We start from the raw sequence: 288,358 nt of genomic DNA on the forward strand, positions 1-288,358 counted from the left end.
ACTACAATCCTTTCTAACTGAATGCATGTAAATGCAGTGACTTTAAGCTTCACCGCATGGAATTTGACCTTGGCACAAAGGATGGCATTTCTCCACCTGCTTTCTGACCCGTACCTTTTCATACAATTCGTAGATTTAATTTACAATGTATTTCCATATACAGAGGAAAAGTGCTACAACTTTATCTGTCCATAGAGTCCCAGCAGTGTCAGCTTACCAGATGTTCCTTACTCATTTAAGCAGTACATTGAGCTTTGCTCAGTACAATAATTTTAAAATGCAAAGAGTATGGGGACACATAATGAAGAGTTAAAGGTAGTGGCTGTAAGGGTAAAATGTTGCAGAAGAAGATCTATTGCAGTGTGTCCAGCTGCATTACCATAACTGTGGGTATTAATCGCAGTGCAAAAACCTTATAGGTCACTCTGAGCTGTAAATTATATTTTGATTTCTTTTCTCAAGGCCAGCTACCTGATCAATAACCTTCATTTAAAAATAGGACCTCACTGCAGACAAAGTCTTTATTTTGACTCACAGCCCAGTGATCACCAGGTCGGTTTTGCTGCAACAGTGATTGTAACTGGCTCTGCAGTAAGAAGGCAGCTTGCAACCCATTTCACCAACCTGTACAAGACCTGGTGAGAGCCATTTCCCCTATCCCCAGCATTGCCTCTGAGCACAAAGCTGCCATACTCATGGCTGGGAGACAAAGTGTTTCTTGCTGCATGTGAGGGAAGGTGTGAAGGTCAGTTTTTGTAGACATATACCCTCGTACCTCTAACAACAGACCTGAGTATTCAGGGAAAGACTCCTTTGTGTAGTTTTCTGATTTTCGGTCCATTTCTGTCCAGCCCTTGCTCCCTGAAGTAGTCTGGCCTGGGCCAGGCATCACCCTTGGAGTGGATATGTGCAGTGCAATCTGTAGGAGCTCTGAAAAGGGCTTTGGTGAGTGCCATGTGTTGGAGCAGGGATTTAGGGAGTAGTACTACTTACAGGCTGAGGGGCAATCCCTGACGAGCGTTCATTTAGCCCCCTTCCTCAGCAGAAAGGCTGGAGGTATCCCTACCCTTTGTAGCAGCAGAGCAGACCAGCACAATGGACTTGAAGGGGTTGAGGGATATCAATGACAGCTCCTGAAGGGTGACCTGAGCATGCTGAATGATGCTAGTGACACTCCAAGGTGTGCACCATATGCTGAGTAGCCATGGCCAGGTTCTACTTCACTTCAAAACAGACTGCATGGCAAAGAATGGAAGGAGAGTTTTCAAAGGCAAGAGCATCGATAATCCCTGGAAAACCTTCTTGAAATAGAACAAGCTTAGTGGAAAAAAATAAAATAAAATCTTGTTTTCACCCAGTTCACACACACACAAAATCATGTTTTTTACCAGTTGAAAGACAACTCCCAAGCCCATGTTTCCTATAGAAACTGAAATCTAAGAACTCCACATAGTTACCTGAGTATTTACCGCTTAAGAAATGTTGGAGCTCTCTATTGGGTTGTGAGCTTATTACACTTTAAAATATGTTCTTCTGCCCTCCAATAAGTTACTGAAAAAGTGAAAAATTCTCAATCATCTTATTCAAGTTTGCAGTAAATTATTTTTGCTATATATTTACAGCAAGGTCAAATTTTTCTCCCCGAATTTTCTTGCATATAATTCATTTGAATGGAGTGGATTCTGTGTCAGCTTTAATCTTTTAAATGCATCTTATGTCCAAATTATAAATCCTGGAAAGGAGTGACCTATAACAAATTCTTAACCACAACTATATTGCTGAACAAATATACTTCTCTAATATGCAAACTGTTAAATGTTTTCTTATCATACTAAAAGTGTGAATTAAATTATAATATGATGAAAAAGTAGCAGTTTGCAGTAATTCCAAATGTGGCAAATCTTCAGTAGTGCATAAAATTATTCAGTGAACTGTGGAAAACATCAGAGCAATTCTAGCCTTAAAGCTTTTCTTCCAACAACCAAAAAGTGCCAAAAACAAGCAAGCATAGCTAAGCATTTCATCTTGGAAGCAGCTTATTGAATTAATAAGACAAGTCAATTAATGTAATGCTCTGTTGCTTCAGGATAAAACATGAAAAGGAAAAATATGGAGCTGTTTACTGTAGTGAGATCAAGCAACCATGAAGTCTATAAAGCTAAAGTTGCTCATTTCTCTAAATCCTAAGGAAATCATCAGCATAGCCATTGTACACACTCTCTTTGTTTGTAAGTCATCTGTGAGATGTAGATCTTCATCTGTCCATACACTGGTTTTAATATCAATTTATTCCTCTTACGAGTATTTTATTTTCTTCTATACTGCATAAACTTTAAAATGAATTGTCAATATAATTCACACTGCTGGATGTTTGGCTACGCTTGACGAGTTTACACGTGTATCAGTCAGTGCATCTTGATGCTAAAATGTGAGGAAAGTTACTGCTGAGGCGAGCAAGGTATTTTGGGTGGGTTTTACACTTCCAAACTCAGTTTAGTCTCTGCATTTTACAGCAGAGAAGAAAATTGAGAGCTGCAGGTAGAAACCTTCTGTATTTCAGCAGAGCAGTCTGCGTTTCAATCATGGCAAGGTTCCGATAAATTGAAAGTTAAGGTTGGTAATCTTTGCTTTCAGGTCAGTTCAATTTTCATTTAACTTAATGTTAGGCTTGTATGTGCTCGGAAATCCAGATTCTAGGTGTCTGTGAAAAAGTGTCTGAGAAGGATGGAGTCAATCACTGATGAGCAAATGGTTTTCCTATGTAATAGGCAGTATCTTCCCAAAAATCCTTAGTATGCAAACTTTGGTTTTGAGTTGCTAAGTGATAATAATCCTGATCAATAACTTGTTGTGAACTCACGTTTTTCAGTTCTTATGCCCCAAACCACTGCCTTTGATTGCAAGGCACCAATTAGATCAGTTTAAATAGGGCTGCTGCAGGTTAATGAGGAATATAGCAAGCAACAGTCTCTTGGTAGAGTTGAGTGCTTCAATTATTCAGGCATAAGATGACTTTCATGCCTTACAGCAATATATGGAGAACAAGTCTTCCGTAGCTACTCTGTTCAAATTCTTTCGGGAGCACAAATGCAGCAGCAGAAAGGTGTAAACGAAAAGCAGAAGCTCACTGACCAGGTCTACACCTACTTTGTGTAGTTTGGGTGGCTTTTGAGACTCCTTTGCAGGTCTCAAGACTGTAAACGGTATATCTACAGGAGGTGCTTCAAGGTGGAGTTTCTGTAGTGTCCAGGTAGATGTGTGGAGAATAAGGGGAGGACCACAGGGGCTAGAAATGTATGACAACTATGTACTAAGCTGTTTTTAAAGTTTTGGTCTGCTCTTCCTTATTTTACCCCTATGTCTTGAACAGCACTGACAGTAAGAAATCCTGTCATCCTTATTTTTCTTTGTAGCTTTATTGCAAGACAGAGAAAGGGATGTATCCCTTCATAATTATAATCCCATCATAAGCGTTTTTGTAGGTTGTTGTTAGAGACACTGTTGAGATGTTATTATTGAGAAAAGATAATGTTGCAGATTTGAGAACTTTTGAGGACTGTCTCTAACTAAAAGGCCTCGCAGATCATATATAATGAGCAGTCACAACTGCCACAATACAAATAATTATTGAGGAAAAAAAGACATTTTTAATTCAAGAGGGGCCTATAAAGCAACATTGCGAATTGTGGGTCTGTCTAATCCACTTTTGAAGGAAACAGGTGTACTTTGGCCGAAAACAGTCTTCAGCCCTTACCACAGAGTCCTCTGGAGTGAATACAGTAACTTTCAGTCTGGAGAATCTTTCTAGGGATTAGGTAATCTTTGTATGTATCTAACTTTGACTTTGCTCGTCTCCATCTTTTACCTAACCTTTCTACTCAGTGGTGAAATTTTGCTGTACCCTCAGTTGAGGTGAGTGACTAAAGGATAAAGAGAAGCATTAAATATTAAACCACCTAATGCGTATTTTAATTTGTAAAATATATGAATGCCTGGAATACAAATTCAGAATTTTCTGTTTCATTTGGTGTTGCCCAGGGATAGCACTGACTGGAAGATGCTACTTGGGGGAGCATTGCAAAGTAGAAACTGTGGGGTAAATGGACACAACAAATACAAGAAGAAAATGGCAGGTTTGTGCCTACTATTTTGAAATCTCCATTGAATTGTTCTCAAATCAGAGAATTAGAAAAAGATTGCAGAGCTGTAAACACATTCAAAGTTGTCCGACTGGAAAAGATGGGATCTAAAAAAGGTGTTTCGGTTATGAGGGTATGCTGGAATACTCTTTTATAATCCCACGGTGAAGCAAGTCATGAGATTAGCTTTGCTGAATAAGACCAATGGGATTTTATCATCTGTCTTGCTTTCTATGTCAAGTAAAAGAATAGGCTTTTGTGCAAGCAGAATATAATTTTTACTGCCTAGGACAGGATGGAAGCAGGCTGAAAAGGAGATAGGCTATAAAAATATTTAGAAATCAGTGGCTGAGGGAGTAGGAAAGCTTATAGAAAATGTGAAATTTTTGTAATAATCACATCTCAGCACAGCTGGGCAGAAAAGAACAGTGTTGGCGTGTAACACTTTTAGGACTTGTACTGGAGATTTCTCCCCTCACTCCCACCTCCTTTTCTAAATCTTCTCTTAAGCCAACTCAAAAAAAAAAAAAAAAAAAAAAAAAAAAAAAAAAAAAAGACGTAAGGGCATACCAATTAGGGTAACTGTTTATCCACCTTTTTGCTATTAAGTCACTGTTTGGTGCTGTATTGATCCCATCAGTTCTTGGAAGTCAAGGTCAGAGGAAAATGAAGGAAAATGAATGAAGTATTCACTGAAACTGCTTCTTGAAGGCACACATCAGACTGTGATGCTATTTTTGTTGTATTAGCAGGTGCTACTTAGTTTTATGTACCTTTGAGAGTCTGGTGGCCAAGCTGAATGGAAGAAAATAGCCAAGCTGCTTGAGGAAAAACATTGCAGCCTGATCATTCCTCTTGAGCAGATTTGAAGACATATCCTACCAAAATCTGCTGAAAAATCAGGAAATTGTAAAAAATAGACTCTGGTGCTGTGTTGGAAAGTCATAAGTGCAATTATCACACATATGTATCAGTCAAATTCAGGCTAGGCTTCAAGGGAGACACAAACCTGCTTACACTGGATACAGTGCAGCCCGTTTTGTACTATGCACTCGGTGCTAAATGTTAGATTTGCCACTGCCAGAATTAAAGGAAAGCTGGAGGGTGCCTGGAGGTAGCACTGAGAGGTAGCAACGTCTCTATGATAGGTCTCCTTCCCTGCTTACATTCATTACAAAGTCTTTAATGGGTCTCAAGGTGACCGATCAGTTACTGCTCCAGAAGCAAAGCTAATGGAAGATTTGACTAAGGGCTTGAATTCACTGGGAGCCAAGTGCATTTTGTCTTTAAGGATTTTTAGCTGATCTTCAGCATTAATTCAGAATTGAGGTTCTTTAGGTTGCAGAGTGCTTTGAAGGTTCAAGCTTTGTCTCAAAGATGCTTTCAGGAAAGATTTTTTTTTTGATGCAGAGGAAGGGCACAGAGTCTGTAGGCTTCAACCTGTAACATTTCCTAAGTGTGGATCTGCTTTACATCAGTGTGTGTGAGATACTAATAGGGCTTTGGGGACTTGGTACCAGATTTATAAAAACTCTGGAGTCTTTACTTGAGATACCATGTTATCTCTACAAATCTGGCTAGCAGAGTCTTTCAGAAAGAAAATGTAATTGAAAGAGTAACAGGGAAAAAAAGCCCAGACAAAAACTAGCACCACTGTGCTTGGATCCCAAATGCTGCATTTAATAGCAACTTGGGCTGTTCTTCATTCTCTATCTCAAGTCCAAGACAAGTGTGATCAAATCAACAGCGACACATTTTTCTGTTGCAGAGGCATAAATTGATGGCAATGCCACAATGATCAGTGTGCCAAGTTCTCTATACATGACTGTAGAAGATGCAACAAAGAGGATGGGCTCAGTGAAGGTGAGGAGCTGATGATTAGGTCCTCTGCTGCAAATAAAGTACCAGCAGCTGCTGCTTCATGCACAGGAGGGCACAACTGAGATGGACCCTGTGGTCTTGAGCTGGGGCTTGCTGCTGTGTGGAGCACAAGTACAGGGAGCTTCTGGCATAGCAGCAGCAGCCAGGTTGGGCTTCTGCATTCCAAAGTACTCAGGAAAAAGGAAAATAAAGGTCACATAAATCACTGCTGTTTGGGGGAACAGCTCCCTGAATTGGGTCTTGACAGCACAGCTGCTTTTCTTTCGTTTGTGGGGTAGTACCAGTGGAAAAGGACTAATAGAGATGGATGAAAATAATTAAGTGGTGTGAAAGAGAGGGGATGAGATGAAATGAAAATGAAATGAAATAGGAAATGAAGAGGAATGGCAGGTGGGAGGAAGAAATTGCACATTCCCCTCAGCAATATTTTAGGTCATAGGTAGTTTGCTTCAAATTTAGGCGGGCCTCTAGATCTCATTTCTAACTGAATCAAGGACAGCCATCTGACAAAGAAAGCAGATGAGAAATGATCAGCAGCAGGTCAATAACCTGATGCTCAAACATGTCTATTTTTAATGGTCATACAAATTCAACCACATTGCTCATTAGTGGGAAAACAAAAATAAACTGACACTGAGTGTTGGAGGAAAAGACACCATTCCCAGGCCTGTGATGTGGGAAGGACCTCTGTACCTTTCTGAGTTTCATTCTAGATTTAGGGGTACTTGTCAAGCAACAACAATAATAATATATATATATATATATTTAAGATGTGCCAAGTGTTCCCACAGATGAATATATCAAAAATAAAGATGTTACTTCCATGACTTAGTTTCTGTGTGTAGCATCTTCTTCCCCAGTGGTGATGCTCACATTTTTCTGTTGAGTATGTTATTTGTGCTTTTTGTTGGCTGGTTCTGGCACTCTCAGCAGCTTCTGTTCAGGAACCATAAAATCAAACCAGGGTAGGACTATGTCACTGTCCCTATGGGAGCAGGAGATGTTGGAGCAGGTCTAGTGGTGGTCTTTCATGCATGAGTAGTTCGCAAATCTCAGCTGAAGGAAGTCACCTTCAAGCTGTGTGGCTTGAAGTGCTGGCATTTGCACACGATTGTCTACACTTGACTGCAGGCACCCTAATTCTGCCCCCTGTGACCCAAGCTGAAAGCCAGGGCCTGCTGCCCGTGAAGTTTCACTGACGCGAACTTTGGATGAACCGTCTGTGATGCTGGCCCAGAATCTGGGAGTCCTCAATTCTACTGCTGGTTCTGTTGCAATTAAAAAAGTATAAACTCGGGCAGGTCTCAAGTCTTGTGAGTCTCAGTTCCCTACTGCAAAGCAGAGGATTCGGTTTCTTTTCCTCAGAGCGGCACAGTTGTATAAAGTATAAATATTTGCAGAGTTAAGTGTTTTGACTGTGTGAGTATTTTGGAGAAGACACCATAAATATGTGTCAGGCCTATGATCCGAATTCAAACCGGTGAACTAGAAAAAGTGTTGACAGCCTTAAACCAACTGCCCTTTACACACATCCCCTTCTGTCTACCTGAAAGATTATTTGGGGAATGTATTTCTATTTCTCTCTGACAAAAAAAAAAAGAAAAAAAGTAGAATACCAAGCAAAGAAGCATGACCCATTTCTTTGTCAGGCAAGCTCTAAAACCTGCTTGCTGGGATGTAACTGAGGTAGTGAAATAAGAGAAGCTCACATTAGGACACAATATTCATCCTGTTACTAAAAGAGTAACAAAGACTGCCACCTTCAGATGAAATGGATATGCTTTGAAGCCAAGGTAGGTTTATCTCTTCCACAGCTCCTCTATCATTTATAATTATATTTGACCATACAGTGAATGGGAAAAGTACTGCTTTCCTCTGACAAAGTGAACATGAGTAATGCAATACTGGTGGCAAGTGAGGAGAGTTTGGAACAGAGCTAATCAGTTTAGAATAGGGAAATATACAAGCAATACACTGCTGAAAATATCTGCACACTATGTTAATGGTTGATCAGTAGGTCTAATAGGAGTATCACTCATCATAAACCACATCAGTCACCTTCAGTATTTTTTTCACAGGCCTCTCTTTGTAATACCAGGTTTTGGTGCACATCATCCTGTTCAAAACCACTGGCCATAGCACTCAACTGTCTCCATGGAGCATTTCTCTTTACATACAGCATGAAACATATTAAAAGCAATATCAAATCATACCACACTGAGCTTTTTATTACTAGAGATTTTTGGACAGAAACATGTAATCTAGATTTTTTTTTTTTTTTGAATCAATAGGCAGATGGTAGCTACTTTTTTTTTTTTTTTTCCCAGTATTTTTTCCAACTTTCACATTTTTGATTTACATAACTTGGTTTCACACATCTGAGGAAGAAACACTGATATAACTAAGTTTGTCTTTGAGGCATTTACAAATGTTTCATTTTTTTCCCCCCTTTACATCCTTTTGTCTTGACTTCTGCCAGAAACAGTAACTTTCTCTTCTGTTGATGTAAATATTTAAACATTGTGCAGAGGACAGCATGACTAACACATTTCCATGAGGATAGGGGACGCATTCTTTCCACTACTGGAACACATTGGGTTTCCACTGGCCAAGGTGAAAAAGCAGCTATGACATCTTCCCTCTACACACTGTATTACTGTGCATATCACTGAAATACATGATCATTGTGACTCCAGGCTGGTTGAATATTTTTATTATTGTTTTCAATTTGGTTCACTGAAACAATGAAGGTTAGCTGCATCCAGCTCTTAATTTGACTTCACGTTTTATTAGTCATTATTTCTGCAAAGGCCTTAATTCCCCTCTAAAACATTTTAATTAAAACAGCAATTTCTCAGTGCCGCACTTCATGAGCAGATTTTGCAGCAACTTCAAAGAGACACAGATGTTTACTGAATTTGGTGTGGTGGTATTTGAGGCTGCCTACTGGCAAAGAAAGGATTCATAAACATCTTTAGGAAACTTTACTGTGGAAATGACAACATTTCCTTCTCATATTTTAGCAAGTCTAATATTTCCCAGTCTTAACAGGCGTATTTCATAGACACAGGCATAAGCATTGTTATCTGCTCACGGTCTGAGCCATGTCGGATACACTGCTATGGGATAAACACTTCTCAATGGTGATATCTTGGAATTTGCCAAAGGGTACAAGATGCCATGGGCTAGTTTGTTGTGTGGGTGTCATCATTTAGAGCATCACTGGACTGGAAATAAAGAAACTCAAGTTTAGTTTTTGCCCAGTTTTCCAAAGACTGCTAATAAGATTTTGAATGGACATTTAGCTATTCAGAGACCATTGGTAAAGGGATGGTAACACTTTCTAGGTTTTAATTCCCCCTTATCTGGTAGCAGGGGATATCTCTTAGTGCAACGAGGGATTCCTAGCTCTAGAGGGTCCTTTCAAAGTGCTGTTCTAGCAAAAATAAGAAATGCTAAGGATTTTTTTTTGAAAGAGTTTCTCCTTATTTGTGCCAGGTGGGTTTGGAGTTGGTTTGACAATCTCATTTTGGGAGCACACCTGTTACTGGGTAATGAGGCAGGCAGTGGTCCCCACCAAATCGAGAGGATGGGACTAGGGGCATGCATCCATGGTAGACCATCTCTAAAACAGAGTGCAGGTATTTTCTGTGGCTCAGGCAGATGTCTGTGGCCAGAAAATACATGGCCTGACCAGCAGCGCTGCCAGTGGGGGCTGGGCTCCATATGGTAGGATCTGCAGCTGGTGGTGAGGTTTGTTTTATCTAGTTTTTCTGTGTGCAGAAAAGAGAAAAAGATTTTTCCCTGTACTTTTTCACTCTGTTATCTTTTTAAATAATAGAACTACTTGGAAGAAACATCTCCATTTCTGCCGTGAGCATCAGGCAGGGACCAGCACGGAAAGCCTGCATGGAGGATGGCGTGACATGTCATGTAGCTACTTTAACACACAATGTAATTACAGTGACAAATTTCTGCCTCTTGAAACATCAGGGACTGAAGTGGTTGCCCCTAAGGAGAAAGTAAGTTAGTGAGAGATTTTTGACCAATTCTGGGTTGGGAAGTGCAGCACTTCCTCTGCATTGGATTAAAAGTGATTAGCATGGCTGAAGGGCTCCTGTGAGAGACAGGTAAGCGGGCTGAAAGAAAATTGGACATATTAAAGAAATGAAGCTCGACTGGATAAAATGAGTGCTAGGCTTCTACATTCCTTTTTGATTTGGTAGCATTAGGTGTACTGAAGGGTGGGCTGTGCAGACTTATGCATGAAAGAAAGACACTCTTCCACATGAATAACCCCCCTGAAACTAATTGAACTGCTCAGAAAAGTGCTTGGGAATTTGAACTAGGCTTGCACATTTGAGCCCTCAGATTTGATCTTTCTTCAGCAACACAAGGGCCAGGCTGCATGGTGAAGAGCAATAGCTGAGCTAGGAATGTGAACACTAGGAGTATTCACGGTTAGTAGCTAAATGCCTCTGTGGATGCATCCTTGCTGAAGATCATCTCATCTCAGCCGAATTCACCTTAGTGAGAAACATTAAAATTAAACTGAAAGAAACCATTATTGTGGGATCAAAGCACACAGCCAGGCAAAGTGGGTGTGCCTGTGCACTTGAGCTGTCCACAGGGGCATTCTCTTAAGCTAAAAATGCTTGTTCGCCAATTGCAAATTGACTCATAAAAAAAAAATAAAAAAATGTAGAAGCCCTCTTGCATCTCAGTCTAGAAAGAGCTTTGTTGTTGTTTCAATGAATTAGTGAGCCAACAATGCAAAGCTTTGGAGTTGGTTACTGGGATTTTACTGCAGTCTCTATGAGCTATACAAAGTCTGAAGACATTGTACGTACAGTACATCTTTAATAAGAAGGGAGCTCACAGTCTACCAAACTGCCAAATAAACTTTTAATACATACTGTACTTCACTCAGTAGTTGTCCATTTCTTCTCCACAGAATATCTAACAGCTCTAAAAATATTTTCTTGGAAGAGGATAGAATTATCATTGTTATATATCAATCGAGTATCAAGTATGGTTATGAAGCAAAGCCAGCATGCTAGTATTGCACAAGGGGAAAAGCCTCCAGAACACAAAGTTGAACAACAAAATGCCCTTGAAATTCTACTGAAGGGAATGGAAAGCTCTGGATGCTGCATCGATAGGATTCGTGTAGCTCTTAGGCGTCCTTGTACCGCAGCAGGTTTGCTTTGCCTCTTCACTGCCACATTTCTCTCTGAAACAGGTAGGGATCTTCCAGACCATTACAATAAAGAAAAAAAAATTACAGCAGCTGCAGCAAAGTGTGGTACTATTCAATTTCTTGAAGAGTGAGGCTTTTATTTCAAAATATCATATATTAATATATATATATTTCTATATATATATATATACTTTAAGTGGTATAAAGTAAATTGTAGATCCAAACTTATACTGTTGTTTGTACTTCGTAATCTCAGAAACTTTACCAAAGGAACCATTTTCTTCATTTTTCTTTTCAGCTGTCAAAAATCAGGGGCATTATTTCCACAGAATACTCTCTTTCACACAGTAAAGCCACTGTTGTTGTCTGGTAAACAGTCAGAGTGCAAATAAGAAATCCATTTGGCTTGTAAATGCTGAGATGGTTTTCAACTTTTGATATTTTGTCCTCATAAATCAGCTGGGCTTTCACTGCCTGTGTGCAGACGTCGCTCTGTTAGGTCCTCGGGTGAATCTGCAGTAAGAAAATGTGAGAGTCAGTCATTTTAAATGTGCCAGCGGAGGAAAGAAAAAAAAAAAAAGACCTAAGCTTTGCAACACGTTGCCCTGCTCATTGTATAGCTGAGATCAAATTTCAATTTTATATTTTGTGTCTCTCTGCTCCTGAGGCCACAGTGATTTAAGGGTGTACAGAAGCAGGCCCCAAAGGAGCCCCTGCCCATGCCTCTGATCCTGGATTTGTGTGTGGTGCAGGAGATGCTGGCACAGCTGTGGGCATAAGGCCAAAAGCCTTCCATCTTCCCCTTCTTGGGGTGATGCTGATAGCTCCTGCTAGGCTGGGACATGTGGCTGGGCACCGCTTTCAGGTTCATTTACTCTCCCCCCCCTCCCTACTCATTGCAAGAGGGACAAGGTATGCCAGATGACCAAGGTAAGAGACTGGGAAGTCTGACCGACTCCATCCTCTCACCTCGGGTGAGATAAGATGGCCTGTGTAGCCCAACAGAGAGCGGAACCATCTCCCTTCATGACAAACACCACAATTGATCTAAGTGAGTGCACTAATGGCTTGAAGAGGAAACACCACCGCCCAGGGGTTTTTAAGAACAACCTACTAGAAGCAAAAAATGGCTCTCCTGAGGAGAGGCTTCCATTGCTTTCCCAAACCGATACACGCAAATGAATGGCAGAAGGAGTCCAACACTTTGTTAGATGATTAGGTCAGCAATGAAACTCATATTGACTTGAATATGAGCAGGCTTAGGCATAATAGGGGCTACATATTATTAGCTAAGCGCTAGGTGATATGAAGAAATGCTACAGTAAGTCTCATGGCAAGAGATATTTACTATTTTGTGCTCTACTACTTTGAACTGACCTCTTAATTATAGAGACTGTTATTGCAAAAATAGAAGGGTTTCTTCTTCCTTTCTTTAAAGAAAGGAAGGTGGGCTGCAAGGGAGGGTGCAGGCCATGAGGCTGCTCCCAGCTGAGCTGCTGTGCCAGTCCTCAAATGCTGAAGGCTTTAATTTCCATCCTCCATGGTATCAGCAGAAAAACAGCTTGTTGAAGCATTCGGAGGACTCATATATGAATGCCAGGTGTTATTAGTGTGGATTACTGAAAAAGCACATTTTGCCGTGCGCACAGGCTGGGCACAAAGCCCTGGGAGGAGCACTGCGCTCCTCAAGGGCCCTGCAAAGTGGTTCACAGAAGGCTGTGCATCGGCACCAGCTGCATGTCAAGAGCTTGTGGGGCAGTCCCTTGCTCAGACAGCAAGCCCCAAAACATGGGATAAGTGAAGATTCATGCTTTTGTGTTTTTCAGCAAGTCTGGTCCTCAAGGTGTTTAGGTGTGCTTGTGGGCACCACCTCCCAACATCCAGACTGAGACCATGTGTTCTCTTTCTCCCTGGTGCCAGCTGCTCTCCTGAAATGTCATGGCATGATCTCCAACCAAGTGCTCATACTGCTCTGAAAAAAAACCTCCAGACTTTCATAGAAATCTTTGAAATTTACATACTTAAAAAAAAAAAAAGAGTAAATAGGGATTCAAAAAAGGTTGAAACGGTTCCAAAAATAGAATTAAAAAATGTTTTTTTTCCAGTGTTTGTCACCTTCTCTGACTATCAATAGAAAACAGATCAATTTACAGGGGCTGTGAGCTTTATATCTTTGGCTTTAACAACTTAATTAGTGAGCTATATTGAAGGACTAAGCCCAGGAATAAATGCATGAAAAGGAAGGGATGGAGGCTATGCTGGCAAAGCCTTCACTGGATCTGCTGTCTGCATGCTGACACTACTCACTCCAAAGTAATATTAATTCTGACACTAATTACTCCTCAGAACCAATCACATAGAAATACACTGTAAAATTGCACACACTGTGTACATGTATTCATACATACATATACACATACATGTACACACATGCTTATATGTGATATGCATGATATGCTGTGGACCTTGAAGATAATAGGTATTTTAATCCTGTGAGTCATGAATGTGAATGTTTTCCTTGCCAGGACAGCAGCTGCCCAACAAAAATATATTTTGTGTAAGGAAAAGCCTTCATTAAAATAGTTTACAGCCTGTGGTGACTTGCTCTAGCTTTTTTTGGCTAATCACCACAGATATATCTAGGATGATGACTGATTTGTGTTGCTTCTTCTGCTTTCTTAACTTCCTTAACTACATAAATTAGACATACATTGCCCAATCTTGCAGCCTGGATTGGGATCAGTACAGATTATAGTGTAATCTCTTTCTCTGATGCCATCTGAAATGACAAAACAAAGAAAAAACATGCCTGTTTCAGGATCTGATTGCTTCTATTATTTTATATTTATGTTGCCCGACTTGACGCAGCAGTACGGACTCAAGCAAAATTTCAGGGATTATGAAGTAGGATTTTTTGCTTTGAAAATGCAAGAGACAGTTGCGCAGCTCATCATGTCATGTTGCCTTTGTCAGTTGGGCTCTGTAATGATATTTTAAAGCAACAAAGCAAAATTCTACTGGAAGCAGCACCATAAGGTATTCCCCTCACAAGCTAATTAAAATAACTCCTGTGGGTAAATGACAGAAATATTTTTTCAGTTATGAGCACTCTCTCTGTAAGTATTTAATTTAAATGAAATACAATAATGCATACTGAATAGATTGGACCATACATCTGCATATTAATGAAGCTGCTAAATTTCTAGCAATCACCTCTATCTCCTAGAACTACTTTATATGATGATGATCGGGAGAGTTAAGGGTAGGATAAGTTCACAGAAAAACAGCAAATGCAATTCCTAAATTATATAACTTGCAGACAGGCTGCAAAGCTACCACAGCATTGTAATTTAAATAGAAAGTATAACATACTTTATGTTTTTTATTGCTTCTTTAATATCCTTTTCTTCCATTTTAAATCCCTAATTTAGCGAGAAAACTGTTGCCTCACTGAAAAGGTCATATAGTAATTTGTTAGTTTTCCTGTATTTTTTGATTGCATTGCAAGGCACATACAGGAAGGGCACAATTTTAAGTGGTGGTGAGATTAGCTGTGCCAGGAGAAGGTGAAGTTGCAATACAAATCATTCACCATGGGATAAACCACATGGAGGGAAAGAAAAGAATTCAGAAGCCATGGGGATCAGCTTGGGTAAGATCTCCTTCAACAAAAGGCCTGGAAAATGTTAAAAATAATTACAGTTGAGACTGCAGAAAAACAGAGCAGAAAGGAAATCATGACACTAAATTTCCCATGAATTACTAGCCAGATATGAGTATGTAGAACTTTTTAATAAACAGGAAATAAAATCTTGAATATTCTGCTTTTTAAATTCTGTAGGTTTCAAAAAGTATTTTTCACTTTACTGAAAACCAAGATGCATTCATTCATGCAAAATATGTTTGAGTAGACAACGGTATAAAAAATTCAATCGTGGTGTGAAAACAATCTAATTAAAATTATTGAATACAGGTATAGGTGGCCATTTTATGTAAATGATTGTGAAATATTTGACAAAAGCAAAAAATAAAAAAAATATATTTTTGAAAAGATCTCCCCCCCGCCTCCTCCCCAAAGATAATTTCATAGTGGAAGAAGCTTAGCCACCTAACATTCTACCTTTGCTATTTGCACCCATATTGCAGCATTTTCTTGGCAATGCATGGTGAAAGTCACCGTCACCTGCTGGCCTGTTTTAGCTGAATCTTTAACATCTTGAAGATATGTTAATAATGCATATTTTGAGCAAGTCCACCCTCCATGGCAAAAAGTTGAATTTATACTGCAGGAGTCAGTGAGCCTTACGTGTGCCAATTGCTGATGGGCACACAGGGCTAGACCTAGTTTGCAGTAAGACCTGAAACACAGACAGTGAGCTGAGTCCTCAGCACCATTTTTTGCTACAAAGTGCCTGCACAGCTGCTACTACAAATGTGCCGTGGGACAGCCAAGGAATGCATACAGGATCCAATAGATCCCTTAGATCTTATGTTCTTCCTTTTAGCTACCAGAAAGGGACTCAGTCTTATAGACAATGTCTATAAGAATGTGACCTGGTGATTCAGTAGCTCTAAGCTGCTGGTTGCCAACCCTAGATTCAGCTGAGCAGCCTGAGTCCAAGAGTTTTCAATAGATCAGAGGCATTTTCTGGCTGGGAAGGTGTGCAGTGATCTTTGAGACATTTACAGCAGACATGATGCTGGAAAGATGTAGGTGTAGGTGATCACTATCAACTCCTCTTCCTGTTAAAACCTCATGGGTGTGGACAGAAAGACGACTTACTCTGGTGGTCTTGATTTTATTGCCAGTCGCACACATCCATCCAGAATTGTCAGGCAACGTCTTACATTCCTCTCCTTCTAGGCAGGGCTCCATCTCACACCACCATTTCCCAATCACTATTGAAGCTAAAAGATAAAAGACAACGATCACAGCAATGTTATAATGAAAATAATAATCAAATTATATCTCAAGGGGACAATGTTCTATTTAGGAGCATTATCTAAGCCCTTCATTTGAAATTTAGTTGCAAGGAATTCACATTTAATCAATTGTTTTGCATCAAATATTGTCCAGGACAGTGCACTGCTTGACACAGCTTCCTTACACAAAAGGCCTAATCTGTGAGTGACCAGTCTGATTTTTTTGTATGTAACAGAACAAGATAAGTTGAAATAGATTTCCCCCCAAATATTCTACAGGTCTTCAGGACTTGTAGCTCAAGGAACACTGGAATCAATGGCTGCTTTGCTACAGGTGGCTTTTTCTTCTACAAACCTGTGCATAATTGTTTGAACACAGACTTTCAGCTTCTGCAATATCCCATAGCAGGGAGTGCTACAACTAGAAAGAGAAGGTAAGGTATTACTCAACTGCAGGAGAAACTCGGTTTGTTGAAATGTGATTATGAATTTTATAGAAACCATATTGTCTTTAGCAGTTGATTTCAATTTCCAAATGCTTAACATTCTAAATAATAACAGTGTTTGGATCTTGTCTGAATTTAATCAGCATGTATGTTTACAACCTTGAGTGTATCTTAAATTAAATTTTATTTTTTTCCTTGGGAATTGGTATCTGTCCATAAACTTAACTGTATCTTAATGGCACTATTTTCTGGGGATTTTGATAAACTTTAGCTGACCTTGCAAATCGCAAATATTTGGGGACTGAGTGTCTCTGTCTGTCACTTGTTTTCCCTGGCAAGAATTAATTTCATGGTTGCACTTGTGACGCCTAACTGTCAAAGCTTCTCCCACACTCATTCAGATAAAAAGGCTTAACCCTTCTGTACCTCTCCTCATAGCTGCGTCAAGCCTGTAAAGTACCTTTGAAGCAGCAGACTACCTTGCATCACACCATTCAGCCCTGGAAAATGCCCCCTTGTGCATGGATTGATTTAAAGACATTTCAGAGTTTATAATTAAATTCTTGATTTATTTTTTATCTAGCAGCAATCCGATTATGCTTACGAAGTCCTAAGGAAACACAGAGACTTATATACACATGCTTGTACCCAAAGAAAGCCAAATACCATTTCCTTTAGGTAAGAATGTAACAGAATGAAATTATTTATATTGATTAAATAAACACTAAATCATGTCACATACTCAGAAAGGATTTTTTTTTTTTTTTTACATAAAGTTGGTAGTAAACTGAGGGAAATAAAAATGAGTAATATAGAGTGGGAAGTCCTGTGAAGAAGGTCAAGTATACTGTCACTAAACTTTAGTTTTATTTCTTTTACAGTGTGATAAAATTTTCCTTTGAAAACATGAAATCGCTGCTCCCCATATAAGCTGGAAAAACCACTTGCTGAGCAAGTTGACCTGAGCAGCGTGTGGTCAACACATTTAGTGGGCCGTACTGGAGGGCATCCAGCCCCATTAGGACAAACACACCAGAAAGAGAAGCAACATTGGCGGGCCAGCTATCTCTTTAGAGCTAATTAGCTCTAATAAAAGGTCACTCCAATTTTGGAGTCCAAATTAATATATCTAAAATAGGCCTTCACTTGGTATGTGATTATACCAACAGACCCACTGGATAGCTGTCCCAACAGGAATATACTTTTCACCTGTTGGGTTTACTTGAAACACAGGCAGTAAATATTTTGGTTTTACAAGCTCATTTGTTCTGAATGAAGATGTCAATAAGTTGGAGCAAACGAGTTAAACTCTCTGTTTTTTTCTCTCCTATTTCTTCTCACAGCTTGTGCCTCATTTTTATCATGTAATATATCATTTCTCCATATGTAGAACACAAAAAACCTTTACACCTGCGCTTGCAAGGCAGTGTAATGATGCTATTCACACATCATTTTCAGAAGGTTATCATTAATGCTGCTAACAGTGAAGAAAAGAGATCTCTCTCTTTGCTATGCTTGAAAAGGCACATGAGGCTGAATCTGCACTCTAATAATAGATTGTGCAGTGGGCAAACTGAAAACTCTACCCTGCTAAATACAGGCCCTCACAGCAAGCATCAGAGCAGAGCATCCTCAGAGTGCTTTAGGAGAATTTGATGATATGGAATCAAAAGCAATGATCATATTTATTTATTAGTAGCAGTGCTGTAGCATTACTAACTGTGGAGAAATATCCTAGGATGCTAGTTGCTAAAGTCCACAAAACTAAATTCCCTGGCACAGAGAGGTTGCAATGTATTCAGAGATAGGAGAACACACTGACAGGCAGCGTGGGGAAACAGTGCTGCTCATTGTGATTACAATGATCTAACTCCTCATTGATGTTGTTCCTAAATTCAGCCCAAGCATCTGGTATTGACCCCAAAGAAAAATCAAACACAAAATGAGCGCTGAACCCTGATGTCAACTCTTTCATCTACCAGCATGCAGCTTTTAGTGTACCGATCCATTTGTGATCACAGTGCAGGTACAATCACAAGGAAGCCCTCCCAAGGGTCCAGCACCCTCACAGCTCCCTAAGCAGTACAGCTGGGCTGAGGAAAAGGCTCCTTTTTAAAAGGGAAAACTGAGGTCTTTTGCAGATGAAAAGCACCAATTTGTTTCTAATACGTAAGTGGGCAAAGTTCTTTATAAGTCTGAAGCACTACAAAGCTTACTGTGGTCTTGTCCTCAGCACCACGCTGTGGCAGGGGCATCTAGAGCCAGATGAAAATTATTTCCTTTGAGTCCTGTGTTTATAGGTTTTCACTTCTATTAAGAGCCTTTTAATCTTTAGGACCAGCTATCTTCCTGGGCACTGCTGCTCCTTTGAGGTCTGCTCGATTTCAAAGTTTTACACCTCCAGCTCTGTTCAAAGAGGCAGGCAAAAGCTTTAAAATGAATCACAGGTGGCTGTGTTTGAGCTTAGGTACACCTGTATGGGGAGGGAGAGAAAAAAAACATCCTCTCTGGGGAGTACAGTGCAGTTTCACTCTGTTTAGGTGATGTCGCCCTGAGATGTGCTGAGGTGGTCGTGTGGGGAGAGATTTGTTAAAATTAAGGTGCTTTCCCTTGGCATGGTTTGTATTTGAAACCTCCAGGATCATGAAAAACCTGAGCTTCTTGGTGACCCAGGTTGCTAATTGTGGACAAGAATTACAGACTCCTGTTAGTCACCAGGCATTGCAGGCTGTGAGCGCTCACATCATTCTGAATTAGATGCTTGTAACATTTTGGAGCGGTTTTCATTGTGTTCTTTCTCACTGTCTGGGGAATACGCGAAGTGTAGAGTTTTTTCATGCAAGGCTGATTTGACTGAGACAGATACCCTCAGCCATGGGGAGAGAAAGAGGATATGATATAAAAGAGGCTTGACTGCTCCTGCTTCGTTTGTGTTATTTTTCCCCAGCTCCTGCTAGTGTAAATAAGGGATTGCTTATATCTAAGCTCTTTTCAAGAAAATGCATCTTTTATGAGAATATTAAACTTTAAGCACATAACTAATGGAGCTGGGGAGAAAGGAAACTTTCTTCTTCCTTCTTCTTCCTTCCTTTTTTTTTTTTTTTTTTTCAGTTCAATTCACACTGGATTTTTATCACCTTTGTTAGAGAAGCTATAGAAAAATTTTGATTAAAATATTTAACTTTTGATGCGTTTAGCTTGCATGAATTGCAGACAAAACAAACAAACAAAAAACCACTTAGTTGAAATGGCATTTTCTCTTCATGTATACCATCAGAGAAATAAAACAACAGATAAGAGATCTGGTAGTCAGATTCCATATAGGGAAAGAGCAACAGAAAGTTACGTTTGCTAGTGTTTACACAATTCTATCACATTTTAAAATGAATTTGTTCCCAAACAATGCCCAAAGACCCAGATGGCTGCAGGGAACTTTCTGCTTAGATTGAATTCAGTGGGCTTCAGCCTGCAAAGTTCATGAGATTCTTTGTGGGTTGCATAAGGGCAGTGACCGCTTTTTGACTTGTTCTTGTGCATCCTCTGTAGCACAAAGCTTGGGTGCGTGAAGAGGGCTGACTGGGGATATTTTCCCCTCAAATTTCATAGATAAATTATTCTATTACAGCATCACAATAAAAATGCACTTGAATGCCCTCAAACACCTACATCCAATCGGAGATCAAATTAATAAGGAAATATTAACCATTCGATCACCTTCCCCTTGAATCAAAAGATATTTGAAAAAAAACAAAACAAAACAAAACCAAAACTAAACAACAAAATAACAACAACAAAAAACACAGTTCATTTGATTAAAACGCCCTTGCTCTTTTAATCTCCCAAACTTGCTGAGTTTTACATTTCTCAGTCTTCATCTTCAAGTTCTTGCATTAAACTGCAGTTATTCTGTCCTTCAGAGCAGCAACTGACTGCTCTCTTACAGGTGATTAACAGGGCAGAGGGAGGTCTGGAAGAAAATGTGCACACAGCTCAGAAACTTGCAGGCACTTGCCTCAGATGTTTGCTGTGCAAGTGAGTATAAAGAATGCGAAGATTTTTTTGACAGATGCAATTCTCCTTTAACTTATCTACTTTTGTATTTAGGAAATTGCTTTAACAATATGACAAACATATATGACAATAAGTATAAAGACATCATATTTAACAATACAACAGTATGACAATACAGAATAATATATAAATTTAATTCATGTTTATGAAACACCCTGAAATATGAAACAGAGCAAAGTTTCATCATGCATTTTTCAACAGTTCAGAGGAAACATGCTATGTATGAAAATGCTCCAAGATTACTTCTGCATTTGCCATCACAAAGCCACAGCAGCTATCTCTTTTTGCCTGTGATAAAGTATACACATTTTGTTTATTTAGAAATAGAATACAAAGGAATAGAGAGATTAGACTGTGCTTCCTCCTGATCATAGGTATTGCGTTACTCCAAGGAATAAGAAACAGAGATCGTTTGCAGAACCAGTATGACACTCATTCAGGATGGGAAGGTTTTTACTGTAAGTGTAAAGCATTCCATTTTAATCTAGTTTCCACCAGAGAAGATTGATAATAATAAAATTTAAATAGAGAACATATTTCACAGATGCCAGCAGTGAAAAAGACTTTGTCAGTCTAATGAAAAGATATCAATTTTCTCCAATTTATTCAATAAATTGTAAGTCATTTTCTAAATGGATTAGATTAAAGGAAAGTTCAAACTCCCCGTGAGAGACTCTTGCACTGACGGAGACTTTTGGCAATAGAAATAGCACAGAGGTAGGTAAAACACTTCAGGCTTTTTTTTTTTTTTTTTTTTTTTTTTTTAAACCTGGTATAAGCTAGAATAGGAGTATCTGTATCTGTAGCCCTGTACTCACCTATTCCTTAGAAAACAAAATCTCAGAGAATTAAATGAGACATGTAGTTTCTCATATTTTATTGGGATGTCATGGGGTGCAGAATGAACTACAGGGGAGGGAACACACTTTCTAGGAGGATGAGAAAACCGGAGTGAAACAACATGTCCTCTGTGTATTTCATAAACAACTAAGATCCCATTTACTCTGGGAGTAGCAAAGCAGTAGTCTGATAGGTTAAAGAATAAAAATCCAAAACAAGATTTTGGGTTGAATAACACTGTCTAGGAGAAATACAGGATGTTTCCCACTGGGAGTCCATCAAACTACCTGCTTTAATTCAATCTTACTCAATTTTAGAAGCATCAATCTAATGCTCACCCAGTGTAATACTTTGCAGACTTTGATAACAGACCTCTAATAATGCTGGGAAAGCTGACATTTCTCCAGTTTAACATACAAGCAGAGTGCAATCAGTCTGGCAAGTGATGTCTCATATTTCCTAATTACCTCAGATCCAGTCTTGCGGAGTTAATTTAATATGTTTTAATTATAGTAAACATTAAAAAAAAAGAAGAAAGATCATATTAATTTTTTCTTTTAGAAACTTCTTTGCAACATTCTCCAGGTTCTTGAACAATGTATTACAGAGAATTTAAGCTTTTTGTTTTTTATGTTTTTTTTTTTTTTTTTTTTTTTTTTTTTCCCCCATCTAGACTTCTTGATTTTTCATTGCAGTATATTCAGCAGCCAGAATAAGATATTTTTAAGGGCATAATAAGTATCTGAAGAACTCTGTGGGCTGCACTAAATATACCCATAAAATATGAAAGGTTAAATAAGAGTTAAAGAGTCCCTGAACAATTTCCATTGAAGATCTGCATAAGCCACCAAAATTCAACAGCATGAGAAGGCTCACTAGAGAAAAAAAAACACATTGCCATTTTCTAACAGTTGGCATATTGGTAGGTAAATTGAAAAAAAAAAAAAAGACATGAATGTTGTAAATTTCTCTCATAACATTGAGATAGTGCTGGCTAATGGCCTGGGAATCAGAAACTCCTGAGGCTTCTATAATCGTGGTTCTGCTTCTGACTGTCTCTGTTACTATGGGTAAATCATCTTGTTGCTGTTCCAACTTTCCATCTGTAATATTATTTACTTGAGAGGAAGAGGTATTTTTGCATTGTTTCCTTGTATGTTCCTCTCTATCCTTACTGACCTGTTGAGTTTCATCACTTTGGGACTGACCTTTTTTCTGCATTTCACAACTAGAAGAAAGGTGTCTTGGATGGTAGCAGAGCTTCCTAGGTACTATGATAATAAAAAAAATAACATTAGATTTATGTGATGTCTGTCTGCTGCCAGGAGGTTTTTAAGCACATGTATGACTTTCAGAGATGGTCTGCTAAAGAGCAGATTTCATCCAAAATAGCTCAGAGCTTGCAAGGGAATTTTTAGTCCTCATGCTGCTCAGTCTGTGAGGCTTATATGCTGCAGCTTGTCATTTTTTCTGTGTCCCTCTCATTGCACCTTTGGAAATAAATGTTGCTCAAACATATGGCTGAGGGGCATCTGTAACAGAGGCAGGGCCATGGTTTCTCATGGGTGGCACCTTCATGGCAAGCGAATGTGCATCTTTACTTCCAGGAATGTATTAATAATGACAGTACTTAACTCCTCTGAGTACCTAAAAAGTGTGTACAGCTGTTCAGATGGAAAAGCTCTTTTTGTCAGCTTAGGTGCACAGGTAAACACATCCAAGTTTTAAGGAGAACTGTAGGGATTACTTAATATCTTCTGAGTTAGGTACATCTCAGAGATCTCACGTGGAACCTTTAACTTCTAGATTTTGGGAAGTCAGATTTGTTTCAGATACTCACAACTGAAATCCCAAATACAGCATGATCCACTAATTGGGAAAATACACAGCCTGACAACTGGCTCCCACCCCAGGACAGGTCTCACTTGCTAATAATGTACTCAAAACATATGTATATATATATATTTATTTATTATTCCACATGCCACTTAGCTCAGATATGTGCTTGATATTTTTCTCTGGCAGTTACAGATCACAGCTGATGTTTTAACTGAGCCTTTTGTGCATTACTTATCTGGAAACATATCTGGAAACTTGATTTCTAGAATGAATGACAGAGAAAGTCTTGACAAAACAGGTTTCTGTAGATATATGTGCCAGAGAAGAAGGAAATGAAATGATGAAATAAATCATCATTGATAAATTTGTCTCCACAGAAGCACATAATGTTTTCTATGATTTTCTGGAGTGCTAGGACACAATCGTACTTTTTTTCTTGGTAATTCTTGAAGTTGTGCACAGCAACATACATCTAAAGCAAGCGTGGAGTCACCCACCCTTATTTATAGTTTTATGCATGTGAGTTTATTGCTGATTGACATAACCTCATTGCAAAGAGAGTGGGTCACTTCAGAGCAACCTGATGACACTAATGAGTGCTAATGAGACTAATGAAAACATGAAATGCTCACCTGCAGGGAGCTGGAATGAATGTATGTGACTGAGGATCCTGTCCGAACCCATATGGGGAAAACTGATCTTTTGTAGGTTAGGGAGACCCATTGCTGTTATTTACTGCAAAGTTTGGAACTGACTCTGTCCCTTGCTGCAGGATAAAGCCGATAAAATATTTGTGCAGTTTAGCAGCATTATTTACATCCTATTTGAACTGCTTCTAGATAGCCTAGCAAATGCTTAATCTTATTGTTATATATTTAATGAAATGCCAATGAACTGCAGCATAATTATACATTTCTGGAAAGACAATAGGAAGCAGCTTATAAATATTCACACATATGTCTCAGGCCAGGGTTGAGGACTGGCATGCTGTCAAAGAAGAAAAATGCCTCCATGCAATGTTAATTTTTCATTAATAATAATTCATTAATGGAGCAAACGGAAGATGCAGAACGAGAAGAGCCTGGCTGCGGGTTGAAGATGGAGGGGGGGGGGTACCCGGACATCTGTGGGTGGCTTTCCATTGCTATTCCTCTGGTGGCAGCAGGGGCCCTAAATTAAATCTGGCTGATGAGTTGTTGTGGTCCTGATGCTGCAGTGGAGATGTCTGCTCACGCAATCATAAATGCCAGGAAATGACGGTGTTGAACCAAATATATAATTACTATGACTTTGTCTCTCATGATGGTGGAAGTGAGCACCCGAGAGGAACAAATATTGCCTGTCTTTGCATTAGAAATCAATAAGCTGTGTTTAAGGTCTGATCCAGCAGTTACTGGAAAAAAAAAAAAAGAAAAAAAAAAAGAGAGAGAAAAAAAAATCTTCCTTAGTTTTTGTGGGCTTTGAACCAAATCTGGTGTCTGTAAAACTTGATGTTTGCTCAAATGTGAATTCCCTGTGCCCTGGGAGGCCAGGTTTAGTGAGGTGGAAGGGAAAAGCTGCAAGATGGGCTCCAAAGAGTGAAAGTGTATCATGAAATTTGTGTGAATGAAGTGCCAGAAACTCAGCTTAGCAGCAAAGCCATGAAAGAACACTGAAAACGAATAAATTATATAAACATAATGCATTTATGAGACATAACAAAGCATACATAATATATTGGATAGTTATCAGTTATGAAATTAAGATCTGGTATGCTGCTTGTGTGGTATTTATCTCTTGTTTCCAGTCCATGTGGAAGATCCCTGTAAACAAATACATAAGGAAATAGTTTCCATTTAATTTCTAGACATTAATAACACACACTACAAATATGTGCTTCTGGTTGATGAAAAAAAAAAAAGCTTTGTATATGATTTCCTGTGTGAAAAGTGATTATTTTATTTTTAAAATGCAAGCTATCATATTGTCACTGGATTTCCTGTTAAGAACAAATGAACAAACCAATAAAAACCCTATGTTTTCTGTGCTTTAAAGTCCTAAGGCTGAAAATGCTGGAGATCCAGGCCTCTCTTTGTAATAAAACAAGAGTTGTCACACATATACATGTTGTTGAAAGTATGCAAGGACAGGAGAAATTGCAAAAGAAACAAAGGCACAATGGCCAGAGATCAGTGTGAATAGTAAAAGGATGATGTTTCTCCTATAATCTGGATTCCAAGATTTTTCTGAAAAAAAGAGACTTCTAAAAAGCATGAAGTACATTAAGCTATCTTCTAATCTTCCCCTGAAAAGGATGGGAAGAGGTTAATAATCAGAGCTGGAAAATTCCTGAATGCACCTCATAATTTTGAGGTCATTACAAGAACCTGATGTCCTGAAAGCATCTGAGTATCACTGTTGGTCTAACCCTCTTGCTGGGATGAGCAGCACTGGCAGATTCAACAATACATTGATGTGTGTGATTAAACATGGATTTCAGCCATCACTTTAGTGACTCAGGTTTGTGGTTTTATAGGAGAACCCTTGCCTGAGACCTCATCCTTTTGAACAGGCTGATGCAGCCATCCGAAGATAGGGTTGGGACATGAGCAGCCGTGTGCTGGCATGAGCACAGCAGCAGGACATGGCTCCAGAAGGACCTTCTTGTCCTTCCCAGTCCCACCAGTACAAGCACTGGCCAGTGCAGTCATGCTTGCGTCCCAAACACCCACCAAGAACATGATTTCTCCTCTCTAATCACAGTAAAGCTGCCTAACTGGTCCATGGTTGGTGATTAAAACACCTCTCAGGTATTGAAGTTCATCTGCACTTGACCTAATGCCTCATAATATATTCTTGATATGTTCTCTTTCCCCCAAATATTCTGCCTGTTGTGTCTTACAGCCTAATAAAAAATGCACAGAACTATTATCCAAGATACTTATGCAGTCTTCATTAGTTTTCTGTTGGTGTGTGGCTGTCTGATTTTCAAAGTAAAGTGGTGGGGGGCAAAGCCCTGATGAGCATAACCCATGGATGACCCAGAGTTCCCCAGAAAAGGATGGAAGCATCCCTTTGGCTTTGCCTGTACACACCATTTATTCTCAGCCAAAACAGTCACAGAAATATATTTATGATGGGCTGGTTTACAGCTGGAGGAGAGTTATTAAACCTCCACCAACCTAGAAATGCACACTGCAAAGGTCGGGTGCCCCATGTTCTCATTGTATGAATGATTCAATTTGAAATGCTAAACAAAGTCAGGTTTTATTGTCCTAGTGATGGTCTGGCACATGGTGTGCAGCTTTATCCATGGCAGTACCAAAAAGCAGAGCCTGCAAATTTCTAGGAGAGGTAGATCAGTTAACTTGCAATTACCTCTGCTGTGAAGAGAAGTCACGGTCCAAATTCTCTTGCATGAACTGGGGGCTGCTGTGGTATAAATAATAAACCTATAGAGCACTTAAACCTCCACAATCCAGCTCTCAAAATGTGTCTCAGAAGGGCATTGTTTAAAATCTGTATGGAGGAAGCTGTTTTCAAAGGTTACGTTAAATGAGCCAACTGCCACTCCACAAGGTAATTACTCATTTATTAAAAGTGTTGTATTCATGCAAATCTCTTTGTTCTGAGATGTAAGACAAGTCTAATTTTGTTTTAAAGATTAAAGGAACATTTGTTTTTTGTAAACAAATCCCTAGCTACTATTACAAATTACATCATGCATAATCTTGACATGATAGATTTGGAGATATTTCAGCGCAACAATGCCAGTGCAATCGGAACAAGAACTGTTAGGTTGAACTAAAATTGATGAATTGAGCACACAATACTTTGTATCTCATATCATAGCTTAATTACTGCTTCAGTATGCTTGGAATAAGAAAAGTAACTAAATTATAAAAGCTTATCAGCATGAATTAAAAACAGTGCAATTCATGAGTGGATATTAAACTGACCTTAACTGAGAAGCTTTTCTTTGAAATTATGTTTTTCTTCAGTGCTCATAATACCTATTTACTTCAAAACATTTTATAGAGCTGAGAAGTCTGGTAATGGGCACTTGAAATTTCATGGCCGTGTTGGTATTGGCACAGCTCGTGTCTTTTTACCTTCATTCAATTTAACTCTAAGGTGTATTATTTTAAAAGACAAAAATTCACTATCATTTACAGTGTTTTTTTTTTCTTTCCTTTTTCCTTTTCTTTTTTTTTTTTTTTTTCCCTCCAACCTTGGGCGAGTCCCTGGATTGCACTTATAACTCTTTGCTACAAATAATACATAAAACGACCTCACTCTGCTTTCCTTGGGGTGAATAATCCTGAAGTTATACAAGGATCATTATCTCTTATGTGCGCAATACACAAGATGTGTGCTTGAAAAATAACCATATGGAAGGAGCTGTGAGTCTTGGACTCCAGATACTCCAGGAATCCGACGCATGCTCTGGTCAGATGATGCTTAGCTATGAAGCCGCAAGCTCTGTTCTCATCACTACAAATAGGAGTCTAGCGTTTTATTTTTCACAAACATCTGTCCTTGTTCTACTTGATCTCATTAATGCTCATACAAAATGAATGTAAATGGAGCCTGAGCATGCCCAGCACAAGTTCTTTTACAAATCTGAGCATGAATTAGCGTAAAATGTTTTGCAGAATATGTTCAGCTCTGCCAGTTGCAAAATGTCTGCAAGCAGAAGCCCTCCAAAGATGAATAGCCAAACAATGATACTGAGAATTGCTAAAATGACAAACAAACAGAAGAGGAAGTTGTTTTAGGTCAAGTTTTAAAATGTTCATATTTTAAAGCGCTTGAAAACAACATGAGGTTGAAATGGCTTTTTTTTTTTTTTTTTCCTAAACAGTCACCACCTGTAAGTAGACAATATAGGAAATATAATTGGCTAGTAAATCCCTTACATTGCAGCCCTCATGCTAGTAAGATCTCTGATTTTCTGTTTTAGCAGTGGAAAAGATGGATGGAGAACAGAAGCAGGTGACTGGACAAATGTTGGGAAAAATCTGAAGTCTGGGTACGTGGAACAAATCTGAACTATCACGCCTCATAGAGGTGATTCCGTCTTTACACGTGCTTTGGTTTTATCAGCCAGCATGAATTCTCAGTCTGAGGCTTCACAGCAATAGCATCTCCTGGTCTATTCTGCATGACTGTGAAGTGACCTTACCAAGTTCTCAAGAAATCCAGGCACGTGACTCAAGGAACTCCCTGAACACAGGACATGGTGACAGAAAAAGAAGTACATAGTGAAAGGGATCATCTTGGGACATCTCTTTCTATTTAATTGATTTAATTATCCATTATCCAAATTCTGCAGAGCTACTTCTGTCCTGATTGGCACCTGCCATTTGTAATGTGTAATGACTTTGACAGCTGGACATGACCATGTGCACTGAGTCTGGGACTCAGAAGATGGGAATATCTCTGAAATGAGTCTTCACATCAGCAATCAGTACTGCAAAACTAACAACTCCAGACCTGAAGTTTTCTCCCATCTGGAAAAGAATTTCAACTGTTTATCCAGGGAGGTTTATGCTATCCTGCTGCTGCCATTTGTTGCTCAATTTTATTTTGTGTCTGTCCTCTCAGATAAGAAATCCCCTTGCACTGTTCAGGCTTATCTGCCATACAGTTGTGGGATTGATGTTCTTCCCAGGACTGCTTACAGTGTCTGACTTCTCACTCACTACATCCATCTGTGCGAGCAATTTCTTGTTTCACTTGCTCCAGGCTTCTCCTCTACACCTATATCTCCTCTTCTGCTCATTAATTCAGTCTCTGCACCTGTGATCTCAAAGTCAAGGATGGAAACTGATGGCTCCTCCCAGAAGACATTGAGCACTGGTAATTATACTCTCACATGCTTGATTGTGTGCCACATTTAGTATAACCACTCTAAGACTGAAGTGTTGATATTTCCCTTTAAACTTTAGGTGCTGCTTTTCTTTTTTTTGATGCTACCTAGAGATAATGCTCCTACCCCTTGTAATGACAGGCAGCAGCGATGTCTTTGTCACAGAAGCTATATTCAGAGTTCTGTAATTAACTTTCAATAAAGGTAGAATATGATAATTTATTATGAGTGCCTTTTGCATGGGCTTCCTCAAATATTTATAGCCTCATTTAAATAATTAATACATGAGTTTTAATAAACTGTTTATATTCACAAAAAGAATGTAATTTGTAGGAAGGACTGTTCAGGTGATAGGAACTATGGATAGACCACATGAATTAAAAATAATGTCTTGCATCTAAAGTTGATATGACCTTCTTTGAAGTTCTCTAAGGTTGCTTTCTGGGGGTGAAAAAGTGCTTCTGTTAAGCCGTTTAAGCAGTTAGGCTATGCACTGCACAGACTGTTGTAGGAAGTAAAAGGGAACAATCTTCAACTTGCCTGGAGACTGTTGAGATCAAGGTTTTGCCAAAGAAACAAAACACATTCTATTAAATAAGCATGTTAACATAAGTATTGTTCTCCCCTGTTCGCCCCCCCGTTCCTCCTTTTATTTTTTGACTAACTGTGGTTGCAAACTATTTCCAGAAAAGAGAAAACAAGATTTTTGTTCATTGGGAGAAATTTGCAATTATTACTACAGCGGGTCGTTATTTATTCAAACATGAGCTATCTAAACCAGCTTGCAACCATCTTAATTTGGTTAATAACAATAAAATCCTATTAACAAAAGCAATTAGTTCACAGGAATCCAGCCAGCTAGGGCTTTCCCACACTGCCTGGGCAGCAGTAATTTCCTTCTTCTGCATCTGAAGCCAAGTTAAGCACTTGGCTCTTGAAGGACACCTGCAATGATTTTGGATTCAGGCTACCATGGGCCCAAGGAGAGTAGCTCTCTCTGTCTGTTATCTCCTATATGTTCCTTTATATTAGATTTGGGGGATTTACCCTGTCCTGAGGCAGGGGCCCACCTCACTGAGCTGAGCTCATACCCCAGCATAGCGGCGCTGTAGAGCCTGCAGGGTAAAACTTCTCTGCTAGTGCTGGGCTTGATCTGGTGCTCGGAAGCCAGGCTGGACCTGACACTTGACATCTGCCCTGCATCCACACAGCACTGAAAAGCAATTGCTTCCTGCCATCTTCTAGTTAATAAGTAATTGCTATTGCTTGCTCAAGGCATATCTCTCAAGATGTGTGTGGAAAAGGTTGCTTTTCACCCTGCTATCATTTATCCTCTTCAAGGTTAACTTTAGTCTTTCCGTGAACCACCTTGATGCACGCAGGTGAGTGCAGCTTTCCCTCAAACAGAGCTATTGCAGGTCTGCAAGCTTCTGCACGAGCCTGGATCTTCCTTATTCTAAGCACTGTCCCTTTGAGATGCCAGCAACCCTCACTGCTCCAGGCAGTGTGATCTCAAAGTCATATCACATATAATTTCTTTTCACAAAAGAAATGACAGGTAGAAAGGAGATAGAATTTATTTCCTTTTTTTTTTTTTTTTTTTTTCCCCCCCTCACCTCATCTATATAGGCACAAACAAAAGCTTCACCACATTTGGAAAGGTGATCTCAGATAATTCAAATATTAAACAAATCCATACTTATCTTGTAACTTCTTCTGCTCCCTTAAAACCAAAGGTACTTTGTTCTACAAACACCTCCTCTTTGCTGTGCTAGTGTAAAGCACCAGCAACCTCCAGCTGCAACACTGGAGAGAGCTTTAGCGAGTAAACCAAGGTTGATACCAGGGAAGGAGAGGAAAGTATACAAATTTCATTGGGCACACAATAACTACTAATTCATAGCAGAACAGATCACAGCAATTCATGCTTATCCCATATAATTCAGTCACAGCAGTATTCATTTTACTATTAATTTTAATAGAATAATTACCTCTATAAAGAAGAAAGAAACTACTGTTAGCGGGTCAGATCCTCCCGTGGTGAAGATATGGTGATTTATGCTAGTTTGATGAGGTTTGTAATCTTCTTTTTTTTTTTCCTTCCTTTGAAAAGGAATTCAGTAATTGACTAGTTGCAAGACTTACATAGGAAATCTATGCTAAATTAAGCAAACTAAGAAGAAATGGTGGAGCAAAGAAATGTAAGCACTTAATAGCAAAATTTACATATGTGTATTTGAGTGTTTTGGTATGTGTGTGCCTGGTAGATGCATGCACACACATAAATACCCACAAGCGTCTGAACAGTTTCCAGTACCTTCCCAAGGCTGTCTGGTAGGAGAAACAGTTCCCACAGTGACACACTTTGCTGAATTAATAATGTTATGTGTCCAGATTCAGTTTTGCAAAATGGCAAGCAGTTTGGGATTCCAACCAAATCCTTTCTGAGATCTTGAGAAGAGAGAAGGGTTTAGAATATGTGCTGTATAAATGACCTACAAAGTAAGGAAGAGACAGCTATATAATCATCTCAAGAGCCTGAAGGGTTATGCAAATGACTTATAATTTTGCTCTTGGTTACCAGAAACTTTTGATAGAAATAGGTAGTAACCTGCAGCTGTTGTAGTTCTCATATTTATGAGAATAAGCTTATATGTTAAACCCCCACCTTGAGTTGCTACTCTCACTTCCATTTTTGTCTCCTGTTTTCCCTGACATTTTCCTTTCTTTTTCCTTCATTTTCCTATCTAGCCTCCCAAGAGCAGCTCTAGGTCTGCCTTCTCCCTGGTGTGGGAGGAGAGGAGAGTCAGCCACCAGGAGCTGCTGGGCAGCCTCTGCCTTTGCTTCTTGTCTACCTGGCTTCAGCCACTGCAGTTTGGGTACTTCAGGGTGCTGCGTTATACCAAGATGAATTGCACAGAGAATTACTATTGAGATTAATTGAGTTTATGGCCCCATCCAAGAGTACATGCCCTCTTGTTGTGATTAAAATAATCTGTTGCTTGAAACAGAAGTTAAAATACACGTCAATTTTGTCAGTCAGCCGTGTTGTCATTGAATACTTTTACCTCTTAAAAAAAAAGTATTTCAAGATAATTGTTTCTTTTCTCTCTGCCAAGGTTTCATATTCAACTATTTTATTTCAGGTTTCTGTTTAAATTGAAACTACTACAGCATTATATGCAAAGAGAAACCAATCTCAGAGGGGGAAAAAAGAAGAACCAAATATAGATTAAAAAGCTGCCTCTCCAAAGATTTTGAAATATGAGAAGCCTGGCTCTGCATGTAAGATTAATGGCAGCTACGTGTGTGATGAATAGTTCAGCTCAAATCAGGGGAAAGTTTTACCCTAAGTATCTGCTGTTCTGAATGTTGAAACCCTAATTTCATCCGGTCATACAGCAGGTGCACACGGCTCCCCTATTCTCCCAGACTGCACAATGAAGTGAACAAAGAGAAATAATACCTGTGCTTATAATCAACCTACATCACTTCATGACAAAAAGGTAATTTTTCTCTCTGTATATCTTTTTCCTTATTTTTATATGTATTAATATATTGGCTTTGTTCACATCTTATTAAGAAACGTAGATACGACATTGGTGACAGATACTTGTCTCACATTGTGGCTTATGAATGGAGCTATTCTCGTACTTTAAATTATCTTTTTTTTTTTTTTTTTTTTTTTAAGAATGGACAAAATGAATATTCAGTCACTGTACATTCACAGGCTCAGTTCATGGCCAGGGAGCATTTGAGGCTTCATTTCTGCACTGGGAGCTCATGGGGAGACCTTCAAGCTCTGCCTTGCAGGGTCAGGGAAATACAGAATCCCTTCTGCAAAGAAGTGTCTTCTTCAGTGCTGCTGCAGGATTTTATGTTTTAATATTAACGCATTAGTCAAACAATGTCATCATTTGTTCATTTAAAAACCTTGGAGAAATAGTCAAATTAGGACAGCTTTGGACCTCCCAATGCTTTGGTAGTAATGAGGAGGCTGATGGCACAGCAACATCAGCACATCACTACACCAGAGCAGTTTCCAGTATCTTTTTATCACCACCTCTGCAAGGATTTCAAAGCACTTCCCAAGCTCTGCCTTGACATGGTAAAGCTCCGCCAAGGTGAAAGCAAAAGTATATTCCCATCCCTGGATTGTTAGGGATTGTACAAGCTGCTCCAAAGGACATGGGCAGGAAGGGTACCAACTATCCTCTGCCTAGGAGAAATATTGTGTTATATTTGTGTCCTATTTGCTGGAGAGAGAGATTAGTGGCGAGCTCCCTTCCTCTTTCTGTGGGCAGTGGAATAAAAAGGCACTCATGAATTGTTTAGCAATGGTCATAACCTTTTATATAGCTATAAAAAAAGGATTTTTCCAAGGCTAAAAAATGGGACCCAAGAGAGAGCTCTAAATGTTCACATGTACATTTATTATCACTGTTTGGAAGGAAATTGTCCAAAAGATAAAGAGTTACATAAACTTACTTTTAAAGTCATTGTGTTTGCTATTGCTTTCAAATGGAGAAAATTTGAGAAAACAAATTGTACATTTGTTAGTGCTCTTTGTTTTAAATTCTTAATTTAGAAAATCACTGAGGGCAAGTGATTTAGGTGGCCAATTATGGAATTTAGGTAACTCACTAAGTCCTCAGTCTGTGACAGTGAGGTCTTAAATACCTAGTTTAGGGTAAACTGAGAATGGAACAGGCTTTTTCTGCATCTTCATTAATACTTCCTAGTGTATTACATACTCTGGGGCTTTCTTCAGCAGTCTGTCACACCCACAAATCCCCACCCATTTTTAGTGTGATTGCAAAGAGCCTCTTTCTACATACACCTGAGGTAACAATATAGGACGGAGAGAAGCATAGCCTTGTCAATCAGATAGCTGTGAAATGCATTAGATATATACAATATACTTTTTTTTTTCCTGCATCATTTTTCCCCTCTTTTTCAGGGCATTGAAAGAGTTGGGCAGTAGGGACACACCTTTTCAGCTTCATTTCCCTGGTAGGATCACAAAACTCCCCTCAGAAGCTGAAGCTTCCCTTCAGCTGATGCACATAATATCTGCCAGTAGCAATATTTTGAGAAACTCCACCAGTGTGGCATTGAAGAACTCCAACAAGATGGAGTTGAAAAAAGATTGATGTATACATTCAACATGTTCAGTTTGAAGAATTATGCAAATAATGCATTCTTTACCTGAAACACTAACTGTGCTCTGACCTCTAAGAGCTGTACCCCCCAATTTTGGTCATAAGTAGAGTTACTGTCTTGTCTAATTTCTTATATACTTATCTGCATACAGGAAGCCTGTGTTCCATATGTCTTGTCTGACTGTTTCTGAGGAAAGCTAGTTGCAAGCAGTGGATAACTTTCTAGGGACAAAAGTTACGCAAATACAATTTTGGATTTGGGGATCATGAGAAAGATTCACAGCTTCAATCCTGATCTTCCTGCAGACACCATGGAGTATGGAGAGAACAGCAACAACTGCAGTCCCCAGCCTGAGAGTGATGTGAATCTTCTATATTAGCAGACGGACTTCAGCCAAGGCTCTAAGCTATAAAACAAAGTACTCTAAAAATACCAAACCCTCACTGCCTTGATTCAACTAGCATGCGATGATTGCTAACACGCTTTACAATGTGCATGACAAACAAGGGTGGAATTAACATTAAATCCACCAGCATTTCATAATGCAGGACTTCTTCCTAACCAGAAACGCAATCTGTTATCCTCCTAATTTTGATTCTGTCTCTTTCTATCATCATCTTTTTAGTGGTGACTAGGTATGACTGAGAATTAGTTTGCTCCATTTGATCCTAATTCACGGGCATATCTGAGACTTTCTACCTTACCCATCACTGCTGGTGAGTATACCTATTACAACCTATAGTTCACAAGGATTCTGGGATGACAGCAAGCCAGAGGGGGGACTTCAACTGAACCAAACCATACTTATCAACCTTATCATGAATGTCTTTTTATCCACATCTCATTCCAGAGCAGCTGGGAATCATTGCAAATATCTAAAAAATCACGCAAAATTTTGGTCTGAGATAGGCTGCTGTATGGTGCAGGCAGATCCTTCCCTTTAAAGAGGCTCAGAAGAAACCAGGGAGGCTTCAAAAGATTGATGATCAGACAGAGCATCAAAACATCATCTCAGCTGCCTCTCTTTGCTGCTTTTCCAGGGAGCGGTGTCAGCTGCTTCAGGTGTCTCCTCCAGAGGCTTCTTATGAAGCAAGTTGGGGTGAAATTTTGCCCCAAAGCATAGCAAATCTCTGCTCTGTGGGGAGCACATGTGTACTGAATCATTCCTGTAGGGTTTTTCAGTGTAGCAGGTAGTGGTGAAAGACTATCATGTGAGTTAGGTACCCCTTATACCAGTTGATCATGAAGGAAGAAATTCAGCTATGTGCTAGTCTAGAAAAAAAATGTCAAAGGGATATCAGAGAGATTAATCTGGTGCCTTGGAAGCAGCATAATTTGGACAAGACTTGGTAATTCTCTTCAGTGACAAATGAGAGATTTTATCCTTTTCTTGGCAGAAGGGTGAACACAAAAAGAACTCCTCTCCACAGGAAATGGCGAATGCTATTATAATTGCTGACACCATCCTGGCCAGAGATGCTCAATTAGCACTATGTACAATTCCCTTCTAGGTCACAGACTTCTGTGTGAACGTGTACTTTGTGGCTCAGTTCCTTAAGTATGCTGTAGGCACAACACCAACTCTTCTGTCTGCCTGCTCATAAGGTGAGGATGAATGATGTGAACACAGCTTCTGAATGCCCCGAAATGGGACAATTTCAGCCTCTCCTGGGAGCTGGGACTAGGAGTCTTGCACAATTCATGCTGGTCTGTAAACACAGAGCAGCAAGTCATCTCTCTGCAGAGGGAGACCCGTTCACTGCACCAGGCCAATGGTGGTATGGCTTCAGCACCAAACTCTGCCTTCCCTTAGAAAATATATTCTTGTAAGCACAATAAAAGCCTCCTGATTTTTACAAGGAATTAATTTTCTGCTCCCCTGTGATGAATTCCCTGCTAACCAACATAATGTGACAAGGAATAATTGTCAAAAAGTTAAACTCATATTCAGCTGTTTTGATGATTTGGGAGTTTTTCTACTTGCACAGACAGCAAGTAGTATTTTTTTTTTCCAAATATACTGGACTTGAATACAATCGAAGATGCTCATGGTAAAATATCCACTACCTATATTTTATAATGGAGAGAACTGTGGAGAGATGCAAGATAGGATATCAGAGCAAAGCTTGCTGGATGCATTGACTCTATTTTTGGCAACTCGCCACTCCCTGAAGATATTTGGTTTCCAGGGGGTGTATAGATCAGCTCTCTTAGGAAAGGACAGACCTTCATAGAAATTTCAATTTGGTGATCCATCATTATGCACCACTTCATAAAAATCTCAAGTAGACTCTTCTCTACTCTAACTGCTATTTCTGCTGTAAAGCTGAGCAAAAAGGGCTGTGCTCATTTCTCGTCAAGAACCTGAATTGACACTCCTGGAAAACTCCTATTAGCTTGAATGTGAATTGTCTAATGCGAAGATAAAGTTATAAATATGGAGTAGCACAACTGGCACAGAACCGACACTATTGTAAAAAATGAGGTATGCTTACCTTGGTCTACTTTATTCTACATATTCATTAATACAGCTTCCACGGCTCATCAAAGTTTGCAACAAACCCCTAATTTTCATCAGATGTCTATCCCACATTCAATGGCTTTTTCATGTCCCTGTGATTCCAGAGGGCATAAAGCTTTGTCAGAAGGTTACCTGAAATACAGTGTTTTCTTTGCAGCATTTTATTAGCAAAAGAAAAAGTAATAGAAAGAGTGTTCAAAGAGGTGTAATATAGTAATAGCATTGAGGTATTGATTTATAAGGAACTGGTTTTAGATTACAGCAGGATAAGCAATACTTAGAAGTCAACAGCAAGTAAAAAGAAAAAAAATATAACAACCAAGTATCTGAATTATTACTGGAGAGAGAAATGTGAGATGCAAGGAGCAACAAACTGAGCAGTAGGCTGGAGATCAGAACTACGCTTATCATCAGCACAGGGTGTCCAGGAAAGGAGTGCAACACGTCAGTTTGACACCAGACCTTGGTGAAGGCAATTACATTAGTGTTTTTGCAGGCAGAAAAAAAATGGAAGAAGTGAGCAACTTGCCCAAATGAGCTAGTAGAAGATCTAAGAAGAAAAGTTGAGAACAAGGCTATGGTCTTCATTTCTACTGGCTGTGACATTGCATTTCCTTGGAAAAGGAAGTGATATTAAAAGTTACTGTTCTGAGAACAGCAGCCTGAAGACACTCTGTTTGGGCATGACTAGAACAGGAGAACAGGCTGGAGAGGTCGTGGAGGGAGACAGCATTGCTGCAACACCAGCATAAGTGTAAAGACCAAAGAGACAGCTAAACTAAAACAGATTGCATCACTAAATCACTTTTCTTTCTGGCAGGGATGAAGATTAATCAAGACAGAACTAAAAGTGAGTCTTTGATAAAATGCTTAAGTGGCCACACTTGAACTGCAAATTATTTGCATCAACTAGAGGATGAAACAGTAGTTTTCCATTATGCTGCAGGAAATAGCGGCTTGCTAAGTAACTCTTAACTTTCCTCTGGCACCTATTGATTATATCCAATAGAAATTAAGAGTAGAAGGCAATTAAGTTCAAAATTTAATGGTGTTCTGCTCCTGTTAATTTACTGCCTGACCTGATCAATACATTACATTGGATAACAATCTATTGCAGTGAGGCTTGGTTCCTCCACTGTCGCTTCCACTAAAATTATTATAATGACTAACTTGTCATAAATAACTAACCTGTAAACAAAACATAAATAAATAATAATAATAAAATAAAATGGGATTATTCACAATAGTGATGAAAAAACAGCTTAAAACTAAATTGACTTTTACAACTCAGAGCTTGGACTTTGACAAAATATTAGATAAGCAACAACCTTAGCCTTGCATAACCCTCTCAAAATTGAAATCTCAAGCATGTTTTAAACAGCTCAAATACAGAGCAATATGACAAAACAAAACAACAAACTACACAAAGCCAAGCAAAAGAAAAACAACAAAACACCTTAATCTAGAAAGCAAAATTGAAGTGTGAAACTAAAGATCAATAGTAGTGAAAGAAACAGCATTGTGCTGTAGTTGTTCTTTCTGTACATAACGATTAAGGTCTCCAGGTGAATAACCATAGCGCAGACTTAATGCATAACAAGCTCTATCAAAAACCTAAAAGAAGTTTTGAGTTGACTGACGTCGGGATGGTGGTTCTGTGGACCTCTCTCCAAAACCCTGCAAGCAGTTTTTAATTCACCCAGAGAATTTTCTAAAGAAAACAGGGATGGGCTGGCATTTGGCACCTCCTTTTGTTCCCAAAGGTGGCACTTGAGGGGGTACTCAGAGGAGCAGACAAGCCTCCATACATCATTACCTTCCCTGCAGGGGCTGCTGGTTCACACAGTGCCACACAACACTGGGTGGCCTTGGTGACCACAGGGATGCTCCTGCAGAGCTAATCCCTGAATCACACCATCCTGGAGCAAATGATGATCAACCATCCAGCAAGTGTCAAGCAATGGAGCTTTTCTCTGGAGAGAGATTTCCTTCCAGGAGCAGAATCATCAGTCATCTCTCTCTCTCTCTCTCTCCACGCGTGTGTCTATGTGCACACATGCATGCCTATGTAGCTGGCTGAATTTCATCACTTTTTTGCCAAAATTCAACATGTCAGCATAAAGTCAAAACAAAATATGATGAGGCTTTCTGAAAATATCGTCTTCTGTGATCGGCTGTATCCCTAGCAGCATTCACTGTGTAACCAGCACACCATTAATCACTATGAAACATTTTCATTTATTTTGACACCCAAGAAAAATTGGAAGGAAGAGTATTTTTGGATAGGAATGGAAAGCAGGCTGTAGGAATATTTTCTTTTGCCTTAGCATTTCCCAGAACCGAGTGTAGAACAGGACCCTGTAGCTCTGCCTTTCCCTTACATCCCCCCATGCTAGATGTTATCTCATCCTTCAAAGAAACAGCAATAGTTATCTGAACAGTGCATGGTTTTAATATATTTAGATACGACACAGTGACATTTGTTAGAAAGAAAAATAAATCCAAACGTTTGGGGTTATTTACCATTTCCAGTATTACCTAACACAGCAGGTGTGCTCCCACTCTGCACTGTAACCTCTCATCACTCCTGTGCTGCCCACAGCCCAATTTTTCCACTTCACAAAACCTGTGCTCCTGCCCTTGCAGGATGCCTGCCTTGTTCAGCAGCATAAACTAGTAGATTAGGGTCCCTTGTTGGATTTAGGAATACAAGTATAACCCCTTGGTCTCTGCAAAACCTGGCGAGAACCTCTCAGCATCTATGGTGCTGTTTTCTTAGTGACAAAACAAAGAAAACATGCTGTAATAATTCCAGGCACCTGTCATTTTACCTGAAAAATGTGGTAGGAAGCAGCAGCAGCATCTACATTCTTTGATATACTGTACTATGCCACGAAGTGAGTGAATATAAGGGCAGACAATCAAAATATGTTGTACAAGCAGGACACTACTCTTACATAGCTGATTTATATTCCGTGGAAAGCTACATTTAGTGATACCTAATATTTCACGAAAAGCTAGCAGAACAAGCTCACGATCCACATCCTGAGCACAGGGATACTGCAATAAGCCTTGCCCATAACTCTGCTCAAAACCTGTGGGCTCAGCAGAGCCAGGAAAGGCTCCGGCTGGCCCTTTTGCTTCTTCTGAGATCTGCCAGCACCGCAGATGTTCCTGGCTACACGTTTCCTCCAGGTCCATGGCTACTAGACTGTTACATTTAGGAAAGTAAAATAAATAAATAAATAAATAAATAAGAACACCAGGATAAAAATCCAGCACAACGCAATTGGTACTTTCTCAAAATAGCGTAAATGTCTACCAAAAACCATGTATTCATAACGGTGGTAAAGATGCAGTGTAACAGGTCATTAAGATCCAGTTGGTTCTTACAGGATTTCTAAGAAATCAAGAAAGCCTATGTATTACCTTGCATTTTTAGCACAAACCAGTAAGAGAGATCAGCATGTTATATTTGCTTCTTATCTCACAGCATGTAAAACAGAGCCTAGCAAATGCTTCACAGTTAGCAATTTATTTGATTTAGTAATGTATTTTCTGTCCACGAACAGTCTGCTCCCTGAGCGTGTTGATTATTCTTTGGTTATTTTAGCATTATTGGGTGACAATTTTCAAAAGGGGGACAGTCTGCTCTTCAGCTACTGCGGTAGCATTTCAGGTGTGCACTACTGAGAGTTAGCTGGCCTGAAATCCTCCCATCTAAACCACAGCCAATTTATTCCTGTAACACTGCTTCCTCACAGGTCATCTGCATGGATTAGACGTGAGACCTTGGGGATGTTTAAAAGCAAGAATTTCTACTGCTATTTCTATTGGTTTAATAGTAATCCAATAATAAGTAATTCTAATCCCCTTTTTCTTTTTAAATGCCAGACTGTTTTTTGTTATAAATATAGAGAGGAAAGGGAAAAAAACCCTAATTAAAGAAGTTTAAATCAGCAGGGTAAAAGCTCCTTACAGGGTTTAATATATAAAGGCATTCACATGCAGGTATTTTCTACACCAAGTATGTTTATTGTAACAATTAGGTTGTAATATTATTAGTGTTTCTGCCCCAGATTTCTATATTGCATTATATACAAAGCCAGGATAGGTTTTTCACACCACTTCTACTTGCCTTTATGGGACCAGATTCCTCACCACTGAAGACCAAGAAGAGAAATTAATGCTCAGCTCAAGCTGCTGGTGGTATGAGCAACTTACCAACCTCACACTTTGCCTTCTGCCTCCCCAGGCTCTACTGAGCCAAAACAGCCCCCAGGTGTGAGGTGCCCACAGCTGCTCCCAGACCTGGTCCTAATGAACCTGGGCAGGAGGCTCCCAGGCAGGGCTCACACCTCATCAGAGCAACTGATTTAGGAAATGAGCACAGGGCAGTGGGAGGCTGCCAACACTAACTTCCTAAAGGTTAATACTCACCACCACGGTTTGGCTGATATTTTCAAAGATGCCTAAAGGGAATGAATGCCTAGTCCCCATTAATTTTAATAGGAACTGGGCAGACACAGTCCTTATAAGGCTCTGATTATTTCAGCCCATTAATGCTGGTGACATAAGGTTTGGTGTTGCAGGAAGCTGATTACCTGCTGGGAGCACTGAAGCCAATGCAGCTCCCCTATTTTGGCTTGAAAACTGGATATGCAAAATGCATGAAGAGTGTGGCTATGCTTACCATAAAGAATGAGTTTAAAATTTAAGTGGGTCACACAGACCTGTACATAAGGGTCTCTACATTCAGAGTGTAAGCTTCTGATCTGTGTTGTCCATTTATTCTTTTTATTATGAAACTGTATGAGTTTTCAAAATGCTTTCAGTAGCAGGCAACACTAAATCACAGATCTGGGTGGCATATAATTACATTTAAATGTTAGGGATTTTGAAATTTCCCCTACTCATTTTATTTACCAATCCCGACTGTACACAATACATTTAGACCATATCCACTGTAATCACAGATCACTTCTGGTCATAGTTTCCATCCCGCTGTGTGTTAATGAGCAAGCTCAGCTGGGAAATCTGCAAATTCAAACCAATACTTTTTGTTAGGATCCTCATTTATGGGCACCAGGGATCATTTGAAGAATGCAAACCAGAGAGTAAGGCTGTTATTTACTTAATTTTTGTGTGCAAGTGCTGTTTTTCACAATGACCACATAGAACTTGCAAGCAGTGTTTCAGGGGATTAGTAGAAATGGATTCCACGATACTGCCTCATTATTGCTCATCCAGGGAAGTGCAGTTCTGCCATTGCTGACAAATAGAATAGATTAAAAAAAATCTAAGTCAATACTTAACAATGGAAAATTAATCTGTTCCACCGTTAAAAGTGGTTTATCAGCATGCTATTGCAAATAAATGGATAAAAGAAAAGATATCAATGTTGGCCAACCAAACAATAACAAATTACTGTATCAAATAAAGCCAAACTGTAACTAAAGCCTTCAAAATGGGATGCAACTCTTCCATATATCTGCTTGGCAATTTTGTCCCCTTTTCTTTTACTGTGAAAGTCACAACACTGACAAAACATTTTTGTTTTCAAAGATTGCATTTCAAAAACCATCACACAACCCACCCCCCCAGACTTCACCCTTTATTTGACATGAACTACAGCTGCCTGAAAACTACTGTGATATTTTTTTTTTTTGTCAAAGTGAGTCAATTCTTGCTATATTAAAAAGAAAAGATATATGCAATTAGGTATCTCTCTAACAGGTGAATGAATTCTTATGAGTCTGCTCTATGGCTCTTTTTCTTGAGTTATATCTATCTGTGGTACATCCATCCTTTGCCAGTATGCTGTGGTGGGTTTTATCAAACAGTAATCTCTTTGCCTTTGTGGGTATGGCAAAGCACTCTGTAAGCCTCCCAAAATATCTGACATTCCTACGGGGAAGCTGCTACCAACCTTCCCCAATAGTTAAAGTTAGAGTTAGTAATAGTTAGTTAGAGTTAGTTCTTTTAATTGCCAACCTACATTTTACTATAGAGGGTTTATATCTATTAAATCCTCCATTGTTTTCTTTGCCTTTCCTGTTCTTGCTCCTTCATCCTTTGCTTTGATGCGCCCTGGAGGTCTTTCCTTTCAGCAGAGGCTGCCTGTTCTCCTGAGCAGCCCAAGCCTCTGCACCTGGGCCCCCAAGACAATCTATTTCCTTTCTTGAAGCTGAGTTCCCAGAACCACGCATCCATCCGAGGAAAGGGCCATGTGACGGAGAAGCATTACGCTTCTCCAGCTTCGCCACAAATTCCTCACCTGCTTCCCTGCCTGACATTCGGATGAACCAAATTCATCACAATATACAGACAAACAAGAGAAATGAATAGCGCCTGTGCAATAATGAGGCCAGGCCTTTGGTACTAAGCTGAATCCCAGAGGAAACATAACCTGTCAGAAAGTGTTCAGATTTTCTCCTTTACTGCTTCATTCCTGTGCTCTTCAGTTCAAAGCACTGGTAACCCTCCTTTCCCCTGTCCTGCTCTGAGCAACAGGTATCTGTGTTCCCAGATAATGATCTTGCCAATGCAATGCAAGTGTTCATTACACTAATGGTCTTTTATTTATGTACTTAACTATTTATTTATCAGGGACTACAGGTGCTCTGATTTTAAAATGTGTTCATTCACTTGGCAATTTTCAAGAGGAGGGAAAGGAATTTTCAAAGGAAATAGGGTAAATTTGATATTTGCATAACTGCATTAAATACAATCATATTTGATGGTACTTTGCAGAGGGTTTTGAAGAAAAATAAGAGGACATTTTGTAATAATAAAGCCAATACACAGATATGTTTTCTACTCTCATTTGAGTTAATGCAAGATTTGCCATTGTGCTCAGTTAGGACAGTGTCATTTGCTTCTCAGTTTCATTGCAGAGTGATGGCTTGTGCTGATGTTTCACCTTGCTGTTTGTGAGTCCTGGGAACATTAGGAAGATAGATAAAAAAATATGTACTGACCATGCCCATGCATCTTGAAAACTCTGCTGTATGCTTGCTGCCTAGGAATTGTAATCAAAAGGAAATGATTACACAAGACCATGTATTATAAACAATCCATCTGCTTGCAGAATAGCTTTTATGTACTAATGACAGGGCAGAATGCTTAATTCTGTGGAGTACAGCTCCTGTCCACACCGCTATCTTTTGCACGATAGTTTCAAAAGGGAAAGGCAGCACTTTAAAAATATTATTGAATTTTGTCATTCTGCATCAGCACTTGTGCTTGCTTAACCTTGAGCAGTTATTGCAGTAAACAGAGTGGTCTACAGAAACCAAAGAGGAATAATGCCACCTTTGAGCCACAGGATTAGCAAACTGCTTTCTGACATGTAGGTATAGAGACCAGTTTCAAAATCTGCAGGGTATGTACATGCTGAATAATGGACTTCCTTGGCATAAAGTCTGAGGTTTGAAATAAACCCCTTGCTTGCAGTGTACTTACTTGATCCTACATGTAAGGCAATTCTGCAATGTTAATGCATGAAAATCACGTTCAGAACCAGCTATGGGCAGACAGACTCTGAGGGGTTTGGGCCCTACAGCTACCTGGCTGTGCTCTGAGAGGAGCAACAGGAAACACTTGTGTGATCAATTTTATGGATAATCAATTCTCTGAAATCAATTAAACACTTGTTAACTTGTCCACCTTTAGTTGCAGTGGCCAGATTAACTCATGTAGTTTAACATAATGGACAGTCCTGGGGCTAAATTAGTGACTCTCATTTGATCTCACTGAATGAATAAAAAGAATTAATGATTCGTATTCTTCTTACAAGGATTTGGTCATTGTCTCTTTAAAATTGCAGTGTGCAATAGCTTCAGGTTCTTGTTCCTTAATTTAAAGAGAGCACACCGCGTAGCAGGGTTTTCCATTTTTACTTAATCATCCATTTCTTTTGTGTTCATATCCTAATCCTACAAAACACATTCAAGCCTCATGAACTAACTCCTTGTTTATAGACACAAGGTAGCTGTGAAAGAAAAGAAAAGACTTAATGCTCTGCAATACTCTGATCACGTATTTCTATACCACATTAGAGATGCCTGTAGACAAGCTGCATTTCACAGCCCTGGTGCACTGAAAATACAGTATCTGATGCAAAAAGATGTGAGCCTGTGCAGAATTAGCCATTGAGTAACATGGCCCTTCCTGGCAAAGACACATTATCAAGATTTGGTGCAAAGGGATATAGTGCAGATGCTTACTTGACCACAACGTTTCTCTAAGCTCCTCTTGGCCACTGTTTGGATACCTGCTTGCTGCAAGTGGAACACCCCTCAGCATCACTGAAGATTTTTTGGCCATATCTGCCATCCATAGACTTGCATGAAGGTGAGAGTGGACTGCTGCCCTGTCCTGGGCTCATCCAGGCTGGCCCAGATAGAAGCCTATATGAAAAAGTTACAAAAAGCCCTTCCCTCAGTTGTTCTCTGTGTTTGGCCAGGCAGCACACCCAATTTTTCACTACCTGATCTCATGGGGCTCACCTGCATGGCCCTGCCTGTGGTTTAGCCCCTGTGAAATAATTTTCTCTCATTTAGGCTCTCTTTTCCCACCCAGCTTGTGCTTCTTTTTCCCTGTGGTGCCCATGGCCCTCTGTGCCTGTGCTCTCTGCCTCCAAAACCCCTTGCTGGGCTCTTTCCAGTGCTGTGATTAACACTTAATGCTACCTGGAAGACGAGAAAACTCCCACTGCTTTTCCATTTAGCCTCTAGCTGGCTTATGAGAAGTATTTTAGAGAAATGTTACTTTCCTCTGTATGGAGGTGAAGTAATTATATGTTCCTGTGTGTCTTCACACTGCTACGTGGCTGTGCCGGTCTCTAATTTCACCGTAAAGCTGCTGGTTGTACACCTTGGTTGGCTCTCCTCCCTCTGTGCCGGCACTGAGACCTGTCAGCTGGAGCGTGGAAAAACGACCGCCCCTCACGCAGATGCTGCCATGGCTGATGGCTTTTTTTTCCCTCTTAGAAAAAATAAAATAAAAAGAAAATGTTTTTCCTGTCGAAAAATTCATTGGGATTGAAATGAGTGCTCTGCACTTCAGGAGTGGATTAGTCAGCTCTTCTCCAGGCTGGATATTAAAAAGGGTGGTTGCTTTGCTACGTGGGAAACCAAGATGTCAATTGGAAAAGAAAGAAATATAAGACACAGGTAGAGAGATAAATTATAGCGGAGATGAAGATGTACTCACATAAGCCCCTAGTCAGATGATCTCATTAGCTGCACTGTCTTCACACCAGAAAGATGCGATCATCTGTCTGCTTCTCCCTGGTGCCCCGTGGAGGCTTGTAGGCAGCACAAACAATGCAGAAATGGGGAAGGCATAGCTCAGCATCCTCACTACAGATTTTGGTTCTTATTGGCTCCAATTTGACCCTTGAATATCCTCCCATAGTGTACCTCAACCACTGGGAACATATAGTTACACTTCTGTGCAGCACCGGGTGCTTTGGTGGGTCATCCATGGCAGGATGACCCTACACAGTGTGCACAGGTATACAAAGCCATACAGACATGGATACATAAGCACATGGTTTGCACATATGCTTGTTCAGGGAGAAGCGTGGCCACTCTGCTCTCCCTGGCTGCTCGCTGGTGGGCTGGGCTTAGGAAACCATGCGGCTTCAACTCAAGGCTCCCACTGAAGTCATCTCAGCACCTCTCAGGGGCTGGCTGTAATTTCAGAGTGGCTGCAAGGGCGTTTCAAGAAGATGTGTTTTGGGACAAAAACAAAGTCTGAAAATATTCCAGTAGAAAGTTAGGCTTCTCTCTCTCTCTTTAATAGTGCATGTGATATGATTTTTTTTTTTTTTTTTTTTGAGCTTAGTAAATGGGTGTCAGTAGGGAACAGATACATTTTTTTCCTCTTTACAAATGAAGTCATCTGAATTCACCAAATCAGAAAATACGAGTCTCCTGCTCAGTTCCAGTGGTGCTGCAGAAGGACAGGGCTATAGATTTTCCCAGGAGTGTGAAATAATTCACCAAGCCTGCTCGTTATTCATACAGACAGTGCATTAATAATATGGGACCCTGAGATCTTCTCTTATCTAGGCTGAAGCACAGCTAGAGGGATGAGAAGCTGACTTCTTCAGTTGCAAAAAACATCTTTTTCCCCTTCTTTCTTCAAAAAATAAGAATTGATTGAAAGTATTTTCACAGAGTGGGAAAAAAAATAGCTTTTTGGTGATACCACCTAACGTACACATAAGATAAATAGAAAGCTATTGGCTTTGTGACGGTGAACCATTTTCACTTGATGTAAGTGCTGATAGATACAGGATTATATCTAACAAAGTCTTTGCTAAGGAGCTGACCTAAAGTCAATGGGAGTCTTTCATTTGACTCTGCAGGGCTTGAATCTGGCTTCCACTTCAAGAAGAGCTGAAGTTTCCGAATGTCCCATGTCCTTCTTGTCCGGCGTGAGCTGGGGCAGCAGGAGTGCTGCAGGAGGATGCGCTGGCTGAGAGCCTGCTCAGGTCCCCCCTAGGGGATGAGCTGCACCTCTGCTTCTGCAGGAGCACGGTGCTTTTTAATTATGAATGCTCACTCTACAGTCAGCATCTTATCCATAATTTAAAAATAAAATAAATTAGCTCTTGTCAACAGCGTGGCTGCAATTACCACCTGCCCAAGGAGCAACCTACCAGCCACGACCTTTTCATTTGCAGGCGCTGGGTGATAGAAAGGAGGGCAAATGCCAGCAAAAGGAGCAAGTGCTGATGAAAGCTGTTCTCTCTCTGCTCCCATTATTGCACAGGGGAAAAATAATGTGCAGTATTGACTATCAGTAGCATGTCTGGAGAGTTGTGTGGTGCTGGCCCAGAGACGTACTAAAAGTCACAGTGCTCCCAAGAGTCATTAGGACTTGTGTTCAGTTTGTTAGCACTGTCCAGACAAAGTCTGATGTAAAATCACAGGGCTCTGTGTTGGCTACTAACGGATAATCCTCAAACTAATAGAAATCTGAAGTATGTACATGCATGTGAATATTTCATATATTACGGAATGATTTGAAACTTGATGTGATCCAAAGCCAGTCTGGCAGAATGGGAAATATTGGATTCATTTCATTTTATTGTTCTGTATCAGTGAGTGATTTCCCTTTTCCCTGATGCATGGCTGATATAAAACAGGCCAGCAGCAGGCATGGAGAGTTAGCACACTAGTCCTGCTGCCTGAGAGCTAACAGTTCAAATCCTGTATCTGCTCACAACAGAGACTGGGATCATCTCAGACCTTAGCAGAGACGTTTCTTATGGGAATAATTTATAGGGAGAAATAATGCACAGCAACTAGGAAACACTTTGGTAACACCTTCCTTCTTACTCATTGGTTTTGACCAGTGTTAAAAACTCCACATTTCCTAAAAGCCTTGGCAACATACACAACCTGTATGATGGTTCCTTCCTGAACAATTTCAAAAGCCAGTGCCTGTGCTTTTTTGTTATTCCATACCCCACGGTCCAATCAATTTCACAGATAATTGTATAAGAAATACTGAGATTGCCTCTGAGAGAGCTTGAAAGAGACTGGAAGAAGTTTGAAGAGAAGAAATTCAAGCACTACGAAAATGTGTGTCTGAGAACATCATTAACCATAATACAGTAAACTTCAGCATAGATGAACAAATATGTATTATTCAAAGTTCTTGAAGAACACATGGGAATAGCCACTTATTGACTCCACAGAATGGCCCAATACATGTAAATGACATGGTACCATGCACATTATTCACTGTGTAAAAGTGACAGTATTAAGATTAAAAATAGCTTGTATTATTATTACATTTTTAGATCAATTATATAAAGTATTAGAGATGAGAAATTATTACTAGAGCTTTTCCATTAACAGTGACTAGTAACCTCAGGAGTTTACTTCGCCTCCACTCCCGTTTTCGTCACACTTGCTCTTTGTGACCAGGCCTGTTTACTGATCTCCTGAAAGGAATGTGTGCAGCCACTGCAAAGTGCAGTAGAAAGCAGAGGTGTATCTAGAAAGAGGATGGGAGACTTCCAAATAGGAGAATTTTGAATGAAAGTGTAGAAAATGTGGTGACTCCTGTGTATGCTCAAACATTCATGTTGGGTATACTGAGTACCAAAATGAACTGTTTCCAAAAAAAACAAGCAACCACCCACCGACAACAAAAAAGAAAAAGCGGCCATGAGACTGTTTTCGTAATGGAACCAACTGTAGAAAACTGCAAGTCGTGTGTAGACAGTCCATAAAGAATCAAAAAAAAACCACCACCACCACTGCCAAAAAACTACAACAAGAACAACAACAAAAAACACCAAAAAGAAAAAAGTGTACTAATCAATTCACAGCTGCCACTTGCTCATCGTTGTTCTCTAGTCCAAACAGCCAGCTTCATTCACACCAATGAAGAAAATCTTAACTTCAATTTTTAATGAAGATCAGATCAATGAAGAATGAAGGGTGGATATTACAGTCCTGACCCAAATATGACAGTGTTGGTCTAACCTTTACATTTGATACTGTCATAACAAAGTTATTTTAAAGTCTGCCTGAAGTTATCAAACCCCATACAATGCCAAGTTCTAGTAGAACCACCAAACCTCAAGCAGCCTGCAGCCACATATTTTAGGAAAGTGTTGTAACAAAGCAAAAGCAAAATAAAAACAACTTTTTGTTGAGCTTTTCTGAATGCGAATCCTTCACTGAATAAACATTTATGTATTTTAAGAATATGCTGAGTGCATCTGGAAAAGCTTCAAACAGTGATTTTAAAGGCATTTAAAAGCCACATTTTTTTCATTGGGGTTTGCCTGTGTTCAGTGCTCTGCATACCAAGAAGGAAGATGGTGCAGAAACAAAAACTCTGCAGGAATGATGAACAAGATAAAGAATCCCTCCATGTTACTCATGAACAATGGAGAAAAATCTTGGCCTGCTTAATGTAAAAGATGTACTGGTAATGGTGGAAAAAAAAATATTGAAAAAGACATACCTATTAAAAAAGGATAAATATCTGAGTTTTTTTTTTTCTTTTTTCTTTTTCATTTTAGCAGATTCTTTTAGTGTTATGTGGAAAGATAGAAGATTCACTTATTAAGGAAAAAACAACTAGAGCCATTGCCTAATATTTATGCATGGAGATGAACAGAATTTCTAAGGGATATGGGTTTGACACCTAACAGGGTCATCAGTATGTGCCCACTGCCACCCGAGTGCCCTCGTAAACCCACAGAGACCATTGCAGGAGGAAGAAAATTCATGGGCTTCTGAAATTAGCAAGACAAGCTGTTTGCAAGTAAAGTGAAGAAGGGTATGAATTCAGAAGTATAGGTTAGAAAACCATGCAGAAATAGAGTGTCACACTAAGGATCTGCAGTAACAGCAAAGTGAGAGAGAGCAGGTCTGTCAGATTGCAGACTTAAAGGGGTCTGCATGCTGGTCTGAGCTGCAAACTCAAGCCCTGAGCTGGCCATGGCCATCACGGGGACGATGGGCAAGACATTAGAGCATGAACTTGCTCTGGTACCTTCAGCCAGCCAGCACACAGGCTATGTCCACCAGCACTGTTAATACTCAGCTGCACAGGTCCCACGTGCTCCATAGGCGGAGGGCTGGGGAGCTTCTGGAAAGGCTTGGCACTGCTTCCTCCCCCCAAAAAATGGGACAATTCCATGCTGCTGCAACGGAAAGTGAGTGAATCCACTTGGGACTTGCTCTAGAGAGGTATTTGGGCAAATGGAGAAAATAATAACAGACATGACAGAGAGCTGAGCAGACTAATGCCCATAGTACATGCTGCTGCCAAGTGACACACAAGATAAATTGGAAGAGAGAAGGGAACATTCAAAACAACCCTAAAAAAAACGACTTTGGAGCAGTGAAGGGAATCATGAAAGTAAATGTGCAACAGAAGAGGCGATGAGAAATAATAGGCTGGCTTCTCTGTTTCATGGCAAGATTTGGCTTCTGTTTTGCTCTCACTGTTACTACACAATTCAGACAGATTTTAGGACAGTATCTACTGAATGAGCAGCAAAGAAGAATTTAGAAATTCAGAGGCTGCCTTGGCCTAGTCCCATTCTATCTGTTTTAATATGAGGCCCCTGAGAAAGGGTTTGCAGGACTTGGCAGGAAGCATTTCATGGGGACAGACAGGAGCTTCCTGTCCTCTCCCTTCCATACACACAGCCTGGCTTTCAGGGGGAGAGCTGCATTTATGAGTCTTATGTACTACGATGGTGTGCTATCCACAAAGAGATTTCACAATGAGAGACAAAAGGGCCATTTGTCACCCCCAATACTTACTGAAAAGGTTACGCTGACCAACTCATATAATTGTGTTCTCCCTCCTACACAGCCCAGCTGTGTCCTAGGGCGTTGGCTATTGGAGTGCAGGGAATGCTGTCCCTCCTCTGTGACATGAACTCAAACTGTCAAAGCATTGGCCTTGATGAGGTGTTTTCTGATGCAATTGGACTGAGAAGCATCAACAACTTGATTCTGATCCCATTAAGTCACAATTTGGCCAATGGTACAAATAGGGCTAGGCCGAGGTTTATTATATATATAATTTTTAATTTTTATTTTCTTTAAATACAACTAAACAGCTATCAGGTGGAGATGGCTCAAGACAGTCATCAACCACAGATGAGAGGGGACTGCTGACGTGGTATCTCCCAGTCTCTGTCACCTCAGAGGTGGTTGGCCTGTTTGGCTGTGAATATACTGCTGTAACCTGAACATTCATGTCGTATTTTTAAAGTAATGGACCCAAACAAGCTTTCTTAACCACAGATTGTGGCTTGAAATCATAGGCAGTGTACAATGCACCATGGTTAAAAGGTCTTAATCCTTCCACTAATGTAGGTAAAGAAGGTAAAAAGTTACAGATGACATTTTGAAATGTCCTGTGCAAAAGAGACAGCAAATCCCAAACCTTTATTTGAGTTAAAGTATTGACTTCCATGAGTCTCCAATGGGAAGTTTCAAGAGTTTTGCATTAGCAAGGACAGAAGAGCCAAATAGGTCAAAGTTCTGACTTAAAACAGGTCAGTATGTCAAAAGTCACAAGGCAAAGTCTGGGATAAAACAAAGGCCAAAGAAATGTCCCTTCTATTAATTTTTACAAGCAGCATATTGGGCTTTTGAACTGTTCACCAGCCATCCACAAAAGAAGCTATAGTCTGACTACAACAACTAAACTTGAAAGGGGAAGACATTCCTTTGTAGTTCACGTTTTCAGGCTTTGAAGTCACTGTGAGTCTTACCAGTGACTTCAATGGGACTAGCTTTGCACTTTTATATTAGTCATTGTTTTATCCTTACTCCTTTCAAAATTCCAGACAAAAATGTTTCTTTTTTATTGTAATCCTGACAGAGCAATTAGGCACCGGTCCACACCTGCACCCAACTTTTTCTCTTAACACAGCAGGAGCTCCTGTCCTCTGAACAGAATTATGAGATCTGAATTAATGGTGTCTGCTCTATGCAGTGCCTCTGTTTCTCATGACCTGCCAAAGAACATGAAACTCTTCAAGGCTTGTATGGTTGATCTTTGGTTAAGATCCACTGTAGGTTTCACTTATGGTTTTATGAGTGTGCTCAACAGAAAATAAATAAATATATATATATATGTGTATATATATAATTAATTGGGTTAACTAAGCAATAAAAGAATGACAGAATATAGATTAAAGTGCAGTCATTCACAGGTCCATTCATAGCACATTTTTAGCACATTTCATGAATTCAGAAGCAGAATAGCATTCCCAGTATAACAAGCTTTAAATGACTGCCTCATAACTTAAAATTCTGAAAGTATTTTTGAAATTATGCAACATTTTCTTTCAGTCTTTAAAAGATAAGCCAAATACATACTCACCATGGATACTTGCTGAGAAAAAATTAGGTTCTCATCTCTTAAAAGTGCTCCCTGTTTTTCATCTTCTTTAGTACTGAATATGCAAGCCTCCAAGCTTCGTCTATAAGGTCTTCCTGTCCTCAATACCCAACAATTCTCCTGTCTCACTTTGGGCACCAAACATTTACCATAAAGAGCAGCAAGGAACTTTTACAAAAAAAAAAAAAAAAGTTTCACAAAGCTGCTACACAAAGGGATTCCTGAACACCCAGTGGCTTGTTTGGGAAGAGGAACTGATGGCACCACTTACTCCCTGTCAATTCATAATCAATTCATACTGTGCTAAGCACATCCAAGCCACAGCTAGCTCCCCCTTGCTGCCTGGTTTCACCTTGCAGGGGTGCCAGGGGAGCCCCAGAGAGGAAGACACCCTGTTGAGCTAGACCTGGGGTGCAGCATTGAATCCCAAATACAAGTAACCTGGTGTTCTTGCTACAGCAAAAAATCCCCGTGACTGACAAGATTCAACACACCAGTGAGTTCAAAATACAGAGTTTTTTTCCTAGCTTTCTGTAATGTTCATTACAGAATAAGACCACAGCATTTATTTATTTATTTATTTGCCACTGACTTTTCAAATGGCTAATTAAATCAAAATGAATGGCTGTTGCCCTTTGAAATATTTATGGATCAAAACTAATGTGGCACCAGGAGGCCTCTTGAAGTGATGCAAGGGATAATTTAATCCAATTATTTATTAAGGGCTCAATCCTGACACAGAATCTGTTACACTGATCTGAGTGGCTGCACAGAGTGCTATACTCATATTTTCGAGAGTAAATCTTGACGTGATCCATGTGCATAGTACCACGTGTGAAAGTAACAGGCAAGCTGGTTCAAATATATGCTTGTGCTGATAGCTTTCCTGTTTCATTAACAGATAACACAACAAAATTCCTATGCATACTCTATAGACTTAAAGCTGCTTACTGGATGGTACAGATACAGACACATATATACAGGAGGAGCTACTTGCCATCAACACAGGAAGGTCTGTTTCTTGTAGTCCCAGCCACTTTCCCAGGTAGACAGGAGCATTTTACTGTTTGTGATCTTTCCTCAATTCGATTCTTATTACAGCATCTGTGTGCTGCTATAACTTCACACGTTCCTCCTTCTGGCAGAAAAAAAAAAAAAAAAAAAAAAAAAAAAAAAAAAAAAAAGGAAAGAGAATATTGACACTCTGATTAGGAAGAATAGTGGTGGCTAATCAAAGCACCTGGGCATGCTACTGTCTGTGTCTCTGCACAGTTTCTGTGCAGCTGGGATTACGACATTATTTCTCCCATTATGTGTGAACAGGCACATGCTGCTATGCTTCAATTTTAATAGAAAATGCAGATAAATATCCCTCTAGAACAGATATTGTTTGCTTGTCATATATTAGAAACTTTTCTGACATCAATAAATTTCTGGCATAAAAAAAATGGAGTATGCCACAAATATAGGTAACTTAATGCTTATGTTGAATGCATAAATGCAATAACTTTTGGCTGATTTTATACTTGTATTGTTGGTTGCCCTTTTCCCCAAATATTCTCTCATACAAGGACAGGGGTTAAGGGAATACATCTAAAAATAACCTTTTTTCCCTCTAAATATTTGATTCTATGCCAGTACTCATCCTTTAGTGGATGGCAATCAGCCTCTCCAAATCACTGCATGGTGCAACAGCCTTTTCATTTCCTACCCCACGCACAAAACTGGAAGTTTTAAGGCAGAAAACATTCCCTTTGTTTGCAAGGTCACCAGGCTTATTTAGTCTTCTCCCTCATTGTCCTTTATAAACATTTGCAATGGTTTTACTGGGTGGAGAACACAAAGGAGTGATAGACAGAGAGGTAGAGCCTTAGGGTTTATGTATACCAGGTATTTGTGGCATATGCTATGACAGAAATGAAGTGTCACGTGTACTATTCCCGTTCACCTCAGCAGTGTAGTGAGAGAAGATGAGACACCACAGTGGGCTAATACGCTGCCCAGTAATTTGCTGATTCCTTAGTTCAAATTCTGTTTAGCTCATGATCGCCAAGCATTTAATAGCACCAGTCTGTTCCCCACAGATATTTGGCTACTTTATGAAATTGCAGCATAAATTTGGCAGGACTTCTTTAAACTTAGTAGAAAACATCACATAGAGCATACTAAAGAGCAGGATAAGTACAAAGGTTTCCTAGAAAAAAAATTATTATTTTATGTCAATATAAAATACTAAATCTACATTGCCTTTACGGTAGCATAAAAAGCATTATTCCTATCTTTGGCATTCACTCTTCTTTTTGAAACAGCTTTGACAGCTTCTGAGCACTTCTGCAATCCTGCAGGCAGGAAGGAGAATAAGCAGTGTGGAGACACTGGTCCACATGTTGCTGTGAACAAGGATTTCAGAAGAGGTTGAGGAATCCAGTGGCCTCTCTTCACTCAGGAGTGAGTCCCGTTACTACGTGACTCCGTGAATGTGGTATTTCTGTAGTGAACTGCTGGGGTAGATAGACAGGGAATCTCCTTTGACTGCACGTTGTCAAAACAAGGCAAGAGTAACTTCTGCCAGGCCAAGGCAGAGGAGAGGAGAAGCTGGGACAGGAAGGCTGACCAGATGGCCTCTAGGTACAGTCCAAAGGTTATGTTGGAGACATGATAGATCTCTTTTTAGAGACCCTTGTGTCCTGTGATTCACTCTGTCAGTCACTCTGGATCAGACATCCTCTCCCTCCTGACCAACTTCATGACAGGAGGCAGACAGTGACAAGGCAGGCTTTTTGTTGTCTGAGAGGGCCTCACAGCCAGGGCACCACCGAGGGTGCTGTGAGCTGAGAAAATGTTCCCTCCTACCTTCCCACCTGCCTACAGGAGCTGTGTCTTCGCTCTCATCTGTACCATAAAACCCAGTGCTGCATACAGTAAATCTGTAATGGTCGTGTTGAGGCTGCTTTTTCTTTCTTGACTTTTAAGGCCTTGAAAGGCCTTGAAAAGGCCGTCCAGGCCATCCAGGTGGGTATTGCCTGGCAAAAGGCCATCCAGGCAGGTCTTGCCATGAAATAGGAATGACATTTTGCTTGAAAGTGTACTCCCAATATTAAGTTGCATGACAACTACCATTGAAGAAATACTCCACAATGTGTGGAAATGTTTTATATTATTAAGTTTTCAAATCACTGACCTTCCAGGGTGAGTCAGTGAATCAAAGCTGGTGAATATCCATTAAGGTAAATGAGCTTAGGTTGCATGGTCATGAGGTTAAGGACCGATGCATCCACAAGCCTGAGACAAGATTGACTGCAGTAAATATTCAACTCATCTGGAGAGAGATGCTGCTTCATGTATTACTTATTAGGTGTATTTGGCCTGCTGACACAGTTTTTTTGAAAGCCAATAGGTACCACAGAAGAGAGATCCCAACAATTCAGAAAGCTTTTGTCTGACAAAAGGTCGTTTAATTGTCTCTCAGGAATAAGAGGAATTGTGACAATCAACTCAGCCCCAAATGCCTTTGTCTTTCTATGAAGTAATTCATCACTTAAACTCCCTGTTCCCCCATCCAAATCATATTGAAAGCAATAAAAAGATTCTCATTGGTTTGATTCATCTTATGGTCATGTCCTAAGAGAAGAGAGATTTGTGATTTTATTGATAGAAAACTCGACAATAAAGATAATGTACACAGTAATAAGTATTTCTAATTCTAGACTACATATACTGTGTGGTAAATATCTGTGAATAAGCTAAATGCTTCATTTTCTCTATTAATTTCCTGTATGAGTAGTAATAACCACATGAGCTAGTTTTGCTCATTTGGTTATCTATTCAAAATAATGGGTTGTAGTTGATGAGCTTTATAAAACCTTTAATTCTTATGTGGAAACTCAAGTTGTGGCAGCAATAAAGAATTTAACTCAAACTGTATAGATGCTTAGGAGCATCAAAACATAACAAAACTGAAAAAGCAAAAAACAAACAAACAAACAAACAAAAAACCTCCTTTTGTTACCACTAGATAGTTAAGTACATTAACTGAAGCTTTAAACTGTGCTGACTGTAGCTGTAATGAAAATAATAATCACAATAATAAAAAGACCCTTTATGGTGCTGACACAGAAGAAAAAATCCATCTCACATGGAGAAAGTTATGTGTGTTACACACCCATTTTCCTAAAAAATTTGTTACACAGGATCAGATTTTTCCGTTAAAACACACTTTACCTATTAACCATCACTGGACAGCATTACATGCACTGAGTTTTGTTGGAATATATTTTAACAACATTGCACATACATGTTACACTTTTTAAAAGCCACACACAAAATAGGAATAGAATATAATGCTCAGATAAATACAAATGGACACAGTGAGACTGCTAAAAAAAATCATTGAAAAAGCACATTCCTGATTACTGTATTTATTGAACCACATATACAACAATTATAGTGAGGATACTTATCCCCCATAAATTTGAAGAGAGCTCAAGGCCTTGTTGGCTTTGATTTTGGATGTGACTTCTTTCTGATGGTAAAATAATCCCCACCAGTAGGAAGGTTGATTTTGCAGAGCAGGAAAATATGGTATGGAGCTTCAGAAATTTGTGCCATGGCCTGACATTGGAAAGCATCGGTGTACATGGTTAAACATTATTTGATTTTGTATTTCCCACACATTGTCTAGAAAACAGATCACTATATCCACAATATTGCTAATACTAAAGATTATGAAATGTGTTTTCCCACACCTTCTGTTTCTCAGATGGAGATATAAGCAGAAGCATAGCTGGAAATATTTTCCTTGAGCAAAAGAAAACAAATATTTTTTTTCCCTTACTTCCATTTGTCTAGTTGCTCTAGCTTCTCAGGTTTAATATCAGAGATTAATTCTACTGAAACCAGTCCATGGGAGATGTAACACAGAAGTAGCAACCTCGCACATTGCCAAGAGGTGAATTGTTAATAAAACTACTACTCCGACTTTCTTAGCCTTTAACAGTGCACAGACAACATTTTGGACTTCCATGCTGCAGAGTACAAAGATTGGGTAGTACAGGTGCATTATGACATTTGTTCTTTCTTGATGCTGTTTGCTGTTTTGGTGTTAATATTACATGTGTCAACTTTTAGTTAGCAGGAAAAGAAAAAAAAATGCCCAAAAGGTATTGTTCACAGGAAGCATTGCATTTGGACAAAGTGTACATTTTGTTTACCTGCCTAGAGCTTGATATTGCTTACTAAAGATATCCTCACCCAAGGAGTAAATTTTATTGAAACAACACTGGTGTCTGGTCAAAAATGACATCTCCAATCCTGCTGGGTAAATGTGGATTTCAGGCCTTAGGACATCTTTTGAAATTTGGAAACCAGCATATCTCCCCTTTTAGTTGCCATTATCCTTATGGGAAGGAGAAAAGATCCCAAGTAATATAATCGGTTGTCATCATCAGATCTTTTACAAATCACTGAAGCTGGCAATATGTACAATTAGTACAGGTGTAACAGCCTGTTTTAAAGAAGAGAGGAAGAAATACTCAGACATTTTGTAGGGTATATCAGGGTTGACCTGGATGGTAGACCAAACATATATATACATATATATATAGGCAAATCATATACATATAATATATACTATATATATAATATATAAATACATATCTATCTATCTATATATATGTATTTATAAGTTTATGGACTTTTAAAAAACATGGATTATTGACTCAAAACTGTAGCAGCTCCCTTGGAGCCATTCCCATCTGTTATAAATGAATATTTAGGGTCTTAAATAAAAATGTGGATTATTAACCTGACAGGCTGAGTGCAGAAAAAGTTTGAATCTTTGTCACAAACAATAGGAAAGGGTTATTTTTTTAACGGTTTATGGTCTACCGAGCTAATATGGCTTCTGGCTTTGTTTCTACAATAACAGTCTCATCCAACTCATAGAATTCAATAGAGGATTTGCTACCGACTTTAGTAGGAGAGGAAAGCACCCTAAAATCCTCTAAGTAAGAGTGTTCTGGATGTCTTGCTGACGGTTATATCCCACAAAGTGGCTGCATTACCCACCAGGGAAGAAAGAAGGCTTTGCTTGCTTGTTTTTTTTGGTATTCACCCTCCCCCAAGAAAATCAGGAAAAGATTAGAAATACATACGACCTCACAGATCGGGAATAGTTTTGCTCTTTCTTCAAGAACCTTTGGAGGTGAATGTGACTTGCATCCTTTTCACACTGAACATTACCAGCACTTGATAGTAAGAGCAGCTGACCCTTTGTGAGTGCTCAGTTCACGGATTGCCCTGAACTTTGCATAAAGGAAATTTGCTGTCTACCTAAGCAAGAGGGACAGAATTAGCTTCTGGAAAGGAATTAGCTTCTTCTGTCAAAGACTGCAGCTATCTACAGCATTAAGACTGTCTTTGTATTTCCTACTGGAAGTCTTTGTTCTGCATAGGTTTAAAATATTGAAGTACAGAAAATACCTATCATTCTTCGTATAAGACAGGGACAACTGTTTGTTACTGCCTGCAAATGTTTTAATTCCAAATGGAGGACACCTAACTCCTGAAAACATGTTCATTTTTATCTCTGTTATAAAGCCACCTTGAGTTTACACACTGCAGAGTGAAATATTTTATCATAAGTATGAACCAACTGTGGGTGGCTGTGATTTAAACTATCTAATCAGCAATAGGGGCTGAGTGCATGCCTGGCAGAAGCCAAAAAGCCATCTTCTAGTCATCTCTGTTTTTTATATCTCTAGCTGAGAGGTAATAATAAAAGCATATTTTGCACTTCAAAATTATAACTCACCTCTGTGTTCTAGCAGAGCCTGAACTTATCAGTAAACAAACATTAAAAAGGCAAACACCAGTACTTATTTGTGTTATACATTGTGGAAGTCATTAACTATGACTCAGGTAGAAAAACTTATACGTTCTCTCTTTGACAGTGATGACAATTTAATAGTATTTGACTCTGCTGAGTTACATGGAGCATCCTGCAGCAATGAGATAGGTTGTTTATCAAAATGATAAACATGTTTTCATTTGCTCCTTGGCTGCATGGATGTGATCAGAAGTCTAAGACCATCAAGAATTCACTTATTCTGGCCACCAGGCAGACATTAAGCTATTCAGGACCATCTGTGCTTGAAATGAGCTCCACTTAATGGACCTTTGTAGGGCAGGTCAGCCATAATGAATGCATGCGTGCATGAATGCATGAGCAAAGCTGTGCTTAGGTGAGGCTTCTTGGGTTGTTTGGCAGAGGCACAGACAGCTGATAGATAAGATCTGCCTTTCTCTTTGGGATCATATGCCCAGTGATTTTAGAATTCAGACTCTCTGCTGCATTTTCTTCTATCTCCTCTTCAGTGCACTGTGCAACTTAATCTGGTTGAAGGTTGTTGTAAGAACTTGTTTGTGTTACTTGCAAAAAAATAGTGATACCCAAACAACTATATATGCTCTGCTGGTCAAATTCTGCCCTCTGTTACACGATAAGCAACCCACTTTAGGAATATGAACAAAGGAAGTCATACGAACCAAGTCCTTTCAAAACAGCATTAGAAATATTACCAGTTTTGATAGCTCTATTTATTTATACAGCCTCATCTAGGTAGTGTATGTTCCAGTGTTGTCATCCTGTTTGAGGTCATATGCCCAGTGACATTGTTCTGATAAATGCTTGAGTACATGCAGATGTTCCTAGACCCAGGATGTCACAGAAATCTTTAAAGAGAACTAAAGTTCTTCAGACCTTCAGACTGCAAACAAATGTTTAATAACACGGAAGTTATAAATCTTCAGACACTTAAAGACTTACTGAAACTAGTGGGAAAAAAAAATTTGCACACTTGCTACCTCATTTCTTTATACAAACATTCTAGAAAAAGAAAAGACAATCCTGTGACAAACACTTCTACAGTTGCTGAAAGGAATTCAGATTTGGGAGCAGTGGTTTGAAGAGTTTGTAGTTTGAATAAGCTTTGGAAACTTCCCAGGTGTAATTAATACATTCATAAGCTTTAATCAAAATGTTTATGCCAGCTAATGTGCCAGAACTACAGACTACATTGCGCTCAGGGGAAAATACTATACTTTACTTTACTCTAAGAAATAATAAGCTACTACTATATTACTTACAAAAGAACATTTTTGCTCCTGACAGGAATATGTAACAGATGGAAAAACAAAATCCCATGCTACTCCATGAGCCACTTCATAAGTGAACAAATAGAAGACTCATCATAGCCACAGTGCAATTATACTTCAATTTTTATCTTACATATAATGTACTGACATCACAGAATCACAGAATTATAGGGGTTGGAAGGGACCTCAGGAGATCATTGGGTCCAACCCCCAGTATACATACTGTATCTGCTCCAGAAAGAAAAGGATCAAGTTTACAGGACACATTTCTGCACTCAGAGGAGCGTGCCGTTCTGCACTTGGAGAGTGGCAATGGCTGCAAAGCAATCAGGCTCAGGGTTTTTATTCATTTTTATGGGGTTGAGGCTAACTGCAGCTCAGTTGCTGGAGTGCCATCAGTTCCCATCAAGTTACAGAACAGTTGAATTTGGCTTATGAGGTTTAAGTAACGCAAAGGTACGATCAAAAAAATGGACCAAAATTTAGCATTAAGCCAGAATTCTGATTTCTAACTCATACTTAATTCTTGCCGATTATGAAAACTATTGTAAATAGATTCATGGGCTACTCATTATACGTGGAATTACAGTAACCGTGGCAATTTGTAACCCACTACATATGCTCTGTGAGCCTCCTGGTTATACACTGCATTATTTTTTTGCCCAGGGGATCAGAATAAGACTGTACTGGTTTATTTCCTAAATTTATATTTATATTTTCATTAATATTCAGTATTTTCAATGTTCATTATGTGGCACATATATTATTTTCAGTGTGGGAACACTATGCAACAGCAGCAACATAAGTGATTCCCGCTGTGGGTCATTAAGTTTTAGGCTGGGATATTATTTCCTTAAAAGTTGTTGCTATGAGAGGGTCCTGGAGACATGGGGTGTCTCCTCCAAAGAAAATGATATTTGTTTACAAAAGACCAGAACAAGTAGTTCCATGAGGAGTGTGGCTAACAAAATTTGGTTTCCTATGGATTTGCATCTTCTGGTTTATTTCAAGCTACTATTGAAGCTTCTTCTAACACCTAGGTCACTTAAAAGATTACCCGTGGAGCTCAGAGCTTGGCTGTGAGGCAAAGGACTTTTCTTTCCTGGTGAGTGGTGGTGCAACATTCACGTTTGGCTCAGGCCCTAATTTCTAGACCACTGATACAATGACCCTATTTCTAGTAAGACCAGAAATATTATCATCTTTGTTCATGTAGACCTGTGGCACATGTGGTCCGAGTCTGGAGAAGAACTGCTGGACAAAGCAGTTCTTCATAGGAAGCAGAAGTTTTGACAGTTTCTGGAGTCAGAATTCAAAACCTAAGGGGGTCAATGTGCTCTCAGTACAGGCATCCCTGGCTATTTACACTGTTACAAGCTAGTTTTCTAAGACTCATTTTTTTGACAGAAAAGGCCGTTTCCATGAAATCAAACTTTTCTACAAAAAATCCATAACAACAAGAATTTCTAGAAGAAAATAATACCTTTAAAGTGTGTTGTTCAGAGGACTGTTAATGTTTCATTTGAATACTAAATCTTTTTTTTTTTTTTTTCCATTTGTATTTTATTTCCCATTCAGTATAACAAGGAAAGCAGGGATATGCAAAGCTCTAATTAACACATGGATTTGTAGTCTTTTACAATTTTCTACTAATGCTCTCCCATCAGCCACAGGAGGTTTTTTATCTGAGAGATTTACCAATTCTTATACTTACACCCAGAGTAGACTCTGATCCTCAAGAACTGGTTTATTCGCAGAAATTAAAAATAAGTATTTTTTGAAAAGAAGAAATTGTATGGTTTCTGCTCTTGAATTCACAAAGAAAACCCAGAGCACACCAGTGTATAAGATGGGGGTGGATCTAGGGCAGGCTTATGGATTTCCATATCAAACCAATATACACACTAGAGAATAGGTCTTTCTACTAAAGAGCCTTGCAAATTGATCTCCTGAGAAATTTGCACAGGACCTTATTCTTATGCATATTAAAAAAAAAAAAAAAAAAAAAAATCTCTTAAAAATGAATCAAAGGAAAAAATGGTATCCAGAAAAACAAGGCAGGCTTCGAGCAGCTACTGCCTCTGGCACATTGCATTTCAAATGGCAGTGCACTAACCAACACTGGCTGAAGTATTCAAGAGGACAACGGAGCAAGAGTGGCTGGAGAGGAATGCTGATGAGGAATTTGCTTCTAGCTGTTACTGAAGTAGAGTTATCGGTAGCCTTAATTACAATTTTGTATGCATGCGTACTGTATCCCCTTAGACAAAAATGACAGTTTATGAGAAAATCCCACCTACTGCCTGTGCCCGCTGTCCCTGATAGACAGCAGAGGGAGAGCTGTCAGGCAGCACTGCCTGCAGAGGACCATACACATACCCTGTACATTTGATTGCTTTTTTTTGTCACAGGGAGTGTTGAAAGTGCATTGTAATAGGCGCTATTAGCATTCTTGTATAGACAAACTACAAAAAGCAGAGATGTAACCCATGAGGCAGTCGAGAATCCAACAACCTCTTAGTCAGGATCTTCAGTCTTTTAATGAGATTTTTCTACTTCAAAGGGAGATCAGCTTACAGCAACTTGGAGACATAGAGGCTAGAAATTAGAAGTTTTGGTGGGATTTACAGCTTTAGGATGACATTAAGAAATGTATAAAGAGGCAGGACTTCAACAACTCGGAAAGAGAACATTATTTTGGAGAAATAACTTAAGTTCCATTTCAAAAAGTAATAGGCAGTATGACTCTAATTTTCATTGACTTTCAGTGAGATATTACATTCCTAAAGGTCTAGATCATTTGTAAATGGGATTTCTTTTTTCTAAATGATGTAGACCTGGAAAGGCTGAGCAGAAAATCTTGAAATATCTTTTAAAAAATCATGCCCTTAGTCACTTGGGTGGTTTGGAAAATTTAATATTTGATTTGTCAGAGAGGATAAGAAAAAATAGTGTGGGAAAATAGATATACTATGCCTGCATTCAGGTAGGGCTCCTCCTGTAACTTAAACTGCAGGCAGCAGTATAAACTAGAGATAAAAAAGACCTATGATGCTAACAAAACTGTGGAGAAATGAACATTTCTGCTATTGACATCTCCAGTTCCTTGCCAGCATGCAGTGAATATCTGTACTGAAATTAGGCCTGAAAATCTCCTAACAAAAAATTGTGGGTGAACCACACAATATTATTCTTAGGGCCTCAAAGTATTTTTTTCCTAAACAATGCCAGAAAAAGGCATCCAAAGAACAATGTTAAGTTAAATGAGTCTTAGAAAAGAGACAGAGTAAAGATGGAATAAATAGACTGGTAAGAAACGTGATTTAGGTACATATGCTGATGAGAAATGAACATAAGAAGTTCATGAAAAGCAGTTGCTATGAAAATTTTGAGAAATTATTCTATGTCAGCCAGGCAAGCACTGTTTGATCCTGTCAGTCTGTCTTGCCCGGGCTCTACCAGGATCCAACATTTTTTTCCTGGGCACCTTGTTGTTTCCAGAACTCTAAAACTGACCAATCCTTTTATTCATGGATCTTCACTTTCCAGATCAGTAAACTGTATTCCTTTCCCTATCCACTTCAGAAGAGACTACAAATTGCTCTGATTATATTCGTAACATATCCTTTATATGTTTAATATGGTACCCCAAAATCTTGCACTTCTGCTTTATTTTTTTTTTTAAATATTCATACACAAATCTACCAATTAAAAAGAACAGCAATAATAAATTTTAAAATCTAGATTTTCAGTGAAAACAAAATGATGTAGGGACCTTAAACACTTGTGGAAAAGCAGAACAATGCTATTCTATACAGTCTGTCATTTGATATGATTGCCGCAGATAAATTCATCCCCAGATAATTTTCTCCACTAAGGTAATTAGCCTATGGAGAGTCTATGATATGTTTACTGAACAGAGTAACATAGTTTATGGTAATGCTCTTGTCATGCTTTATAAATGTGTGAGGTGTTTTTTATGAAGTAGTTAGATAAGGGGTGGTGAAAGTAATGTTCTCCATAAAGAACGTACAGCGATGAAGAGCCAGGATTGCATAGATACTGAAGACAGACTGATACAGAGAATTATTACCAGTGCCGAAGCTGCATTAATCTTCCAAAGAATGGCAGTAAATAAAATAACAAGGAGGAACAAGACTGAAAGAACTTGGCCGATGTATAAAACTGACATGGTAGGGCGGGATCAAAGTGTAGATATTTCAAATGGGATCTCTTGCAGATGGGTTGTCTTGCTATAGTGGCAGTAACATTTTTGTCAATGGGGTTTAGCACGTGTTACAAAATCCACAAATAGGAAAACAAAGGACCATAAGTTATGGCATATGTAATGAAAATGTCACCGTACAGGTGCTGTGTGCCATGAGCAGCTGCAGTAAATTCCAAACTCTGTTGCAGCTAAGCAATGTCAGGCCATCATTTCTCAGTCATTTTTCAGTGGACAAGCGTGCACATTATCCCACGCCATATATATTCCTGGAGTCATTCACACCGTGACGACCAGCAGCTGGTCCTATACTTGTGTAGAAAATCATATCTTCTCTGGAAAGTGACTGTACAATGCTACAGAAAGACAGAAAGTGGAACTGAAGGGACAGAAGCCATCAGCTGGTTTTGCATGGTAGGCATTTTACACTCTATGCATTACCTATAGCAGAAGAACGTAGTAGACTCCAGCCTGCAGAGTTTATAGTATGTTCATTACTGGACTGTATTTAGTCAAATACTTAAGTAAATGTTACAGACTGAGTAAGTGAATAGCCATATTTTAATTCTCAGACTACAATATCATGATTATAAGTAGAAAAGTTTTAAAAAATTATTTCCCAGCATAATCTATTTCAACCAGATTTAAACATAATTTACCTGGTTTACATCTGGTCAGGACCAAACCAGGTCTAAGTATGGGAGAGATGCAGAAGGTGATCTGGGATCCAGCCCTCACTGTTCCAAGTTTCATCTCATCATTGTGGCTACTTCTGTGGGAAGCCTTATGGAAGAGTGATTGCCTTCTCAACAGCATTTTAAGGAGAGGACAATGGACAATATTTTATTTCATTATAACCTTTGCCTCCTTATATTTGCTTCTTTTTGTCTTGTTTTGGTGACATTAATATTACACACAAGTCTGACAGATTTTCTCTTTTCCCAAACTGCTTTAATGATTCCCAAGAACTCCTTTCCCTTACATTTTTGAATAGTCACTATCCTGAGTTGCCTTCTTGTGCAAGTCTCCATATTTTGATGTCTCTCTCCTTCTACTGTTATTGATGAGCAATATTTTATTTCCTGTCACCTTGATTTGCTCTGTCTTTCCACTCCAGCTCTCAGCATACAATTCAAACGACATTCAAACCACAATTTACTCTGATTCCTCTCTCTCTCTTTTTTACCTTTTTTACTTTTTTTTTTTTTTTTTGGTAACGGCATTGAATGTTTTCTCTTTGACAATTTCTTGTCTCTGTTGAAGCTCCTGGTGAACAACACAATACCATACTACCTCCTGATAATTGATCATCTGGCTCCTGCTCAGATTTGTACTGCTTCTTTGAATACATGTGCAATTCATTCACTCTGTTCCCTTATAATACGAATAAAAAGGGCTGCATACTTGAATGGAAATGCATGAAGTCTAGTGAGCAAATAATTTCCTACTTTGAAAGCAATGTGTGATATATTACAGCATTGGCTTGAAATTTATATTAATTTATTTTTTATTAGTTAAACAGCAGCAGTGTGCTGGGAGCTCTGCAGTTAGCAGAACCAGAGAGGCCAGACAGAAAACATGCATGTTTTTCTTTCTCCTGTTTACCCTTGTTAGTGATCAGTATTCATCCAAATACTATCTCTGAGAATATGAGGTAGGATTTTTCTTAATTAATGTTTTCTTTTTCAACAGATTTTTTTTTTAGTTAAAACACTTCTGGTGAAAAATACTGATGCTTCATTGGCAAACATCAATACATTTCAATTTAAGGTAAAATCCCTCTGTCGCAAGGGGGCTATAAGTCATATTATTTATCTACTTTTAGCTAATGGTTTCCACTTTTATTCCCATACAATATTACAGCCAAGGAACCTTACTATGTACTCATATGTTCATCAAAAAGGGGAGAGCATCCTGAAAGCTGAAGTTGAGACAGAGAAGGAAATCCAAGCATCACTTACTTTAACTATGACTCTTGGAGTCATAAAACGGAGGAGCCATTTTACATGGGGAAAAAGAAAATAATTCAATTCCAGCACCAAATAATCCAAACGATATATTTCACAACAAAAATATATATACATGTCTTTATGCATACACTGCAACTTCCTAACGAAAAGCAATCTGATGTGCTGCAGATGTTTAGCTTTAGATATCTCAGGTTTAATTGACATTCCATGGGGTTCATGGGCATCCAGGGTCTGCTCCTCCAGGTTAACCCTTCCAAAGAAACTACCCTAATGTCCTGACGGCTCCCACTCCAGTTTCATCACAGTCACCCAACCCACCTCTGCCATACTAAGAGACACGGAACCAAAACCAAGAAACATCTGGACATTTTGACTCCCTCATGAAGTTCTAAGCCTGTGACAGGCTCCTAGCTTAAATATGTCTGTCTGAGTTCAGTTATCAGGGTAGCAGGGACTGTTCTGTGTTGGTTTGGCCTCAGAATTTGAAAGCTTCACAGTTTTGGACAGCTTCATTATTTCCATTCTCAGTTCAGCCCTCCCTTTCCCTTTTCACTTGAGTTTCTAATCTTGAAAGTTTTGGATAATACTGAATTTAAACTGGGCCCACATTACAAATAAAATAACCAAAAATGCCCACAAACTAGAAATAGAGGATCTCTGCCAACTCTTTTTAACAAAGTGCTGGAAATCAGAAGCAGAAGAGGTCATCTTTCCCAGTCCTTTCCCAGTATCAAAATGTTTCACTCTGCACACTCATGACCATCTTGCTCAATTTATTTTCACATTATTTAAGCAATTGGGCTTCTGCTGGTGCAACCAGGGATCCTCTGAAGATACCATTCTAGCATCTAATGTGATCTACTGTTGGGCTCAACAGCAAAAAAAATGTTCTGTGTTTTCTTTTGCTCAGTTTTCCTCATTAACCCTAATTGTAATGCTATGACCAACTGAACACTACTACTCCCTGTTCTATGTTTACAGATGTCAGATACATTTAGATGGTCATCACATCCCCCATCATCATTATCACCACTTAGCCAAGCTGTGCATTTTCTACTTTCTCTTCATCTTTCTTCATAAGCCTGCCTCCAACACCTTAATTATGTCTATAGCTCTTCTCTGCATCATTGACATCACTGGTACTGATGTTTTTAGGATTCTACTATCTAATAACAACATTATTATTAACAGTAATAAAAAATTCTGTGCTTTTAAGTTGAGGAGCATTATTGTCTCCATTTAAGACAGGAAATCTGCCCTCTTTTCCCAACCCAGCATTTATCTCTAGTCTGTTCTTCAGTACAGTATACTTAGTTGAAACATAGACAACAAACATGAGTTAATCAAGTTTCAAAAATATTTGAGCATCAGCATGTAAACTACAAGACACACAGGCATTTATCTATTATTGCTTAGGCACATAGGCACTACAGAGATAGACAAGGAACGAAAAACAAGCAATAGATAGAAACAGAGACAGCTGCTATGTAATAGAAAAACTAGCCAACAGTCTGAGGGTGGAAGAGGAATGCCGTATCTAATTGAAATGGTGCTCTGTGCTTTCCAGCAGTGTTCTCAACCAGGCAACTCAGAAAGAGACTATTACCTCTTGCTCTTTGAGAAAATGCCATCACATTCCTGCATTTTTTTTTTTTTTCATCTCCACTGTAACAGCTAGCAATTTTCCAGCATTAATAGTTGAATACTTCTTTTCCCCAGATATATTAGTTCACATTTTTCCAGTTCTACTCACACTATTTCCTTTGCCTGTTTTTCAGACTTTTCTGGTCCTTTGTATTATGAGTCATCTGTTACAACACATATTTTAACATCGGTAGTAAATGGGCAGGGACCATGTTTCCTACAAGGCATAACCTGGAGAGAGCTGTCCCCAAATATTTATTTTAAAACCCTAACGATGAAGGCGTTTTCTTGCTTGGCACAAAACTAGCACATGTGCTACCTTTACAGCTCAAAATGGAGGAAGGGGAAAAGAGCTGAAACCTGCTAGGATATCCAACATGGTAAAGATGCAGGTTTCCCTCTTTTTCCAAAGAGAGTTTTCTTACTGCTATCAAACACCACACTAGAAAAGAGGGAATTTAACCCTGCAGCCAGGAAACTACTGGCTCTCCACTGAACAAACGAGAATGTAATATCTGAAATACCTTAAAGGCAGGCTTGGTTGACAAACAGGTGTTCTTTCTGTAAGACAGTTTTCTTATTGATCTGTGCTAACATCTTGCAGAAGTGAACAATCTCATTGCTATGTCAAAGGCTAACCATCTGTGAACAAGTAATGCAGCTAGCAAATCCATGTTGCTACAACAATAGCTTTAGGACGTGGGTCTTATTTCAATTGCCACGAAGAGAAGCCCACAGAAAACATCCAAAAAATTATTGTTCTGACATATTAGTGTATCCAGAAAAATACTTCTGAAATACTTCTGATTACACAAATTACATCTGAACATGTTACAATAATTTATACATTCCATGGAGCAGGTAAGCTCCTGAAATCAGTAGAAAATTCACTGAAGACATTTCCTCCTTCGATATTACAGTCTCCTCCTCAAAGTCACATGCATTTTAGTCCCCTTATTTAGAAAGCATAATTCACATTGTGAGACAACTCACTTGCACAATGTCTGAATATATATGTTAATGTTTTCAGGATCGGATACTTTTCACAGCAATAACTAATATTCAGCCCTACTGGAACTGGAATATTAATGACCATTCTGAGATGGGGATATGCAATCACAGTTTCATACCAAGAGGCAGTCCAGAGAACTAATGGTGCTGGAAAGGAAATCTAATGTCTGAAGTTTCTTAGACCAAGAGATGGTCTTTGTTGTGAGGTTTCTAACTCAGCGAGATAGCACTTGGTCCCAGGTAATTGCTTTGTCAGGAGATGCTGAGGCTGCTTGCCCCAGATTTTGAGTGAGTGACTTCATAATCTGGCTGCTCACATAAGAACATGGACCAGGAATTTCCTTATATCAAGGTAATGAATTGTTAGTCTTATCTCCCTTTGAAAAGATGCTTGACGTTGTCCAGTGCATATCTAAGTGTTACATAGATAGTTTTATTACTGAAAAACCTAAGGTCATGGCTAGATCTGGAAGGGTTTAACTTTGTCCTTCCATTTGCTGATTATGCTCGGGAGTATTGTAAAATACAGTCAGGACAGCACCCAAGGAACAACTACAGTTCCCATCTTCCTGATGGGGACCTGTGAGGAGCAAAGATGAGTGCATGGCCTTTCTGACCAAGGCAGGACTGGTGAGAGCATGAGGATGCAGACATTTCACTGGCATAACAAGCAACTAAGATGTTTGACTTAACTAGCAACTAATGAAGTATAAATTTGTGTACCTTCCTTCCCAGTTATTTCTAAGATAATGGTGTCAGAGCTGAAGACATGGAGCCGAAAGTACACGTGCTTGTAACACTTACGCTCCTGAGCTCTTAGTTCTGAGCTTCAGCAAAGGCAGAGTCAGGAAGGGAATCCTTAGCCCTGAGACCTTTCATCTCAGTGCACAGCACAACGAAAAGCTGGGCTGGGAAGAAGCACAATGGGACACAGCTGCCCCAAAATTCTCATTCTCCTTTCCTGCTTTGTTCCTTCATGTTTTCATTGCAATGATCAAAAGCCTATCATCCCCAGCCAGTGTAGGGAAGCTATCTGTGAGGTCTATTCAATTTGTGCATAAATATTCCACTGCTTGCTGCTTTCCAAACAGATCAAATCTCCTGGGCATTTGTGGTCTCCTCCCTACTATCAGTTTTGTTGCTTCAGCTGAAAATTTGCACGATCTTGAAGCATTGATTCCAATTCTTTTTGAACTAGGTTGGATAAAGAAACTATTGTAGGGGCTGACAATAGAAAAAAAAATACTGCAGAGAGCTACAATAGAAAATAGAAAATGCAGCACTGTCAGTAATTCAGCAAACTCATAGTTCTCACTTCTTGGGCTCTTTCAACCCCAAACCTCAAAAACAACCAATTGGCACTTCTTGATGTATATTTGCATACTTGTTTACTTTTCAAAGTAATTAGCTTTTAAAGTATTACCAGGGAGCTGAACAAATGTACCGTATAGTTCCAAAAACAATACAAGAGAAACTGTTTGCATTTGAATGAATTTACTTTGCTGGTACCATGCATGTATCAGCCGAGTGAACATTTAATGTTGAACATTAATTATACAAACAAAAGAAATGGCACAAAGCTGTTGTCTCTGTTAGTTTTCTTCCAAGATTAATCCTTGTTTATGTTAGAGGTTTTGTGTCCTAAATAAATTACTAGCTGTGACTGCTTCAAAAGGGATGATATTTAGGAAGATTGAAAATATGCACTGATCAATGCCCCAGACAAACTAGCTCTTAGCTCACTCACTGACCCTCACTCAGTAAGAAATTCCTTTTATCATGCTGTGAATTCCATGAGATGGTCATCAGCATGATGGACTGATATCTCTGCTCCTTTCTTGACATTTATCTAACTTACGGGCTTTCCAGACAACTGATCTTGGTTTTATGGCTTTGTTTCTGATTCTCCAGGGACAGAGAGTAAGCACTTGGGCATTAAAAACAAAGCAAAACAACAACAACAACAAAGCAAAACAACAACAACAAAGAAAACAATGAAAACAATGTAAAACTGCACTGCAACTTCTTGAATAAATATAGGTTTTGTTAAAGTGGCTGTTTGAGCTAGTCTCAGTAGTTTGGGCTGTTGATTATTTTTTAAAAAAGAGAAAGATTACAGTAATTTCTACAAAAGATAATAGCAATCATCGTTGCAAAAGATGCAAATGGTGCAAGATTGCAAAGGTCAGAGGCAAGAGATGAAGCCAAATCTGACCAAATTTTGACTGAATTCCCTATAGGTAGGAATGAAACAGTGTCCTAAGAAAACTCGGTCATTCCATAAAGTAGCAGACACCACCTCGTCAAGATTATTTTCTGGGAAGTATCCTCTATTGCTCTTTGTCCCACAGGACACCCTGTGCCACAGAATAGCAAGGTCTAGTTAATGGCTGCTACCTCACAGACTTTGGAAAGTCTTCCATACAGTTATGGACCACCTAACCCAGACATCATACCATGACATCCATCATAGCCTCATTCATCGCTTCCTGATAGCTGCTGATTTTGGTGTGTATGCAAGAGGAAAAACAAGCTTTCAAGAGCCAAAACACTTCAGCAAAATTCATTGCCAGATGAATTAGGAACATTCACAGTAACAGAAGAATCAACTTCTCTACAAAGTTTCCCACCATAAAGCCAAACCAGATATCACTCACACTCTTCTGTATGCTATAAGAATTAAAATTAACAACAAAATACAAGTAGCCTATTTCCATTAGGCAAAGAATACAGCAGTGTTAATGTGCCTTCCACTTGTGGGAGATGCTCTCGTACTATGATGCTGAATGCTGGCATAAGACATTGGAAAAGGGACAGGACTCTGACTTGGGTACTTGCATTGCACATAAATTCGTGCTACACTTCCAGATGAATATACTTGCCTCTTCACTCCTGAAACTTCATGCAGTTTGGCTGTGGGTCATTGTGTCCTACCGCAGAGAAGCTTGCACCATAGCATGACTCAAGATAGCATTATATGTTTCTTACTTCTTTACATACGTTAGAACACTTTTTATGAAATTTACCTGGCAAACGAACCTAAAAAGCCTTGTGTGATTTCTCTGCAGTTAATGCAGTTACATAAATAAAATGCTTTCTCTCTCTTTCTCTCCAAGCTCTTTGAGATTTTAGTATGAAAAGGCACTACAAGACAAGAATAAAAATAAGTGCTTGCAATTCATTCAAAATTCACAAAGAAAAAATACAAACTGCAAGAAAGTTCATATATATCTTCAAAAAAAAGTGCATATTTCTGTTTTGGAAAAAATTCAGAACATGCTTTTAGTCTCTGAGGAACAGTAAATGACAGTTACAAGAAGAGCTGCTGTACAGGACAGTCCTCTGAACACCCGATCTCGCATATAACTGCAGCTCTGCACCTCTCCGCCTGCAGCCTCGTGTCAGCACTTAACTCCTGTGAACAAGACAGCTTTCCACTGACCACAATGTCTAAAGGAATACCTAAGTCAAGTTCTTCTGCGGTAGCTCTTGATTTTGGGTGTCTACTCGAAGATGTGCTAAGAGACCTGAGTGGTAGGAAAGGTAAAAGATACATGTATGCTGCAAATTGGACATCTTTAGGAAAATCCAGTTTTTGTCCCCAAAACAGAGTCCTACAAAAATTAGTTGCTATTCTTCAAGGTGTTTACCTTAGGTCTGCTTAGTTCTTACACTGCTTTATTTTTTTCCCCCCAATAACCAATTCTTTTGTAACAAATCATCCTTTGCAGTATCACCACATGGCTGATGTCTCTCTCACCACTGCAGGAGCAGTAGGTGGCCCCTGGTGAATCACCTCTAGGAATAGCCTAGCTTTGCTTTCTAATGATTCTTGGCCTCTTTCTCTATTTCCTTCCTGTCCTTTTGGTCTTGAACTCCTGTTACCCTATTCTGCAGTCTCTGGCCCCCTGTTAGCAACTAGAAACAATTCACCACACATTCCCCTGGGTGCTCTTCTCTCTCTGCAGTTTACATCTTGAAAACATCACTTCCCTGGTTCTTCACTTATATGATCCCTCACAAATCCATTATTCATATTTGGAGAACAATGTTGCTAACCACATCACACATTGCATCATGTTAAATATAAAGTACAGTGAGCAGATGTTCTGCTTAGGGGATGAACCAGGTCTTGAATTGAGTAGTTATAATTTAATTAGAGAACAGTACTGTGAGGGACATGCACAAGGACTGGCTTTAGCTCGTTTAAGTGGCAATTTAAATGCTTACTTCTTTCCATTGAATATAAAGGCAAAATAATGTCCCAAGGCTAAAATGAACATTTGTCATTTTTGTCCTATGTATGTGTTTTTTTTTTTTTTTTTTTTTCCTGTTTTCATCAACATGGAAAACCACCTGCCATTATACTACCCATTCATCTGGCTTTTTTAGTCCCCATGAAACTCTTTGCCATGCTCTCCATCACCGAGGACTATGAGCTTTGTCATTCTTTCCAAGTCAAGTCTCTCCTTATGTTTGAGAAGAAAAAAAAAAATAATGTTACACATTTCCAGACTCACCAGATCATTACTCAAAGGTTTACTCCAACCTAACTTAGTGTAAGCAAGTCCTCAGTGCTAATTAATAAATATTAAAAATAAGATAAAACTAGCACATTTCTTGAAAATAGTGTTAACACGTTAAAAGTAGTACTGGAGATAATTCCATTATTTGCACATATGCACCCTCATTCTCCCATGTACATGCTCTATTACATGAACATTATTTCATTTTAATTTGTCTTGGTTATACAGAAATAAGGATTTTTTAATTTTAAGACTGGGCTGCCTGCAGCATGGAAGAATTTCATGTTACAGTGGGGAACACAATTTTATGTACACATTTTAGCCATGGTTATACATGTCAGCCTGTGGAAACTCTGGATGTGCATGCACAGGGTGGACAATTGTGCACATCAGCATCCATCCAGGTCTGCAGCCATCAGTACTGAGCATGCCTGTTTGTGGTCTGCATGGAGATATAAAGGGTTTTGCATGTTATACTCATAGTCCCCATTACAAAAAAATCTTGTTCATTAAGCATGAACAGTACATTTTTCTATATTTTTCAGCACATTAAAATATGTTCCTCAATATATTTTTAGCTCAGTTCATTAAATGCACACACAAAAATGCACAAATGTATATAATTCCGCTAAACTATTCTTACAGAATTGCCAAGCAATATTAAACGCTCTGTACTGCATATTTTGTGTTTGACTATTACTGCCATGAGGTTCACAAATGTAATCACCAGAGTGACAATATTTCAGACAGAGCTGTGGACTGAGGCCATTGCATCTGAAGTGGTGGAGGGCAGATATTTGACATCTGCTTTTGTGCAGAAGTGTAAGAATTTTATTCATGGAAATCTGGTTCTGCTGAATACCATCCATGTCTACAAGGTATTGTCACTACAGAATATCTCATGGCCTCTCTACCACATTGCTTGATTCATGATGCCAGTCAAAGCAAATGGAGAAAAGGTAAAATGCTGTTAGCTGTTATCCTTCTGTATGTTTTGTTTGTTTGTTTGTTTGTTTTTAAATATACTTCAGACTGTGGATAAGAGATGTTGATTCTGTTTCCCAAATGTGTTAACAGGTTAATGCCCTTATGCTCAGGCCTTTTCGCAAACTAGCTCCTGTCCACTTTTATTTTTCTTTTGATTGTGGCAGACCACCAGCACATCAATTTAACTGAGTAGTGGCACTGATAAATACCTTTAAGCACACAGCTCAGCTTCAACTTCTTGATCCCAAGCTGGGTGTAAGACTGACGCATATGGAGGTGTTTCTCCATTCCTGTACCTACTATAATTACGGGGTGTCTAAATGTTTTTCATGGGTAAAATACAAGGGAGGAATGGTCTCTTTCATAATACAGTAGAATTGGTAGCAATAATTAAGTAATCAGAGAGTATAACATACAGAAAAATAGAATGGTGAAAGAAAAAGAAAAAATTGTGAAAGCTGAAGTTCAGATTCAGTAACATCAAGAATCTGAAGAACGTAGACATTTCTGTTTCTGGATCAGCCCTTAGTCACTCTGAATTGCCTCAGGTATTCTGAGCATATGTAGCAAAATCCACCATAGTACCTTTCTGAGATGCTTCTAAGGAATTAAGGTACTTGAAAAGAAACCTAACTTGTCAAGACAGTTCATAGTGGTAAACTTGATGGGAGATTTGGTCCCTGTATGCCACACGCAATCTCAAGGCAAAATCTAGGTCCCACTGAAGAAAGTGCCAAGCATGCCAGGACTTCACTCTACCTGCGTAATTATTGAAGCTGAAAACTGCTTCATTTATTTGTGGACTGCATGAAATCAATCTGCCTTTGTCTCACCCATGCAGCCTTTTTCCAGTCCCTGATGAGGGATCCCAACCTCTAAATGCAACAGGTTAAGTGGGATTTAAAAGCTCATTCTGTGGAATTGTTCCTTTCTCCACTGTTCTGGGTTATAAATGATTCAATTACTGAGACACTACCATAATGCCTCTTAAGTGTTTATTTTTTTCAGGAATCCAGGCCTTTCTTCAGGTTATTTTTTTTCATACAGAGGCTTCTTTCTGTGTATGTTAGCCTCCCAGATTTATCATTTTCATGTTTGTTTAGCAAAACACTTCAAGGAAGAGAAAGAAAGGATGGAAAAAATGTTCAAAGGAACATGCAACACTAGATCAATGTGTCTGGCTGTTGAAGCTGAAGGGGCCCAGCCAAAAAAAAAAATACTCTAATAAGGCAGTATTGCATCCCATTACTTCCAAAGTAAACACCCAAACCAATATGAATTAGCTCTTCCTGAAAACTTCAGTAACCCAGAGTATACTTATGACATATGCAGAAGCATTCCTTTTAATATCAAAAGTGTTAACTAGAATATAAAATAACAATTGAATTATGCCTTGATAGTTTTTGCTTGAGCAGAATAGATAATGAGGCTTTACTCCTAGTTACATTAATGTTTAATTTGGAGTAAATATGGTGCCTACCTGAACTGGAAGCACGAATAAAATGAATAAAGCCATGCTATATTGCCATGCCTCCTCCCACAACTTCTTTTATGTAATGTATTTCTGCTCTTCCTAAGTAAAACATTACACAGAAATAACAGATACAGCACCGTGATTGTTGTATGATTTTAAAAGTATAAAGACAGTGTTGTCCAAACCTATGGAAATGCTTACAGGAATAAATACATTGCTGTTTTCAATGATATATGATAAAACTTTTTTCTCCTTCTCTCCTTATATTGTCAATATTCTAATGTGTGTTTTCTTGTTCAGCATAAAATAGTAAGATTTCTAAATAAATCACTCTTTTAAAGATTTCTATGTCTTAGTGTGATGTCAAGCTGTGAATTTAAATGGCAGCATATGTCATATTTATTTGTATAGAATGTATTTCAAGTGACTAAATAGAACAATATTAGTAACACAAATTTAGCACCTTCTCAAGCTGCTGAGTGAACCTTTGTAATAAAAATTGTATCAAATGGCATATCTACTGAGTAACTAATGAAGCAAATTTTGCCCTATTTCTTCCATCTGCAGACCCTTTTTTTCTGTCAGCATTTATTAGGTGGCAATGCAAGTTGGCATCTTGTTATTGAAGGAAGTCTTGAATTAGCCATGACAATAATACCACTGAGATCCAATAACTAATGAGTCCTGTCACTTACAGCTGGAACAAAGTAAAAATCAGAAGTTAACCAGGCAGCAATCAGCTCAGTACCTGACTAGGTACCTGTTCTCAGAAAAGGCATTTTAGGCATTCATGTGACTGCTTTTATAAGCTCTGATGTTTGCTTCTCCATCCTTTAGCTTTACTGTGGAACAGCTTAAACTTTACAGGCAATCACGTGCAAAACACGGTCAAAGATTACCCTATTTGTGTGCAAATAGCATCCAAACACCTTTACAACTTCCTTTGCAACAGCCCTTATGAAACTTATGAAATTACTGGAAAGTTCGGATGAGTGTAAAGAACACTATCTGTATATCATAACATTTACTTTAGGGAGTCAGCTGAAAATGTTGCAGAATATTGAAAAATGTCCAACCTGTTTATTTTTTCCCTAGGAAAACCCACAGGTATCAGCTATAAAATGTTGAAGCTGCTTGGTCCTGCATAATGTATTTACATATTTGTACAAACTATACAACCCTAATTCCCGATCGTTTTTGAGTAACACATCATGAACAACCAGTACACTTTTTGATTAAACCCTTCTCTCATTTTTGCTAGAAATAATGTTATTAATCATTTAGTCTTAATATAGTAGGAGAATCATATTCATCCCTAAATGAAGAGCTCCATCATGTCTGTAATGGCTACAAGTGGTGATGGCTGCTGGGGAAGAGCATTTTTAGCAGTGCATGTCCTACACTAACCCAGCACTAACTGCTTTATGAACTACTGTATCACCTCTTTCTGGTGATCTACTGTTGCCATCATAGCATTAAGTATCTCCCCGCTATATGCTTAAATTCACTGTATTTTTGTAAAAGAGCTGTTGTTTGGCTGGCTGGAGACAGTTTTCTACCTGGATGAGTTAATAAAGTAACAGTGCATTGATTTATTTCAGAAAGGCTACTGCCACAGCAAGAATAACTGGAAGTTACTTAGTTACTTGGCAGGTTGTTTTATTTTGGAAAGAAAACAGAGTTTCAGAAAGGGTATGATTCTAGGATTCCTGAACTTGTCAAGTTGTGTGGCTGAGATTTTCCTTTTTTTTTTTTTTTTTTTTTTTTTAGTATGAGAGTTGGGCAGCAAAACAAAATGTTGAAAAAGTGAGTTATTTTTCATTTGGTTTCATTGCTTTCCAGCCCTAGAAAATTACTTTTAGAGCTGGTTTTCAAACATGTCCCCAAACTAGTCTTTATTATAATAAAACCATAATTATGTCTGAAATAAAGAGAAACAAACACCCTGATAATGGCTTCACTGAGCTCACACCATTTATTATTTTAAGCCCAGGTAAAGAGCCCTTTCCCGTTAAAGGCCACTGGTGTCCTGTATCTCTTGTAAGATTTCCTCCGAACTGCAAACCTACCTGCAGGACATTCTCCTGCTTGGACTGGGACCATCTGCAGCCCTCAGTGCCTCTCCCAGTGGGTGAACTTCCCTGCAGAGCGGATTCACTGCTCTCCTACCCCCATAAACACCCTTACAATCCGCTTCTGAAATGGTCTGGGGGAGCAATATTTCATCTTCCCCAAAATGGAAGGATGTTTAATGGCAATGTGCACTCATCTATTCCAATCCCACCCTCTGGACCTTCATAAGATAATTCTGTAATTTCACTAATTAGATATTTTAGGGTCTTCAACATCATTTACATGGTGTCAGTCACTTTTTTTTCCCCTTTTTTTCCCCCTTCCTCCACCCTGCCCCCTCCCCCCTCCCCCCTTTTTTTTTGAGGTGGAGCACAATGTTTGGTCATCTTTCTTCCCAGCACAGTGGGCAATCTCATTTTCTTAGTGACTATGCCTCTTGTTACTCATCTGCTGCTTTCTTGGTATTCCTCTAATTCTTTTTTTAGCTGCTATCAATGCGAAACAAAATTCTTAACCACATAACCAACTGAGAAATACCAGCTCTGCTAAAGCTGAGGAAACCCATTTCAAGTCACCAGACAGCAATTATTATTACACCTTTCATGCTACAGTAAGCTACATTACGTTTCTTCAAAAGACCAAGCAAGAGAAGATAATAAAAGGGTCCTCAATTAATGGCAAATAATATTATCAATTTCCACCTATAAAATCAGAGTCTGAGTGTAACTTCACTTCTATGATTTTTTTTTTTTTTAAAAAAAAAAAAGCTAATAAAGGAGAATGAAAGAAATGTTATCTATTGACTTTGAAGCAGGGCATATTCTGTACTTAAATGGAGATTATAATGCCATTTAAGGGTGCATTTGCACATAGAGTGAGTATCTCTAAAATCCATGGACATGTGTATACACATACTCATTTTTAAACATATATATGCATAAGGGTTTAGCTAGCTTAGAATTTTAAATTCAGTTGTATATTCCTCGGGAGTCTCTGACTATCTTGAAAGATACGTGCTGTTAGCAGATAGCTTGAGGTACATTAGAACAACTGCTCTGCCTTTACCTGCTGTTATTATCGGAAACAAGAGGAAGCTGAGTGATGTCTTCTACTCTTCATCTAAAAACACCACAGGCGCTAGTAAGTGTTTTAAAGCATCTTTGCTCGAATAACTTTCTTAATGTCATCTGGCATATTCTGACATTTACTAGCTATTTGCAAGTTAGGTAAGAAATTGAATACACAGATCATTTTCTACAATATAATGTCACGTTTTGGTGATAATCTAAGTTCACCCAGTGAATACTAACTCTACATTGGAGACATCCAGATAGTAGAAAGGATGATCTGTTATGTTAATTAACTTTTTATCAGGCTTAATAATTCATTGGTTTATTTTTCTGTTCTCTCATGTTTAAAAAATACCCAAATTGGAATCTTGTTTAAAAAATACCCAAATTGGAATCTTGAACTTCCGTGGATCAGCACAGCTACTGTGGCTTGATATGACTATTTGATAATGCTTCAATTAATTAAAATCTGGTTCATAAAGCTATCATTGCCATGAACTGCATGTAGCATCTCCTGCAAAATGGTTCCTCTTCCTAGTGCAATTTGGTTTCTCATCAGGTATCCAACCTGATAAGTCTTCTTATTTTCCTGGTTTGGACTGTTACAGGAAATTTATACTAAGCACACATTAACACTTTTATTCTTTGGCAAAGGTTGTGATTTCTCCTTTCTTAGTCTATTGCACAGTCCTGAGTCGTGATTCCTTATTCTTGCAATTCCCTTGTTTTGTTGTTTGACCAAAGCCCAATTGTGTCATCTCCAAATTTGATGTGACAACTATATGCAGCTAATAATGTTTTCCAGAGATATTCTGAATACAGAAAGCAACAAGTTTTGGTGATACAGGATGTTTGTCTACTTCCATATTTCAGTCTAATCTTATCTTGCTGCTCCACGTATATACCATTATACAATTATCACCCATGTGTCCCTGAATTCTCATGCATTTATTCCACTGCTCACTTTTTCACTCATGCAAACACTTATTTGCATGAGCTCCTTCAGTAGATGCAGTAACAGCTTTGTGCAGCTGCATTTAGCAATCTCCTCTACCATCACATTTTGTGTTTAGAAATGATCAATAGTAGAGAAATTGAATCCATCTCCTGCTTGCATGTCTGTGGCTAATGTGCAGACACACACACAACTCAGAGCCTTACAAACCTTGTTACGCATAATTACAAAGCATATTCCCTTGCATTACTATAAATATAGAAAGCAATCCATATTCATGTTGTTGTGATATCAGGCAGGATGGATAAAATCCTACAGGCCCTCTGAGGTGATAAAGTCAATGGGTTTTCTAGTCAGTAAAATCTGAAAAAAAGACATCAGGAATTTGTCTGATATCATTAAGAGGTCCTTTCTGTATTACAAGTAAAGTGCACTATATTACCCACTGTTTTCAATTGCAGAATATTTTACAGTTTGTCATATTACACTGCATGCTGTTTAGAAGTCCTTATCCAGTAGCTCTTAACACGTTCTGATGGAAGCAATTGAACTCATATCACATGAAAATCTTTGAGGTGTTATTACGGAGATAAGGTATTTGAGGGGTTACTGGGGAAGAAAAAAGAGAGAGAGAGAGAGAGAGAGAGAGAGAGAGAGAGAGAGAATTTGATGCCTTTGCTTACCACACAGGCAAAAGCTTCTTTTTATTCCTGTTTCCAGAGACAGAGCTCTGAAAATATAAGAACTACTTAGGAGTAAGCTATTACTTATTGCAGTCTTTGCATATATCAGAACAGTAAAATCAGAGGGTTGTCAGAAAAAGTCCTTGCACACCCCTGTGGAGAGGTACACAGATGCATACAGACAGATGCATACTACTACCAAAATTCTTGAGATAGCTGGAAAATTCATCCTTCACTCTTAAATTGCCCCTGAAATTTGGATACAGCAGATTTCAGATGAATATTTTATATTACATCTTAAAGGCGCCACACTACAAGAAGTAAAATAATTGTTATTAAATTCTCAGCAGATTACAAGGCATCTCCAGAACACAGTGCAGAGGAGAGACTGGGCCTTTGTGATGCGTAACTTACTGAGCACTGGGGAAGTGGATTTTTGCTTTTTGAAGGATATTTGCCTCCAGCATAATACCAATAATGGAAATAATATCAGATCATATAAAGCTGAAGCTTTTATTCTCTATAGAACTAAGGAATGATGAGAGAAGTACTCTGGGAATTTTCCCCTTTAGATTAAATATTTGAGTCGTGAACGTCTGAGACAATCAGTTTCAGTTCTGAAATTACCTTGCTATCTCAGGCATAGGAAGAATAAAAGACACTCTCTGTATTACAATTAAGACATGGAAAATCTTATTTTCAACAAGATTTTATGCTTAACGCAAGAGAATATATATTTTTTAATAATAGTGCTTAGCCTTGATGTCATTTTTTCCAGTAGCATCTGAACTTCAGCCTGTGCTTGCAAGGAGTGACCTGCCCCCCTTTGCACACTGCAGCCAGCAGTGGTACAGTTTCAGTACAGGTTCAGGCCAGGTACCTGAACCTGTACTGAAATTTCCCCAGATATCTGACTTTTTGATAATGAGTTTTATTCCCCCTAAGTTTCTCCATTCACAACTAATACAATCTGCAATGCAGCAGATTGCATTTTTCAAGTTCTCTATCATTTCTTCTACATCAGCAGTAAACAAAACTCCTTTCCATGCTTTTCTGTAGCAGCACATGTGCATGTTACTGGCTGCAGGATAGCCGGGTTCGCACTTTCACTCTGTCTGACTACAGAAAAAGCTTCTCATCCAACACCATTCCAACCCCAGCCTGGAGCATAACAAATAGCAGCAATTTCCTGATCCAGGGTGGGCTGGGAGGACCCCACCTCAAGACCAAAGGCTTCCTTCCCCTCTTGGAAAACATCAGGCTGGCCAGTGTCCTCTCAGGCAACTCTTGGGGCCAGCAGGCACCCAGAGGACATCCAACCAGCCGCGGTGCCTGGGAGCCTCGCTGGGGTTTCAGAAGCATTTCACAGCCAGCATAGAGCACCTTTGATAAAGGACTTTTTTGTACCAGTTTGGAAGCTCAACACGATTACCAAGTCATTTCTTTCCTTGTGAATTTGACTAGTGGAACACATGAGCTGCAGATGCCCTAAGCAGTTCATCAAAGGTTTGTTCTTGAAAAATTAAACAAATAAGGACAGACCATGCATTTTTTGTCTTCATTCCAGAAGTGTTACTTCTGTGAGTTAGAATTTTCTCCGCTTTGTAAATTTGATCTATAAAGCTTTTGTGAAGTTTCTGAGGAGTTTTCATTGTCTAAAACAAATGGATTATAGACGTAGAGATTATCATGACAGAGGGATTACAAATGTTTGCAGAACTAAAACTATTCTCAGGCAGACTTTACCAAATAGAGAAAGATTAGCGTGTGCCTGCATGTAGATTAAGAGGAGTAGATCATATGTATTTACTTTATTATAAAAAACATGCTAGATGTTAAATCTAAAAAAAAATATAATAAATAAATCACCTTTATGTATGTAAATTTTTTTATTATTATTATTTTTTTTTTTATAAAAAGACAGTTTGAGAGGGGAAAATTTGATTCATATCTCTGGTTCATTGACTTCTGCCTCAGTAAATATGCTTATTCAACAGAGTGTATGAGGCCCAGCAATGAAACAGCTGGCTGAAGTCCTGTGACCTATATTACACAAGAGAATGGAATACATAATTCCAGTGACACTTTCTGACCTTAAAGATCTTTGAGTTGGTGGAATAACTGTAGAAAAAGAAGTTTCTCACATTTTTTGAAATGCTGAGCTCATGAACCTTGAAAGGATTCATTCCATTTATTCCTGTTTTTGGCTTTTGCTTTAGTTGTTGATATATTAAAGATGTTCAGATACATAAGAGATTGAATTTAAAATTTGATGTAATTATGCCTCCACCTGAAAAGAGAGAAGCATATGAAAATGTTGACATTACTTGGGAAAAACTTGTTTTCCATAGTCAGATCTGAGTTACATGTATAAAAATTTCACTGAAAAAATATGGTTTGACAGAAAACTCCTGAGTGATTAAAGGACTAACCAAGTGCTCATTAGAGGCATAACAACCTTTGGTAGGATAGCCACAGACCTTTAAGCAGTACTTCTTTTCTATTACTAGTTGACTGGGAGTTATGTAAACAGAGTAAAAAGTAAACTTGATTTCTATATAGACCTCAAGTCCTGAATAAGTAAATAAACTTCACCAAACCTAATACAACAACTTGAAATAAAATAAGTTTCTGACTTTAAAATAAGCAATTTGTTAACTGCAGCTTTGTTTCTGTTAAAAATTTTACTACTCACAGGTTTCGGCCTAAATTGGATTTGGGGTAATTAGTTGTATACCCAGGGAACAGCTGAAAATGTGATCCCGATTTGTACTGTTAGGTGCTGCCAGGATTTTTAAGGTTTCTCTGATTTGGAGTTCTGACATTTTGCTAATAACAGCTCATACCAAGAATTATACTGTGCTCACTGCTGGTAAGCAGTGCATAGGTACTGGTTCAGAAACTTCACATGCGGAGTACAATAGTTTTAGAACAGGACAAGTATTGGTGGGGTTTGAGGGAAATATCCCCCCAGAAAATTTCAGCTTTTTCCACATTTCTTCTGTTTGCTTTCTATATATATTTATTACTCGGGGATTTGCTTGCACAGATTTGAGCTTAAAGTTCTTCATACCTTACAAAATTGTCCCCTAGTATCCTATGTTTTCTTAATTCTTTTAGAGGTACCATATGACAGAAGCAATCGTTCAATACAACAGAAACTTTGTGTTTCTGGACCACCTTCCTCTCATCTACCCCCACCTGTGTGCTACTGTAGATGCAGTTAAAAGAAAAGGGAGATAGGAGTAGTAGGACTTTCAGTCTGCCTAATATTTAATTGTATTTCTATGTTGGATGAAAAACAAAGAAATGATTCATGATTTTTTTTTTTTTTTAATATTTTCCTTCCAGTTCTAGTTCAGTTCCCAAAGGCCTGCCAGAGGCAAAGGAAAAAAAAAAAAAAAAAGAAAAAAAAAAAAGAGGTTGAATGCTTGGCACAAGTAAGAACTGTGCTGATAACTTAGAGACAACTGCATGTTAATCAACATCTGAGGTTAGTAATATTGGTGAAAGCTATGAGTATCTGGTATCTGAATTAGCATCACTGGGGGCAATTTTTGCTTATCCAGGACTAAACATCGATTAGCTCTATGACAGTGGCAAGTGCAGTATTTAGGCAGCAAAAGGAGTAAAGTATGTATACATAATATATGAAGACAGTAGAAATTTCACATCTCGGTTTGCAGGTGAACAACTCAAACAAAAAACAAAACAAACAACAAAACCAAGCCAAAACCAAAACACACACACACATAGGAATACCTTTTAGAGTTGATTTCCTATGTACCAGATGAAAATAGACACCATAAACAAACAATCTATAAAGCTATATAAAATTGCCCCGTGACAGGTCCCTGACAAACCATCAGCTCTCCACACACAGGACCTCTGCAGATCCACCTCTCTCTGAAAAGCTCTCAAGTTTTGGAGGCAAAGATCCAACAGCCCAAAGATTCATAAAGTCACGTCAACCATTTTAGGAGCCATTGATTTGTCTAAATGAGGAAAGCACTGTAAGATTAAGATCCAGAATATGTTAACATGCAATGAAATCTGAGCCCGATGTATGTATGGTGGTTGTTTGAATATCTGTCTTTTGTCTGGATAGATATAATCGTAGCTTAATGTTGAGCCAATTATTCATGAAGACACCAGGGGACTCACATTAACAACTAGTTATCTTCCAAGTTCTCAAGTGAAAGTGAAAGATGCATTTCAACTGTTTGTCTACAAATATTCAGCAATTATACAGATATGAAGACATTCAATAACACTCAGTAGTCATGGCAACCTGCTCTCACTTTATTTGAAATGGAAATCCAAAAATCTATTTGACTGGAGTAAAGTGTGTCATTTTTTATTCTTTATTGATCTAGGAACAAGATTTTAAACTTTTGTGCTGTGTTGTGAGCATGTCATTATGAAGATTATATCCTGGCTGTGCTGTTGTCTACATTTCTATTTTCATTTCTCCTTCTATTTATATAAGTAATTTATGTTTTTACTCGTTTTCTCAGTTTTACTTCAGATCTGATGGAAATATATGGATGAACTGAGCCCTCCTACCTGTGAGTCTTCCACGTACCTGCACTTCCTTTCTCTCCTGTTATCTCATGAATCACACTTAACTTTTAGTTGTAAAGAACACACCAGCTGACAGCTCTGTGCTGCTCATTTGAAATTATGTTCTTGTTTTCAGTCATAACAAAATGCAGCTAATTTCAAGCTGCTCTGTGTTGCTTTTTGTTTCAAAGCTGCAGAGAGTGTGGATGCAGCTTTCTGGTGCAGATAATGCCTCCTTGCAGCAGGGAGATGGAAACAGCTTCCACAACCTTGCATGTCGGCTCCCAGAAGAAAATGTTTCAACTATATAGTCTGACACACCTATCTCAGGTGGAAATCTGAGCTAATGCACAATCCTCATGCTGTATTTTAACCTTTTATGTACCCATTTTATACTCGAATATTTCCTTCACATATTTGGGAACAGAAACCAAACATTTGGATTAAGGGACATAACACACATGAATCTGATAGCAATCAATAGGGGTATAATATTCCAATACCTGAGTCTTGAGAAAAAAACACAGCATACTTCAAGTTTGGCTGGAGCAAACGCTGTTCCAGAATTATTCTGAACCCTATAAATACTTGGTCAATATTGCATTGGTATTTCCAGGCTTAAAAAACACTAATCTCAGCTAAACCTTGTCATACTTATTTTATATATATATATATATATATATATATATATATACACACACATACTTATTTTATATATATATATTATATATATATTTTATATATAAATATAATATATAATATATATATAAATATATATATAATTTATTTTTATATATAATTTATTTTTATATATAATTTATATATATATATAAAATTTATATATAAAATATAATATGTATATATATATATTATATATATATATATATATATATATATTATATATATATATATATATATATTTTTCCCCTATAAAGCAAATAATTGCCAAGATAAATAAGGGTTTTCTCCCTTTGAAGGACCTGTGGAGGGCTGCAACTGCCGAAGAGGTACTGCTGTGTACTAATGAGGGCGGCAGCACGGGTAGAGTGCCTTCTTAGCCCTGTCTGCTGTGCTTGCCTCAGTTACTAGCTTTGGGGTTGGGAATGATTCTTTCTCATATAAAATCTGCAGGACTGTTGTGCCTTTCCCTGTAGGACAGGCAAGGTTTTCCTGCTGAGATCATCCTGGCACTTAAAAATGTGCCATGACTCTCAACTCTCTCATTCTCTGCCCACCATGTGCTGTTCACATTCTGAATAAGCATTAGTGCAGTCTCCGTACAGGATATTTGGATGAAATTAAAGTTTAAGAGCAGTCAAAACAGAGGAAATAATCACCTCCTCTACCCTTAGAATCCCAGAAACTACCAAGTGGTAAAGGTGGATTTAGGCCAACACTGACTTTTTTGCATACAAGTATTGAAAAAACTATGAAGAAGTAGTTGCATAAACCCGCAAGGCAATAAGCCAGATAGTTTTGCTAACACCACTTCCAGGCAATGTTCCATTCCCAGTGGAGGATTTTATTGATCAGTAGTTACTCTTGCTTGCAATCAAAGGTAGAGTTGAAAAAAAAAACACACAGATCTCTTTAACAGAGCATCATCATAAAGCTTATCAAGGCATAATCTTTCAAAGTTCATACAAACTACGGAGGACCTTTTGATTGCACCACACATCCAATTGTTATTTTATTTTCTCTACCTGCCTTCTGTTTTGTTGTTTGTTTGCTTGTTTTTATACTATTTTCCTTTTCCATCACTTGGAGTTTGTAATAGCTCTGCCATGGTCAAACACAAGAGTTTTAATATTTATAGCAGCTAGAAGCTGCTGCAGCTGTCTTGGGGTAGGTAGCATCTCATCCCCAAAACCATCCTGAAATCACCAGTGCTCTGTGCAGTGGGACTCTGCCAGCGGACACTACCATGGATGATGGTTTGGACAACTGGATTTTCAGCTCATTTTATGCTGAAATAACACTCTGTATGACTCTGTCTTCTCGCATGCTTGAAGCATCCTAGGAGGCTGCATATGTTAGCAAAGGCAAAGTCAGTCTATTTTGTAGGGTACTCCACACCTAACGCTTTTATTCAAAGGCCTTTTCCAGAAAATAGAAAAAGAGATGTTGAAAAGACAACCTAAAAATTGCTGAATATTTAATTTAACAGATTGTAAATGTTGAGGTTTTTAAATGCGTATGTTATGCTGATGTTTACAACAAAGCCCACTGAACTCCAGTGTCTGACTTACATGTCTGCTCTCCACAGGTGTCATCTTCAAAAGAAAATGCAAAAGATGTTTCTTTTGAGATTTTCACTCTCCTGGTAATATAAAGGTTAGGTTATTTATTTATAGCTTCTGTGTTTTTACTGTTGTTTTCTATTACAGGATCAGCATTGTCTATGTGAAACAAATATGTATTTGGCTTTAACCACCACTAAATGTACATCTTTATGAATGCAGGTTACTATAGTTACACTGGCATTGTGGGTAACTCTTTCATTATAACTGCTGCATGTTTGTATATAAACAGCTGAGCTGCATTTTTTGACTTTAATCTAAGAAGCCACGGGAAATGCTTTGATTTAAAATTTGCTGATCAAGCCTGCAACATTAAATATGTGAGATCGGGGTGAAATCAGCATAATTCGCTGCATTATTGTTGCAAAACTTAAGGAAAAATGTGCTTCAGAAAGCTGAAAAAAGTGTTAGAATGAGACACATGAGTGGGTCCACAATCCATTAAGATTAAACCATTAAGATTAAACTTGTGCTTAACCATTTCACAGATTCAGATTTTAATGCCAAATGATAGGCTTCTGTTAAGTGGACCATGAATCTAAAGGTTTGCTGTATGCTAGTGTTTCTGTGGTACCTTTAGATCTATTGAAAAGGAATTCTTCCGGTGCAAATCTAGCTTGAGATGCTTTTTTTTTTTTTTTCATGGTGTGATCACTCACCTCAAAAAAAGGATCCATATTTTAGTATGGATAAAAAAGAGTCAATAGTGAATGAGTATTTCTCAACTCTTTTCAGTATTTTTATCTAAATAAGTCATCCAACAACTCAGGACCTGAACGGAAACCCATGTTATTTCTGACAGAACTACCAAAGGCACTGACAACAAGTATGCAAAGTCTTAGACAGGCATCTTCAAAACAAAGAAAATGGGATGAAAAATAGAGAAGAATTTTAGAGGGTTTCAATCCCTAACTTCACACATGTGAATTATAATTCACATCTTAAACAATCTTGATTTTTTCTTCTAATATGCCAGTTTTATTCTCAATTTCTGTCTTTTTCATTTAATACCTCTGATTATATTCATTCCAGGTAGGATTGCTTATTTGAAATAACACATTTTTAATATGTGCTTTAGTGCTGTTTTAGGAACAGAATAGTCTCCACTTGGTCAGATTAGTGTATCTCTCATTTAATTACAAATCGAAAGGTTAGAAAGTTTTATCATGCACACATATTCTCTGGGAATTATCTGACTCTAAAATATAATTAATCATCCTCTGTCATGCTTTTATTATACCCACTGCTCTCTGGAGTCGTTCTTTTATTTCTTCTTCATTCATATTCCTCTGACCTTCCTCCTCACTCTGTTACCACAGACCTCAGGTGAATTTTAGCTGACTGCTCAGAAATGAGTGGATATTGTTAAACCCATTTGTCAACCACATTATCAACTCACAAACATGAGATCTCTGCATATGTTTCGCATTTTCCACATATAGTAGTCCAAGTATTAACATGGATGGCATCTGTCAATGTTGACTAAAATTAAATTTTGGAACTACTGTAAATAATAAAGCAGTCATATAAAGATTATTTCTCCAGAGCATAAGCTACCAGTAAACATGATTTGCATATTGTGCTTACAGCTGTTTCAACATGAACTGTTTGCTGTGGTTCATTAAAATGATTTGATTTGTCAGATTCCAGGATAGTTGCGAGTGTACGTACACCAGCGTGTATGAGTATGGTGACAATTCAGGTTTTCAGAACTATGCACATGTGTACTGGATTAGTGAGCTGAATTGAATAATAAAGCTTAAAAAGAGATCATTAATCACATGTTTCTGACGAGAGAAATGAAAGAGGGAGTACCTCTGAGAGATGTTCCTAAGAAACGAAGAGTACAAATAGCAAAGCAATGTCCCCTGTGAAAAGAAAACCTCTTTTATAGACCTGCATCTTGCTTCCATTGAACATATTGCAATCTTTTCTATTGACTTAGTGGAAGTTAAACTGGGACTTGGGCATGAAATAATATTTCCATATAATACTCTTGATCTAGATAATAACATTCATATATCTGGGAAATGTTTTATTCTAAGTTACAGTAAATCCGCACAAAACATTTTTTTTCCCTCATAAACATTTTCTCTATTTCCTTCTCCCATAACATTGCAAGAGTCTAAATTTTCTCTCTTCTCTCTTCCTCCCTACACACATAATCACAGTGGAGTGGCAAAGACCAGGCAGAAATCTGATTTCATCTACGCAGCTGTCTATTTCCCAAACAGAAAAATGGGAAGATGTTGCAAAGACTGAATTAAAAGAAATCCTGCGCTATGAAGGCATGTGAATGTGAACGTAAGACTCACTGGAGAGCCACAGCACTACTCTGTGTGATTAGGGCTGTATTTTAGCATTCAGCTATGCCAGGGAAGAGCTACAGAAAGAGAATCATGGACATCACTTAGGGCCTGGGGGCAAATTCTTCATTATAGCAAACACACGAAGCCTGGCAGGGCTGGCTGTGAGGTTGATGCTGGACCCCAGGTGACTTCAGCTTCCCTGCATCACATCTCCAGAGTTCTCAGCCCCTGGTCCTAGGGAAATTTATAAGGCAAATATGATGAGGACAAGAGCAGCTGCTGTCTTCTTGGTTGTCTGTCCTTCCTTTCTAACACCTGCTCTCAGCACTCATAAGAGGGGACGATAAAGCAGTTCCTAGATGCGCATTGATTTTTCTTCATTCGCAGGGCATTCAAGCCACAAAGAGCAGAAGAGAGGACAGGTGCTGCCTGACTTTTCACTCCATTACAGACAAAGCAATAGATATGTGACACCCACTTCAACAGCTGTGTCCTGAGCAAAAAATACTCCATTTTTGCCATCTCTGCCTATGCAACTCCTTACTCTTCACACTCCTGAAGTGTTTTTCAACTTTATTGAAAGAGATAAGGATACCAGAGTGAGGCACTACACTTTTACAGAATTTGGACATCATTGAACATACCAGTGCAGCTTTTAGAGATGTGTTTTCCAGTCAGGAGAGATCTTAACTAGGAGGGGTGGGTGGGATGTGGTTGCAATAACCCTGATTAACCAGTGAACCTGTGAACTTCAGTGGTTAGCAAAGGCCTATCATTTGACCCTTAAGTCTTCACAGTCCAAAGGCAATAGACAGATCTCCACTGCTGACGGAGTATTATAGGAATCTAAAACCTGAATTTGCCATAATAATCAAAGATTTAAGAAAAATATATTTAGAATAATTACTCATGGAGTATGTGGCCAAGGAAAGTGCTCTGCAAGCCATTTTGGAGCAACACAGTCTGCCTCAGGAAGAACACACATGCAAAATGTTTCAGCAGAAAATATTATCTCTCTAGTCACAGGCAGAGAGATTTGCTTCTAGAAAAGCCTGTCCACTCTCAGAAAAGTCTGCTAAAGAAATGTAATGCTACATGAATGCTGGAATAGGGAGAAGGAAAAAAGCTTCTTTGGTTTCTCAGCCAGTTCTGAGATTGAGAAGGAAATTGGTTAAGGTCAAAAAATATATATATGCTTTTTCATCAACAACCAAACCTCTGCATTTAGAATAGAAACAATATGAAATGCTTCATTTAATCTAAAATAAAGTATTTTATTATGTTTTGGTTTATTTAACTCCTCAATGAAAGAGTGTTTCCTTTTTTAGTACTCAAATCTTCTATTAAAACAAAAAATGCTGATTTGAAGCAAAAAGCTAAGAAGTTGGGTCATTAAAGCATTAAAATGAAACATTTTGGTATTTCCCATGAAGTAGTTTTGAATTCTTTTTTGTTCCTATATTTTTCCTCAGGAACTATTTATAGGATTTGACCCAAATTCTTTTCTTCCCAGCTAGCTCCTATTTTTCAACTAATTTATTAGTTGTCCAGTAAAATAGTTCCCAGTTCTAAAGGTGGCATCAGCTTAGTTACCTAAAGGAGGTAGAAAAATAACTCATTAAAAAAAAAAAAAAAGAAAAGAAAAAAGGAGAACAATGGGCAGAAGAGCTTTTCCTTATTGCACTTCTATTTTTCAAAAGATTTCCTAAGAAGAGGCCCTCACAATAGACCAACTGTGCCTTCAAAATGCAGCTTATCTTATTTGGCGATATATTCCTTATTCCATGCCTGCCTGCAGGGACAGCTCTTATGCCTCATGCATGTGCTGAAGCCCAAGTGGATGTTATGAAACCACATCAGTGTTCCTGCCCTGCTGTCCCTGAGTACGATGCTGCAGGGTTCCCAGCCCACGACACTGGGATCTGGGGCTGTGTGTCCTCCTTTGCAACCCATGCAATCAATTCCCAGGAATTTCTGTGCATCTAAATGGGGACTGCTGCACTGGGTGAGGGCTCAGGTGGGAGCAGCCATATGTCTATAGCCAGTAACACAGGGGCTTGGGACAGGGGAGCCACCGAGGTTTCTCCCAGCAGATATGTGAACTGAACCAGGTATTCCAATCTGCGTTTTGCACAGGAGCTCTGTTATAAGCTGCAGAGTACTTACTGAGGCATGCTTGTTCAGGTTTTTTACTCTGTTTTTTACCCCTACCATTTTCCCATACCCATGTTGAGTTCCAGTTTTCAATTTAAAGTGATTTATTGAAACCAAATTCTAGCCCAGCTGCTGACACCAAATCGCACCCCAGAAGTTGGCACAAAGACTCTGTGTGGGTAATTGCTAAACTGGCAGAATCAGGTTCTTTTATTTTAGCAAGCAGAAAGGCTTTGCTATAGTTTAAATTATAGAACTGAGTTTTCTTCAAGGAGGAAAAAGACCTTATTGAAGTCAAAATCAAAACTCCCATTTACTTAAAAGGGTCAAAAAAGTAAAAAATCTAAAACTTTTGTAACTTTAAAAGGAAGTCATAAGTGAGCCAGCTATCCCATTCGTTTACTGGATGTGTCTGAAGGGTCTGGTCTGAACAGCTTTTTTTAACATCTTTTTTTTTTTTTTTGAGAAGATTGAAGAAACAAAATGACTTGCAATAAGGGAAAGAAAATAGATGACTATTAAAATTCTGTGGGGGAAAAAAAGAGAAAATAATCTTAGTTTAAGGTGCAAGTTATGAAAAATTATTGTGATTCATACTAACTCAGTCCTTACCCTTTCATTAGCAAAGGCTGCTGTCTGCACCACATTACTGATGGTGGCTTTGCAATCACTGCGGCACACCAAACGCCACCAATCGTCACGCTGAGATTGTTTTTAGAACCACACAATGCAGCCATTGCCTTGTACTGCAACTGCAGATCTGATTAAATAACACAAGCTGCTTCCAGACTAATGAGTTTTAAAAAGGATTTGTTTACATACTCAAGTCATCAATTGCATATGAAATTGCAAAAAAGGAAAAAAAAAAAAAAAAAAGAAATGAGAAAAAAAGAATGAACAGTTGCAAATTCATAAACAGATATTTATAAACCCAAACAAGTCGATTACAACAAGTAGGGAGAATAGGGAGCTGTATATTACCCTCCTACAGGACAATATGCATAGGACCTTGATAGAGCACTGGATGCTGCAGACAGACAGCAACAAATATGAGGTGTCTAAAACTCCATCACAAATCAGCCTGGTAACAGCACATGAGCAGGCTTGCAATGACCTCAGCACCACTGTGCACACTCTTATCTGCTAAATTGCTTTGTGGTAACCTCACCTCATGTCCTTGACCATACTTTTAAAACTATTTGTCTCTTGGTTTCTGAAGAGCTGACAGAAGGACCTTTTGGGCTTCTGAACATCAATTTTTTATTTTTAATTATTAACCATTATTTCTTGCTTATTTATTCATTTATTTGTAGATGCAAACCATTCCTTCTTACTACTGACATACAGCTAAAGAGCTAAACCAACTTTGGAATATAGCATTCATTTGTCACACGGGCAGCTACAGCTTTAATTAGCCAATGGATAGATGGCGAACAAAGCAATTACATATGGAAGTCAGTGAAATGGGAAACTTCTAAGAATGCTGTGAGAGTCTAAAGGGAAAACCAGAGTTTTTCAAAAATGAAGCATTAAAAAACCAGCAGAAAACCTCAACACAAAGCAGTCTTTTGGATGTAGGTACTTTAAAATTGATGTTGATTTTTCAATATACTCTGAATCTGCATGCATGAATTCAGTCTGGTCCCCTTGATAATCTGGATTATCAAGGGCACCTAAAATTTCACCATCCCACCTCCTGGGTTTGGTCTACCGGTTGAAGGTATCTTTACCATGAAGTAAACACACTATGGTGACTTCATGGGCCCAGTCTGCAGGAGGTGGGGAAAACACACCTCTCCCACCTTGTGACATCCCCTGAAACCAGGCTGGTGGCGGGCAGCTCATGTCAGTCTCCCCTGCTCAGCCAGTGGAGAACAGGACCCACACAGCTAACCCAAGCTGGCGGGGGAGTATGAATCACAGGGAAATTATGCTTTAATTAGTCTTCCTTAAGGAAAATTTTAAAGACTTGCTTAGAAGCCCTTGGAGATAATCCACTATTCAAATGCATAACACAACTATATTCAGCCTTTCTTCATCCCTCCTCTCCTTTCAGTACCTAGCAGCTTTCTCTTCCACTTTTCTGACTATTTTCCAGGATGGAAGGAATTGACTGTGGTATTTGTTAAATTTGCCCCTTCTCTTTGTGTGTTCTATCCCCTCCTGCCTTTTTTAGTTATAGAACAAACTTTCTGAAGAAGATACTTTCTGTACTGTCTGTACTGTGTCTCTAACCACAGAGTCTCATCAATGCTTGGTTTGTTGGCACAACAATAATAGAACTGGTAATTATTATTGGTCCATGATATTAAAGTTACATCAGTGACATTAATGTGGAAAAACATCAAGCTGCTGTAAGGAATATCTGTAAATATCTTAGCAGATGTCATGCGTGTGCAAGATGAGTTAAGGAGCTAAACAAGCACAAGTCTGTTTACCAAATGATGAGAATGCTCAGAAAGGATGGAATTAGTTGGCACACACAAAATGGAAGTGTTGTGTGCTAGATACTTACTTCACCTATCCTGTTTTAAATCAGGGGTCATACTCCATTACCTTGTGCTCCAAGCTCCAAGTCAAATTTGATTAGGGACTAATCTGATTCCACATAATGAGAATACTATTTAGGATGCATGCTTTAAATGTGGCTTTTAGTCTACAGTTTGTTAGGTTAATGAATTTAACAATTGAGATGATTCGTATGTTCCGTGGGTGATTTGGCATGAAAGGCATCTGTAAAATGTGCAAAACTGGCTAAAAAATGGCATTTCATGCAAAACAAGCAAATAATTATGGCTCTTGCTACCACCTGCCTTTGTCCTTCATTGACATACAACAAACAGCATGCATATAGTTAATATTTTTCAGACGTTTTTAAAAGTAAATTTAGGAAGCATGAAATCAGGAAGACTTTCTTGGACAGATAAAATACAGCAAGAATATTTTAATTATCTGAGCAGGTAAAAGTAAAGGACTAACAAAGGACTTTGGTGCTACAATTGCTATGTTTATAAAGTGCTTCCAAAGGAGTACAAAAACATCCTATGCTTGGAGCATAGAGCCTCTAAAATCAATTCTCTTGTCTAGCTATCCATCAGCAAACATAGGGACAGCTGTAGGATTTAACTGCCACTTATTTAAATTCCTATTACAGGCCATTTCTGTGTGGGAAGGTCCCACCCAAGACCCTCTCTGAACACATGCAACCATGTCCTTTCTTTCAAAGCATAGGCTCTGATCGAATTCTTTGTGTTGGAGCTTTCCTTTTTTATTGCACAGCAGTTTTGTTGCTAGAGCATTCAGCTAGAGCCTCAGGTGTCCTCATCACCCACCTCTACTGAGCACCCTGGTCACTACACAACAGGCAGAGCAAGCCTGTGCTGCTGGGTAGGAGAGATGAAAAATGACCTCTAGCTACCCCTGGGAAGGCAGCAGCCCTGGATCCTGGACCCTGCTTGCAGAAATACTGGCAAGTTTTATACAATCACACAAGGTATGCTGCTAAACCAAAGCATTCAGGTGTCCTCAGAAATAGGTAGCTGGCTGAGCTTTCAGAATTGCAATTTTAGACACAGGAGCCTGAATTTTGCCCAAGCTTTACAATGATGCTTAAATCCTTTATTGGATTTGTCTTGCTTGTTCCTACTCCAGGACCTGAGAGACAATTGCTTGTCAGAGGCATTGAAGCAGATTGGTGGGAGGGCAAAGAAACTCGAATAGCACTAAAAATCAATAATGACTTTTCTTATATTACAAGTTTGTTGCAGCACAAAGCCCTGTAATTGGATGCTCCATGTATCAGTGCACTCTTTTAAAATTTGGAGGCATGGGGGATCTCTTGGTAAACAGAGCTCTGGGAGATTCGGTGCTAAACTGGCTGTTCTAGAGGAAAGAAAGTTGTGTTTCCCAGAGCACCACCAGGCCCTTCAAGGAAGCAACAGCAACAAGACCATCTAAATGATGTTGTTACAGAAAGAAAAAGAAAAAAAAATCCTCTACCATGGTTACACTGTGTCTCAGTGCTCACTCTTTTGTTTCCTTAGAGCTCTACTGCAAAGATCATTTTGCTGCTGGCATGTCACAAATTCCTGTGCTCCCCATTCTTGTGCTTAGGGAATGCAAAGTTTGCCTTTCCTCTCCTTGCTGAGCTGAAACCAAACCTTCAGGGAGAAGTGCCAGTGCCTCTAGGAAGAATGGATGACAAGTTCAAAGAAACCTGGAGGAAGGGGAACCTCTTGGCAAAGAGACACCAGTCGATGCCTGGGAGGAGCAGCAAGAGGCAATGAGACATTCCTCCTCTCTGCCTCTCACTCCTAAACACTCATGACACTGCATGTGCCACCCATGGCAACCTGTCTTCACTGAAACCCACTTGCTTTTGCAGCTCTTTGAATATCATTTGCAATTACACAAAATGTCAGGTCAGCCCTCCAAGTTTTCATGCTGCTCTGAGTGCAAGTCAGCCGTGTAGTGCAAGGCGAGGAGATGCTGCCCGCCAGCCACCCCTCCTGGGCACCCCGTGTGCTCCTTGGGTCCCTGTGAAAGTACAGATATAGGACCTCAAAGGGCTTTTGGTTCTGTCACACACGAAACACAAAAGCTCAGGATTTTACTGTTCTGAAACATTATTGTGTCATCCTATTTAAAGGCAGAAGTATTCTCTCTCACTTTGCTCCCCTGCTGAAGCAGTATCTCTGTTAAGTGTGCAGGGTACATCACTGGATTCGCCTTAGGGCAGAAACTGTAGTGACTACATTTCCTGGCTAATGAGCATCTGAGAAAAGGCTGTACAGGGAAGACAAAAAGAAGCAGCAGAAATGCTTTTAGTTAAATATCAGCCATTTGATCAATTTTATTTAAGCTCAATATGAGCATAAAAACATTAAGGTCCGTGCTGCAATTTCCTAAGCTATGAGTAGCAGACATGATCTATGGTGGATGATGCCTCTCCTACTGCCAGTACAGGATCTGTCACTTCTGAACAACCAGCTCACCCACCTGACAACCTGCTAGACATTTTATAAAAGGTACATTTATCGTGGGATACATCCTCACTGATACAAATTTACTAGGCTGAATTTTGCCAGCTGAGGATCTTGCCTTGGAATGATGACAGCAGAGCAGACTGGAGGAATATAAGGAGAAATAAACAGTTGGTGTAACTTCTGCTGTTGTCTTGAAGTGCCTCAATTGAGTTTAATGGTGATTGTTTACAGCACAGAGTGCAATACCAGTCATAAAGTGGGAGAGCAAGTGAGCAGATGACAGAGAGAAAGGGATATGAATTTCTTCCTCCCAGAATACTTTGCAGAAACTAAGTATTAATTCTCTAAACTTCTTTCCTTTGAAATACCTCCTTAGATGGATCTGATGATGCTATGATGCTGTATAGTCCAGCATTTACAGAAATAAGCTGGCAGGACTATACTAATATTAGCATTTAGGAGAAATTATCTGGTTGAGTTAGCTTTGGACACATGTGCATTCTGTTGAAAAAGCACACGAGGGAATCTTCAACAAGAAATAATCATTGCAATGAGCACAAAACGCTGAAAGCAAGCACTGTTGATTGCTGGATGCTGACCAATGCATTAGGAATCCTAACTATGAGCTTTGTGTGGATATTTAAACATATCTATTGCTTATATCTTCACGGTTTGCTTAACACTGACCTTCTGATCTCAGCTACTCATAATAACCAGAAGTAATTTGCCAAAGGTAACAACGGTAACGAGTTACAACTGTACTTAGGCTTAGCTCCCATATTGCCACAATAATATAACCATATTAGCATCTGATGGAAGGGAAGATTTCAAGTCCCAGTACAGTGAGACAAATGTTACTAAATGTTAGACTACTGTGAAAGATTCAACAAAACATAATTACTATGATTATAGGATATAAAAAGTAACACCACAAAAGAGCTCACTTAATACAAAGGAGAAGAGGAACAAAAAATACATTTTTGTCCAGGGGTCCATTTTACATGATTACAGCACATTTAGAAGTTGATAAAAAAGCCAGGTGGTTGTATGCAGAAAAGCAGAGAGAGTTGGGACTTTCATCAGGACAGTGGTATGTATCTCTTCACTTCCCTCCCTCTGTCTGGTTCTACTGGTTTTGTTCTGGTGAGAGTTGGTTTAATGGGCCATGGCCAACTTGTCCCACCACAAAGGTATTCAGACAATGCATCTTTAGCATAAAGAGCTTCACATGGCCCACGGCAGCACAGAGAAAAAAAAAGGCCTTTGAAAGGGTCCCAAGGAAACACAGAAGTAGTGGGAAAACCACAGAGACATAAACTTTCTGCCATAGACTACACAGAAAGATTCCTTCTTTTTGGTGATGCAGAGACCTCTTTCATTAGATTTTCTGAAACTAGACCAGTGGACTAGCCCCAGGCATACATTGCATGCAATATATCATACAGAACACTAATGTGCACGTCTATATTCAGTGCCACTTTGGGATATCGTTCATCCCACAATACGTGCATACACATCTGCTGCTTGAGGGAGCATCCACTCTTCCTCTCCACAGCGACATCTGTGCCACATCTGTATTCCAGCTTTTGCCTCATTCATGAAACAACATTTGGGACTTTTTGTGAATTGACATGAGTGAATATTTACTGAAATCTCAAAAACTGACAGCCATTTTTCTCCTGCTAAATTGTGCTGATATTTTCTATCTCCTACCAGGGAAAAGTAAGCGCACAAACACATTCCTCACAAGTAATGCAAGCATAGCTTCTTAAAAATATTATGTTAATAACATGTTAAAAATATTTTAATGAAAGATATTGTACAGGCATTGTACAGCCACAATGATATGTATTTTTGGTCTTATTTGGTGTTCTTGTCAATTACATTTTTCCTCACTGCCTCAGTCATGAGTTGCAGTCAGCTCAGACTCTGCTTTGGACAGAATTAAAAACTTGACCCAGAAAGTACTACAAAGGAAAAATGATTGCCAAAATAGTTTGAGGTTTTAAATAATGACTCCCTGAAATAACTTATAAACAGGTCACCATCTTCTTCTGGTGGGTAAGCCATTTGTTATTTTTCCACTATGAGGAAACATTTTTTGGCTAGACAAATAATGTTTTGCCCTGCCATTTTGAGAAATTGAAGCGCACACACACAAATAAAATAAAAAATATATATTGAGCTTTTTTGTGTTTCAGAGAACTCACATCTATGTGTGCTGTAAAGGCATAGATCTGTTGTGCCATTCTCTGAATGCAAGCAGTTTGAATTCAGTGGCGATACATTAAAGGAATGCATGCAAAGGATATGGTATTATTGAAGTGAGAAAATTCAAATAAACATATTGAGCCTGTTTTCTCTATCATGAAGGGCAGAGGAGGAGGATGAAGTAGGTTTAAAGTTACAGTGGCAGCTAGGACATGTGGGCTTATTTGAACCTCTGCTCTTGCTGGGGCCTCAATGGGAGCGAGGCACTGAGTGATGCTCACAGAAGAGCTTGTCTGCACTTTTAGGTACTTAAATGACGTGGATAATCTTAATCGTCATCATCAAAACATCACATTGTATTTACATACACGGAAGACAACATTTCTATTAAATTCATGCCAGGTACTGAACAAAGGAGAAAAGCAGAAATGAAAACTACATTTATTATCTTTGTGTATAGTATGCTCTCTGAGGGGTATTTACACAGCATGAAGAATGTCCCAAAAAGAGCCTCATTAGTGGTCTCCCACCTCCTCTGGCTGCAATTTTAGGAAAGACTTCAATCATGACATGTTCACATAGTGCCAAAGAACACAAAGCCAGAAGTTGTTAAGAAACTCACAGCATATTCATTAGTAGCCCTGAGAGAGATGTGCATTTCTCCAGCAGCCTTTCAGGCAGAAGCATGTATTGATCTCTGCAAGTTGCCTCATTCAGAGAGGCTGCATAGCCACCCTGGTCACATCTTCTGGATGTCCTCATCTCCCGTGGAAATAACTACTCTCCTGAGAGCAGAATGTCCTGTTTTCACATCCTTCCACCTTCAAGCCTCTACGGAATTTACTTTTTGTGTCTGTGCTGACAATCTCGTTGCAGCAGCTTCCATATCACCTTCCCACTCTTACTTCCTAACTGGCAAGTCACCAGGGCCCCTTTTTTTAACCTAAATTATAGCCACCAGGAGGAAAAGCAGAGAGATGGTGATGGGTGTCAGGTGAGGGCAAAGGGTATCGGGCAGGGGGGCAGTTTCAGTAGGGTTTGGGGTAGCTGAGCTCAGCAGTGCAGTCACCCACTGCTTGCTGTGGGGAGCAAACTGTTAATGAGCTCCCAGTACAATCTTGCTGGGCTTATAGACTGGAAATGGGGCGTCTTACCACAATGAAATGTGGCAGGACCATTCAGATGCACACATTGTGACTCTGCAACCTTTGTTTTAGGCCAATTTATTCATTATTTTGCAACTCAGCCACATGCACTAGGACATGACACAGGGAATTTTTGACATGTGCAGATGCATTTTAACTTCAGCTTTGCATAGGACAGCAGTGCTGATCACTTATCATGACTAACGATCAAATTGGAGGTAAAAGTTTCCGGGTGATAGTGATAAAAGTCAATGGGAAAAAAAAAAAAAAAAGTCTTTACAGTCATTGCAATTACTTTCTAAATTTGGTTCATAGGTTATAAATTAATGCTTAAGTATATTGGGGGAGTATGTGCCCTTTATTTAAACAGCAATATAGATATCAATTAAAGGACAAATTAGTTATACCTTTTGACTTATGTGCGAAGAAGAGAATTGCTACAGTATTAAAGAGTTTTTAACTAGTGGGTAGTCTTGTAATTAGGGAGCTGTCAGAGCTTGTTATGTTATCTAGCAGCAGTTGGTGTTCAAAATACTTCTTGCCACTCATGATCTGAGTGGGATGTTGTTAATATGCAGCTACAGTCTACAAGAGTTCAAAGGGTAGAATTTAATTACGATACTGTAAATTCTTAATTTTCAATTACTATGACACAAGGGAACTGCCCTTGAGAAAGGGCAGATAAAAGACATTTTGGCATTTACAAATGTATGAATAAATAGGAAGGCAAAAAGAAATATTTTTTGTAGGATTGTTATGCTTGCAAATTGTGCAGTTACTTTTTTTTTTTTTTTAATATAAATTTATTTTTTGCTGTACTTGATTGCAAAACACAGTTTTACTCTGTCAACAGTTACAATGCATCATTTCCGCATATTATCTGACTCCAGGTGGCAGTTTTGAGGCCATCAAAAATAATACTGTGATCTGTAGCATATCATAAGCCATGCACACCTGATGGTCACAAGAGTTATCTACAGAAATAAACCACCTTTTCAAGGAAAAAAATCTGATTTGGAAAGAAATGCCCAGCTAGCTACTTCGCCAGTCTCACTTATTCTTGAATTCACAAGATCATCTAGGCTAGTGATACCCAAATTTTGGGGAGCAGGTCTTTCTCTGCCTTCCAGTTTTACCACCAGCCATTATTAACTTCCCCACCAAACTCAGCTGGGAGTAGGATAGGAAGGCCCCAGCTTCACCACAAGCTGGCCTCCACCTGGAGGCTGGGGACCACAGTGGAAACACTGGATCATAGGAGCCCTTTCCTTCCTGGTGCTCTGTTACTAACTGTAGCTCACTGAGTATGCACATCAAGGCACAGAAGATAACTCTTATACTAAAGGCTATATATTTCATAAGATGAAGTACAAGGAACTCTTCTGAAGTCAACATTAATATGGGAGGCAGAAGAGCAGAGGGAGAAAAATTGCCTGGATAAAATAATTAGGTTAAAAAAGCAATTGATTTCTGCCTTGTGAGCAGTACTTGAGTTCTCTTTAGGAGAGAGAACACCAAACATCATTCCTGTGTAGCCTCTCTCACTGGAGAGCCTTATCTTTGCACTCCTCTTCACGGCACAGCCTGTTACACATCACTTACCAGTATACCAAAAGCATTTAGTCTGCCTGGTTTTCCCTCCACCATTTTCACAGGTGCCAACACGAATGTTCACCTTAGGGCAACACAGCTCAAGTCAGAATATTGAACATAAACCTCTCCTGCCAACGGTGCAGCGAGAAACAAAGTTGCTCACCCTCATCCACATTCAGGGCCACGTACTGTGAAACACGGCAAGACAAGGGTGCGAGCTAGGGCTCACTTGTCACCTTTGCCCAGAGCCGTTTTCCAGTTTCTCTTGTCCAGGAGTCATAAGCAACTCTGAAACAATCCTTAGCAGAAGGATAACTAGCAAATCCTCTCACATGAAAGGGAAATAGGAAACACTCCGTGACCCCGGGACATTTCTTTATCACTGAGGAGCACTGGTGGCTTGCATTTCAGACTTACTGTTGAGACGCTGCTGCTTAACAAGTTACAGCAGGCTCGCAGAGGTACACCAACTGCCAACGTGAGTGCTTCTTGCCCGTAGCAAATGCCAGCCAGTGCAGCTTCTCTTACACCTTAGGGAAACAGCTTTCAGGACAAGTCATGTTTGCCATGAAGGTTGTAAATAGTTATGCTGGGTTTCTGTTTCAGTGGGAAAATGGCCCCTCGCCTGCCGGATTTGACCTTTTTGACCTGCCGCAGGTTTGCGTTCCCGCTGTCGGTGAAGTTCTCAATACCAGGGCTAAAAGTTTCACAGCTCCCAGTAAAATGGAGTAAGAACAAACTAATGGCAGACTCCTTGTTCCTCTTGGAAACGGCAGGTGATTCTCTTATGATGGTCTTTACACCACTTTCACAAACAACCACTGTTCGAGGGACTGCAGCAGAAATTGTATTTGTGGGCGTTTCCTACAAACCTACAAAATCTAGTTTCCGACCAAACCTACAAAATAAAGAAGAATGCTCCATGGCCAAAGATCTGGAGAAATCTTTTATTCAAGCTGAATAAATAGCTATAATTGAATCCTGTGAAACAGACTATCTTTGGTGGGGGAAGGGACAAATAGCCATAATCGAAAGTTTACGTAGCGTGAGGCTCCACAGTAGGAAACTGTGCTATTAAAGTATTTTTTCTGATGTATTTTTAAAACATTTATAATTTATATAAAAACACCAGGCGGTACCTTTAAAGTTATTTAGCATGAAAGTCCAATAAAAAGCTCCTTAGGTTTTAACAGCGTGATACAATAGCTCTCACAGTATGTATAGTTAGCCAACTCTTATATTCAGTAGTGTAGGAAACAAAAGCACAATGCTTAGCACTCTCTGTTGAATCAGGAAAAAGTCATTTTGCCTCTTACAGTGATTTACATGCATGGCAAGTCAGTCCAAAATGCAGGTGCCTTATCCAAGAAGAGAGGGGAAGCTCAAAAGGTCAGAGGCACAATCACAAGCACTAAATACAAAGCAGTTTCATTAGGTTTTCCCAGATACGAGATGCTGAAGGAAATCCCAGCTGAAGCATGTCCTTCAAGTAACACACATGTAGCAATACACTAATTTGCTCAGCTATTCAGCAGTGGAGATCGTGTCAGTTTGTTAATAAGGCAATCAGCATGTGAGACATCAACACAAAGAAGTAGGAAAACAAGCTGCATTCAAGATCTGGGTGCACAGAAATAATTTATTTGGGGTCTTTAATTTCCAGTTCTCTGCTCCAACCAGTCTCTTGCATTGGTGGTTTTGTTTATTTCTTTGTTTATTTTTCAGAATGAAAAATAAAACTAAGGCAAAACCTTTAGCCTCAAGTCCCTCTCTGTGATCTCCCACTGAAAGTCAGTGGGAGTCTATAGATATAGCCGAGGGCAGATTCTGTCTCTGTGCCTGTGATTAGTGATTTGAGGAGGTAAGAAGAGTAAAGAAAAGAAAAATAGAAACAAAACTTATTTTATGTTGGACAGCTGCTTTTTCACATTCTGGACCACTCAGTACCCTGGCTCTAACACTGACATGGACCAACCTGCAAACAGGCATGCAGCAGAAGCAAATCGTAATTACGCTGGCACCCATGGTACAGGCAAATCTGCTTTTCATTATTTGTTCTTTTATCTGACTGACGGCCGCAGCACCAACAAAATCTAAGCCATTTCTCCCTATTGCAACTTCTAACAGCTGTGTGGTGTGAGTCCTGCATCTCCCAGCACTCAGGGAGGGGACACACTCCAACATTTTGCAGTGACAAACCCACAGACCCATTCTTTCAAGGTCGTCTTTCAATAACCCAAAGTATTAATAGATTACTTAATAGCCCCCACACTAATCCAGATATGCAAGCTGTATACACTGACAAAAAAACTAACAGATGTCAATAAACAACTGAGGTAATGCCATCTATTGTTCAGCTTGGTTAATGGTTGGGGCTTGAGAGTGTGCAATGGTAGCTTCATTTTGACAGAGAGTTACCTACAACTTTGTCAGAGGCAGACACTTATTGTCAGAGACAGAAGTCACAGAACAAAGTTTTAAGCTGCGAGAACATGACTTTATCGTGATCACAGAAGAAATAAGTGTTGGAAAATCCTGTCTGCTCCCAGATCCCTAGGCTGTCTGGGGCTGGGTTGGCCCACGATATAATAAAGCCGCTTTAGTTATCTCCAAACATCGAACTTATGCCACAGTGCCTGTACCAGACTGCCATAAATCCAGCTGCTTGGAATACCCTGCCACTGGATAGATCTAGCAAGAGCATGTTACCCAAACACGGATTGAAACTGCTCAGGGCAAACCTGCTGGTCCACGGTCAGCCACAGGATGTTCCTGGTGTTTCAGGATCTTCCTGTGGAAGAACAGTAGTCTGGACAGGAGGGTTCACAGCTCACCTGTGTCAATAACCCTCCTGGCACAAGTAAGCAAAGCAGAGTGTAAGAGTCAGATACGTGCAGGGATCAAAGGGATTTTGCCCAGAATGCATTTCTAATGTTTGTGCAGTTGTGCTGACTCCAAAGCTATGAGAAAAGTTAGTAATGCCTTTGCACTGCGTTCAAAGAACTAGTAGGGTTTTTTTGTTTGTTTTGTTTTTGTTTCTGTTTTTTTTTTTAAAAAAAAAACTTTACATCCCAACATTGCACCTCTACTTCACATTAGAAGTAATATCAGAGGAGCTCAGTGCTTTACGCTGTAAATACACCAAAATTGAAATAACATTTCTCTATAACAGAATAACTCATCATCAAGGCCAAGTTCTCCATTGATTTACATTCCATGTAGCCTCAGGAAGACTGCATGGGCTGTAAATCAGTGTAGAGCAGCATCCTTTGAGTCTAAATCTCCCCAGCCATTCAGAAGTCATGTTAATATGTTGCTACAGCTGTAGTGTACATGAAGTGACTGCGGGTCTGGGCTGCTACAATCAATGGTATTGAAAGAGAGAGCTGCGGTTAGCTACTTTATTGATCATGTTAGAGTGATAAACAATTACAACTACCAACGCAGTATCATTGCACAGGACACTAAGTGAAAGATTCCCATGTCTTTAAGGTTGCATTTTTTATAGTTGATTATATCTTTGCTCAAATTATCGAGTTTTGTTTAATCTGTTTTTCAACTCTCCCTAAATGATAAAAGCACCAGGGTCTGGAGGACAAACATGTCCTTTAAATCAATGCAGCGAAGCTACACTTGGGGATGTGGCTGTAAAAAGGAAAAAAAAAAAAAAAAAAAAAAAAAAAGCCTTGCCAAGCTGCAAATTCTCTGCTTCTCCATAACTTTCATCACCTCATCTCCATAACTTTCATCAACCTGATCTGGGTGCCAGGTTGTTTTTGCTTTAACCAATAGCACTGTGTGCTTGACACTCCTGTGGGCTCCTGCCTGGGAACAGAGGGGCAGAAACAACACCAGAGACTTGGGAAACTGCAGCCTGAATTAATGTGATGAAGTCAGCAAAACCAGCTCACTTCCATGGAGGCACCTGGTATGAAACAAACACTACTGGAATAGAGCATGCCTTTCAAAGTTGTTCTAAGCGAAACAAATACAATTTCAAGTACCTATAGGAAAAAGAAGCCATTACAAAGATGTGCCTTATTTTCTCAAAGACATACTTTTGAGGCTAATTTACACACTTGAGCATGTAGGAATTTCTTCATCTTACCAAAAGGTGGATGAAATCCACTTCAGTGTAAGGACAATGAAATCAATGTTGACTTGTGCCATTATAGGCTATATAGTGACATATATGAAGAGCAGAGAAAATAATTTTCTCCTGTTTATTTCCTTTAATCCACATGCCATTTCTGCATCCTATATCACACATAATAGCTCTGCAAATCTGGCTTGCTGAGTCCTGACACAGCAGTGCAGCTGTACCTTACGTGGTTAGCAGGGCTGCAGCACAGGCCCCACTCTTTTCAATTCCCTGCGCTGATGTTCAGCTGCCTGTGCTGGACACTTCTTCCAGACACCCAGTTATCAGATATATTTTCCATTATGTGCTTTGAGCCAAAAAAATGGAGACAAATGGATTTCTCCAGTTGGTGCAGAACAGCCGAATCATTCTTTTTTTTTTTTTCAACATAAAATTATCAATGATGGGAGCAAAAGAAGTGAAGGCACACCAGAAGCACTCAAGGTTTCAAATTTTGAATGAAAAATGGGTGCCACTGCCCCCTGAAAACGGCTCTCCTGCTACCAGCAGGACACACCTAGGACACATATTTTTAGGGTCTCCCATGCAGAAGTGTCTCTGCATAAGTATTTTCCAGAGAAGTTTTACTGAGGTATGTCTACATCAGTAATTCCTCTCGTGATTCGTTGGAGCTGCTGCTGCCACGGTAGGGCTGGGGGGACATCTGGGCTTTTGAAAACGTAAGATCCTTTTTTTCTTTAGTAATAATAGCACCGCTGACTGAATAAAGAAATAGGAATTAGGCCTCTTAGGCTCCCACATTTAAAAGCGGCCGTGTAGCACGCATATTTGCCCATCAGGTGGTAAGCACTGTGTGGGAGCCTTGCGCACAAATCTTATTAAATAACCTGTGGGATGCATGCCAAAAGCCCATGCACCTCTTTAAATAAACGTAGCATGAACATTTATTTACCATGTTAATTTTCTCTGTCAATCAGCTTTCTGAAAAAAATAATAAAGAAGTCAAATTGACGGTCTCCATAACGCCTCAGTGCAGAAACACTGAACTACTAGATTATTGTCTCCAGCCTCTTTCTATATGGTTTTTGATAAAATTTGGCATCTAGTCTAGTTATACAGTGTTAAGTGTTTATCCACACATGAATCAAATGCAAAGGCTGATTAAAAAAAAAATAAAATAAAACAATCAAAAGTCTCTCTACATTGCAGTGCAGAAACAACCAAGCAGAAGAAGGCACCAACCCAAACAAAAACAACCCCTGAAACATTTTGGAAGGCAGACTGATTTTCATAAACTCATTAAAACAATTCCCAATTAGGCATAAAATAGAAGAGTCAAGATTCACATTGTGAAGAAAAAAACAGTGTCTCCATCCTTATGGCTGATTTATGTTGTGATTTGCCTGAACTTTAAAAATAAAACACCACGCCATCCTCCCTCCCTTGCCCCCATTTTAAAATATTGCTTTCCAAAGCAATCAAGAATACCTCCTGGAAGAACCAAATCAAACTATATCTTGTCCTTGAGGATATTAGCTGAGAAACGATTTTTGCAAGCTACACTGGAAGGCATACATTGATCTGATGACAGCTTTTGAATCTTTAGCTAGAGGTGAACTTTGGCTTTTTTTTTTTTTGCCCTTTTTTTTTTTTCCCCCCAGAATGCCAGTATGTCTGTCTCTGTGAAAGCCCTGCTACCATATATTTTTTTCAAAACAGAGAAATATATCTATGAAAAATTGTTTTGTCATTTCATTTTGCTGTTGCCACTTCTCTTGTAAATTTGTGTCTGCCCATGATTTTTTTCCTACCTTGCTATAGAGTAGCATGTGATTTTAAAGAAAGAAATAAAAGTGGGTTACATTTTTTTTTTTTTTTTAAGGGAAATGCAAATCATTTTGTTTTCCTCTTCTTATGTTTTCTTATCTTAAAATAATTGCCAGCATTTTCCTCATGCATTAATCCAGGCATTTGAAACAATTCAAAACCACATGCAGAAACACAGAAGGAATGAAGAATATAAAGTCTAATAGATGGTTATTTAACTCACATGATAATGAAGGGTGGAATACTTTGGAGAAGAGGAAAACAAAAATCATTTAATAGTTGAAAAAGAAAACTTCGTGTCCTCTAGACGCCTGTGAGAACAAAGTCTGCTGTGAGCAACCTTGCTTGCCACTTTCATAGAGTTTATGTCCTGTAAGGGAGAACTTCTCCATAACTCTCTTACGGCTCCCAGCAGCTTCCTCTATCTGTGGTTTTAGTATTCAATGAAATCTAACAAGGCCCTAAAAATAATAATTCACTACTGGGAAATCAATTTAATGCCAACAAGAAAGATAAAATAACTCTTAATTATGTAGATAATTCCCAAAGAATAGAAAACTTCAGTGCTCAGCCCCTCCATCAAAGTCTGTTGATGTCAATCAGAAGATTTCACTTTTGCTGAAACATCTAACTTAGTATGTTGTGAAGACTGAAAGAAAATGGTGAAAGTGGCTAAAACCTGCCTTTTCTCCTATTCTGTGTCACCTCCATATTCAGGTACCAAAATCAAAAAGATCTATGCTAAGAAGCTAAAAATGCAGCTGGAAAGAAGGCATCTCCTCATTCTTGCACCTCTCAGGCAGGTTACATAGGACCTTAGAGATGAAATCTGGGATACACTTGGAATCCACACAGCATTGAGCGGTTTAAGTAAAAGAATATCTATGGCACAATTTCTCTTAAATACATCTCACATCTGTCAAATCTGTACTGCAATCAATACTCTTATGACTGTAGCTGCAAGTTGCTGAAGAAACACAGCAGCTATCTTTTAAACTGATATCAGCTAGATATAATGGGATATCGGAATTAACATTAGCTCAGCCAAGCATGACAGCTTGGTGTAGTGACTAAGTGTCAGCTATTTTGGAAGTTTACATCTCTTTTAATTACCACGATTACCCAACTGACTGGTTTTCTGCTCATATAATTCCTGGAGGCTACAAACGAGCAACAGGACATAATACGTCAGCAGAGTTTTCCACTGAATTGTAAGGATCAGATGTTGATCCTTATCAAACTCTTGTCCCTCTGTTAAAAATAACATTGCAGATAGCCTTACCACTGCTTGGAATGGGGAGATAAATCTTATTTTTGCCCTATTACTCAATATAACTGCTGTCCTAGGCATTGAGCATTGGGGAAACTTGATAGATCAAGGATCTTTCTTACTGAAAGGCCTCTCGTGTATCCCACCAAGTTCAGGGGTGCTGAAAGTCTGTTTGCTTTTTCCTAATTAAGGTTTCCCTCTTTTGTCTCCAGGCTAATGCAGCTCTTTAAAACAAATCTTGTGGGTTACATATTATGCACAAGAACCACTTTTTTCCCCTTTAAGTATAGAGAGGCTGGAAATACAAACCTAACTTTTAATGAGTTCTTTTTTCAACTATAACACCTTCCACTTTGCCAGCTCAAAACTACCAAAAGCCAAAATTCCACCCGAGAGACTACTAGGTGAACATGCCTGTACATAAAGCCTTTGACTTGAGTCCATCCTCTCCCACACCTGCACAAGGCAAACAGGGATCACTGGGACTCACCGAGAGCTGTCTCCTGGACTAGAAGAAACCTCTGACTTGTGACTGCTGAACTGAGCTCTTACCCTTGCTGAGAGAGAGCTTGTTGCAGTAGGGTTCACTGCCAGGGTGGGACATCTTTTTACCATCTCTCCTCTCTATCTGTACTTTGGTTTTCCTACTCTTCACCCCCACTTCTGTGGATTACAGCCCAAGTGTACTCCTCCTTAATACATTTTTGAAGCAAGTATCACAAGAGCCATGAGGAGACGTTTTCATAATGAAGGTAATTATCATTGCATTTTAATGTACTGTAACACGGAGCCATGGTTCAGTAGCTTTATTTTAGAGCTACTGTTTTAATAGAGAGCTTTAGATCTATCATGAAATACATCTGTAACTAACCTTTGGTGCTGCGTGCCAGCATTTTCTCATCCTAAACACTAATGAGGTGTGCTCTGGCCTGCCTGCCACAAGTGGCTGAGGCTCTTCTAATGAGTCTACAGCTACAAAAAAAGAAATAACTATCAAGTCACTTTGGCCTCTTTTTATATACAGTGCCATCTAATAACTCTAATTGTGACAGAACATTGCCTCCTAGAGATTGATATCACTACATTCAAAATAATCAAATCGGAGCGCAGCAAAGGACAGTGGAGCTCAGAGAAAAACAAGATTAGCTCTAGATATGGCCAACTATCAGAACCATAATACTGTTATAAATCCCATTTCTTTCAATATACCTGACATAGTATACACAGATAGCAAGTAGCACTAAAATACCACATACAGGTTCATTATTTTCCTTGGCACACACCACTTGCTGTATAGTGCTGCAAGGAGGGGAGGAAAAGGGAAGAGGGCATTTAGGGGACGGTGAAGAAGAGCCAGAGATGGGCAGCTGACCCATCTTTTTTCAGTGAGAAAAATCCCCATTCTGGACATGCACAAGAAACCAACAGCAACCCCCAGGTTGCCTCCAAAGCCTCTGAGCCTCACCAAGGTTTAAAAATCCTTCTCCAGCCTCTCAAGGCCTGGGTAAGGCAGCTGAGCCTTGTTAGCAAAGTGGCCAGGCAGAATAGGTAAACTTCAGTTATCCCAAAAGCTTATTAAGAGGACTTGCAGGGCAAATCTGTTTGGTCAGCAACAGAAAAGATTGGCAGCCTTGGTTTGGGAAGAAGGAGCCAAGGTAGCTGGGATGATTACCAAGGCTGTGTGAGTGTATGATGCTCTCTAGGTCTCAGTGATGAGCAGGCAGGCAAGCAAGACACCGCACAGTAGGAGATGCAAGGTGGAAACGCTGTTAATCTGAGACTGCAAACAAATCCAAGGCTGAGCAGAGCTCCCCTCTGCATTGCCCAGGTGCTGTGTGAAGTGTGTTGCTTCTGCTGTGCTGGCTTGACCCCTCCAGCAATCCTGCTATTAGACAGCAGAAACATTAGGTGTGTCACTGTGCCTCCTGCCCAGATCTCTGCTTTTGCTGAGAAGCAGCATTTGTGCATAAATAAATAAGTGTGGAGAATTTGGGATGGAAGTCTCCAAGAGTGAAATGAAACTTTAAAGCAAAGGCTGTGAAAAAAAACAAACAAACTGGAAGCAGTTTACCAGCACTAGAGCTGGTGGAGGCAGCAGATAGAGCAAGGGAGAGAAAAGAGCATGATGCATAAATCGTGGGGCCTCAGGTCAGTCGGAGGGGAATGGGTAAGAAATCTCCTTTATTCTTTATTGTGATTTCCCCTGCAGGAAGAAGGAGCTCTCCAAGTGAAGAAGTCATCAATGCAAGCTGAATTTTATGTCGACTACAAAACTCCTCTCCTATTAACCGTTCCTCTGAGAATCACCATCAGGCTCTTCCTGCACAACACAAAATCCCTCTCGTACCAGAAAATCTTCTCCTTCATAAAAATTGCCCTGTCATTCAGTTGCATTTTCCAAGGCATGAGCCAGGTAGTTTCCATCGCTTCCTGCGGGAGCCTTATCTCACCCCAATCAATCACTTTCCAAAGAAAGCCTTCCTATTTCTCCATCTCTCAAGGCAGGCAGAGCTGACTGCAGTAAAGAAGCATAGGTACAACAAATCTATAAAGAGAGGGGCTACACAACTCAGAAATGTTAAGCATTATTAATGCATTAGAGATGTAACATGGTAGCTATTCTTGCTGTTACACTCTTCAAAATCGAATCTCACCTTCCACACAATTCCTAGCATCTGCCCAGAGAAGCCGCAATTACTGTCTTGGCCACATAAAGGAAAATGCTGCTTTTCCATTGTGATTCTACCCACAACTTCCAATGCCATATTAAAATAATTTGCCCCTGACTTTCACAATATTCTGAAGGTGACAACATTTTAAGATGTGACATCCTTCTCAAACAACGAGCGCAGTTAGAGGAGTTTTCTAATGGCCCTTGCAAAGTAATTGCTCTGCAACTTGGAAGAATAAATATGAAAAAGCTGCTTTTATTAAGATCCTTGTTTTCATTAATGTCTGTATGTTGGACGTGGATATCATCCTGTGGATATTGATGGCAGAGAACTGGGTACTACAGCACTCAAAGCATCTCCTCTTGGTGATTTACTTTTCTGTAAATACCCTTCATTTATTTTATGTAAGAATGAAAAAAAAAAAAAAAAAAAAGTGAGGAAAAGAACATTTTGATGTATGCTGTTTTTTTCAAGCTCGGGTGTAACGTGTCTCTGGCAAAGATAATCTGTCAGTATTTAGAGAATAAACTCAATGAGACACCTAGATGTTTCCACTTCAATCTGTTGGGGAAATCTACTGAAAGACACTTGGGAGCCCTATCCAAAAGAGGACTTCTGGAGATCAGAAAGAGCCATTTGTTTGAAAGTTTCCATGCCAGCAAAGCTGCTCTTTGTGCAGAGAGAGCAGGGACAGTCACTGGCAGACCGCTGCTGGCAAACCTCTCCGGTGGCCTCCCTACACCTTCCTCGAGCATTCCTGCTATGATTTTATTTTGTTCAAATAGATCAAAGTTCTGAATCCCCTCACAAGTCATAAAAACATAAACACTCACAACAAAAGCATGCACCAGCCATCTCAGAAATGGCAGATATCAAGCACAAGGAGCTATTTTTTTCTCACATCTGTAGAACTTCTTAAGTAGCTCAGCAGTATAATTTAAAGAAAATTCTGATTCAATTCTCTGTAACTTCAGGCTTGTCCTTGACTCATACTGTAGGAAGATATTCTTTCAGTAATTTTACAATTTTGTAATTTATTCTCAGAGCTGCTCAAGTACAACCCCACTCTTGGCATGAATCCTTTGTAGATGAGTTTAAAGGTCTCAAATGTCAGTGAATATGCTACAAAAGGGCACCCCCTACCTCTTGATTCCGCTTAAGCAAGGCAATAGATTCCCTCTTGCTTTACGTTAATGTGGTTTGGCAGATACTGTCCATATTTAGAACTGAATAATTTGTGTGAGCATTTGTTCAATAAATGCATCTTCTCCCAGTCCCAAGATTGGTATCTGTCTCCCCAGCACTGCAGCTTGAATATTTTTTTTTTTGGCAAAAAATAGTTACAGCTGAACTTATGGTTTTGACAGAAATAAAACAAGAATATCAACACATCAAAGCTCTCAGTTTGAATTCAGTGAAGCTATCACATTTTTCTTCCCTGCTTTTTATGAAAGAATTCTTTGAGAACCATGTCCCAAAGAAACTTCTGTGGTATTGTGACTAAATTTTCATACCATTCATCGTTAGTGTAAGCATGGCAGTCTGGTGAGAACAGTATCCACTCATAAAAGCTGTCGGAGACTAACAGATATTGCTGGCAGAAGACATATGATGGCAAAGTCAGAATATACTAAGAGGACCATGTTTTCTTCCCCCTCAACCCAACCATTAGCAGAGCACATCTGGGCAGGGTACGGCCCCAGCTGGGGACACATTTACCTGTCACATTCCCAGTCGCAATGATTATAACGAGTAAAAATCTCCATTTCCTCAGTTCCTAGCTAGCTGAGTGTCTCTGAGGCCACAGAACAACGAGGGGCAACTTGGAGCCGCCCCTTCAGATGCTCTAATTGAAATCAAGGCTGGAGCAGATGGGGCTTGCGAGCCTGAGACCTGTAATCAGCTCCCTGGTACCCCTCCTCTGCACCGAGCAGATCTTGAGTCTGGGCCAATGTACACTGCACTTGGAAGGGTGCTTGAAGTAGCTTAATTAGGGAGATGCATCACAAAAACTGCTGTCATACAAAATAAATCATTTACTAACATAAAGTATAGAAACAATTCAATTGGTTTCAATATTTCCAAGTCCAATGCACCCTGTGGAGCTAAGGAGAATGCTTACAGCTTCTTAAGAAAGAAAAGCAACAATGAAAATGATGAGAAAAGAGCCTGAGACACCAAAAATCAAGCAATTAAAAGTGCCTAATATCATATTCATGCTTTCATGTATCAGATGCTCCCAAACTGTTCTTGCCGCATGCCTGCATTCATTACAGTGTGTAAAGCTGTGAGTGATAGTCATGGTCTTAAGTTAAATTATCCCACATCAAAAATCAGTCTCTGCACTTCTACCTCAATCTTGTCATGTTGGCAGGCTCCAGAGTTGGCCACTTTCCTTATTATAATCCTTATCTTTAGTGCTCCTTTCCCTTCCCCCTCTCTCCACATAAAAAAAAAAAATGCATTGTACTGCTAAACATGGTAAAGGATTTTAGGAAGGAGGAAAAATCCTCACTGCAGCAATCTCTTCTCATATCCACGCACCTATTTAGAAAGTCAGGGTGCCCAAGTAGTGTTTTCCTCCCCTACATTTTACATTTCTCTCCCCAGAGGTGACCCTTCTGAGATGCCACCTCTCTGACATGAGCACACTGTAATTAGCAGCGGGGTCATGGAGGAGCACAGAGCTGACTGCACAGTGGGGTGCAATGCCAAAGTCCATGTTCAGATGTGACCCAGGGCCTCTCGTTTCCGCTGATGCAAATAGGAAGCACCAGGATTCCCCTCAGATGCTCTGTGAACACCACCTGACAGAAAGGGAGCTTGTCTAAGCTAATTACTAGAAGAGTAGGACAAGTAAATGAGTCACAGCAGCAAAAATCCCACCAAATGATGGTTGTCCTCCTCACCACATTAAAACCTGACATATCCTTTGGGAAAAAACAAAAACGTTTTCCTTCCATTAATAAAAATTATGTCAGAAACATCAGCACAGGCTTACAGAAATATGACAAAGTTTAGATATTGGAGTTGTTGTTTTTGTTTGTTTTGGAAAAGCTATTCAAACCTGCTAAATAATCTTTAATAGAATGCTTTACACTTGATTTTTTTTGCGTGTGTGTGTGAATTGTTTAAAGATAATAGAGGCTTTTAAAGCTACATTTATGTTAATCCCAGTCCTATGATACCTCTTTAAAGTTCAGAGCACTGGCTATGCATTCAAGTACTTCATTACAGACCCACGTACATCAGCTGGAAAATCAAAATGTTATCATATTGACATGCAGACGTTACCAGGAAACGAAGATCAAGTACACATTTTCTACAAGTACAAAAAAATATAAGGGAAACTATAATTTTAAATGAACTGGAGAATTAAATAGCATTAACATGGTGGCAAAAAAAGCTACTTGTAAATATTCCAAGAAAGAATAAGTGGACTTTCAAGGCTTTGGGTGGGCCTGAGATCCTCCCCACTGAAGTCAATGGCAGACTTCAAGAGGAGCAAGCTTAGACCAACAAGACAATCGTTTTGAAAAACAATGGGTTTCTTGCCTCAAAGGTTAAAAAATCAGAAGCTCCAAAGGATCTTTTTTCAGCTGAAATCTTTGAAATGGGATAATCCTTGAAATGCGTGATTGTGCTTTTCCCTGCACTTATAAGAAGTCTGTAACACTAAAACCAAGAGACCATTCCTGCACCAAAATTAAATCAAATGAGATTTCTCAATGTGCAAATGTCTGTTCCTGAAGGAAAGATGGACTGTGAAGTTTCACATATGACTTTCAAATTGTGGCCCTTTGCAGAGAATACGTATTTGAAGTGCTTTGCCCAGGCACCTCCATAACTCAGGAGCTTTTCTGTAGTGGAAAAAAACTGGCAACTCCTCTGAGTGATTCCTGCTCAGCAGTGACCAGGCTCAGCTCTTTCGTACTCCAGTGTTAGGGCAAGAAGGTTCTGTAACTCAGGGCATTCAAACCGAGTGTCTCAACTTTCACATTGGAGTTTGTACCCCATAAGACATTTCACTACACCTACAGGGCGTGCTGATCTCCATGGAAATAAATAGGATTTTTCATCAACGATAGGTAGTGCCCAAACAAGTATTCTGATACACTTATAGAAGCAGGAAAAGAATGAGCTGAGAATAGGCATCATATAATTATACAGAACGGATCAAGAGACTCTGCTGTGCATCTAATTGTTCCTCTGTTTATGACAAATTTCTACATGATTGAAAAAAAAGTAAAGTTTTTCAATAGAACTGTAGTAAGCCATTAAACCCCACAGCCTGTGAAGGTTTGAAATGTACCTAATGTGCAGTATCGAGAGTATTTTAGGTCTCTCTTCATGTCACATCAAGCTGTCAATTTTTTTATTGATGCGTTACATTCCTGGGGCTGGGATGGCAGAAGCTGCAGGGAGGTCTCTGAGGTGCAGGTCTGGGTAAAACAGAGCATTGTGTCATGAGATATTTATCAAGTGATAATGTGAACGACCAAAAAAGAGATGAGGTGGGGACAAAGGCTTCTCCAGCTGGGAAGTTATTGAGCAGTTGGAGCCTAGGAACAGATAGCTTAGTGGCAGCTGGCTGTCCCTGATTCCCTGAAAAATTAATCATTGCAGATAAATGCATAAAAAGACAACACCTTGGGCTCGATCTGTTTCCCACTGAAGTTGGTGGCAAGATTCCCATGTCTTATTTCTACTCATCACCCAATCCATGCCGTGAAACTGAGATGTGCTTGCAGGAGTGGTGGTGTTGGATTAGAATGTGTGCTGGCACCACAGATTTGCCCAGCACTGCCTGCAGGGGAAATCCACAGGACCCAGGTCCTAAGACAGTAGCCCCTGCAAATACTCCTTGACTTAGACGTAGTCATTCTATGGATATTTGTATTGATAAAACCATCTCGCAGAAATGTTCATAGAAAATTAACACAAGTGGAACACAATGACCAAAGGAAATTAATTTACATGTGTGATGGAATAAATATTCCCAGGAGACAAGCAATTGAACTAACTCCAGTTATCATAGCTCTCTCAGTGTTTTCAACATTGGCACTACACCTGCAATAAAATTCTACATCCAGCAGAATAGCACATGCTTAGAAGACTGACAACAAAACCCAGTTAGATATCTTCTATGTTGATAAAACTAGGTCTTGTAATTGCAGCATAAATGTCCATACTGTGTGAAGTTAACAAATTCCCACTTCATGCCATATGTTCACATCACAAAGTTGATATAAGTAACTTCGCAGTCTATGTAGGACAATGCTACTCTTTTTTTTTTTTCTTCTTCTTTTTTTTTTTTTTTTTTTTTTTTTTTCTCCCCTAATGAAAAAGAGAACATTTAGCAACATGCAGCTCTGTAATTACTGACTGCTGGTAGCTGATAAAACTTCTGTGGTGACATTTCTATGGTGTAGACTTCACATTTATTGTGCCTTTTTTTTTTTATTTTTCTTAAAACAACAACGACAAAAACAAATAAACAAAAACCCCTGGTTGCAAAGACAGCTCCTGCCAACAGCATGGGCAACCAGATGAAACAGTTTTTGGAAGAGCAGTATGGGCTGATCCAGTCAACAAGGCTACATCAGAGGTATTCCCACCTCTTGCTCCCCTGTAGCTTGCCCTGTCCTTTCCCCAGGCCTGCCACTTTCCTTCTTCCCCACCTCTGCTACTCCAAAACAACCACATTCAGGAGCAAGAAGCCTTTCTAGATGTGCAGCCACATTGGCAGGGAGAGAGCTTCTCAACAGTAGTAACATACTATTTAGAGGCAGAAGTTATGTGAATGGCTTTTTAAGCTTAGAAATAACCACTACATTTGATTATCAGATAAAAACCTGGTTTCGGGAGGAATAATTTTTCCTTGTACGTTCTGCAGTGATACCCAGCACTTGCTGAAGTCAGGCAGACTTTGCCACTGACTCAGTAGGCCAGGGTTTCCCTCTGTGTATACAGCAGACCATAAACATTTCATAAATGATTGCAATCAAATCCAAATAAATATATTTAATAGACCAATCTTCTCAAGATTGATTCTGAAGAAGCTCCATAAAGAGATACGTGCTTGTACATATAAAATAAAGTAGAAAAACAGGCTTTTTTCCTTCATGTTTTAAATTACTGAATTCTTCAGACTGGTACCTTTGATTTTAATCTAAGAGGCTGAATTTGCAGATTGCCTAAAGATAAATGAATATTCGTCATCTGTCCCACTATCATTTTTCTAATGTATTGCTTCTCCTTTTGGCAAAGCTGCCAAGATTTGCGTATAGCTTTTATCTCCTGTTGTAAAACCAAATTTGTTTTGAATGACAAGTAATTCATTATGGAATATTTTTTTTTTTCTACCTTTCCATGCCCGAGCCATCTTTTCAATGGTCTCAGAGCATTGTTCTAACCAAAGTATCAAATCCACTCTCCTATTTATTGCACCATGCAGTTTTGTGTTTTGTTCTGGCAAGCTTCCCACTGAATTAATTTGACATTCACTGATCAATCAAACTGTCTCATTACTACTTTCTGCCTGCCTTGTCATCATGGTCCACTGTTGACAAGAGTAAGAAATGAACATTCGCAAGGTCACCTTCAGAAAATCTTCTGTTTTATCGTAGCACTACGACTAAGCCCTGGGGTTATCTGCAATTTTCCTGTATGTATCTCCCTTTCTTTTACACGGGTAGTGAATTATTAGACGTAGGCTCACGCAGTTCACAGATGGAGTGACTCCAGCAGAGTTATTTAAGCAGTGGCCTTAGTAATTACACTGAGTGTTCGCATAAGGAGGATTGTTTTATTTCAAAAGCCACATGAATGACAGGCCAAGTGGATCACTCAGAGAAAAAATATTCAGAAAGGGATACAGGGGAAAAATGACAAAAACCTCAGTGTGGTATTACTTATATTTATTATGCAGAGGTTCACAAGAAAGCCACTTTCCTCGTTATATAGTAAATTATTCTAATTAATTACCATTTATGCAGAGTGCCAATCAATGTGATATTTGCCAAAAAGATAGTAGCATTCCTCACCAGAACAGGCACCCTCTTCTCAGAGTAATATGAAAACCTTATGGCATCAAAACCTGTGTGTCATATACAAGTATTTAGATGGCACTACCTGCTCTTTTGACTTTTTCTGAGTTGGCTTAAATTTTCCATAGGAAAGACATACATCCTTTTTATGCCCTCTAGGGTATTTCCTCATGAGGCCATTCTGGTTCACATTTTATACAAATGACTACTGCTCCCAAGAAGTACACATTACTGGAAAAGGAGTTGAAGTCCACTGTATTCTCCAGAGATAAATATAAGAAAGTTTTTGGTACCTTTAGTTACACATATTCATGAATTCTGGCTTAGGAACATCCTAATGTTTATTACCACCTGGGGTCACATATGACATGGATCCTTATACACCATAATGTTTCCAAGGCAGCAAAATTAAACCAGAATATGGATCTGACTGGTTTTGTCTGAAAAACAGATGATATTCCTCAGGCTTATAGTAGGATTTGGCCTGCTGCAGTGGAAAAGCAAGTATGATGTAAGACTAATAGGACTAATTTCTTCCAACACATTGCCTCCTGTGTTGAATAGCTTATCTTAATCGTCTCCTATTACCTAGAATTTTTTAGACAAGAAAATGCAACAAAGAAAGCAGTAATTTCTATGTTGCACATAATGTCTTTTCCATTAATAACATTTCTGTCTTTGTTAAGTACGCACCTTGACTGGAGCTCTGCACGTGTACACACAGCAGCAAATGCATCCCAACATCACAGACATGCAGATTATTAATCAATAATGACATGATCACCGGTACAACACGGAAACTCCATCACTGCCACATAGTGGGTAAAGATCTTTTTACAAGAGAGAAGCTGTACAATGAATGGGGCGGATGTTTCAACAAGTCAAAGTCATAAGACACTTTGGGACCAATTTATTAGGTACTTAGAAACCAAAGGGTGTCATTATCTTTAAGAGGAAAGCTCACTTTGCAATAAAACACAAGCTATCAAACTGGAGATGGGAGAGTTAAAAGGAGTTATTAAAAGGATAGGAAGTAGGCTGGCAGCAAGCCTTTAGGTGTACTTCCTGAATGCAAAGGGGAATTAAGGCATTGCCACTGCAGTCCCAGAGGAGAAGGTATTGGCTTACAAGGAATTTGTAGAAATATATGGTTAGGCCTACACAAGGAATATCTGAAGCAGAATTAATAATCTGTGAAGCTATGAAACCAGCAGAGATAAAGCAGAAAGAAAAGAGAAAAAATCAAGAAAAAAAACGTAATTTTGTTATGATTTAGAACACTAAGCGCATAATTATGTCCAGAATAAAAGCATTGGGGTGGACATCTCTTTTGTTGCATTCAGTCTAGTGCATGCTGCAATGCACACTTTCTGTGCTGAAATAAGATGCTTCATACCACTTCAAGTCTGCAGGATAAACCTATCAAAACCAACAAAAATGTCACAGCCTAAGCATGGGCCACCCACTGAGTCCTTTCCACCACACCTGCTTCCAGACCATAAACTACAGCTTGCCACCGCCAGGCAGCGGATACACTTCTGGGAGACAGAACTAACAAAGAGGATGAAAAACAAATCTCTGGACCCCACATTGCATTCTCATGTGCCATTTTTAGTAACAATTTACAGTTCACCCAGATTTGGAGGCTTGCAGCTTTTCAGCACACAGACAGATTCCTCTTGCCCAGCTGATCAGGTTGTTGCCGAAAGAGAAAAAGCTTGTCAGGACCTAAGTCCCAGAGGACATGGCAATAAACTCAGGAATCACTTTCAAAAAAGAAAAGGGGTCATGGAATACTCAAAACAGGTGTATATATGAAAGAATGGAGGGCTTGAGCATCTTAAAATGTTGCGTTATTATCACGGCATTATTCTGAAAATATCTCACAGCTTTGAGAGGTAATGACTCTCATTTCATTTTTAAACTGGTCTCAGTTTAGATGAGCTTGGTTGTCATATATTCCATTTTTGAACAGTTGGGATATGCACGATGAAGAAAGAAGAGAGAGGCAGAGATATTACTTTAAAATGTGATCCAGGAGCTTGCTCTGACTCAACCCACAACTCTAGAAAAGTGCAGAAGGCTTCTATCTTTGATACCCTGGAAAGACATCCTTTCTCCAAATGAGATGTTGCGGTGTTCAGACAGCTCATCAGAAATTGCTGATTTGTTCCCAAGCAAGTTTTAATTGATGGTGCAAAGCTCTGTTAATAACTCCATGGTGAGCTTCTATGCCACACTGCAATTTGCAGTCCCCTGTTCCAAAGTGTTCCTAGTGCATTCTCTATGCTGACTGCCACTCTGGTTAGGTGTTGCTGTGTGGTCTGCCAAAGGCATTTCAAAGGCTTGTTCACCCTCAGCGAACAAAAGCCTCTCCAGCCCTGGATTATAGGTTACAAGCCCCTGGCTCCCAGCCCTGCACCCCGAGCACTAAACTCAATCTCATTAATTCAAGCAGAAGTGCAAGAGTACAATCATGTTTTCACTGGGTGCCAAGAGAGATATTTGTTGACATCAAGGGAATGCTCAAATTTTGTTTCCTACAGTTAAAGCTATAATAAACTGTGAATCCTCTTATTTTCCTTCTTATTTACAGTACTGAGCTGCAAGACAGATGGTAAGAGCCTATACAGTAGAAAGGAAAAGGTAGTTTTAATTGGCATTTCTGTTAAAAGGATTACTGTTTGATAAAGTCTTGCATTTTCTCCTTGCTAAAGGAAGGAAATTAGATCTTTGATGGAGGTTTAGGATTATGATTGAAGAAAGTATATATTTCATCCTTGGGATGGATGGTTTATTTACAGCTGGCTGTGTAGCATTAGTTTATCTGTTCCCTCTCAAAATGTGATTTACCTATGTGAAGAAAAAAGCACTGTTTTTATTGTCTCTAATGATTAGTTTTCACAGTTTTTGTTATTTCCAGCTGCAATAAAACAGTTCTAGTGACAGAAGTTTCAATGTGTTCTGCAAAAGTTTTATTGCTGTCAGCATAGTCAGCACACATCTTTTCTTTCATTTTCTGTGATGTTTTGTTTAGATTGTGCTTGTATTAACAATAAGAGATTTTTTTTTTATTTTATTTTTCCCAACAGATTAATCTATGTATCTTTAAAACTACTGAACTCATATCTCTGAAATTAAGTACAGTCTTTTATCCTTGGTCTAGATCGGAAAAATCTACAAAACGTCCATTAGACATACAATAGAAGAACATACAAGAACAGAACCCTAACTGTTCCATCACTGAAATCTTTAAGGATTCAGAAATTTCACAGCAGATCTTGAACAAATCTCACACATTGCCTGAAATCTTTCAATTACGTGATTCTAGAAGTATCAAATCTGATACCAATTCACCTTATTTCCTTTCATTTGTTCTCCAGAGCCTTAAACCCAATGTGAAAGTTAGATCATCAGCTCTACAGACTTACTGATGGACAAATTTTCTCACCTATATTAAATGAGAATGTATTTTAGGGAACTTCCTTCCAAAATAGCTGGGATGTGACTATTTGGAGTGAGTTCAGAAATATTTGGATGCTGGACACTGATGTCACAAGAGCAACCGCTTACCATAAAGGGATGAGCGAGCAAGACCTCGTTCTTACCAGCACTCTTGACAAAGCCAAATGGAACCAAACTTAGCACTGAATAGTTTCAGAAGGGAAGGGTTAAGCTTTTGCTTTTCTCTTGTTTGCCTCTTCCACTTTTTTTTTTTTTTAGTTTTGCAGAAAAAAATATCTTGGCATAAGTCAAGTGTCAGTAACATTTCTGAGACTGCGACAATTTCAGCAACTTTTGAAGTGTAGTGCTATTTGGAAATGGTTTCTTACAGTCTTCTCTATTTTTTCCTCTCTTTTCCTACATACTGTTCGAGTGTTGGTAAATTAAGTCCTTGATATGGCAAAAGTCGTAAGCATGTGATTAACATTAAAACGGCTTGTCAGCAGTCTCAAAGTGGATTTCATCATGAGACTACTGAGGTGCTTAATGTTCAGTGTGAATTAAGTGCTCTGCCAGTTAGAAGGTCTGTTTGCCATGTTGTGCCTATATTACCTCTGTAAGTTAAATTACCACAGTCTATAAAACACCTTGTAGTCCATTTCTTCTGGATGAAAGGAGCTATGCAGAATAAATTGCAGTTTCTGAAACACAAACACCCGCCTGAAATGATTATGGAAAAAAAAATACAGGAAAGTGTTTGTAGATATATTTCTATTCCACTTGGATACCTCAAAATTCAGTGTTTTCTGTTTGTATCAGATGATTCCATCTTGCTAAATTTTAGGTCTCACCAACACAAATTACAAGCAAAATGTCAAAATAACAGGAAGTTCAAGCACTGGCAGTATCACTTGTCTATCAATAAACTGTGTCTACTCATAATTAAATCTAAGATACTGATCAGATTTTATGTCAAAAATAAAGGTAAGAAATCTTCCAAATAAGCATATGCTTAATGTGTGAGAAACCTGCATCAGACTAGTTTTAGAATGTGTAAGCTGTACATCAGAAGAAAGAGATGGAACAAATATGTGCATGCTAATAAGGTCTTCAATACCCCATTTCAAGGGGCATAAAAGCATGTCAAACTCTTCCATCTTTCTGGCTGGCCTACAAGGAAATAGGCATTAGTAAGTGGCATAAAATCATTCCATTTTGAGCACTAACCTGACCCCTTGTTTTCAATTGTGTCAGAACTGAGAGCTCAAAGGGACAAACGGGAAAAGATGGCACCCTAGAGACAGGTAGATCACACATTTTTTCTATCAATCAAATGGTCTTTCTTTGTGCTTAGATGGACTGAACTCAAAAACGTGGCTTGAATTAGAATCACTGTCATAAATTTTCCTTCAGCATTTGATACACAAACTACATTTCCATGCAAGAATTAAGGATTTTCCACTGATGTGGTGAACCTGATACCTCCAGAGAACACAATGTTCCCTGGATCATCCAAAACTCGTTGGAATTAAGCAGAACAATTTGACATGGACGTTACAGAGTGTCTAGTGATGTGCTCTAAGGTATTCTGAGGTGGCAGTGACCACAATACGGCATCCCATAATGTATAGTAACCTTGGGGGGAGAGGGGGGGAGGGAGTGAAGTCCTACACGTGTACTATGAGCTTGGGCAGCCCAGAATGATATGCCAGTTAGTATGACCCATACAATTTTTTGAAGAAGTCAAGACTAAGATACTTAGTGGTTATATTTACTCTATTTGGCATCTGAAAAAGTTTTAAGGCTAGTGTTTGGTTGACACAGTGATGCAACCAAACTGATATCAGTTTTACAAGAAAATTGAGAAATAACTTGGGAAACACTACATTAAAATGATTTACTCTCTATAATTCAAAACAACAAACGGAATTGGCTGAAAATGCAATTTTCTTCAGATGTATTTAGAAGGAAGCATCCAAACAATATATATTTATGGCTGATATTTTAACATAGATGTAAAAGGTATAGATAAACACATGGGCTCTTCCAGATGGCCAGGAATGCAGAGAGAAGGAAATTCAAACACCAGTAGCTGTGGGATTTGCACGGAAATCGAGATGAAGTTTCTGGTAAAATCAAGGGATGAAAAGAGAGGTATTCAAACTTTCCTCTGCTGGAAAGTGTCATAGACAACTGCTTGATATTCAGTCTTTTGGGCTGTAAAGTCTGATCCATTTCCCTGAACATTAAACTGAAAAGATATAAAATGAAATTATAGTTATGCAGTAACATTCCTGATGATGGGTAGGTGGGAATTTGCCATTAATTTATCCTTTTGACTATGTATAATCAAGAATATATATATATATGTAACCTATAGATAGATAGATGCATGAGAATCTTTGCACCTGGTCCGTGGGAACATTGCAAACTTGTAAATATCATTTAGTGATATTTAATAAACCAGCCAGCGTTTGACAAAAATAAGCAGCACCAGTGTGAAAGAAAGCAAGCATTTTCATTAAACAACATTTTCTGAAATCAGTTATATTTAACTTTCTTAAAGAGGCAAAAACACCAGTACCTTGGCAGACAAACTAGTGTTTTGCTTGGCGTGATATCCAAATTGCATCTTTTGCAAGGAAGAAAACTTTGGTTCTTCATTTAATAATTGTATAAGATTTAGAATAAATTATTTTTGTTTATGTAATACACCTGCAAATATATGTGTATTTGTGAATGTATATTTAAAAGCTTCAAAAATACATATGCACATATATAGAGAGAGAAAGAGATGAGCTTAACTTTCAAGCCTGTTCCCTAGCTACCACAGGAAAGGAATCCTGCTACATTTTCAAAGGTAGGCCTCTCATCATAGTTTTTTGTTTTGTTTTGTTTGTTTTTTTTTTTTTTTTGTTTTGTTTTTCCCCTTTGAAACTTGTACAAAGACAAAAAAGCAATTTCAAAGTACTGGGGTTAGATTTTCTGTCTGGGAAAAATCAGTATAGCTCCGTATTCAGTACAATATAAAAAGTCACAATCAGTTTGGTCAATATATTTAAAGCCTAAAAACCACCCCAACCTCACTACATGCCAATTCACACAAGGTGAAATCTGGGCTCACAGGTCTGTACAAGGCTTTGATACCACTCACTATTGTTTCTACTGCATTGCTTATGTTGTCTTAACTAGTGATTAAAAATGTATACAACATACATGCTGTAATATTAATTCTGAACATCCAGATAACATTAACTGAACCATACAACTATATTATAATTACTGAGTCAAGGCATGTCTGCTAAGGAAACTTCCCAGAAATATGAAGTAAAAGAGAGACAAAAGCCACCTTAATCAAGATTAATTCAGACAGTAAGAATGGGAAGTGCCCAGACAAGAAGCCACTCTCTTGGTACACATCGTTTAGGTGTCCCCCTCAGATTTGAATGGCAATAACCGGCCAGATGAAGTAGTTGCTTCTCTACTCCCTGTGCAATTTATTTATTTATTTATTTATTTTCTCTAGAAGTGCTACTTTATTGTCGTTATGCTAAGGAAGCGCACTGAGGTCACGTGAGTGGGCTCCTTTTTTATGTTATTTTTATTTTTCATAAAATGCTTATGACAAAGAAGTACATTTCAGCTGGGGTTGACAGATAGCTGTCAAGTAGCACAAGGGAAACTCGAGTACCAGGAACTGCTGCTGTTTATCTGGGCACCATGAAAGCCTATTGCAAAACCTGATGTTTGTGAAAGGGTCTCTTGAAATAAGGTCCTAGAAAACAATTATTTTTGTCATTTCGCTTGCTTTTCCCTAGTTTCTATGTTCAAGTTAAAATTCACAAGGCAGCACTAATGGGATCTGAAATGTACATAAGGAAAATCCAATAGTAATGTAGATTACAGGTTGATTTCCTTGAGCTATACTTTCATGTTAAACAATCTCTTAGTAAACTTTTACATCCGAACACTGACTATGCTATACAATGTTCTCATAATGTAGGTAGGCTCAGTCCCTTGAAATATCTTAAAAGTTTGGACACAGCTCTGTAAGTATCAAAAATACTTTGCAGTGGTGAATGATTTGTCATAAATAAAGCATCGCATTTTTCCCTCTTTGTGAATTATCTGCAAGCAGATTCTCATTTAACCAAATATATTTGTTATGCACATTTATTTATCATATAATTTCTGTAAATAATTTGTGCCCTTTCATTTACTCCTAAGTGATGAACTACAAGTTTATAATATCAGAAGTTGGAAAAGGTGAGGATAGCACATGCAGAGCAGAAACTAGGCAATCCTCCTACCAGCATTATGTGAATACTACTTGTTCACTTCTCCAGATCAAGTATTTTTCTTTTCCCAGAGTTCTAGCAGTGCCCAGCATGCTTTTCAATTCTCATAAATGCCCTGTGCCTTTGGAAAGGGTTACAGCATTTGCTGCTTCCCAGCCCTCATCAGTGACCCTGGGCAAGTCCATCAGGAATCACTTGCATATTAAAGTTCCTAAATACATTTAAAGACTCAAGCCTCAGGGCAAGTCTATATCATAGATAATATCCAACATGTTGATCCCTGAGCTGAGGCCAGGCAGCAGAATTAACTCTGCTCTCAACACCTGCTGACTCGGCCATGCTCTTGCTGGGACTGAGCCAGCTCGCTGCGCTGAACCAGAGGGGACAGAAAGCTCCTGGTGCCCTGACTGTCCCCAAAAGGCAGAAAGGGGACAGGGTTTGCTCATTCAGGAGGCTGCTACCAGGCTACAGTGGAGTGTGTGCGTGGGGGGGGGGTGTCAGGCTCCAGTGTAATGGAAACTGAAGCAGCACAAATTTTGAAATTTTGATACTTCCTATTATTTAAATCATTCTATTAAGTTGTTCTAGTTTCTATTATTTAATTGAGCATAAAATAAATATGTACATACATAAATCTGTAAACAAAAGCAATATTTCATTAAAAAAAGAGACCATGTATGTAAAAAAATCCTCAATTAACACATTAAAACATTCATCTAAGAACAATCTTTTCTTCTTAAACAGATCAGAATTTCAACTAAGCAAAACAAACATACCACAAACAAATATATCGTGGTCAGTGCAATAACGCTGATTTACACTGGTTCAGCTTCTTCTTAATGAAGTGGAGCTGTTGAACATGACACTTACACCCTCTCTACTTGTCAAAAGCTCTGATCCAGAAAACATGTTGAGGGCAGAAAGCAGAGAGGACACCTAACCATGCTGGGGATCTGCCAAAGCAAGTAGAGTGGTGTGCAGCTGGGAGGACTACGCAGAAAAGATCTCGTATGTATTAGCTGCATTTCAGACTTTCTAAGGAATTAATAACGTAGAACTACGTTAACTACATATATTTCAATGATGCCATATAAAGTTGGTAGCATGGTCTCAGACAGAAATTTTTAAATGAAGTAGAAGAAAAACAGGAAACAACATTTTTTCTTCCAAAAAAAAAAAAAAAAAAAAAAAAAGGACAAGACTGGTTCAGTTGTCACTTCAGCTTTTTACAAGACCTGTCTTTTCTGCTATATCATAAGTGAGCAGCTAACCAAATAAACATGCTAAAAGACCGTTTTTGCATTTCCTATTTAACAAAAGCTTACGCTGCAATTTAGCCACAGGAAGTCATCCAAACTCCCTCAGTCCTCTGCTCTTGAGAGAGATGCCAAGGTCATTAGGTGCCAAAACATACATTTACAAAAATGCCTACAGAGGTTGTGCTCCTGGGGAATTGGATGCCTGGCTTAATTACTGGCCTTGAAAATTGCTATCTCTATCTTAAGATGCTTTCATAACCTTGAAAATTTAGCCTCAAACTACTCCTGAAAATGAGATTTGGAGACACAACACACTGTTGGCATTTTATCCAGGATCTCAGTACAGAAGGGCAGGCACCTATTATTGAGTAATTAAGGAAAAAAAACATGAATTATTCAGGGGAGACCTGTTTCCCTTCCCAAAAAAAACATTTATGTCCCAAACCTGAGGCTGCAAACAAACAAGCTTGTGTCCTGCTGAGCTAGAGCCACCCAAAGTTGTACAAAAGATATTGCTGTAACAGCTCCCACTCCCTCTTGGTATCCTCTGAAATGTTCACAGAGGTGGCTGCTCCCATCAGGGCAGCTCAGGAACTTGTTTTAAGCAAGAGAGGAGTATTCTGTCCAGTTGAGCCCCCCTTTCTAAATTACCCACTGGATGAACCTATTTCTCCTCTACAAAATTAAACTAATATGGACTTAAAATCTTTTACGTGGGGGTAAGACTGACCTGTAACCACCCAACCTGTATTGGACAGCCTACCACCAACCCTACTGAAGCTAAAGCTTCTGTGGTTTTAATTTGCGTTAGAATTTTTAAGAGAAACTCTGTGCATGGGATAGCATTTAATGCTAATTCCAGCTACAGAAGTTTTGCCTCGATGTATATTTGGTTTCTAAAAAACAGATTCAGCTGGTCAGCAGATGAGCTTGGGCATGGACATCAGCCTCCCTGAGGTGAAAGGAGCCACATGAATTCCTGCATGATGGGTGCTGTAGGAGAGTCCAAAGTCATGCCCTGCTGTGCTCACATCACACTTCCCTGAGCCTCTCTAGATCTTGCTTTAACAGCAATCGAAAACACTTTCCTCGCTCTCCTCCTCTGGCAAAGACAAACAAAAAGGTCCTACAGCAAGCCTTAAAATAGAAGCTTTTTCCTCTCGTCACCTACAGGCCTGATGACTTGTGCCGATAGCTAATTAATTAATTAAGGTTAGTTGAGGTCAGGGCCTGGAATCAGAGCAATTAAACTGTTTGCTCCCCTGCTAAAACAAACCACGTGTGTGAGGCGAGCTGCCAGGTTGGGTATTTGTGAAATTTGAGAATTTTGTGTCGCTGCACCTACCCCTCACTGGCGTGCCTCTGCGAGCTGGCGCCAGCTCCAGGGCTGCCCCAGGGGCTCAGAGATGGCATGGAAGGGGAAGAAAGAAGTCCTGCTAACTTTGGCTTGAAGGAGGACTTTTCCTGCCCTTACTGTGAACTTGAATATCTGGTATTTTAATTTTAAAGCCCAGCTCTTGAAGTCAAGTGATTAGATACAATATCTTGCCTTTGACAAGAGAGCCTTTGTGGGTTCAAAGATGAACTTGAAAATGAAAGCAGATTAAAGCCTGAAGGGTCAAAGCCAAGGATGGAAATAAAAGTTATTTGACACAGGCTTTTCTTTAAAGATCACACACATTTAAAACAATTGCATGATTTCTGACTTACATAATTCAGTAGTGCAGGAACAGAACATGTAGTTCATGGAGGGACAAGGGTGACCCAGGCTGTTTGAGGCAGGGGGAGAAGGACTATGCATAAGGACCTCCGTGTGGCAGTGCCTGCTGAGGCAGGCTGCCCTCCCAGCCCCCAGGCATTAGCCACTATTTGGCCTATCATAAATATATAAACAGACAGATCATTCCTGCTGTAAATAGCATAAAGCTACCAGCTGTGAGGATTGTACTCATCCATTTAAAAATTAATAGCATTTTATTGAGAGCATTATTTATTTATTTATTATTTTTTGCAAAAACTTTTCATGCTCTTCAGGCAAATGAAGATGTGTTGGAGAACATCCTAAATACTGCTAAAAATGGAAGATGAGCATGCAGCTCATGGACATCATATGGTCACAGATTGACAAAGCCCTCGGCACATGGATATGGATGGATCATGCTCATTATTACTTGGATTTTCTATCATTTTCAGGAATTTCTATTTCGCGCTTGTTGTTAATGTGTCTAGACTTATTGATAAGTGATCCAGAAAGTTTTTCTGAAACCAAACAAAAAAGTATCTCAGAAAGAACTCCCTCCCCACCAAAGCATTGGAGCATTGCTAGGCATAATCCTAGCAGTGGTTTGAAATGTAATCACAAGATTTCATTCCTATTAGTTGCATTTTAGATTTTCTAAGAGATAATATATTAAAGGCCATTTCAATAATTATTCTAGATGTGAAATTAAGAAAGCCTTGACAGTATATCCCCAGACACACAAATTTAAGTATTTTTTTTGAAATAACAGGGTTATTGGCTGTAAAAGATTCATGTGACCCACTAACCTCTTCAGTGTCACGCATTTTGTCCAATTAACTCATTATCAGTCAGCCTGCTGGATTTATTATTTATTTACCAATAAATGCTTTGTATTGATCGGGAAAAAAAAAAAAAAAAAAAAAGACAGGAATGACAGAAAGCCTCAGTGACCCTGGAACATGGAGACCCATCATGGGAGCCAACCTTCCTGACAAAACTGACTCAGGAAAACTCTTCCAGAAAGAGTTGTCACCTCCTATGTTAAGAGCCTGCCCTAGCTCTGACATGGAAATTTAAAAATATTTTTATTTATTACTTTATTTATTTTAATGTGATGCAACATTTCCTCAGGTCTGTTTCCTTCCTAGCTTGACTCATTTCCCAATTATTCATGTACCAGGTATAATATGGAGATATAAAGAGGTCATGAACAGGTCTCTGCATAAATACTGCTGGTGAGTTGCCTCCACGGCTCATTCAGGGAGTTTAAAATGGCCAGGCAGGAGGCTGCGACTGTAAAAACCTGCTGCTCATTCTTTCTCTAGGTTGGAAGACTGTAACTGGTTGAAGTCATGACAAGAAGCCTGGGTAGAAAAGCCACCATTCAATAAAGTCCTATATAGAGTTCACTTTCGCAGTTAAGCCTACCCAAGTTTTTGCCTCTTGAGTATTGTGTGATTGGTACACCCACAGATAAATTTAGGGGAGAGCCTGAATGCTTTTTACCCTACAATGTCTCTTGGGTCCAGAGTAGCAGGAAATAATGTCCCTAATTCCTTCTTCATTCATCCTTTGCACACAAGGAGAGGGGCCTTGATGCAGGAAAACACTTGAGAAGCTGTTTGATTTGCTTATGTACATGCTTGTAATCCCAAGTGAATTGCTGAGCAGAGCTAGACTTAAGAATATATTTAAATATGGGATGAGTAAGCATGCAGCTGTAGCAAAACATGGTAAAGTATTTTAAACCTATTTGTTAGCAAAACAGTACACCAGGATGGTCAAGCTGTCATCTGTACAGATGGTTTTCCTCAGCCAGAAATTTGCTTTATTCTGACACATAAAAAATTAAAACACTTTGCTAAAGAATCCTCTGGTTTATGAGGCAAGCTACTCTGGAGAAGAATATAAATGTGTTTGCTGTTTCATTGACAGTCTATACTTCAGATTTATTTTTTTAAGATATAATGTCTGAAGCCATATTTCCCTAGTGATAAAAATCCCGATAGTAATCCTGACAAAATCCGAAAGGGCTAAAAAGCAATGAAGAGGATTTCTAATGGTAAGTTATAAATCCTTTTAGAGAATATCTTGCTTTAAAATGATTCGGGGAGAAAGAAATAAAAAAAAAAAAAAAAAGAAAGAAAAAAAAAATTAGAAACGAGGGAGTGCTACTTAGTAATCCTTCAGCAAGATCAAGGACACTTCGGAGAGCTGCCACTTCCTAAGGCAAGGAGACGATGTTGAGCAGCAGCTTTTGCAGGTCACTGGGCCAGTGAGGCACCAGGTACCTGAGGCCATGATAAGAGAGGGAGAGATCATTTGTTCAGTGCTGTCTGTAATCTCATCTTCTAGAGAACATATCGAGTTCTCTCCATTAGGTCAATAAGAAGATAAGGCAAGATCATGAGAAAAAGCGATGTGTGCAGCTGCAGTAAATGGGGTCTTCAGAGCAAACAGCGATTTTGAAATGGAAGCAAATAGCAGAGTGCAGTACATTTGGCTGATTTCTCCTGTAATGCGGGCAGGGCTAACTTAAAACATTTTTTCTCGTACCACAGATGATTTCCACTTAGTGCTCTGCACAAGGTTCAAGACTTGTTTTTCAGTCTCTTTTTCAGAGGGTATTTGTGCCACATAAACATCTGATTTGTAATTTTAATTATTTTTTTAGAACACTTGCAGTCTTGGAGGTAACGGGATGCATGTGTACACCCAAGCATAGCATGTACATAGTGAAACTCACACTTGTGAAATACAACAGCTTCTGCTGAAAACCAGACATCACGTACGTTTAAAACAAAACAAAACCCCACTATATATATATATAATATAACTTCATTAGGTCTCATAAACTGCAAATATATAGTTTATTCTATAAACTCAACAGGCCAGGTGCATACCTAGTATTATTTACCTACTAAATTAGAATGGACCTGAATTTGGTGTGGAAACTACTCAATGAATGAAATAGGGGGAGGAGAGGAAGTAATTGGGGTCTTTGCACTTCATGCCACCAAAGGCAGAACAATAGAGGCGATTAATAATTCGTTATGTTTGATCACTAATTTATCAAAGAGGCTTCCTTCTTTAGTCACCTGGATTTTAACAGGGATGGAATCAATAGGATTGCACAGGAATTGATAAACTCACTATATTTAAATAAATAATTATATCTTCTGGAGAGTTTTAAGGACATTTATAGCCTCCCAGAGCAGAAGTGTAACACTCGTTAAATTCTGCAGGCTGCAAAGAAATGATTACCAGTCTTTATCTGCAGCAATGGTACTGCTTTTTACGCAGTGAGTAATTAGAAAAGAGAGACCACTTCTGAAACGTGCCCATGACAAGAGGCTGGAAGAGGCAGGGAAGTCTCTCAGGGACAGGCTCAGGAAAATGATCTTGATAAACTGGAGAAACAGACTGAAAGTGAGAAAATGGAATTCACGGAAGACAAGTGCAAATTGCTACAGTGCGGAAGGCAAAGCAGATGTGCTGAGACAAACCAGGGCACAGCTGGCTCTGGAGGTACAGTGCAATGCAAATGGAAAATGAGGGAAGACTGGCAGGTTTGTGGACATTTGAACAAGGCAGGACCCACAGAGCCATCACTGACCCAGATTGTGGAGCAACCCTGGCCTGAAGGAAACTCCCCAGGCAGCCCCTGCCCTCCTTCCCATGCCCCCTTTTCCAATGTGGAAATTTTCCTCACGTGCTGATAGACCAAGTCCCTGATTGGATTTAGCCTGAAATATTTTATTCAGCAAATTAGATTTTAACCTCTCAGTGAGGTGTTTTGGGATAGCTCCAACCTGTGCATGTGAATAACTTAATCCCTGAAAACGTTCGCCTAACCCTTAAATCTAATCTTAACCTGCAACACTCACTGCACAGGTTGCAGAGCCCTTCCAAGGTGGAAAGCCACATGAGAGATGTGTACAACTATGCCAGATGCATAGGAGAGTGGTGGGTAAGAGGAAACCTGGGGATTCAGCCTGAGAAATTAAATCAAATGTGCGAGGGGCTATTGCAGTACCTCTGTGGGGCACCTGGCCAGTATTTCAACAACGTGGTCATGCTCTACTCTGCAGTATCACAGATAGGGAAAGATATTCAAAGAAGGAATTTGTATCTGAAAGCAAAGTTCCATTTATCCTCGTTGAAACTGCAGCAACTCCTTCTCATGACATTCTTCATACAGCATTATATGGCGCAATGTTATTTTAGAAGTCATTCTCAGTCACACCTTTAATTCAAAATGAGAATGTAATAGTATGGGAAATTAATACTGTTTTTCTGCTGTGTCACATAAAACTTGTTCCATATTCATGTAATAGCTTGTTACTGATAGGATAAAAATATTATGGACAATGAAAAGCCATTTGTTTCAGAAATACTATGAACATTAAACCTTACAATAACTACCTTGACTACTTAAATATACAACAACACTTATAAAAAAAATCTTGTATGGGGCATTGAAACCAGTTGCTGAATAGATTGCATATTAAACAAAAATAACATCTGGTGAAATAAAAGTGTTTTGTGATGAAGTGGAAAAGCTTCCTAACTGCTTATGAATAACAGATATTGCAGAAAACTAATTAATCGAGTCAGTTGCCTACTTAAAAAGTGATTCAGGAACCATATATCTCAGAAGACATCTTAAGCAGGTAAAATCACCTTTTCCACCTCAGCTGGGGAGGCTTGCTCTACCCACAGCTCAAACCAGGAGCAGTCTGCCCAAAAGAAAACAAGGCCTTCGAGGGACTGCAAAAAAGTTCATGGGGTATCTCCATCATACCTTTTGTCTTTGGTAAGGCCAGGCTTCGGACCTGGGCCATAAATGATCCAGACACAGCTTTTCTCTTTACCTTGAGTTGACTACTATCTGCAGATAAGGTTAAGGAATCGCCAATACCTGAGGATAAGTTTAGAGTCAGATCTGAATACATCAAAGAGAAGAAAAATTATTATTTAACTTCCTGATTTGATAACATTACTCCTAAATTATTATTAATTATATTTTATGAATACTATTATTAGCAGCCATAGCAAAGGCATCAATATTATTTCCTTTTAATTTCAGAACATTAATGGTTGAATGGTCTCTCTACCAATATTATAAAAGTTATATTGGCCAATTGACACCATTCTTCAACTATGTACATTCACTGGAGATAATGGATAAAATTATTGCACCATTAAGCTTTGTTTATGGGCATGGGTAAAGGCACTATTTCATTCAGGGCTTTTACTTTGGTGCCTGAAGCAACAGTGGAGTGGTAAAGCAAACAAAAGTGGCATGATAATAGATATTGGCCTTGCTTCTCTGAAAAATGTTGAAGGATTTGGAAAAAAACAAAATAGTCACAAAGTATCACAAGTGCTTTTTTAGCACTTCCAAAAAATTTGTGCTAAACTATAATATTGAAGTTTTAAATGTGCAGGCATGAACACAAACAAAATAAACATGGCTCCAAGTCCAGCCAAAATTTGGAGACATGAATATGCAAAATGGGACCTATTTCCAAAGCTAAATGTGCATATCCACTTGTTTGCTGTTGTTCCCATCTTAACCATCCTACTTTCCCGCATTATTAACCGAAGCTGTTCACAAAAAAAAACAACTGTAGTCAAACCATACTTTGGTTAAGATGGAAATCTGTCTCCAACCTGCCTGTTTCTGTCTTTATCTGGGATGAAGAGCAAAAACTCTGGACTACAGTTCAGATTCTGGAAATTAAAACCTGGTTCATAAGGAAATGCCAACAGTCTCTGTGCATCTGAAGGAGCTATCAAGTTGAGGTGATGAGGCTATTGAGATTATATTTTTAACACAGTAGGAACAGATAGATATTTATAACATGGATGCATATTTATGACCCAACACACTTATACAACCATTACCTGTAATGAGAAAAAAGGGATTGCTCCAGCCTGTATTTGAAATCTGACCTTAAATTGTATGGTTTATTGGCCAGATTTTTACTAGAGTATCTCTTTGTAGCACATAGATCTTTGCAGTATATGAAAATACCATACAGGCAACAAGAAAATTCACTCACAAGGAGTTTGTGTTGGAGAATGAGAGGGTTTGTAGTTGTTAGTTAATAAGGACTCAGGGGAAAATCATTCATAAATACACATCTTGTTTCTAACCATCACAAAATGAAGAGTCTGAGACATTTTAGCAAACCTCCAAACTATGTTTTAAACTCTCAAGTTATGAAACAAATTGCTCCACATTGAGTCACTACTGAGAGGAAACTACCTGTAATGCTAGCAGAAATAGAAGGGTATTGCAGAAATTCCTCACATCTGCAAAGTACCTTACTTAAACGATAATTATCTTCTATAAAGTGCTTTTACTCTTAGTCACTATTTGCTTTATCTATTCTGAGTCATATTAAGCTTAGTGTCTCAGCTGCTGAGAATTTCATTACACCATTTGTTAAAGCATCTTTAATAGGCCAATTTCAGCATCCGTCTACTGTATCTTACTAAATGGCTTTTATTTGCTAAATGGTACAGTTTAGATGAAGCACACACTTCAGCAAGACATGTGGTTGCAATACTACAGATGTCATACTAACAGCCAGAATAACTTTCTCTGAGATCACTGTGCGGTGTGAGCCAGGCTCAGTGAGGTGTGAGCCTGGAGTCAAGAAGCTCAATTTTGAAGCCTTACGCTGGTAAAACTTCTACTAAATTGCTTGGAACTGGAATTTAAATTTGACATTAAAACATGATTTGGTGGTTTATTCAGAAGAAATAGAAGCATTTCCTCAATGTTTCATTTATAAACTCTAATGCACACACATAGATTAAAAGGTAAAATATATATTTCAAGGACCTACTTGGCTATTTAGATTCAGCCATGGTATCTGCAGTAATATATGTGTAAGACACTGCAATAAAACAAATTTACCTTGTGTTGCACACAAGGTACAAAGAGTATAGCAAGTCTTGTTGGTTACCTGTTCTAATTTTCAATGACTCTCTCCAGCTGCTTTTTGGTAACCAAGCCATCTGTATTTCCGTAACTACATACAATAAGCAGCCTTGCAGAAAAATGATCAAGTCCAATTTATACTAGATTTTTAGTCTTGTATATCTGTAGATAAGCAACATAATAATAGAGGTAAAAGATCAAACTTCAGCCTTTTTTTTTTTTTTTTTTCCTCTTCAGTATTTCTTCAAATTTCTATCCTAGACTAGCCTAGACTAGAGAGGTGTGCCATCGGCAGGATCCAACCCTGCATGAACTGATCTTTCTTTTACACTTCATTGATTTTGTAGTGGTTTTCGTTCCTACATCCATCTTCTTTTTTCTACTTGGTCTCTCTAAATACCTAGTACTTTTATAACTAGTACTTTTACACAGCTAAATGCAGGAATTCAAGGTCCTTTCAGTCTCTATTAGGTGAACGAAGGAGAAATATCACTTTAGATGACACTACTGAAGTGATGCTACTGGTTGTGTTAGTGCCTGGACAGGATAGCTCAACTGAGAGCTGCCAACAAGCAAAGATGCCTTGAATTCAACAGTAACTAGCACTAACTATAGATAATTTAGGTAACCTGACTATTTACAATTTAATTCTTAAATTTGGCAGTATCCATCTCCTTTTATCCAAAGAACACCTTTGTTTATGTCTGTAGGAGTATTTGCACTGGAGCAGAGAAACAAAGATGGGGTGCATGAGATGCAGAAAATGGTTTATTTCTTTGAATGTGTGACTTCTAGACATGCCAGGCATTGTCCTATGCCCTGATTAACACAACACATCACAAAAGTTTCCAGCAATCAATATGCAAATACAGAGTAGAGGTTGGAGTAAGAAATCTGTAGATTTTTCCTGAAAATTGAATTAAAACCTACAGAGGATTATATAAATTTCCATGCCCTATCACTTAATGACAGTTGCTCAAGGTGAAAAAGCTCAACAACAATATTTGCAGATAAAGTCAAGAAAGATGTACTGCTGCTAAGGCATTTTATGTCCAGAATCTGAAAAGATCTGAGAAGCAGAGGTTGAGATTGAGCACCCACAGTGTCCCTTGCTCAGCTTGAGCCTTTCGATTGCTCTGAGGGAGAAGACAGTGGTCCTCAAAGAGATATTTATAGAAAACTGAGGAGAGTAATCATTGAAAGAAGCAGCTGGAGGGGCAATGATATAAAGCAAACCTGCAACAGACAGGTCCTGCAGCCCCACATCTGTTAGCAGAGATGGAAATTGTGTAGGTTTGCACCTAATGCAAAAAAGAAAGGTTGCTGCTCCCTGATAATCACCAACCCTGGATTAATCATCAGAAAAGCCAGCTCAGGTGAACATTGCACAGGGTTATAGCACCTCAGATTTTATGCAAGTCTGTAGAACTGCCTTGCGGTGTGAGGTCAGCAGCAGCTAATGATGGCAATTCTGGGGAGCAACAGCCAAAGCAGCAGGTGAGCAAGAAAACAGATACCTGCAATTAACTTCCCAATGGACTATTCTTTTTTTTTTTTTTTTTTCTATTTTTTTTAATTTAAATTTTTATTTTTAATTTCCCCATTAATTAATTCCCTTGGGTAGTTAAAAGGAATATTAACTGTGTGCCCAGTTTTAAGAAGTCAGCAAAAGTTTCATTTTTTTCCTAACATTTCAGTGCATCACAGCATGTTTTGTAGTTGTTGGCCAAAGACTGACAGTTGCTTTTCACGAAGCACAGTGATTTACTGACTTTTGATGCTGAACTAAATTATTAGTCCTAGCTATATCTTTGTACTGTTTCCTCCTGCATGCATTTTCTCTTTAATTACAGTTGTTGGAGGTCATTGCACATTGCTGAAATCTCTGCAGGGAAAACAGTCTCTCTGTTTTGGTGCAGTTTGAGTCTCACTCCTTTCTTCTTCTCGGTTAAGTTAATGCTTCCTTAAAGGACAGAGCTATGAAATGAGAGTTAATTTGCAATTGAGTGCAGATTTTGTCAGGTATCTTTGTAAAAATAGCTTACCTTCTTTAGCGTTTAACTCAGCCAAGCACTTAAGCACATGTTTATCTTTAATAGCTCCATTGAAATCAATGAAACAACTCATACGACAGCAAGATACTGATCAGGGGTTTACTCCAATGGATGCTTTACATCTTATGATTAAAAATAATTTCTACTTAGGAGCTGGGAAAGCATTTGTTCAAGCCTGCTGTTTGCTGGTTTCTTCCATGAATGTCCTCTTGATTAGAACCACACAAGCGCCACAATCTCCGTATGAAATATTTGGAAGATACACATTTTCTATGTATCCAAGCAGTGCTTTTCTTTTGTATTGGATGTGAATGCCAAGGCAACTTTATGCTCCTTTTATACTCAAATGCTCTGCTGCCACATGCCTGTAATGTTCTCTGGCGGGTCTCATGAGTGCCAGCAGTACAAAGTACACCTGCTGTGGCCGTCTCTGTGTTTTCTTTTCAGTTTTTGTTGTGGTTGGAACACATTCTTCTGATTACTGCCTAGCATCCTTCAATGAATTTCATCTTATTGAGCTGATCTGCTGGATTTTTAACTGCATCCAGCTCTTTTGCCAACAGCATAATCTCAGCAACTTTTATTGTTCTCTGTATTTAGTTCCTGATTCCGTCTCTTTAACACATGCACTCCTTGCAGTGTTATGCCTGTTTTTCAGGCAATAAACTGGAAGAAAGAAAAAAAAAAAAAAAAGACAAAAAGAAGCAAAAACCAAACCACTGCATGACTAATTTTTCAGTGTAAATACAAAGCAAGGGGTCTCTGATTACAGTCTGTGCTCAAGACCACCCATTTTCCACAGCAGTCCCTGATGTCTTTGCTATCACAAGCAGCAGGGCAGAGCCTGGTACACTCAGGACCAAGCCTGCTGGGTTTATCTGAAGCACTGGGTCAAGCTCAGACTGCACCAGTCCTTCAGCAGACCTCCTCCGTGCCCAGCTGTGTGATAGATAAGCCCATCATAAACTTTGCCATGTGCCCTCTCCATGGTCTGCCCTATAGAGGTGACTCACTTTAACTATGTGTTTTCATATTTCCAGCTAGTTTTCCAGAATATTTTTCTGACAAATTTGTCTCTGAATTTCTCAGAGAAGTTTTAGCCACCTCCAGGCTGCAAAACTGAAGTGCAGTTCATAGTTGGAAAATTACAATGAGAAAATTCATGTATGCGTATTGACTCCACAATAAGACTTTTTCTTGTTATTTTACCGCTTCAGAGTGAGACAATCTGCCATAACTCCTCCAATAATCAAAAATGAGATTTGCTGCTGTTGAAGAGAAGATGCAAATCCTGATTCTGTTCTGAGAGCTGGAGCCCAGCTTGGATTTGGTGTGAATTCAGTTAGACAGTCTTTTATGACATTGTAATATGCAACTCAAAAGAACTCATCAAGTTGATCTAATCTAAGCTTCTCTACAGAAAACTCAAATAAGCTTGAATTCTTGGATTAGTCAATGTTTGCAGCCACTTGAATTACATTTCATATATACATAAAATGAACATATGAATCTCAGCAGTTAAGTACTCTGCTGTCAATTTCTTTCTTTTTTTTTTTTTTTTTCTTAAGAAAAGAGTAAACCATATTTAAACTCATCATTCTGAGGAGTAGTATCTGGCTGTGATCAGATACAATCAACTGAAAGAAAAGAAACAGCCATATTTGCATCCATAATCTTTTTTATCTTGACACTGAAGGCTAATTGTCATATCAGTAAATGTGGAATGAAATATAGTATATGCGCCTGAAGGTACCATATTTTCTAAATTGCTTAACAGCAGCTACTGCTTGCAGTTTTGACAAAGATATACTCTTGCTGTCTGATAGCACATTTCTGTAGGAGATAATTTTGAGTAGTCTCTGTCAAATAAAGTTAGATTTAATGCAGCCACAATGCTAGTAATAAAGGAAAAGCATTGACGTTTTCTTCTTTATAATTAGATGTTGCCACCGATATCCAGAGTGAAGACACTGTTGTCCTGAACAGTGATTGTTGCTCGAATGCTCATTGTGTTTCCTGAAATCTGTATTGTCCCTGCGGGTATGGAGCATATGTGTGCCAGTGTTGTACTTGTGACTGAACTGTCATAAATCTATCAAAATGTGAAAGAACACTACTAGATGAACCCTACCTAAACATCCAGAAAGTGTATCTCTCACTGCCACTGGTTATTTGTATTATATTCCACATTTTAAGGACACTAATAATGTGTTATGCCCTAGGAAAGTGTTTTTTAAAAGCCTAAGAATTATTAGGGGATGAGATTTGCTACCAGAGACCATATCTACCTATTTTGTTTGTTTTCTTTCTCCCTCCCCCCCATGTAATCATTTATCTGAACCTGGTTATCAGTTGATGCAGTAGAAAATAGACATTTCATTACAAAAGTGCTGTGACAACCTGGTCAGGATCAGGGTCCTGCCATGCTATGGGCTGTATGAACACAGCAAGGGCAAACTTGCTGCCTGGAAATGCTCACTTCTGGCTTTGACTCAGGGCAGACCCAGGGAGCAGAAGATGTGTAGACCAAGTTTACATTGAGGGAAGACATGAAGATGCATTTAGTGATAACAGAAATCTGCACTGTCCACCATCCCCAAGCATCCCACGCCATCAAACACTGCCAAGACCAAAGAGATGTGCCTGTGCCCTCACTGTAGCCCCACCTCCTGCGAGGTGCAGACATATCCATGGACACAAAGATTACCTGGCCATTGCTATGTCCAAAGAGTGTCCCCTATGGTTATTTAGCCGCAGGATATGTTCTCATAGACTAAAAATAATAAATAAAGATAGCTACATGACTCTCTTCTGGAGGGAAACAACTGGGGCTGTTCCTAAGGTAGACGTCCTACCATTTGGTTTCTTGAACCAATTTGCAGTGTTCCGTTAAGCTTACACACATCCTATTTAAATACAGAAATTGAGAGGGATGGAAACAAAGAGACGGAAACAGAGAATATAAAATGCAACTATAAATATTGTAAATCCTGCAGCAAGCAGGCAGCCTCATTTTATCCTGAAAGCTAGAGAGATGGAACTGATTAGCTCTCACTGAGGAAAGGATATTGATGTTTAATATCCTTCCGAGGCTGTTGGACTCAGTTATTGGATTCAAAGCAGGACACCTGATGGTATAGACAGTAGTGTGTAATGAGGTTTTCTTTCCTAACAACTGAAAGTCCACAAGAAAATTACCAGTTCCAGCTTAGAAATGAAGGTGCTTCTTTGCTGACTGAAAGTCATATACTTATGAAACAATTTTAAATTAGTTGCCATTTACAGCATTGTAGTGGGGGAAAATCAGCACATTTCTTATGTAAGCCAAACAAAAGTTCTCTCTGCCATGAGGTTTGCATATGCCCTACTGTGTTTTATCTTTTGGGCTGAGTTTGTTTTGTTTTAAAAATGACTATATGTATTGTTAAGATTTAGTCAAAACAGATGAGTGATGGGAGTTGGGTTTTATCCACACCAAGAGCAATGATGGGATGGGTTTTCCCCTGCAAAAATAAAAGTACCTCTGGAGGTGAAAATAAAAATTCATGAAAAATGAATGACCCAAGAAATGAAAAATAGAAAAGTAAATAGTTTACTCAAGGAAAATTGCATTTCTATGGTGTAATCTATACAGAATTTGGGACAATAACGTAAATAGTTCAGTTGGAAGGGACCTTCCAGATCCCCTAGTCCAAATACCTGACCACCTCAGGGCTAACCAAAAGTCAAAGCACATTATTGAGGGAATTATTCAAATGTCCCTTGAATACTGACATCCATGGGGCATCAACCACATCGCTAGCAAGTGCTTGACCACCTCAGCGTAAAGAAATTTTTCCTGATGTCCAGACTGAACCTCCCCAGGTGCAGCTTTGTAGTGCTCCTGCACGTCCCGTCATTGGTTACTGCGGAGAAGAGACCAGCACCTCCCTCTCCTCTTCCCCTCCTCGGGAGAAGGCATTTATTTGTTAAAAGATGATGTTATCATTTAGTATTTTAAAAATAAAACTTCGATTTTTTTACTTTCAAATCAAATCTTGGTTTAGTTATTCTAGAAAATGCCAAAATATTAAATAATAACAATAACAATGAAGCTTAAAATCCTTATAAATACAAAACATCATTTTTGTTCAAACAAAATGTTTTAGGTAACCTAAAATCATATTTTTCTTCCTAAGTGAAAATATTTTGCTCTAAAATGACTAAAATAAAATAAAATAAAATGAAATGAAAACCAACCAACCAACCAAAAGAACAAAACAGTTCAGATGGCAAACAGCCCTATCAATTATTTACACAGCTCTGTGAAGAGCTGTTTGCAAGCTCTCTACTACAACTTTTATTCACAGAATATGGTTTCTTGCAACCAGACATCGCACCTGGATCCTGTTTTAAATCAGACAAAAAAGTGATCATATAAATGACAACTGTAAAATAATTGGCAAAATGCACCTGTTGCAGATTATGAAACTTTGGGAAACAGAAATACACGTGTACATGGTAGTACTTACAATGCATCTAAAATATTATAGCTTCAGAATATTTTTGTCCTGCAATGCCCTGTTAACTTCACTAATATCTTCAGTGCATTAGTTGCTAAGCCTTAGCCTACAAGCAGACTTTGACATATGAAACAATATAATCACTTTCTACTCATGGCATCCAATCCTCCAAATAGAAACTGAAAATAGGATAGGCTAGTTACAACTCTGAGTAAAACAATTTTATTACTTAATTAATTACTTTAATTCTTTGCTCTCAAATTATATCCGAAAATTAATATATGGCAAATTTACACCATACAATTTGGGAGACATGAGTGAAGGTTTTTGTTTTCACTTTGACTTATCCTACCTGAGCTGAAAAATACAATTCCCATTCAAGTTTCGCAAACAAAGAACAACAGACTATAACAAGCATTAGATAACACTGGCCTTTTCTTGCAACTTAATTCAACCAATCAAAAGTCATCAAACTTTAAAATGTGTTTCAAATACTTTTCAAAATTGAAATATGACTGTATTAATATGCTCCAAACTTTATACCTCACTACAGACAATGCAGAGAACCATATCAAGTCATGAAGTGCTATGGTGCATGATAACGCGTGGATTCCACTTCATTACATCCTAATGTTATGACACTGCTCTTCAATAGTTGGGCATAATTAGGGACTTAAGGTGCTATATTACCACATAATGAAGTCCAATTAAGAATCATTAACCTCTGACCTCCATCATATACTTGATGGACAGTGAGCATCTTGGAGAAAAAGCTAAAAGGTGAACTTGAATAAACTCAGTTCACTGGATGACATTTTGAGGAGTTAAAGATACCTCAGATGATAATTTACATCTGATGCATCAGGGCATGTTGACATGCTGATTGATAAATGGAAACATTATATGAGCTGGTCATGCTGGCTGAACATTTAGGATGATTTGTGCTGAAACATTTGCTTTTTATATATGTACCATTATTACATGGCTATTTTATGTTAAAAATAAAGTGCTGTAAATGTTACATCAATAATAAAATATGCACTAGATATGTGCTTTATTGGTTTTATTTGTGTGTGAATAAATACCACCACATTCACGCAAAAATTATATGGAAATAATATACTTAAACTAGGCACAGTGACAACCTGTAACTATCTGATGGTGAAATTAATGCAGAAATCCAAGCATAGAAGTCTGTGCAAACCGAGATTCATTCAACTAATATATGCCAGTGCTTAGATATAGTTTAGACTCTTGATGTTCCTTTGAGATGAATAAAACCATCTCTGCATATTATATGCACCTACACATGCAGAATTACTCTGCTGCGATATGAGACACAGTGACTTGGCAATTACAGAAATGTTAGCAAACTCCGCAAGTATAATGACACATTTTCAGAAAACTGCAGAGTAGAAGTAATTTTACTTTGCTATTATACACTTTTTTTTTTTTCTTTTTTTTTTTTTTTTTCCCCTCCAGTAAGTTACATATCTTCTCCCCCTGGTAATGACCATTTTATCACTGCCTGCTGATCAGTCCATTTTCAGATGTGGCTGGTATCCTCTACGAAGGACTACTCTGAAGGAGGGGCCAGCATGGGAGTATACCACATTGTGGAGCCACAAACCATGTGCTCTACCAAAGCTTAAGCTATCTTGGAACACCAGATATCCTGTCCTGCAACCGTGACCTTATGCATAGATGCCCCTGGGAAACATCGCTGCTAAGGTATACATGAAGCAGAGGTGCTTTTTGCAGTAAATCTAGCATTTCGGTAGATGACTGACCTAACCAGGCATGCAATGTAAAAATAAACTTTTTGTGAAGTCCAGAACTTGTTTTGTGGGTTAGTGATAAATATTCAGTGCATATGCAGTACTGTCAATACTTGCAGGCTTAGTTTGACTTACTGTGTGCCTGCAGCACCCTTGACCTTGCACCCAGGAATTCTGCAGATAAAGACTACTTTGTAGCTGAAAAAACACAGCTTATACAGGCCAAATTTTACTTAGAAGAAAATTATAGTACTGAAAAGAAAAACAGTATAGAAAACCCCAGACATATGGTACCTTGAAGTTTGACTCATGACGTATATAGGAGATGGGGAAGGAAGTAACATTTGGAGTTTCGCAATGTCAGCAGTTCTGAGTTTGCAGCAAGGTGCTGTGACTTTTTGCAGGGGCCCTTGCTTTGAGACACTTTACGTCACACAGATTTAGCTGGCTCAGGCATGGCCCAACACAAATTCTTCTGAGCTAAGTAAGGAATCAGGATTCATGGAATAAAAGGAGCAGTGCAAGAGGGGAATTGCTGTGCAGTTACTGCAGAATGCTGGGCTCTTAATGCAGAGTGCAAAGCTTCAGCTCTAACACAGGCTGTCAATAAACCATATATTATCACAGCATCAAACAGCTGTGAAGATACTGTGCTGTCCTGAAATTCAGCTGACTTTCTCTGGAATAACAAAGTCCTGACACAGTAGGCACCCCCTATTTTGTTGACAAAAATAATAACCTTTGAGGGGACAGAGGTGACAGATCCCCACTTGGCGCACAGCAGAGCAGTGCTTTCATGACAGTGGGTTTCCTAAGGCTCTGGCTGACCCCTCGACACAACCTTCACCACTACTCCCATGTCCAAATTTCTGTTACAGAAGGCAGCAGAGACAGCGTGTACCTTTAATTATCAAGGATCTCAATAGTGTAAAAGCCATTTCTTCAGTTCAGCAAGGACTAAGTGGCAGCAAGGGAGAGGATGAAGCAGGGACAATGGCAATTAAAAGCAGAAGGGATTAAAGATATTCCCAAATGCCTCAAAAGTAGCAGGAGGAGAAGACCACTTAATTCTTAGCTAGTATTTACCTTTTAACATGGAAACTGAGTTTAGAAATAGAAACGGTAGCACCCAGGCAGTATTTCTTTGTTATTTGTACCGTACAGTGGTGATGTAAGTTCGGAGGGAGGACGATCACACATCACTTAGCAGATAACAATTACCCTGCATACACACAGGCACATGCACATTTATCTCAGACATACACAAACAAGCCTGCTGGCACGTATAATGCACTCCACAAACCCAATTTGTTTTCACTTCATTATTTTTGAATACACAGGGAGAGTTCTGGGAATGCATGATGTTGCCATGCCAAATTCTCCAGAAGTACAAGTTCTTTTGGTGCTAACAGGAGCCTTTATACCATTTTCATTCTAATTTTCCACTATAGCACTGCCAAACACCATTTAGCTTTGCTCAGAAAGTTGAAGCTTTTGTCGGCAAAGCCCCAGAATCACTTTTTTTTTTTTCTTTATTCCTGCAAGCAGCCACATAAATCCCAGATGTTCTCTATTCTGCATGAAGTAAATATTGAAATTGTGCTAGGAGATATTCAAATAGAGCTGAGAGAGATGTGAGCCTGAGACCCAAACTGTAGTGCACTTGAAACGGTTCTGTCAGCAATTGCCCACCCTGACAGCACTGTGTATCTGCTGTCTGCAATCAGTATGGGGTGCCATACATCTTCCTAATCACCTTTCTTTCCTGTGACAAATATGAGCAAGTTAAAGCTAAGGTCAAATGAAAGCACTAAACACCTTCAATACATCAGGAGAGTTATCCTCACAGAAAATATGAAGCTCAGAATCCAGCAAGCATGAGCGATGCAAAGCATTTGGGGTAGGAAGTTTGTTGAAGGAACAGCCCGAAAAAAACCTGGATGCCAAATGCCTGGAGGTTTGCTGAAGGCTGGAGAAGGCTGCTCTCTGCACTGGAACATCAGCTGGGAGCGCAGCTGTCAGCACGTCAAACTGGGCCGTGATGGCAGAGGCATCTGTTGCCATTGCCATATGTAAGTGGTGTTTACAAGGGAACGGAGGTACGGTCCCACAGGGCTGTGTAAGGGACTTTACACACATCCCACCGGCCAGCACGCACTCAGGGGAGGACAGCCCTGGGGGGTGCTCTCGGCTGGAAGCTGGGCCCCTCAGGGCTGGGCCACCACGGGCTTCACCAGCTGCAAGGACGGCATGGAGCTTGGGTATGATGGAGTTTGCTGTGGTACAGTTTGCCCTTATTGCCACTAATCTCCACGTGACAGTCCTTTAAGTCGTTTCCCCTCCTTACAGGACCCATTGAACACTGCACAGAGGTGCCACCACACCATACAAGCATGGATCAAATCATTGGGTTCAACTTCAGAGGCTTTGCAGGAGGGGGTCGCAAAAACATTAGTGTTCTGTTGTTTTAGTGCATCTCCCTACTGAGCTGAAACCCAAGAAACGTGGGGTCCAGCCAGGATCCTACAGCCACAGTGCGGGCTGTGACTTGTGGGTTTTCCCCTGGGGTGGAACAGGGCTGGGACCTCCCTAACTCCTGAGGACAGCTGTGAAAGGCAGGTGTAGGGCTAGCCACAGTGTTCTGGTCACAGTTTATTATGGAGAACAAGGGAGATAAATACTCCTATGGGAATGACCTGGAGTTAGATTACTAACACCTTTCTTTTTGGACAGAACAAGGTTTCAAAAACTTTCCTCAGGAAAAAAAAAGAAGGAAAAAAAAATCAAGGAAAAAAAAAAGCCAAATTAATTCTATCTGAGCTTCTCAACCAGACGACAGAATCACTTTAACTTGGAGCGAACAGGGTAGATGTAGAAAATGCAACTTTTACCACGTACCTGAATGAAAGTTCAAACCCGAACTTTGTGCTAGGCAGTGTGAGTAGTCAGTAATTATTTATAGCTACAGGCGAGTGCCTTCTGAGCATAGAGGAAGCACTAAGCAAGCTACCTTTCACCATGAAAGAGGCTCTGGGAATATTCCAGGAGGTTATGGGAAGAATATCCATTGAGGGGTCAGGGTGCAGGGCAGGAGGCTGCCCGGTGCAGTATGAATTACGTTATTTTATTCTGCAGCCCCAGAATGTTCTCTTTCGTCCGTCACAAGGGCTGTCAGTCAGGTAAGTGGAGCCTGTGTCTTATGTATTTGTGCTGTTATGCAAAGGAGAAATGGCTTTTCCTCCCCTTGCATGAACCCCTAAACTTACTGAATGCACAACCCAGATTCTAAATTCTTACAACACAGCAAAACTTTATCCAAAAGCAAAGGAAGAGCTGCTTGAGACCCTGCAAAGCATTGCAAACACTGGAGGCACATTCCTGTTCCAAGCAGCTCCCACCAGCACCTGGGTTGGGGTCTTTGCCATGTGCTCTGCTGCTCCACTCCCCATCCTTCTCCTGCTCTGTTGCCCCTTCAGGGGCTCTTCAAAGAGGTTGTTTTTTAGCTCCCAGCACATGTAGACTAAACTCTTGTTCCTGCAAACCCTGTGTCTGTCTGAACTCGTATCTTGACAGGTATATTTGTGGCTCCAATTTGTATCAGCAGCAAGCTTTTCCATACAGTTTTCCCCAAAGAGGTTAGTCAAGAACAAAAGCTGTTGCCCTTCAAACCTTATTCCCCTCACACACACACGTTTAAAATAAATAAAGGGATTTGGTATTGAAATTCCCAAATTGCTCATTTACTAAACCTCCAAAGAGAAACCTTTCCGTGGTATGTGTGTGCTGAAAAGCATCAACTGGGAATAACTCCACGTGCCCTAAGCACCTTCCCACCCAATATGTGGGGCGCTCACTGCACCCTCTCAAGTGCACAGGAGCATGGCTTGCTTCCCCACTACGCTAGGTTCAGTGTATGAATGCCCAGCGCAGTGCTGGGCTGCCCCAGCCTCCCAGCAGGTCACCTGCCATGGTCCCAGCATCCATGCAGCCTTGGCATGACATGCACAGCCACCCTGGGGAATCGCCTTTCTCTCACATCTTAATCCCCATAGATGTAAGTCCATGTAGGAGATAGACCAAAATTATTTTTGCCAAGAGTTATTTTCACTATATTCCCACCTTAACCTGTTTCTAAATGCCCTCCAGGAAAATGCTGCTAACACGTTCATGTGGTTTTCCAGCGGTGAGAACAAGGTAGCTGTAACACGCTGCTAGGACAGACCTCTGTGTCTTGCCCTGAGCACTAACACACTGTGACGCACCCAGGTCACTCTCCACGGTGCTCAGCATGCTGAGCGATGCATTTCAATCAACAAATGCAAGCGGTTAGAAAGCAGCTCTGTCCTTGGGCTGCTCAGGTACCTGGGAAGGGCACTAGGTCTCACAGGCATCCCGGCTCCACGTGCACTGCTCCACCTGGCCTCGTACAGGGCTCTGCCCACGTCTCTGCCACCGGCAGCCCGAAAGGAGGAGAGGAGGGAGCCGTGCTTCCATGTGCAGGCACAGGTTTTGTCAATGAACTGTCCCTTTCCCCTGATGCAAAGAAGGCCAGAACTACCCTGTTGTGTTACAGGGTAATATAAATGTTGGTTTTGGACTTTGGTGCCTCAGTGCTCCTTTTCCAATTATATAAGGCTCAATTGTTCATACGAGAATTCCTTGTTGACTAATTGGCAAAAACATATACATGGCTAAGTAGCACACTGTGTCCTACTTTGATGAAATGTGCTACCGTTCCATCCTAATTAGAAATACTCATTTGCTCTTTTAATTGCATACCTTTGCATATTTACACCAATTAATACATTGTAAAAGTGGAACATACTAAGTCAGTCTAATATTTGCATTTCTGCTGCTTAAGTCTGTTAAGGCATCGCTTCTACATTAGGCTTTAATTATGTGAGGAATGCAAAACACCTGATGCCATGCTGGAACCCAGAATCATTTTATTTGGACTCCTCTACCTGGTCAGCAACCAAAGCAGTGTTTTCCCCATAAAAATTGGCTAAAAGTCTGCTTCCCAAGGAATTAATGCTATAATTGCATGCATTTTTCTAACTGGGTATTATGCCCTTGAAATACTGATACAATCTTAATTACAGGAGTATGAACAATACCATTATCATGAACTGTTTTCTATTTTATGCCAATTATGCAAGTAATAAACTGCATTCAGTGAAAATAAGACCTTTTTGGAACATTCAAGGCTTTTCCATATTTTTAGCAAGTTTGGGAGCTGCTTGTTTTTACTGCCTGAAAATATCTTGCCATACTAAATATTCTAACATTAAAATGGATTGACAGTACATTTTTTAAACTTTTTCATTGAACAGGCTGAATTCTCAGCTTGTTCTGGTCTGAACCATCCTTTGGTTTCATTGGGACTACACCATTTTGCACCGGCTGGGACCTGGTTCTCTGCATAATACTACAGGAACTTCTCATGTTTAATCTAAAAATTGGGTAGGGTCTTTTCTCCCTGAAGAATTTATTAACCACTAACCAAAGGTCATTCGTAAATTGTAAATGGTTTGGTGTACAAACAGATTTTTATATATGCAGATGTAAAGTATGCATGCTAATTTAAGCTGTGATTTGTGCAGCAAACCAGATAGGATCAGGAGGCCTTGTGTTCAACAAGCTCAACACAAGAAATAATCAATTTTTTATACCTCCCTTCATACTCACTACTTTCCAAAATCTTCCTAAATCCACATATGACACTCTCATGAGATGATAACCTCAGGATCACTACCAGTTCTCACTCCCAAAAACAAAAGGTCGCTGACATCCCTGCCTTAAACTCCTGGCTTTATGCTTTGCTCTGGGCCAGGCTTTTCGCAGCTGGCATTTCACCTGGCAGCAGCAGCACCGGCAGAGCTCACCCGCCCAAGCTGAGTTGAGAGCCTTGCTTCAACATTTATTCTTTCTGGGGCCAGCATCAGGTTTTAATAGAGCAGGCACAGCTCATGGGATTTTTGGATGCTGTTGGTTGCCTCAGGAAAATAAAGAGGATGGCAGGAAAAGAGGGAAAGTACAACACTCCAGGCAGCCCATCACTGAAATCGTCTTTCATGCAGACTTTCCCCAACCTTTGCTCCATGGCAGGGGTGGGGAAGCAAGGACACATAAGCAGAGAGTAATTGTTTAGTGTTTTTCTGAGCATTTTCTACAGGAAATGTACACTGGAGCAGCCTTTGCTGTGGGGCTGGATGAGGTACTGCCTGACCCCAAACCAGAGCTGCACTGTGGGAGTGAGATGGGACGTGGGCAGGGCTGGAAATGGCCAAGGGATGCCATGGCCATGCAGAGTCCACCTGCCCAATATTTCATAACACGCATATAGCTGCCTGCTATGTCTGGTTTCAGAGGGTGCATTTAAGTCCATCTTCTACTTATTTCATGGTAGAAAGCCCAGCCCGAGTTTCCCATGTCTTAAATCAAAATCATTCATTCTCTAAAAGCTATTTCTCACCCACTTTTCTCACTTTTTCTCTACATTTCATGCAAAGAAACATATCAACCACAGTAACATCCTCAGTACTTTGGTAGTGAGCAGGATTTGATTAGCAAACTCATCAGCTGTTGTATTTTGCAGATAACATTTAAAACATCAGACAGGGCAGGGGAGAATCATGCACTGTTCCCTCCACCCACAGCTCCAGCTCCAACTCTGTCTATTCAGATGCCTTTATGGCACCGTGTTTAAGTATGCAGCTATATTTGCATGTATTCATTCATTCAAAACCAAGCATGACATTTGTAAAAACACATACAGCTGGGGAACGAAAGCGCTGTCTTATTCTTTATTCCAGATTTTAATGTCACAAGATAAAAACTATTGTGTGTTGTTGTTTTTTTTTTTTTTACCTCTTTTCTTTTTTTTTTTTCTTTCACTGTAGGGGGATTTAAAAAAAAAAAAAAAAAAAAAGGCAGGTGAGCAGGATTTACAACTTCAAGCTAAATAATTTGCTAAAAAAAACAAATTGCCTTTGCACTGCAACTTTTCTCCTTACCAGTTTCAGATGTTTTCAGAGAAAAAGGGGAGGCTACATGAAGATGAATGGGAAATTTACCCCAATGGTGAGTTTTCAAAAAAGCCTGAGAGTACAAAGCAAACCCGATCACAAACTTGTTGCCAGAAATTGGCATGCCTGTGTGTGTGGCTGGGGTGGGGGTAGAATTTCAATACTCAAAAGCAAAGAAATTTCAAGCACAATAGGAAATAATGCCGGATGTCCTCTGGGAGATGGAATGATTTCCTCCACGCTCAGGGGAAATTACCGTATGGATATCTGACAGGATGATGGGACTTCTTGTGTTGAAACCACACAGACATTTAATACGTTACCTTCAGATAGGGCTAGGGTTTAGTCTGTAAACAGAGGTCAGCAAATTAAGCAACAGCCTTGCTACCAGTTTTGAAACAGACACAAAGCCCACCAACATGACCATGCAGGTATCTCTCTGCATTTTTTTTGATGTGAAATAGTTTAGAAGCACAAGGCCCACTGAAAAGCAAAATTTAATTTAAAATGATGCCCTACAGGAAAGAATATATTAAGCATTTGATTCTCTTGCTGTCTCATAAATTACTAAATGTTTTTAAAAAATTAGTATTTTTATTCTCCAACAGTGACATAAAAAGGATATATGCTCTCAGATCCCAGCATTTTTAAGTGAGGCCATTAAGATCAGAAGTGTATAGCCAGAAGGGAAGGGCCAGGAATGGCCTTACAGGCTACTGAGGGACTGCCTAGCACCAGCTTGAATGTTTTATGTGGTTCGCAAGAAACCAAATTGGTTTCTGCAAGTCTGCACTCCCAGCCATAGGCAGGTGGAGAGCAAATGGCTCCTCAGATGATCTATGCCTGCAGAGAGTGGGAGAGGTGTGGGCGATACAGAGGGAAGGCATGCAGAAGAGAGGAAATTCATTTATTTAAAAAAAAAAAAATAAAAAAAAATCTGCCCTCCCCAGGAAAATGTTTAATTTTTCCCTGACAATTCTCTGATCTTCTGCAAAGCTCCCAGTGGTGATGTCAGACAAATCCTGTGAGTGTTTTTGGAGGCAGATGCTCTCCACAGAGCATGCCAAAATGCCTTGGACAGAAGGTAGCCAAGGTGTGCAAATGACAGGGGTACGTCTCCTGCAGATGGGAGATCACTTCTTACATGGGAATTGTAAGAACTGAGTTGCAATGAGAATAGTTAAGCAAATAAAATTATAGCATTCTCCTCTTTAGAGTAATGCAACTCATGTATAAAAATAAATACTTTATGGACATTATTTTGCAAGTTTGATGGGAATGTCTCTCTGATAATGTGTAATTTCCTACTGATAAAGCATTCCTAGTGTAACTGGAAAATCCTCTCACACATTGAACAACAAGGCTGTGATTGACCGTCTGCACAGAAATGAGTTATAATGGGATTTGGCACCTCCGAGGTGGGAGGACACAGGGAGGCCAGCAATTGTTTGCATTTCTGGAGGGGTTATCCAACTTCAGAAGTGTTCAGCGGCGTGTTTCAATCAACAGCGGGAGAGTGCAGCTATCTCCACTCTGAAGAAGTTTAATCTATGGCTAGGATCCAAAAAGACCAAGCGTCCTCTGAATTCAAAGGCAGCCAATCTTCATAGACTTGAGAAGAGATTATCTAGAGATTATGTTGGTAATTAACTGAGGAAATGGAAAGTTGGTCTAAACCCTGTGGATCTGTCTCAAAGTGACATTGCTGTTTTCGTTCCGTAACGGATGTGCGCTGGGGGCTGCGGACAGGCTTTGAAGAGGAGCATGGTGCAACACGGGTAGGGAAACCAGGGGAACCTGAGTGCAGATGCATGTCTAAGCTACCTCTTCACATTGTACTGAGCAAGTGGGTGATAATTCCTTCTCTGAAATTCAAGTTAAAACCAACAATTACCCAGCAATACCCACCCATCATCACATCAACAGTAACGCAAGCTTTAATGTCATTAATAGCACGTATTCTAACTACTCTGTTATACCACTAGTTTACCACAGTTATTCCCAGGTAGAGATTGTAAGCACCACATTTTATACCCAGTAAAGCCCATCACAATGCAGATGAGTGGAATGTCCCCTCTGCTGCAACCCTGTTAAATGTATAGACTTAATTTTACATTACTCTAGAGCACTTCACAATAAAAAGAAAAGAGTGCACTTCATCCTTATACATTTTTTCCTCTTATTTGCATGGCAACATTTTACAGTTCTAAATCTTCAATTACAGAGTAACTATTTTTCTTGTCTCATCTGGTAGCAGCACAGAGTGCCACAAAGGAGTGCTGCATAGTTGCAGACACACAGCAGCCCTGCTATTTAGCATTTAGATGGTGCACCTGAACAGTGGCCGATGTACCAGCGCTGGGCGGAGGGGAAGTGAACACAAGCAGCGACAGTTGGCTGGACAGAATGCCCCTTCTCATTTCTTTCACTGTGACCCTTGCCAAAAACATTATGCCATCACAGGGAAGCAGAGGAAATGTGTCCGCTGTCCATGGGTCTGCTCTAATCACCGCATCCCACTCTGTGGCCATTTCTCAGGCTTCAAGTCATCGCCGTCTTGCAGAGTGAAGAACAGCTTGAGACAGCTACAAAAGCCCCATGCACCAGGCAAATCTCCTGTTGCAAACTTTGAGTGTGTAAAATAGACATGAACATTGAAATCTGACAATTCATCTTCCCACGGCCCTGAGTGATTACCAAATCCCTGGTTCCCCTCCCCCACGAGCTTAGCCTCTTCACCCAGAATATCCAAGGATTTCTGGGAAGTTGTGGAATCAGCGCTCAATTAGTAGTTCATTTTAAATGATCCTTTTGCTCTTTCTCACATGAATTATTGTTATTTGCATTAGTGAATGCACTTTATGCCAAATTTCCCACAGGCCTCTTTTCAAATTAGCCATCTGCAGCCGCGTGACGCTTTACATGCACACTAAATATGTGAACAGATACCCAAAGTACCATCAAATCACATAGGTACTTATCCATCTCTTAACATACCGCGTGCACACATTGGCCATTTCAGGTAGAAACAGTGAGATTACAAAGAGTGAAATACCATCTGAACCACCGATGAGCACAATCACGCGTTCACGGCCATTGTTCTCCAGTCACCAGATTCACTGTAGCGTTAGTTGCACAGCAGGAGAAAGCTCCCGACTAGGAGTGTCCTTCATTCTTTAACAAGAAGGTAGTGTTTTTCCATTATTTGCTCCTTAACAACAAAACATTTAAGGTCTTTACTGCCTACTGCAGAGTGTTAATTTTTAATGGGAGAAGCAACATGCTGCCTGATTTCTTTAGCGCACAAAGCAGCCAACCAATCGTGCAGCACCTATTCCTCCAGAACAGCAGTTTCAGCAAGGAGTCTTTACAGCTCAGAGCATCCTTGAGGGCTAAAGATGTCAAGCAGTTTAAATGCCAATGAAATCAAGACGACACCAGGCTCAGATGTGTTAGGTAGAAAGGACAGGAAAATGGAGACCTCTACTGAGAGCATAACACTTTGCTCTGAGTTAAGAAATAAGAACCCACTAAAGACAGCTATAAAGCACTCACCTGGTGAAATGGTGAGAGGAATATGCAGCACCAATGACAAAGTATATAGAAAATTTTATGATGAAAAATGGCCTGGAGGATGTGAGAGAGTCCAGCCTTCCCTCTGCCTGCACACAGAGTTAACTGTACCTGCAATTTTACTGACACATTCCTAGTCTGTCCTGTTAGAGGTCTTATGATGAAGATCCTACTGTGTTCCAAGACTTAACACCTAGAAAGTTTGTTTCTTGTCTCCAATAAGTCTGTAGAGTACTCAAACTCAGTGCACTATTGCCCACTGTCTTGTAAAACTCCCAGGCGTTCAGATACTACGGGATTTCCTACATCTCAAAGCTTAAACTCCCTTGCTAAATTGTTCACAGAGCTGTCAGGAAGGCCCATGCTTGTGCATCCTCCCCATCTATTAAGCCCTTCTTTCCTGGAACATGGGAAAGATGTAGCACGTAGCTCCAGGCCCTGCTAGAAGTACAGCACAGAGGAATCTCCACAACTTTCTGAAACTGGACAGCAATCCTCAAAATGTATAACATCACATTCAAGAGACAAAGTAGCAAATATTTCAATAGATAATCTAAGTTATACTGCTGTAAAAAGCCTTTTTTTTTTTTTTTTTTAAACACAGTAATATTTTTTTAAAACCTTCCAATATGCTGAGCAGCAGGACTGAAAGTTAATATCCATTTAAGCTATTGCCAGAATAAGGATATTTTTGCTTTTGTGTCTTTAAAAATCTCTTCTGGAATGAAGCCATGGAAGCCAAGTTTCAAGGTTGAGTGAATTTTTATAGCAAAACTAGAAATCCCTGAAAATGGAGGATAAAATGGAGAGAGTTTAATAAGCCTTAACAGAAACACTATCAGATGCCTCTTTTAATAATTTTAATAGAAATGTATCTTCCCTAAGACTATCCCACCTGTGAGCAGAGCATTCAGCAGTGGCATCATTTCTGCTGCAGGTCAGTATTTAAAAGTTCAATATTTGGAATACACTGGAGAGACCGTATGGCCTAGCAACAAGCACGGTGGCTCTTCTGCAGCCAGCAACATGATACAACACAAGCAGGGCTAGCAGGTTTTTCTCTAGCCCACTTCCACACCACTGTGGCCGCTGTGAATTTAGCACTGCCAAGCATTCGCCCTCAGGGGAAAAATCTGCTCGTGTCATTAACTGGGCACTGGATGCTCCAGACCAGCAGGCAGGAGCTTGGTGTTGCAGCCTGGGTGCTGACACAGTGCTGAGGAGCATCGCTGAGGCTGTCCCCACCTTGTGAGCATCTCTCCAGTCCTATTGTGAGATCACAGACTCTAACCAAGTCGATGTGACAGTGAGAGAAGAGGGTGCTAATGGTGGTGTATTAAGGAGGTAATAATCCATGAGCAGCACAATGGGAGAAGGGGAGTTTACCCCTGGCACACACCGTTTAATCCTAGAATCATAGAACCCTTCCTGTTGGAAAATACCTCTAAGATCATCTGGTCCAACTTTTTAACCTGGTACTGACAAATCTTTTAAATGACTCTCCCGTCTCCTGTTGGGTGGTGCCAACTGGGACGCACCGATCTGTGATCACGAAAGATGTTTCGTGATTTCACATTCCTGACTTCAGGATTATTTATGGATGGCTTCAGCCCACTTTCTCCTCAGAATTTACAGTGCTGTGAGTTCATTTTGTAATGGCACTCTCTTGCTGGTGCACTGATGTATTCCTGTGCTTCAAAAGTAAGAAGCAACAAAACATGTCTTGGTGATGAGAAGTGATGAAAACGGACAGCAATGCAGGTGCCAATAAAGGGCTGTAGCCAGATCAGCTCCCGGGAGAAGCACTGATTCAGTGCCTAACAATGACAGCACACAGAGTTGCTCCTAACTAACACACGGCTCTTTGCTGCTATTCCACATACAGTTACTTGAAACCCTCACCATTTTTCAAGACACCAAGGAATACTCAACAACAAGTAGACAGAGACATTAGCCTGCTACACCTGCAATGCACTATGAAATCTGCCCCGTGGAAAGATTTTATTTTTTTTCTGCACTAGGTCAAAGTACAGTTTGGCCCGCTGTTTTGATTTAGCTGAGCATGTGTAAGTACACCCTTTTATAACATTTATTCACATCAATTTTTCTGTCTCCCCTTTTGCTCAAACTGTCTTCAAGATCAATCCTTTCCAATTCTAGGGGGGAAGATAGGCTTATCTGAGAAAAAACATCTACCCTTTTTGGTCTGTCCCTTTTTTTTTTTAGCTTCAGACCATGAGCAAACAAAAGCACATACAGACAGCAGTGTAATATGCAAGACAGAAGAGCTTCAGCCAAAGTTCCTTAATGGAAACGGCAACTGCTATTGATTTCCTAAACACAGAGGTTGTGCCCTTCACCTCTATGACAAATCAGTTAGTAAAGACTTGGGACTCAAGGGAAACCCCGTGGTACGTAAACATGAACTTGTGGTTTACTGCTAATACAATATACTCTACAACTTTCATGGTGAAATCTGGCAAAATAGAGGAGGAGTCTGCAGGTGGCAAATAAATATATTTACTGGAAAAAAATCCAGCACTAATATAAATAAAATTGAATTCAACAGGCACATAAGGACACCAAGAAACCATCACTGACATTTGGATTACATTAAATTTATAATCAAAATGAAAAAAATAAAATCAGATTTCTTCTTCTTGCAATATAAAACACTGATAAAGCAACTTAATTATCTTCTGATAACTGTGAGGTGCACTTAACACCATGAAAATTAGTGTAAGAACACATTTTGACAAGGAGAAATGTTGTATCGTTAGTATCTGAACAGATAGAAGAGAAATAATATTTTTCCAAACAATAAAATGAAGTTAAGAAGATCTTCACTATTTGGTAACACATTTTATGTTTTGAATATGAGGACAATCTTATTTAGTAGAATCATAGAATCATAGAATCATAGAATATCCTGAGTTGGAAGGGACCCTTGTTCCTGAAGCATTAATATCCAATGATTTTACAAGCAACACCAAGGCTGGGGTACACTGATCATAGGAGATGTTTGTGACCCCTCCTCTCACTACTGACAATAAAAGGAGAGTAAATGAAACCACTCACTGGCCTAGATATACAGGCAGAAAGATCAGACAGACAGCTTAGATGACTAACACTGAAAACAGAATAACTTATTTTGTCCTTGAAACAAAAGCAACTTCCTTACACCCTTTAAGTTAATAATGCTTTATTTTGTCCCCAGCTGTTAAGTTTATAGAAATTAAAAGTCATGACTATTTGTCTTTTGCCAGCATGAATTTAAAAGTGCCTTTAAAATAATCTCATTATCATTGTGTTGTGTTTTTTTTTTTTTTTTTTTTTCTCTCAAGCAGATTCAATACAAAACAGATTACATCCTGCCTGCACTACTAAAGTGCACATAAATTTTTCACAAACCAATTTATCTTAAAAATTTGTCTTTCCTCATTTTAATTCTGGACACAGTGCACATCAAAAAGGCACTTCAAGTATTTTTTAGATAACACAATTCTAGAGATGGTGATGCATTAGTTTCTGAGGTCCTTCTGTTCTATATTATTATTTCCAGACCGTGAGAAGGTACCATTTATGAAGTGAAATCTCTAATATGAAACAATTACATTACCATGAAATTTTAGTCTGATGTTCAATCTGAATTTTAAGATTAAAACTAGAACTTTTTAAAACTACTACTATTCTTCTACTACACAGCTTCTAAAAAAAAAAAAAAAAAAAAGAAGAAAAAATCAAGGCAGGGACACTTGTGGAGCAGGAAAACTTCCACTGCTACATTTCATGCAGTATGTCTCTCTCGCTAGCAGTGATGACAGTCTTTTCACAAGTGCCACAGCTGCTTTACAAGGAGAAAAAGACATGAGCATGGTTGTGCACAAAACATGGGAATAAAAGGTAGCTTATATTAATCTGAGTCACTTACTGTTAAAACATGTCAAAACCATGAATCTCTCCTATTCTTTCATTTGCTTTCAATCCTAAGGAAGGTTTTGGGGTATACTTACAGATAATAAAGTCTTCACTAGTAATAAATTTACAAGTAATAGTGTTCTTGTCCCCTTTTTGTGAGGCAAGAGCTGTCTAAGAACAGTTATTGAATAACTGGGCCCAGCAGAGGAGAAACAAGAAGTTTCCTGGATATTTGGGTGGTCTCTGCATGTGCTGTATTATTCCTGCATGCTTACTAGTCTTGGAGCAGAAGTGGTCAGCATGTCATTATTTTTCACAAGAATCTCAGAAATAGACCGTCTCAAGAAACAACCTTAATCTAAAGGCGAAGTGCAAAGGAAACACATTTCTTCAACCATAGCAGGCTCGTGGTGTAGTGCAACATACCATACAACCTTGACAATTTGCTCTTCCCAAATTTCAGTTTATGAAAAAAAGATATTTTCCTTTGGAAAAAATAACTCATCAGAAAATTCCTGCTATTCTTGTCAGATTTCTTCTTTATCTTTAGTATTGCTGCCTTTTGAAAAGCAGGTGTGAGAAGGCAACTCCTCTACTGGCACACAATCTTTACTCTGATTATATTCCTATGCTTTATAATAGGCGCTTCCAGAAAGTAAACAGTTGGAAAGACTAGATATAAAATTTCAGCTTCAGTTTGCCAAGTCATTCTTTATCACTGGAGGGTTGATGGGACACCAGTTCAGTAGGAATCCAAAAGACGAAACAGTTCCTGATACCTTCTTCTCAAACTGGATGAAATTAGCCCCTTCCAGCAAGGTTTTGGCGAGCGTCAACTTTTCAGCATCGCTGCGCGCTAAACTGGGAGCAAACATCCCACAGTGAGCCCTGGGAGGCCACCTGACTCAGAGATGCATTTCTGAATCACGATTACCTCCTCCCTGTGGGAGGGAAAGGGTAGCAATTTACTGCTGGCCTATAACAGAGCTGAGTTATTACCTCCCCACACGTGGGTGCTGGCTCAGCTATTTTGACCCAGTGAGTGGGACGGCTGAGCCAAGGTGTTACCCAGCCCCTGGAGCTACCCACCATCTCCCAGTCCACTTACTGGAGGTTTAAGTAAGCTGTGCGATGGAGGATGTATTGTATACCCTCTTCCTACCTTATTTAGACAGATGAAGGCACAAACCAATTAAGCTACAAACCATCCCACACTTATTTTCAAATTAAGGCTGTGTTTAATACACAGCCACTGTGTGCTTCATACTGTGAGTTCTGCTGAGATCCTTTCAGAGAGCATCAATGGACAGCAGGAAGCTGAAAGTTAGCAAAAGGTGCATCTTGCAGCATCCTGAAATTACCAATATTGTCAAAAAATATATATATATATATTTTTTTTTCAGGCCCTCAGACTTCTAATGATGCCAAATGTAATAATAGTTGTGTCCTTACCGAAGACAAACTGAGTTTAGGATAACTATCCTTGACATGTATTGCAGGAAACAAAGCAATGAATTATCCATATTGTGTATTGAACAATTCTGTAGTCTGGATAAGCCTACATCATTAAAGTGTTAGAAGGAAGTTCAGCAATAAAAGACCTGAGATATAAGAATAAATGTTCGATGCAGCAAGAACCAATTATACAAACAAGCATTACGTTTTTAAATTAAAGTTCATTAGTTCAGTGTATTTAGGGACTGACAGCAAAAAGTAAATGACAACGGCATGGCAATCAAGAGCATAAACAGGAGACTTTTAAATTTTAGCAAACTCCAGAAATAGGAACCTTTTTCTGAGCCAAGAAAACTCAATTTCCACTTGGCACAAAAGAATCAATTAGATACGACACTTACTGGTCAACTGAGAGTTGGATACACCTCTCCTCTCTTCCAACACTTCAGACTTTATACAAATCGATGATCAAAGTAAACACAATCATACAAGTTTGTGAGTTTGTCATAAAGCCATTAATTTCTGAAGTTTGTTGCTGTGTGTGGAACTTTCCCATAAAAATAAGAGATAGATGCTGTCATAACTAGTGTCCATTGCTTGACAGAGGAGAAAAGGAGGAGGAAATCAATAGGTTTACAAACTCAAAACTAATTGAGCCATTCTCCAACACTGTATGACTTGCGGCAGAAACAAGGAACCATTTAATGACTGAGGTAGTTTACTTCTAATCTAGGTATCTAGGTGGCTTGACACAGAATCTTATTTAAGGACAATTTCAATTGATGTTTATAGCCAGAGATGAGGGCTAAATCTTTTTCCCTTACCCAGTGAAGCGGATAAGATGTCAATAGTAAAAACACCTTATCCAACGACCATTGAAGGCCAAGATTTGGAGGAGACCATCTGTGCCAAAGCAGGGAAATGGCCCTAACTGGACTTGCCTGAAATGCAATGTCTGGTAGATGAACCAACCTATGGGACCTGGCCACTTCATTATCTTTACCAGTCCAGGTCTTATGCAGAAAGACTCTAAAATGATTTAACTGTGACATTAATTTATTAGAACCAGGCTTCATCTATTCTATACTGCCTTGAAAAGAACAGCTTGGAAAAAAAAAAAAAAAAAAGATTTGAAAACGTAGCCTACTGTTAACATTTTTCTGTGTTTCATTTGCTCTTTAATACCTCATTTCAATACAGTCAGTAGAACAGAATCATAAAACAGCCAAGTTCTCACATTAACTCAGATTTCTGAACAGTATTCTCCTAGTGAATGATACTATCCCTAATCTGATATACAATAAATTCCCATCCACCTCTTCTCATTTCCTAATCTCTCCCCAGCAATGGCAGTTCCTCATTCCTTTTACTTTACTTTCTCCTTCAGTTGTCTTCACATTCTTGATGGACATAAAGAAACTGAAGAAACATGCAATTAACTGTTCTATCTGTTTTTAGATGCTAGGATAAAGAAGAACACAAGTACTTTCATTGTTCCCATGCAAACGTTCCACCATTGGACACTCCAGCATTTTCACAGATGTCAGGACAGACATAATCAGATTATTCATTCCAGCAACTCCTGCAATTTTTGGAAGTTTTGCAACATGAATCCTCTATCCATCCAATTAAAGGCATCTGTCCTATACTTGTCTCTTCCGTCTAAGGATCATATGCCCCTTACTCAAGTCTTGCTACTTTGATTCCAATTCATCCCCTTGCCTGACATTTTCCTAGCTGGAAGCTCTGACTGTAAAGCACCCCAAGAATTGGAGGTGTGATGCTTGGTAGTGCTTAATACCCTGGGTAGACTGAAGAATATTTAGCTTGCACTTGCAGTAAACATCACTGTGCAGTTAAATGGTGCTAAACCACAATGTGCATCATTCAAGTGATGGGAATTAGTCTATTTTGTGACAAATATTGCAATTGCAAAAGCATCTATCACAGAATGTCATGGTGAGACCAGAAGGTATTTCTTAGTACATCATCATATTTGCTTAGAACACAGAAACTTCTGAAATAGTGAATTAACCCCCTCTCTTCCCCCCCACCAAACCTGCAACAAAAAATTTACACATCCCTGAACATGTCGAGATGTATGGAAAGGATTCATTCTATTTTTGCCCCAGGGCCCACATTACAAGACAGAAGACCAACTTTATATGAGGATATGAGGCAGAAAGTGTATTCTAATAGCAAAAGCTGTGAAAACATTTCTGAAAAAGAAAAAAAAGAAGTTATTTCAGTGAAAATGTAATACACAATAAGTTAATGTTGTTTCCAGTAAGGTCCTCAACAGGTTGCTTGAAAATAAAAGGATTTTTTCAAGAAATACAATACCTTTGATTCAGGAATGGGAACTATATTTTTAACTTCTGGTAAGTGATGTTACATCTTTCCCAGGCTCAACTATTTTAGTCTGTTTAGCTTCTATGCTGTTTAACTTCAGCGGTGTGGTTTCTTTCATATATATAATAGTGTGACTGAGGGGGGACAATCTCTTGAGGTGGGGTGAAGAAAAAGAGGAAAACAAACTCTGTCCAAGGAGACAGAAATGACAGGAAGAACTTCCCCAGCTAGAGAGACTGGGGATAGCTAATAGAGAGAGCAGAAACAGGCAGAGACCAACACTGAGAGGGGATCAGAGTATTTTTTTTCTGCAGTGATGGAAAGGTTTGAGTTTCCCCTATGCAGCTTGCAGCTAATGGGCTCATCACTCTTCTCTGGGTGCTCCCATACAGACAGCAGCCACAGAGCAATGTTCTCAGGGACACAGGAACTGAAGCTCTCTTGTGTCACCTTCTTTTCCATCTTTATGATGTACAATAAAGTTATGATGATTCCCTATAGAGTCAGAGTATATCCCAGACCTCCTGAAGACTTAAGTCCATTCCTCCCTCCCAAATAATAGGCCAAAAGAGGAAAAAAGAAATCCAAGATATGACCTGTATTATCTGATTCTCAGTTCCCTACCCATATACACCGGAAAAGGCACTGAACCAAGGATTGGTTATTGGTTTTGTTGTTATGGTTTTTTTATTTTTATATTAAAATTATAGGAATACCTAGAAGCAGCAGAAGACAGATAAGCTGTGCATATTAAACACATTTGTGCTCAATATAACATATCTAGTTTAAAAGTATGTTCCCAAATCTGAGATAACTTCTCCTGGCAGACTGGAAAAGGAAAGGTAAATGTACTGTACTTGTGCAGAACTGAACAGCATCTGTCACCAGTCGACCATGGAAATAGAGAGTACAGGCTTCAGCAGCTCACATCCCTGGAATCAGTTACCTAATGATTCACCTTTGCCACCATAACAGTTGCAAAAATCAATTCTACAGATTTTCCTCCATGCAAAGTCTTGGGCTTTGCATGGAAAAGCAATTATTTAAATTAATTATTTAAGCAAGTACTTTCAGAAACTTAAAATATAACAGTTAGCTATGTTCTGTTTATCTCCTGATATTTTTAATCAGTATCTCAGATACACAGATGTGATTAAATGCAAACACTTGTAAGAAATGTCAATATGAATAGTAGACAATGAAATACAGCTTTTCACTTCATTAATATCTGTATCTTAGGTGACTGCAGGTGCACCTTAATGAATTACATGACTAGTAAAATACAATTAAATGCAGCTGCATATGTTTACAAAACTGCAGAACCAAATTACAGGTATCAGTAGCGCCCATAATTCATCCATAATTGACAATTTTCATATTACCGGAATAAGGAATCAAGTCATGCAGATGATTACTGCATTTGCCTTTGAGCACTGGAGACCCAGGTTCATTTCCTATGCAGCACCACAAATGAAACAAATTACATGCTTTCAGGTTAAGATAGACCTGAAAGCAAAAGCACCCCTGAACGACAGCCAAAAACCAAATGATTCAGGTTCTATTTAACTGTCAATAAAAAGTTCATGAATGGTTGACAGTTGACAAAACTTAAGCATACTGTTAATAAAGTATTCTTCTTTATGCAGGACTCATCAAGTCTCTGGTGCAGAACCTGGCTCTGACCCGAGCTATCCAGTGGGTGGATTTCCTGGCTTCAATGACATGACAAAAACATAATGGAGAGCACAATTCATGCCAGAGATTTTATTTTTCACCTATCTTCCCTTTTACATGCAGTTTACGGATGATCTCTTTTTGGCAGGTTGTTTTCTATTGCAACAAAGCCTGTCTGCAGTTAATTTTAGGTTGACCAACAGACCTCATTAAGACTTCACACAGCATGGGTTAATTAGACCTTGACTGGAAAAGTTCCTGAGAAGCCTGCTCTACCTGTCCTGCCATGAGCAGGAGGTTAAACTAGATGATGCTCAGAGGTGTCTTCCAGATGACAAGAACCCAGAGTTCTCTAACTATAATTATTTATAACACTTCCTATTTCAATATGTGCATGTTGGTGGTTGAGTGTTCAATTTGGAGAAGTCTTAGAGAAGACCTTAGAGAGACCCCCTTCAGCCCTGCACAGACAGCACCTCACCATGCTGCACACAACCACTGACCAAAGAACTGGACAAGCACAGACATCAAAGAACCTCTCCTAAGGCAGGATTTAGGATGACAGTATCAATAAAAGTACCTGAGATACTCCCCAAAAGTGCAGACCAGGAAGCCTGACTTGATTTTGTTCCATGATAATGTTATTTTAAAAGAAAAGAAAAAAAAAAAAAAAAAAAAAAAAAAAAGAAAGAAAATGAAATGAATAAATCTGTTGTGTCTCAGCTTGGCATAATCCTACCATGCACACACATAAAACAAACCCTCCTGACAAATACCCAATAAAGAAAAAAAGTCTAGGTAAATGGACACCAGTGATCCCGAGGTAAAACCAATCACTGCTTCTTCTCTCTTTTTTTTTTTTTTTAATACATATCCATTGTATGCTATCTTTTGATATGTAAAAAATAAAAAATTAAATGCAACCTGTTGCTGGTTTCATTTTGCTTTAAAATGAACGATAGCCAGTTCACATTCTTAAAAGCACAAATAATATATTCTGGAAATCAGAGAGGGAAAAGAATTAATTTCAAATGTTTCTTGTTAGCACACTAGCAGATCTTATCTTTTTATTATACTAAGCAATTTGAATCCTCCAAAGTATTTCAGCACTATATCCTAATAGATACTGTTGAGAAGCAGGTACCTAAAATAGATTAGGAGCTGCTGAGAGGATCTGAAGCTTTCAGGTCTATCTTCTTCCAGAGCTGATCAGGGCCAGCTTTCAGGGTATTGGGTCAAGGGCAAGGTTGTTGCCTAATCCCCACAGGGTGACCGTATTGACCAAAATAGTTATATAGGAATGCTTTGGGTAGGGACAACGGTAAAAGCTGCACCAGTAAAGTCTGGTGGAGGAGCAGTGTGATGCTCTACCTGCATAACTGCACGCACTGACCCTTCTGCTTAGGGGTAGTGTAGGGCCATGTGCAAGAGCAAACCACTGCATGCCCACCCTCCTGACAGCACGTCCTGGGCCAGCTGTGCAGGGGTCTAACCAATAAGCCAGATGGGAAAATCAGAGCGTGCCCCATGTTTTGCATTCCCTCTGGGTTGCCATGCCTGATAGAAGGGCTCAGCAACCTCTTCATACGCCCTCCACCTTGCAGTGGGGTCTTGGGACTCTCTGAAGGGGGAAGGGGTATGACTGAGTGGATGGAGATTTTGCTTAGAAGCAGTATGGCAACAGCAGATGCCATACATGTAGTAACCACTAAAATCAATACAGCCATTCTGGTTGCATTACACTGTCTTCATAAAACTGGGGTCCAAATTCTCAGAGGGATGAAAGAAGGAAGGATGAAGTACATAAAATGGAGAAAAAAATAAGGAAAGGGGTAGTAACACCTGAGACGCCAATGAGTTAATTCATGTAAGCTCTATCATCCAGCTAGGAGCTTAACAGAGTACCAATTTATCTTTCAGGAAACAGCTGACTTCACAAAGAGGAGCTGCTCATTTTATGAGTCTTCCAGTATTTATCTGACCAACTGAAAAATTCTAGCTGGCTGCACGATGAATGGAAGCTATACCCAGAGCGCCAATGCTACGATGTTACTGTGGGTGAGGTGTAGCAAGCCTGATCTTCCAAAGACAAAGATAAAAATCAATTTCCTGAGATCATCTCTTTGAAAGTCCTTTTGCTGGATTTAAAGTATAAGCTACTGGTAGGATTTTATTTGGAAAAAAAAAAAAAAAAAGACAATTTTGCAAATTTATACTGACAAGTAGGTGTTTGTTATCACTTAGATTTTGTAAAATGCCATAGTTTTATTTTTGGTTGTTTTATAGGTTCTGTTACCAAAGGAAGTCGTGGCCACTTCTCTACAAAACCAAATGGATGGTCTCTGTCTTGTAGGTGGGGAGCTTGAGATCATGAAATGCCAGCTCCCATAAAGGTGCTCAACACTGTTAGCTCTGTCATCACTTGATAGAACTTGAGATGGGGAAAGAGTTGATAGCATCATGGGCTGAGGAGCCATAATTCTCAGCACAAGATACTTGGAGAGTTTTTACACTGTTAAATTTAATTGTGCTTATTTGGTATCTGAGTATGACCCATTGATTCTGAACACAGAAGGATATCACAATGTCCTCAGCAGCAAAAATTGTTTCACAGTCTAAAAGCACATTTTTAGTGCTTGTGGAGACATGAAAAGATACAGTTGTCCAGTCTAATACATCTCCAGATACCTTCAACCAGACAGTCACAAATGGGAAGACGGAAGGTTTGCATTCCTGGCTCAGCAATTTTCTGCAGCGTTTTTACCAATACAAATATTTGTACCACACCTCACTGCACAGAAATGTTGTGTCACACTACACGCCATCAGCACACCTTTCTTGCATACTCATGACAAACCATCCCTGGTGTGGTCAGATTTCCATGTGTGGTGTAACAATTTCAATCCCATCAGTGCCCAAATGCTGGTCATGGTCAGGGACTTGCTAACAATAGAACTCATTGAAGCTTAACAGCCATTCTCTGGGAGATCACAGAGCACCTATTAAGAACATTTTGAAGACTAGGAGAACAAAGAGATGACAACAGATGAGCAGGAAGAAACGCACCATGATCCCCAAATGCCACCATCTTTAAAACAATATGACCTTGAGGAGACATTGTCCTTTCTGCAAATTCATTCTTCTAGACATGATACGGGCCAAATGAGAGCCAGGTATGTACCACCTGTCATAGACTTCTTCTGAAGTCAGACTTAGTGTTACCCAAATTTCTCCATGACCTCCACAAATGGGTCAGGTCTACTAACTACACACAGGGAGCAGAACTAGTCCAGATCTATCCCCTGGGCTGACAGCGAGAAAAGAGCTTTGTATGGACACTGCCCCAGAAGATCCATGCCAGCATTTCAATACTCTGTGAAGACAGGACTGAAAGCTATTGTGAGTTTCTATCCACATAGTCCTCCCACTCCTCTGCCCCCTGAAGAAAGAAAGAATCGGAATACATCCTGGCCTTAGCAGGAGCTACTTATATCCTGTAGTAGGAGGCTTTACCAGCTTCGCTTAGTTTTTAAGTGATATAACACAAATCTGTCACCACAGATGGTTTAGCTGATAGCATCTGTGGCTGAAGTGCCGAGAAAGGAAGCCATACTTCTTACCACTGTGTATAAAAAGAAAACTCTCCTGCAGTAATATTTCACCACTGACAGCCTAGCATCTTGGTTAAAAAAAGAAACACTCATGTATCCTAATATTCTGCCTTCCTAAATAATAAAAATCAATCTCTATGTTTGCAGCCTGTCTACTCAATACTTCCCTTATAAAGCTAACTTATATTCCATTTCTATGTCTAGAATAATGCTTAATGGAAGGCTAATCAACACATTATAGAGTCCTGATTTTCTATGTGTTACAAAGATTCCTCTATCTTTGTTCACTAAAAAGGAGGTAGCTTGCAAAGCTATTATTCAGCTCCAGCTTCACAGCACACACTATTTCTTCTGCTATTATTTTGCAAAGGTCTAACTTGCATGCACAGATACATGCAGGATTCACCTCATGGATTTCTCCTCCTTATCTATAATCACAACCATATAATTTATCCCACATCCGTAACTACATTGCCTGCCTGCTAATACATTTCTCTGCAATTTGTCTGAACATACCAACACACCAGACATTTCCTTCCTCAGCAGGCTCACACAGTCATTTTTAGGAAAACAAGAGCCCCTAAAGTTATCAAAACATGTTTTTTTCATTTTCATTAAATGTGGAAAGCCTCTTCACCAATTAATCTTATCCAAGCCACGGAAGTGCCTTGGCATAGCTCTTGGCCAGTAAAAGCTTTTCTAGAAGTACAAATGTATCACTGTAAAAGTCCATTATCTCACATCCCTTCAAAGTTATAAGCAAAGGCTCTTTCCCTCAGAAAAGACTGCACAAGCATAAATTCAGCATGACTTGAAAATCCAGCCCAGCAAGTCAAATTTCTTTAGCAGATATTCCATATGCATTTAGATTTCAAAAGTACTATTCTGCAAGATAAATGTCATGGCTCCTTTTGCATTCTAATAGACACTTGGAAACTAGGATCAGTTTTAATTGCTTAATAAATGACAAAATTTCACTTATGTGCTACCTAAATCTGGGCGTGGGCTACAAATATAACAAAACATATGTAGACAGCAGACCTTGCAGTTACATAGTGATGGAGATTAAACAAACATGCCTTGAGAAAAACATGAAGCTGTAATCTGCTCATATACTTTCCATAGCCAGAAATGTAATTTGACAGGAGCATGTGTTAGATTTACTGCATTTAACAGGCAGCTTTAAGTTTACAGAATATTAACACACACAAAATCCTGCCTTCATTTAATTTATTTTTTATTTCTTAAACACCTTTAAGTCTCAAAATTTAAGCTGGTCTCCTGATACATTAGTTTTTCCCTAATTTCACTAAATGTTAATTGTGACAGCAAGATAACATGGTATGGTACAAAAAGGGTTTTATATACCTAGTTTTCAATATCTCTTGACAGTTGAACAACTGAGAGATGTATTTGCCATCTTATTTTAAATAATTCTACCTTTCAAGAAGCTGTATATGCCAAATACAAACAGACAGCTTTACAGGGAAAGAAAGAAACTATCCTACAGAAACCTATAGAAAAAGTTGTGCGCATGCATGATCTTTGACCAAGGTAGATACAATAAACTTTTCTCTTTTGTTCTTGCAACTGTGGAAATCAAGTCCTGTTCTCCTTCATCTCTGGGACTGGACTTGATGCTCTGATTACTTCATCATTTGGATAGCCACGCTGTGGGGTCAGGTGAAATTAGGAAACACAATACTCATAACACAGTAGAGCACAAGATCTAGTGCAAGCGGAAACTGTTTGACTACAAGGATTTATGTCAGTAAAGTTGCTGTAAGGTCTCTAAAGAGACTCTTTCATAAACAATAATCACAGAAAATGACTGAGAAGAATGCTAAAGTTGCAAAGTCAAGTCCTCAGAAAGCAGGATCCAATCTACTGTCAGGTCTAATCCTCCGCCATTAATCCTGTGCATTACAGCAGGAGTTGTACATAACTCCCTGCTCCTCAGGACCCTGCCCAAATCAGTATGTAGTTCAGCTGGTAATGCAGACCATGCAACATTTATTCTTCCCTTCAGCATTCAATGTGTGGTCCCACTGCTTCAGTCTTTGCTCAAAATCCAAATCCAGCAATAAATGAAACCATAAACTTGCTGAATTCCCCACCAAAGAATACTTCATTCACTATCCTACTTACAGAAGCAAGGAGATGGGTGTCCTGAGGAAAATACAAAGACTGAAGGAGCCATGCCTCAGGGAGAGAAGCAAGCTCAGGAGGCTCATGGAAAAGATGTCACTTTGTTTAAAATCTTCATGGTACAGACAAACGGGATAAATGGATGTTTTAAGACCTACCAGTAATAAAAAACAACAGCATCAATCATTTTATTGCTGCTGCAAAAAGGCATTTCTCTTTTCTGGGCGGGGAAACTGGCGCTGATTGAAATGCATTGCCCATGGAAATTGTGCACTCTCAGCAAAGGCTGTCCATGGATCGCAGCATGGATCCCACGTGCGCCCCAGATTTCTGTTTGTTCACCAGACACCAGCAAGCAACACACATTGGTCCATGGAAACACATTAAGCCATAAAATGCAGAGGGCTTATTTTTAAATTATTATTAAATGGCTAGTAAATAAGGCTAAGACTTCAGAGAATCCTCTGCAATTTTTGGTTGGCTAAAGGACCTGTGCAGGTAATGATGAGTGGTACCAAATGACACCAATTTTTACCCATTAAATATAAAGATACGAATTTGCTACTCAGAGAGTACTTTGAGAATTTGGGTACTTCTCAACCAAGTAGAAGAGATCGAATTTCTATGATAAAAGTGAGCTATTGTTTATCTTTTATTTTGTCTATAGAGTACTCTCTGTCATCTTCAGCAGGAATCCAGGGCTATTTGTTTTTCAAGATAGCTCTTTGGAATTAATTACCCTAATGTTAGGCTAAGTGACATAACAGGTAGTGCAGAACTAAGGCTAACAAGAAATTTTGTCTCTCAGCTTTTTAGAGTCAAGTTATTCTCCCACCATGACTGACAGCATACTATTTCATCACTATTTTTGCCAAGACGCATTTTAAAAAATCCTAGATTTTCACTTCTAGTTGTGTTCCTTTTTCTTTTTCTTCCCTGTTTTTTTCTTTATTTGCTGGCTTAATTATTCTAATGCCATATATATATATATATATATATATATATATAATATAATTGGTTCAAGCCAGATACGTGTAACAAAAACTTAATATATGCATCTTGTTTAAATTCAGTTAGTGTTTCTTCCATCTGATGGCACTGTATCAAACATGACAGCTGCTCTTCCATGCCTGATGTCCAGCCCACCTGAGGTACGGCTGCTACATCTACTGAGTTTGTGTGTTGTTTTGGTGATCATCAGAACTGGCAGAAAGTTAAACTCCCCACCACAGTGTTAATAATTAAGTAGTTTCCTGAAGTATCAGAGTCAAGATGACATTTGTAAAGTGGCCTCTGATGTTTGAACCGAAAGATATTAGTTTAGATATTAGTTTATTTACCACCCTCTCTACTTTGACTTCTGCAGGACAGCAAAAGGCAGTGCTTTATAGTGTACAAGTACACCTGTGGATGCTGCCTGTTGAGCCCTCTTTTTGCTATTGAGTGCTGCCAAGAAAAGACAACTGAGCAGCACCTGCTGATATGCATGGGCAATGTGGCTTGAGGCACAGTAATAAATCAGGTTAAATGAGAAAGATGGTTTACGATGCTCTACATCCTCCAGGAAATTCTTCCCATCTTCTGCCATGTTTTGTTGCCACCTCAGTTCTGCATATAAAACTCTTTATTGGGTCATAATATAGACTGGATCTCTAAAAGAGAGGGTGAGAACAGCAAATAACCTGAGGGGTGAGAGCAGCAACAGAAGGCAAGACTCAGGGCCAGCATCAGTCATCCCGGGTTTGCTAAAAATCAGCTAGAAATCATCAGCATTCAATGATCTTCACAAGGAAGAGTGATGATTTTAAAATTAGATATAACCTGCAAAAACTTCCTGAAGCAACCTTAGAAGTGACAAAAGAACTCTCACATTGTATGCAGCCCTGCTGAAATCTATTAGATAACTTTTGTATGTCGTGTTAACGTGGGTTTTCAGGTGAAACAAATGTAACATGGCCTTATATATCAGCTTTAAAAAGCCACGTGTGAAAACCTGCCAGCAAAACTGTCAGTGAGCAGTGCTTCCAATTCATGTTACAGGACAGGTGAACTTATCTGCCAGCTTGCATATTCATGCGTTCAGCAGAGAGGGGGGAGCCCCATTTTGCCCCATTAGCTTTTGTAAAATGGCACAGTATAAGGAATTTAACGCAAAACAGCGCATCCAGCATAAAATAACAACCCTGCATTTGGAAGTGAATCTAGGAAAAAAAACAAGAAAATTATTCCAAATGAATGTATAATTCCAAAAGATAGAGACCTCTAACAACAGAAAACCATAAAGAGATGATTTCTATGAAATCCTTGATCTTGCAGGTTTGTTGGCAACCATGCTTGCCTTATTAAAATGAAAAGAGAAAATTAAGTCTAAAATAATTGGATGTATTTATTTATTTGAATATTGTATAGCTGCCCATGGATGTGTTTTCTAGTCTCTGGCAAAAATAAATTAAAAAATGTATGTGGAGGCATCACCGATGACCAGTGAGATGAGTCCAATATGAAAGAATAATCCAGCCACAGAATATTTTCTCCCTTTATTTTGTGGGATGAAAGTGCAAAACAAAGCAGCTAACAAGCCCTGACCTTCAGCTGAGCTATCTGATGAGAACACAGTTGTGAGAACAGAAGTAGGACAATTAATTGCCAGACTGAAAGCAGACTGTGGCTGAGAAAAGTGGGGAGAAGAAAGTTTGTGTTAAGGAACTGTCAGGGTGGATGTGGGATGATTGATCAAGACAGTGCCATAATGTCTCAGAGGCTCAGGAAGGGGACGTGGAAAGACAAGGTAGTGAATTTATTTTTAACTGTATGTGCTTTTCTTTTTTTCCCCCCTCCTAGGACAGAGAAAAAGTGAGGATGTGAATGGAGGAAAGGACATCTTCAGCCAAATCTTATATACTTCTGTTTCTGTCTGATCCTTTCCCTCTCTCCATTTTAAGGGAGAAAAAAATTAAAACATACAATCCTAATATGTCCTTTTTTAAAAATAGGTGAAGACAAGACTTATTTGAAGCAGTTGCCATGGAGAAACTGTTCAACTGAAGAATAATTACTAGGGCAAAATCACATACAATATGGGGATTGATCCTTCAGCTCTTACCCATGCAAAACTCCCACTGAAGTCAACTTGTTATCACACATTTTTAGCAAGCCAGGAAGAGAAAAAGAACTTGTACTTCACTCCTACTAAAAGAAAAAAAAAAAAAAAAAGTTTGCGTAACACAGCAGAAAGGATAGGCTTTTTCAGCAAAATCCTTTTTTTTTTTTTTTTTCAGGCAACCTTGTAGCACAGGTGGGATGTTCTCACTCTTATGATCAAAGAAGCTAATTAATGAGCAGTAATATATATATATATTTTCAAGTGCATAGTACGCTGTTTCCCGTACCACCAGAAATATTGCAGTATGTGTGCTTAAAACAAGATGAGATCCCTCTATTTTTTTTTTTTTTAAATCAAAAATAATAATTGCAAATCCAAAGAGTCACTTTGTAGGCAGGTTCCAATAGGCTGCCTATTGATGCTGACTGGCAGAAAGAAGAAACATTTCTTTGTCCTGAACAGACCCAACTTCCAAATGAGTTCTGTGTTTGTTTTTTGTTGTTGTTGTTTGATTGTTTTTCCAAATAATAGTGGTTACACAAATAAGATTTGTAATGTTTTTAACTGAAGCTTGCACAGAAACTTCAGCAAATTAATTCCCCCTTCATCTGCATTGCCTCCTCTACCCTTTAACTCACCCAGCCTCAGACCAAAGCCACCAGTCTAGGAACATGCTCCTCCCAGCCCCGAAGGGAATACTTGCTGAGCATGCTGCTTTTACATTTCTCTAAAACTTCCCATGCCTCGGTTGTTTAATAATATGCTATATCACCATCTTGCTGAGAGTGCACGCCACTCCATCCCTTTTCAGATTCCGTGGTGCATCCCTGCTAGATAGCTGCTTTTATTATTCTGCAGAATAGCAGCTGCCACACAGCCCATGGACAATCCCACTGGGGTGGGCACCTCTGCCTTTATTTTAACATAGTGCTGGGATGTCGCTCTGTGATGCCACAGGTTTGGCAGATGATGGGATGCCCCTGTGTGGAGGGCTTGAGCAACCTGGCACAGAGCGAGCTGCAGCTCTCTCACAAGGTGGACATGCCTGCCTGAATTTACTGCCTGTTACACAAAGCACATCATGGTGGAAACACGATAAACTAGAAGAAGTCACCCTCATTCTGGAAGGCATGGGGTATTTATGGTGGTACGATTACAGCTGTATAATTACACTGGTGTAATTATGCCTGTAAATTTTCCCACGTGGAAAGGCCCTTAAGCCCCTTGGCTGTGATAGCTGCCAAATAGCCACAAACACTCAGTGGCCTCTTCCCTAAACAGCAATAACCATTTATGAAACTTCTCTGGAAAATAAGGACAATACTTAGAGAACTGATAATCTTAAAACCACTCATATGGATCTTTCTGCTGTTTTCATCTACTAAACAGTCTACACAAAGACTGGATTGTGGTATATACCCCATGTTCGTATCACCTAATGGGGCTATTTCTCTTCTCCAATATTCATTTCAGAGGAACAATAACATTGCAAATTGGGATCAGGTTTCAATGAGCTGTGGTTCTCATCCTGCAATCTAATCCTTAAAGAAGCATTGGTGTGGAGGTTCCCAGCAGTGGTATGAAATCCAACATTACCAGCTTCAGGGTTGCTGAGAAGCCAGGCCCTGATCCATCAGCCATGTCCCCACTTTGCCCAGGACTCACAGCACCTTTCCAACATTGGATGCAAAAGATGCTTTCCCAGCCCAACACAGTGAAATATTATGGTTGTCATATTGAGGGAAACCTTCAATAAACAAGCAAACCCCACAACCCAGGAACAAGATTTTTTTTTCCCTTGAAGCACCCAAATTACCTTGTACAGCAAAGAGAGCACACAATTAGAAAACTTAATTAAACCAAAGGCAATAGTACTTATTTTAAAATCATTAGTGCAGTTACATCAGTAGACCCGCTTGGCGAAGCAGTAAATGCCTAGCTCTGAGGGAGGCATCAAGCCCATTCATCTGATCGTGCTTGTGGATGGTGGTTGGGGTAATCCATCTGTCTGCAAAGGAGCAAATGTCTTACAGGTGTCTTCTCTATTCCCCTCACAAACAGAGTTATGGACAAAGCAGCAGCTGCCCTCTGCATCAAACTGAGTGATGTGAGAAATGAGCATCACAGGCTCGAGCTAGACAAGGCAAAGCTGAGGGTGGGGGTGCAAATGTATATTTTAGCATTACAAATGAGAACATTGCATTCCATGAACAGCAATAAAAAATGGGTAAATCAGATTGATTTATAAAATTGTAGATTGTTAAAGGCACGGCTGCTGTCAGAGATGAGCCCTCAGCAGTATGAGAAACTCAGTGAAACACTATTAGAGCTGCAGTGGGATGGTGAAGTTAAAGAAAACCATCAGTAGGACAGTGTCTGAGCTGGAAGCAGACAAGGGATTTTAAAAAAAGAAAACGTAGGCTTAATAAGCTACATTTAAAATGAAGGAAATCAAGCCACATTAAGAAGGACTTGCAAGTATTATTCAGTAATAGTTTTATATAATGTTGGCACAGGCACTGAAAAGACCACCCCAGCTTGAGCACACAAATGAAGGTGGAAGAGACGGAGCAGGAGAGGTGCTCAGGGGGGCAACTAGGTTAAAATCCACAATTCTGCGCTATTTCCACCACGCTGTAAGAGAAGTGTGTAGTGCTTCTGATATAAACCGAAATAAACTGCTATGAACAGAAATAAGAGCTGCACACCCTCTTCCTCTAGTTTGGGTAAAACGGTGTAAACCTGCTTGTCAGCCACCACCCTAAAAAGAAACTAGAGTGGCAGGAAAAGGAAGAGGAGGAGGGTGAGGAAAGGAGGCTGGTTATAGCTGGGAAAGCAGCCACCAGCGGGGAGAAGAACAGGAGTAGGTGGAGCACAAGGGCTTGCCTGCAGGAGGACAGTAAGAGACGGGAACCTGGGAAAGGAAAGGGACAAGGTCATAAGGGAAGGAGAAATGGCAGTGAGAGGTCTGGAAGAAGGGACAGCAAAAAATTTTGAAGAGTAAGAAATAGAAACAGCAAAAGAAGGACAAGAGGAAAAAGCAATGAGGGAAGGACTGAGTTTGGATCTCCTCCTGGTGGCCTCCCGTGGGGTCACTTTGGAGGTACCACCAGAGGAGTGAAGGTGATTTGATCCATGTGGCAGTTCTGTCAACAGCTGGGACGCTCCAAAATGGCAGAGCAGATATTGTGAAGCTCTTGCATGAATTTTACAGAGATTTAGGGTGATTTTATTTATTTATTTAATGCAGGAAATAGAGAATAGCAGCTTGCAAGTTATTTTCTGAAATATCAGTAGTAAATACCCTCATTGGCTTAACTAAGAGTGTCAGAGACACAACATTTCAACACTAGCAAGACGGCATTTAGGAAAGCACTTTTCTATTTAGAACCTTTTTTTTTTTTTTTTTTTCAATGAATAACCAAAATGAAAATGAAACGCATACATGCACTTACTGTTGTAGAAATAAGAGTATCAAGAAATACACATGGAAATGAACTGATAAGTTATACCCAATTAAGGATTTCTTGATTTGTGTTCTCCCATGATTTTCTGCTGACAAGTCTATAAAACCAATAGACAGAAACAAACTTGAAATACTGCTGATGAATTCCCAGAAGCCCAAATAGCACATTTCTCAAAGCCGATATCTAGCTAACAGAGACAGAGAAAAGCAGTTAAATTTAAAAATAAAAGCAAAATCATTCCTCAAATGACTTATTTCTCACTTAAAAATATCTTTGCTTCTACTGTCCTCTAATAGCTCCTTTATACCCACATCACTTTGGTCACTAAAGCACAACGGGCCCTGATTCTTTCTAAGATCAGTCCTTGTCCAGGTAGGGAGGTTGGCATCACCTTTTGCAGTAAAGAGCTGACTCCTCCAATCTGAGCATTTTAATTCCCCTCCCACCCCTTCCACAGGGACCACCTTTGGCATCTTTCATCGTGAGTATTTCTGTCAAAGAGCACTTCTTGATGCTGCTCCTGCATACCAGCCGTCCCCCTCGCACACAGAACTATCTCAGATTAATTTGTAGACATACACTTGATTTTGGGGAAAGACAAGGAACTCAAGGCTTGGCAGTAGGTTTTCTTCCATTTTCAGCATCATCTGTGCTAAAATCATTACTGCCGTACTTGCTGCATCTAATGCTCACAGCAGCATTTGGTTTGAGCCTTATGTCTCCTTAAGGAATGTTAATGTTCAGAGATAATTAACTTGGGGACATTCTGACATTACTTGCAGCAGAAATGTTTCAGGTGTCTCATAGACCCTGTGAGCATAATGGGTGAGATGACCCATTCTTGGAGAAGTCTCTCCCACGTTTACTTCTAAGGCCTTTGCTTCAGATCATGCTTGGAAACATAGGTGAAAGTCTCGCTGTTACTGGATCAAGGAACTTTACATTGCTTCTAGACACATTGGTCATTTTGTTTGGAAATTTAGAAATAGAGGTAGCTGGGTACCAAGAATCCTATACAGAAGTGTGTTCCTGGAAGGACAAAATACTGGAACAGACATCTAAGTGTTCCCATTTAGGCAAGCTATTTCCATCATTACTGGCACTGTCTTATTCTGTTCTAATTATAGGGCAGAGAGAAGAAAATGTTGTAAAATGCTGATTTTACTGTTCTGCCAGATAACACTAAGAAAAATAACAATTCACATGTCAATCTTTGCTATTTCTCTTTCTTATTTCATGACAATGAATTACTGAGATCTGGCATAAGCAAGCAATTTACTGCTTAATAAGTACTTAAGAGAATTAGGATCCTAATGACTACAACTGAACTACTCAACAGCCCCCTAAAATCAATGAAAGCATGGAACAAATTGAAAGGAAAACTGAATTATGCGCTCCAAAAAATTCTTCTCTCCTTCCTTTTAATTTGTGTTTAAAAGCTTGCTTTGTTAATTAGTTGTATACCCATGTTTTTGAAAATCAAATCTGACCATGTCCTTGGCTTTCTGCCAAGCATAGTTTTTTTTTTTTTTTTTTTTTTTTAAACTAGCCAATACAAAGAATAAGAATCATGTAACAGGTTTGGTTTATTTATTTTATTTATATTATTTTTAATAGCTTTTCAGCACTGAATAAGTGGCCCTGACATATCATCCTCTTTTCCTGCTTGGGTATCAGTATGGCATATTGCGGGCTACTTGCAGCAGCCCAGGAAACGTAGCACTCTGCAGTCATGTTTCAATCTTTGCATTTCTCAGATTGCGTTAGTATCTGCCAAAAGCTTCACCATTAACAATACCAGCAGGTTGTGTTTTTTTTTTTTTTTCAAGGGTTTGTCAAATATTTAAACATTAGTACTGTCAACTGTAGTGTTATCAACATATATTTCACCAATACAATTAAAATTATCCTTCTGTTCTTAAAAATTCTTCCTCACCCCTAAACATTATTTAAACAACTTATGCAAGGCATATGTGAAGTTAGAGACATAATCCTGAAAAGTTTTTCAAAACACAGTATTGTAGCCCACAGCTCTGTGAAACAAATGAGGCAGATATATAAAAAGTCTATTTAATACATGGTTTCCATGTCAATCTAGTCCTCTAAAAATGCACAAATATGATTATCATGGGTATCAGATTTTTTTTTTTCATATCCCTTTTTGCATGAAATATAACATCCTGGAACTCACATGTAAGATTCAGTAATATTTTCTCCTTATTTTCTTAAGTCTTTCTTGAACCATATTGCAGTAGACATTAAGGAGAATTCTTTAGTTTCACTAGCTACAGCAAGGTCCAACTTCAGCTGCTGGATCCTTGAAAATAGTGCCCAAAGCCACTTGGAGCTACAGGCTGCGCATGCAAACCCATCCTGTTAATGTGACATGATTGAACTAATGGAAGACACAAAACCACACGGCCTTCTTCTAGCTCAGAAAAAAATAAAACCAAATTAATTACTTAATGAATAAGTGATGATTGCACAAAATAAATGAAATTAGAGAAAGGATTCCCAGCACTCTGTTGGCCCCAAGAGGTCTCTGATCTTCTAAGGAGCGGAGCAGTGTGACAATCACCTCCTAGACCCCAAATCCCTAAGGAGAAGTTTGCAGTGCCACGTGCAGAAATGCAGCACACTGAGTGTTGGGAAGCATTTAAAATGACTCTAAGAATAAACGTGTGAGAAAACCTGAGGACTGTCAAAAGTAGAGGACCCTGAGATTACAGAAGTGGATTTTGGTCCTTGTCTCATTGCAGTGCTTTTGAAATAATTTGGGATTTACTCAACATGGGACTTACTACGGATATATGAAAGTGCCCATATTTATCAGGAAGGAAGGGAGGATGGTAAGAAGTTTTTGTAACTTCCCAAAGGACCAGACTGAGGATTTGAAGACAGGAGTTTCTAGCACTTGCTCTAGGTTTTGATGCCAACACGCAAACAGTTGCTTGACCTTTGTGTGTTTACAGATACCTCCCAAATTTCATAAGAAAGCAGTGTAAAACTTGCAGCCCAGGAAAGGGTGCTCCCTTACATCTTAAACAGAATGTAAGTTCTCAAAAGAAAAATAAAAAGATAAAAAAAAAAAAATCCAAACAGAAAATCTGAGCTCTAAAGGCCACCGTATAGTTGCAGAGAGCCAAGAAGGCCATTGTCATACATTCCAAAGATCAAAGCAATAAGTGCTACTTAAATTAAATATACAGCCAGACTCCCATAGCTATCAAAAGCTGCGTATTAAATTAAATAAACAAAAGCTGATTAATAAGACACTTGGTGTTAAATGGTTAGCATCCTGCTTGCTCTGCAATGTTCATTCTACAACAATAAATGAAAAATCATCATGTCTAAGCATGTCTAAATCTGGGCTATAAAGATTCTTAATATATTCCTGCAGTGAGGCAGACTGAACAAAGAATTATTGACATGAAAGGATGATACAGCATATACTAATGGAAAATTTGAAGCACTGTCGCAATTAACACGAGGTCTATTCAACTCTCTGTTAGGAAATAATGAAATTTGTTAGAAGTTTTCCTTTGTGGCTGAGATGAAATAGGATTCAAGGGACCTACAGGATAAAGAAGAGTTTCACAGTGGTTATAAGACTGAAGAAACCCAAGGCTACGAAGCATACACACACACAAATGTTGCTCCCTATCCCCCGCAAAGGTATAGTTGAGGACCCCAGTCCCAGCTTGGCCTGGCCTGACCCAGCCAGATATGCAGCCAATGCAAACAGATGGACAAAGAGATCTGATCAGAGAAATCCCAGCTGGAACAGAAAGCTGCAACAGTCCCTGTAGTTCCCAGGCACTGCAAGTAAATCAGGTTACTCTTCTGTTCTTTAAAACTTTCTAGGGATATAAGCGTAAAGTGCTTGCACAGCCTGAATCCCACACAACCACCCACATCAGGGTGTGGAGCCACAGTAGAGTGCTTCTCTACCAAAATTACAATCAACTTGGTGTGTATAGATTGAAAACTGTCTTTCAGGATGGTTTCACGTGAAAAAAAATATTTCTACAATGAGGATTAAGATCATGTGTGCAAGATGCTAAACTTTCCCAGGTTGAAGAGAAACTACAGACACTTGAGTCTTTTTTCTTCAACAGCATTCACTTGAGCTGAACAAACTCAATGAAATGTGCATATTGCATAAACCAAACAAGCAAAAACACACAGGCACACTGCAGCTCACACTTCCCTTCCCAAGGAGAAGGTGAGAACAAAAATACATAGCAAATGTTAACAATATTGCATAATACAGTGAAAGGTGTGTGGTGCAGATGTTTGCCTACAAAAACCTGTAGACAATAGGAAGAACAACATAAGAGGCAGTTAGTGCTGAATCTTCCTCTTCCCTAAGATCAGTTCTTCACTTTTTGGATAGTCAAATGAAGACTTTTCCAGACCTTTAGCTCAAAAATAATTGTTTTAGGGCTTGTCATCACAGGAAAATTACTGAGAAGCAAATTATAAGTGTAGCCTGCCCTAGTTGCTCTATAACAACTCTATGAGGACACCCAGGGCACAGTATGCATTGGACAGAATATTAAATGCACATATATTACAAAATCAAATACAGAAAATTATCTGGAATAATGGTTCCCAGATCGAGCAGCAGTGATGGGTAGAAAGAGCACTGAGCTTTGGCAAAACAAACCACTTCTCTTAATGTTAAATAATGAGGTTGTGTAAGGTAAATAACAAAGTTATTAGAATGAAAGGTTAATTAAATAGACAGACAGTTGTTTGTTGATTATTTCTGAATAAAGAAAAAAGTACAAGACAGACTATTTATTTGTTCCTTTCAAAAGCAGTGCTCTGAAATTCAAATTGATGCTTGTCGTGACCTGTGAAAAAGAGGGGTTTCTAAATATTGACATTGTATTAGCCATCATTCAGCTAGTTAATAATAAGAAAAACACATTCAACAGCACCACGTGATTTCTAAGAAATCAACAAATAACCATAAGACATTTGACAAACTTTATATGTTTATTACAACTGGTAGGTGGAAAGATTCACCTGCCATCTATTTCAATGCAGTGCTCCTAAAAACTTGTACCCTAGGACTGAAGAAAAGGTAAAACAACATTATCCACTTAAAGCCATGAAGCAGAGAGGAGCTGCACGGGACTAAGTCAGAAACATACCTCCCTTGTTAACAAGCGTGAAGAATAACTGTAACCATATGCAGATTGTGCATTGGAGGCCTATATATTAAAAATTTGGGTCTGATTCAAGGAGAAAAAATTGAGAGCCAGTTATCCATTTTTAGCAAGCACTGAACAAAAAAATTGTGGGAGGTCTCATTTTCCTTAGGGTAAATACTGGAAAACACTCCTGTCCTGAGGTGGAAGTTCTCTGTGTAGAGTACCAGGCAGAGCACAAATGGACTGAGCCCTGTGTGAGATGTTAGGTGTAGCCTATGTACTCTGTACGCGATGCATCAACTGTGAATCCAGCAGCCAGGAAATATGTTCACTTGATTATGACTGCATGCCCTGGAGCATGCTAATGTTCATAATAAAGTTGCTTTTTCATTTTTTCCCATAGATATAACACCAAAAGAGGTATCCTTCCTTCATTAAAAGTAGTTCACATCCAATTAAATATCGGTACTCCAAGGGAGTTTCAAACTGGGGCTTGGATGTGGTTTGATATCCCAGGGTCTACATCGAGAGGCTGAAGAGCAACTCGTCCTTCTGCATGAGTCACATCCTCAGGCATTCCTCTAAAGAGGAAAAAGCCCTATGCTAATTTCCAGTAGTATGGTCCTGCTCTATTCCCCCTCCTCCCTCTTTAAGATTAAGCTTTTAGAGTGTTAATAGATCTAGCATCATCAGACTAGCTTTAATGTGTAAAAGAAAAGCTAATTATATGTTGTTTGATGATGGTAGAAAAAAATACAACACACACACAAAAATCAAAAATGTTTTATCTTATTTTTCCTTTGAACCCTCACAGCTCAAGGAAATCCTTGGCTGACAGCCTTGGGCTACAAAGACATAGGGTGAAATGGGCCCCTGCACAGACTGCAGGCAATAGGCTTGTGCATGGCTTTCTAAGGATTTATGCAGTACTGCAGGTAGCTTTCATCTAGCAGCAGACGCGACAAAGAAAGAACATGTCCCAGCATCGCCCCGACAGAGGCTGGTGCAGCTCATCCCACACTGCTTTTCTTGGAAGCAGCCGTACACCACATGGCAGCAGTGGTTCACATTGGGAAAGTTTGCAAACCCCATTTGCAAACACTAACGCCTGCAAAGCAAACCTGGACAACTCAAGGCCTGGGGTCTGCTCAGCAAGACAAGGTCTCTTGTACATCTTTAAAACCTGGCTCTGGTTCTGACATGATGAGAGTCTGGACTAGAATAGCTCACACAACCCAAGAGGCTCTCTTACATGGTCTGGAAAGGATTTGATTGTTAAGAGTTTGTGCCAATTGAGTAAAGGCACAGTAGTTCACATAAAATTTCCTTGGAACTCAGGAAAATATGAAAAATAAAGTCTCTGCCAGCGTCCTGGGGGTTTTATTTAGAGTGCTGAGAAATCAAACTGGGCAGCCTGTGGGAGTTCAGCACTGTGGGGGAAACTCGTCTCATCTGAGTGCCAATGTTTTTGAAACCAGAGCCAAAGACAGAGCACTTAATTGTGCATCCACAAAATATTGTTTCCCTGAATTTCAGGTTTTATACTGCAGTTGTCAGTAAAACCAGATTCAGACACCCCTGTTTCTGACATAACACAGTCTGTTGAGTCGCCCTGCTTGGACTTTGGGTTTGCCTCCCCATCCAGAGACGTGGCCAGCCATGAACTCACTTCTGCAAAGAATTGACTTCACCTCCTCAATATCCGTACAAATGCTCCACAGAGTTTACATACTGCTCAAACTCTGATCTACGCCTAAAAAAATGGCTAGATAAGGAAGATAACACAGGTCCATTATACACAAAAACACACGCATAAACTCACACCTCAGTACCTATAGCGTTTTTTCCTACATTTGGTCTGAAGGAAGAACAAAGGGAACAATGCAAAAAGTAAATCTTTCTTAAATAAGGCACAAATAGATGCAGTGTTTTGGCACAGGTCTCTCTAAATTTAGTTTGGGTGCATTTTGTATATTGATTTTGTAATTCCCTATAACTCCCTATCCAAAGGCAGACAGGGAAAGTTACTTTCTAGGAGAGATTTAAATGAATTAAGGGAGTTGCTGGGGGAACAGAGGTACCGTGCAGTTCGATAGCAAGCACTTGTGAGCAAGGACAGGCTAGCGTAGATCAGCAGCTTTCACCATGACATAAAATAAAGAGCACAGACAAACCTCCTCAGAGCTGAACTCCACTACCCCCACAAAAAAATGACTCCAGCCTCCCAGGGGAACGAGACATAACCGCACCAAGCAGCTTAAGTGCCTGTTTGTGTAAAAGGATGACATCCCAGAGCTGTATAAATCCTGCTCACCCGCTTGCTTCTCATTTACCAGGTGATTTACCGTAGCAAATTGCAGAGTGACTACCTGCTCTCTGCCACTCTGGGTGGTTAATACCACTGCATTGGGCTTTATTGCTTACACTGGGCACCCACACCTCCCTCAGGCACCCCTTTGCCTCCTTTCAATGTGTGAACACCTCACACACCACCAAACAATTATTCGGCTGCACATCTGCCACTCTCTGGCCCTCTGAAGTACCCAGAAATGTAAAGAGGGCAAATAAACTCATTCCAAAGCCCAGACAAATGAAAGTCTGTTTCAGGCTTCCGTGATGCCAGGCAGTGGTTCCCAGGCATGAAGAGTCCAGGAAGCCTCCTAAGGTCAAACCCTACAAACTGAACTTCTGAGCCAAAAGGCATCCTTAGTGCTTGGCTTCTCTCACAGCACTAGTATTAAATTGCCTGTCCTAATAACCCTGTAATCCTGCTCACTCCAGGCATGTTTTATTTGAAGTGGCTGGAGTATGAGAAGCATTTCTGCCCCATTTCTGACAGATGCACAGCAAAGGATATGTCTGACTTCCAGTGGCACAAACACGCCTTGTCACTAGCTTCAGCAGAGGTGACCCAGAACACACTTCAGGAGCAGAGCTGCTGAGCAAGGATGCGTCACTTTTCCACAGCAATTTTTCCAAAAAATACTCCTCTTAGTGAAATAAAATTTCCCGAAGCTTACAACACCAGATGCCTACTGCTTATGCATTTTTTAATTTTTTTTTTTTAAAAACTATTCTGAAACTCTACAAGCTAAAGATTTAATTAACTGCTACTTCTTAGATAATAGATCATTTAAGAAGCTGTATTGTTAACATACATACACATAAGTGGAAAGTATTTATGCGGTGTCATGTCTGTGTAGGGAGAAAAAGTGGATATTAACCTATGCTGCTAGTTACTAGGAAAAAAAATTACCTCAACTCATTATTTGACTGATAGAAGCAAATTAGCAGGAGGTTAAGATGCCAGGTTATAATGTCATCTTCTAGCAAGAAAAGTACTCAGAAAAGGCAGGTTTCCCAATCAAAGACTTCAAACACTTATTTCAGAAGCTGACATATTTCTAAACAGCGCTGTCAGGAGGAAGTTTCTCATGCAAGTGCACTTAATTTGTATTATTCTCACAGAGCTGAATGACTAATTGCACAGGTTGAGCTGGGTTTCAGGAGTGAAATCCATTTGGCTTTAGTGTGCCTGGCTCCCACCGATTCCTCTTCTTCCCAGGTACCTTCCTAAGGGCAGGGGGAAGCTTCTACCCCAGCAGCACAGCACCATTGGCCAGCAACAGAAATGCATAACCAGGAGCAGAGGGAACATCACTGGAACTTATGCAACACCTTCCCCACACCAGCTAGACCAAAGCTGGCAGATCCACCGTTACCAGGATTGCATCTTTTCGGCAGCCTGTGACGTACCCTCAGCGACACAGCAGAATCCCTTCATGATGAGATATTTTTGTCTGTCCCTAAGTAGAGAGGGTGGGTATGCGGCTTTCCTGCACTCTGTTCTGTGCAGCAGGGAGAAAAGACTGGGAAAACAGATCCTGCTTGGTGAGCAGAGTGGCAGCAAGGCTGAGAAGGGTGCACAAAGCTTGAAGATGGCCTGAAATCCCTTTAGAAAAGCTCTGTTTTCCTGAGAAGTTTGATTTCATCTCTCATGCACAAAGCAATTTGGAAAGAAGCCCTCCCTTTCCATCCCAGGTCTCCACATGGCCTCGCCAGAGCCCATGTGCCTTCACGCATCTGCCCACTGCCTTGGGCTCTCTGAGGAGAGACTGGGACACAGAAACCCCGGGGTGAGGGAGAGGGAAGAGCAGCTGGAGGTGAGCACATGGAGAGGGAACTTTCGTGCAGAAATAACTCCAATAGCATTTGTGAAAGAGATGGCATTAGGTCCACTAATACTGAAAGGGGTTAATTGTACAACTATTCTCTAAACATATTTGGAATAAAATTTAGGACTCAGATGTTAAGCTTATTTTAAACAAAAATATCTCCAAGAAAATTAAAAAAAAAGTCCTTTGCATAACAGGGGAACTTTTCACTCCCACCGCATAACCCGAGCTGAAGTGGGACTATACTAGTCCTCTGTGGTTGAGGAAACCACCAACAGCCCATCCCAACAGACACCAGAACAAAACAACTGCATTTATTTTCCATTTTATGATGTGTTAGTTAAGTGAAATCTGATTGCAGTGCATCCAAAGCCTTTTTAACCATTGATTTCTACTGGGCCACTACCTCTGTAGAAATACACAGCATGGTCTGGGTAGTATGCTTTTCAAAAATAACCAGAACAAGGCCTGTCACAATTTTCTTGGACATGACTTGCACCATCAAGCATGAATGCATTTGAAGCTTCATTTCAAGTTGATGAGCAAATCCAGAAACAATCCTAATTATTTTGCTTTTCAGTATACAGCACTAATTCAGTTTGCTGCAGTGCCCCCAGACATATTAAAAACATTTCCCCCGTCCTCTTGCCTTTTTAGGATATAGAATGTCTTTTCCCTTTTATGCATCCTTTTCAGTATCAGTACTGGTCTTCCTAAGAGCACTGCTTCTTTCTGTGATTAGACAGTAGGAATAGTCCAGGTGTAATACTTTACAGCAATTTAATTTAATTTGAGTTCTTATGATGCTGCCTCTAGGGTGCTATGTCTTCTTTTCACTTCTCTATGTGTTGGATTGATTTATTTTGCTTTTCTTTCTGCCATTGTTTTTTTGTTTTTGTTTTTTCCCCCAGCCACATCCTGTCTCCCTTTACCAGTCTTTTCATAGCCTATACCTACCTAAAGGCATACAGCCTTCCATACTTACCTGGAAGCCATATAGCCAGAGGCAATAACACTGAGACAGCATGTGCCTTTTCAGGTAGAAACATGGACACAAGGTTCACTGGCTTTCTCATTCTCACAGCATGAGAACACCTCAAAATCTCTCAGAAATTTACCTTTGCATCTTACTGTTGCAAGATGCTGTAGAGAGTCCTACTGACAAAGGAGAAGCTCAAGAATTGATACCCCAAGTGATTCCATGCCCTTGGGGAGAAGTCTTGGGGGGAGTACTAAAACCCCATAAGAAATGTTTGGGACATCCATATCTGCAACTTAATAAGCTGAATATGATCTTCTCATTAGTTGGAATAACTGGCAGAAAATACAAACTTATTGAATCTGATTTGTGCACAGCAAAATATGACCAAACTGAGTCCATCTAACCAGAATAAAATTTACACAGTAGCATGATGAATGCACACAAGTACATTTTAATTTTTGCCACTAGTCAGGTTCATTCATCACATATTTTGCTTACAACTGCATGTTTATAATGTGCAGAATAATCCAATATTTTGAAATGAACATATAGCGAAGCAAGTCCTATAACACGAATGTACTTTGAATTCAACACAGCAGTGCCAACTATAGGGAATTCATATGATGCTTGTTGGAAGATTCCTAGGTGTTTAGTTTTCACAACTAATATTTCAAATAGAAGTTGTGCTTTATTAAGCTGTACCCTTTAAGCACAGGAATCACTACAACTTGAAAGAAACATCATTTCCACTACAAGCACCGGACAGTAAATTGCATTCAACTTTGAAACCAAAGTGACAAACTCTGTTAGGATGCATTGACTTATTAGCTTTATATGAACCCCCTCCATTTTGCATTATTTCTGTGGTAGCATGACTGGAGAAATGTTGCTGTTACCTAACCTCACATCCTACCTACACTGATACAATCTGTGAATGAATGTGTTCGGTTTAACTTTAATCAGCAGCTACCTTCATTAAGCCAACAATCTTAGAAGGTCTTCTGAATGGTAGCTCTCTTCCTTTGCAAAGATATTTGGCTAGATTCCTATGCAAGTTTGTACAATAGATTGCTATTCTCAGCTGGGGCTTCTGAGCCCAATTATTTAAGAATAACAATACACACCACACGTATACACAGTGCTCACAATTAAAAATTTAGTATTTCTCCAACAGTTAGAGTTATTTGAGGTACCATTTGTTTGTGTATATGCCTGAATTAGCAAATAACTGTGGTGAGAATACAGCATCTGTAAACAAATTCTGAAATGTTAATAGTGGCCACTATATATATGCAAAAATATGGTGTGGTATTAATTTTTAATTGGCAGTCATCAGGGATGTCTCCATTGCAGATAGCAAACTCCCAAGGAACTTACGAAGGTCATCCCAAAGAAATATTTGTGAATCCTGGGAGTACTTTAATCCACACTGCCACATGTAACATATTTGAACATCAAAATAAGTGAATAAATAAAATTAAAGTGATTTAGGTTAACTGTGGTAAATTTCCTTTTTCTCTCAGCTACGCACCTGGTTGAATTTAGGATCAGGGGTACATTTATGCCCACCTTTGGAAAATAACTTTGTGTTTAACTTTCCATACAAGAGTTATTTTGAGGTAGGTAACAATTCCTCAGGACCTGACCCCATGACATCTCGTTCTGGGAAAGAGGGAGACCACTTTCCTCTGCTAATCCTACAGAGTCACTGGCTGTTGGATCTCAGCTCTCTGATAGATCCAAGACTGAATCCAGAACCAACCAATCTCGCACCCTGGGTCAGAACCAATTCTGCCCATGTTCTACACTGACATTGGTGCCAGAGAGCTCTTCTGCAGTGCCTTGTTTTAAATGTGGCAGCTACAGTAAGAGAGGCTGAGACCATTGTGAATAGACAACAGGGAAGGCGACTAGACACATTATGATACCAATCCCTAATTGGTTTTGCAAGTTATGCACTATTATTTTGTGAATCATTTATGCATCAGATAAAGAGGGAGATCTATCTATTAAATTTACATATACATCACTTTGGATTTATATCAACACCCAGGTATCATATTATCAACATGGTGTTATAATTGAAACAAAGATCAGAATTACCAAGTAATACAAATGAAGACAGGTCTTTACACAAATGCTTAGGGAAGGCTCCAACAATCTCCATGTTTTAATTCTGACTAAAGACTTTGAAGTTGGACAACTGTAGTTCTAACAGGCATGAAAGGGATAGTTGCTGAATTTCTAATACATACAAGTACAAAGGCACAAAATGACCACAATTCCCACAATTCAAAGGCACGTAAAAGATTTCATAAGGTTTTCAATTCCAGATTAGAAGATATTATGATTAGACATTAGGAGCTAATATTAACTATTTAACAGCATTAAAGGTCTCTTCATCCGTGAATAAGCAAATAGCACTGGCAGTTGCACATATCTATCAAACAACAAGCCTAGCAATCTTTTAGGGCTCCAAAGAAAAAAACACCCCAGGATTGCCTGGAAACATATCACTATATGTTGTTTCTTTTTCCCCCAGAAGTTTAGAAGAGGAAAGAAAAATAATCGAATTAAACTCAAAACACTACCACAAAAATACATCATTTTAGAGAGGGTTTGGAAAGACACATTTTTGTTTTCACACAACATGTAAAGCAAACATTTATCTCTCCCGATACAACAAATCCAGACAAAGGCACAATCCCTCTGGAAATGGACAGAATTTGGAAATTTCCTTCAGCCTCGAACTAAATATAGTTCTTAAAGCCATCAATGCCAAACTGGAAAACACATGCAAACATTAGAGAATCCCACCTCTAAAAAAGGCAAATGTAGCCTTGGGATTTGGTGGGTTATCCTGTCAAGGACACCCCCCTTTTCAAGCTGCAGATAAAATTCATGACAACCTGACAGAGGGATAGCATTCAATCATATTAGATTTTAACCTTGTGTTTCTGGTAGGAAAGTAAAGCTCTTTCTGTGTCATTTAAAATAAGAGGCTCAAAAGGGCAGCAGAGGTGTTTGCTGTACCAGCTGTCAATGCCTCCACTCTACTCTTGTCCTTCTCAGGGTGATGGAGATGTACAGTTTTTGGATTAGTTGCACCTTTTTTGAAATTGACCTGAGAAATGAAAATAAGACGGGAATATCAGCCGCACACTAAGATTTCTGGGGACTTGAAGTGAAAGCTGCCACTGTTACTATCAACTCTCTGAAAAGCAACCTAATAACATAATTTCTATCATTCTTACAGCTCCAAAGGACAAAATTAAGGGCATCAGCTCAAAAAAAAAAAAAAAAAAAAGACTAACAAGAAAGGTGGAAATCAGATGGAAAGAATCAATATAAATTGAGTTGAAAAGATCGGCTTGGATACAAAGAAAATGTTGGTAAACATCATTCAGTATTTGTTTATGAATAGGTTTAATACATTATGCATCCATTTGCCATGATAGTATTACACACTAAAAATCTGCATACATTGCAGAAAGCTTGGACACAAGATACAAGAGGACCACGCAGAAGATTAATCTTTCATATTGGAAAATCTGAGATGAATCTACTTTGGAAACAAGCTAAAGAACTTGCAAACTAATCGCAAAATTATTTGTCCGTATCAATGAAATTTCATTCGGTTCTTCAAAAACAACAATCTGCCTCCAGGTGATGACCAGAGCTGAGTGTTTCATTGTTAGCAGGGGAGCAAGTGAGAAGGGATGGAAAGCTGGATTTTTATTTTTCATCCAAACTATCATTAGCAGCACATTCCTAGGATGTGAGAAAACAGCTAAAGCATCTCTTAGCTCAAATTAACATACCCTCTCCCTACTCACAATGTATGGAAAAGACTGAGGATTTTTAGAGATGATGTACTACCAGAAGTATCCTGGGAGTCAGCGCTCCCTCTCCCACAGAGACAGTAAAGTGCTGCTTGAGGCTAACGAGAGAGCCTTGAATGCTTCGTGCCACCCCATCCCCTTGTGCCTCCCCAGCACCTGAAGCTCTGCACAGGTCACTGTGAAGGATATGAATGTCTAATTAAAAATCAATCTTTCTGATTCATTGGGTGCCCCAAGCTGTAAGTTTGAAGAATTCAATGAACAGCTCCCCACTGGCTGCTTCTCTTGCCCATGCAATTTGGTAACTCATGGCCACTTCGCCTTCAACCTTCTTCTCCTCTCCAAATGGAGGGGCCCCAGCCCAGACTCTTGATTTGGGGCTGTGTCTGGGAGCATACTGCTTGTGAAAATAGAGTTGTCATCTTCAACCAATTATTGTCAGTCTCTAAAATGTGCACATTAATAATTCATCTAATCTATTTAAGTTGATATCTACCAGCTGATTCTCTAGTACATAAAGATTTGATTGTGTCTGAGATTTCAGGCCATCATGAAAGGGCTTTAGGAAAGAATAGCTCTTCCTTCCCTCTCTCCCACAATAGAGGTTGATTGAGAAAGAGCTTGCAAGCATAAAAAGGGTGTTTAGCCTTGATCTGCTAGAGCTTCTGGTAAGGACCAGGCCATCATGAAGGGCTTTTTCTCTTGTAACTGAATGCTGATCTTTGTCAAAATTGAATTTTTTCTGCAAATTCCAGTGACTTCAATACAAACTTCTACAAAGCTATTGTGGAATATAATGTGTTCCAATGAGGTATTTTTTAAAAAGGAAATTTATGGATATTTTTAGGAGTATTGAAATACATTTGATGTATTTCACATTTACATTTGTCAACAAGATGATAGTAACATCCTGCACTACTTTTCTATTGACATGCCTTAATGTATGATTTTTGTACAAGTGTCAAACTTACCCTTCATTGCATCTCAAAGCAGACACTTTGCTCTAAATAAAGGGAACTGTGATTTGATCAATGCAAGGCAATAATGATTTTCAAAACAACATGAAAGGAGATACAACATGAAAGAGGAGTTGAAAAATTGAACCACTATTCACTTGTTGAAAACATTGCAAAACCAGTAAATAGGATATTGAAATTTGGGAAAACCAAAGCGGTTTCAAATCAAAATAAATAAAAATCCCAAATTATTGCCAGCTCAGAACCCAATGCCCTCCTGGGAGACGGTGCCAGTGGATGTCATACACCATCATCCATGGAGGGAAGAAGTCAGAGACAGATGGGACTGCTCCAGCAGGACCCACAGCACCTCCCAGCCGGTGCATCCCCCTTGGCTGCCCTACCCCAGGGTAGATGTGCCACAAAGTGCAGTCAAGTTTCTTGTGCTAATGCACCACCTGGCATAAGCCTCAGTTCATCTCTGCTGTTCGCACACTCACCACAACCAATCTCAGCTACCAAAACTAAAATATAAGGCAAACTAACAATGCCATGTTTTCCAAATGCATCTGGTATTTCTGAAGAGTCATGCAGCACTAAAAGAAATCTTGCCAACCCCTTTTCCTCTCTTGCTATAACAACGCACCCCCCTGCAAGCATTTACTGAGAAAAGATCACAGGAGGTCACCAGACTGGAACTTGCTACAAGTGCTGCAAATGGAATAACACCAAACACGTAACGGCAAAAAAACTGAGCAAGGACGTTTCACTTGGTGATGAGGAGCCATTTATCTAGTGCTTGCAATGTGACTTGTACTTTGCTGGCAGGAATGAAAGGGATCCTGAACTAGAAAATAAAACTGAATGCTCATTTTCGTCCTCTCCCCTCTGGCTAAATGTTGCAGAAAATGAAGAAAAACTGTAAGGAAGGAGAATAAATTTAAAAAGATACTACCTGCTCTGTAGAAAATGTAATATCAATAATTATTGAGCTATTGATATCCAGAAGTCATTACAGTGATGAAAAATTAGACTAAGTCATTCATGTTGTACACATTTTGTCAGATGGGCTAACTATGAGTCTGATGATATGGAATTTAAAGCACATGAGGATAAACATGCTTCCTGCCCAACAGACCTCACACCCATGCTGCTGGCTGAAGGGTGGAAAGCAGCAGCACTGTAGGCTCTGGAGAAGGCAGAGGTGATGTGTGCTCCTCTCCTAAAAAGGAGCAGGGAGATGGAGGTAAAGTCATCCAGGGTATTCAGCAACAAAATGCATCCAGGAAATAACACTGGGACTGATTATACTTTTATAGAGATCCACACCCCATGGTTTAATCAGCATTTGTGGCTTAAAACTACTTTCAAATCATTTGCTGGCCTATAAACATCCTATTGTTTAAAAACATTAAAATATGTCTGCTACCCCAGAACCAATAACATCTTTTCAAGAGCTGTGCAATACTCAAAGCTGTACAATTAAGTCAAAAACAAAAATAAAGCAGAAAGACACACAGAAGGAAATGAGCTGGACTCTCCTATTGCCATAAAGATGACCTTTGGGTTGGAAGGTTCTTTAATGCATTTAGTACATTGACTGAGACAGTAAGGCATACTTACACTTCATGTTTGCAGCCCACAACGCTACAGCATCACTCTTTCCCCCACATGCACCTGAATTGCATTGTAAATTACGGTCATCTCTGCTCTCAAAATTAATTATTGGATAAATAGAGTCAATGCATGTGGCTGCTCTGCAACAATCTGTTTGATGGGATGTTTGGGGCATCGCAGCAGCCTTGCCCAGATGTGGCCACTCTCAGCATTTGGGTTACATGACCAAAGGTCCCCTATTGAGGCAGTCCTCTGCACTTATTGCATCACAAGGGGCTCTCTGACACTCATGTGATTCCAGTGTATGGGCAGCCTTATCTTGAAGCAGAGCAGCAGTCTGACATTTCAGCTTTAAATGTAAATACCCACCCCAGTGGCCAAAATGCTGCCTTCCAGCATCAATACATCTAGACAAGTCAGAAAAAATGTACAACATGTCCATCAGCGCACAGCAGCTTTCATTTGTTAGCAGCCTGGGATGCAGGCAGCTGCATCCCAGATGCTCTGGATAAGAGAAGACAAAAAAGAAGAGCTAGTTTAATACCCGCCTGAAAAAGGGACGTTTCCCTCCTGCCCCCCCCGGTAAATAGATATGTCAATCAATAAGAGATTAGCAACATCAATCAATAAGAGGCAGTAGCCCAAAATAAAACGTCTGAACTATCATGGGTTTCTTCAGCATCTCAAATTAGTTAGTGCCAATTAATTAATGCTGAAAACACCCTCTAGTGCACTCTTCCCATTTCAAGAGGGAAACAGGAAGCAGAAAAGATAAAATGACTTAGAGTAACAGATAGCTCAATGAGACAGACCAAATTCAGGTAGTGTGGCCTCTATTCTCAGAAAAACCTATCCCCATCATGAATTCACTTTGAAATCACCAAAACAGACATTTTTTCCTCTACCTCAATCTAATGTTTTCTTTGACTGCAATGGTCTGTGAACAGAAATATTTGGAACAAAGCACAAACTTGAGCAGAGAAAATGAAAACCCTTGGGGCTGCAAGTTCATGTAGCCAGACCCAGAACAAGACCACCACAGCTTCTGGCTCTGCCAGGCCCAGGTACTGGGCTCTGCCTTGCATCACAAAAATGTCCCAGTTCAAGCTTTTACCCATTTCAATAACTTCTCCCACTCTGCTTTTTCCCTGAGCATTCACCCAGCCTGTTACAACCTGAAACCATTCCTTGGGAAGCTGAAAACCCAAGCAGAAGAATAAATAAAAATCCCACCCAAACATGAGGTGTGCTGCGCACTTCCCAGCCCAGGCACACAGCAGCATCGCCTGACGACGACTGATGCTTGAAGGCTGGACAGATCCCTTATCTGGGAGGAGGAAATGAACAGTGCCCTCAATAACTGGAGGTGTCTCTTTCAGCAGATGACAGTGACAATGTAGCAGTTTGTTACAGCAAATCTAGCAGCATTTAATTGCATTTAGACAGCCAAATTGGAAGAGTGGCTCGTTCCTTACTGCAGTGACCAGCGCTGCTTAAAGATGACTTGCTGTTTATTTGCAAATGGTTTTTACTTCAAACAACTGGAAAGAAATAAAGCCTTTCCTGAAGCAGAGAGGGCTGCACATTTACCTGCAGATCTAAAGAAGCTAGGATATATATAAACAAAAAAGGCAGAAAAAAAAAAAAAACATTGCTGCTTAATTGGTAAAAAAAAAAAAAAAAAAAAAATTATGTCAAAACACGACTCCCCAAACTCCAGAACACAAAAGCTAGGCAGCCTATTTGGATAAGCGTTTGTTTGGCTTGTACGTTTATTGTGAATAAAGAACTGATTACTAAAGACTCATTTCACTCAGTAGGCCAAGTTGCTGTCACCCTTCCAAAGTTCAAAGGAAAGAATTTAAGCCGGATACAACTGTGGGAGAACTCAACATTTAGAAGATGTAGGACCACCAGAGACATGAAAATGCTTGCACTGCAAAGCAAGCAAGAGCCTGACTGACATTTCTGCCATCCCCAGATCCATGGGTGACATGAAACGTCTCCTCTGTCTCCAACTTTTAACCTTTTGCCATAGATCAAAGACATTCAAGATAGTTTCCTTTATATTCCCAAGAAAATATTTTAGAGTTGAGCTGCCGGCTGTCACTCCTTTGTGTGAATCAGATTGCTTCAATTATACAGTACAGCATAAGCCTGTATAAACATGGATTTATCCAAAATGCAAATTCTAAATAGGGAGCACGATGGCCCGCCCTTTGGGTCATCAGCAATATCCATGCCCTCCTACATACAGGGCAGCCTCAAGATCAGGAGGATGACCCATCACAGATATATCCTGCCACAGGTGCTGCTTCTTCTTGGTAAACAACAAAACATCGCTTAAATCTGAAAAGCATGAAGATTCAGAGACTGTTACAAATTCAAGATCCCAAGAAGCCCTAAGGATTTTAATCAAATAAATTCAGCAGGACTTCCCTGAAGGAAGAATATCAGATCTGTAGACTTAGATTTGACTCGTACTCTTCAAACTCAACTAATTCAGAAATTGATTCTTTTGAAGAAAAACACACAAGGTGGTATTATATTTTTGAATTAAGCACAAATCGTATACTAGAAACATTTTAGCATTTTCCATGAAGTTAGGAAAAAAAAAATTATGCACATCAGGGTTTTGGGAGCACTGAAAGGCCACCTACAGTTGAAGTGATTGACATGAAATTTTGTGTTATTACTTCCTCCTCCAGCTGTATGGTAGAGGGCAAATGCCATGATGCCACCTGCATAATGCAGACACAAGTAACCTGTCACAGTGGATCAAAAGCCTTAAAGGAAGCCTTTTTCAGGGTCAGATGTGTTTGAGTATCTAATGTAAAACAGAAAAAAAAAAATGTAAACAGGTGCCAACTGCTAGATTTCTAAAGGGCTTTTCATTTGGTTCTTTCATTTTCATTGTGGGCATCAATGCCAGAACATAAAAAGAGAACAAAGGAAAATAGTTAAACAAGAAAGAGAGCTTCAAAGGGATGATATCTTCCCGAGTCAGTTGTAAAATATATATTACTGTTGGCAGATCAATATTACCAATTTCTGTCTGCACTTCCATCTCTGGATGAAGGAAAATTTTCTGTTACCTTTACAAAAAGTTCAAAGATACGGCTGTACTAACACTCGCAATGTTATGATATTAAACCCATAATGGTTAATTGCACAACAGGTTACAGCTAGTACTCACTAAGGCTTGTCCCAGGAAAGCAACGGGAAAGTGACTGCACAAGGATTCTCAGCATTTCAGTACTGACTTGTTGATCAAAATAGCATGCTACGTAACACCATCATTCATAAACCTAGTCAGGCTCCTCTTGCTCAGAATCCCCCATAGCCTTGACCACATTTTGCACTTTGTAGGGAGATCGAAGGACCCAGCACTGTTACAGTTCCTCATGGTCATAGTTCTGAGAAATTCATTCATAATTTGAAGAAGTTTGGGCATGTTGAAGTGCTAAGAAAAGCTTAGATATTCATAACCTCAGGTCAGAACATACAGACCCAAATAACTGTACTGCTCTGGGTTAAATGCAAAATGCTATGAGTAATTTTGAATTTGTTAAGAATTCAAGTTACTATAAAACTATACCCACAAAGTGCATACCTTAGACTCTGACCTTATACATTGGAGACTAGCTGTCTGAAAAGTCTATGAAGCATTTTTCAAATACACATTTCTGCATTGTGCTCGTGTCCAAGAAGAGTGCCAAGCAGCCATGTGCAACAAAATGGAGCTACGAGCTCCTTCCAAGAAGAGCACACTACAAGAGTACAAAAGCAAATACAAAATGCTGGAGTTCAACTGGTGCTCGACAAACACCAGACCTTTGTCCCTGAACAACGTATCTGTTGTGCCCCCGCGTTTTTAGAAGCTCATAGGGAAATATCATATGTCACACAGGATTTATTACAGGCTCTCTCTATATGATTAAGTTCCTTCTTAGCTTCAGGCGAGGCTAAATTAATTTGACTTTAAAACAAAGCAAATGTTAGTCTAATATGCACATGTGATTTTGCTCTTCCCTTAGAGAGCAGGTCCTGTATCTTGCAAGCAACTGAGATTCCTTTCTGAAGCCTATAAGCATTTTGATTGATTAATCACTAAGGATTTATTGCCTAGTGAACAAATGATGATGTATTATCTAAAAGAAATGGAGCAAGCGGTGTCTGTAGAGATGCGTGATGACCAAACACAGAAGGTGAGGCTCACATTTGTGTAAAAGCATATTTATTGTTTTAACTAGTATTATTTGCATAGGAATACATGTAGAAGGAAACAACCTGTTTTCATTTGTTTAATTGTTTTTAAGGGTAATTGAATGTACTATTTTAGCCCAAGGAGACACATCCTTATTCATATTTTGGGTAAGCATTGCTTAGAAGTAGAAACGCTTGACAAAACATGGTAAAAATGGCCAATACTTAATCACTCTGAACTCAAGGTACCAGCTCATTGGGTTTTTGTGTTGCATTGGTCATGTAACTCTAATTACAACCCTGATTTAAAACATCAGTTTCCTGGTTATATGAGTTAGCAGTTAAGTGTTAATTATCCTTAGCCTATACAATTTACTGAAGTCTTCAGGCTCTTTTCTTTAGACCCACAGGATAAAGTGGTTTTTTTTCTTCTTTTCTGGAGAGTAAGCTCTATGTTTTAGCATTAATATCTACTTTTTCATCAATTTAAGATGGGAAACTCTTCATGTGGAAGTTCTTATCTCTATATTTTGCACAGAGCCACCACATCTTCCCATGAAGGCAAGTAGAAAGAGCTAGGTTCCACTGGGGTACTGGAAGCCTGGCCCTCACTATGGCAGCAATGAGCACAAGAGTGGTTTGCAGCATTTGAAAAGGTTAAAAAAACAAACAAACAAAAAAAACACAATAGCAAATACTGCAGCAGCTAAGGACCCAAGCTGGTATCTCTGCATGCCACCACTCTGCTTCATACAGATATTGGCTTGCTTGGAGGTAACCTGCAGATCTGTTCATAATTCCACATTACACAGAACGCATATTACCTTTTGGTACTACCACATTACAAACAAACAAAAACAGAAAAGCAGCAGTACATGACTTTCATGCTTGTTTCAACCTGTTTGCAGCTGACTATTTGAAGTCCAGTGGGGGCATTACAGGAAAATCCCCAGCTACCCCAAAACCTAATTAACCCAAGTAATCATATGTCAGGACATGTACTCAGTTTATTTTTAAACAGACATGAGAAGAATTAATGAAACACCTGCAGTTATCTTTATCACATGAATTTTTCCAACAACAAATAATTTTAATGATAAAAATTATGTAATAGTCTTGACTGTAAGAAAACACTTTTCAGGTATAAAACTGTAAGGGAATGAGATGTTCTCTGCAACATTAATGAGTTTTCTTGGACAAGTTATGTTTCAATGAAATATTAATTCTTGATCATTTGTCATGTGTTAATTAGCAGAATAAGCTGTAGGAAGTCTAGATTACCATGCAAATGTTAATTAGGTCATAATTTATGTTAAGCATTTCTAAGTATAGGAGCTCCAGAATCTCATTTAGCAGCAGTTGAACTTTAGAAATAATTTGCATTTGCAACAGCTATTTTTCTATTTAAATTTGACAGTTATCATGTTTTAATAAATACTAAAGGATCAATATTTAAATAATGAAGATATTTAAAATTGTGTAAAGTCTTTTCTTCCCTCTCTACCTGAGGTCACACCTCTGCTAAAAGTTTATACAGTTTGTTCATCCAGGTACAGTGAAGTTGGGAGCAGATGGCGAGGTCACTTTCCAGTGCAACAACTCATGGGTACCATAGGAAGCCTGGGGAAGACCTAATGGCTTTAATTTATATCAGAGCCAAAACAGACAGCCCCTCAAAGGCTCATCGAGGTGCTGTTGGAGCTCACCTTCTGTACAGTCAATAGCAGCAACAATGACCTTAGGAGTTTACCTTTTGTTTTTAAGGAAAGCAGCTCACTGTGGCACTTGAGATAGAGAAGGTGGCTCAGGGATGTGAGAATCCTTTTCAGCATTTCTCCTGCTCCCTCAGGAATGGGAAGATTTAAAGAAGTGAACCACAGGATGCTCCTGTCCAAATCTGTGAGTCAAGAGCATCCTCTGACCTCAAGCTTCTTTGCCCATTTTGTGCTGTTTACAGGCACAGCTCCTGGCACTGGTGTTCTGTCAACTGATTAAGCAGGAACTGCATCTAGCCCAAGCCACACATGTCAATACAGGCAGATTTTGGGGCTGTTGTTACTTACTGGCCCATTACCTGAAAACACCCATATGCTGCAGCCAGTTTGAAGCAGTGGAGAAGCTGGCTCTGCATTGGTATTTTATGTGGAACAACTATTGAAATAAACAGCTGCAGTGACACACCGCAGTGGGATGAAGATAAATTTATTTTTCTATTTCCACACTCCCACAACTTTTACACCTCCCCACACAAATCTGCCCAAGCTGCTTCCACTTGGTTGGTATTATCAAAGGAAGAAAAATAGCATTGAGGCTCAAAGGGAATACCAGCACTGACTCCCCCTGCTTCACTTTGAAGGCTGACATTAATTGTTATTTTAATTTGTTGAACTGCTTTTTAACTGAGGTTTTTTTTTTTCAGGTTTTGTTGTCATTGTTTTGTTTTCAAGAACAGAAAAGTCATGAAATTATATAAGAGTTAACAACACTGATGCAATCCCATTTCAAGCCATAATGGTCAGCTCTATCTTCTCCAAGATACTTCCAAAGCAAATAACATCAGGTTGGAAAAATCATAGTTCAGCCATAACGTCTGACAAATTGGGAGCTAGAAAAATAACAGCTTGGAAACAAATTCAGTAGAGAAGGACTAAAGTTAAATACTAAAAAAAGGAACAAAACTTAGGATCCCTGCCCTAAAAGAGGCAAAGTGGGAATAGCAGGAGATAGAAAGGAGCAACAGGATCAAGAATAATCAAGGACACAAAGATTTAAACACTTCATTTCCAGCAGGACCAGATAAAGGGGAGGAACACAGGAAAGTATAAAAATAGCTAATGACATGGAAAGATCAAGCAGACTGTGATTTACCGTTCTTCATAGTGCAACACTAGTGAACAGCACTAAAACATGTGACATACCAGATTGATTTAGTTACTACGCCACTTTAAATATTACCTCGACGGCACACTTACTTTAGAAAATCTGTGTGCTCTCATGAACATTGATTACTTAGTTCTAGGTCACTACACAAGCTTGAGCTCTACTACCGAGGGGAATAGAAATGAGAGGGGAAAGCAGGAGCCCATTTCCCAGCACTGCAAAGGAAATAACTTGTGTGGCCGTTGAATCCAACACCAGGTCACTGAGCCACAGCACCAGCTGGCAGCAAGGTCTGAAACCCAGAACCTGCCTACTCTACACCGGACCTCAGGCACTTGGTCTGCTCAGCAAGCAGCAATCCTTGGTGAATAAGGGATACTTTGTGAGTGTGCCGCATGTATAGACGCATAGCTGCTGGTCACCAGAAGCACTGAGCTCCCATAGACATTTAAAAGTGTGAGCTTCCCCTTTTCAGAGAGTTGTGTTTAAGTATTACTGATGGTATTATGTGTACTATTGACTGGAACAATTTAAGCCTCCCAACTCTGAGGGAATTCCCTGCTCCACATTTTAATTATCTTTAAAAAAAAAAAAACACAATTATTAGTACCTTATTTCAGTGGATATGAGCTACAATGTCTTGCTCTATTTTTGGAACATCATTTAAATCACTTTGTATACTACAGCAGTGTTGATCTCACAGCATCTCAAGCCAAAATAGCTTTCTTTCAACATCATCCATATATTTTTCAGTGCAGAGATACAATCAATACAAGCAAAGGAATCTGAGGAACCAAAGAGGAACAAGAATAGTTTTTGTGGAATTGATGTCGCCGTGCATCCATTAGCCCCACTCCGTAATTACAAAATTAAGTGTCTGATTGCTCCCCTCTATTGAAGGTCACCCTTAAGGCCCTAACATGGGGCATAGATACTAATTAAGCGCTCGCTTGACTGCTGCCGGAGCATGAGCTACAAACACCAGCAGAAATCCTGTTCTAAGTCTCTGACTATTACTATAAACAAATGCATGTTCTTCTCTAGAGAGAATATTTCTGAGAGCTCCTAAGCCTCAGGTTTATTACCACAGTTTGTAAGCCAATTGCCCAGCCTTGTGCATATACTTCACTTTAATAACATCTTCCTTCTTGCACAGCAGCATAGTTTGGTTCAAATTAATAAACCAGGGGTACTATGCATACTCACATGTATAAGTTTAATATTAAATTTACCTATATTAAGTTTTAGCTACACACTTATCATGTTAATAATCATTAATTTAATAACAATATCTGAGAACCACACAACACATACATGGATGCAACTAAGTTAATAACAGAAACATAACTGAGAGACATTAAAATATTGATTTATTTTTTTTTTTAAGCTAAGCACCTGAAATGATAAAAGAGTTTAAAACTACTCTATACCAAACAACTGAGCCCCCAAAATTTACAATGACCAGATACAAAATGCTGGAGCAACACAAATTAGCCCAGCAGGACACCAAATGCACATAGCAATCAGATCAAGCTAGTATCTCCTGATGCAACTAGTCTCTTCAGTTTATGCAAAAATTATCTTTTAACCCAAATACAGATATTTGAAGGTAGTTTCTAAGGAAAGTCTTTCTGTCCACAATCATAGAGAAATTATAATAGCATGTCAGACCCATTGTTACATCTAATCCAGTATCACATTAGCAGCTAAAGTGGCTTGGTACTTTAAAAGAGTACGCAAAGCACTATGTGAATGAACCACATGAAAGCACGTGCAACACAATAAACAGGAAATAAATCTGCTGAGGACAGACCAAGAAGGCTATTAAAATGAAAACAATCAGTTTATAGCAGATGCAATAGAGAAAAGGATATGAGAACAGAGGGAAGACAAGGTACAGGCTAAGAAGAGACTGCCTCATCTTTACAGATATGATGAAAATGTACAAAACTTGTGAAGACCAGACAGGTAGAAATAAGTGGGACATGAGACAAGAGCCTGAACCAAGGCTTCTGACTGAGCACGTAAACTGGAATGAGTGCATCTTAGACAGCTCATGCAGCATGATTTAGAGATGGCCTGGATGACACAAGCTGAGGAGCTGAAAATGACACATTACAGGCAGGATGGAGTTCTTCACAGTGGACGATATTAAAAGAGATTGAGCACGATAAGGAACCCTGCTTTAACCACAAGAACCTTGCTCTAGCTACAGCGGGTCAAACTCAAAAGCCAAATGTCATGGACGTCAAGCAGATGTCAGCATATTTTCATGTAATGATGATTAGAATTTGCAGTAGACTTGAAGTTAGAGGTAAATAGCAAGATTATATTGTTAAAATGAGGGTTATAAACTACAAACAACATAGCTGAATAAATCTGCAAATGATTCCATCAATCATCTAAATCTCTAGTCTGTTTTCCGAATCCCAGTTTGTTTTTGATTTGTAGTTAACATAACACATTGTGAAGTGGTTCTGAAGTTTTGACCTCTTCTTTAGGAAAATTGCTACCTTCCTTCCCTTCTTGACCACCCAAACATCTCTGCCACCTGTACACTTAGTTGTGTATTGCTCACTCCTGTGGCACTAAACAACAGTCGTCCTGATATAAATTTTCTGCCTCTATGGAAGAGGTTAATTTTACCCGGGCTAAGATGAAATTTCCCAGTTAAATATCTACTCCTTTCTGTAATGCATCACTTGACTGATCTGAAATCCCTCATATGAACTATCAATGAAATTAGTTTTGTACAAAGTTCTACAGGTGTTTTTAATGTATAGACCTAGAAAACAGTTCTCCATTGGCCCCAGGACTGTTGAGACCTGTAAAATGCCATTGAATCAGCATGGTCTTTTTGCCCACGTTCTGCTGACAAAGTAACACTATGATGAAAACTCAACTGAGTGCCAACTGCCTGTTTTGGAAAGATTTCCTCCTTCTCTACATGAGTAGCAACTTCTTCCATCACCTTTTCCTTGCCAGTTTGGAGTCTGAGCCCCAACATTAGCAGCACCTCATCATCCTGCGAGCTTTCAGAAGCACTGCCACCCTCATGGGTTCGCTTGCTCTCCCCCCACCTCCCTCCCCTGCAGCTGAACTCAGCATTTTGAATCCATCTCCTTTTGTGTGGCCATGCCAGGAGTGCCTGGGACAGCTTCTCACCAGTGCTTTTGATCATGCAGTGGTGTCAGATACAGAAATCACCTTTAGCATATCCACCCCCAATGTCCTAGTGTGCATTTTATTGTCACCCTGCAGGTAAAGGCTGGGTGCCATACACCTTAAACAGAAAAAAAATTCCAAGAAATACTAATACTCCTGTGCTTAAAAAAAAAGGCAAAAATAATGCAAATGACAGTCAAACCCACTAATGACAAATTCTCAAGAAATGTAGAGGTGACGATATTTCACAACAGAAATGTCAGGTTAGCTGAAATATCTGCATAATTTTTAATTTTAACTTTCCATAAGGGTTTTCACATTTTTCTTCAAATGGAAGTCTGACAAGAACAGCCATAATCACAAACAAGTCCAAATTGATGCCAAAAATGTAGTTTTGTTTTCAGGTGATTTACTACAGCAGCATGTGATTTAGATACAGCGACAAAAAAAAATTAATTGAACCAAAAACATTTCAGGAAGAAGAAATCTGAGTCATCAGGTTTTAGTAATCAAAAAAGATTAATACAATGATATTCATGACCTCTACACCAATAAAATGCAGTCCAGAGAATTTCTCTCCCTTCAGAAAACGAACAATCCATGGGAGTCTCAGAAATGATAATTAGTATTAATTTAGGTGATTGTACACTGAGATAAGTTGTACATAAAATGGTTCCAGACTTTAGGGGAAACAACCAGCTACATACACCAATTATGAATTTTTTAAGAGACCTGGAGATAAGCAATTAATTAGGGGAATGCAGGCAAAAAGGGGATTCCAGCTCCAGAAGCTGGTGGCTGTGCAGACAGGAGCTGTGCAGTGACTGGAAAGAGGACGTGGGGCAGCAGGAGAGGAGCAAGCCTTCTCTGCAACACCAGGCTCACCAGCTCCACAAGCAGTGGAGATCAGCTCAGCTTAATTGAATTAAGCACAGTGACTAAAGTTAATTGGGATTTTTTTTTCCCCTGGTAACTATTTTAAAAATCTAATAGCATTGAAGCTTTTGAGGATAATAGCTATTTGGCAGCAATTTTACAGGAAGGAGTTACTGAGGATCAGGTCAGTTCCTGGTCAGAGGCACAAACAGATCAGAGCAGCCTTGCCAGGGCACTCTCCTGGACCCTGAGAACCAAATGAGAATGGCAAGCCCCACATCTCATGTCAGGACATAACTCCACATTTCCCATGCTCCGCTTCTTCCCTGCACCACCACCCCCAGCCCAGAGGCTCTTCTACAACAATTCATGGATTTTAATTTGTTCCATTCTTTATTAAAATGTCTGAAAGACATTTCATCTTATTTCAAAGCAGATATTTTTAACTAACTGTTTACCAGCCAAGTCCAACTGTGAAGTGTAACTACTGCAGCTTGAAAAGCAATCACTCTAAACAGTTTCATAGATGGGAAATGTCTAAGTCAAGATGTGAGCTGCAAGGATGAGCAAATGAAAAAGGTTTTAAAAAGGCCTCATGATGTCAATGAATCTAATTTACTATTTCTTTGTAATGCGTGTCCTTGTTCATGATGAAATTGCTCAAGACTCACCAGTCAAAACAAGTTTTTGCTTTCTGTTTGAATGTCCAAAGACCTGTCTGGGCTGCAATTACAAACCGGTGTCATGATGACACGAAAACGTAGTGTTACAGTTGTAACAAAAGCAAATCTAAAGGATTGCAGTGTTTTAATATTTCAATAAGGTTAAAGCAGGAGTGTTAAATTATTTAAGTTCTGGAATAAGATATAAGCACTAGAGCAATATTGCATCCACACTCATGTATCTTCTCACGTGAAGAGGTGATACCTACGTGATAAATTGTAGGACTGTGAGATAAATTAATTTTTTATGCATTTTGATCACAATACCCTCTCCTGGCCTACTAATCCATTTCCCAGCAGACTTGCTCTAGCATCCCAAATCACAGAACATTTTCATTGCTGCCATTAAAAACAATGTTTTATAGTCTACCTCATTTTCTCCTCACAGATGTAGAAGTTTCCTTCCTCAAAAAAATAAATATAAATTAAGTTACAGAAATGCATCTTGATGAAACCTTTATATCCTCCACTCCCCCATATTGTATAGCTATATATGAGACTTAACAAGAGAAAACATCTTCAAATACTGACAGCTGGGTGAGACGCTGCAATGTCTCTATGTTTCTGTGGTGGCAGGGGAAAAATGAATCACGAACAGATGTATAGTTCTCCAACTATGATGATTTAATATTGCCAATAAAGAAATAATACGTATCTATATATAAATCCTGGAATAGCACTAATAGTTAAACCTAATCTACAAATGTGCTCACAGTTTGACATTTTCAGGCTATAGACTATTACACGATAAAAATGCTAATTAATATATCCATCACTGCCAGAAGAAGTGTGATGAAACCAAAATGTTTGGCAAGCTTATCGTAAAGAAAACCTGTTACTACTTCAAATCCCCACTCACTGCTAAATACCAGATCTTTATGCCCCATCCAAAAATGCAGCAGCAGCTCAGGGTACCCATGCAGCAAGGCACCGGTCCCTCCTGGGGAGGCCACAAGAACCAGAGCGCAGTGCACCGAGGTGCAGAGCTGGACAAACTGTACACACCTGGGCTTTATTGAGCAGAGGATCACCCAGGGGATTATTTATGTAGATTTGAAACTTCTGAGTCTTTCCACACACGTGGAAATGTAAAGCCCCAAAAACCCAGTGGAAAGAAATCCATATAATAGCATGAAACTTAAAGCAGAAAACAAGTTGGCTTGCAGTAAAGGTATGGACGTGTATATGAGCACAGCTTAAGTACCTTTGTTTGCAGCATGAATTGCACTTATCCATGATTAAATACGGATAAAAGCAGTCATGGCACACTTAATGACACTTCAACCATTTTCAGCACTGGAGTTATGTACTTCAGAATTTCTTACAGGAATCATAATTCCAAATGTAACAAAAGTATTTCTAGAGAAGAAAGGCAGGACAACTAACATTGCTCCCAGGCTTCATACATTTGTCCTTTATGATTTTAAGTACTTCATTTAAAAAAAAAAAAAAAAAAAAAAAAAACACAAAACAACCCTCGTAAGCACTGAGGTCATGCATTTCCACCTGACAATGCAATATAGGGATTTCCTGACAAGCAGCAGGTTCTGCAACAAGCATCTCTTTCCAGCCTGGCATTCACACCATGATGAGAGATGCTCTCAGCAATAGACTAAGGAAGCATTTCAGTCTTCAGCCAGACCCAGCAGAAATACAACCAGTCCCCAAATCCTTGCAACTACTGCAATAGCTGACTGCAAGACTTGGTCAGCTGATGGGAAACATTTACCACCCAGTTATCTGTAACAGTGACTAAGACCTTGCCTCTTTGAACATTATCACCACAGGCTATTTTGAGAGGATGAGAAATAAGGGAAGAGCAAAGGACAACGTTCTGTGAAGAAAATAGGGCCAGAATCCAGCTCTGCAAGCCAAAAATGCATCTTTGCACTACAAGATGAGATAACACACAGAGGCTTGTGCCCACGAATATGCATCACCGGGAACAAAAAGGTTAGGTGCACCTAGCCATGTGAACAGCCACACGCATTTTGGGAGATGATACATTGCCACCTTCCTCAGTAAGTAAGGAAAGGAAATATGCAAAATTATAATAACAGCCATGAATAAGGAGGCTTTGCAATAGAACAAAATTAAGCTTCCTTTTCTTACAGCATCTTTCCAAAACTTTCAGTTACACAAGAGGGAGACACTTCAGACAGAAGAGGTTATCCAAAACTGGGTCAGTTATTTAGTGGGAAATAATTACATTACAGATGTCAAAGTACTCAGAGCACTAGAGCAAAATGGAAAATTTTCATCTTCTTCCTGTTACAAGATGTGTATTTTTGTTCTTTTGACATTTACATGCCACAGTAAAAGCAATGAGAAAAAAAAAAGGCAGTGATATAACCCAGCATAAATACTTGCATTCATATCAAAACTGTTAAGGAGACATCAAAAATCAGCAACTTCACATCATGACTTACTGTCCTAAATACATTAATCAGTGTTTTTAGTAGGATGATGGCACCATTACCTTCTGTAGATACAATTCAGTAGACATTTCTCAAAACTGCATTGCAATATGTTCATTCACAGGCTTCACATTAGAAACTTCCAAAATTTATAGGTACCATTCTATGTAAATAACTGTAAAAAAAAAAAAAAATCTGGGGCTACTTGTTGCTTACTCTGTCACAATTCAAAAAGAAGGACATGAAAATAAAAAGAAAGTAATTCATAATGGTAAAAACACCTCAGACCTTCTTAGTTTTCTAAGAAACACATAATCAGCTCTATCAGCTTTGAAATGAATCTACATTTCCTACTCAATATGATGAAGGGCCTTCAAAAAATAATAAAAAAAAAAATACACCCCTATAAAGTTTCAGCTGGCAGAAATCTGGGGCTCTGCAAGGTATGACAGCACCTGGTTGTCCACTGAGCTAGGTAGCAGTACAAAAAGACATCACACACAAGTATGCTGGCACTTGCACAAGTCACAAAGCTGCAGAAATATCACGCTTTTTGTTGCTGAAAACCAGCCTTCGGGCTTTGCACTGTGCTGCTGCCTGGCCATACTGTTGGGTCCCCATGTGCTGAACGAGAGGTCAGCCAGATCAGACTTTCTCCCCAAGAAAGGAAAAATTCAGACAACTCCGTAGCACCAGTGCAAGACAGATTCCAGTCCATTGTCTGGACCAGCTTCCAGGGACATATCCAAACACCACGCTGATGACTATATTCTTCAAAGAGATGCTGAGATCTTTTCATTTAGTTTATCAAAACGTGGATCCTGCCAAAATCAGTACATTCCCAATTCTTATTTTTGTTTTTTAACTGACAAAACTAGGCAATTTCACTGAAGGTCTTGTCTGGCACATGATCTCTATTTAACTTACTGTAAATATTCTTCTTTAAAATACAATCCAGTCATTTATGACTCCCACTACACTCCCTGAGTGCACACACAAAACCCTCCAGAACTTGTCATGAAAAAGGCATAAGTAGAAATATTTTAAATAGCTGTTGGATTCAATGATTAATATTAGAGTACACAGACAGAACATCAGTGCTGATAGATGATTACATTTTCTCCAGAAGCGGAGAACAGCAGTGCTCTGCAAAGCAGAGCTGAGTTTACATAAAAATGACAAAAGCAGATGCTATCACTTAGATAAAGACAGCATTTCTAATACCAAGCCTCAGTCAAAAACAAGAAAAAAAACTAGAAGCATCATCTCTTTTAAAATAGTGAGATTTCAGCCTGTGTTCCTTCAAGGACAGCAAAATAACTGCTACAGCTGTGCATTGGGTAAAGGAGAAGGGGCACTGGTCTCTGACATGGATAACTACATCACCCTGACAAGTGAAACAGGCTCATGAAATCAGCAAAGATCTTAAAATGACAGAGCAGTCAGCTAAACACCCCGGTAGCACCATAGACATCAGTTCCTTGTGGGCTCCTGCTTCTTTTGTGAATGGAAGAGCAGAGGCCAGGAGCAGTGCCATAGCAGATGGAAGAGAAGATCCTGATATTTCACCTCTGCTTTCCTGATTACCTAATTATTTATTCAAAATTGATATCTCAGGGGCTACTGGAAGTCACCCACCCTCTCTACCAGCAGTATTTTAACACCGCAGCTCTCCTTTTTGTGAGAAAGAAGAGGGGTCAGTTCCTATGGCAGAAAAGTGATTAAAATCAGAGTAGCTCTAATCAGATATAATACCAAACACAATTTAAGGAAAGAAGCAGTACCTTCTCCTCTAGAGTTCATGATTATATAATTATAATCTGGCCTTTTCCTTGCTTTTCTTTTTGTGTTTAGAAATCAGACAAGTTGTTTTAGGTTTTCTTTTTCTTTTCCAGTTAGTAAGGAAAACAATTAGATTGCTCTAAACTAATTTCAAAATGTAAATACTGCACCAAACCAACATTTGATATCTTGCTTTGGCTGTCAAATAAAAAAAAAATTGAATTATTTACACTGCTTTACTCACACAAAGGAAATATTGCTTTCAAAATGCAGTGTTACCCTGTGTATTCCTCCAGCCTAGGAAAATAAAACAATTGTCACAATAGAAAAGAAAATTTGCTACAATTCCTTAAGCACATAAAAGCTCATAACCACAAGAGGTTAAATCCAGCAAGTTTTAAATTAATTCTGCAATACAGATGAAATCAAATCCCAGTTTAATTCTCAAAGCCTAACAAAAGCCTCCAGATGCCCTCTGCAAATTAGGCAGCGGCCATCAGCTGAAGCTCAGCTGCCCTCTCATTGCACAAGAGGAGAAGGATCCTGGGGAAGAGAATCCCTTGCCAGGAGACCTCAGTCCAACCAGGTGGCCCCAACATGAGCTGGGATATTGGATTCCTGCTATGCCTCTATGAGAGAATGAAATCCTGCCAGGAAAGAAGACAGTATTCATAAACACTCATAAAAAGCTATAAAGAGCCAAAACAGGGGTAAATAGTGTGGAAGACCTTTTCCTAAGCTCATAGGTTTTCTAGATCCCAACCAGTGAGAAGCAGAACCTCAACAGGAGGCTCAAAACCCAGTGGCAGCAGCCAGAAAGGGCCTCCAGTGGGGAAGGACATGCAGCACCCTAACAGAACCCAAACAGCACCCCACTCTTCCCCAGTCCCTCCACACCTTTGGCTGGGCCAAGCAAGACAGCCTTTAGGGGTGCTTTTCCAGTTCGCAGACTCCCACAGCACCGTCCTCTTGGGGACTGATCTTCCAGGCCTCTCCAGAGCAATTCACATCTTCAGAAGCAATCAAGAGATTAAAGGTGTGTATGTGTGTGGTTTTTTTCCCCCAATTGTGGCAAGTGAAGTATTCTGAATTTTTCCCCCTTATTAAAAGAAAAATGACATGATTTATCTTGCCACTGGTTTTTATGCTGCTGTAGCCAGCCTGCAAGCATTTTAAGATAACAGCGTGCAGTTAACAAGATTTGCAAGTCAGACGTGTTATAAAAATACACTGAGTTATGCAGAATCAGTGTTACCCTGCCTGCGAAAGATTGGAAGCATCATGCAGAACTCTGGTGGGAAGCTCAGCTTTCAAGTGAGAAATACACTTAAAACAGAAGCCTTTTTGTCTAAAGACAAACCCAGCCTTATCTCTTGAAGGAAGCAATTAAGCAAAAAGCAAATTCCACATTGAAGCAAATACAGCAATGCCCATCTGCACATGCTGAGCCCGTGGTTCAGCTGAGTGTAGGGACACAGGGAAAAAAATCCACTGCGCCTTTACAACTTGTTTGTCAATGGAGTAACAGTAAGTGAACGTGAAGGCTCTTTACACCTCACAGCTGGGGCAGTCGGATAGATTATAGCTTAACCACCATGAAAGTTTAAGCCAGCATGAAGTTGGCCTACACTGAAGCACTTGATTTCATGAGAAGAAGGAGCAAAGAGCCTCCAGGATCTATCACCCAGCTCACAGCAACGCCTGTACTCGATCACCAAGCCATGCCAACGATGGAGCACCAGGGATGGGATGCCTGTCCCGGCTGCCAGCTGGGCAGGTTGGGAGGTCGGTGTCTTTGGCAGCCACCAAATGCCATAAACTCACTCAAGGAACAGAACAATGAAGCCTCCATTATTTGGGTCTCCACTACCCTAAATATACCCACGGTGGTGATCTCTCAGTATCTTCCTGTGATCCAATGTTAAATTCTGTGCAACTGCTGCACAACTCTCTCATGGCTGGAGATGAAGGAAAAAAAAATGAACAGAAAAGCAGGTGTTGGTTGGGTACCCTGTAAACCTCTGCTCTCTTTATAGCAAATGTTAGTGTTCTGGAGATCTGTGTGTGCTATCAGAATACTGAATCCCCCCCTTCCCCTCCCCAAGGCATTTCTGAATCTTGGTCACATGTTTACTTAGTTCTGATGTGAAACGTGGGCAATAAAGTCTTTTTTTAAAAAGAGACAGGATACAGCTTACAAGAGGACCTCCAGAAGTTTAGGTACTAAGCATACAACACACTTATTGTGCAGAAAAAAATATTTTGTTAAATTTACATATGAAAGCAGGACTGCATTTTAAATTCTATATGAATTTCCCCTAACAGACTTTGATTCATAGATTCTGCCAGGACTAAGGGATTATCACTTCTCACCTGTTAAAGAGCACAGCCTCTCAGAGGCAGGGAGCAGCCCACTAAAGACATATAATCCTTATCATAAGAACTTCAGCATAAATTTGATACTGCTTTGTAGTTTGTTTCCATCTCTAGACACTATAGATTCCCCCCTATTCCTCCGATAGATTAGAAAACAAGAACATTAGCAAATAATTCAATTTACATAAGAACTTGGTTCAAGGGGGACTTGCATAGCCTGAGCCTTAGAAGAGGAGTACAATTGGCACAAAAGAACCGCTTGATACCCTGCTGCTCGTATAAAGCACATCATCACGAAACATCATGCAGCTCAAAGCCAATTCAAATCCAATCCAAAAAGTCAAGGAACGCTTTTACCAGGGGAAACCATGAAATGACTCACATTGAAAGCAGAAATCCCCTTCTCTTTAATTCGTGCCTATTTTTATCCCCAGCATTTGAGTCTGTTGCTCTCCTAAGGGTGGAGATACAATGTGCACAGCATGCTTGCTATCCACATCCGGCTCCCAGTCGGGGTATCTTCAAATTCTTTTTACAACTTTGTTCCACTATTTCCTCATACCATCCTTTAAGTAGAAAACTCAGAGCCCACACTTATCTTTCAGGACTTAAGAGTCTAATCAACATCATACTGAAGCTGAATAACAAATAAAAACATGAGATAAAGATCTAACAATCACTGTCAACTCGTTCAGTTCCATGAGTTACCAACAGGAGGAGACTGGCACTAAACAATTACTCATTTATGTCTTAAGGGATAAGGGAAATGCAGAGCATTTGCAACCAAGACACTGAGGAAGATGTGTTTCACCTCCACAAGACTCACTGAAGTATCCCACTTGGCAGTTCATCTGATGCACACGATGCACTGTGACATACTGGGATGTGCATGCTGGAGCATCACTAATGGACATCTGTTTGCCAGGAGTCCCATCATCCACCTCTGCTGTGGATACAGATGGGTGTTAATAGACAGAGGAAAGGTCCTGCCATTGAGTAGCCTTGGAAAAGTCAGGAGGTCCCATGGGCACTTTTTCAATTAACAGGGGACAGCTAATGTCTTAAGATTCCCATAAGATTAAAATAAAAAGGCAAAGGCAAAAGAGGGAAACAGTGTTGCCTTACTCTTAGGTATTTAATAAACTCATCTCAGGATTGCTAGCTGTGGTGTTTGGGCCTCATTAATTTTCTCTTCCGAAGTTAGCAGACACTCGCAGGCTTTTGTCTATTGCTGTCATCAAGGCATTTGCATGCACTAATCCATGACAAATGGTTTCATTTGATGCACATTGGATTTCCTTGCCTGCCAACCAGAAAGATAATAGAAATACCAAGAGAAGCTAAATTAAAACTAAAGGAGTCATCTATTTGTTGGAGAACTTGAAACACTTTTAAAATAAACACCACCTGGGCAGCTGAATTCATGGAGAAAGGGCTGAGGTTTCAGCCATGGAAAGCCAGTTTCTAAAAATGCATCTTTTTCTTCCCCAGGTCATTAAAGCCTCACAAAATACAATATTACTACAGAAATAATTATACTACAGATGTGGAAGCCAGCTTGGACGCAATCATTCTGTCAGATCCTGCACTGGCACACTGAAAGCAATTACAAACTCATTCAAAGATGTCTGTTATCTCCAACTCATCTCTAGAGTTCCTATTTTCATGCACAATAGTGCCTTTTGGCTGACTGGCCACCCAAATTTAAAGGCATCCCAAAAGTAGCCAAAGAGAGGAACTTCATGAGTTTGTAATATGCGCATCATTAGTAGAGCCCTGGTAACTTACAGACTTAAGCAAGATTTTAGATCAGGGAAATACATCCTATTAGAACAGCAGACAGAGAGAGTTGATTATTGGGGAAAAAAGGCAACTTTTGGAAAAATAGGCCTCCTTTAAGTTCACTGATGCTGCACACCAAAACAAAAGCTGGTACCAACTGGAAGAACACACAAGACCCTGTCTGGGTTTGTGTTGGCATTGGACTTGAAGTCTGTGAGGTCATCATCTTTTCAAGAAAGGGCCACTGTTGGCATATCTGAATATATGCTTCCAGACAGAATTTACTCATTTAACAGGATGAGTACTTGTTTTAGGTGGCTGCTGGGATAATGGAGAAATTTTATGCTGATTTAAAAAGTGTTTATCAAGAATATCAAGGTAGAAAAAGAGGAAGGCAGTGAGATACCAAACTAGTCTTTTTTTTTTCCCCCCTTACATTATTAGACAGTTTCAGCTTCAGAAAGCAATTCCTCAAAAACCTTAAGGTTTCAGAATTCTCCACTCTGCTCTGATTTCACTACTAGAACATGAAGTAGGCTAACATTCAAAAGCTTCTGAACAGTAAAATCAGCTGATTTTTAAATGGGTAAACATATATATTACTGTATCATAGCCATAAAACAATACATTGTATTATAATCATACTTCAGTGTATTTTACTATAACTTCCTTATACAAAACACCTTCAGCCAAATGCCAAAGCTGAACTAGTTTTTTTTTCCCCTCACAAATGTATTTTTCAAGATGAAGTTCTGAACACTACCTTACCTTTAAGGTCAGTCTTTCTTGATCTCAATTCTGTTTGGTTTTGAATTTTTATCTAAATTCAGAATTATTCAGAACAAGATAATTTCCTTCTTAACAGGTTTGTATAGGGAAATATATACAGTACTATGTAAACATTCATCCGTGAATCTGTACAGAGCCACAGCTGTTATTGATGACAACAGTTCAGCATTTAAGGAAAAAGGTCCTAAACAACAAGGTCCCTTCATTTATTCACATTCTTTAAAAAAAGTAAACATACAAATCAATGAAACTGATTTTCCAAATAAACCATCCTTGCTTGCTCCCAACCACTTAATTAAACACAATTAACTCTAGTTTGTTTTGGCAACCAATTAATGTCATGATCGAATATAAATAGACTCTGCAAGAAAAGATTATAATTAATAAATCCTTAACAATACAGTAAAATTACACTGAAGCTTTGCTTGCCAGAAATACTTAACAGCATTTTTGAAGAGCATTAACGAGGACACTAAAAAAAAAAGATGATAAAGTTTCACCAAAGTGTGTACAATTAAGATCCTGAGGCTCTTGCCTGCACTCAGGCTGACCTATATAACCTACTGGCATTATTTACATCAGAAGTTTTCAATGCCCAGTTCCCTACCTCCAAATAAACTGGAATGGTTTATCATGCTGATCATAGGTGCTTCCCAGTCAAGTCCTCCACGAGTACAACTTTTACTTGCATGAAAATTAACTGCAGAATAGATTTTTACTCATTGTATTTAGTGTATTTGCCACAAAGGCTCTTGATTCAGATTTGTCATCTACAGAATCCAAACTATTAATCCAATTGGACTTTTGGATCATGTGAGAGGGCAGATTAAATGCACATTTTGACCTGAATGAGCAGCTCTCCTAAATAATAAAGGAGCAAAGGTTCCCATTTAATCTGCATTTTAGCTGCCTATTTTTATGGTGACAGGGTGTGTGTCATAGAAACAAACCCTCAAAGCTCAGAGGAGAAACATTTAGGCATCATTCTTAAAAAAGACCATCATGCATGACTGTCAGTGGGAGCTGCTGGTGCAGAGCAGTCTTCTCCTGGATTACACATAGCTCAAAGTTCAGGCACCACAATGAGAGCACCACTGAGCAAGTTCGGCCACCTCTGACTACAGATTGGCCTTGTCTTACTTCACTTGGCCTTTCTCAAGGAAGAAGTGAACTCCAAGCCTTGGAACAAGTACAGTGCCCCCTTTGGCTGAACCTTGTGCAGTGCAGAACCTGCCCAGTACCTTCACAGACTGAGCTGTAAGAGTGCTGAATTAAAAAAAAAAAAAAAAAAAAAAAAAAAAAAAAGCTCAGGATCATGAGCTGATGGGTGTCTACCACTAGAGTGCCAGATGTGTAGATCACTCCAAGCATTTAGGACTTGATTCCAAAAATCCTGATTTACTCACATCATCCATGAACTAGTAAGGTCCTCCCCTCCCACAGTTAACTCACTTCCCACCCTCCCCAAAGGAAAATAAAGATTACAATAGAATACTATGACAATTATTGATTATCAAATAATAGCAACGATGATCCTGTCACTGAACACATTACCTTCCAAGGACAGCTAGATTGCTTTCTTCACCCCATGCAAAGGAAAAGGGGAAAACCACTGTTCTGGAAGCTACACAGAAGGTGCATAGAAGAGAGCAATGTCAGATAACAGTCTTCTAAATAGAGCATAGAAATATGAGTCAGATACATACATGGGGCTTTGTAACTTCATTCAGCTTAATTTACACCCCCAATTCCCCACTGTGCATCATTGACTGAGTATAATAAATTTCGAGTCCAATTGTGCTGCAGTCGTAGCTGACCCTGCCTAGAGCACAATGAAAAGAAGTCTCCAGCACTGCTACTATGCAAAAAAAAAAAAAAAAAAAAAAAAAAAGTTTAGCTGGAGAGAACTGCTCTATACAGAGCATCTGGAAATAGCAAAAATGCTGAATCCCATCAGGAAAATAAATCTTGCTCACAGCAAAGGCTGATTTCACATGATTTCACAGCAGCTCAGAAAAAGAAAACATTCAAAGAGAAATCCAGAGATTGTAAGAGGGATAGGATAAAACCGTATGAAACAATGGGAGAAAAAGACACCTGTCTTATGAGAAAATGCACTCGGATATTGCCTTTTAAAATATAAATGAGTCTTGGACTTAAGTAGGCTAATCATTAAAGGGAGGTTTCTGACATTATCAGCACAAATACTCCAGTGCAGAGAAACCTATATTGCCATTGGGGGTTATATTTGTAGGTGCCAACTCTTCCTTGGAGCTCAACCACCACGGTATGAATTCTCACGGTCTTTAAAACCACGATTGCAAGCTACAAATAGCGCAGAGAGGTCCCTCCATGCCTCACCACAGCCCCAAGGGCTGCTCTGAGATCAGGAGGCACCTGCTGGGGCCACTGCATTCACAGAGGTTTTCTGGTCCCTGCTCCCCCAGAGCAGCTCCTGCCATGCAGATCAACATACCTTGCTCCTGCCTGCCCAGCCACCTGCAGAGAGGTCCAAAGGGGAGCTGGGATGGCACAGGCAAGGGATCCAAACATGAGCACAGAAAAATTGCATGTGCAAGGGACAGCCTTCCTCTTGCAATACCACCATAAGCACCCTAGGCTTGGGGCTCTTGCACAAGGAGACACAGCGGTGCTTGCAGCAGCTTGTGGAGCCACACTGTGCACAGCGGGCAGCTGGGTGCACACCATACAGCATGGCCATGCTGTTCTTCACAGCCCATTGAGCTGCAACACCTGCTCCCCTCAGCTTGCCTTGTCTGCCTGGATCAGAAGTAACAAGGTGTCACGTTCAGCATTGTGACCGGTGACAGCTTTCCTCCACCTGCAGCTGAGCTACACAGTGGTGAAGGAGAGAGGTGTCCTCCTGCTTTCGGCCCTCCATCGAGCTCTGCTTGCTGCCTGGCAGTGCTACGTACCCTCTGCACTCTATCTTAGAGACTGTTAAAGCCCTAAAGTCTGCTCCTGTTTGGAGGTTTGATTCTTCAAAAGCCACAGGCTGCTATGCCTCTAATAAAGCCTGCTGCTGTCAGCAAGTGCATCACACAAGCTCTGCAGGTGGTTCATCGCTACTGGGCTGACAGCAGTCCTACTTTGTCCCGAAGTGTTGGCTTCATTGCATCAGTTCTCTGCTTCCACAAAACACAAACACATTCGTCCACATATATCCAGATATATTTCGTGCATGACCAGGAACACAGTAGGTAGCTCCAGGCTGGATTGCTTTACCTTGCAGTTGGTGATTCCACAGTTTCAAGTACAGCCTGTGAAGGCCAGAAACGTACAACAAAGTCACTGAGAGCGCAGAGAATTTCCAGCTAGCACCTGTGGAATGCCAAGCTGGAAGCAGGTTTTTCTGATCATGAACCAACCAGGATGCTGCTTCAAGTGTATTTACTGACATAAATGACATCTGAACCAGATGTTAAAGCTTATCAGTTTGTTCCTTTCAATTAACACAGCAGGAAGCTCCAGTTGTCAGCTTTCATGTCCACGATCTGATCTACTGCATACAGGCCAAGTTGTTGCACAGCATTTTAGACACTATATACTGAAGGTAATTTGCATTCACACCAAATTACTAATAGAATACAATTCTTACTGATCACAGAAAGCGTACCCACTCATGTATTAACTACCTAGTTCTAGATCTGCTTCTATCAACACCAAGAGCAAAAACCCTGTTGAATTCATCTTCCAAATCTTAATTGCTCTGCCAAGTACAGAAGAATATTTTATTTACACCTTACTGAGGAGTGAGATTCAGACCAACATTCTTCACAGGCTGTTTTGAACTGGATAGCCTCGCATTCGGGACATATGAAAATAGCAGACCTTTTGAAATGTGAAAATATGCAGTTTCCCCTCAAGGCTATAAAAATCAGTGGGAGGGCCAAGATCAGAACTAAGAAATTTTTTTGCTCACAGCCACAAATTCAAGTTTCTGCAAAATGCTGTCTGCTAAGAAAGATGCTCAGAGAACTCTTAGGTTGATGTTGGTTGTTAGCTTGCATAGAATTGCTTCGATGCCGATTTTCTTCCTCATAATATGAGGTATAGAGAATCATTTACTGAGGTGATTTTTAATGGGCACATCATTAACTACTGTCACAATAAAAGATACTTTCACATTTACTGACTCACAATTCCAGCCATACTTGATTCAGCCCATGACTTCCCTCCTTTGAATAAACTTATCTTTAATTAACATATTTGCAAATGTCAGCACTGCTATAGTAGGTACATGTTTCTGCTTGTGTCTGCCTCACATCTTTATGCTGTGTGCAAGACTAGCCTAGCATCTTAACGTGTAGCCAATTATTTTGCATGAACTTACAGGTTCCAGTGTACTTTCCCATATTTTTAAGCAACACATGACCAGTGCTGTCCAGTGTGATTCAGTGCTAGTTAATGGTCCTCACTGGGTGCAAGACATCCCTCATTCATAGAACAAAGCCAGAAAAATTACTAAGAATTGCACAGTTTTGGGGAGGGTTAATTGTTATTTTTAATTTAGAGAAAAATGAAACACTGCTTTTTGAATATTTTATTTTCTTGCCAAATGCCAGCATCTACACTCTGCCTCTGGGACAGAGTCAATACTGTCAATCAGATGATCAATGGACTATCACAGGCACTCAGCTAACTCTGCAAATCACAACCTGTCCACTCTAATCCTCAGGCCAATTCAACAGCTCTACAGCCATAGAGCTTCTTACAACCTAAAACAGCCAATGTGGAATTCTACTCATTATTGCTGGTTCTTATTAAATCATGCAGAAATGACATACTTCTGAAAAATGGAATTTGTTTGCACAAAGTTATTTCCTGTGAATGCTATCACACATCCTTTGCTTAACAATTTTCATCAAAATGAAATATATCCATAAAAAGCTGCAGAAAACTATACGTATTACCCAAGGGGAATCATGTTGTAATGGCATTCAGCTAGCTTACTCCCCATTAAGGTCTCTGGATCCTACTGAAAAAGCTCAGAAATCTACCCTGCCCACCTCACCTGTCTCAGTCAAAAGGAACAGCTATCATCACTTAAGGGTACTTAACTGCAGCATTGAAACTTTTCATTGTGTTAATAAGACAAGAAAGAATTCATGAACAGGTACAGACAATACAGAATAATCCATCTTAAAAATCAAGCAATATGCTCTTACTATCTGTGCCCTCATGCCAACATTTCACAGAAAATAAACCTCCAGTCAATTACAAATGCTGTCACGTAAAATGGTTCATCACATTTGTTTTCAAGTTCGCACCTTCTGCCAAGTCATCTAACTGAATAAAATCCTGAACTATAAAACTGTATATGGCACTGAAAGGAAGATTTAAACTTCTGTGACTGCATACCGAGTGTAGAAACCTATTTCAACCCATTCAGATGCTTGCTTAAGATAGTTACAGGAGGAGAAAAAAAGAACAAGCTCAGAAATGTCTGATAATAAACTAATCTTCTCATACATTACCCTCGATTTCCAGTGTTTCAAAACTGAATTAACCACAGTACTACAGATGGGTATACTCACTGCATTAATCCATTGAGTTCAGTTCAAGTTTATTACGCTAAATCCTCTCTGTGAGGATTTTATCTTTTACCTGCACCTTCCTGTTCTTAGTGAGGCTCTTCTATTCATCAAGTATGAGAAGCACAAGACAGGGTAAAATCTGCCTTTTTAATCATGTTGTACCAAGGTAGCCCCAAAATGGAGTTGAGCAGCTAAGAATTGCCCTTATTTTAGAGCTTCTCGTTATCTATGGAATATCACGAACTGAGGGAAAAGGTATGCTGAGCATGCTATTGATTACAGCTACATTTGCCACGATCCAATAAGTTGAAATTTCATATACCAAATATTAAATTACTGAAATTATGTACTGGTTCATCTGCATCCATTTTTTATTCACTTTTATTTGGCTGAACATTTTAATCTTACTTACACAGTGACTAACTAAAAGTAAATGACGCATTCCTAATATTATAAATATGAAAAATAGGGTGTGCTCAGGGACTGCAGTTGAATACATTAAAATCACTCAGTTTGCTAGTTAACATATTTCCATCCCTTTTATGTACAACCTTTCGCATTCAGTTGGCAGACTGCAAATTCATGGCCTTATAAAAAACAGTCTTGATTTTCTGTTGTGACAGCAGAAATTGCCCAAAATCTTGAGCAGTTTCCCTAAAGGATGCCCGCTCACTGTTACTTCCCAGGTGCCACACAATCTGAAACCGAGGTGAACATCATGTCAAATTCTACTCATCTGTCAGTGTAGTGGATTATTTCTTGAGAGACTGAAATTGGCTGCCTGGGATCAGAACACCATCAATCTTATTCGTGTAGGGTGTGGAGATGCTGCCTGAGAAAGAAACAGCCAAGCTTTCCCTCTTGCGAGCCTAAGTAGGTGATGAGGCAGCTGTAAAACCTTCACTCTATCTGTATCACATCTCTGAGTGAAAGATTTTGTCATTTTTCACATTTCTCTAACACTTGGTATGCATTCAGTGTCTTGCTGTTCTTGCCTCATAAAAGAGGTGATTTTTCAACCTTAGGCAAATGTTGCAGAGCTCTGAATCTGTCCAGCTCTCATTTTTTCTCATAATGTCACTTGTTTCAACTGATTTTGCAAAACAAGATTACATTTTCCTTTTACCTACCTGCTTAGTTGAGCTGTTTTTTCCTATTTCCTTCACTGGGGGACAGACTTAAAAAACTGGCAGCATTACCCACAATTGTGTTGTAACAAATATTTTGTTCATTTCTCTGCAAGTCCCAAATAAAAATATTGCCATTCAAAGACTCAAACTTCCAGTGCAAGCTAGTAAAGATAATAGCATTAATCTAATGTTTTAATGTAGCTACCTGGAGCTGATCTGTCAAGGACTTAAGTTTGTTTCTCTATATTACACATTTTATTACAAGAAAACAAGACTATGCCAAGAAAGCAAGACCTATGACTCTTGGATAAGGGAAATAATTGGGAAAAAACTTTGAATCATTAGGTTGATAAAGACATCTCTTTTTGAAGGTATGCCATTTGATTATGAATAACTCCAAGTATTAACTGCCAAATATTAAGTGATGTGTCACTGAAACTTAACATTTACCATCTTCCACTTCTAAAGCTCTTAAGACCTCTCTCTCCTTTCTGCAGTTCTAGATCTGTAATACACAACTCATGGTCTATCTAACTTTAACTAGATGATACTGCACTAGAATATACCAACTTCTCAATTTTTAAACATGGCTCATCCTCTTCAAAGCACAATTAACAGTTGAAAAATTGAATTTATTAATAAAAACACAAGTACAATAAAACTGATGTGCAGTCTCTGTGGATCACAACAGTCAAAGTGAGTTGCGTTCATTGCAAACCTGAGGGTCTGACTCAAAGCCTTGCACATGCTTAACTCCATTGAGAGACACGCCCAAATTTTCCTCTGAGCTGCATGTCTGCAAGTTTCAGAGGTAAGCTTGTGAACCTAAGAAAAACTGTGTTGTCATTTACACCAAGGCAAACACCTGACCTCCAGTGAACACTAAAGACTGAGGGAGATGTGGTAACAGCATTTCAAGTAAGCAATACCTGTCCAGCTTAAGTTAGATAATGCAAATAAAGTTACCCAAAACCGTGCTGTTACGTCTTTCAGTGTTGTACACCCACTCCAGAACTGCATGAAAGGGGGAAAAAGGGAAATAGAAATAAGGACAAAGGCAGAAACTAAACTGTTATCCAGAATGGGATTCCCATGTTGGGAGGTTATTAGAAGACAACATTAAAGGATGAATATTACAACATAATATTGGCAAAGCGCAACATGTTAGACCAAAAAGGATGCTCTGCAACATAAAGGCAGAAAATGGATATAAGTTAAATGATAAAATGGATTTTATGATTAGTCAGTCATTTATAAAGACAGACATGAGCATGGTGGAGAGCCTGTAATCTTACAGCATCCCACAGCTGATATCAGTCCTACCTGGTCTGTGCAGGTGATGCTGCTGGAAAGTGTGATGGAGGGACCCCTGACAGAGCAGCATTGCACAGGCACTTATCCACAAATACAGGACCCAGGACATTGCAGAGACCACTGCCATTCTCTAAACAAAATATTAGATAGACGTTATTATCCATCACCTTGTAGCACACAGAGTAGTCAGTTTCCATTACAACAGTATTGTTATTTTTCTACTCCTTTTGTTAAACATCTTTTTTTTTACCTGGTCAGTTTTTCCCCCATGGGATGCAATTGTCATACAACAAAGGTCATGCCCAAAAAGGACAGTTGATGTAACACTATGCCAGCACAGGAGCCTGGATAACTTTAATAATTCAGTGGCAAAAATGAAACTGTAATGATCTGAGGACTTGGGGGGAAAAAAACACAACAAGAAAATATAAACAGAAGGCTGGGAAATATTCCCACACTGGTCCACTGCCGAATTTAAAAGCGGGGAGGGAAATCACAAGGCCAGCTAAAAATACTGTGATGTCCAGACAGCATCAAAACTACTTTAAACACATTGCAGATAGGGATACAACATTATCAGGCATCTGAGATGCATTTCAAAAATATTCCATCCCCAGTACTGGAAGACTAATACTGCCCCAGAAGGTAAAAGATTTTTTATTTATTTTTTACTTTCGTGAGCATTAATTTTTAATCATGATGCTGTCTGCTAAACAAAGTAATTGTTTCTCAGAATTATTTTCTAATCCCCAGATGCAACCAGATTCCTTTTGTTCAACCTCTGCATGTGCAAAAGGGAACGGAGTATGGCCAGACTGCCTTTCATACATACTCTATAGAATATTTTATCTTTTTCACAAAATAGGTTATGTCAATTTTTTAAATGAAAAACTTACTGAAAAAAGGGGAAAGGCACTTTCTGTCTTTCAGTGCTGATGTACTTGTGCATCCAGTACAGCTGATCTGTTTTTTCGTACTTGTATTCACTATCATACTAGCTGGCTAAATTTTCCTGACTTTTCAACTTCAGCAGCTCTTCCTTAATGCCTGCAAGGATCTGGAGGTTTGCAAGGCTCAGCTACGCTACACATCGTCCAGTTCCCTTAACAACACCTTCCGCTGCATTTCATATTGCTAAATTAATCAAACTTCAGGCACTCTCCTTCTTCAGCCAATGACATGATGTCGTTTTCTATCTAATAATCCAATCAGCTGAACATCATTTTCACAGAGGAAGAAAGACTTAGAAAGATTAAATCTCTCACATAGAAAAAACATGCTTTACACAAAAATTAAAGAAGTCTGTGTGACTTATCAGTGGAATTTCTGCAGTAGGAAGATTAGCAGCATTAATAGAGAAAAACTCAGTGTCGATAAAATATATCCATGGAAAAATATGTTCGCCCAGTTTTAAAGAAGTAGACATAGCCTTCGGGAACCTTTAAGACTAACTGGCAGAAAAGAGCCACGTAAACTGACAAGTCTAATTAATAGCAAACACCCAAACATTATTTTGATCAGCATGAGGCTCTTTCTGTGTTCAGAGGATCTGATGCACTACTCAGCATATAATTAGTTTCACTGCTGACTATTTACTTCCCAGTGTACAGCGTACTTCTCCTCTCTTCAGACCTAGTTATCTTGCAAAATAGATTCAGTCCCCTCAGATCAGGGAGCTCCCAGAAGGCTTCCTGTGTCTTCAAGAATTAATGCCTTTTTGTCATATTTGGTGCTCATACTTTTTTATACAAGAAGCTAAGAGAGAAAGGTAACTCTCAGAGATATTTCAGGTATTCGGGTTATTTAAACTGAACTTTTAAAAATCTAGCCAAGCAGTAAAGCAAAGCCAAACTTCTATGGTCTGCTTAATTCTCCTGTGTCTTTCTTCACGCATCATCTTCTAAACCACATGGACAGCAGAATTCCTTAACCCACATTTATTTATGGTCTCTAATTTTTTTTAAACCTTTCTGAAACTACACTATTACAAACTACCTTTGTTCAAACCCCAGCATTTCTTACAAACATTTGTCTTGCACTTTTGTCAGCAGACTTATACACAGTTTTATGCACAGATCATCTTATCATTATTAAGAAACACAGCAGAAAGCATTCATCCCGTTATGATCTGATGAGTTCTAGATCTGCTTTCTGAATCTTAAATCCTAAAGAAGCTCCTTACCTGAGTAATCCAACCAAGAGCAGAGCACTCTATTAGTGTTCATTGGAAAGGTCTAACACTTTTTAAAATCCATCTGTACCACAATAAGGGATTTTAATAGCTTCCCAATAATCTTCTTTATCAGGATTATGAGGAAAAAAAAAATCTCTTGTTACAAATCCTGTTCCCAGAGTAAAGACATCTGAGCTCTCAGACACTGCCGTCAGAAAAGTGGCCAAGGTTTGAGGGGTGGAAACCTTCTCATTTTCACCTTTAAATCATCTCCTAGCATCACCCTCTGCTTGACGAGACCTTTGAAGTGATCTTGAGATAATTTGCAGCTTCCAGGATACTTAAGGACGAGCAGCAGTTCAACGCCAAGAGCAGCCTCACTCCAGCGCGGGCGGTGCAGAGCCGGGCAGCCGTAGGCACGCCGCTACACGATGCTGTAAGTACCGTAGCCTGGATCAACGCATCCCTGCTCGGGAAGGGGATCACATGCCTTGAAACGACACGGCCCCCGGTGGCGAGGCAGGGCACCGGAGCTGCGGATGGGCTCCGGCACCGGCGCGGGGCCGGGCGGGCAGTGCCGGGGGGCCGGGCTGCGCCGCGCCTTCGCTCCGCGGGCGCTCCTCCCGCACTTGTTCGCGACAGCCGAGGGAGACGCTAAGAAAGGCTCCGTCTCTCCCTTTCTCTCTCCTCTGACAGACGCCTGTGAGCGGGCAGGGGCGGTGCGGGGCGGGCAGGGGCCGGATCCCGCACGCCAGCAGGGTTTTTGCAACACCTTGCCGCACCTGAGAGAGGGGCTTGCTCGCAACTCCGCTGCCATGCGGCTCAACAGACAATAGAAAGGAGCTTTGCTTTACTCCTCCTGAATGCTAAGACGCTAGGGCTGTTTATGCTAAAATTATTTATTACGGTTATTTATTTATTGGCTACGTCTTAAGTGGCCATTTACAGGAATGGAGTGGTTTCCTCTCCCTGTCGTACCATATGTAATTATTTTTTTAAAGAGCCATTGTATATATTTAATACACATCGAAGCACACCATTCACTCAGCATTACAGCTCACATCTCTGCCTACAAAAGGAAGAAGGCAAGGAGACAAAACAAGTTTCCATTTTAAGAGCTCAGGGTGAACATACAACTGTGTTGGTATTTTCTTAAACCTGTGATAGAAAAGCATACTACCTTCACTGCTTACCAGCTCCAGACACCAACAGTAGTAAGTAACAGTGATAGGTATCCTACTCCCAAGCACCCCATTCTCAGCACCCAAGGACGAACATCTCAGTGGAAATGCTGAGAGTTGCAGTGAGTTTACCTAACAATCTGTACTCTCCTTTGGAGCCTCTGTATTTCATTGGGGAGTGCACATTAAGAGCTTGGCCCTGCAGACTGGCAGGATCATTGCACTGGTCTCCACCCCAGCGCTCACAGCAGCTCTTTATTACAGCCTTGTCACAATAAAGCTGTTGGGGTGAGGGGTGAAGTGACACGGGAGAAACCCTCCCCTCACTCCTGACCACCACTGCAGCACAGCTCCTGGCAGGTCCCAAAGCTGCCCTGGGGAGAGGGTGGCTCAGGACAAGTCCTGTGGTGGCCACAGATGCTTTCAAGAGGTCAACATATCTTTTAGATATTTTGTGTAAAACCACGCAACACTAGTATGGTTGGGAACATAATGTTCTCTTTAATACACGTTTTCCCTAAGAATTTCCTTAGATACTGGAAGAAGGCCAAGAACTGGAACAGTTGCTGCTACTTTCTGGCCTCAGAAGGGTCTAGAAGTTTCCAAAAAAAAAAAAAAAAATGCTGATAAAAGAGACAACCAAAGCACATCAAGTACTAATGCCTAAGGAACCAGGACCTGGGACCAGGTGCAGCCCACAGCAGGAGGTGATGGATGGGTGGAGGGCTGGTGGGCACAGCTGCTGTGATTTTCTACCAAAGCCACAAAGAGGCTCAAGACCTTCCTTCTTTCCATGGAAATGTGGGGAGCATTCCACAACACCTGAGGGGCAGGTGATGGGAATTTATTTTAAAAATAACACCTTTAACAATATGTGCTCCCTCTAGGGCAAGTGAGGAAGGGTATGGAGTGGGGAGGTATGAGGCAAGAGGAGGGAGAGGGGCCTCAAGAAGCAAACAAGATCTTCTAGGAAAGTGAAAGGCCTTCTGGACAGCAGGAGGAATCAGACAAATTGTGACCACACACCTTGGCAGAGTAGGCAGAGACAGATTTATGCAAGATACAGATTTATGTAAGGTACAGCAGAACTGTCACTCTGCCAAGCACTGCTAACTCCCAGCTCCATGAGGCTAATGCCACCATAACCCCTGACAGATGCTGCTATTGCTCAGGACAAGCTCTGCAGAAACATGGGACATGTTGCTTCTGCAGGGTAGGGGGGAGATCAGAGGGACAGAATAGAATATTAAACAGGCTGCACTTGCAGTCTCTTCCCTGCTCTGGCTTCCAGCATCAGATGGGAACAGAGGAGTCCTTGGCAAGTCTTGCAGTAGCATTCTTACACCTGTTTTGATGTCCTTGCTGCCAGTTTTAACTTTCAGTGGACCAACAAGACATGAAACAGGTACTCTCACCCTGCTTTAGGCTGGGCAGTGTCCTCGACTGATGCTTTGGGGCTTTATTTTTGCCTTCTCATTTCAGGAGTCACTGACTTTGACAGGAAGGGAATGCTGCCTTACATGTGCCCATAGGCTTATGTACGGAACTTGGAGCTGCTATCACTGACAAGGCTGGAAACAGAAAATGTGAAGGAAAATAAGACACCAGTGAACAGTCTGCACATTTTAAAATCCCTTGTCATAACAAGGAAAGGCTGAAAGAGTAATTTATGTCTAGAGGAAAGAAAATGAGGCAAAAGGTTGTGGCCAGCCATCCAGCATGCAATGGCAGCTCCACCCAGTGCAGGGGCAAGATAGATCCAGGCCCTGCACCAGGGGTAGACCAGTCCCTGGGTTACACGATCCATTCCCCTGGGAGGGGAAATGGCAATCAGTGCAAAATCGAAGACAGGCCAGGGAGATCTGCAGTTTGCACACCCACAAGCCTGTGAACAAGATATTATTTGTCTAAAATCAACTTGCAGCAGGACTACAGGGAAGCAGAGTATTCGTAAACAAGGTCTTGCCCCTTGTCTCCCTCCAACCATCTGGCAGCAACCACAGTAGAGAGGAGCCTGTGATCTGCCCATCACAGAAACAAGAAAGGCTTAAAGGTATGGAGAAGGCCAGGCACAGCAAAGGTGAGGGTGAAGTTGTTAGCTTATGCTAGTAACACTTGAGTGTTCTTCTCACATTGGTTTGTCCTCCTCCCCACTTGGTCCTTCCACTAACTCTTGATGGCAAACAGAAGAAAGGACAGAAACCAGGAGTTTTGAGCTACCCTAATCAAAGAGCAATGGAAGATTGCCTGTCCACAGCTCTGATAGAAAAACTCTATGGGGTTCCTGGCAGGGTTGCCAAAAGCAGGCCATTACACTGATGTGATATTTCTAAGGTGAAGGTAGGTTGCAAGGGGTCAGCAGGCATTAAACTGCCTTTGAGACAGGTTGCCTCACACAAACAACGATTGTATTCACAAGAAGAATAGCCTTTCCGTCCTGGTTCCACCATTCATCTGAAGATGCCAAGGGAATGACAAAAATAGGCAAATAAAAATAAATGCTCTTCAGTCCCTGAACCTCTATTTATCACAAGTTTCTGTGCAGACCGAAAAGGAGAGCATATGCAACCCAGGCAGACTAATGCAGACAGCAGATTGGTACTTGCACCCAAATAAGGGCCTCTGTCCTCTACTTTCTCATGCTGCCATCTCCGTTCCTCTCTGCCTCCCCCACACACGCCTTTTCCCCATGTAGAGATTTAACACGACAAATCCCAGGCGTGTATTTTACAGGGTTTGAAGAAGGCTCACCACCTTTGAAATGCAAAGCTCATTAGTTCTAGTGCTCCTGGGACAATGAAGCTTTGGTTTTCACAGATTGTGTTCTCCATCCCTCCCAGCTGCTCCCACCCACCCTACACCACTCTTTTCCATACACCCAAACTCAGTTTCAGCTGCTGCCTGGGCAACAGGCAGTACACATTGCAGCTCATCAGTACCTACATGTTCCTACTCCAGGTGAGCCAGTCTAACAGTACATTTTACCTTACCTCCACCATAAAGGGAAATTACAGACTCTCTCATCTCACATCTACAACATTTATGGAAGCTTTCTTTAAAATCCCACGGAACAGAGCTTTTGCTTGCCTTCCCACCCCACCATCAATTGCAACAGCAAACCTTGGCCTCCACTGAAAGCCAGTCCACATAGACAGCCAGCAGCTGGGCACACAAAGATCAATCTGCATACATACAATAGCCAGAACAGCAACCACGAAGCTCAGAATGAAAACAGCCATGAAACAACCCCTCATTCAGGGCCCTGTGTCTCCCCAGGCATTTCTAGCTCTTGGTTTCTTCCCCCAGAAGAAAAAGGGAGAACCAACACTAAAGCAGGATTTTTTCAGAGCACAAGAAGTCTAGGAGCTTCCTAAAAATTAGGCATGGACACAGCTGTGCCCAGAAAGACAGTTATATTCTCAATGCATACAGGTGTTTGCAGCAGTTTGAGTTTTATACGCACATCTCACATGGCCAGTCAGATGCACACAGTAGTGCATTATTTCTTTTTCCCAGGAAAACCTTACTTCCCCCTCCTTGCCCAGAACCCAGAAACTTTCCTTTCTCAGTCCCCACTGCTTTTGCTCCTCTCCTGAAAGGGGTCTGGTCTAACCTTAATGACAGAACCAAATATATTTCCTTTTCTTCTTTTGTCTTCTACAATAACATTAAATCCTTTAGTCTGTATTGTCAGATTTTCTCTCCTTCAACTTTAGTGGAAAGCAAAGATTTTAACTGAGTGTACCCACACTGCCCATGAAACGCTCAGCCAGAAAGCTACACAACTTTTTGTGAAGGAATCACGTTTGGTGATTTGTCTAGCTGTGATTACAGCCTCTACTGGCCAAGTACAAACTATACAATCCAAAAGCCTAAAGAAGCAGAGATGAACAACAGCACATGCAGGGAAACCATTTTCTATGGGAGTCCAGGGGCTAGTTCACATGGTTATCATCCCACCTCACATATGGTATGCAAGCAAGTCTGCTCTGTTCCTGCTGCAGCCACAGCTATGTAGTGCACAAAAGGAACTTTCACAGTATTTTTTTCCAGCCTACCTTTAAAGTACTGCTCTTCCTGGTGAAAGACAGGTCTAGTATTCACAGTTCCCGTGCTTGAGAGACAAAGATTCTGCTTCTTACATATTGTCCATACCTAAGAGGAGGGAAAGTAAAAAAAAAAAAATATATATATATATTTGTCAAGGAATTTTATATCAAAAAATTTATGTCCCAATGTATTTTTAAAGTACATAGGACAATGCACAACAAATCTCAACCCTTGTCTATTTAGCCAACAAGATCAGTACATGCTATGAAAGTAACAAGAGGAATTAGCTATGAAGTACATTAGCGACAAGCAACCAAACCTCAGTAACACCCAGTATAAGCAAAAAACCTGATTGTGCTCAGGATATCATGGCAGGTGAACATATCATCTCCATTTTATGGAGGCTTTTTATTTAGTTCAGAGATGCCCAAGAAAGCAATCTAAGTTAAAACAGCCTTGACTGATGCTGATCATGGTGTTTTTGTCAAGTAATGACATTGTTATTCTTTATCAGTTATACATCAGCTGGAGAGATTATCCTGGTCTGAAATTCAGAATCTCTTCTCATTGACTCTCAGCTTCTGCGTGGCACAAACTCAAGAGCCTTCAGCCCATGCATTTTTCTGTTAACATAGTTGAATTCATTAAATTAAATACTTTTGGAATACCCCTAGTTTCAGAAGGAACTCTTGTTGGTGTTAGTCTGTGGTTGCCCTTCTGGACCAACAATAACCACATTCCATCCAAGACCTACCTACAGCAGAGAAATCAGGGGCTATGGTGCACGAACTGAAAACTAGCATATCTATAGTCAGAGAGGACACTTGATATTGGATTAATCAGTTTCAGGATGTCAAATATCTGTCCCCAGGCAGAGGTTTAGCATTTACTTCTGCTGCTAAAAAGTCAATTTTTACATGAAGGTACAAGTGTTTTCAAAATTCACAACATAAATAAAAGAAATCCAACCAAGACAAAGCAATTGAGATATGCTGGCAGGCAAATTCACTGAGGAGAGCTCAGACATGGTCACTGGGCTGCCTTCATTCCCTCTAGCCTTGCTGTGTTCCCAGCTTTAAATTAAACTTAACAAACAATAGGGCTCCATTATCTCCAAGTAATGAAAGCAGCAGTTAAGATAAGCCTCTTCTGTCAAAATTCTTGTCTTTCAGGAAGGCAGAAATAGGGCTCCTGGGGAAGTGATTTTCTCCCCAGGTGCTGCAGCCAGAAGCCCACCTATTTCCTTGCGCTCCCTTGGCCCCATCAGCAGGCATCCAGCTAGGTCCAGGAAGGCAGCGAGAGAAGCAGCCAGGAGCAGAAAGGCCCCCACACTGACCACAGTTCAAAAATGCATCAGCCCTTTCCTGGACACCCCTAGTCCCTCCCAGCACATGGCTGGGAAGAGAAAGAGCTGCCCCAACACACTGCAAAACCTCAAAGCGCACATTTAAAGCACAACCAGGAACCCACTCCTTCAGCCTTAACCTTGAAATATCCAGGTCTGATCTCTCAGAAAGGCTTAGTTTCCATTTCTGCTTCCCCCTAACTCAAGAACTTCATTAAATAAATTTGTGGCTATATTTTTTTTTTTTTTTTTTTTTTTAACCTCACTTCCAAAACAAACTCCTTAACTTACCTCTATTCCTCTCACCTCATTCCTGAGGTGGAGTGAAGGGAACCTTTATAAGCTCAGACCACCTGGGATCACTTTGAGGGGGCCACAAACTGACACAGCTGTAAACTGTTCTGAAAGCTCAAAAAGCCACCAGATACATGACATTTCTTTGGTTACAGTAAGTCCCTGGGATAAGATGTGATCAGGCTGATTTGGGAAGTAAGCCAGGACGGTCACGCTGTGTGACAGGGTGCACTGTGTAGAGGCACACTACCAGCTCAACACCCTTCCTTGCTGCACCATTCCTGAATGTTCCAGCACACACTAAATGCATGTCTTTGCCCTACCTGGTATCTGCACTCAGAAACATCTTATTTCAGAAAGAAAGATTTGGCTGGTACCTCTGCAAAAGATAGATCCAAGGAGCCAATTCAGCTCTGCAGTGTTGCACTTCTGGTCTTTATAACTCCAGGTGCTACCCTGAAAATAGCACTTAAGGTCAATTTACTCTGCATTGGACCCAGCTGCAGAGGGAATGTCAGCTCTTGTGCTGTACCAGGGCATTGACCTGGTACAAACAGCTTATTTGCAAACTTGTGTATTTGCTTCCAATTTACCACCAAGAAAGCCAATGGTGGAAAAAAAAAAAAAACATTAACAAATTGAGAGGTTTCTTTGCTACCTGCTCCCTGTAGTGTGAACACTTATGAGGGATTCGCTATGTGATCTTAAGATATATTTAGGTTTGTTACTTAAAAAATATCTTTAATTTTGAAGGTACATGGTGTGGCTTCCGTACAACTCTTTTAGGATGCTTGGAGTGCCTCAGATTAGAGGTACTACACAAGGCAATTTTGATTATGGATTAAAAAAATAAAAAAACATACAGTGTGTGATACTATAGCCTAGAATTTGAGGGAAAATTCTTGGAAAGATTAAGCAGGCATACAGGGACAATTTATGTTCAGGGTAAAAAAAAAAAAAAAAAAAAAAAAAAAAAGGAAAAATAAAATGATAAAGAAAAAGGGGGGGGGGGTCGAAAAGAAAAAAATAATGAAAGCAACACAAAAGAATCCATTAAGGAGTGGAAAAAAAGAGGCTGGGGAAAGTTCTCCCACTGGAACAAGAAAAAGTGAGAATCAGCATGAGTATGTGATATACAGCAGCCAGTGCATCCCCGATGCCATTGCTTTGAAGAACACAATACCTTATGATTTAATTCGCTGTCACTGCTATGGGCTTTGTCATTTTTTAAGACAAATACTCCAAGCACTCCCTTCCACATCTCATCTACTTGTTTGCAGAGCTGGGCAGAGTGCCGCAGCCAGAGCCCCGTGTACTGAACTGCTGGAAATGGGGAGTTTCTGAGTAAGGAATTAGTGCATGAAATGAGCATGGAGAAAATCATATACTGTTCTGCCTTTGCTTCAAAACAGGTTGCTTGATTGACAGCCAACCCTATATAATAATTCCTTCCAGGCAGATGGCAAGATCACGATTTGCTCTTCAGTTGCAATTTTCTGCTGCCTCGCACAAGCAACCTAGCTACATGATCTACCAATAAGAAGGGTCTGGGCTGCTTTGTATAAGTTTTACAATACTCACATCAAAACATATGGATTAATATTGTGACTAGTTCTCGTATTCCATTTTGTAAAAATTTGCCTTGAATTTGCCTCCAACATTTCCTAGCTGATCGTATGTAGATAATAGCTTCAGAAATCCACACAAAAGCAACTTGTAAATTGCTCCACCACCCCTGACAGACAATACTCTTTTGAACGTTTGCGTAGGTGTTGAAAATCTTGCCATACATCTCAAGCTCTCTCAGCGCATATTGTTTTTAGGCTGCCATCTGCTAATGCACAGTTCTACCCTAAGAGAGATGCAGGAGTGCTCCAGCCTCCAGTCTGTTCTGTTTTCAGATTTACTCCTTTATTTCTTCCAATTCCCAGTGCTCAGATTGTGCCATTTGTAACCCCGACTGTAGCAACAAAGTTCAAGAGACATATCCACATCACTGCTAATTTTCAGTGATAAAGAACATGTATTGAGCGGGTATCCAGGCAGTTGTTTTAATGAACCAAAGCAACGCTTCACACAGTTGTGTCTCTGGAAGAAAATTCATTTGTCTCTGTGTCATTTGTATGCATGTGGAGAGGTGCAGGGCTGATCAGGAAGTTTTGAAGTACCCATTTTCAGTGTATGTATACCAAAAGCATGTGTATTGAGTTAGTGGCAAAGAAAGAAGACAACGCCCAAAGATATAACGTGGGTAACATCTTGAACAAAGCAAGCATGCACATCACAGTGCGGAATGTCGGGAACTAATTATCATAGCAAATAAGGAATGATGAACATTATACTTGACTGATTTTGTACTTCACTGAAATTGTCAACAGTGCTCTTTGTCTGACTGCTGATTTTGCTTCACTCCCAAGCACATCTGCAAAATTAATAAGATGATATTTTTTGTTTGTTTGTTTTTGTTTGGAAACAAATTTATAATGGATAATTTCAGTTAAGTTTGCTATGCAGGATCCATCACTAAAATACACTTGGAGCTACAATTTTAACTGTAGGAAACTGAGGAGTATGTTATCGCTTGCCAGCTGAAATTTATCTGCTTTGATCCTTTTTTTATATTCTTCTTCTCCCACACATCTCTTTTACTATCCCACCTTCTTCTCAGGTTTTCAAAGATTTTGTTGTCATTTACTTTGGAATAAAATACTAGATTCTGTTGGCATTGTAGGCTCTGTACATCAAATTGTTGTTCGTGTCACACTGAATTCTGTGCGCCAAGAAGAGAAGTCAGAATAAGTAAGCATACACAATGGCATAGAAATCTTTCTCATATTGCTTGCAAAACATGAAAATGAATAAAAGAGGACTAAGATAAGAAAACTGAGACTGAAAAATGAAAATATAAAGATGTATATGTTTTAAAGAGGCTCAACTAGTAGTTTTGGTTCTTTTTTTCAGCTTGTACAGCAATTCTCTCTCATTCTCTAAATTGGACAAAACTAGTATGTCAGACTTAGGCTATATGTTTTCCTTGGGTCCAGTAATCAAGGTAAACCAGAACAGTCTTTTCCATTGAAAAAAAAAAATAAAAATAAAAAATCTTTTTACATCTAAGCAACAGCAGTAATTTTTGTTTCTTCTACCTATGCTCCAGCAAAAGACTGCAACTGCCTTAACTGCCTTTTTTTTTTACATGCTTTCAGTTGCTAGAGATACAAACTCTCTCTCCAAAGTATGACAGATGAATTCTCATGCCATGAAATATGATACCTTTCAGAGGGCCTGAAAGCAACTAATAGATTTGCAGGAAAATGCTAAAAATTAGCTTAATGTTGCGTAAATAAAGATATTTATGCAACCTGAAATGAAATTCCACCACAAGCAGAAAACTAGGTCCTACTTATGATTCCAAAGCCTTCTTCTGACAGCTTACTCTCTAATGGACTTAGGGTCATTTGATGGCCTTCTGAATCTCACCTGATAGAGTCATCATAACAAAATTTTAAATATGAATAATTTGGGGGGCAGCATAATATCTGTTTGACTCCTCCTTCCACTTCCCACAGGGGGCTGAAAAATGTTAAACTCTCCTCTTCACAATTAAATTCATGAAACACTTAAATTCTATGGCAGCCAGACACCAAGGAACAGGAAAATCTTTTCATCTCATAATGTTTTAGAGCCCCTAGGCAAATGTAAACAGTGTATGCTGTGATAGTAGAAGGATTTATTGCTCCTGCTGAACAGAGAATCTGCTGATTTATTTCTAATTCCAATAGATTTTTTAGGGTAATTTAAAATTATTTATTGCAGAATTTTGTTGGAGTTATTATTTAGGAAGTTTGAACATACCAGACCCATTTGTGTGGAAATACATTTTAAACAAAAAGACACGGAACCCAAATCAATCTGTATTGAGCTGGCCTGTAACAGTGAATCATTATTGCACTCTCTCTCCTGCTGGAGCATAAAAGAGGGTTAGAGCTGCCTCGCACATCACAGCTCCTGGAGTCCAAGCAGCATTTTATGGGCCCCCACCAAAGGTGCTGTTTTACCAAACTCACGCTTAAGCATGGAATTGTCTAAGTCACTTTTATATTCTTGCAAACATTTTACCCAAGACTGGTTTCATTGATTTTGCTGAGAAAAACGTCACTAAGCTGTGTAACACTCAAGTGCCATTTTAACCACTTGTTTATAGAGGACTCAGAGTGACAAAGGTTACCATTTCAAATCGGTACATCCCTGTTACTATATCAAATTCATAGAAACATTAGTGAAAATATGACTTTATGTCTTGCCACTTACTTTCACAGTAGGCACTTAGCTTTCCTGGAGTGCACTCCTGTGCTGCAGCTGTACTCAGCAACCTTGGGAACTGGTTGGAAAGCTGGAGGAGAGTAAATGCAATTCCATGGCAGAGGCTCAGCCACAGGTTAGCAGCGGATGTGTGCTTGTGGGAACAGCCACCCACACACTAGGCATCTGTCTCAGAGGATATTCAGGCTCCAGCAATGGGCTGTCACCTTTTGTCTTCTTAGCTTTTGGTCCTTTCCAAGCTGGCTCCTGTTGCAGTCTGTGGGTTAGTGCTTTGGGCAGAAGCCACCTCCTTTATGTCTACGTGTATGAGAGCTAGCACAAGAAGGCTGATCTGTGTCAGAGCTTGCAGTCACTCCACAGCACAGCTAAAGAAAATCATTAGGAGTTGTAATCTGATCATCAATCATATTTGCCAGCTCATCACCTCTGTCTCCACTAAAAGGTGCTTGAACATCACATAGGTAATTAAAAATCCTTCTTGGTGTCTTTTTTACCTTCTATGCTTATTTAGGAAACCTGTTTAAAAAATATACAATTTCTGAATTTCTCTTTCACTGAATCCACTCCAGACTGTCAGCCAAGCTGGCATTCCACTGAGAGTGGAAGCTCTTTGCTTTGGCTAACTTGAAGATCTTGAACCACATCTCAGATAAATGCTGTGGAGAATCAATTTTCAATTTCCTGCTCCACGTTGGACATATATTTAAATACTCACTACTTCTGGCATCTGGAAAGAAACCAACAATAAAATCAAATGATCAAACTATTCACCTGATAAGAGAAAAATCTGCAATAAATCAAGCAAACAGGAGATTCAGACATGAGCCTGAAGGCTACATTGTGTCAGCGCTGATATAAAAGTAATGCCATGATCTTACTGTCTTTTTGACAATATCTAGCTACTCAATAGTTGTTTTGTCTAAACCAAGATATTTCTGTAGAATTCATAGTTCATTTTAAAGATCTTATTCCTTAGTGGAAGGGGGAAAATGGATAAAGTTCTTAATAAGGTTAAAATCAGAGAAAGTGCTGAGAATGAGTTATTTAGAAGAACAGATTCAGACAAAGGAATGAGAACATCTGGTCTTATGAGAGAGATACTGGAGGAGATGTTGATGTTCCTGGAAACAGTGAGAGTTCAGTCATTGTTCATGACCAGACTTTTATGCTCACAGCAAACTCTACACCTCACTGTATGTAGCTATTAGGGTGAGAATCTCAGCAGTGTACAGGTTTGCCTGCTTGCCTTTTATTTTTCTCCATCTGCAATGTCCTTAATAATAATAATAACAGAGTAAATAAACAGTCCTGAAGAAAATTCATACCTGAAACAAGGACATTGGAAAGATTCATGTGAAAAGACTCATATCATTTTTGGCTGTTCTATTTGAACAAAATTTTAACAAATAGATCAGTGTTCCCTGAGAATATTAAAATGTTACCAAGTGAGAAACAGTGCATTTTGGCTCAGCCTCTAAACAGACCAGCAAATGCATCTTGCTGCATTCAGAAGGCAAAATATTAATTATGCCCACGGAAAATCATAGCTGTGAGAATATATTAAACTGGAATAGACTAACTAGGAAGGATGATAGCAAAAAAATCATGGCACCTATAATCATCCTCCAGTCTTGCAAGATATTGCTGCTTTAAGGGACTCAGAAGGGTAAAACGCCTCCCTTTTACCAACTGTTGTCAGGCTGTTCCTGGGAGTAGCTGAAGGAAAGAATGAACAAATACTTTTCTCTGCAATGTTCTGACTGTAGGAACCTGTAAAACACTTCTCTGAAGTCAGAGTGATTGCAAACTGAAGAGGGAAAGCCATGCAAACAGTATTAAACCTGTGTCTCTGGAAGGTTTTACTCCCAGCTAACCTGCTCCTGCAGTTTGTCCAGACAGCTGCCGTGCTGGGAGTCTTCTCCAGTCTGCAATGAGACATCAGCATCTTGCAAAGAGAAAACAAAGAGAATGACAACATATAAGCTCATCTTGTTGCAACTGTTCAGGAGGGAAAGGGCTATGGAGCAAACAAAATAATAGGCAGGCTGGTGTCAACTGCTGAATATTTTTTTGTTTTGTTTTCATAGTTGTGAGACTAGAATTGGAAAAATTAATTGGGTTCCCGTTTTACCCTTACTCTGTGAAAAATGCTTGAGCAACTATGGTCAAAAATGCCAATAATAGTAATAGCAATTGTAATAATAAAGATGACAGGAATTGCCTGAAAACAAATAATTTGCATGTTAGAGATTTTCAAAATTCCTACCTAAAAGACTTTGGAGACTGTTTCTTGCAGAATGAGAGAACATCCTTTTTTTGTAGAGTTAACCAGGAATTAGACATATGTCTTTCTGTGTGGTACCCCTGCAAGACAGCAGAGTGTGGCTCCATATTTCTGTGGATCTGAGGAAAAGGATCAGCTACATGCTGGTAAACTGCTGCCTGTGCTCTACCTTCCCCTCCCATCTCTGTGCACCCTATCCACTGATTTCCTTGTTTGCAGGTTCAGATATTGCCAGTGCAAATGCAAGAAGTGGCTCTGCCAAAAGAAAGATAAAAGGAAGGAGGCCCATCAGTGTTCCAGCTTGGCTTCGCTTATCCACATTACATCATCCCTCGAGTTTAAAATATGTTCTGCAATTTTTTGCAGAGAAGAGGTTTGGAAAGCTGTACACCAATTCCACTCTCACTGAGATCAATATTGAAGCTCCCATTGCTTAAGAAGAACGAGCTCTCCATCAGCACTCTGAAAATCCCACCCTTCTGTTGCAATGACTTCACTGGTCTTGAAAACGGTGTCATGCAGGTTATTTGAAAATGCCCCTCTTCGGTAAGGGGTGACAGCACTGACATAGGAGAGGACTCTGGCACCAGCATGGGCAGACTCAGATGTCTCTTCATCTGGAGCAACATGTACTCTGCGAGCAGCTGCAAGAGCTACTGAGAGACTTTGTGCATCAGAGCCACCTTAGCCTGAAGATGGGTGCAGAACACAGCCCCAGCAGAAGAAATTATTGTTGTCTCAGTTCTACAGATATCAGTGGAATATGGGGCGTTGATGTAGTTAAGGAAGAAATCTAATTCAAAGTCATTTGGCTGTACGGATAATTTAACCATCCTGGTATTACTGAGCGATTATGTATATTTGAAAAAGAGAAAAGCAAATACCCAAAGGCATCTTGTGTACAATGCTGAAATTTCGAGAAGTTGCTGTATGGCAGAATGGGGTGTTGATAACACCAGAGATAACCCAGTGCGATAGTGCTATCAGCACCTGAGGAGTAATAACTGATCTACTTCATATTTACCAAATGTACCAGGCACTCCGTATTATGTTTACCTAATGAGTAAAAGGAACAGTAAACGGGATGACTTTCTTTTAATCAGTATGTCAGCTTGAGCAGCATAATGAAATTAGTCTGGGGTGGATAAAGGCTTCTGAGCGAAAAGGGGCACTTCTGTGCGACTGACTTCTAAAATCTGTAACTTTGCTGTATCCATGGCAGGCCACTGCACACTGATGGGGTCCGTACTCAAATAGAACATACCCAAAGTTAAAACATATGCACTGGTTCAGCATTTTATTGTATCTGTTCTCCTAGCTTGCAAGTTCACTAAAGTCTCAGCCAAGGATTCTTTTTCTTTAGGACACCTTTATTAACCGTTCGTTCATGTCTACCTAGTTACACATGGATGATATCTGACAGTTTATCCCACTTATCATTAATAACTATTAATGGCCCCCTTGTTACAATCAAGCTGCATCAACTCATAACCTCACTTGCATTCATCTAATTTTTCACTTGCTTATGAATTTCAGAATGGTTGTCTTACAGGCAAGCCTGTTTACTTTAAAGGGCAGAGATTTGTCCATTTGATTGCTTTGAGAAAGGTGGTAGGTCACGCTGTTTAGTTACTTTGACTGAGATGTGGAATATATAATGTGTTTCCTTAATCCTCAAATATAAGTTATTATCACCCCCATGTGATAACCACATAGCCACAGTGTTTGAAAGTTTTAGCTGCAAACAAATCCAAATTGAAAGAAGTCATGTTTCATCAATGCTAAGAAGGTTTAACAAATTTGTGTAGACACTAATGAGTATTACTAGGCTTACGTAGGGTCATGGAAAATTAGACTGGCTTTTTATGCCATTTAATACAGATTTTGTCATTGCTACGTGCTAAGCTCTCTATTAATATACTTTGGCTTTTAGCAAGTGGGCAATGTCTGAGGTTCAGTGACATGTCTCTCTTTTTGTATTTTTGGTTTCTTTGGTAACATATTTTGCCCAGCTTTCAGGGTTTGGCAGGATTTCATTTCTAACTTTAACTTACTACCCTTTTCCAGAAATCTGCTTTGTATCTGTTCTGAGAAGGAAATTGTAATGCAACTGCTTATTTACTCCATTTTCTGTTCAGAACTTGATGGAGCTACGTATGTCACTACTGCAGCAAAAACATCTCTAAGAAGAAAAATACGAGTTTCCTAAAGAAACAATGATGAGTTCTGTCCTGATTATGTACTAGTGTAGTCAGCAGATTTCAGAGTGTAAACAGGAGCACAATTTGGAAGTGTGCTAGCATACATAATACATGTCTTTCATTCATAAAGTATACTATCCTGTGTTTTAAAGCAGAGTAATGAATCTGACAGTATCCACAACTTGAATGAGCTCAGAGGAGAGGACACATTTCACCCAGTGCAGCTTCCTGACATTAGAGGGCTCCATAATCCACAAAGTATGGCAAATAAGAGTTTCATCTTTAGGTCAACAGAGATGACACAGGGGGAGAGGGTTATAAACTTCTCTTGGAGCTGCAGTTAGATGGTATTGCAAATTCAGCTTCTGAAGTCTGAGTATTAAGTCACACCTGCAAAATGTAAAGAGCTGACCTGGTATAAAATCAACCTACTCATTCATAATTGCCTTAGAAAGGTTGAGTGGGGCTTGATTTTACCAAGAACAGATCATGAATCCCTCTGGCTTGCATTCCTCTGGATCTGACATTGTACTGATGAACCAGCACAACTGGTATCATCTATCTTCCCAGCAAACCTGGAATACTTTCTCTGTCAGGGAATCCTGTCAATGAGACACAAATGTAGTGAGCATCAGTGCTTGATGCAGATCAAATACACCCAGAACAGTAGGGTGCCACTTGTAAGCCATATACCTTGGCAGGGTACAACAGGTAGCAGCTACTGATCTTCATCTTTCAGAAATCATCATAGTTTCTTTCTATTTTTTCCTGTCATGAAGAGGAAGAAATTTCTGTGGCCACCACAGAAGAGCAGAGAGCAGAGCTGGATGGGTCTTCAGAAGCCTCTGACTGCACAGGGCTGAGCACAGCTATCATGAATCATGCGCAGAAAATATGCATCGTGAACATGAGAGCTTTTCCTTGACATAGATAATGCAATAAGGTAATCACTGTGGAGCAAAACCACATGTTTGGATGCCATTAGCTCTTATTTGTGGCTCAAATTGTTAACAAGAAGACTTTTAAAATAATTTAAATGGCCAAATTTCAGAAAAACCTTTTACATATGTCAGAGCCTTTAGAAAGTGCAACTTGTCTTTGTTGCACTTCAGAGAGCCTAATCCTAACGATATCTTCCTAAGGAAGAAATATGCTTGTGAGTTGAACGGATCACTTCTGTGTAAAATAAGAGAGCTTTTCTGAGGAGTTCTTGCACAATTCCAAGCCTGCAAAGGTGAGCTGGCTCTTTATTAAGTCAGTCCCTCATAGAGGCACTTCATTCAAGCCATGGACAACCCACATATAAACTTTGCCCCCATCAGCCCTTCCTGCATCACCTATATTATGAATAAGTGGCCACCACAGGGTCAAGCAGGTTGATTGACTTCTCAGAGGCTGCAGAAGAAATCAATGCCTTGGAGAGAATTAAAACTTACTTTTTTTCCTGTACTCAGACATGGTTTTCTATAATTAAAGATTGATATATTGGTCTAGCTTTCCTGGCAAATATTGAAAGAGGGTTGGATTATTTTGGCAGGGAGGGCCAGATTGTTGCAAATACTATGATTTCCTAAAAGAAAATCAAACACATCTTGTGCTGTGCATTTTTGGCCCCATCCTGGCACATGGACCAAGTTTTTCTCCAATGCTGCAGGCAAGATTTGGTCATGTATTTCTGGAAAATGTCTGTACAGATAATCATTCTACTGATCAAAAACAAAAAAAATAAAAAGGAGGAGAAAAGTGCTACTGAGAGTACGGACACTAGCATGGAAAGCGTGGAAAAAAGCAAAGCATCATTTTCAAAGTTACAGAGGTGGACAGTCCATCACTTGCAAAATGTGTATACCCAAGATACCAGGAAAATTCCCACCGTGAAAGGCAGCGGCTGCTTTTGTAGCAATGTGTGAAATTTACACCAGCTGAAGATCCGGTATTTGTTGTTGAATTTATTGAGCTTGAACCAAATCCCACTGTAACCAATGAGAAGGGAAAGAAAATAACTAAAAAATAAAAAATTCCTTCAGTAACTTGCAGAGCAGGCTTGCTGTTTGTGGACCCCTTTGGGCCATGTGACATGGATATCAGCAGCTTTCAAACCATGACCATCTGATTAATACAAGGATACTGACTCATTCTTGGTTTGTTGAAAAATCCCCTAAGTAATAAGTGGCATATATTCGGTCACAGAACTGCCATGAATTTATGTAACTGAAACCAAATACTCTCTCAAAAAATTTGGGTGTGAGAGGGAGAAAATTGTCTCTTTCACTTCTGTGTCTATAGAGTATTGAGCCTGCTACCCAAATCACAGATCAATAATACTCTGGGAAGACAATTCCTTGTCGTGCTTCATTTTGAGATAAATTCATGTAACATGGAGAGGCAGCCACAGGAGGAGAGAAAATAAAAACTCTGTATTTCCTTATGACAGTTGAAATGTTTGCAGAACTTCTAATTCGTGTCTGCATTCGAAGGGTCAGTGATTTAAATAAATTAAATACATAAATCACATAAAAGCTGTAATTGAGGAACTATTTTTTTTTCATTTTATGTTTACAAATTTTATTTATTTCAGTGTTTTATGGCCTCAGCTGTTATTATAGCAGGACAGTTTCTTCCTTGGGATTTCTCTCAGCCTGGTTCCCAGAAACATCAGCTACCCATTTCATCAGATTATGGGATCCTCATTAGGATCTAGCTGACTTTCCTGTCCAACTCCTCCTCCACACTGCAATAGCCCTTGAAATGCCCCTGCCAGACAAGAAATGCCTTTTCTCTGATGGCCCAGACATCCCAGGGGCTGCAGATCTAACTTTGGCAACCAGTCTTATCATGGGCTTTACCAGAGCACAGCTGGGTCTGTAACCACAGTTGTGCAGCAGTCAGAGATAGTGCAGCATGATGTCAAATACCATGAAAATAAATGGGATAAATGCAGACATAGATAAGGTTTTCAGGGATCATCTGTGGCTGGAAAAAAATGAGTTTTCCCAAGGCTCTCCAAGAAGCCAGTGAGATACCTGCAGTGCCAGGAGGTAGCGATAGGTGCTGACTCCTTGCATAGCTCCAGGCTTGCGTTAGCTTTCCAGGTCCCATGCACAACCACAGCCCCTTTGCACCGGCCCTAACAGCCAACTGGGGAGTGCCAGACTGGGTGAAAAAGGAGCAGAATTAGCTATTCTAAAAATGCAGATGTGACTGACATCCTCTGGCTTGCCATGGAGCTCAGAGAAGGAAGCAAGCTGTCAATGACACATCTGCTCACACTTCTCCATTTATTAAATCTGTAACAAAATTTTGACAGCAATAAACCAGAATGAGCAGTTGTGTGTTTGTATTAAAACATCATTTGGATAAGCAATAACTGGTGATTGGTGTAAAAGAACATCTGTGATATTATCCTGCTATTTTTGTCTGAGTCATGTCACACTGAGAAAGGGAAAAAAAAAAAAAAAAAATGAGGTGAAATGATCACATGTGATGGTTCAAATTTAGCTTTGTTAAAGATATACACCTTTTTATATTCCAGAATAATTCCCATAGAATTAAGATAAAGACTTAAGATAACGGCTTTTTCTATGGAATAAAATAAACATTCCAATATTTTGGTTTGACTATGAATCACACCCCTAAAAAATTTTTGGTGACTACTTTTTAATCCCAAATTGATAAATTCCTGCTCACATAATAATGTTAACATTGAGAATCAAGTCTTTGTGAGCCCTTAATCTGAATCTCTCTTTTTAGTACTAATGGGGTTTATTTTGTCTATGAGAAAAATAAAGGTCTCAGGTCTGAGATGAACAGGATGATAGGAAAGATGTGTTGTTTTTTTTAAAGGTAAAGCATGCTAGCTTTTTGTTAGGCAATAACAAAGCCACTTTGGTTACTGGTATCCACTGTAAAAAGTCAGAGGAAATTTACTCTGGCCACAGCAAAATCACTTCCGCAGTTGCATAAAAGCAAATATTTCCTTCATGTGTACAAGGGTGGGGAGGTTTAAAAGCATCTGTAGGAATTAAAGCTCAAAACAGTTTATGTCAGGAAAGAAAGTGATAAAAGATGTTGATTTTATTAATAATTTATAGAGGACCAATATTTATAGTTTGCTAGTGGGTGGCAAATTGAAGGTCCACATAATAAAAGCTCATTAGAAACACTAAGCTTTAGAACTGTTCACAACTACATGCAAACCATTAAACACCTTTGAAGGAATATATGTGCATTTGTATACACATTTTCTCCTCCTGGAAAGAACACTCATCTCCCTTGCATCTCTGCAGACTCACTGCCTGTTCCATTATTACCATTACTGAAGGGTGTTTGCAGCCGGCAGCGACGGTCCCCAGGGACCAGCAGGAGGCTGACCAGTGTGTGATCTGAAATGTGCTCATGCCTGACCCCGACAGTTCACTGTCTAAATGTTGCTTCAGGTGTTTGTTTTGAAAAAAATCAATTCTTTATGTTTAACCTGAGAAAGCATCTGTTTACCCCTCCTAATTGAGGTTAACAAAGAAGGAGTGTTGGGTCTAGAGCATTGATCTTAGTCCAGTGGTTAAAAAAAATACAACACTTGTTTTTTAATGAAAAATTAACTAACGGCAATAGTCCTCAGCATTCAAAATCTCTGGTAAAATGAAAAAAACATATTTTGCCAAATGTTTTGGACAGAGCTTTTTCGCTGCTTTCTCTGTGGATTTTTGAGGTATTAAATTACTGTTGTTGGAGCTGGAAACTAGGGCTAGTATCTAGTTCAGTCACCAGCTTCCAGTGGAAAATTGTTCACACCACTTACTTTGCCTCCTTCTCCAGCAAAATTTCTTAGCTGATGGTGATGTATGAAGATAATGTTTCCCACATGATAAAATTCTGAAAAGACCAGATATTGAAGTGATGTCAAAGCCACCAAAATTGTAAGCTGAAACAATTAATTTAAAGCCTAATGCTGTAATGCCCACATTGATCAAATTTCTACCACTGCCTATATTAAAGAGCTCCTTGATTTTGTGCATAGGTGGTTATTATTAAAAGACTGCCTTCAAAAAACTTTTTCTGTACACGTTAGATCAATAACCTGTCCAAGAAGCAGGGAGCTGTGGAAATGAGTTGTAGAAGGAACTGTGAAGATAAGTTATATGGAATAATTAAATAAAGAAGCATTGTGTATGACTGACAGGGAGAAGACATTTTTCTGAATATCTGCTCAACACCTAGATGCTTTTTTTTCATTCTTAAAAGATGCTGAAAATTTTGTATTAGGCCTTTCTGTTACTGTGGTTTTGTTGCCTTTCTTAATTAGATCTAGTCTCAAGGGAAGGACTCATTTATGATTCTATACAGTATGTAGGACTTCACTTACAGGAGGCCAGAAAAAGCATCACAAAGGTGTGAGAAAGACACAGGTACATTGCACTCTCCTGGCGGAAAAGGAGCAGAAAAGAAGTGCCAAGAGCTTATACAGCAATTGTAGCAGATGTCACCGCCTAGAGAAGAAGAGAAGAACAGGTCAGGAGCTGGAGAGGGAAGGCTGTAGCCAAATGCTCCTGGTGGCCAAGAGCCTGAGCCCACCGCCCAGTGTGGGGAGCCAGACCTCACCCTGATGGCCAAATCCTGCCACCTCAGTAATCCAGCGTACCAGTTTGATGAGAAATGGAACAAATATACATTTTCAAATGTCACATTATCCTGTGAATTAGAAATGTCAACCTTCCATTTTATGTGCCTTTTAGAAGAGACTTCAGAACATTAAAGAAGTAGAAGTTTATTTTGCTACTTAATGGTCTAGAACTCAGGACAGAGTGCATGTCTGAGTTTGCTTTCCTAAGATGGCAATAGACAATGTAAGTTAACATGGTATATGCTTTTTATTCATTTATGGGGAGCCCAGAGTGATGAAACCACACAGTCTGAGTTTAATAGGCACAACAGTCGTATTTATTTAGTGTGTCCTATTTACGACGGATTTTAACAGTTGTAATACATGAGTGCCATCTCATTAGGATACAAGAAATTGGTCAGACTGTTTTCTGCTTCCAAATTCTGTACCAGGGAATAAAATGTTGTATTAAGGATGTGCAGTATGAATAGTGCATGTGGTCATTCATATTTCCTATTTCTTTTATAGTATAAATGAATTTATTATAAAACAATGGGAAATTGAGTGATTTAACATGTTCTGTATTTAAATATACATTAGCATGTAGTATATATGTCTGCACAATATATTTGTACAAGTGTATCCAGTAATTTAATGGGTTTAATAATCTTGGAATTACTGTGATAGTAAAAGCATTATTTCTTTAGCCTCCATTGTTTAATAGAAATGACAAGTTGATCAGACATTTGAAGATGAATGAAGCAGTGTTGAGAACATTTCCCTTGGAAAAAACTCAATACACACATACAGTTGTAAATCTCACCACTTTTCTTGGCAAAACAATGTTAAAGAACTGTTGCAAAATTATAAAGTGTTGTAAAGTGTCCTTTTTAGGATTGAACTAGAATTTTGTGCTGTTCTGCTAAAGAAAGACAGCTTATCACAAATCAGTTGTTCCATCCCAATTCATACAAATGACACACTTGTAACACTGGCTACTTCTACCCCTAAATATTAATTTTGTTCTAAAACACAAGACATTTTAGCCAGAGTATGACAAACCTACTACCAGCTGCAGTAGTGTAAGATCCTGTGTTTAGCAATGTATTTGGAATCACTCATAGGAAATAAAGCTGAGTAGAAAGGTATTGTAGGCTTGTATTAGGAGGGTGTATTATTTCCAGAAGATAAGGTGCACTATACATGCTCCTAATATAGTCTTCCGTCAATGCCCAGTCTGCTAAAACAGTGAATGGAAGTGACTGATCTACAATTTGCATTCTCTTTTCAGTCCATCAACACAACATTATTAAAACCATTGAGCCAAAACCCATTAGAACACCATTCACGTATGAAACAATGCACAGGTCTGCTTGTTCCCATTTTTATGCACTGCTATAGGACTATAAATATTCATCGTAATGTAACTGAAAATTATTGAAGTGAGAAAAAAGAGAAACAGGGAAGCCATTTGCTTCAATTCATAAACAGCATCTGTTGGGAAGTTATTCATAGATTGCTTCAGGGCCTGCTGAGCAGTAAGCCCATGGAAAAGGATGCCATTGCAAGCAAATTGGCCAAAACTGCAATGGAGATACTATTAAACATGATTCACTGACAGCCAGGGAGAATGATCAGGCACCAGCTTGTTTTATGTCTTCTTTTATCACTGGGACACAGAAGTAGCCTCCAGCCAAAGTCTCACACAGTTCAAATTAGAAGAGCAACCTTCTAAGTGTACTAAGGCCTAACTAGTGGCAAGAGAAAGTTGCATGAAGTGATATTGTAGTGAACACAGTTGTTTATTTGTCCCTTCCCGAGGTGCATGTAAAATCCCTTTTCAAAACAGGGTGGCCATAAACTTTCCTACTGTGCAAACCTTCCTACTATATATTTTTGGTCAAAATGTTTAAATGTCTTCATGCAAAAAGGAAAAAAAAAAAAAAAAGAAAAAAAAAAAAAACCACAGCCTAAAGGATGAATGAAAAGAAATTAATAAGCATATTTTAGCTTCTTGTTAAATTTCAAAATACATTCTGGCTGAAAAGTGACACGATGCCAAAGAACCATGGACAGGGTAGCACAATGTGCAAGTCCAAGGAAGAGAATAAGTGCAAACATTTTCATATATAGTTTATATAGTAAATATAAACTGAGAGAATAAAATACTCAGCTGTCAAATTTTGCTTGTTGATTTACAGAGCAGAGCAACTGGTGAGGCAAACCTGTTCAGCCCTTCTGAATTCAGTGCAAATGCTGCTGACTTTTCAGCTAATGATCTGGCCCCAATTTTTTACTGCCAGTGGGACTTACCACATCATGAGGAATTTGAAAAATGCACTTACAATCAATACATGGACAAATAATTTTCCCAGTCCCATTCCTCCTCTTGTTGCAAATTATTTATACTTTTAATTAACATCAGCAATTCACTGCCTGTAAGTAACTAAACCTGCAATCCCCTTAGTAAGCTTCTGGAGGTTTGTTTGTGCAGTGTGCGCCCCACAACTTCCTTGCATTACAGCCATGGGCCAAGGCTCATGAGATTAAGTATTTCATATGTATTTGCTCTAGCTTTCTGTGTTGTAACTAAGACAAACAGTAGGAAATATGGAGGAACTCAAATGATTTTAGTTTGTCTATACCTGTTACTTTTGACTATTTTCAAATATTCCCCTAAATTGTTTGCTCTTTTCACAAAAATCTGGGGGAAAAGCTGTTTGTCAGCTGCCTGACCTGTGTAAGTACTTTCAGATTAGTGGCAGGCTTTAAATCAGGTCCATAAAAATGCCTCATTTTGCAAGCAAGCAAAGATATTTTCTCCTAAGCAAATATTAATCGTTTGTCCTCTGGTATTTGCTTTGTTGTTGTTGGAAGTACAAACTCACCTGTGACTCAGGTGAGTGAAGGCCTCTTGCACAAAACATATTATTTGGCTAGCATACATTATTTGAGGGATAATTTTGACTAGCAAACATATTTCCACAAATGAGGACTGTTTCATGCAGGGAAAACAAAAAAAAAAAAAAAAAAAAAAAAAGATAATTTATTCACCAAGTACCGTGGAATGTGATAACTAGTGGGCATCATTTACATCTATTCATTAGACTGGTTCTCAGGAAAGTTAAGTTAGTTCTAAATTATTCATTTAAAGGTTGACACACTCTCCAGGAACAGTAGGAGATGTGGGGGTGTTATAAATTTAAGGGGTAACAAATGCTCAGGCACAGAGAAACCTCTACTCAATCTTGAAATGAGAGGAACGCGTTTTAAGAAGTTTCACCCACATGTTCTTTGTATTACTTTTTGCCAGACTATGCCGCTTTGATATTAATTTGCATGAAACTTAGAACAACTGAGATTTTACCAGTAAGAAATGTGACTGAGAAAATATTTGTGGACAATAAATTCCATATCAGAACACCTACAAGATGTGATGCACAACTTCAGCACTGTCCTATTCAATATAAGGGAAAAAGCCATATGAATAACAGCACAAAATTAAGCAACATACTCTGAAAGTCTCAAATCAGGCACAACTATTCAAATGTGTGTGATATTATCAAGTGCTAGTAAGGCTAAATTGAGAAAATCAATGTTTGACAAGCAAAACCAGATATTAACTCCATGGATTAATTATTCATTGCATGTAACTTACTTGTCCTTTCATCTCTCCACACCCAAGATGTGTAATCCTGCTAATTCCTGACAGAACCCAATTTTAAGCACAAGAGATGTGATCTGGAATCTGAGTGTGGTTGTTCTAGCTCGGGAGCATCCTGTCTAGGGGATCAGTTTGGGGTTCAGAGGTGAACTGCCAGCACTGCCTTCAGCCTGGTTCCAACATGTAGAGTAAATCCTGTCACTGTCCTTTCTTTGTCAAGACTGGTAATAAAACTAAGGGCTCAAGTTCTTGCAGATTTAGGTCCCGTATCCTCCAAGGAACTTCGTTTTGGGTGTATTTATGCTTATCCTCTTACTCTTCCAGCACACAACAGCAGAAAGCATTTGAACAAAACATTCATACAAATCTCTGTATTCATAATTTCCCTACTCCCCAAGTGATGCTTTGGTGACAGTTCAACTGGAATTGGCATAGATTTAGACAAATTAAAGTAATTTTAACCATGATCAAAACATAACATTCTTGTTTAAGGATGAAGATAATTAATTTTTCAAAAATGTTACTGCATATATTAGAACAGTTAGGAGCAGCTCTCATTTGTGCTCAGACCATTTATGGAGATTTCCATTCCTTTATTTATTCCTTTATTAAATAAGGGAGATGCCATAGCAACCCCTGTCACACACTTCCATTCGTGTATTGACTCTGCATTATTCAATCTATGTAGGTTTTATTGTGGCCATTGTCTCTCATTATGCTGCAGACTCTCCAAATTGAAACCATTCATCCTAATCCTCCAGCATCAGGCGTTCTGAATAACCTGGGGCAGAAACACAACCACCTGAAGGAGCTGCTGGAGGTCTGAAAAAATGTTACTTATGAAGACTTTCAACACATCCTTTCCTCTCAACTCCCATTTTGTACCACCTCCACCTAAAATACCAAGCAACCAAAAGCCCGGTCATTCATTTGAATAAAGCAAGTTTACAGAGAGAGCGGGAAACCAAAACCAGTATACCAAACAGCCTTAAAACAGTCTTGCTCTGGCACTTTTCAAGCAAAACTTTATGCTCCTCATAGGAACCTAGTCACCTAAGCACAAGTTATTTTATAAAAGTTATTTTTCTTAGTATAATTCCAACTTTTTTACATTATAAACATTTTCAGCCCAGAGTTGGCAGAGTGATACTACTTCCTAAGTTTAATTCCTTATGTCTTGCATATTGTACCCTAAAACAATAAAACCTCTTTCATCTCAGCTTTCCTGTTTAGGACTATAAGCAAATAGTGACATGAATTTTTATACATATATTTTTTTTCTCCTCGGAATTAAAAAGAGCCTACATAATACTCCATCAAATGACTTAACTGCACAATGCCATAGCATCACTCATGGATCTAAAATTGTATAAGCCTAAAGCACTGAAGTGGCCCAGTACCCCAGCACCTATATCTTTCTGGAGCATGGCCTGGAAGTGTCCCACCCAAGCTGGGTACCTAACCAACACAGAAATTATGTCTGTAGCTCTTCTTGGGCCACTGTACATTGCTCTACTCCATCCAGTAAGGAAGCTGGAGTTCAGTTACATGTCTACATTCATTTCTACAAGCCTTTGCTCTCTGAAGATGGGAGCTACAACGTGTGCCAAATCATGCCAGATGCCCCACGACCATGTGAGCCTGGCTCCAGGCCTGCTTTGGGAAAGGAAAAGTGAATTAGCTCAGACTTGGACATGGATTAGTGTAATCCCAGGACTGTGAGTCGGAGAGGACACTTCCCACAGCCAGGAACATGGGGACAGCAAACACTCAGGCAGGCAGACCTTTGAAAGGCACACAAGCATTCAGCACTGAGGAAAACTCTGGAAGACACTTGGGAAATCTTCCTTTGAGTTGCTCACCTCCCCAAGGAGCTGACACTTTTTTTTTGCCTGTTAAGGTTTTGATGCTGTTCACCCACAATGTGAGAGAAAATTGGATAAGCACTTTTAATGGCATATGGCATGTCCATCTGTTAAGGATATGGCACATCACACATCTGCTTTCTGGCACTGGCCTGGGAGCAAAGCTGCTTCGAGCTGCTAGCAACACTATCAGCTCCCTCCCTAAATAACAAGCGGTGGCTTTTCTAGGAAGAAAACATCCAGAAGTCAGCTCTAACCAGTATCCTGAGCCCTACCAGTATGAATTATGCAAGTATTTCTGCCCTCTGCACACAAATTTGAATGGGTGTCAGCAAACAGCTGTGAGTGCAGGTTTTGCCCACACAGACCTCGGCTTCCTACATAGGTAGGGAATAGAAGACAAGAATAAAAGAAAATGAGACCATCTCTGTTGTAAAAGCTTTGTTCTCATCAACCTTGCTTGACAAGCCTGATCCCAACACTTCTCACCAAACAAGCTCTAAATAAAAGCAGTGGTGACACTGTCCATACCATTCTGGTTTTCTGATCATGTTCTGAATCTTAAGAGATCTGAATCTTAAAATCCTAGATCTGACTCTGCATTGTGAGGTGCCTCAGCAGGCAGCTGTATCCATAGTTTCACTGAAGACATAAAAAAATTAAAGGTTCTTTCCCTTAATATTTACCGTCCTTCCAGGAGGGAGACTCAGAAGGCATAGGACCAGGCAGTGATTAATTCTTAGGAAAAACTCACAGAGGCAACACCCAAATGTAACTAATCTCATTAGTTTTCTCCTTTGGGGGCAACACTTTCTCATGTGTGATGTCAGCCGAGGAAAGCTATGGAACCAAAGTCTTCCCACCAAAAAAATATTTGCCAGGTTTAAGGTTCTTTATGATAAGAATTTAACTCATCTAAGTATATTTCTCATCTAAACAATTATGTAAATGGAAACAAATATGGGAGTTTCATGTAGCCTGCTTGAAATACTCGTGCACACAAAAAATAATAAAAAAATAATCTAATCAATAACTCCAGAGTAGTTCAGAAAGTGAATACGTAATCATAAAATATAGGAACAGAGTGTGTTAGTGGGGACAGAAAAAAATCAGAACAAATGACATGGCTTCAGCGTGTAACCCAGGAAACAAAAATATCTCATTCAGCTGGCATTTTTCAAAGTGATATATGTCAATAGTGTTGTTCCCTTGCAGGTTAACTAAATCTATCAACAATGGACACACTCTCAGACTCAGCTGAACAGTCTCTTTTTTGCAGCTTGCTTTCCTGAGAAAGTTCAATTTCCAGTATAGGAGGCCAGCAGTTTAAGAGAGTCACATATCTCTAACCTGCTATTCTCTGCCTGTGTTTGATTTTTATAAATTTGTGCCATTGTATCGTCAGAGCTTTCAGCACTGAAAACATGCAGTCCCTTTTGTTAACACTTTAAAATTTGAAAAGTCAGCAGCAGGAGGTTAAATCAGAAATTGCTTGGCCTTATTCTTTCATTCAATGGAGGAAAAAATAATAATAAAAAGAAGCTTTTTGTTAGTCAGAGAAAGCAAGCTGTTATGCACTGCAAACAGGACTAGTACAAGGGAAATTTAAACAATGGGCTGACAATTGCTGATCAGGATAGGTGAAGAACAGCATGTTTCTGAACAAAAAGGACTCAACTGCTTCTTCCCTTCTGCTTGCAAAGAGAATATGGAGTATCATATGGTTTTCTAGCATTGTTATTATACACAAACATATAATGGAACATCATGTGCCTTTCTTGTGCTATTATTATGCATAGGTAAAGCTGGACACATGGCACAAGTTAGCAATAGTACAGAAAATACTAGTGGAGGGTTTCCCAAGGCATCTAGATGACAATATTTGCACTCCTGCACATTGAATATATATTTTCACCGAAAGATTATTCATACTGTCCAAAAGCCTGTATGAAAGACTGTTCATAAAGACTGTCCATGTGTCAGGTAAGGAAAAATACATCGTGCATTAATTGTGCTTGTATTCTGCAGCTCTGTGAGTCCTGATGATCTAAATGAAGGAAGGATATTTTGAATATTAAATAATACTCACAATGTAAGGTACTCAAGAGAACACTGTACCTGTCTAAACAAATTTCCCCTTTCTCATAGCTATGACCCAGGGACACTCAAACTTTCTAATGGAGGGACAAACTACTTCATGGACTGCTTGGCCTCTTTCCCTGCTTGGATTTGATGTTGTGCCAACTCGCTGTCATCATCCCCTTGCCCTCTAAGAGCATTAAGTGCCATCTGTAGCTCCAGTCAGCTTTTAGCATAACTAAAGTAACCAAAAAACAGACAGCAGAGGAAAGAGTTTGTGAGGGACAGAGCAGCACCAGCCTCTCCAGTGAGAGCTGTTGCTGCTGCCCAGCTGTGGCACCCCCAAACTCCTCGTTGGCTCCAGCACCCAGCAAGCAGCTGGGGATGGGTCCAGGCAAGAAGCCACCAGGAAGCTTTGTGCTGACACGCTAACAAATCCAAGGCTGGTTAGTTTAATGCTGCCTTTGGTGTGTCTCCACTCTGTAACATTCACAGCAGCAACTGCAGCGTAGACTTACCCAGGGAGAGGCCAACAGATGTGTTGAGTTGCACTCACAGCTAGAAGTGCAAAGTGTTTGATCAGCTGTAAGTAGATAATTAGTTCCATAATTTAAAAGTTTCTGTTATTCCTGAGCATCCACACTAAGCTGCAACTAGAGAAATGCTTCTCTAAATGCCAACTTGGAGAGGAAATTTCCATTCAGGGGAATTAATTTTGATTCAAGGAAGAACTCAAAACAGAAGAAATTGATAAGAATACTCAAAAGACTCACAGACTAATCTTACTTTCTTTCTGTAAACTTTAAAAAACAAAGCAAAACAAACAAACAAACAAAAACTGTTACAGCTTGCTTCCCAAATCTTATTCAAATGATCTGGTAAAAAGTGACAAACATTAAGCTATGTGCTGTTCCAAAGTAAGTGTCTACACCTTTTTGCTGTGCAACTAGACCACAAAAACTCTGAGCCATCTGACAGTAGTGAACATACGTACAGAATACTGCTCGATCAAAGGACTGCAAATGGCACTTGCCTAACTTCTATATAGCAGAGTGTATTTTCAGGTTTGTTATTTGCAAACTATACTTACTGGTGTGATGCTAGTGGACTAAAGCCAATTTCTATTTTATTAGGCACAACCAAACATCCAGGGATACCTTGCTCATAGCACCCTTACACCTGCTCCATGAAAATTTTCAGTATGGAGAAAAAAGGATATCCACTGCAAGCCAGATTTTGGTTCCAGTTAGAAAATGATCGTGTAAGAACACCACCCTCTTATACGCTCAGTGTCCTTTTCATACATCAGTGACATTATTTGGCTGACTGTTATGACAGAAAATATTTTAATTTTTCTTGGCTCGCAAAAATCAGCTCAGAGATAAAAGAGTGAGATGGAAGTTACTTCCTTTGCACCATCATCATCCAAGCTGTTTAGTAAGTCTCAGTTTTGTGCAGGGAAATTGAAGAATCTGAAGTTCTTGAGGTGTTAATTTGGGCCTAATTTGACATAGAGCCTTCATTTCTGTTGTCAATGTGTGGGATAGAAAGTTTACATCTTAACTACCAGAGTACAAGCTGGAATGGAGAATGGAACAGAATATATTTCTAATTATAAACTAAATAGGTTTTATGTTGGATGATCGAGTGGCAAACACAAAACTTCATAAATGTCATGTTTATGTCCACTCACTGAAACAGAATAGCAATGCTAAAAGCTTGTATCTTTGACATTCTATTTTTGTAAGCCCTACACAGCTTTGCTGTACAAAGCTTGGAAATGTTTGAATGAGACTTCTGGTATTTCTCTGCATCCTATTGACTAGAGCACTACTGTCTTTTTATTTTTTTGTTATTTTTTTTCCCAAAGCTTTTAATTCGAAGTGTGCATCTCATTTCAGAATATATATATATATAACTGATTAAAGCACTGCCCAGTGTGGTGTAACTGGCATTTAATCAACATTTACCCATTGTACTGGATCTCAGTACCAACAGAAAGGTAAAGACTTTTGCTGTTTTCAAGTCATGCATATCTATCCATTTCTTAAAAAAAAAAAAATAAAAGAGGCAAAACAGACTTTTTTTTTGAATTGCACTGTTTTGTGTCCAGAAAACAAACAAACAAACAAACAAACAAACAAACAAAACAAACAAAAACATGGTGATACAAATCTGCTTCTTTTATGCATCTATCTGGAAGAGTTAACTTAAAGAAAATGTTGGATTACCCCATTTATGCAAATGAGAATTTAGTTATTCAAGACAGCAGCAAATGAGTGTTATATAGCAGAGTTCAGACTATAGCTGGGAAATGACAAGGAAAAACTCATGTATTCTGTGCTTGCACTCCTTCTCTATCTCTAGTTTTAAGAAATCATCGCCGAAAGAAGAGTAAAATGATGTCCAAAAATGGTTGCTTAAATATTAAGGTGGCAGATTTCATCATTGTTTCTGTTCTTTTATTCATTTTTGTTACTTTAGATAAAAGGGTCAAAGGATAGGGTCAAAGGAACTATAGCACCTCTTTGATACGAATGAAACCCCTTACAACAGGAAGGTTTTTGTTCAATTTGTGGTATGAACTGGACTATAGACACAAGTGGGAGAGTAGCAGTATCCTTTAGATCGTAGAGTGTGGCAGCTGCAGAGACATAAAAAGTTTCTTTTGTGAAAATTATTTTGGAAATCAAGGGGAGAAAAAATATGGGATGATTTCACTCTAATCAGGGAAATGATGCTCTCTGGAGCTTGCCATCACTTTGTGCTGCCAAGTAACCCATAGATATACGTAAAATGCACGAGGATTAAGCATGCTGTTTACTTTGCATTTCTTAATAGATTAGCTATGACAAAGACCTTGAGATTTAGACTTGGAATTCTTACTTTAACAGTAGGCTTTGTATATACAGTGTCCTATGTGTATAGAGCAAAAAGTACTTTCAACTTCTATGTCCTCATTTAATAATGTACAATGTTCCTGTTAGTTCTGTATTAATCTTTTGCAATTAGGACATTTTAAGTCTTCGTTACAAAAATATAATAAATGAACTTTTGTATTCAAATTACCCTTATACAGCAATGCATTTTGCTGTAAGGGATATGTAACTAAGTGGCTACTGTGTCAGCAATGTCCCTTCATCACACTGTGCTTTCCCAGTACAGCAAATGGTAACCACAACAGTAATTCTCCATTCTCCCATAAGGTACAGTCTTTATCAGTCTGACGAGAGTCCTAAGTAGCCCAAGGAAAATAACTTCCAGAACAAATCCACTGGTTTTGTTCTGAATAATTAAGTAGAAAAATTAGAAATAGAAATTCCTTCTCTTACCACCATTCTTGAGATGCACTCTTTGTCTGGTAACTTCTTGTCTATAACATTTGGCAGTAGGGAGCAGTCCTCAGCAACTGGTATGCAGCTAAATTCTCTTCTTTACATCTGTATAATACGTACATAAGCTTGATAAATATGTCAGATCACAGAGCTTTTAGGGCCTGAATCTGGCTGCCAGAACTACTAGCAGTTCTCTTACCTAATGGTCATGAGTGCTTAGAAAGACTGTTGTTTTTAAGACATTAATGACATCCCAAGGCTACTTCAGCAGCTAACCTATATATGAATATAAATGTTTCAAGGAACATAAGCACAGTCAAGCCCTCTTTAAACCAAATAGATTGACTTCATTTGAACTTAAACATATGCTTAGAGCTATGCATACACCTAAGTTTTCTCCTGAATGGCATTTTCCCTCTACGAACAGCCCTGTTAACTTCAATAGGACTATTTATATGATCATGATCTTCCAGTCTTAAAGTATAAATGAACAAGCCATTAATCGCAAGCCCAAACCAATGAAATACCATTATAATGAACCTATATAATGAAGTTCACCTTTACTCAGTTCTAAATCTGATAATATATCTGTAAGGAATCTCCAGAACATAGGATTGCAATACTTAAAGAGCACTGAATATGGAATTTTAGAATCTGCATCCATAAATTGGATTTTATTCCCTTTTATTTGTTGGTGTATTTAAAAGATGTCTCGATGTCATTTCAAATACGGTTCTGCACCCAAACAAAGGTACTTCAGAGAAACACATCACTGCTGCTGCCACACAAAGGAAACAGTCTAGAAATGCAGAAGCATTTTTCAGCCATTTTATAAAACACATAAATTAAGTTGTGCATCAACCCTCCCTCAGAGTTATTCTCAAAAATCAATTTTATGAGTATTAAACAGGCTGTAAACACCTTTTGCTTAAGCAAAGGATTTCAGGTTTCCTGTGAGCAATAGCACTTATTTGTTCCTATTCTGTTCATTAAGTTCCTTTGAAAGGGCACTGCCATTGTCAGGTACCCACTTTGGGAAGCTGAACATTTCTCCTTGTTGAAGGAGCAACTAAACCTGACCAGAAGAAAGCTTCTGGGAATACAGCGTCTTGTGAGCAGGAGGGAGTGGCATTGGACTGGGCACCAGGAGCCTGCAGCATTCCCAGACACTCAGATACTGAGAGAAGACAGTGGCCTTGGGAGATGCAACAAGGGCTGGGAGGGATCAGCGGGATATATATGAGCTTTTAGCTGCTCTGCCTGGTTGCAAAGACTCACCCAGAGATATGGTAGAAGCAGGAGTAAGGAGTTTTTATTAATATTCTGTTTGGCATCATCATCTCCTGTTCTCAGATTTACTTACACATCACCTCCTGAAATGAAAGAGAAAAAAAAATTACATTTCAGCTCAGAGGTTCTATGATATTTACTATTAAAAGAAAAAAAAAAAAAAAAAAAAGTATGCATACTGGGATTTGGACACTTAATTTGTTCAAAAATCTGAGTACTGGCACACGAGGAAGTTTTGTCATTGACTTCCAGGGCAGTAAGATTTCATCCATGCTTTCACAAGTCTCATCACTCCTACATGTCTGGGAAAACAAAGTATTCTCTTGGTCTGTATCAATGTAACAACACCTGTTAAATTTGTTGTTAAAACTGTTAATTGGTAAGGTGTTAATCCTTTCAGAATAATACATGATTTACTCATGCTTTTAACTTCTAGTGAGATTAAAAGAAACAAGGGCACGATGGATAAATAGCTAAGAACATTGGCAGATTTTCATATACCTTTCTCCTATTGAAACAATATTGCTACTCCTCCTCCCACATTTTAGTAAGTCAAAGGGTGGAATGGAGGAAAGAGAAGAAGCTGTTAGGCTGAAGTGTTGTATAATCTAGCTAAACACAGAAAAGAAGAGAAAAACAGTCTCTTAAGAGAAGTCAGAACAGAGAACAAAAACCCAGTAATTTGCAAGCCTGCTTCTAAACACAGACCCTGTAAAGTGTTTTCATTGCACTTTAGGCAACATTCCCTACTTTTCATTGAAAACAAGGAAAAGAAAAGAATAGTTTATTATTGCATCTATCAGCAGTGCTTGCAACGTTCATCCTTGTGACCTGGCACTGGGAGAGAGAGAAATGAATTAAAGTATTGCTGGAAAAGGAGGGGCGGGAATATCTGAATGGGTATTGCACTTTGCTTGAAGCAGTGAGCTGTTCATATTGCATTTTGGTTTTGTAGATTGAAATAATTGGCAGGGTGCTCAGAGCAGGTGGATAGTTATTTCTAGTCTAGCCTATTCTAGTCTAGATCAAAGGTAATAAATAAAGTAGAAAATGCACTCAGCCTCTGGGTCCTTATATTGGCTTTGGTTTTATTGCTTATGCACAACCTGCAGCCTCAACTATTTGCTTAGTTTTGGTGTGTAATGAATTGCTATTTTCATTTATGTCTGTAAGCATGACAGAAATCATTACATCATGCCTTATATGAAGAAACCTTTTTTAATTTCAACCTGCTTCAATGACTATACTCAGGCTATTGTGCAGCATAATCATCTCTTATTACCGCACGTTGCACTCCAGAACTGGCAAAGCAGAAGTGCCCTCTAAATGGAAATCAAATTCTTTTCCAACTGTTTTCAATATTTGAGGTGAGCCTGCTTTTTGTCTGGTTTTCTTTCTCAAGACCTTCCCCTCCTGCTATGAGTATTACTCAGTTGAACAACTGTAGCATTAAACTTCAGGGAAAAATGTGCAAGAGCATCTGGGCAGGACTCAGCACCATGTGCATCTGAGATGTGGACTGGAAAAATGGTACAGGCTCGATCCCTGACTGGTGACAAAGTAACTGGAGGAGACAAACAGAAGCAATTCAGTAAATAATACACAGTCCCTGAAGTGGTGTATTCTGATGCTAGAAAGAAAGGAAAAAGCAATCAGGAAATGTGTTTGCCATGGTTTCTAATACTATTCCAACTCATGAAAAAGGAAAAAAAAAAAAACTCATTTAATATATAACAGTGAGAAGTGTCAGTCCTGTTTTTGCTGTCAGAAAAAAAAAGTCTATTAATAATACTTTCTACTAACTAGTTCATCTAAACTGCTCCAGCTGCTCTTAAAGGTGATATTATTGGCCCCATTAAAAGGACTGCTAGGCTGGGGCCCAGGGATACAGCTTTTCTAGGACTGCAATCCCTGGCTCCTAAATAACCAAGTTCACAGCCAAGGTGAATCTGCTGTGTCTGTGCTGCAAGATGAATCCTGGGCTTGGGAGTGGAACTGGGCAAACTCATCCATAGGTTCATTATGCCTTCTGGCACAGACGGGTTGAAGATGTCTGCATTCAACTCCAGAAGATGTGGATTTGAAACCTGAAGGGGACTGGGCTTGATGAGAGTTTCACACATGACCCTTTAGTATGGTCATTGGTGGTGATGAACAAGTCTGCTCTTGCGAGTGGGGTTGGACCTAGAGCAGATACATAATATAAGAACTCAAAAAAAAAAAAACACACAACCAACCAAAAAAAAAAAAAAAAAAAAAAAAACATTATGAAGCAAAACAGATATTTTTTTTTCTTTCAGATTTATCCTGTATAAAACACACCCATCCTTCAAAGGTGGAGAATTTCTTGGGCAGAAGGTAGGGTTGACCGGGACATTTCCATTAGATGGAGAAATAGTGCATTATGATACTCTTGTCTAGTCTACAGGAGCTGAATTTTCTCTCTTTAAATGGTCATATAGATCTAGTGCCAAAAGCAGGCAGCTTGTCAATGAATGAATAGCCACCAGTGCACTGCACCATGTCACCATCCTTCAGCAGCTATAATACCTGAGAAGTACTTTTCTGAAGGAACTGGCAAAGAAGTGTAAGTTGAGGCTTTTGAAACAAACTAAGGGAAGTTTCATCCTTTTCTAGTTAGCAAACTAACGTTCCAGCACAACTTCTTTAAATGTTACAGAATTCCCATTAAAAAAGTCTCTACAATAACCCTATGCTAAATCATGCATATCAAAAACAAACAAACAAACAAACAACAAAAAAAAAGCCCACAATCAAGAACAGGCTAAAACATCAGTACTTGCATGATTCAAACATCAGTACTATGTGACTACCCTGAAGTAAGTTTGCTTGCCATTTATAATGCTAGAAAAGGAAAAGAAGCACTATGGGCTTTCAAATTATACATTTCACACCTTCCCAGACCACATGAGAGAAGACAACCTTTCCCATCACAGAAGGTCATGATTTCCTCCCTGAAAAATGAAACAGAAACAAACAAACAAATCAGAAAGTCCAGATAAGCATTTCCATTTCTACATTAGCTTGATTCACAAATACTTCTTTCAGGCCACAGCTCTGCTTTATTCAACTCAGAATTCCAGATAATCTAGCAGGTTAAAAATTAACCATGTTTTTTAGGTATTAGTGCCATGCTTCTCAGGGTTACAAGAACACAAGTTGTTCTTGCAAGAGGCTAATGCAACAAATGGGTAAGAGAGAGACCATTTTCAGCCCTGAAGTAAACATAACACACCAACCCTCCCCATCTATACAAGCATTGCATATAACCACAATGTTAAAGATAATACAGCAGTTGATAGGCATTGAATACAGTACTCTTTAAGAAAACATCACTATATTTTCAAATATCTGCTGTTTTGTTAATCACCTTTCTCCCCCATGTAAAAAAAGCTGGTGTTAGATATTTTTTTCCTGTAATTTACTTAACTGCTTAACTTGATCGATGTAAATGAGAGAACAAAGGGTAAAGCAATGAAAAGACAACCATTATCTTTATTTGTTAGCATATTTTTATTTTGAGTAAATATTTGCTTTCGATTTTATTCACATTCTTACGCTACAGAACATTTTTCAACAGCAAACAATTTTTACTAACAAAAGACTTGTCATCTGAAATTTCACTCCCTGAAGGTAAAGAGGAACTGACTTATCCAGCAAAATGTTACAGGAACCTCTGTGAAATTGTAAGCTAGAGACTGACTGCACAATGAGCAATGTGCTGGAGAGTGCTAATCCTGGTCCCAGCAGCTGGGAAGCCATCTCTCTCATTTTGGTTTGACATTTTTTCGAGTATGTCAAATGGCAAATTAATACTTTATTTGTTGAGCAGATCCTCAGTGGCTAAAGTTTACTGAACTACAAGATTTGTTTTGTAAAGCAGTTGTTTTTTGCTAATTGTGCTGTGTTTCATTTAGGAAAAATGTAGAGCACAGTGAATAATGCCTAGGACAACAACAGGCATTTGGCTCTCATATTTTGATTGTGCCATTAAAAATACATGGAGAGATTGTTACTCAGAAAGGAGATCTTGATAGGCATTATGCAAGGAGAGTTAGAAGCAGTGTGGAGAAAAGGGACAGCCATATGAACTGGATTAATTATTGATTGAAGAATAATGCTTTTATCCCAGGGATATCAGCATCACAGGATAATACTGGTATAGTAAATGCATGTTCTTCCCTGTTCACTGTGGCATTGCTTTAATTTCACAACTCAGTAGCCCAGGCATCACCTGAGTTCTTAAAGAATTGAATAATTGATCCATAATTAATGGATGCACAGAGGAGAAAACAGTAGCAGGATACCAGTTCACACAGCAGTCACCTGTGGGGAACAAGGCTGTGCACCTGTCTAACTTTATGAAATTGTGTTATTAACTTTTATTAGATCTGCATGCTCATATACCAAAAGACATTTTTAAGAGCAAAAGTCATTTGAGACGGTGTCTATCGCATACACCATTTTTTTCTATGAAGAATAACCTAAGAAGTTTGGTAAATGCACAAGGAGCTGTGCACATGATGACTCAAATTCACTCCATGGCTGCAATAATCATGAGCTTTTCTTTGTACAGATGGAGTAAACCAGACAGGTGACACCTTCACATTGAATCAGCCAGTGTATCACGAAAACACCCACAATGTATGTTAAATTTTATACAGAAAAAGTATTTGTAGCATGGATGCTTTCACTCCACCCTCGTCTTTTCCCCAGATCTTGGTTTATGCTCCCAATAGAGCAAAGCCCATGTTGCCTGGCCTCCGGGCATGTTGTAGTATTACAAGCAAAATTCCTCGATTCCCTTGCATTGCTTGTGAAGGAAATGACCTCCTTCCTTCCTACCAGCCCTCTCTGTGCATGCTGTGTCAGGAAACTTGACCCAAAGGCTTGCTGGATTCTGGATTGTTCCCTGTCACCATGCTCATACCAGCATTATGCACCCACATGTATGTGTGATCCACGACTACAGGCATGAGATCTGCAATTAGCTCAATTTTAAAAGACTCAGGTTACCATAACACCCAGCTCTTAGATAGGAACAGATGGCATTTATAAATGCACAGAAACAAGAGGGTAATCCTCTGAAGTAAGTTTGTTTCTGTAAGCCTTTTAGAGTCATATGAAAATGATAGAGAGTATTAATCCACCAGTCTGTTGAACAAAAGCTGTTGAACAAACAGCAAGCTGGCTTGTCCTAGTATCTTTGGCTTCTAATGTGACTTCTAGCAAATGAAGACATGTTTAGAAGCCTATACAGATATTTATCTGTCAAGGCTACGTTACTTGTTTTGCAGCTTTGGCTACTGACCTGAAAGCTATCATTCAGCCTCAGGCTGGTCTCATCACTTACTTCTTTGAGCGTGACTGAAAGTTTCCCAAGCAGAGGAACCTCAGAGCACTTCACAGGAATCTCCCCATCCCGCAAAGCACTGAACGTCTCCTGCAAAGCTGCTGTATGCTTTAGAGATCAGCTTGCAATGTGCAATTGGAGGACACAAATGAATTGAGGCATGCACTGGGGAGACCAGACTGAAAACAAGGTTCCTGTCCAGCTTTAAGCGCTGTGAATCTCTCAAAGCCTTAAGCTGACAGCAGTTTGCAGAACTGGATTCTAAAATAAAGACTCAATTTTCCATGTACAGCAGATGGAACTAAATGACAGAATGTGGATAAATATAGAGGACTAAAAAATAAAATATCTATTTGAGGCAAATAAATCACCATGCTCATAACCATCCAAGGACAAGATCTGAAAAGTACAAGCCCAGCAGAAGGGTTGAGTGGCATTAGCCAGCTCCTCCTGATTCATGCTGGGTCACTCAGAAAATCACAGGAAGTTGTTAGGCACTTACCAAGCACCTGCATATGAAATACTTTGAAGACACCTTGTGGGTGGCCACGAGTGGTAGGATGACATACTAGAAAAGCAGTGAATTGCAGCCAGGCAGCAGACAAAGTTGGGTCCTAGGTACATGTAACACGAGAGCCACTTCGCAAAGAGATGGTGAGCAGTGAGACCACATTAGGACTAATGGCAGTGCAGTTGTCCATAAATTGCTGCGATGGGGTTCCTCACTGATCTGATGACTTAGTGAAGAAAGCACCCCAACAACAGTCTGCATTTTCCTAGTCTAAAAATTTCATCTCCGGGATTCTTGAAAACGGGTGGGTTAAGGTTACATTTTTTATTTGCTTCATGCGTCTTGTTGATGCCAAAATTCAACAGTAAATAGAAACTAAATGTAACCTAACTTCAAAATGAATCTGCCTTATTTAAAAGAATGTGCCAGGAGTTGTCCATTCAGCTGAAGCATAAAGATGCAAAGTAATTAACAGAAATACAAGTATCATCTACGTTAAGGAGATGGATTCCTGTCAGGTGGGTGTATACTGTTTCAGTGTGGATAGCCAGATGCTCTAGTCATTCTTTTAAAGGACCTAGAACATTTATAGTGATTAATCACAATTCTAAAGCAGTAATGCGTACTACCATCTGTTCAATTAAATCTCATACTTCCAGGCATATGCCAGTCAGCTCGCAGGGGTCAAACATTAATTCCCCCCTTTTTACATCAGATAAAAATTGGTTTACACCATTATACTTCATACTCAGTCCTTCTGGTTTTAGGTACCAACCATTAATAGAAATATGAGTGACAGCATGACAGGAGACAACATTATTTTAAAATGTAGAGTTCTGACCTCAGATCTTGTCTTCCCTATAACCACTCTCTAATTTTTAATCACCCATCACTTTGTTCCTTAGACAGCTGTAGGTATCCTACCCTAAAGTGAACTAAAAGAACAAACTCAACAGGTTATGAAACAACCAAACTGTTCAAGAAACATTTTCTCACTTCTTCACACACTTGAGCTCACATGCCCAGAGGCCTGTTTCACTCAGTGTAAAAAAGGATTTTGACAGGGTTGTATATATCACCCAGTCCTGCCCATTGCATGAGATTTGTAACTATGAATTTTAGGTTTTCTTAAATATGCCTAAAGTTTTTTTCACCCATTTCCTTCTGCTAGCTAAGTTCTGGGTTAAACATGCTTAAAAAAAAAAAAAAAAAAAAAAAAAAAAAAAAAAAAGTAGCCTTAGGGACTTTGAAGATTATTATCTCTTATTTTCATTTTTATAGAGGCACTAAAGTATCTAGAGATTTTAGTACTGCAATTAATGTAAACTATTGAAGCATATTGTCATGAATTAGGTTTCAGATTGAATTTAAAATACCAAAACTCAAACAGACTTGCACTTTATTTATTAGTATTGCTTCTGGTTTGTTTTTGTTGTTGTTTGTTTGTTTTAACTTGTTTGCTTGCCTTAATACAGGAACTGTATTAAACTGACAGTCAGTCGCTGAACTGAGAGTGTTCTGCGATGCAGTATCTCAGGAGCATTCCTACCCTCCAAGCCATACAAGCTGTTTGAATCCCAGCTGCTGCTTTTCACAAGGAGTGTGTTAATTGTATTGTCCAGCTAGAAAAAATGATCATTTAAGTTGCAATGATTCCTCTCCAAAGTAAGACAGTGTGTTCTAAAACATAACTATTTCTCCAAAAATGTCTAATTAAAGTATATCAGGCTTCTTGCACACAGTTGCTGAATGTTTTATACACAAAAGGAAGAACTGTTTTAATACCGTATGTTTGCTGTCAAGATACATCCATTTCTCACCTAGATAGCACTCACAAATTGGCCTTGTTGCCTGAAGGAATATTACTGTGTTTACGTGCATGTATGAATCTGATGGCTAATTTATGTTTGAGTTAAATTAAACAGATTTATTATCTAGCTATGCCAGAGTCAGATCTTCATACTAGTCAGTGCTGGGCAATTTTGCTAGAGTAAAATCTCTTTTGAATTTAAAACTTAAATTCAAACTGCATCGAAGGAGAATGACAATCCACAACAACTTCTACTGAGGTCCTTACTGTCACGTACTCTGTTTATCTTCATTAGAAGTGGGAGTCCATTTCTTTTCCTGTGTCTTTTCTATTTTTATAGTGTTAGTATTTAGAATAGGCTTTCATATTCAAAATGGTCAGATCCTTCTCTCCAGCAATGACAGCTTCAGAAGACAAGGTAAGAAAACAGCTATGGGAGAGTCTTGGAATAATCTGAACAAACACTAACCTTTTCACTGGCTGTCTTCATCAGGTACTCAGTACCAGCACTGCTTCTAATGCTGGAACATTAATCTTGAGAAATGTTCCTTCTGCACACAGAAGTGAACTATTATGTAAATCTCCCCAAGAACATTTCTAGAAGTCATACTAAATGAGACATTCAGGCATCTAAAAATATCTGCAAGGCTGAACAGTTCCTCAGTCAGACCTTCACACCCTGTTCTGATGTCTACGCTTACTTCCGGACGTGCCATAGCTGCACTAGCTCCATGTTGGCAGAAGAATCTACTTTAGATCCTGATGTTTAGGTGGAACCTGTTGTGCTTCAGTTTGTGTCCATTGCCTCTTGTTCTGAAGCTCTATTTGGGGCAGAATAGGAAAGATCCCAATAATACTCTGAAGCCAGAGGCCCTGGAGATCTTCCTGAGATGCAGGGATACGGCAGAACTCTTTGTTGATGCAAGTATCACCTTTATCACAGTTTCACTGTTTTCTGTCATTTGAAATTTAACATTGTGACAAACTCTGGAGACCTGCAGGGGAAAGAATTCATCTAATCCTTACTGTCAGAGGAGAGGCCTTATCATGGCAGATGAAATTTTGTATGTACTTTGGACATTGAACGACGAGAAGAGTCTAGAAACCAGAAGATTACACAGATTAATGGATCTGAATACCAGAAGAGAAAGAAGAGAGTCCTGTTAAAATGTAGCTGGACCTGGTCCACCCTGCCCATTTTTCTTTTTTTTTTTTTCTTCCCAAAGGAGACATCCAGTCGTGTTGGATAATTTCACAGAAACAAGTAGTTTGGATATAGCTCTGGTAATCATTGCTTCCTATGCAATCTGTTTGGCAAATATCCCTTTATATAAAAAGGAAACTCTTTAAGCTGTATCTCCCATTATAAATATTTTAATAATAGCAGCAGTTCTTGTAGAAAAGCCTGTTCATATTTAATTTTCAAAAGGGCCAAAATCCACACAAAATACACTTGATAAAGTGAAGGTGCAATTGTGTGATCAAAAAACTTGGACTTGAAAACTGCATGTGCCAGCTGTGCCAGGTGTATAGTTTACACCTAGCATAATCTAATCTCTGATAGACTGTCTTAGACATGGATAACATAGAAGCATCACTCTTTCTGAATCATCAAAGATTGGTGATTGCTACAGCTGAAATGCAGGACTGGGCAGAATATGGCTTGGTCTGCTCAGGTAATGTTTGTTCTGAACTGAAGTGTTTTATAAAGCAGGCCCAAAATAAGTATGTAATATTTGGAGTGAAATTCAGAAACACTGCAAATTGAAGTCAGAAAGGAAAAAAAAAAAAAAAAAAAAAAAAAACCACAGTCTGAAGCCAAGATTTTGCCCCAAGTATCCAGTCAAGCTTGAGTTTCTCACATATGACTCTTATAGTTGAGAATACTGACTATAAACAATAAACAGCATAGAGAAACCAAATAGATTTATCATACCATGAAACTTTGAAACATTATAGGGCTTTAATCTCTCTGACATATCTGAGCTGGCACCTTATTCTGTTTCTTCTTGAACAGATGGTGACATTACAGTCACCACAAACTGAAGAAAATTTGCAAGAAAAAAATAAATACTTTTACACAAAAAATTTAGAGTTTGTGTGATGAAAAACTTTGTTGATACAATCTACCACAGCATTTTGAAGCCTGTCCATATTTAAAACCATAAATTCCAGGCAGAGCACATTGCTTGAAAGTCTAATAACTGAAGTTACACTAAGTTATTAGAAGCAGGTAAAGGTAAAAATTGTTAAATTATTATGCTAATGGAATTAAGTTTTCATCATTTCCTTTCCTACCATTTAACGTGTAGACTGATTTTTAGAGTCCTCCTATATTGAAAGATTAAAATAGCGTCTCGCTTTAGAGGATGAGACAAGAGCCAGATCATCTTAGTGTCCTGAAGATTCTGCAAGAAAAGACACTGAAGCAAGAAAACCTCTCCACAATCTCATGTAATCCAGAGAGATAAAGTACTTCAAAAGAAAACTGATCATAACCCATGATCAGAAAAAGAGCTCTAATAGATTATAAATTTGGAAGTTTGTCTACACGGATGTTCAAGGTCCCAATCCACCAGTGCAAGCCTAGGGACTACACCCCACAGAGCAGGATGGGTTGTGCTCTGCCTGACCAAGAGGAAAAATTGTAGGTGTCCTTCATCAAATATTCTCATGTCCCTGATAACAGGATGAAAAAACATGTTCATCAGGATTGGGCAGAGAGCTAGAAGTCCAGGTACACCTGCAATCTAATTTTCATCCCCCAGATGATTGTTGAAGCATCTACAGACCGTATTGGTCTCATACACGTAAAAAAACAAACCTGCAACTTCTTAGATTGACCCATCCAGTAAAAACAACCTCAGATTGCAGTCTGCAATTTAGCTAAACTCTGAAGCTGACCAGATGTTTGTTCATTTTTTTTAATTGTGTTTTTTTTTTTTTTTTTTTTTTTTCAATAGATAGCCCAGCTGTATTTAGCTGTCAGAGTTGATATTACTGTACCAAGCCCTGCCTTGACTGGGCAGGTGAACTTGTTGTTATAACTAGAATGCAGTCAGTCACGGGCCTGCAGCCAAATATTTTTACAGCTATTAGTTTTGAATGTTTTATGCCACTGGTCAAAGGAAAGGATTTAACATGTAAAACCTACTATTATATAAAATAACAATCCGTCTCTGTAACCTATCCAAGCTGAAACAGTGGGTAAAAAAATTGTAGTATCTTTCTAATCACAAACCATTCAAAACAATACTGATAATCAAAATGTGAAATGCATAATAGGAAAGTATTAGAGAATGTGAGTAAATGAAATAAAACACCTCTGGGCCAAAAAGAACAAAGAGAAAAAAGTGAAACAAACCATTAAAGCTTCAGATTTGAATATACAGATGATCAGGTGATGACCAGAAAAAAAAAAAAAAGTGCTGTGTAAGAAAAAGCCCCACCTGTTACATTTAACAACTAAAGCAGTGTTTTCATCTTCCAATAACAGCTTAAAATAATTGCTTACAGAGCTCTCTGCAGCTGGAAGGGTTATCCAGCTCTTACACAGTTCTTGTTACTCAGTCAAGTTCATTTCTGAGAGATGTGCTCCACAAACTTAAAGCGATTGCTAGTATTTTTGGGATTGCTTTAATGTAAAATTCACTGCTAACATGATTACATTCTGATTTTCTGCTAAAGAGAAGTCTGAGTTACACAACAAAAGTCCAGTGTGCTAACGGTTCAAGGCTCCAAGGGAGGTTGCAGCAGCTATTGGACCTGAAGGGAATTAGATGCATTTACCAGCATTGGAAAGTTTCCAGGCTTCATCACTGAAGCCTGTTGGAAACACTCCTAAGAGCATCTGGAACTTACAACAATATTTTCCAAAGGTTTGTTGTAGTTCATGACCCTTGGGCGATTGCCAAAGGACCTGGCAATTTTACAGTTATTAGAAAGCAATGCTAAAGTCCGTGCCTGAAATTCACTTCCTTTAAATTGCAGGATTAAGAATCTCACAAAAGAGTAAAAGGACTACAAACCTGGCGTACAACAAAATTGAGAGGTCCACCTGCGAACTGTTGTGGCTGTTTCACACCAACTTGGTTGCATAAGAGCAAGGTGGGCATCATCAGTATTACAGTGACTCAAGCCATATTCACCTCCCTTCTTAGCTGTCCTTCCACTGTGACTTTCTGTGGGGTACTTCACATTGTACTTCTAACAAATAATAGGAGAAAATCCTATTCAATAACACATCTTAAAAACTTGTATGCAATATCCTGAAATCAATAGCACTGCAGTTGCTCAGCAGCCCTCAGGACACACTATGAAGCTATTATCACAAACTGTGGGATCTTATTTCTGTTCCACTTGGCCAGATAACAATCATTCCTATTTCATGTTATAAAAAGATACTATTTAACAGTGATCTTTAAGTCAGGGATGATTTAGATGGACAGTGGGGCAGGATAAATTGGTGTAAATAACATGGTAGCTCACCTGACAGAGAAGCTAGTCAGTAACCTCTGCTTAACACTGTTTTTCAAAGGAGGAGAGGTACAAGGGCAAAGTGAAAAAAACTGAATATCAGACAGACTTTCTATTACCAAATACCCTGGATGACTAGTGATGGAAACTGGGATGGAAAGCAGCACTATATTTACAGTCAGTTTTTCAAACACTCGCATATTCTGAGACTGTATCTCTGAATTCCTAAAACCAGACATAATCTAATGGCACAGTCTGACCTAGATCTTAATTTACAATTAAGATTATTTTTTATATTTTATATTTTTATATTTATTATTAATTAACAAATTATTTTAAATCTACATTACTAATTGATCCCTAAGCTGCAGAGTACTGAAGCAAAGTGCTGCTCTAAAATATCCTCTTTCTGGCTGCACTAGCAGGTAAGAGTTGTTCAAGGGTTAATCAGATGAGTACATGCAAACAGTTACCTACAAAGGACCCAAAAATTTATGTAGAGATAAAATTAAAATGCCAGAAAATGCACCTAGGCTTGATGCATTCTTCCTCCCTTAAATCTATGGCTGGTATTTGCCTATGTGGGCAAGGCTGAGAATTTCTCTTATCCCATCCAAAGCATGCCTATGTGTGATAAAAATCCTCCTCCAGAGGAGGAGGCAGAGGAAATATCTTAGATATTTCACTCATACTGCCCTTTCCTTTCTTAAAAAAAAGCATGCTTAGAACTGAAAGAAACAGTGCCCTCTTCCTACAATTAGGAAAGCAGGCTCTGTGATCCTTTGTGAGCTGCAGGAACTGCATTATACAGTCTACTGCTTACCTAGGAGAATGGACTAAACAACGTGATGAGGTCTTTGAAGCATGATTAATTTACAGAAGCTTTCCCACTACAATAGAAACTGCTATCCAGGAAAATAATAATGGATCTTGCTTTATTTTTTATACAAGAATGACTGAAGCAGTGAGAACTATGGTTATGGAGCTACTATACCAGTATCAGTCTCCCCAGGCTAGAAGGTCATAACACTGTGCCTCTTCAAACCATTCTGCAGTAATAAGGGTACTTTTTTTTTTTTATTATTTTTCCTGCATTACCAGATGATTTTGACCATGTAAGTTCCTTTGTGCAGAGACTGGGAGGTGACATGTTTGCATCCCAGTTGCCTGCACTACTTTCAAATTCAGTTCAGATGATGTCCTCCCATTCTGTATTCAGTCCTACCACCCCAACCTGTCATACTCTTCTCTTTCACTTCTTTACTGTCCCTGCAAGCTACAGCTGACTACTTATTTATTCAAGCTTTGAGTAGTACAGAAAAACAATGAATTCACTACAAATGGTAGTCTTTTTTTGCTGTACAATGTTTGGCCCAAATACCTGGTTGGTAGATATGCAAGAAATCTGTTTAACAATTCCCCTCCCTGCTCTCCAGTTCCAGATGGCTTTTAGAAATGCTACACTAAAGCATCCAATTTCTGTTCCGTCTTACCTGCCACATCTCCCCTCTACAGGAAATACTGAAGATGTTGCTGCTGCAGAATTTCACTTTACTTTTCAGAGGCATCTTTCTGTCTAGATCTCCGATAGCTGCCAGAACGTATTGCTTTCTCACCTGACATTTGCATGGGTCTTCCATCAAATATCGCCTTCCACTGTAATCTAGCTGTCCAGATAAATGAAATTCTTTTCTTTCCAGCTCTTCTGTTGCAAACATAACTCATCTTTCCATATTCCTCCCACCTTCATCAGCTTTGATTTGGAACTACTTACACACAGACCGTATACACAAACACTAGGATGCTATAGAAACAACTGAAGAAACCTAGGTACCTCTCAAAGCACAAAAACTCAGAGTTAGACTAGGAAATGTAATGCCTACTTCATCATTGCTGTTTTGTGCATCATTGGTAATGTCACCACTAGATGTGCCTCTTCTAGAAGATGGAAATGCCGAATTCCTTGCATGCAAGGTTGTCCCAGAAATGCCATCACTTAAGTTTCACAAATAATACATGACTGCAGAAAACTGGTGAATGTGGAAAAACATTCAGTAGTTTGCTTTTTAAAGATGAGTGACATTTTAACACTCACAGCTTTAATGGAAGACAGTGCATCTGCTGCTACTCTCTACCAAATGAATAAAATGCTCTCTGTAAGGCTGGGTTATAAATACAGTGAGATGTTATCAGTATAAATTGATGAATTACAAGTGATAGCCTTAATTCCTTTTTATTTATGAAGCATTTCCTTGTAGTTTATAAACGTCTAGTAATAAATCTAGAACTTAAGACATACCCACTCTACCCTTCTTCCAGATCTCCATATTTTTTGTTATATCTGCATCAGCTTAACTGCTTAGGGTATCAGTAAAGTTTAATGAGAATGATCAATTTATGAATCCAGATATCCTTCCATTGGTTCACTGAAGAGTAAACGCATATTTTGCAAGGCAGAGTTGTGAAACAAGATACAGTTGCTGTCTTTTAGACACTTCCTGACTGCTTTTCTGTCCTACTCAAGTGATCATGAAAAATAACAGCAGTTTTAAGCTTCTCTGTGTTACAGACAGCCTCACAACTTCCCCTCCAGTTACATGGTTTTATTTTGTGTGCAAGTTCGTCTTCTTGTTTGCATTTTTTATAACAACTAGGAATCCAAAGAATTCACTGAGTGCTAAGCACAAAATAAAGGTTCACTTCTGTATCTTTCCTCCAGTGGCCTTGAAGATATGATTTCCGTGTTGCTAAGTGCTTTCATATGCACTTTTATGCTTTTTCTTTTCAGGCATTCAACTCTCGACTTCTGGTTTCTCTCCTCTTTCCTACCCATTATGTGGATTCCTTTGCAGTTTCCATGTGCACTCCTGCTAGCTAACTGCTCCTCTAGCCCTTTTGACAGCTAACTACTTACTGCTGCTCCTGCAGACTTCACATTCATGTGTGTGACAGGCTTCCAAAATCCTTGGGGTTCAGAGGAAAGCAGGATGTAAGGAACACCAAATAAATGACTCTGGAGTAGTTCATTAGTATTTACAAAGATATAAACCAGCAAAATATGCCAGATGGGCTTGTAAGTGTCACAAGCTATTGTCTGTGCTCAAAGCAATGTCATATATACTACTGGAAGCAGCTGGAAAAACAGTAGACCTTAGTAATTGGATAGACAGTACCCATTGCCTAGTCCAGCTCCTAAGCTAGGATGCTCTTTCCAAGATTTTAGCTAAAGCTGGAATGTTTTTGTATTTGACTTTGCATCTGAGCCTGCAATATTTTATTACTGCTGAGTCATTCCAATAAATTTTTCTAAAGTGCCTCAGGATAGTCTTTGAATGGAAGATAAGAAGTGAATTCTTATGCATTCAATGGCAGAAAAAACCTGGCACAGAGCAAGTTGATCTTATTTGTCATGCCCTAGTGAAATGTCAACCCTCAAACATATAGACTGCACATTCGTTATTTAAATATCTATGTCCTATTGGAGGGAGAATGTCCTAAAGGGGTAAAATATCTTAAACAAGATATTCTTCTGAGGATCTTATGTTCCTAGGATGCTATTTCAGATAGAAGAGCTGGAGAAGACTGGAGTTGAGAAGTGAGGAGCGCTACAAAGATCAAGATACTTTAAAAGGGGGGAGGAAAGGAGAGATATCACAGAAATGCTACAAGCAGTTAAGGGAGGGAGGAAAGAAGGAAGGGAGGAAGGGAGGAAGAAAAAGAAAAGAAAAGGAAGAGGAAGAGGAAAAAGGAAAAAGTTTTTATCCAGGCTTAGAACAAAGCTAAATGGTACTTCACACAACAGGCACATGGTATGTGAATCCTTTTGTCAAAGGGTACTGTGGGTGCGAGAAGTTTAGAGTGGTTTAAGAGAAGTCTGGAAAATTAATGGAATCAAAATCCATCTAGGCATACTAAAAACTTAGTACCCATACTGAGAATGGCTGAAGAAACACATATGTGCTCCTTCTTGTACTCCTCCCCAGCCATCAGTTTCTGATGACTGTCAGAGACAGAACACTGGCCTAGACAGACCTTTAACTTATCATACATTCCTATGGCCAGGTGAAGGGAATGCTGCCCTGGAGCAAAATGATAAACACGGGCCAAGAAATATCAGGGTAGGAACAATGTCCTTATTCTGCTTTCCTTCTGTTTGGAGGGCGAATAAGTAGACAAGTTGTGAGTGCATATGTATGGGGGACGTGTGTATGCAATGGATGTGAGCAATCCACACACCTACCTTACCCAACAGAACAAACATACAGTGGAGAGGGAGGCAGCTGCTCCTGAGAGAAGTGATATTTTAGAAGCTGCAAAGTGTTTCCACTAGCAAATGGCAAGCTGTCTCACTGCAACACATCTGTGGCTTGCTCCTGGTGAAATTTCACTGTGCTAACCTAGAAAAACTGTCTTTGCTGGCAATAGTAGCAGCGTTTTGTTGTAGAATAAATTCATGGATTCTCTACAAACATCTCTAGCTTTCCATGCAAATACTAACAAAAGCAAAAGTGGGTCATTTTGCTCAGTTCAAATGCAGTAAGGGGGGGGGCGGGGTGATGTTCAAAAGCAGCAAGCAAGAAATTGATGACTGTAAAGACAAAAGAAAAATTTTTGCTAACAGTAGAAGATACCCAGTCTGAAAATATCCATGGAGTACCAAACACAACAAACTAAATATGAGCTATAAATACATAAATATAAAATAAATATAAATACATACATATAAATAGATTAATACGAGCATATTTGATTTAGAGATTTTCAGATACAAACCTTGAACTACCCCTCCTCAGACTATTGCAGTTTGTTTGTTTTTCATAATGGAATTATTTTGGTTTGTCCCTTAAGACATATTGCAATTTCTTTCCTTAGAAAAGCCAACATTTTAGTGCAATGACATTAGCTCTGTGAAGACACATGGCTTATTTTGTCAGCGAAGTGTTCTGATCTACAGGAACTAATTAGAGCATTTTCTCTAGCTCGTTCCTTTCTTCTCATTACTGGTGACCAAAGACAACTGCTGAGACATGATTATTGCAGAACTGTCTGCTAGTGTATGCATTATCTTTTCAGAAATAAATCAGTAAATGCTACCAGAGCAAGGGGTAGGGAAGATTGGGGAAAACAGTCACTGGCAGAAAACAGCACCCATAACCCACAGGAGTCCCCCTAAGGCCACACAAATGGATCTCTGCCAGAAACAGCTTCAAAAAGAACTGCTGTCAGGGAAAAAGAATGTAGAAATAGTAAAGTTTGTGCAGGGTGATATGAGTGTTTAGTTATATAATAATATAATATAAATATAATAAAGGCATTCAAAAAGAAAGTGATTCCTGTCATTCATTTCTCAGAATGATATGCACTTCTTTGCAAGCGTTGGGTATTTCAGCCTGTGGTTTGAGGCACATCATATCTTCTTAAAGGCTGAACAGGTTAATACAGTGACTTCTAGAGTTCAGTAAATGTTATTTACAAATTAATTTATTTGGTAAGGGCCACTTCTTATCACTATACTATACGAGTGATATATCTGACCTCAAAGCAGCAGCATGCTTCATCTGCAAGTCCTTAACTGCTGCGCAGAGAACTAGCAATAATTATATAAAAAGTCAGGAAAAGAAAGGCATAACCTGTTCACTCAATTTAAATATGGTCATCCATACTAACAGCATTGCATTTCCACATTTATAGTACTTTTCTGCATTTTTACATGGTATACCTTTTTTATTGACTGGCTGCATGAACTTCTAAAAACCTGAATTAAGTTGTCATAGCATCATACTTTTACAAGACTAAATGTCCCACAGAGTCAGCTGATATGTCTGTGCAGTATAAAGAGGGAATAAGATTAATGTGCAGGAAGAGCAGAGGGCTATTTACAATATTGGCACCACCATGCCCCTCAGAAGTGTTAAGGTTGCTCTAGCTGTTCCAACTGTCTAGCCTGACTCCATGTTTCAGACAAGGAGAGGATTGCTTTGCTGAAGACTGTTAATAAGGCATGCCAGATCTCACCAGTCAGTCAATGTGACAAATTCTGTAGTCCGGAAAAAATGGTCAGGGCAGAATTTACCTTCAAAGAGCAACCCCACCACTCAGAAGAGGCTCAATTAATTATAAAATCCATTGTGTTGCACCTGCACACTTAAAGAGTATTTTAACTTCTCCAGTCCTTCAAAATCCCATTCATTTCTATGTTCAGAATGCAGTGGAGCTTAAAAAGCGTAAGTTTACAAAAGTGACAGATTTAAATCCAAACCAAAATAACAACAGGAAAAAAGGAAAACATCACACCAGGTTTATGAGGGAGAAAAATCAGATGGCATTTTTACATGCAAATGATGAATATCAGTGTGAAAGAATTCAATATGATGAATGTGCTCTGTTTCCTCTCTGCTATTAAGTGAGCTCCTGTGATGCATTTGCGTATCGTAGCCTTACAGTTCCATAGGAAATTGCACAAGCTTTGCCATGCAAATTTGTAGCAGCTGTACAGGCGATACAGAGCACAAGGCCGTGACTGGTTGACCCATCAATTGAAAGCAACTGATGGAACTTTCTCCTACCAAGGAAGTCAGATGAAAAGAAGAAAGCCTCAGTTTTTCATTTTGTTTTGTTTTTCACTGCACTTCCTTTCTGATTTTTAACATTCAGATGCTAACACACAAAGTTATCATCTTACAGTTCCCAAACACACTGAATTTTCACTACAGCCAATGAAGATTTTGCCAGGAAGACTAGAATGGTAAACTAAACACTCTGAACCTTACTTTCAGAAAACAAAATGTGTTGATCATAAATATTCTTCTTGAAAGGACACTAACCCATTAAGGCAGTGTTACAAACAAAAAAGGTTAGACTTATGATGGAGAAATTGTTTTCTCTCTTTGTATCTTAATTTCTAGGCAAGGAAAACTCTTCCCACCACTGTAGCAGGTTCCTTGATTAGGAGGGTAAAAAAAATAAAAGGAAGAAACAAATAATGACAGCCAATTTCCAGTGCTTTTAGGCTATTTCATATCAAACAGTGTGATGAATGTAGCAATATCACTTTTAGGTATAGCACAAAAAATATTATTCTCTATAGACGCTGCAGCATAAAACAAAAATGCTTTTATTACCAGTAGCAATGATGTGACATGCCTGATAAATGCCACTTTAAGACTCCTTTGGGTCCCAGCATCCCTTCACACTTATTATCAAGTTACTAATAGATTCTGTAGGTTTGACTGGCCATCATTTAGGAGTGTCATTTACTCTAAAATGACAGAAAAGTAAAATGTTCTAAAACGTTCAATTTTTCTCTTTTTCCTGACTGAGTGACTAATGACTAAGAATAATAACTTTTATTCATGTTGTCTAGGTGATGAAATGGCCATTGTAGAATGATGAATATCAAGTAAAGATGCTTTCATTTAACATAGGCAGTGAAAAAAATCCATGAACTTTTAAGTCTTAAAAATATGAAAGAGAGCAGACAGCTATTTAAGTATTCACGTTACTTGTACAACAGCTGTTTCTCTTCATTATTAGTTTTTCTTTGGGTGCATAGAAGCATTGATAACAACAGGGTCAGAAGTGTTACAGATTAAATTCTAATTTGCATGATGACACTGTCTAAAGTTCCCCACTGAGATCAACACTCATTTATTGTAGGTACTTTATAGATGTGTCATAAAGGTTAATTCCTGCAGCAGAATGCTAAACTTACATAAACCAGACAGGCAAAAGATCAGAGCTGAAAGAGAAGCACAGAAGAGAAAATGGTTGTACAGAAGATTTATGGCAAACTTGGCAATATATTATATTTAGAGATGATACTTGGACTGCAAACACCTTGGAAGTATCCCTGCCTTTCAAGTCACACCCGTAATAGCAGAAGAGAATGCTCAGAAACCGCAGATAGTTTCTACAGCATGCTACTGTACCAACAGAGATAAGAATATGAACTACATCTTTGTGCAAATTCAATTAATTGTGGCCATGTACCTATTTCTCTTAAGCCACTTAAAAAATAATAAATAAATAAATAAATAAAGTCTTCACTAACTAATTCTATATTAACTAACCAAGTGTAAGTGCTCACCAGACCCTCTGCTCAACATGCTCAGTTCTTGTAGTTCAGCCTGGTCAGCAATGGGGTTTGGCAGCTGATCACTTTTGGGGAGAATAAAACATTAAATATTAATCTTTCCTTCCAAGGGAATAGATTTTATCTTTTTGGTTATTTGAGAAAAGCTGAAAACTTCAGTTCAACCTGATTGTGTATTTCATCAAGTACAGCTTATGTGAGTTTTTCTCAAGAATTTATCTTCACCCAAGTCTTGGACTGTCCAGCACAGCAAGTTTACTTGTTGAGCAAAGGCACAAAGCAACATGTGATTAATATTGTGTCTGTATAAGCAGCAGCAAGTAAGCATATTCCAATGTTATTTTTATACCAAGTAAGAGCATGTTTTATACCATGGCTTTAGCAGGATTACTTTATAGTTGAAATGGCAGCAATTCCACTAACTTTAGTAGAGTTAAAACTGATTTCCACAAATTATGTCCTGATTTAGTTTCATTGACTTCAGTATTGATTTTCACCTGTATGCGTCCAGCCATCTAGATCTTTAGCATTCCAGTTCTGCAGGGAGGTGGAAATGTCACTGGATATCTCAGTTGTGCCAAACAGGGATTAAGCAAGGTAGATTTGAGCAAATGTCTTCAGCTGCTCTCCTTGGAATGAAATCCCAAGAAACAGGGCCTGAGGGATGAAGGGCTTTATGGTGTGGGGAATGAAAGGCCACCACCTCGCTCGCTCAGCTCATCAGGCAGAGCAAGCTACAGCTGTAAAGTTACTCTGCAGCTTCTGCTGAGCACAGAGCCTCTGCCACAGCCTCTGATCCACCCTGAGAGGACTCTCACTGCTACAGTGCTTCTTATTGATTAGAGAGACTTAAAAATATCAGCTTCTGGTCACTCAGTGGTCATTTTTGATCATTACAAGTTCCTTAGCAAAGAGGGGAAGAAAGTGAATGATGATCAGAAAGATCACAAAACTCTGCTCTGGCTGTATTGCAGGCTGTGTAATGTAAACTCTATCAAATAAACACTCCCAGATATTTTCCTACTCTCTGATTACTTCACTAGAAATGCTCAATAATGTTCAACAAATGTACGAAAACAGCATATGTCAATCCAGCATTTCCTTCAAATAGTTCTATTTTGGGTTTCTGTTTTGTTCAATTAACACCGCTACAACTGACTCACTCGTGTTACAGCTGATCTGCTTGGAGAGAACAGAAGGAGTTTTGTTAGCACTGAAAATCTATAGTTAAGCAACTTTATGGCAATGACAGGCACAGGTGGACGTCAGAAAGACCTAAGGTCTGATGCCTTCTTTTTTTTTCAAAATATTAGCAAAGGTATTTCCCTAGGATTGGTATTGAATAGAGGCAAAAAGCACATTTGTAACCGACGTCATTAGTGACCACTGCTGTATGATAACACTGGTAAGAGCAATAGAATAAACTATTTTAATTTTCATATTTTTTTTGTGTGCACTTTTTCTACATGATCTCTTTGTTTCATATGTGTATTACTAGGAATGTAGCTATTTAATAGGGGAGGACAGGAGAGCATACCCATGCTTAGCCAAAAAAAAAAAAAAAAAGCAGACTATCCCAGCACAGAAAACTAAGGAAGGACAGAGAAGACCTGCCAGCACTCCCATGGTTATCAAGCAAAGCTTGCTGCCTGAGTTCTGGCAGGTAAAAAGGTGATTGTGGTGGACGGTTAGCATGCTGAAACAAAATGGGAGAGGATCAGGACGTAGCACATGGCATTTGCCAGCTGCGTGGGCCAAGAAAAGGAGATAAATGTTACCGTCAGGATGCTCTGAAGGGACAGTGCAAGTCCCTTGTACGCATGGGGCTAGGTGGTACTGAACTGATGCTGCTCAGCTGGAGGTGGGGGTCATGAGCCAGCTGGGAGAGGATGTGTGCAGGCTGAGAGATGAAGAATAAATGGAAGGAAACAGGTCAGGGCCTGGGAAGATGAGCGTTGTTAGCTGCCAATTAGGGCAGGTAGCTAAAGCCACATGAGAGACAAGACTCAAAGGTCATGCACTGGCATAACTATTTTCCTACTGGAAACCACAGAAATGTTAAAGGTCCAGGACTCTAACGGCTTCACTGAGAACAAGACTCCATGCTACACTTATTTAAAAATGTATTTAAGCATCTAATTATGGTTTCTATCTTAAATGGAAATACTTAGGAGCTTGCCTGAATCAGAATCCAACAAAGTGGGAGAAATGCAGCTGGACTTCAAATATGGTTCAGATAAACTCTGAGAATACACAAACAGCACATTCATCCCAGACTCCCCGGTGAACTGTGTGTTAGAAATCATTTGTAAAATTATTTTTTAAGTCCTAAAGACAAATTCATTTTACACAAGCCTAGAAGACTCTGTTGCTATTAAATCATCATCAAAAACATCAACAAAAGGTCATTTTGTCAGTGTTCTCATTTTATATTGCTAGACCCAAATTTCCCTGCGCCTGCCTGGATGCCTCTGCCTGAGGCACTCTCTTCCCTTGTTGCTCAGGTAAAGGTAGCTGCTATGTGGATATAATTTACAATGCGTTTTGAAATTATTCTCTAAATAAAAATTGGGTTCTGGAGGTTGCAATAGGCAAATATAAATAAGGAGTGTGTCTCTCATTTAAATACAGTAAGTAAAATGCATCACTAATGTAGAGTAAAAAACTTTTCTATGTAAAGGCAGAAAGGTAAGACATTACTTTTTAAATAAAAGCTAACAGTAATGAGCAGTTCTAAGATGGATTTGTATTAAAATTAGCCTGAAAGGATTTTAGAAACTGGTGTATTAAAATGTTCGTTTGAAATTGTTATGAATTTCTGTCTGAGGAGCAAGTTGTCTTAAAGGCTCCATCTTCTAACACAGAACTGTTTTCACTTTATGGAATATTTTGCATTATATTTTAATTAAAGTTATAATTACAGAACTAAATATAATTAGCTTCTTTCTTCAAAAGAAATTGGAAGTGAACTTACTTTATTAAATTTTCAATTTGTTTCCTGCAGTGTTACATAGTTTATTCTAATTAATTGAATGAGATCTCATAAATATTTTAGCAACATAGGGATGTGATTAACAGCTCGAGTTTTGTGTGCTTTTCTTTCTTCTTTCCAGCTTTCTTCTTCTCCTCTACACTACAACTCCCCCAGTTTCCATGTGCACTCCCTGCTTTCGGTGACATTGTAAACACAGGAGCCCTGGTAGAGCTCCCCTCTTCTGCAGCAAAATGTTGTATTTTAGCAGTCTTCACCATGGGAAGCCATTTTTAACTTCTCTTTGGGTATGTTTTAGGAAGTCTGGAACCTCATATAACACAGACCATGGAAGTGACACTCATTTTTTGTGTATTTATGACTTCCATGCTGAGTAACTTTCTGCATGATTTTCCCTGCATTCAGTGTGTGTGTGTGGCATATTTGTTTATCTCAGAGCAAATAAAGCAGAAAGGAGTAAAGAGGTCCGTACTCCTCCATTAGCACACCCTACCAGTGTACAAGGTGGAGCAGAAGGAACGTGTCACACAGCTCCCTACTCACCATCAGGTTGCAAAGGGCTCAACTTTTCCTTGGCATCAGTGAGATTTTAACTCCTGGGTGCTGAATAGGTCCATTATGGTTTGAGCCTCCGGCTTGACCCATTCAGCCTTCCCATTTGCCACTTGGACATTTGGCACAGCAGAAACATCAGCTTGGTGCCCTCAGGCACCTCTTTCAAGATCAAGAGCTAACATCAGCAGGAAAACACACCAGGGGGTTTGCAGACTCACAGGGAAGGAGGCATCCCTGCTTCAAAGCATGTCAAAGCCAGCAAAAAGGGAGGCAGGACACAGAGGTGATGTGACCTGCCTGTAGTCACACACTGTACAGGACAAACACGAGCATTTGCTCTCCTAATTCCCAGTCCAATGTTGCCTTTCTTCCCTCCACTCCTGAACTGGGATGATTGCAGCTTCTGTTGGAAATCTTCTGTTGGATGATTGCAGCTCCAGCGGTGAGTAAATGTATTTATCAGTATGGGTAGCTGAGCGTATAAACAGTGTGTTGATCATATCAAACAGGAAAAATAGGAGTACAACTGAACGGTCAGAAAATAGGAAGATAATCGTTATGGCTCTGCATCAGATTGAATCTCTGTCAGCCCCAAGTTTAGAGGGGTAGGTCCTGGTGTGAGAGTAACACTGTGCTCTTTTAATATATTGCAGATTAATTTAATTAAGCACTGCTTTAATAATGCTTTAAATCAAAGTAAAGCCTCAGCTTTCACTGTGACCTTTACCATCCAGCAATACAAAAGTTGTGGGATAAACCAAACAAAAAAAGAAATCCATATATGTTTAATCCATCCATTTAGCTCAGGCATGCATTGTGTCACTTGCCCATCTTGTATTGTTGACAGCAGCAAGCTGAATATCTTTTAATATCTAAAGAACAAATTGTATTTTTGCAAGCATATTTCTAAAGTCCCCGTGATGCTAACTGGAAGTGTATGTACTTCTCCCCAGAAAAAAAGAAAAAAAAAAAAAAAAAAAAAGAATTCTCCTGGTTGTTTTTCCTGTTCATACACTCCCTTATGATTTACTCTTTAATTTAGGACAAATTTTGAATTAGAAAAATGAATCAGATTTGTTCCTCATTCTATACATTGTACAAAACTGCATGATCCTCATCTGTATGCACAGTAATGTTTCTTTTGGATTGTAAAATAAGCCAGTAGAAATCATGTTTTCAAGAGCCTTGCAATGATGATTTGGTGATCTTGTTGCACTGTTGGCACTGCTTTCCAAAGCCCCAAATTATTTTCCAGTCAGCACAAACTTTGATGTATGAAGGTAGCCTTGATGTTTACAGGCACTTCTTGTAAGGGCTGGAGCTGAGATTGTTGATGCCAGGCCTGGGTCTGACCTGCCAACTGTTCTATGTTAATGTCTTGTGATGTCTCCAAAGCAGTTTTATAGGGCTTGGGTCTTCATCCTCTCTTAATTTACTTTAAGCATCTGAAATCAGGTAGGCTGTTGCTTGTATAGCTGCAGAGGCAGCAATAACAGTAAATGCAATTTTTATACAGAGAAGGTATTCACATCTCAGTTCCTAATACGCCAAGAAGGGTGAAAAGGCCAGAAAACTTGTTCTGCTGTTAAAATGACAAGATTATGGATATTTCCTAAAATTATTACAAGAGAGGCTTGGGATTCACATGTAATATTTAAAGCACATCCAACATACTTTAGGCACTGCATTATTAATGTCAAATGAAGTATATTCTCCAAGTGTTTATCTACAGCTCTCCAATGTTGCAGCTCAGAGTGGGGATTCCTTCCCCGGCGTATATCCCACACTGCAAACATCCTGCTCCTTCTCAGGTGTAGCAGCCTCCTGTCTTCCTCATGCACACTTTCCTGTCTTTTGTTCTCTGGGTTCTTTCCTGGTCAGAGCTCCACTTCATATTGCAAGTTGAGAGGGAGCTTTGTGTGATATCAGCATCAGCAAAGTCAGCTGTGCCAGCCCCCACACTGTTCCAGTGACCTTACCGCTACCCCCAACAACCTATGGCATCACAGTACTATTACTTTATCTTGCAAGGGCGTTTTGTCTCTTGTTTTAGTTTGTTTTCACAGTCACAATCTTGTCTTTTACCTTGTAACGTAGCTTCATACACTTTTCCTGTTACCAGCTTCTTTACTGTCTGCTGCAGATTTTTTCTCAGCATATGGGCAAAACAGTCTTCACACTTTTCTTTCCATTCCACATCCTTGACATAACGTGTGGTTTAAACAGTTTGCATATGTATACACAATGAAAAGGGGAATCTGTGCTGACAGAGAGATGGATCTTTAAACATTTTTATGAAACAAGGTTTGGAGAAGGTTCCACTTTTTTCGGAAAAAGTTTGGAGCTGATTTGAAAACCAAATAGTATTAACTTATTTTTAAAGTTAACCCACAATCACTGGAAACACCGTGACTGATCTGTTCTTGCGTTTCATCCACTGATAAGAAAAAAAACACGAGAGCACTCTGTCAGGCACAGGATGGGCAGGTAGGGTCCAAAGATCCCTCTATGTTCTCATAGCAGAGGGACACAGAAGCTGTGTGGACTTACTGAAAAGGGAAGAACTAGCGCACATGTTCAGAGAGCTAACAGAGGGCAAAGTACATCGACTCCGCTGTGCCCTAAAAAGATGCTGAATTATGAGATGGAGAATGACTCATCATATCTCATGTCCAGAATGATTTCTGTTATGTCTCCTTTTTCTTCACAGCAAATTTCCCGATGATAGAAATACTATGGCCTGGGTTATGTTCAGCTGGTATATTCGGATAACCAAGAGTCCTTGGAACAACTGCAAGGAATTCGAAGAAAGGTGTACTAAAACCAACTCCGAATGCTTTCAGGTTGTGGCCACTTCTGTAGAGGAGGACAAGTGAACAGACATTTTGATGTTGGAACTTAGATCAATATCAATTTTTGCTCTAGCTGTAACAAAATCACAATCTAGATTATTCAGCCTCTGTGGTTTTGTCACAGCATTCGTGTGGCATATGTACCACACTATCCTGATCAGCAGGTAGCAGCTGTCTTGAGTTTTGTTCTATTTAATTTGATAAAAGTGGAACTCATGCAAAGACAACTAATTGGGGAGCTGAATACACAACCTACCACCCACCATGTGTCATTACTGGAAATAACTCCACAAAGAAACCACATTTGGAGCTGAAAACCTAAAACAGCTTTAACTCCTGATAGTATTCTTTCTTTCATTATCCCTCAGTGACTTGGGATGTTTTTTATGATCCCCCACCATGCAGAAGAAATCAGACCTAAAGGCATTCTGAGCAAGGGCACTTCTAACTGTCACCAGCTGCCATAGCAGTGGCCTTACATTGGTTTCATGATGGGACAGTTTGGCAAGAAGACCTAACCAGAGTTCCTTTTGTCTCATTTACTGCTACAACACCAAGATGATTATTCAAGTTGCCCAGAGAGGCTGTGGACGTCCCATCCCTGGAGGTGTTCAAGACCAGGTTAGATGAGGCCCTGAGCAACCTGATCCAGTGGTTGTGTCCTCACCTATGGCAGCAGGGTTGGTACTAGATGATCTTTAAAGTCCCTTCAAACCCAAGCCTTTCTATGATACGAATCTATGATTATTGGACCCCATATGTGAACAGCAATTCCCTTGCCAAGACTTCACTTCACGGGACAAAAGAGACATGACACTGGGAGAAGGGCAGGTAAATGAACAGATAAAGTACCTGATGGCTACTACAGTGTTACCTCTCTTCAGCTTCACCTGGAGAATGATAGAGGAAAAGCCTTACGGTTGTCAGGAAAACTCACTACCTCAAGCCAACTTCGTTAGTGGAAAAGTGTTGGCTGCCCATGTTCTCTCTCCTTGCAATGACAGACACTCCTCTCAGACATCTGCAGGGCACTGAAGGACAAGGTAGGTTTCAATATAAGAACATAGTAGGTCTTCACAGTACTCCTCAGAAAAGCAAAGGAAAAAACAAATCCTTATGCAGCTCTTCCAAAAGGCTCCTGCAAAAGTGCATATCCACTAGATCCATGTCACCTTCAGTGTGATGCTCATCACACTTGTTCAGGGCATAGCACTTCAGGCAGACAGACTAGCAGGGGCACTTCTACCACTGCCAGCATCTCCACACACCTGTGGCTTTAAAGTAGTTGCCAGAACCAGGCACTGCTCTGTGTACCCATCCTGACCAAGAGCATCATGCCTCCAGGCACCACTGAAGTCTTACTCACTTTGTAGCTGTAATTCAGATATATAGCTGTGTCAGATTCTGGTTCATCTTCTTTTGTCCATATCGATTCATCTCAACACTTTGGTGCCCATGGGTAAGTGGAAACATGAAGTTTTTATTTTAGAGGTGTGCGTGCAGTCACTAAAATGTCTTGAGAAGCTTCCAGAAGAATCAGAAGTCACCTATTCCTTTTGGCCTTATTGTTTCACAATTATGGAGCTACAAGCTATGGTTGAAGTCACTGCAAAATGATATCTTTTTCTGCAGAGATTTGTTTCACTGAGGACCAGCCCCCTTGGCCTTCCACACTTTGAATCATCATTGATATATCGCTGAAGATCTGGCCTCAAAATATCACTAGAAGCACTCAAAAAGGATATTCAATCTTTAGTGAATTATGGCCTTGACTCTTTTATTGCCTGCTCAAATCCTTAAAAACTGCCCATGTTCAGACACTTCTTAGAAGCCAGAGAGAGTCTAATAAAGGACTTCCTGAAAATTCAAAAGGTCTACATTTTTTTTTCACTGTTTCCATTGAAATCCTTGAATGACTTGTTACCAAGAGGTTATTTAAGTAGGATTTTCCAGTCTTTGTATTAGTTAGATACTCACTCCCTTTATTTTGTCCCTCAGTAGTTTCCATATCCCTTAATGTATTTTGCCCATTTAATGCAATTAGAATTCAACATGAGTCTCACAAATCAAGACAATAAAATCACATCTCACTGTAATTTTTAAGCTGTCACAAAAGCTAAAATTCTTTCCAAAATTTTCTTTTTCTCCAATTAAGTGTAATATATTTAGTGCTTATTTTCAAACATTAAA

At 39.3% G+C, this 288,358-nt stretch overlaps 1 protein-coding gene across 1 annotated transcript; it reads right to left on the minus strand.

Moving 5' to 3' along the window:
- Positions 1-11,668: 11,668 nt before the first annotated feature.
- Positions 11,669-223,950, minus strand: TAFA1 (TAFA chemokine like family member 1; the record flags this gene model as incomplete). The annotated part of the gene is made up of 6 exons (XM_082768454.1): positions 11,669-11,733; positions 13,931-13,999; positions 15,527-15,578; positions 16,004-16,128; positions 53,778-53,918; positions 223,833-223,950. The coding sequence occupies 6 exons, from the start codon at positions 223,948-223,950 to the stop codon at positions 11,669-11,671; spliced, it is 570 nt and encodes a 189-aa protein (XP_082624580.1).
- Between the last annotated feature and the right edge of the window lie 64,408 nt (positions 223,951-288,358).

The sequence above is a fragment of the Aythya marila genome (genome assembly GCF_965140915.1).
Source record: "Aythya marila genome assembly, chromosome: 10".
NCBI lineage: Eukaryota > Metazoa > Chordata > Aves > Anseriformes > Anatidae > Aythya > Aythya marila.